The sequence below is a fragment of the Mus musculus genome, chromosome 17 (assembly GCF_000001635.26).
Source record: "Mus musculus strain C57BL/6J chromosome 17, GRCm38.p6 C57BL/6J".
Taxonomy (NCBI): domain Eukaryota; kingdom Metazoa; phylum Chordata; class Mammalia; order Rodentia; family Muridae; genus Mus; species Mus musculus.
In genome coordinates, this window is record NC_000083.6 from 86,910,724 (window position 1) to 87,199,081 (window position 288,358).

General features: G+C 45.7%; 7 protein-coding genes, 3 long non-coding RNA genes and 2 pseudogenes across 18 annotated transcripts; 6 read left to right on the forward strand and 6 right to left on the reverse strand.

Annotated features, from left to right (window-relative positions):
* Positions 1 to 6,624: 6,624 nt before the first annotated feature.
* Positions 6,625 to 11,644, forward strand: Tmem247 (transmembrane protein 247). Of its 2 annotated transcripts, none has more exons than NM_001277980.1 (3): positions 6,625 to 6,858; positions 7,528 to 7,866; positions 11,463 to 11,644. In NM_001277980.1, coding segments are annotated over exons 1-3 (638 nt in total). In that variant the 5' UTR covers positions 6,625 to 6,741. The 2 variants fall into 2 exon arrangements, with proteins under 2 accessions (NP_001264909.1, NP_084380.1); NM_030104.1 differs by having other exon boundaries at positions 7,528 to 7,863.
* Positions 11,645 to 33,385: 21,741 nt separating this feature from the next.
* Positions 33,386 to 37,164, reverse strand: Atp6v1e2 (ATPase, H+ transporting, lysosomal V1 subunit E2). The gene is made up of 2 exons (NM_029121.3): positions 37,121 to 37,164; positions 33,386 to 34,346 (listed from the first exon to the last, which is right to left on the reverse strand). Exon 2 carries the CDS (start codon positions 34,243 to 34,245, stop codon positions 33,565 to 33,567), a length of 681 nt encoding a protein of 226 aa, NP_083397.3. The 5' UTR covers positions 34,246 to 34,346; positions 37,121 to 37,164; the 3' UTR covers positions 33,386 to 33,564.
* Positions 37,165 to 39,687: 2,523 nt separating this feature from the next.
* LOC115488765 (hapless 2-like) lies at positions 39,688 to 52,823 on the forward strand. The gene is made up of 3 exons (XM_030250169.1): positions 39,688 to 39,713; positions 47,255 to 47,337; positions 52,150 to 52,823. The coding sequence occupies exons 1-3, from the start codon at positions 39,688 to 39,690 to the stop codon at positions 52,821 to 52,823; spliced, it is 783 nt and encodes a 260-aa protein (XP_030106029.1).
* On the forward strand, positions 52,388 to 89,346 carry Rhoq (ras homolog family member Q). Its single transcript, NM_145491.2, has 5 exons — positions 52,388 to 53,024; positions 53,577 to 53,635; positions 83,836 to 84,000; positions 84,281 to 84,376; positions 86,182 to 89,346. Exons 1-5 carry the CDS (start codon positions 52,883 to 52,885, stop codon positions 86,335 to 86,337), a joined length of 618 nt encoding a protein of 205 aa, NP_663466.2. The 5' UTR covers positions 52,388 to 52,882; the 3' UTR covers positions 86,338 to 89,346.
* On the reverse strand, positions 86,536 to 114,678 carry Pigf (phosphatidylinositol glycan anchor biosynthesis, class F). The gene is made up of 6 exons (NM_008838.1): positions 114,575 to 114,678; positions 112,942 to 113,190; positions 111,136 to 111,227; positions 109,678 to 109,794; positions 98,080 to 98,188; positions 86,536 to 86,844 (listed from the first exon to the last, which is right to left on the reverse strand). The coding sequence occupies exons 2-6, from the start codon at positions 113,167 to 113,169 to the stop codon at positions 86,731 to 86,733; spliced, it is 660 nt and encodes a 219-aa protein (NP_032864.1). The 5' UTR covers positions 113,170 to 113,190; positions 114,575 to 114,678; the 3' UTR covers positions 86,536 to 86,730.
* A 159-nt stretch (positions 114,679 to 114,837) lies between these two features.
* On the forward strand, positions 114,838 to 125,085 carry Cript (cysteine-rich PDZ-binding protein). The gene is made up of 5 exons (NM_019936.3): positions 114,838 to 114,952; positions 116,976 to 117,041; positions 120,285 to 120,339; positions 123,533 to 123,636; positions 124,255 to 125,085. The coding sequence occupies exons 1-5, from the start codon at positions 114,937 to 114,939 to the stop codon at positions 124,317 to 124,319; spliced, it is 306 nt and encodes a 101-aa protein (NP_064320.1). The 5' UTR covers positions 114,838 to 114,936; the 3' UTR covers positions 124,320 to 125,085.
* Positions 125,086 to 129,084: 3,999 nt separating this feature from the next.
* Positions 129,085 to 140,164, reverse strand: Gm30421. 3 transcript variants are annotated; one of them, XR_385878.2, is made up of 4 exons: positions 139,881 to 140,164; positions 138,435 to 138,490; positions 135,369 to 135,465; positions 130,249 to 132,009 (listed from the first exon to the last, which is right to left on the reverse strand). It is a non-coding gene; the product is annotated as a predicted gene, 30421 (long non-coding RNA). The 3 variants fall into 3 exon arrangements; XR_877090.1 differs by having other exon boundaries at positions 130,249 to 131,212; positions 131,843 to 135,465; XR_877089.2 differs by having other exon boundaries at positions 129,085 to 135,465.
* A 2,806-nt stretch (positions 140,165 to 142,970) lies between these two features.
* Positions 142,971 to 143,102, reverse strand: Gm24648 (annotated as a pseudogene).
* Positions 167,537 to 169,507, forward strand: Gm5499 (predicted pseudogene 5499; annotated as a pseudogene).
* Gm30510 lies at positions 181,032 to 196,624 on the reverse strand. The gene is made up of 2 exons (XR_877091.1): positions 196,535 to 196,624; positions 181,032 to 182,541 (listed from the first exon to the last, which is right to left on the reverse strand). It is a non-coding gene; the product is annotated as a predicted gene, 30510 (long non-coding RNA).
* On the forward strand, positions 196,555 to 226,924 carry Socs5 (suppressor of cytokine signaling 5). Of its 6 annotated transcripts, XM_006524672.4 has the most exons (5): positions 196,916 to 197,324; positions 210,025 to 210,085; positions 210,339 to 210,495; positions 210,657 to 210,848; positions 222,899 to 226,914. In XM_006524672.4, exon 5 carries the CDS (start codon positions 222,911 to 222,913, stop codon positions 224,519 to 224,521), a length of 1,611 nt encoding a protein of 536 aa, XP_006524735.1. In that variant the 5' UTR covers positions 196,916 to 197,324; positions 210,025 to 210,085; positions 210,339 to 210,495; positions 210,657 to 210,848; positions 222,899 to 222,910; the 3' UTR covers positions 224,522 to 226,914. The 6 variants fall into 6 exon arrangements, with proteins under 6 accessions (XP_006524737.1, XP_030105779.1, XP_006524734.1 ...); NM_019654.2 differs by lacking the exons at positions 210,339 to 210,495; positions 210,657 to 210,848 and having other exon boundaries at positions 196,956 to 197,324; positions 222,899 to 226,862; XM_006524674.4 differs by lacking the exons at positions 196,916 to 197,324; positions 210,025 to 210,085; positions 210,339 to 210,495; positions 210,657 to 210,848 and adding an exon at positions 196,555 to 196,757 and having other exon boundaries at positions 222,899 to 226,924.
* Positions 226,925 to 281,492: 54,568 nt separating this feature from the next.
* C330024C12Rik (RIKEN cDNA C330024C12 gene) lies at positions 281,493 to 284,219 on the reverse strand. The gene is made up of 4 exons (NR_046016.1): positions 283,542 to 284,219; positions 282,225 to 282,399; positions 281,898 to 282,128; positions 281,493 to 281,804 (listed from the first exon to the last, which is right to left on the reverse strand). It is a non-coding gene; the product is annotated as an RIKEN cDNA C330024C12 gene (long non-coding RNA).
* Between the last annotated feature and the right edge of the window lie 4,139 nt (positions 284,220 to 288,358).

Sequence of the window (288,358 nt, forward strand, 5' to 3'; positions counted from 1 at the left end):
TCATATAGTGATACATACACGCACACACAGATAGATAGATAAATAGATAGATAGATAGATAGATAGATAGATAGATAGATAGATAGAGAACTGAGAAGACAATACTATCAATAAAATTGTTGTTAGGCAAGCATAAGGCCCTGAGTTCATATCTCCACCCTCACACCAGCCCCACACACATGTAAAAAGTCACCTAGGTATCCTGTGCCCATAATCACAGTGGTGGGGGAAATAAGGACAGAAGGGTTTCTGTGTCTGCTAACCAGCTAGACTTACTGAATTGGTAAACTCTAGGTTCAGTGAAAGTCCCTGTCTCAAAAGGAAAGAAAGAAAGAGGGGGAGAGGGAGGGAGGGAGAGAGAGAGAGAGAAAGAGAGAGAGAGAAAGGACACTCTACATTGACCTTTGATCTCTACACACACATGTGTACACACAAACAAACAAAAGCAAGTTTCTTTAAACAGCAAAGTTCACACACCAGTCCCTGTCGCCTGGGGTTTTTAAAACAGAAGTGAATTGCTAAGATGGGTTTCTGCCATCTTCTGCTCGCTCACCCACAGTAAGCCCACAGTGAGGTGAGAAGCTAAAGGCAGAACACGGTTAAGAAGTGGCACCTCTGGTTCTCTCTGGGGTGTCCAGGCTTTGGGGTGACCCTTTCTTTGGTCGGCTGACCATGTCACATTCACTGGTCAGAAGGGAGCCAGTATTCTAGCAGGGTGCCTGGCTAAACAGTCCCTTTAGTGGCCTTTGCAAGAGCATGACTGTCTAATGCAGCTAGTGAAAAGAAACAACCGTTTTATCAGGAACAGCCAGAGATACTCCAGGAGGGCTTTGAGAGGGCAGGGGTGTGCTCAGGGAGCAGGAAGAAGTCATGACATGCTCCCCCGCCCCCAGTGCTGTGATCCTTGCAATTTCTCTGACAGGATCATAGGTGTGGAAGGGTTTTGGTGTCTTCTTAAAGGCAGGCAGGGAGGCAGGCCGTGTTGAAAGGGAACTTACCTTTCACTGTTCCTCCTGTAACCTGAAGCTAACAACTGAACCTGTAACCTGTAACCTGTAACCTGTAACCTGTAACCCTGCGCAGCTTCTCTTGCCCGATGGCGTGGCTGTCCTCAGAGGGTGCAGCCGAGCCATTGCTGGATGGGAGCTTTCTAGCTCTAGCATACCTTCCTTTCTGAGCAAATGCCAAACACCTCGCCCACTCCAGAGCTTCAGCAGCAACCTTGTGGCCAGTCCCCAGCTGAGGTTTTCAGCGGTGCCTTCATGCCGGGTTCATCATCTCCTAGGCAACTTCCCAGTGTTGACATTCCCAAAAAAACAGCTAGGCTTGACCCACTTGACCTTGACCTTAGTGAGCTTTAGACCATCCAGTGACTCTAGTGCTCCTGGGTGTGCATGTGTGTATGTGTGCGTGCATACATGGGTGCGTGCATGTGTAGTGAGCATATGTGTGTGCATTCATGTGTGTGTGTGTACATATGTGTATGTGAATATATGGGGAGTGTGTGTGTATGTATGGGGAGTGTGTGTGTGTATATATATATGCATGTGTGTGTGTAGGTATGGTGAGCGTGTGTGTGTGTGTGTGTGTGTGTGTGTGTGTGTGTGATTTGCATTGAAACCAGAGGTTAATGTCCAGTGTCTTTCTCAGTCACTCTCCACCACACTTTTTGAGTTGGGAAATCTTACTAAACCTGGAATTTATGGCCTTCAGCTAGACTGGCTGACCAGTGATATACAGAGATCCACCACTCCCACCTCCCCAGTACTAGAATTACAGACATGCACCCCTAGCTTTTACAGGGGTGCTAGGGACCCAAAGCCCGGCCTTTATGCACATTGCCACCACAGTGCCCAGCCGTCTCCCTATCCTCACTTTTCTAAATGGTTGTAAAGGTTTTTTTAATGTGTATGCTAGAGGTCTTCATGTATGTATGTGTACTGAGTGTCTGCATGTATGTATGTGTACTAGACTATCTGCATGCATGTATGTGTATTAGATTATCTGCATGTATGTATGTGTACTGAGTGTCTGCATGTATGTATGTGTACTAGACTATCTGCATGCATGTATGTGTATTAGATTATCTGCATGTGTGTATGTGTACTGAGTGTCTGCATGTATGTGTACTAGACTATCTGCATGCATGTATGTGTATTAGATTATCTGCATGTGTGTATGTGTACTGAGTGTCTGCATGTATGTATGTGTACTGAGTGTCTGCATGCATGTATGTATGTATACTAGACTATCTGCATGTATGTATGTATACTAAACTATCTGCATGTATGTATGTGTACTGAGTGTCTGCATATATGTATGTGTACTGAATGTCTGCATGTATGCATGTATACTAGACTATCTGCATGTATGTATGTATACTAGCCTATCTGCATGTATGTATGTGTACTAGACTATCTGCATGTATGTATGCGTACCTCTGGAGCTGGAGTTGCAGTGGTTTTGAGCCTTGTGAGTGATAAGAACCAAACCCAGGTCCTCTGCAAGAACAGGAAGTGCTCTTAATCCCTGAGTCATCTCTCCAGCCCTGGCCCTATTCATTTCTCCTATTCCTCAAGCCTGTTACTAATGCTTCTTTGTATTAGAATTCCTCCCTTTGCTGTTGGAATCACTGCGTGGGTTCTGTCTCCTGATTCTTGTGCTCACAGCCCTCACACACAGGCTTCCAGGGTGCCTCAGACAGCTCCTCGCCTCCACCTCCATGTGTGTCTTCCTCCACAAATCCTTAGAGCATCTTTAGTCACTTCCTCTCTTGAATATCCTTGTATTAGCAGGGTTGGCTTAAGAAAACAGAAACCGTTCCAAGGGTTTCAAGTCGGAAGAGATTTGACACAGGGACATTCGTGCTGAAGTCTCGGCTTCTTCATAGCTGTGTAGCTGTGGCCAAGTCACTGGGTCCCTTCCTAACACAGTTTCTACCTCTAGAGATAATGGTAGTGCCCAACTCATAGGCTGCTGAGAGACCTAAGTGCAAATCACCATGAGAAATCTCCAGCATATAGTTTACTGCCCACTAACTGCAAGCTATCGGTATGGTTACCATTCTAACCCTCTAAACTGCTCCAGCATGGCAGAGCAAGGTACCTCAAAGTCACTGAGTCCATAGCTGAGGTAACCGTGTGTGTGTGTGTGTGTCTGCTTCAACAAGGAGATGTCATCTCTGACGGAAGAACAGACTAGATGACCTTGAATGGTGTGCAGGTCCCAAAGGACAATGTGCTTCTAAGATGACCTGTCCTTCAGGTCTCGCATCGTCACCTCCTCACCTGCACCGAGCAGATCTCTCTCCTCTGAGCACACCTTGAAATTTTAATTAAAATATAATACATGCACATTTTTCAAAAGTCAGAACACAAATGGCACAGCTAGCAAGAAAATAAGACCTCCTACCATCCCCAAGTCTGGTCCTTCAGCTCTTTCACCCCACAGCCATCATGAAACAGTTGCTCTGGGGGTTTTTCCAGACATGTTCTAGACATGTGTGATAAACTCAATGGATTTTCATATTTCAGTACACATAGGTAGCTGCTTTGGCTTTTCTGATTTATCCTCCTTTGAGTACAAGCAATTTGTTTAAACACAGCTTCCTTCTTTTCTCACATGCCACTCTTTAGAGCACTGCTTTGCTTTGTTATGCCTGAGACAGTATCTTATTACATAGGCCAAGATGGTCCTTAGCTCTCAGTGGTTCTGTTACAACCTCCAAACTGCTGCAATGGCGGGCAGTCTGCTGCTCCGGCCTCTGCTTAGCAGCATTGGTACGGATGCAACAAGGGCTATTTAATCAGCTCTGTCTGATTCTTGCTATTACAAATAAGGTTATAAAAATCCTTTATGATGCACCAAGCTTTTCCTTTTTATGACGCAGAAAACATCTCATGTCTTGGAGTTATTGCCTCCAAAGACCACCTTTATGGTCTTATATTGAAAACCAGGGCTGCAAAATGAACCCCCCCCCCCATGAATTCCAACCCAGGGCCAAATAGCCGCGCTGTGCTATCCGCCCAGCTTCCCCGCACGGTAGGCAGTAGTGATCGTACCTGCTTTGCATTGCCTCAAGGGCATCCTGGGAATTGGATGTTCTTGAAAGCTCAAGAGTTCTGTCCTAAAACATCAAATTCTGGGCCAATCCTGCAATTGACACACGCTTTCTGCTGTGTCCTATGCCTTCAGCATGCTGCTTGCCCGACCCCTTCGAAGAGCCACTGGCCTGCCTGTAGCTCCCACTGCTTGGCAGCTAAGGCTGCCATGCTCCTCATGCCCACCCTTCGGGTCTCACACCACAGATGAAACAGGAACAGGGCTGGGCACCTCTCTAAGGCCACCCAGCCACCACCCTTGAAATGAGGCAAATCACAAGTGACCAAGGGTCCCTGCGTGATGTTGATTCTTTTCACGTGTGGCTTTACTAAGAGGGCCCCCCTCCTTCTTCTGAGCTCAATGGAAGAGGAAGAGGTGATTCCCATAGTGCTATGACTCTCAAAAAAAAAAAAAATTCCCCAGCGTATGGGACTCACTTCTCCAACTTTGGGGCAATTCATAAAACACGGGCGGTGACAGATGCATCCAGAGAGAAGAAATGACGCTCTCAGCGTCATTAATGAATTAGTGGTTAACTAATGCAACTCCACGGATGGCCACCTTCTTGAGCAAGAACAGACATGCAGGGATGGAAATGGATGGTTATCCAGCGGGCATTCCCCACCACCCCCCGCCACCTCCCCGAGAGTCATAGCCTGGGTGCAGAAACAGGGGGTCCCTGTGGCAATCTGGGTAGCCGACTATCCAAACCAACCAACTCCTGGCTCAGTAAGGGACCTTGCCTCCATAGATCAGGTGCAGAGTGATGTAGAAAGACACCCACACACATGCATGTAAACACACACATCATACTTTACACGTACACATACACAGAAAGGAAGTTGTTTACAGATTTTAACTTATGCACCATGTGTCTGCAGGTTTGTTGGTGTCCACGCAGGCCAGAAGAGGGCAGCAGATCCTCTGGAACTGGAGTTTCAGGAAGGTATGGGCTGCCCGGCAAGAGTGCTGGGAACTAAGTTCAGGTCCTCTGCATAAGCAGCAAACTGTGAGAGCAGTCTTAACAGGGCAACCTCTCCAGCTCCAAAAGGGTAGATTTGAATTCTATTTCACGCCATAGCAAAGTCCCAGCACCATCATCTTCATCATCATCATCACCACCACCACCATCATCACCATCACCACCACCACCATTATTACACTAATTGTGGTGGCAATCATTCCTTAGTCCTGTATGGAATACATCATTTCCTTTGTTAGTACTGCACTGTAGTGAGTTGTCTTTCTCACTTTTCCCATCCATAAGTGAAGGCACGAAACATCAGATTCATAGAACAATTCTCTTGGTCACACAGCTGATAATAACAACCGAGTCCGGACTCAAATGTAGCATGCTCTCCTTCCACACTGTGACCCTGACTCCATCTATTGAAAGGGTTTTGTTAAGTGTGTTTTTATAAACCCAAAGAAGACAAAGTCTACTTCCGGTCTCCCGGCATCCTCTCCTCCACTACACACTCTTCCTGGGATTTGCAGGTCAGGTCATACTCCTTCCCCAGGGAGAGGATTTCTTGGATCGGGTGGCTCAACCAGCTGATGCTGACAGTCGGTGTTCGGAAGGCTAGGCATTAGGATGAAAGCAGCAGCAGTCTTTTACAACGCGGAGACAGAGGCTCTGATCCAGCCTGTAGTCATTCGCTGTGCGCTCAACATGACTTGGGCCAACCCTAGGGTGCTTCGTCGGCTGAATGGCCGTAATTTATAGGTCTATTTCTGAAGGTGTTTTTAGAAGACATTAACCTTGCAGGAAACGGAGTAAGAAAAGCAGACTCCCACCCAGTGTGAGTGGGCCTCGTCCACCGAGATCTTCAGTAAACCAAGATAGAACGGAGAATGAGACTGTGGGCTTTTTCACCTCTATAACCTCTCGAGCTGATTCCCACGTTTCTTTCCTGTCACCTGTCACTCTGTTTCCCCAGGGGAACCAGCCCAAGGTTTGTCGCGCTGTGTCGGCACCGTCTTCCCTCTGGCTCATTGCTGCCCTCTGCTAAAGACACTCGTCACATTGGATTCAGACTGTTGTCGTGACATCATTTCAAGGCGGTCATTTCCATCAAGATCCCACCTTCAAATACAGCTACATTCTGAGGCATTGGGGTAAGACTTTAAGGTCGGGAGAGGAAACAAACTCACCCCAACATAAACTCACTCTATTTAAAGGAGAGCCCAGGAGAATGGGTTTCCACAGTTGGATTCCGGCACCATTAGGAGGCGCTCTGGTATTCACGAAGCCCTGTGGGTAAGAGCCCAGCCTTCACTGGGGGTAATTTTTTTATTACATATATTTATTTGGAGGTGTGTGCTGTACACACACACACCACAGCGTGCGTGTGGGCAATCAGTTCTCTTTTTCTACCGTGTAAGCCTCGGGGATTAAATTCGGGTTCTCAGACTTGCCGCAGGTGTCCACACCGCTGAACTATGTTGCTGCCCCTCCACCTTCTGTCCTCACCAAGACTCCTCAAAGGTGTCACAGCCTCTCCCAAAAGTGCCCTGGCAACTGGAATGTGGCCATTATGAGGATAGGGATTGTGATGGTGGTCAGAACCTGGTGAAGCCAAATGGTATTGTCTTAAAAGATGTCCTGTGGCCCTGGTCCGCAGCACGGTGGTTATCTGGATGGCGATGGAGGACAGGGAGGTGATGGAAGCCCGAGGGGCAGGAGAAAGCTGCCCCACACTCTCCAAGGTGGCCCCTGTTGACAGCATGCCTGAAGGCAAGCCAAAGGCCTCTTTGGTAAGAGGACCCCTCTCTTGATTTGCCCCATCCATCCCACTGGGGGTCAGGGGTAAGGGGCTCTAAGCCTTAGAGTCTGCTCACATGTGCTAGAAGATTCAGTTGACAAGAAGAACAGTGTCCCCTATATCCCTATAACTGGTTCCCAGCTGACACCGGGAACCAGAAAAACTTTACAGGATTGTAAGGTTGAGTGAAACTTTGTCTCTGTCTCTCATTTGAGGCCCTTACTTCCCTCTGTGGACAGGACACACACACACACACACACACACACACACACACACACACACACACACACACAAACAAACATATACATATATATGTGTTGCTTGGTTCTTTCAACACCTGGGCTTCTTCCTCACTCTGGAGCTCCTGAAAGATCTGTTGTCTGACAGTTAGGTGAAGGGTGGGGGATGGGAAAATGACCTCCAGGGTGATAAAGAGTAGACCTGAGCAGACACCTTCCTGATCCACCAATGCCTCACAACTTTTGGGCACTCGCCCTTCATGGGAGTTCACCTTCCCCTGTTATATACACTTCTAGCAAACACCCCGTCTAGGTAGTCTTTGCAACACACCCCAGGCTCCTGAAGCTCGGAGCAGAGGGTGTGGTTGTAGGGAGCCCCACACTGACTCCCCCATTATCACCCCACTTCTTCTCCATCCCAGGATGCAGAAGTCCCCAAACTAGAACTGCCTACCCTGGAAGAGAACGGGATCTGTGAGGACAGAGATTGTCCGGGGCCCCCTAGGTCATTGCCTCCAAAGTCCGGCCCAAACGCCAAGGGTCAGGCTGGCGATGGACCTGGACTGGAGTCCGTAGAGCTGCCCCTGCCCCTGGAGACAGAACACCGCAACGCGATGGAGCTGGAGAAGGTGCGCATGGAGTTTGAACTGACGCTCCTCAAGTACCTGCACCAGGAGAACGAGCGGCAGAGGCAGCATGAGGAAGTGATGGAGCAGCTGCAACAGCAGCAGCAGCAGCAGCAGGCTTTGCCTCACCAGGTAGCAGAGTGGGCTCTGGGCTGTGGCTGTACTGGCTTGGCTATGCATCTTGTCTGCTGGTCCCAGGTCTGGCTGAGAGGTGGTGAGCATCATGTAGCTGCCTCTACCCACTGGTGCCTGGATCGGTTTGCAGGATGGCCTGAGACCACTGCCCCTGTGATTAGCTTCCCTGCTATGTTAGATTCAAGCCTCTAAAGAGAGTTGAGAGTAGAAGATATCCTGAAACCACATCCTCTACCCAGAATCCCTTTTGATGGTCTCTTCGTGTCCAATACTCATACTATGACAGGCTTTCCGCCACTGTTTTTAAAAAGTTATTTTAAGATTTATTATATATAAATCTGTGTTCTGCCTGCATGTACACTTGCATGCCAGGAGAGGGCACCAGATTGTAGGTGGTTGTGAGCCATCATGTGGTTGCTGGGAACTGAACTGACCTCTGGAAGATCAGCCAACCCTCGTAACCTTGGAGCCATCTCTCCCTCCCCTTTCCAGTACTTTTATTTCTAAGATGTGCCAGTCGTTCCTGTCGCCTGACTATTGAATGATAACAGAAACCTATCCTTTTTTTATCCGTTTTCTCTGTTGGACACATGACCTTACTTATTAGAACCAACCAAAGCAACATTCTCTTTACAAGAAATAGATGCTCAGCCCCTACCATGCTACATGGAGACAAGAGTGCTCATCTGAGGGATGGGGTCTAGCTCAGTCTGCAGAGTACTTGAGTAGTATGCATGAAGCCCTGGGTTTGGTCTCCAGCATCAACTAAACATAAGTAGAGGCAGAATAATCAGTTCAAGGTGACATGGTAAGTTTGAGGCAAGACTGGGCTATGTGAGACCTTGTTTTAAAAGAAAAATTGGATGGAATGCCACCTGGGGTACTTAACACTGTGGCCAGACTATTCTAAACACCCTGTGATGAAAGATGTCACCACTTAAAAGAAGTGCCTCCTGGTCTCTGAAGTCATAGGTTCTGGGTAAAAAAACTCAGGCGCTAAGATTTTGTTTTTAAACCACTTAACCTTGAACACATTGCTACTCCCCCTCGAGCTTTGGTCTGCTCATCACTAAAGTAGAACCTGTCTCATGGGTCACTGTAAAGGATGAGAGAGGGAGTGCGTGGACGCTGCTCTTCAGTGGACCAGCACATGAGATAAGCGCTCAGTAATCGCTAGCTATTACCATTTTTATGAACTCACGCAGTTCACTGCTTGACCCGAGTGCAACGACTTCCATTCATCACTTCTCGGTCTCCTTGGGATATGATGCATCAGCCCCACTTCCCAGCTCTGAGTCAGCCTGGATTCTGAGAAGGTTGTCATGATCTCAGCTACGGCTGTAACTGTTGAGAAGGGTGTGACCTAAAGTTAAATCCCATTGCAGATCTCACTGCAGGTTATCAGCGGCTCCACCCATCAGTGCCGCACCGATACATTCTCTCCTGCTCACAGTTCTGCAGCATGCCCAAGAAACCTGTCCTGAGCCCTGTGTCGGGAGGCTTCCAAGAATAAGGAACTGCACTACCTGAATCATTTGTCTTATTGATTGGTCAATTCTTCAAAGAGAAGATAGGTTGGTCTGACAGGACTTGTCCTCCGTGAACACATGATGGCTTACTAATTATTCTTTCATAAGAAAAAAATTTTTTGTAAAAAAAAGCACAGATACCTGCTTACTATACATAAAAAAAAATCACTGAGCCAAGCCAAGCTTACTGAATTAGAACATCTGAAATATATTCTCCTTCTTCTAATATCTAGAAAACATTTGCCTTTCTCTAGAATACTCATACATTCCTGATACTTTCCAATTCTCCAAGTTCTTAGATTTTTGTCAGTGTCCAAGAAAAAAATTGAGCCATAAACTATTTAAATCAGGCATGGTATTTTTATTAGTTTGCCTGGTTGCTGCGACAGAGTCCCTGAAGAACGCAGCTTAAGGAAGAGTCAGTTTTGGCTCACAGTTCCAGGGGACAGTCGTCACAGCGGCAGGAGCAGCAGGCAGCTGCTGGTCACACTGCTTTAGTCACAGGCGCTCAGATAACTCAGTCCAGAACCCCAACCCACCTGATGATGCTGTCCACAGTTGGGGGGAGGGGGTCTGTCCATCTCAGTTAACCTAACCTAATCTAGATAACCTCATAGGCACACTAGAGGATTGTCACCTAAGTGACTCTAGGTCCTGTCAGATTAGCAGGGAAAATAAGTGGTCCCAGTATTGTAAGGACCACATCTCCCAATATTTCTCCTTGCTGGATGAAAGGAAAATCCTTAGCATTGACTCTTCTGCCTTTTTAAAAGATAGACCATGAGAAGTGTTTTGAAAAAGTCTACAAATATGTATTTGTGTGTGCACGCTCATATAACACACACGCACACACCACACACACACACGCACACACCATACACACACCACACACACACCACCATGATGGCTTCCCTTCCTCATTCAGGCTAACAACATATAGGCTGGAGAGTGTGGTGGAAGTCAACATGGAGCCCTGACCACAGAGCGCCCCGTGTAGAGGACACTGGACACTCCGGCCTTCCATTGGGTGTCCTCCGTGGCAGCCACATAGCTGAAATCACTCTCCCCTCCTTAGCTTTGTTTCTTGATATAGTTGCCTTCTCATTTTTTCTGCATCTGTTTTCAGCAATAATGTATTCAAAGTCTGTACCCTTGGGAATGGTTTACCAAAGTGTTTTATTTGTGATTCATTTACTAAAAGGGGGTGAAACTGGGGCCTTGGCTTGGTTGTGGAACCTTCCATAATCTCTTTTTCTTAGTGATTGGAGGGAAAGAGAAGAGAAAGTGAGATGAATGAGTGGATGAATAATTTAACTATAATGAATTTATCTGGACTAGTATTTGTCACTAGTTTGGGGCATCTCAGTCCTTGCCACTTAGCATTAAAAATATGACATCCTAAAAACTACTGTAGAGCAGAAACCATGCCAAGTTCTTTAGTTCAGATTAAAATGTTTATATCAGTTTTTGCCTCATACACGGATAACAGTTAAAATAGGGTCGGTCTGAGCCCAGTTATTGACTTCAGAAAAGAACAACTCACAATCAGATCTGTCTAAAACCCCAACACCCCGTGGAGTCAAGAGGGCCCATCACTCTAACCATCTGCCCCAGGAAAGAGCCTCTACCCAAGGGTGGAGGGCTACGGACTAACCATGTGACATACGTGAGGACTTGTGCTAAGGCATGCCCCTTCAGAGTGCCACTGTCCAGAAAGCTAGCCTATGAGGAAACAATATCCAAAAAATATTTCTAAGATCCAGAGCCCAGATCTGGGAAAAACCTGCAAGTCCTTGAGAGCTTTCTCACATGGGTAACCCCAGGGCAAAATGGAGCCGAGAAAGGGCCTCGGTGGCCTAGTGCCTGGGCTCACAAGGGAGAACACAAGCCCAAGAGAGAAAATGCACCAGTGATCTCACTAGAAATATCTTCCTTTATTTTCTCCTTCCTCGTGCTCTTGGGAAGGAGGTCTCACTACACAGGGACTTCCATGAGGTCACCCCAGAGTTCAGGACAGGACTGAGTCCAGCTGTGGTATTGCTAGCTCTGCTCTCTTCTTTCCCACAGTTCTCAGGAAGCCTCCAGGACCTCTTGCTCCCCCAGAACCAATTCGCCATGTTCTTCTACTGCTTCATCTTCATCCACATCATCTACGTTGCCAAGGAGACGGTCTTCTTTCTCTTCTCCAAGCACTACCTGTTCTGTCTGGCAGCCATCTTGCTGTGCTTGATTAAAACCTTGTGGTCCTACTTCCAAGTGTCGCTGCTTCGTCCATCGCCTACAGTGCCATCTGTGTGTTCACAAACCCCTCCCCTCCCATCGAAACCCGGCTCGATGGCACAGCTGCCAGCTGTGGACACCTGAGCATGGAGATGCACAGCCAGGACCCCTGTCTCCTCCCCATGGGAGAACTTCAGAAGTTAGCAGGTTTGAGGGAGGGTAGATAATCAAGGAGGGCCCAGAAAACCTTTCCAGAGTCAGAGTCACATCCGTGACCAAGGTTGGATCCCAACACATCCCATGTTCACACCGGTTTTTCTTCTCCTCTAAATTGCGAGGTTGACATGAGCCCCTCCCCCAACAAAAATGTCCTTGTCCCAACCCCCAGAATCCTGAAGTTGTTGCTTCACGTGACAAAAGAAACTGTTGTTAAAGCTGCTATTTAAGAGCCTGCATCCTGGAAGCATTAACAGACTGAGTTCTGCCACATGCCCTCCTCCAGCCACTTAGGCAATAGTGAAAAACAGAGAGGGGGGCTGTGTTCAGTGTGGCTACACCAGAAAGAGGGGCAACTCTGGGGTCCTAACACAAAGGGTAGATTTCCATAGAGAGCCAAGGCTGTACACAACAAAGCAGCCCTGCCTGCCCATCATCCCTGGCTTAGCTAGTCTCTCCTACAAGGTCTGAAAATTGTATGAATTCTCTCTCCAGGAGACAAGTTCTCCTGAGCTGGGCCTAGGTTTCAGCTTTCGTCTCCTGATAGGAGACTCCTAGGGAAATCTCAGTTTCTTGTGGTCTGTTGTTTCAGGAGTCTGACAGCCAAAGGGGTGGAGCACAGATGTCTCTGGGTTTAGAATATATTCATTCCTGCCACTACAGTTACAGTGCTGAGCCATGCTCAAAGAACCTTGCTGTGGAAAGGGAGGCTGGGTTATCTAGGTAGTCCCAATGTCATGACAGACATGAGGAGCAATCCCACAGGCTGAGAGCACTGCAGGACCACAGTCAGGGCAGCCAGAGCTTCCCTGGGCAAGACAAGCAGGAAATACAGTCACACCCCCAAACACAGAGAGGAGGGGGGTCTTTAATGTGGCTGAGACTGCAAGTAACTGAGCCCAGAGGGAGTCACCACTGATGGTTTACTGGGAAAAAAGATGGGTGGAAGAAAAAAAAATACCAGATACACAGAGCTCAACACAACATACACACACATGCACACATGCACGCACACACAGGCACACAAGCACATCAAACACACAAGACTATTAAAAATGTAGAAACAAGCCGGGCAGTGGTGACAACAGTCTTTAATCCCGTCACTGGGAAGGCAGAGGGCAGTTGGATCTCTGAGTTGGAGGCCAGCCGATCTAAAGAGCCAAGGCTATGCAGAGAAACCTAGTCTTGGAGGACGGTGGGCCGAGGGGAGGGGGAGTAGGGAATGGGATAAAGGGTGAGGAGGGCGGTAGATACCAACACAGAGACTTACACAGATCATAGAACACAGTTTCCTGTAGAGGGATAGTCTCAAGCCTGCAAGGAAACAGGAGGCTCGACCTGAGCCCAGCAGCAAAATTGCAAGATACACACAAAAAAGAAAAGGATTTCAGCTTCTCCTACAACTCCCCCTGGCCGGCCCACCGTTCCTCCGTTCCTCCACCATACCTCTCTGTACAGACTGTCAACTGCTCTGTTTCCACCTGCCCAGGCATTGAGATGCCAGCCAGTGCTAGCACTGAGATTCACACAAGGGAGAAAGCTCTTGGTGAGTCCACCCTGACCTTCCTCCCCTGTCACAGAGCTTGGCTGGGTTCTGTGACACTTGGTGAAACAGAGAAGACTATCTGGGGACCACACTGTCAGGACATATTAGCCTGCCATTTACGTCCACAGTGACCTCCCATCTTCCACCGAGTCCGGTGCACCCATCCCCACTTAAGGCTGTGTGTGATAGGCACTTATAACTTGCAAATGGTAACACTGGCATTTCTCATTAAACTTTCAGTGATGGAAAGGCTTGCTATGGGGTCAAGTCTCAAGATCGTTTATTTGATTCAGGTTTCTGGCTTGAGACTGAGGCAAAGATTAGGAGAGCAAATTGTCACAGGCCCATCTATTCATTTGTCACAGACAGAAGTGGGCACCAGGTTAAAAAAAACAGAAAGTCAAGGCCACCCTGTCACTCTTGTTGTCTGGCAGTGCTGGACCTAAATATTTTGGTTTATCTAAGAGGAAGACGGACTCTGTGAAGTCACCGGATTAGCATGGCACACCCTGGGTAATAGATACAAACTCTCTTTCCCACTGCCCAGATCTAGTGCCTAAAGACTAAGAGCAGGAGTTAGGACCTGACTCTAAGTTGAGGATCTTAGGAAGATCCAGCTCTGCACACAATCACCTTCCAAATTAGGACAAGTCTCCTTGTTGAAATTCGAAGCAGACAATCCGGAAAGACACAGTCACAAAGGGCAGGAAAGAGGCACAGCTAAATGGTAACCAACCTAGCAACAAGTCAACACATTAGCAGCTCTTAAGTGCCTCCGATGCCAAGTATCCAGTGCAATGCTTAAGGAGGCCAGCTTGCCAAGGGAGGCAGGGCATGCATTAAAACCTTCTTGCAGAGAATTCCAGGCTCAGAGAAGTCTTACCCTGAAGCACAGACTCTTCCCAGGTCCCTACAGTCCTGCCTGCTGAGGCAGCTTTAACACACAAGAACACTAGAGATCACTTACAGCCTAGAGACCCCAGGAATGAAGGGGACTGGGTTGGAGACTGAAGCCTTCCTGTAAGAGCAGCCCCTGGAGGGTTAGGAAACCTGGGCAGGTGAGTGAGAAGGAGAAGGGAGGATGCACACAGGGATCATCGTAGAAGGAGAAGGCATGGCGTGCTCCGGCTCAGATGAGTGCTGCAAATGCTGACAGGCTGGACAAGGCCTCAGCCTTGTTTCGTGGTCTTGAATGCTGGTCTCAGGAATATGAACTTGATCCTTTGGGAAACTGGGAGCCCCGAGGCTTCTAAAGAAGTGGCAAGAGAGAGGCTTCCCCTCCCCCAACCCCTCCCAGAAGTCTGGAAACCATACTCGCCTTGACCCCCTCCTCCCATTTCTAGTCCAGACACGTTGTTCTAGAGGTTCAGAGTGTGAGTATTATAGGCAGCTGTTAAAAAACAAAAACAAACAAACAAACAAAAACCAGGGATTGCAGCTTAACTTAACCGAGGTCTGTGTTTGTACAGACCAAGAAGTTCATGTGGTCAGCCCAAGGGCTCAAACTTGCTATGAAATGACAGAGGACTCTGGCTCCAGACTGCCCCCACTGTCCTCGTGCTAACAGCTTTCGTTTATATGCTGTGGCTGCAGCCCATTCTCTCATGGCTACCACAGCTCCAGGCACCAATCCACAGGCAGAGAGCAGGTGGGGAGAAAAGCACAGCCTTTTGGTTTGGTTTGGTTTGGTTTGGTTTGGTTTGGTTTGGTTTGGTTTGGTTTGGTTTGGTTTGGTTTGGTTTTTTGAGACAGGGTTTCTCTGTGTAGCCCTGGCTGTCCTGGAACTCACTCTGTAGACCAGGCTGGCCTCGAACTCAGAAATCCGCCTGCCTCTGCCTCCCGAGTGCTGGGATTAAAGGCATGGGCCACCACTGCCTGGCTAGCACTGCCTTTTGAAGGCTGTCCAAACTGATCGAGGGCGCGAGGAGAGGGCGAGAGCCTTCAATCCCAGCACCCAGGAGGCAGAGGCAGGCAAAGCTCTGTGAGTTCAAAGCCAGCCTGAACTACATAGAACTTGTCTCAAAATCTTTTGTAAAAGCCAACAACAGCAAAACAAAACAAAACAAAACACACACACACACACACACACACACACAAAAACAAAAATACTTCCGAAGAAGTCCCAACCAGAGATTTCTGATTGCATCTCATTGGTCAGATACAATCACAAGGCTGCTTCTAGCTACAGGGCTTCTGAGAAGGTAAGGTTTTACTATAGGGAGCCCACCAGAGATTACCACTCAGACACACTGTTGTAGACATTATTTAAACCCTGCCCCACCTTAATCATTTAGTTCCTGGATGGAAGAGTACATAAAACCGTTATATTTACAATAAACCTTAAACAGCATAATAGCTGGACAAGTATCTGGCTCTATGCTACTAGAATCTACTTTCCTATTGATCTATAGATCTATTGATCTACTTTCCAATTGATGAACTGAATTATTATTACTACTTACTATGTTTCATCTGGGCTGTTCTTAATTCCAATTGGCCAGCCCACAGAGCCACATCTTCTTGAGTCCTAAGCCATGGCAACATCTCCCTCATCTATTTACCTTCCTCTCCTCATGGCTCTTCTCTAACCCCAAGCCTGGAAAACCTAAATCCCACCTATGTCTCTTCTGCCCAACTATTGGCTGTTGGCATCTTTATTTACCAGGCACAATAAACTGGGGGCAGGGTCACTTAGCTAGCATTTTTGTGTGGACTCTCTCATCTCTTGTCTCTGGGACAACCAGTTTTGGGGGGGGGAGGGCCCAAATTAGCGTTACAATACAAGCAGCATCTGGTCGATCTACTATGCACATTTTATAAACAATTGAAAGTTTTTGTTCCAGCTGGAACTATACTTGGGTATTCAGAAACCCAAGTATAGCCCAGGGCCTTTAGACCAAGGCTTTTTTTTTAAAAAAGCAAAACCCATATCCTAGTATCTCAGTCAGCAGCTACAGAGGAAAGGTTTTTCACAAGCAAGCAGTTTAACAGAAGCTAAGATAAGCAGTTAGCTGGAGGTGGAGTTTTGCACAAGCAGGAAGTTTAACAGAAGTTAAGATAAATTAGCGGGAGCATCTTTAACCTTGGGTTCCTAAAATAGGGTTGGGTAATTTTCCATGGGATTCTTCATCAAGGAAATCAAATTCTGGTTAAAACTGAAATGGCCTTAGCAAGAATACAAGACAGAGGACCTTCTGCCCTGTCACAGTTTTTACCTGAGCACTTTTGCAGCCTTAAACAAAACTGGGATTCTGATAGGACAAGGGCAAGGGTTAGTAGCTGCATAAGAACTTGTTGCCCACCATTCCTGCTTTAGCAGGCCAGAGTTCCTGAGTCAGAGCCTTGGTTGGTTGAGACAGGCAGGTGGAGCATGGTGGCAGCCGATCTTGGCCTAGCCCCATGCTGTGTCCACCCGAGGAAAGGCACACCAGGCCCCAACCACAGTCAGTAGTGGACAGCTCATGGCTTCACCCAGACGCATGCATGCCTAGATCTGACCCAACATCTATCACCAGGGCAGCAGCCCTGCTTGGGGACTTAGACAGGTACGTTCAAGGCTAGAGTCTCTCTTCTTCCTGATCTCAGATCCCACAGAACAGAGCCAACTGTTGGTCGGGGGATCTGAGCTATGGTCCTACACCCAGCTGCTAAAGGTTGCCTCACAAAAAAGAACTCACTACCAAGGTCCACTCCGCTTTAGCCCAAATAAACAAAGCCCTAACAACATTTCAAATAGGCATAAGAGGAGAAAGACACCAGTTTGTCTCCCTCTAAATAGAATGTCATCGATTGCCAACCCAAGTCCAAGGATAAGCTAGAGCTAAGAGACTACTGTCGTTTACTGGAGGGGAAGGACAGCAGACACAGTTCTAATGGCCACTTCCCTCACTTTTTTCTGTTATCACCCCTGCTGAACAGGTGACTACAAGTCCTTTAATTTTCTTGGGTATCATTGAAGTGACGTGGAAATATCTAGAAACTCAGTGAGAAAAATAAAGGCTTATTAACTAATATAACTAATTAATTAATACAGCATCTGGTTCAGTTGACCCAGATATGATTGTATCTAGAGGTGACTTTCAGCATCAGTGGAGCTGGGGGACTCCATGTAGATATGGCTTCCTGGGTCCCATTCCAAGTCCTGAGTCAGAAACATTGTGATAGGTTCCACCCCAGCCAGGAGCCTGCTGCCTAGGCTGAGGCTCCATTCTTTTCTCTGACTGTAAGGCCCTGTTGTGGACCTGGAGGACTTTCCAAAGGGATAAAAGGACAAAGATAGAAAATGAGGTGAGAAGAGGAACTGAGTGTGGGTCCTAAAAGTGCTGTGGGGGCCTCCACCTCCACCTGGCATGGTCAAACGCTAGCCAGAGTGGTAGCATGGCCGCAGGACACCACCGTCAGTCCCTCCTCCCTCTGCTCCTTGACCAGGCCTTGCTGTGGATTTCCGAGGACCCAATCAATTTTAACCATCACCCCAGGAGCCACCAGAAAGTTCTGGAATCCTCCCAGGCCTGTGTCTGCCTCGCCTGTCTTCTATGCCTCCTGTGTGTGGCGTTGGGGGACTCTTGCTCAGATCTCTGCATTCATTATTTAAAGCTTGCGGCTCTTCCTTCAGGAAGGTTAAGCATGATTAAAAAATGGGGTTGTTCCACGGGGCCCAGGAAAACAGCTAGGACTCCCACAGTTTGAAGCTGTTTTGGCCAAGCCCTGTTATATAATTTAAAATCTGTGGCTTATTTAGACTTAATTAGCCAGAGGGCCACAGCTGCAAGTTCATTATCAATATTTCCTAAGCTTTGTGGAATCTAAGACTGAAGCAGGGGATTAGCTCTGGCTTGCAAGTTTCTCACACTGTGTATGGCAGCATCAGGAGGAAAGCATTTTTGTTCCTCAGAAAGCAAAATGATGACATCAAAGGCCTTGTTGTCCCCACGGTGGCCCGGTGAGAGATGGCAGCCCCTCAGCTGGGCTGTGAGTCACGGGATCATCAGGTTAGAGCCTGGGGTACGAAGCAGCACCGAACAGGTAAAAGGTGTCAGCCTGAATTTAAGATCCGAGGGTGGTGGGAAGGACAGGACTCCAGAACGTGTGAAAGGAGAGGACGCAGGGTCATTACTCAAAACCAATCCACTGGCTGTGGAGACAGTTCAGTTGGTAAAGTGAGTCCACTCCTTAGAACCTACCCAAAGAAGCAAGGTTCACCTGGGGCGGGAGTAGGGGCAGGTGGGGGGCAGTGGGGTAGCCTCTGGCCAGCCAGCTAGTGAGAGACCCTGTCTCAAAAAAAAAAAAAAAAAAAAAAAAAAAAAAAAAAAGGAAGGAAGGAAGGGAGGGAGGGAGGGAGGGAGGGAGGGAGGGAGGGAGGGAGAGGAAAAGAAAAACCACAAAGTGGCCAGCACCTGAAAGATGATGCCCACACCCACACCACACCACACCCATGCCTGCTATAACGGTTGGGACTTCCTGGTGCTGACAGAACCGCACAGGCTCTTCCAACCATCCTGTGACCTATGGCAGGCCCACAAAGCCAACCCTGGCAGTGAATGAAGATGTCTCTGGGGTCTCGGTTTCATACTGTCTCTCAGATCCCATCTGAGAGAGGTAGTCCTCGGCTTCCACCCACAGCAGGGAGAAAGCCGGGTTCTGTGCATTGGCGTGTACCCAGCGTGAAGGTGCTGAGTCTGGTGTCCAAGGCAAGCCGTTATGTGTAGATCCCAGCTCTGGGAGCAGACTCTGAGCACGCAGGAGGCATCTTTTATTGAGCATGTCACATTGCAGGCCCACGGCTACTCATCATCATAGGGCTTACTGAGAACTTAAGGTCTTCAACTTGGGCGCTCCTCTCCTCTCTTCTCCTCTCTCCTCTCCTCTCCTCTCCTCTCCTCTCCTCTCCTCTCCTCTCCTCTCCTCTCCTCCCTTCTGCCTTCTGTCTCCTGTCCACCTTACTCCTTCTCAAGGTTAGAAAGCCCCAGTAGAAGAAAGCTACACTTTTTATCCCCCTGAGCCTCAGATGACAGACTCACTTCAAATCACACTTTTCATCAAAGGGGCCTTTGTTCAGTCCTGGGACAGAAGGAAGGTCTTGGACAGCAGCCACCAGGAAGCCCTGCTGAAAGTACTGAGCCAGGGGACCCTGGCAGAAGAAATAGGGAGGGGTGTGGGGCATTTCCCCACCCCCAAGAAGCTCTCCCTGACCCCAGGTGGCTCCTCTCTGAGCAAGTCTACTGGAGCTTTGGATCCTGGAGTTGCCAGAACCATGAATGTTGAGGCTGTACATCCCACCCAATTTCTGGGTCCAGCAGTAATTCCACAGGGGGGTGGGGAAGAACAAAAAAGGGCAAGGGGAGTCTGGTCAAGAGCCTGGGAGCTCATAGTGTGACAGCTTGCAAGGGGGCATCTTGTCCAAGTTCTTCCAGTATGTTTGCTCTGTGCAGTGCACTCCTTGGGCGGGTCACTCCGTGGCTACCTAGTCTTAAGCTGTTCAGATCGCCACAACAAATCGCACAGGTAGCTTAAACAGCATGCGTTTCACCCAGTTCTAGAGGTTGGAAGCCTCAGAGCGAGGTGCTCTTCCCGGTCTGAGCTTCTCCTCAGACCTGGGCTTACAGATGGCTTTCCTCTGCGTAGACACAACCCAGGTGTCCAACATGTCTTTGTTGCATGGCTCTTTCTGGGAAAACATAGAGATGTCTGACCATCCCAAGTACTAGAGAGGAGAAAAAGAAGAACTCCATTGAAGTTCGGCCCGGTGGATTAATGAATTTATTAGGATGGTTTGCAGAAGCAGCTATGAAACCCTCAGAAGATGTCCCGGGTTATTTATAGGAAGGTAAACCCTTGAGACATCCCACCTCAGTCAACCTTCGATTCTTAGATAATCTTAGGGAGGAGCAGAGCCTCTGAAGGTCTCCCCAAGGTTGCCTGAGCCTCCAGACTTCCTGCAGTGTGCTCACAGCCTGACACCATGGAGGGCTTGAGTGCGTCTTCGTAACTGCAGTGCCTTAATGGTGACGAAGGCCATGGCCATGGAGGAAATCACAGTAAGGGTGTCACTCACACGTCACAGAGGCCTCATCTTAGTTACATCTTTAAAAGCCCTGACTCCAGGGGCCAGAGATACAGGTCATTCATTCAGTATAAAACATTTGCCTTGCAAGTGCAAGGACCAAAGTTCAGTCCCTAGAAAACAGTAACAAAAAAGCCAGACGTGGTGACACACACTTATAATCGTGCTTATCACAGCAGTGGAAAGACAAAAACATATCACATACATACAATCCTCAGCACACATACCCAGCACATACTACATACACCATATGTATAGACATACCACACACATCAAACATACAGGCTTATGCTATACACACACATGCCCCAAACATACAGACATTTGTCACACATACATTCTACTCAATACACATACCACACACATGCATACATAGCATACACATTTATACACACTATTGCCTGCTACCACACACACATAAACATATCATACATATACCACACAAACATTTTACATACACACACACAGTACACATATACTCCTTATACCACACAGACATACTATACACACATATACCATACATGTAAACATCATATACACACCTCACACATTATGCATTTTACATACTACACACATGCCACACACTACCTTATGTATACAGTATACATAACATACATATACCACACACTACTACATACTAATATACACATACAAACAGAGCACACACATCACCACACATATTACACACTGCTCAAGCATACACTATACACACATACTCCCCAAGTACACATACCACATAAACACCACACATACCACACAAGGACCCACACATGTGTTATATATACCACATTTACACACAAAACACCATAGCATACATATAACATGTACATTCCTCCCATATATCACATATTCTACACACTACCACACATAGACCACGTATATACTACACAGACCACACACACATATCACCTATAACATCATATGTATGATACACATGCATACCTCACAGACACACCAGATACACATCATACACACAAACACCACATGAACACCTCAAATAGACCATATGTATCAAACACTCACCATACATACACCACACAGTGCTACACACTATCCACACTACACATACACACATCACACATGTCACACAAACACACCACATACATATACTACAGAAACACATGACACGAAACACATACACACACACACCAGAACAGTTAGGGTAAGCACTCAGACTCGTGGATGCCAGCGAACCCAGGTGTGCCAGGTAAAGGAGGGGAGCTGGTGTCGCTAGCAGGAAACAAAGCACCAGAAAGGCAGGCAGGCAGCCTCATCTCCTTCCCACCCCCTTCACTGTGTAGAGATGCACACACCACGCCCAGCCCAGGGCAGCCAGAACTAACTCTCTCGTCCGAGAACCTGCTAGCTTTCAAATGCCGGTTCATTTTCTTTGGCTGATCTTCACCCCTGAAAAAAGTCAGTGCGGCCGGCAGCTCAGAATCCCTGAACTTGAGACATTGTTTCTTTTAGGGTAGTCTCTGTCAGAGACAAGCCAGGGGATTTCTTTAAACAGAAGAACTCCTGGCACAGAAATACAATGTGATTCACCCCCTAACAGAGTTTAAGCTCAGAGAAGCAGTTGTCTCACCTTGAGGTGTTTCAAGAGACAGATCTCCTAATGCATTTCAAATCAGGTTAGAGTGGCAAAAATCTAATTTTCATACAACTTCTTATAGATGGGAATTTAACTAAGCCTAGATCAAGATTAAGGAAGGCTCAATTTGGAGGCCTGGGAGAAGGGAAATGAGGGGGGAGAAGGTGTTAGAGTGTGTGGGTAAAGGGGAGAAGCTGGGGGCCCTGGTGAGACTGGGAGAGGCTGGCAACTGCTCTGTGAAGTTTGTAAGACAAAGACAGGTGGGGTCTGGGGACCAGAGAGAGCCAGAGAGGAGGAGCATCATTAGTTGCCATGGTAATGAAGGAACCAAGGCGAGGGGAAGGAGAAGGGGGTGTCTGGAGGAGGATCTGCTTTTGCCTCTGCCTAGAGCACTCCTCCCTTTGTCTAAGACTCCATGGCCCTCTGAATCTGCCCATCTTCAGCATAAATCTGTCACTGTGAAATTAAGTCACGGACAGGCTAAACATGGATGAGTGAGCGTGCACTCAGTGAGTCGCAGCAAATCTCCGGGTCTCCAAAGGACCCCTCAGATTCAAGGTGTTCCCTCCCGGCACTGTCCTGCCAGGAAGCTCGAGAGTCCGCTGTGAGAGCAGCATCTCGTGGATTCCTGAGACTTCGCTCTGTTCAATTATAAATCTTCATTAGAAGGCTTAACGTCTTGCTAATCCATTTCTAGGCTCTCCGAAGGAGATGGTCACTAAGGACCCCAGTGTCATCTTGGGAATGCCCACACCAGGATTCTGAATGTGTAAAACACACTAGTGAGCAGACTCCAGACAGGGCATTGGCCAAGGTGACAACAGTGACAGCCACTGTCTTAATTTGGGTTTCCATTGCTTTGAAGAGACATCATGACCAAGGCAACTTTTATAAAGGGCAACATTTAATTGGGACTGGCTTACAGGTTCTGAGGTTCAGTCCATCATCATCAAGGCAGGAACATGGCAGCATCCAGGCAGATGTGGGGTGAGAGGAGTCATATGTTCTACATCTTGATCCAAAAGTAGACAGGAGAAGACTGGCTCCCATCTGGCTAGGAGGAGTGCCCCAAAAGTCCACCCCCATAGTGACACACTTCCTCCAACAAGGCCACGCCTCCTAATAGTGCCACTCCCTGGGCCATATACAAATCATCACAGTCCCTATATGTGTTTATTCAAATTTATTCCCTCTGACTCTCTTTGGGAGGGACTCCCTCTTCCTCCATGTAGTTCAGGTGAGCTGACTTATTAATTACTTTTCTTGTGTTGTGTCTGTAACCAAGGCGCAGGAGCCACCTAAGGGAAGGTGCCTTTCAGCTTACGTTCAAAAATACGGTCCATCAAGGCAGAGAAAGTATGGTAGCTGGAATGGTTTGAAAATAGTTACTAATTTCCACTGTCAACAGGATTGGATGGGGACTACCTAGGAGACACCTCTGAGTTTGCCTTTGAGGGTGTTTCCAGATAGGTTTAAAGGAGGAGGGACCCCACACACACAAATGTGGGTGAACTGGGGTCACAGACTGAATAAAAAAAGAGGAAACCCAGGAGGGCTGCTGGGCAGCGGCAGCAGTCCCCTCTCACTTTGTGACTGGGGCACTAAGCTGTGGGAAGAAATGCACAGAATTCCTAGTAGCTGTCTTGTTTTGCCTTAGGAAAGCTACCTGAGGATGAAGCCAATATAAAGAAAGTCGTACAAGGACAGGTGCTCTCTTTACGTGGACCCACCTGTGCTCTGCACCAACACTGAGTGAGTGTCTCTTTCCAGCCTCGTCTATGGAGAAAGATGTGGAGATGAACCCACACAAGGGAGTTTCCAAGCTACAGGGAGAGCTCCTGGGGTACCCAGGAGAGCATGTGCCCTTCTGCAAGGAGAGCCTTGTCTGCTCCATCCTTGGGTTTAAACAGCTCCTGCACTGGCAAGGTAAGGCAGAGAGGGCATTGATCATGGTGCCAAGAGAATCACAGTGGGGCCTGGCTGGGAAGGTAAGTCCACTGTGCAATTCAGGGGCAGCTGATAATGCCAGCGCACAGTGCTCTGTGCAACCTAAAAGCCCATTGTGTGTAGTAGGTGGGTAGTAAAATGTAGGTCATCCACGTATTATTCCACAATGATGAGAAATAAAGTGCTTGATTAAGATTATAGGAACAGGGAAATTGTGGGGTGACAGCCAAAGTGTACAGAGTTTCCCTTGGGGTCTTGAATGGTTCTGAAACTGATCGTGGTGGTAATTGGCTATACAGCTCTACAAATATACTAAAAGCATTTGAATTGTACGCTTTTAAATGGGTAAAATGCATGTGAGGTGAACAGTCTCTTAATAAAGCAGCTCCCAAATGAAGAAAAGCAAGTCGAGTCTCCCTGTCTCTGTGTGGCAGGGTGAGCTGCAGAAAGCCCTAGATCATGTAGCTGCCACCATTATAGACTGACATTATTCTAGACTGGCACACTAACAAAGCTCTCCAGCCTCAGTCTTTCTTAGGGGATGTACCTCACCCAGGCAACACACCCAACTATGACTTTGCTTTCTGGAACATTCCCTGGGATACATAAAACCATGGAGTTCCCCACCTCAGAGGTTTAGAATCTGTTTCTAAGATCTGCAGGTGCCTCCCCAGATGGGTCCTCCATGATGGTAGAATGTAGCAAGCTCTCAAAATTTGAGGCAGAGTTGGTGTTGAAAGATGAGCCACCTATGGGCTGTGGGTGCAGCTGAGGAAGACTGTGCCTGGGCTGGAGTCAGCTCTCCACACAGCTACCATCCTCTCGTGAAGCCATCAGAGTAGTACGTAGGTTCTAAATTTATTCTTGACCTGTGGGGTGATTCTGAAGTATAATTCACCAGCATAAGAGGCTAGAACACTGAGCCATGTGTCCGGCTACTTTGTATCCACATTTAAAAGCCTGTTTTTGCCACGCTCTATTTGCAAGCTTCTGCTGGGTGTCTATAAAAGTAAGGAGCTGAGATCCTTAAAAAGTGCTACTTGTGAGAGGGCTCTCCCAGCTCATTCCTAGTGAATCGGGGTGTGAGTTTTCCCAGGCTGTGATTACAGATTTCAAAAATAATGGTTCATAGATTCCTTGCTCCAGGCTAAACAGAAAGCTGCCACACAGCCGCCTGAAACCTTGAGCTTTAACGATTTTTCTCAACTAAGTCTCAGCTGAGACCAAAGGTTTGGGACATGAGGCACCGACAGAGAGGAGGTCTATGAACTGAGCTGAGAAGTCCATGCCAGTTTGGCTTTCTTGACTTTGCCCTTTAAGATAAAGGAACAGCGTCAAACTGACAGAAGCTCACTGGGAACCTCTAAGTACAAGGCTCCACACACTACCCAGTGCCTCCTGGAGGCCACCTTTACCCCACCCACGCCAACCCACCCTCTCCCCTCATCCCTACCCATGTCAACCCATCTCACTCCTCGTCTCTACTCATGCCAACCTACCCTCACTCCTTACTCTACCCATGCCAACCCACCCTCTCCCCTACACATTCAAGCAAGCTGAATTAGGGCACACACACACACACACACATGCACACAAAAGTGCACACATACACACATACATTTGCACATACATACACACTGTGTGCATGTGTGCACACAGTCACTCACAAATACACACATGCACATACATGAGCCTACACACACAGGCACTCACACATGAACACATGCACATACACAGAGAGGGGGGAAGGAAGTTGTTCAGGAGAAGGGTTCAGGGGTTTAGAAAGGGTAATGGTATAATCGATCAAATATAAAGTTATCAAAATGATTTTTTTTAATGATAAAGATAAAGAGAGAGTGAACAGTCACAAGAAATGTGTTAAACGAACTCATTTTGTATGAATACAGGTATACAAAAATAGTCACGCTGGAGTGAGCGAGGCTATGATATGGATCCAGGAGACTTCCATTCATAAAAGTGTGGGCTAAACCGAGAAATGGAGTAGAAATGTGTGACGCCGGGGAGAGAGAGAGAGAGATGAAATGGTTCCAACGTCTTCATGTATTTTTAAAAGGGATGGCAGTGGGTAGCCAACCACTGCGGTGTTGCATTTGGAAACATGTTTCAGAGTACTGTAACCATTTTACTTTAAAATGTCAATATTTGCAATATACCAGAAAGTGTATCCCATGTAAGGATTTAAACTGAGGGAAAATATTTGAATGCTTAAGCCTAAAAATGTACAAGAAGCTGCATGGATTTGTTCCTTAAGAAGTCTAAGAAAAATGTGTGTGTGTGCACATGCGTTTGTGTGTGTATGTGTGTATGCACGTGTGTTATGTGTGTATATGTGTGTGCTTGTGGTTTGTGTGTGCATGTGTGTGTGTGCACATTTGTGTGTGTGTGTGTATGTGTATTTATTTATGTGTGTGTGTACACAGGCATCCAGGGGTTGGAACATTCACAGGCATGATTGCCTGTGATGGAATTGGCATTTTCATGTACTAGGAAGCTGTCTAGAGTGCATGCAAAACCTAGGGTTGTAAATGTTTCCTGGGTCTTTGCCAGTCTTTCGCAGGCATTCTACAGGGAAGTGGAACTGTCATAGCTGGTTAGGTGGGAAGAGAGCGCTCCTTCACTCTATGAATTCTGTCCTTTTGATCTACTTATCTTGATGGTTCTCTCAAAAATGCCCTTCTCTGCCTTACAGATCTAGGTAAGTTCTGTCTGCTGTGCTTTCCTGTCCCATCTTGCCTCTCCCCTTTCTTTCAGGAAGTTTCCCGCATCCCAAGGGTCCCAACCTCAAAAGCAGGGGGGGGGTGGGAGGGGGAAGGAGGGGGGCGCCTGAAGCTGCCAGTCCTGTCCTCACTTCTTGGCTTGAACCTAAAGTTTTCTCATTCTGTTTCCAATCCTATTTCCTGGGCAATAAGATGTGGCTAATCAGAGCGCAGGGAAAGGAAATGGGCAGATCGCCTGGCACAGAGCTTGGCATGCAGTCGGAGCTGGGCATCCAGCTGCACGCAGCAAATAGTTACTAATGAAGCAGCGAAATATCGTTTCCGGACCATCAGGAAAAAGTCGGAGCATCTCCTTCCTCTGCACTCCGGGGACCAAGAAGAGTTCCCAGGCCCTCAAGCCTCCTTTAAGTAACTTGCCAACTTGGGGTGATGCAGCCGACCTTGCCTCCCCTCCTCCCACAGCTGCTGGGCCTTGGCACAGGCCCGGAGCTATGAGGTCATGCTCGTGCCACGTGACCGCTGCTGCATCTGTCAGCCGTGATACAATTACTAAGACAGTCAGACAGGGCGTTTATGACATTCAAACCTGCTCTTCCCTCCTCCTTCTCCTCCTCTTCCTCCTCCCCTTTCTATACTCTGGTCCCTTTCACAAGCAAGGGACCGTCTCAAAAGTTCAGGAATCTGAAGTGTATGCCTTCCAGCGCGACAACTTTAAAAGGGAGGTAGGAAAGGGTTGTTCCTGCTGCTGCAGTTTGAAAACCAAGCTTGAGCCCTGATCTTAAAATCTCTTCTGTTGAAGCAACTTAGCATATGCTTTAGCGGCCTCTTAAAAATTATGATACCCTTTAACTCCGATAACACAAGTCTGGGGTGGAAATACTTAAAACTGGGGCAGAACTTCAGGTACCCAAAAATCACTGCTCTACTAAGATAAACAAAATATGCAGTGACATTGAATAAGTTGAAGTATATAAAACAGCACAGCACTAGGAAGTCACTATAAATGATGACCGCAGGACTGGAATAACGGCTCTGGAGTTAAGAGCATTGGTGCTCTTCCAGGGAACTCTGATTTTTGTCCTCAGCACCTATGTGGTGACTGACCACTGTCTGTCCAGCTCCTGAGGATCTGTCTGGGGAGTACCAGACACCACCCACATATATGGACTACCCTTTTCATACATTCACTCAAAACACTCAAACACATATGACAATAATTAAGAAAATAAAAAAAAATCTTATCTGAGAATGCTTCCTGACATGGAGTATACATTAAAAAAAAAAAAAAAAAAAAAAAAAAAAAGGATCGGCTGGTACTTATGGCGTGCTTACCGTGTGCCAGTGCTGACGGAGGCTCTCTCTGGGATCCCTGGAAAGGCAAGCCCTCTCCTTCCAAAGGGATCTCAGGGTTAACCAGCTGACCAAGGCATGAGTGCTGACCAAGGCATGAGTGCTGACCAAGGCATGAGTGCTGACCAAGGCATGAGTGCTGACCAAGGCATGAGTGCTGAGACGGAAGAATTTAGTCGAGCCTTGCTTTGAGTTTGGTTCCTATTCATCTAGACTCTGACCCCCTGACCCTCAGGCACTTACTGCTTACCACAGTAGCAGCGGGTAAAATAAGTAAGTGAATAAAACCATTCTAAGTCACATGATAACTCTGCGTGTGCACCATTAGGCCAGCGATGTGCATGCATGTAAAAAGGAGACCCCCCCCCCATACACAAAACACCTAGGAAATGGTGTGGGGTGTGGTGGTCCATGCTTGTATTCCCAGCACTTGGGAGGTAGAGGTGGGAACGTTAGGATTTGAAGGTCAGCTATGATTATTACACGGTGAGTTTGAGACCAACCAACATTACAAGAATCTCTCTCTCTCTTTCTCAAAAAGCAGATCTCTGTATTTTTACTATGGTATCTCTCGGTAGCACAACTAGACAAAATACTACGTACAGATCTATTTTACTTTTTAAAAATGTGTTACAGAATTATTTACAGAAATGAAACTTTGAAAGTAATTCAGCTGTCAGTTTCTGCTGGGTTCGTTAAATTATGAAACATGTTGCTTGCAATAGTTTATGGACATTGAAAATGAAACTTACAGCCAGGCAGTAGTGGCGCACACCTTTAATCCCAGCACTCAGAGGCAGAGGCAGGCAGATCTCTGTGAGTTCAAGGCCAGTCTGGTCTACAGAGGAAGTTTCAGGACACTAGGGCTACACAGAGAAAACTTGTCTTGCAACAAACAAGCAAACAAAGAAAATGATAATTACAAAGATCCATGATTTCATGTGAAAAACCTAGGCATAAAATGATAAGTATAATAAATATATTGTGCATAATTATTTAAAGATGCATATTTTTTATTCACAGGAAAAGTGAGCATATGGTAACTTTAAAAGGAGCCAAATTATAAACTTCAGATACTAAATGCTCCAAGTTTTAAGGCTTGCTAATCGTGCTGGACTTCCATACTGTTTTCTTATGTCTTGTATCATGCAGTAATAAAAACAATTCCACTGAGTTAAGGTTTGGAACACATAGATCTCTCTTTGGCTTTTCCCCAGAGCTTTCTATTTTGTTTTCTTTTACCGTCAAATCACCCCAGAGAGAAACTGCATGTCTCTCCTGCCTCACCAAGGGAAAGTCAGGACAGAACATGAGCTCCTAGCTTACTCCAGCAAGTGGCTTGCAACTCTGCAACGAGAACCTCTATCCCCGATCTCCTACCCAGTGCCCATATCTATATATCCATATTTCTTTTCCTCCCCTCCCTTTCTCCCTTTCTTCTTTCCTTCTTTCTCAGAGATTCATCAGTACCCACTGGGAAGATAGCCCTGGGTCAGGTGCCGTGGGCGGAGCAAACCTTCCTGCCCACTCCCACTCTGTTCCTTTGGGCGCACAGTCCTTCCCTGGCGCCCTCCTGTCACCCCCTCTCTTGCACAGGTACCGCCGGTCTGTGAGTCCTCATTGTGACTGACCTGAGCTCAGGACCTCCTGAGAGTGAAACAATGAAGCCTTCTCTGCGGTGCCAGCTATGGCCATGTAGTTACTGTCATATCTGACCCGCTGACCACCAAGGCTCTCAATTCCTACACAGTGTGTTTTATAAAAATGAATGACGGTGACTTGAGCCTCTTCAGACTTGTTCTGGATCCCAGGTTATCAGCAGGTATGGATCGGTAGGTTATGACCCTGGCCGGACTGCTTCCTTACTTCCTCAGAACTTCAAGCAGACGATAAGCTTGCTGGGTGTCCTGGACCTCAGAGCCTTCTGTAACCTCCAGGACAAGTCTTCATGGGTTTGGGAGCCTCCAGGATGAACCCAGGATCACCCTCCATAGGCTCATTGCCCAGTAAAGAAAGAGTTCACATTCATCTCTCTCAGGAGATGGCAAAGGATGTGGGGCAGGAGTCAGAAGGCCTGTATCTTAGAGCCGGGGGTGGGGTTTTAGCTGTGTCTTCAGGCAGAAGTACCCCACCTTCCCCATAAAAGAGGGCCACCCTGCAGGACAAGCCCCATGAGCTATGATTTTGCCCAAGAAGCTGGGGGGGGGGGGCACGGTGTTCTTTTGCTTTATTACAATGGAAGCTGGGGGCAGGGAGGGGGGAGGGAAAGCTGGGCTACCTTCCTCAGCTGTCAGGAGGGAGGACAGCTTTAGAGGAGGGCTCTGAGGACGAAGGAGTAAAGTGTGTGGTGGGGAAAGCATGGGGAGGGTAAAGAGCAACGTCCCCAAGCAGTCAGCAAGATGCCACAGCTGCTCTTCAGAGGTACCAGTAGGGCTGTGGTTTGGGTCTGAAATAATCTGGTGGCCCATTTCTAAGGTCCCTATGACTTTAGGGTCAGCACCAGAGCCCTACTGTATCTTTGCAGGTCTGGTCTCCCAGGTTTCTCTGGGACTAGCCTCACATGCATCCATCTCTGCCGCTCTCCAGGAAGCAGAGCTGAATGTATTTTCCCCCTCAGCCTGCTGACAAAACTAACTCTGGCTGAAGCACACATCTGTGGTGGTGGTGGTGGTGGTGGTGGTGGTGGTGGTGGTAAGAGCTGCTGGTGCCACTAACATTCCCCAGCTCCCATCCGTGGGAGGAGTCTCCACAGGCCCTCCATGTCACTTTAGGCACAGCCTCTCTGCAGTCAACAGCTTACCTCACACCTCAGGCAGAGGCGCTAATGAGGGGGAGAGTTGTGCTGACTGTTGGTTCTCACAGTTTGCTCCAAGAACACACCTTCTTTGGGGCAGGATGCGGTTGCTAATGAAGAGTGCCCACCCCCTAATGAAATGCATGCGCGCTTCTAAAGCAAAGACCCTGGGGTGGGGCACATAGAACTGTGAGCTCCACAGGGAGGTAGTCTACCAAGAGTCAAGTTAGTACTGATGCCATGCAGATCCAAAGGCTGGAATGTGCAGTTCCCACCGTGCTTGTGGAGGACACTGGTCAGGCACAGGCCCTCCAGACAGCCTCAGTCTGTGCACACAGGGCAAAGCAAGGCCATGCCCATCAAAGGAAGGTGTGCAGAAGTCCCCAAATGCATCAGGGTGAGAGGCAAAGCAGGAGACACAGTCTTCCTTGAGTTTAGATGCTCTGTTACAGCCCCTCCTTCCAGGAACAGCAGAGTAGTAGTAGTAGTAGTAGTTGTTGTTGTTGTTTTGTTAAGCTCTGATTCTGAAATACCCCAGAGATACCTTCCCCAGGCCCTTGAGTCGTAGCCCTTTTCCTTCTCACAAGCCAGAACAGAACAGGAGAGACCCTGGAGTCCCTCATTCAGAATGTCCATGAATACTCACTCAGAGCCGCCTCTGTTGCCCAATGCCAGGTGCAAAAGCCACAAGCAGGAGGACAACAGAGAACGAAGAGGATCACTGTCTGGAAGGCAGTGTGTGGGAGAAGGGACAGGTGGGAAAGAGGAGCCAGCACATAAAGGCACCTTGTGCTGACCCCTCGAGGGGACTCGGTCCTTGTGGCTGGGAACTGGGGAGATGTCAGGGCATTGCTGAAGGGACATGGAGGAGGAGGAAGAAGGAGAGTGAGAGGAGGAGGAAGGAGAGGAGGAGGAGCAGTCACGTGTAGCATGGCAACCCATGAGAAAGAGAATGTGGCAGAACATGGAGACATGGAGATGGGACTTAGGAGATAAAAGATTCAAGGGACTTTCTGAGCCTTAATTCTAGCCTTTTCCTGAGGCACCATGAGATTTCTGTCTGTGTCCTGTGAAGCACCCCAACTTACTAATAACCTGACCCCAGAGTTGTATTTGAGTCCCACGGGCCTTCTATTCAGTACACAGTTCTAACCAGACCTCTTGTACATAAGCATTTACTCTGGAAAGTTGTTCGGAGTTTCTTCTGTTCCAAACCTTTTAATCAATGGCATATATACAGATTCAACCTGAAAGCACACATACCCACACAGAACTGAATACAGAATTTGTGGGGTCCAGTGTAAAATGGCAGGGGAGGGAAGTGTGATGCTGTGGGAAGTGCTTTCTTCCTTGGTTTCTCTGCTCTTCGTGTTTATTAGTTGATGTCTTCCTGAATCAGCAGAGATTTTACTATTCATTTATGAGAAGTAAATTCATTTATGAGTAGTAGCCTCATGTACGTGTGTATCAAATGTGTGCCTGGTGCCTGCAAAGGCCATAAGGAATTGGATCCCCCTGGAACTGGAGTTAGAGATGAGCAGTTATAAGCCACCATTGGGTCCTGGGAACTGAGTTCGGGGCTTTCCTCTGAAAGAGCAACAAGTGCTCCTAACTACTGAGCTATATCTCTATCTCCAGCCCCGCTACTCATTCTACGCTACATAATACCCACAAGTAAACAAAAATGACCATGATCTGTGTTTCTTCGCTTCTCCCAGAAAGTACTTCAAGCTGTTGGGAGAGATCGCCCAAATCCCACAGGCAGTCAGTTATCCAAGGGAGTGTTCAAGCAGGTGTAGGGAGTGTCTGCAGGCCACAGGCACACCCTTCAACATTCCTGAGGATTCTGCCTCCATTCTTAATACTTGATACTTTGACAACTTCTTGGTTCTCTTTCCCATCACACTGAGCCTGAACTGAGATCCGTCTACCACTGTAGCCTCTGAATGCCAGAGAGCATGCACACCTCCCTCTGACCCACCATGCATACGGGGTCAGAGAGGTGGAATGTTAGCTGGTGATGTAGAAGGCTGGGCTTCAGGGCACCAGGGAGATGGGACAGACAGGCCAAGGACAGACTTCAGGAATACAGGCGGGCCTCTGGAATCAGTAGTGTGCATAAGCCAAGGCTCTAAACCTGTAGTATATACCCCAGTTTCCCACTGCAGCCTCTCCTCTACAACATAGCTCCAGCGATACCATCAGGAAGCTCAAGGCAGTGGCTATGGAGACGTTAAACTGCGGGTGCAGTTTCTGATTGCCTGGTGGTTTTCTGAGCGTGAACCTGGGGACGGTATACCAGACACGTCCACAATGCTGACCTTCATTACATCCCATAGTCCCAAGTTACTGCACCTGAAGCAAGAGGACACGCACACTTCATATCTGAATAAGCTTAGAGCTTCAGATGCCTAGGTCAAAGGTACAATTCACATCTCACCTCCGGCAAAGCTGACAGACACCTTCATCCCACACTTCAAAATGCCCCAGAAACTGTCAAGACAGATGGACTACAACTTGACTTCTGAGCATAATTTGGGATTTATTCCAAAGTTAACAGTGTATAACACTCTTAGCTATTCAAAGCTAGGAAAGGGCTGCAGAGGAAGATGACACCCCACCCCCACCCCAGTTCCCTTTGTCCAAATGACTTAGACTTTGAAGGCTCTGCAGTTTAGCCCAGGCTCCCTGTCCCAGAGCCTCATGTAAAGAACTTTCTGCTGGTGTTGTCTCCAAACAGAATCCCTCGTATTTCTGGCATCTTCTGCATGGCCGCGAGATTCAGCCGACTTTCCAGGGTGTTGGAAACCTTTATTTTCTGATCGCTGCTGTAGACCTCCACCCCTCCAGCAGCATTGGAAGGCAAGTGTTCAGTTTGGTCAACCTGTACCTCCAAATGCTTCTGGCAGAGCCTCATGTACTGAGGGATGGCTCTTAGCACCGCAGACTCCACCAGGTGGAGGTCCTGTGGCCGGCAGCGGACAATCATCACAGGCTCCAGCAGCCGGAGCAAGGCTTGGAGCACGAGCTTATCCAGCAGGTCCTGGTAGATTTCTTCATCCGACACAATTCTGCTGAGCCTCATCTTGGCATCCTTGAGCAATTCTAAGATGAGATTGTCTCGGGCTCTCAGGACCGTGATGCGAGCCTGGTTTCTCATGGTGGACAGCTGGATCTTTTTCTGCTGCTCAATCTGTTTCTCCTTCTTCTCAAAATAATCCATGATCTTCAGCCGCTGGGTCTGCACCAGGCGGCCCTTCTCAATGTTGAACTCTTCCTCCGCCTTGGCGTCTATCTCCTCCGCCTTCTCGTTGGCTTCCTGCTCGATGAACGCCATCATGTGCTTGATCTGCTTCTGCACGTCTATGTCAGTCAGGGCCATGGCTGCTCTCAGAAACGGGGGCAGAGGCAGGGCCTGTGGACCTTCTGGTGTCTTCAATGTAGAACAGAGTTTCCAGGGTGTTGCTAATGTCTGCTCCCTCCCTGTGCGGAACACAGAGGAGAAAAGGAGAAATCAGAGTCTGAAGGGAAGGAGACCGGAAACTGTCTCGATAGCCCTCCGTGAGTAGATACGTTAACCAATGTCCAGAGATGGGTCGTGATTTGTAGGAAGTCAATCCCGAGAAACGCAAGCTTCACCCTCTGCCATTCTGTTTCTGTTCACTCACTGTCACCCAATAGCCGCAGGTCAGGGCCGTTCTAGTCCAGAGTTCTCTCTAGGCAGCAATGACCTAAGACTCAGGTAGGAAGGCAATGGAGTGGAAATACCAAATCAATACCTAAGCATAAAGAATGGCTCAGCATGGGGCTGGAGAGAAGGCTCGGCCATTAAGACCTGAGTTCGATTCCTGGTATTCACATGGAAGCTCACAACGACCTGTAACTCTGGTCCTAGGGGATCTGACACCTCCTTACAGCCTCTGCAGGCACTGCCACACAGACGTATATACAAACAAGTCCCCCATACATACAAAATAAAAATACCCAACGATTAAAAAAAAAAATCAATGAACACATTATAGGATGAGAAGGACGGAGGGGAATCATGAGAACCTGGTAATGCAGGACTCAATCCAGGAAGACTGCTTGGAGGCAGGAGGCTTCACAAAACCTGTTATGACATGAGAGTATGGCTAAGTGAGAAAAAAAGCACTCTGGGGAGAGGCGTGGGGTTGAAGAGGCTGAAGGCAGTCTTTTCACCAGGAATGGTGTCCAAGTTTCTGTATATATTTCAATCAGCCGGTAGACCTTTAAGAAGTCTGTGTTTGAAGGTCTCACTCAGTACCTGCTGCTCCTCATACACTGTTGTCATCAAAGTCTCTGCCAGTGTCACCTGGGATTCTGCATGTTAAAAAGACTGCAAGGCTAGGGTAAGAGTGCTTGCAAACAATCCCGAGAACCTGCGTTTGATCCCTAGGACCCTAATAAAGGTGGAAGGACAGAACCGAGTTGACCTCTGACCTCTGTGAATGTGTGACAATGATAATCAGTGCACATCCTCATTCACAGACTTTTGTCATATACACGTCCTCCTCCAATGGTAATGGAGCAGGAGGAAAGAGAGAACGAGGAGGAGGAGGAAAAGGAGGCGGGGCAGGAGGAGGAGGAGGAAAAGGAGGCGGGGCAGGAGGAGGAGGAGGAAAAGGAGGAGGGGCAGAAGGAAGAGCAGGAGGAGGGGCAGGAGGAGGGGCAGGAGGAGGAGGAGCAGGAGGAGGGACAGGAGGAGGGGCAGGAGGAAAGAGAGAAAGAGGAGGAGGAGGAAAAGGAGGAAGGAAAGGAAGAGGAGGAGGAAAATCCTGGTAGAGCATTTACTTAATAAGCCCTTGACCCTGGCTTTTATCCTTGCACACCAAAATCAAACAAAACACACCAAAAAAAAAAAAAAAAAAAAAAACCCACAAAAACAAATAACCAAAAATGAAAACAGAAGACGTTAAAAGATCTTCCCTACTCGGGCCATAAAATGCTGTCCCAATGGCATGATACGGCCAAGGCACTAGTGAGCTTACAACCGCTGTAGTTGCCTGTATGGGGCCCACCTAAGACTGAACTCACGAGCATTCGGTCTTAGACAGAGGAGGGGTCAGTGGGGTCCCACACACCCAGGGAAGCTAGCGGAAGCCTGACCTGCTGCAGGACAGAAAGTCATTTCTTTAGTGATGCCGCCACCCACGAGTGACATCACTCCATCCACACCCACGTGAGTGATCTGGTTAAACTCAGTGGGTCACAAAACAAAAAACAAAGTAAAATCAACAAAACTAAAAGTCAAGAAAATATGGTGACGCTTTGGTGAGAGGACAGGAGGCACAGTGGGAGGTGTGGGCACAGAGCGTAAGGAGGGTGAAGGGATACCTGTGAGCAGAATGTATTATATACATATATGAAATTATCAAAGAAATTGATTTAAAAACTCAAATCTCATCAGGCTCAGGAAAATATATGAACAAAATAAGAATATCCAAAATATAAAAAGGACTAAATAATTTTTTAGAGCTAAAGAACAATTGAATTAGAAAGATATTCAAAGCATAAGCAGGACTACTAAGATGGCTCCGTGGGTAACAGCACTTGCCACCAAGCCTGAGGATCTGAGTTCAATCCACGGCACGCACATGGTGGAAGACCCCAGCTCTGGTCAGTTTTCCTTTAGCTTCACACCTGTGCCCTGATACACATTCACGTAATTTTAAATTCTCAAAACAGCCAGGTGTGGCAGCTCAAGCCTCTGATCCCAGCTCCTGGTGGGCAGAGGCAGGCAGATCTCTGTGAATCTAATGCCAGCCTTTCCACAGAGTAAGTCCCAGGCTGACTAGACCCACGTAGCAAGTTCCTAAATCAGATAATCTTTCTGAAAAGCATATTATTTATCTTATGTTATTTGGAGGTATACTTTTGAAAACTAAGGTTTTTTATGACTAGAGCAAAAACACTCCCTGCTCCTACACAAGACATATCGATGAAATAAGTTTTAAAAGGCTCCCCGAAAGCCGGACGTGGTGGCGCACCCAGCACTCAGGAGGCAGAGGCAGGCAGATTTCTGAGTTCGAAGCCAGCCTGGTCTACAAAGTGAGTTCCAGGGCAGCCAGGGCTATACAGAGAAACCCTGTCTTTAAAAAAAAAAAAAAAAAAAAGGCTCCCTGAGTAACTCCAAAGGTCACCAACTTTGGGAGCCACCCTAGATGAAGGGTAAGGGGTGTGAAATGTCGGACACCCGGACATGTGTGGAGGAATAGACACTCTAGCTGAGCCCTTACCACTTCCATGCCAGGAGCTGCCTTTGGTCTGGCGCCGGGAGTCTGACACAGAATGTGGAATTTGGAACGCTCACTGGAACCTGGCACTGCGGACCCTTCTGAACAGATGATTACGGCCGTCTGACCAGGCAGCTCGAATTCACAGAGCCAGTCTACCCCTTCGGAGGGCTGGCCAGCTCTGCCACAAAGAGTCCGAGAGAGGGTTCCTTGGCACCTGGACTGTGGCTGGGCTTGTCTTTCACGCTCAGAATCTCAATTAAGTAGGCACAGAGTTGGCCCCACTCTGGGGTGGGCTTCCCTTAACTGACATGTGTACAGACCCAGTCAGCCAGTTTATTAATTTACTAATGAAAAATACAGCTGCCGTGCTGGTGGGTCATGGCCTCTCTTATTTGGCCTGTGGAGCCAAATCGGAAGGCTGTTTAATGAGAAAGCCGTCTAACGACAATTCACCAGATGGTCTTTAAGAGAGCACTCCTATCACAGGCTGCTGGGCTTCTTTTCATGGTGGAGGCACTTCTCCATGCCCAGACAGGGCCAGCTTCCACCGTGCAGGCTCCACAGTGAGGCTGCCTGAAGCTCCCACCCCGCTCTTCACTGACCACGCATGTGATTTTGCTGAAGCAGCCGGATCCCCTCCCCCAGCCCCCCCAGCTTCCTCAGGAGTATAATGGAACGTGACAGCATCTACATAGCGTGGCCTTAAATGAAAGGGAGGGTTTATCATAGTGGTACGCAGAGTCGGTCTTCGTGGACGCTAATTGCCTCGGACAACCCTATTTGCCGCTTCACATTGCAGCCCCTGTTTGAACATAAAGGATCTAGAGCAGACCTGACTCTCACTAGCTTGGCCTCCTTGTTAAACTTAGTAACCCTGTCTGGAGTTCACGGACTCTTCTAACATGTCTCGGTGTCCTTGTCCCCAGTCCAGACACAGCCAGACTCTCAGAAATAGTGGGTAAAGTTCTGAATTCCGAGGCCCTGGTCTGGGGGTGAGGGTGGATCATCTCATAGCTAGTTGCAATTCCCCCTTCCTGATGCTGCAGTCCACAAGCCTTGTGGCTCCCTCCCTGGGCACCAGCATTCGTTGGTACTGGACTTGGAAGCAGCTGTGGGGTGGACTGGGCTGAAATTCAGGCCTGGATGGGCCGGGCTGAAATTCGGGGCTGGAGCAAATGTGTCTACAGGAACTCGGTATCCAGGTCACGTGTCTGGCAGATGTAACTTTCTGCCTGTCTGGGACAGAGATTATGAGCTCACACTGGCCTGTGATTTAAGCAAAACAGCAAACCAAACTGAGAAACCTCATGATTGCTTTTGCACAAGGCCTTGGAAGTGGCATTTGCCCAGCAGATCAGATCTCTAAGGCACACATAACTCCCAGCATCTACCCCACACACAATAGCAGGGTCTCTTTGCTGCTTCAGACCCCAAATGCACAAGTCCAGTTCCACTTAGCAATGTTTGTTCACACTGCTCCCTCAAGTAAAATGTTCACTTGTCTAAATCTCACCTTCACTTTCGGATCTAGTTTGAGTCACACTGCTTCTTGGGCCTCTGGGCTCCTCTTTAAAATGACACCCACAAATATAAAATCACGAATTCTGAAATGTGCCCTCCACAGTCAGTGACAGTAAGGACGACCGCAGTGCGGCCAACATTCCTTGTTTAAAAACTAACTTACTTTGTGTGGAAGTGTTTGTGTCTCAGTGGGGACAGTGACAACTCAGAGCTGAGCCCAGGTCCGGGGACCCCATCGAGGCAGGTGCAGATGGATGCTGCTTCACTGATCGGACTTGGAGTCAGGAAAAATGCTCTCTCCAATCTCTCTCTCTCTCTCTCTCTCTCTCTCTCTCTCTCTCTCTCTCATCTTCCTACATTGCAAATTACAACATACATTCAGAAAAAGTACACAGAATGCAAATGTGCAGTTTAATGAGTTATTACCAGGCAAATACTTGGAAACTATCGCTCAAGTCAAGAAATGAAGGATAAAGGGTCTCCAAGACCCCTCAGTAGGTAAAGGTGGCTGCCACCAAACCTGATGACCTGAGTTCAGTCCCTAAGGGCCACACGATGGAAGCAGAGAGCAGACCCCCACAAGTTGTCCCCTGCCTTCAGATAATGTGCATGGCATGTTCATACCAACACGCAAAAGAAAGAAATGAATCTTTTAACAAGGAATGCTGACAGCCCCACAGAAGGCCCTATCGTGACCACGGAGGGGACGTTTCAGAACTCATGATTTTGTATTTGTGGCTATGGGAAAGGTCCTAGGAGGAAGTCTAAGCTTGGAAGTCTCTTTTTCTTTAGGCCCTCACCCACGGGAAGCCGTGTCCATCCTAGGAGAGTGAGGAAATCTGCACCGAAGAGGAAGCCAGGAACCTCACCCAGGTCCTGAAGCAACCGTCCTTCATCCCGGCTGTGCCTGTAAGCATGCCTGAGGTCAGATGCCCATGGCATGGTCTTTCTACCCCTTCAAAAGGGAAGCAGGACCAGCCTCCAGTGTCCAGACACTTAGGGATTGCCAAGTAACAAAAGGAAGGGGGTTTCCCAGGGCTTGAAGCATGGGGCAACATGTAGGGCCCAAGAAGTAGGTGAAGAAATTTAGGAAATTCTTTGGGGGTGGTTTCAGAATTAAATACATGGTGGGGGGCATCCCCTTCTCTGTCTTTCAGCAAATACTGGCTGAGCAGTGTGTGAGCCACTGTGCGAGCCACTGTGCAGGGATAGGTAACAGAACAGGCAATAGAGCAGATGCCAGCTCTGGTTCCCAAAGCCTTGGTGTGATGGGAGACTCAATTTGTAAGCTGGAAATCCCAGACCAGAGGGCTGTGCCCCCGCAATGTCATAGAGCTGCATGGATGAAGGGCCCTAGGCTCAGTCCCCACCCAAGCCCATCCCAGGTTCTGTTAGTGTGCGGCCCTGCAGACAGCTCAGCCTTCAAGCGCGTGGTTTCAAAAGTTTGGGTGTTGGCAGTAAAATACAACTGGGGGAGGCAAGAGGAGGAGTGTAAATGGAAGGATGCGCAGACCTTTAGAGACAGACACTCAGACCCCTATCCCCCAAAATGAGGTTTCAGGGGATCCAGCACAGTGCCTTAATTTGGAGTAAGTCATCTGGAAAAGATAGGACATGGGTAGAAGTCACAATTGAGAATGTATCCAAATTGATAGGAATGGTCAAGACTTCATAGAGACCCAATTCTCTCTCTCTCTCTCTCTCTCTCTCTCTCTCTCTCTCTCTCTCTCAACTTTCCATTGGTTCTTCGTGACTTTCACATCATGCACCCCAATTCTATTCATCTCTCTGTCCCCCCATATCTGCTCTCTGCACTTGCAACCTCCCCTCCCTCAAAAGAAAACACAAAGAAATATAAATAATAATAATAACAAAAACCATCTCGAATGGAAGTTGTGGTGCGCCCACAGTACACTCTTTTGCTTCACTGCAAACGTTCGTTGTAATGAGTCATTAGTCAAGTCATTGTGCTGTGCTTCCAAACTCACACTGGATCCTCCCCAGGACTCCTCTTGGATGATATTCTGTTGTTGCCCCGTGTCATGGAGATCCTGCAGCTTTGGATCTGTGGAACCAGCAGCGTCTGCATTCGCTCCAGCAGATCATAGATGGGGTAGATGTTGGGGTGGGCCATCTCAAAGCCCTGGATCTAGACCCGGGTGGTGGCTGAGTTGGTCAAATCTCCTGCACCCATGCCATCAGGGCCGGGCTCTTCTGCACTGCCCAGACGAGGGGCAGGGGCAGGGGCAGGTCTATGCAGTCTTGGGACATCAACATGGTCTAGGCAAGCAGTCCAGACCAGGGGTATCCACATGGCCTTTGGTGGGTGGGTCAGGAGCCACAAACATTAACACAGACTCTTGATGCTGCTGCAGGGCCACTGATCCAGACATAACAGCAGCATGGATTGGGACGTCACAGCTTCAGGTGACAGCATAGGCTACTCACATTAGGCTATTCCTCACTACCCTCTTGGAAGACCCAGTTTTTAGGAGTGACTTGAGCCGCCCAGAAAGGCCTCTGGCTACAATGTGTGGAAAGGTATCTGCCACTCAAGGTGAGAAAGGAGACAGGGAAAGGTGAAACACAGACAACACAGCTAGAGGTTTCAGTTGAGTGACAGACCCTGTGGCTTCCAAACAGGATTATAATTTGCCCAAACACTGGTCTAGGAAGATTCCCCCCAGGTAGTGGCAGAGGCAGAAGGTGATAAAGCAGTTAGGTGGTGTATACAGATGAGGCCAGGAATGAGAAACAAGCTATCAGGAATGAGAGGGGAAGAGAGCTACAAACTATCAGATTTGACACTTGGATGCAGGCCTCACAGGGGAGAGCAGCTAGGCTGCAGGTGTGGCTGGGGAACAGCAGGAACCACATGCCATGGTGTTCTCTCTCAGGAGCAAGCTGGGAGGAGGGAAAGTAGGAGAGCACACTCATTAGATCCGGAAGTAAAAGTCCACTCCTGGAGAGAAAGAGTCTGAAAAGTCTTGGAGACTTCAGCCCAGCGGCTAAGCAAGCTCTGATCCAGGCTGCAGGAAGTGAAATGCCTGTAGGGGCCATGCAGAAAAGGGAAGAGTGAGCCAGCCAAGGACAGGAAACATTTCTGCTAAAATAATTTACATTAAGAATCCACAACTTAGCTTCTTCTAAAAACCATCTGAGGATTGGTAATTGAGTTGCCTCTTTCTAGGTGACTGTAGATTGTGTCGTGACAGCGCAGGGTCAGATGTCCCATCTGTAAAAGAGAGATGCTGATGAGTAGTCTGCCACCCTCACAAGGAACTGAAAAAAAAAATTTAAAAAAAGCAAACTTTGAACAAGCTTTGGAGAGTGCTGTGTGAGTTTGATATTGCAAAGCATAGCTTCCCTGGCCTCGGCCCCAAGGTCCCTCCCTCTGACCCTCACAGAACCAGACTCCTCTAACCACCTGTGGGGAAGTGGACCTGGGTCATGAGGAAGTCTCTAGGGCACTCCTGAGAGTCTAGTCTGCAAGCTGAGAATGGCGTCGGGAAGGAACACAAGTATTTAGCCTCAGAGACACATGGCAGCCACACCTGTTATTAGCCCACAGCCTTAGGTGGCACTGCTCTGTCACCAAATTCACTCTCCTCATGTGTCTTTTCAGAGACACAGCTCAACCTTCTTCACAGGGAGAGTTCTGGTTTGCAAGGAAGAGAATATAAATGTCTTTTCCACATTGTCCCAAGCACGTCCAGGATCTCTTCAGGTAGTGTGAGCGGAGCTATTTCACTATTTCCCCTTTTCTTCCTTCCTTCCTTCCTTCCTTCCTTCCTTCCTTCCTTCCTTCCTTCCTTCCTTCCTCCCTTCCTCCCTTCCCCTTCCTTCCCCTTCCCCCCCCCCTCTCCTGTGAGTACATGGTCAAGTCACTCTCTTCAGACACACCAGAAGAGGGCATTAGATCCCATTATTGATGGTTGTGAGCCACCATGTGGTTGCTGGGAATTGAACTCAGAACCTCTGGAAGAGCAGCCAGTGCTCTTAACCGCTAAGTCATCTCTCCAGCCCCCTCCCCTTTTCTTTCCTCATTTCTTTGCTTCCCATGGAGGTCAGCATGTCACGGAGTACACACATGAATAGCTGGCTGGTGAAGACATAGTGCCCCCTATAAATTGCCAACAGCCTTGGGGGGTTTCAGCCCTTTGTCAGAATGAGAGAGGATCTAACGTAATGGGGCACAGGGAGAGGGACACAGTGGCCTACCCATGCAGGGCTCCTCTTACACAGCCTAGATTGCTGGAGCACAGAGCTCCAAGAGAATTTGTAGAGTATGAGGGAGTTATATGGATCTGTCTGGGCAGCCTCTGAGACTGTTCTACTCAAAGTGGTAACTGTAAGGTTGTCACCATTCTAACCTATACTCAAGTAAAGGATAAGGCCAACCAGAGTGGTCTTTCTGCAACTGTGTCCCAAAGTCCCCTACATAAGACCTCCAGAAACTAAATCAGGAGGTCAGAGGGAGCCAAACACAGGCTTGTGATAACTTCCCTAAGGGAGCGGTTTAACCAAGCAAGGCAAAATCATCTTAGTACTTGTACACCCTGTTTAGCCATGAAATGTGGGATGTTATAAGCTGTAAGTTAGCTTTGGATCTATGCAACCTTCTAGAAGTCCCCACACTTAGTTAAAAATCTTCCCATACTGTGCAGCCTGATACCAGCAATATCCAGCCACCTCTGACCTGTGGGGCCAGGACACCTGGACGTGGGAGAGACCAAGATGGTGTCAGGGAAGTAGACAGGACTGAGGAGAAGCTGATGGTGTGCTGAGGATGCTCTGCAGGAGGGGGTTGCACTGGGCGTGCTCCTAGTCGGGCATTTGTTTGCTTCCTATATCTTAGGAAACCAGAATCCACTTTACCAAGCCTCACTCAGGTCCTGAAACACAAAGGTTCACATGTCTATGTCCCTATTTATGGACAATACGCCAGTCGCCTTGAATTGTCCCTTGTTGTTCTTAGACATGTGCTATTATACATGACGTGATTTTGAAGGGCAAAGAACATGTGGCCGCAGCAGGTGCTCTTATAAGGTCTGTGGGTTCATATACACCCCACCTTTTCCCATTCTCTTTTTGCCCTTCTGTTCCCCCAGAGCGGATGCAGTGACATTGTCTTGGTGGCAGAGACTGTCCCTTTCCAAACAGTGAAGTCTGCCATGTCTTGATCCTGAGCTTCCCAAGATATTCATATGAGCAGTGCACGCTGCTCTTTATAAATCGGCCAATGTAGCACCTTTTCTTTTAAAATCAAGAATAGACTGATGGAGGCAACACTCAAATCACACTGTGCTGTCTCCATTACTTGTCTACCAATGTGATAAAACACGACACCAAGGCAGCTTGTAGACAGGCGTGTATTGGGGGCTTATGGTTCCAGAGGGCTAGGATTCATGATGGCAGAGTGGAGGAGCAGAAGCCAGAGATGAGTGGGAACGGTGTGTACTGCGGATGAAGTGCATTGTGGGTGAAGTGCATTGTGAATGAAGTCACTCAAGGTGAAGTGTATTGTGGGTGAAGTCACTGTGGGTGAAGCAGAGGTTCTTAAAGCCTCAAAGCCCACCTAGGTTACACACCACCTCCAACAAGGCCATGAAAGACCCACAACGTGAGGACTCTCCCACGTTCTGACTCAGGAGAGGCGACACCCCAAAATCACCCACAAGAAACGGTCTTGTTGCAAACTGCAAGAGGATTTTTATTCAAGAGCGCTCTTGGGCCCACGGTCATACACCACGCAGGGGTAGAGGACTGTGGCGCCCCGAGTAGCTGGGTAAGGGGGTATTTAAAGGAAGAAACCACAACTCAAGGAAGTGGGGAGGGCGTTGTTGGAAGATACTAAAGATACCAGTTAAGAGTCACAAGGAAGTGCAAAATTACAAGAGTCACAAGGAATACCTGGTAATTGTTAACTCTCAAGACAGCTTCTAAGAGCCCCTAACAATAGCACATTTGCATTGCAGGTTCTGGTAATGGTCAGGGTGACTTTCTTTGAATGAGCACTCTTTGAACCCAGGAAGCAGGTGGGTGGAGGAATGTTGCTATGATTTTTATGTTTTATGATTAGCATACCTTTACAAAGGCCACATTCCCAAGCCTGGGCCTAAAGGCCTAGAATTTTGTTTTTACTTTGTTATACTTTCAGCCACACCTACTAATCCTTCTCAAACACTTCTACCTTCTGGGGACAAAGTATTCAAACATATGACCAGTGGGGACCATTCTCATTCAAACTGCCAAATGTTACTTAATGCACAATATAGGATACTTTATGAAAATGTGCTTCTGTTTCTGTTTTTCTTTTGGTGTGTTATTTTTATCATAATTTTATTTCTGTAGATGTTATACACCACACAAAATCTTTTATTTTGGTTTAGATAGTCATTTACCTCGTAAAATTGTTTTAATGACAAAGAAAAGTGTCATATATTTGCTTACATATTTTACCACCTTTGGGCTCTTAATTTCATTGTATAGATCTGACTTTTCATCTGGTTACAAACTCAGATAGATGGCTCCGTTTAGACATTGTCTGCTCTTCCAGAGGACCCAGCTTCAATTCTCAGTCCCAGGGAATCTGATGCCTGCTTCTGGCTTCCTTGGGTAGCAGACCTGAAAGTGGTACACAGACATAGATATAGGCAGAACACCCATACACATGAAAAGCAATAACACAATTTTAATTAGAAATATTTAAGCCTTTTGTTATCTGAAAAAACAAGTTACTTTTGCCTTGCACTTTGGAGGGTGGCTTTTGCTGACTGTGGAATTTAAATCATGGTGCTTTCCTTTCCTTCTTTTCAACGTTATAAAGATTCTCTTACACGGACTCAGGTTTGCAGACGAGAAGTTGGTTCTTGTTCTTTTTTTTTTTTTTTTCCTTTTTGCTCTCCCATTTTTTCTTTGTATTATCGATTTTTAGTGATTCCACTATGAAGTGCTTGTATGATGTGCTTGTATGAAACTTTGTGGTTTCTCTTGCTTTGCATATGTGGAAATTCTTGATTAATAATTTTCATAAAACTGGAATGACTTGAAATCATTACCCCCTTTTTAGATTCCAAACTTATGTACACATAAAATCATTTAATGTTGCCATGTGTGAGGTATGTGTGCATGTGTGTGCATGCACACACGTGTGTGTTTCTCTGTGTGCATGTTCTTTAGTTTGGGGGGTTTCTATTGCTAAGTCTCCAGTGTCAACTGTTGTTTTCTTTTCAATGTCCAGTGAATTACTCCCTTCAAGTAGTGAACACTTCAGGTCTAAAACCTCTATGTGGTTCTAAAAATAACTTTTCTATTTTCCTCCTCATTACGTTCATGCTTTCCTTTAGATCTTTGTGCACATTGCAAGCTTGTCTGCTAATTGCCTGTGTTGCCATTCCTGGTTTGTTTCTGTTAACTGTGCGTTTCCTGTGGTGGCTGCAGCGTCCCACCCACATGTAAGTGCCGTCCCTTATAACATTCGGAAACAGTTTTTTTTTTTGTTTTTGTTTTTTGGTGTTTTGTTTGTTTGTTTTGAAAGGAAATAAAACTGTAATTCATGTAATGTATGTTAAATAGCCCAAAGAGTTGTTTCTGAGCTTTGAAACCTGGGGCTGAGAACATAGCAGAACAGACCAGGACATGCCCGGGCAAGCCCATCGCCTCCCTAGCTCCCACCCCTCTGACCTAAGTTAAACATTACAGACTGCTGATGTTTAAATGGACCAATCATGTGAAACCGTGCCAATTCCTCCCCCAGCCCCACTCCTTTTCTATAAAAACCCCTAGCTTCCAAGCCTCGTGGTCGAATCCACTGTCTCCTGTTATGTGAGATACGTTTCGACCCGGAGCTCCGCCATTAAAAAACCTCTTCTTGTTACATCAAGGTGTTGTGTTCTATTCGTGATTCTTGGGTGCACGCTGAATCGGGAGCTGAGTGGGGGTTTCCCCACTGAGTTCTTTCAGTTTGTCTTGCTGGACACCTGAATTTTGTTATTTAAAAATACAGATTTCTTTTACCCAGCAGTGTTTATAGTGAACTTGCTCCTTCCGAGGCTTGTTTCTAAACCTTGTTGGGGAAATCTCTAAAGTCACATTGACACTAGAGCTATATATAACCGATCTACTGAAGCTGCCATTGAATTCCTTGGACTCTTGAAGTCACTACACTGGCTTGGTTGAAACCCAAACATCTCCTGGATTATTGTGAACCTTTGTCCTTTGCTGACAGTCCACATAGGCAACTTGGTAGTCAGTAACAGACCAGGGGACAAGGGGCCCCTCCTATAGAAAGTTAGGGAGGCAGCAGGGCTTACACTACTCTGTCCCTTTCTCCAGGAACTTGACCCTGGACTACATACAGTTTAGTATTTGAGAAACAACAGTTTTATGCAATTGGTGCCATTTTCAAGTTACTTACATTAAGAACAGTCCGGTTCTGTTGCTTGCTATGGTAGAAGTGGATAAGGCTACATTGCTTACATGAGGGACATTCAGTGGGGTTATCTGCTTGCCCGATGCCCCTTCTCAGGAGGCTGGTTCCAAGCCACAGAAACCATGGCTGATTAAACAAACAAACAAAAAAAAAGGTGTGGAGACTCCCAAGTGAGCCAGAGAGAGCATACGGGGTAGCAGAGAGACTAGAGGAACTGTTGAAGATCGACGTGATGTCCAGCACACACCTCAGAGCTTTTCCGGTAGGAAAACCACTCCCAGCACCGTCGCTGTCCCCCGGCTGTCCACAGTCTGTGTGTACACCTGTCACTTTGAACCAGGAACGTAAGCATGCCAACCACATCCACAACCACCGCCCGCTCTGAGGTGCCACTTCCCATGTCAGGAACTGCCTTACGTAGCCACCACTGAAGCTGGGCCTCCAGGGGGTGGGGCCTATAGTTAACCCAAGTTTCACTAACTTCCTAACGCTGCGGACCCTGTAATACAGTGGCTCATGTTGTGGTGAGCCCGAACCATAAAATTATTTTCATTGCTACTTCATGCCTGAAATTTTGCTACTGTTATGAATCGTAATATAAATATTTGATAGGCAGGATATCTGAAATTTGACCCCCAAAGGTGTTGCAACCCACAGGTTGAGATCCACTGAACTAGAAGCTGCTTAACATTCAAAATGTGTTTCTGAAGTTCACTGACCAAAACATCCACTGTGACAGAATAGGGACAGATGAGTTGGGCTGGTATATGTCATTGCCACCACCTATATCTACATACCTCAAGTATCTGTCACTTCTGAGCCAGAAACTCAATTACTGCACTCTCAGTACTGAAGCATGGGATAAAATACTGATTTCATTTCTCAGGCAAATTTGTGACCCATCTTTCTTTGAAGTTTATGGAAGGGAACAATTTCCAAATTATATTTCCAGCAATCTCCAAGGAATTATAATATTATATAATAATATGTCCAGCCCTCTCCTCCAGCTGAGCAGTGGATGGTTGATAACACAGGTCACAATGACTGCTTTCCTATGCTTAGGCAGAGTGGAAGGCAGAAGACTGAAAACAAAAAAAGTCCCTAAGGACACATGAGCTTGGTACGGGGTATAGCCTGAATTTCTGGGAGGTGCTAAACTGGAAAGGGGAATCTAGTTACATTCATTTGGAAATGAAAGCCAAGTGAGGTGATTTTATTAGATTTGCTCATTAAGGTCCAACGACTTTTAAGAACTCGACACCATGTTTAAGCCATTAGTACCTCAGCTCAAAATTCGGTACAATGTATGTTACCAGAAAAAGGGATGCAGACGGGAAGGCAAGAGTGTGTAGGAAGGGGAAGCACAGGTCTGATACGTGGCCAGAGGCTGTGACTTGTCAGTAGAGTGCGGGTGGCAGGAGACACCTCCGTGCTTATGTGGCTCCATCTGAAGACAGGGACAGTGTGGAAGGAGACAATCGTTTTACTTCCTTATTGATCACTTCTCAGAATGAGCTTCAGGGAGGGAAGGGAGACACCACAGAGGTTTGGAGTGAGCCTGGGCTCCATCTTGTCTACCTCCACACTGGACCTGACACACACATCTCCCATTGAAGCTGTCATTTCCACTGCACCTTCGGAAGACCTAGGGACTCGGCTGAGCAGCAACCAAGATGTGATGGATGCCTCTCCGGCAGAGATTCTCCTTCTTAACTGCTGTCTATCACGTCAGAATTACAGAATCTAGTCAGAATGAAGGCTGGGCCTCGGAAGTAAAGGCTGAAGACATCCAAAGGGTCCCAACCCCTTCTCACGATGATGGTTTTATGAATGGAGTATAGCCCCAGTGTTAGGTAAAAGCCACCCAGCATTTCACTGGCTACCCTGACTGGCTTAAGGATGAAGTGAATTTAAATTATCAGATGAAGTCTAAGGCTTTAGTTTAATTAGTCAAGGAAAACCTGCTGGTCAGAGTGGCAAACAGAAGATGTAAACCCTCCTCAGGCTGTTACCAAACTCCATGGATACTGTCATGTGACCATTCTTGAGCCTCACTCTCTTCTTCATGCTCATGGCAATCCATTGCTTGCTCTTACACACTCTCTCCCCAACTCTGCCTGACCTTAGCTCTAGTCTCCAAACCCATACCCTAGGCCCTGAGTGGCCTCAAGTGACAGGCCGAGATCTGTCATTTTCCTTATCTGCTATCTTTGCTGTTTTGTCATGGAACACACAGCAAGTAGCATGAGCTTGGAAGCGCACCTTTCAAACCCTAGCCCTGCTACTCAGCTGGGAGACTGAGCAAGGTTCTGACTGTCTTTGTGTGTTTCTTACCTTGGCTATCATGCGAACACGATAAGAGTCAGAATTCCTTTGGTTATCAGAGGCTAAAAACTAACTTCAACTCATTCGGCAAAAAGGAGAGCTGAAATAGTTCAATCTGCCCATCTGAAGGAGCCAGTAAGGACTCAGGGACAGGAGGGTCACAAACTTAAAAGGGGGGTGGGGACTCAGGCAGGATGTGTAAGAGGAAAGCCTCCAGTCAAAGCGCCTGATGGCAGACGTGAGGCAAATGGTGCTGACCTAGGCAGATGGACTAATAGCTGTCTACGAGTCCACGAGTCTTATCTTGCAGAGTCATTTCAGAAATAAAGTAAGATTATCTCCATCGCTGACCACCAAGTACTGAGTGACACACAGGTACCGCACACAGCAGCACGCGGCCAATCACTCCCTTGTTCACCATGCCCTTGCTTTTAGGACCTCTGCTCACCTACATGATGCCTTTGTCTCTTGCTATCGAGATGGAGATACGTTCTCTGAATGTACGCAGCCCAGCGGGATAAGGTTTGACAAATAACCTGTCCACTTCAGATGATCCGAATGCCCGAGAAGTTCTGCGCTGCCCTTCCTCGGCCAGCATGCACTGTCTGCTTTCCCCAGGCCTCTTCCTATGACCTCAGAGCCCCAGGCCAATCATACCGTAACTTTGCAAATCCTTCCACAGCACACCCACAGCTATGCGCTGCTGCCTCCCCGGCTCCTCCAGAAGTCTGTTCTTTATTCCCTCCCACAGTACTGATTACATTATGTAGCAACTATCTGTTTTCCCATCAGCTCCTTCCCGCTCCCCCTCTAGTGACTGTGACTTGCCAGCTCGATGTCCCCTGCCCAGGAAGAAAGCCTGGCTTCTAGTCGACCTCAATTCATGCTTGTTAAGTGGAATATTGAATGAGGAGGAGGAAGGAAGGAGTAGAGGAAAAAGAGAAGGCGGCCTAGACGGGCTCACTGTTCTCACACAGACCTGTGTCTGTTTCAGTGTTCACAGTTCAAACAAAAGGAAAAGAGCAGAGGCCTCTGGGATGCCCAGAAACAAAGTTGTTTCCTGTGCCCGAGTCCTTGACATTTGAGAACTGTTTTTGGTTTTGTTCTGTTTTACCACTTGGGCATTCTCTTTTTTGCCCATGGGAAACTGAGGGTCTTGCAGAGGTCTAACTATTCCAGTTGAAGAGTGCATGGACTGTCAAGGCAGTGTTCTAGAGTGGGCCCGCCCCGCCCCCACATCCACCAGGTGTGACTGTCCCCAGAGCTCTAATATTCTTGGCAGTCTGTCTGGCATCACTGTGGGCCAAGGGAATGAGGTCACTGTCGCCAATGAAGTCACCACCACATGATTCATCCCACATCAGTCCCCAACTCGGAGTGTACTCTGAGAGTCTCAGAGCTTCTCACAAGCCATCCAGGACCCGGGGTCCCTGTAAGATGAGCTCACATTTTTTTTTTTTTTTAAAGCAGAAAACAGGCCTAGAGAAAGGCAGCCAGCCATGCTACTAACTTGTGGTGCTTGGACCAAGTTCAGCTTTCCGGCAGAGCTGGCTCCTACAGCTCTTTAACCTTTCCACATTTCCTCCTTTCAGAATACTAGTCTTCGCAAACACAGCCAGAGCTAATGGTGATGCAAGCAGCAAACCTTGCTCTCTTCTCCTTCACGGGAAAGTGTCAAGACCTGACTTCAAGATAGTGTGGTGCCTTTCCTAACCTTTCAGAATGTATGAAGTAACTTTCAGATTTATTAGTGTAGTCAATGCAAGTACCTCCACTCGAATGCAATGGACAGGGTATGGAGAGATGTTCCCCTACGTTCACAAGGAACGTTAAATACTATTTGAAATCTTCCTGGTCGAATTGAAATCAGGATTATGACTTGAAAACTGGCGTCCAGGGTTCGTGGAAGTGAAATGAGGGCATCACAGTAGGCATCTCCCCAGGTGGCCCTTGAACACCGGGAGTGACAGGGAACCTTTTGGTAACCACTTCACTGGTCCCAGTTTCCCCCACCTAAATCCCGGGGGCAAGGGTATGAGTGACCCACGCACCTCTCAACACAGCATTTTCTACCACTATGAATTGGTGAGAGGAAAGGACTTCCCTGTCAGCAAGCTTGGGGGTAGGCTGCGGTGTGGGGTCAGTCAGCGCAGAGTGAGCCTTCGAACCAAGACCGTACATTTAAAGCAGCACTCGGCCACACAACTAACTGGCCCTGGCCAGACAAGTGTTTCCGGACTTGCCAGACAGAGGCGCAGGGTTGGTCCTGAATCACTGGCCAAGTCTCAGAGCGCGAGGCTACATCATACCTCAGGGATCACAATTGAATACTTTTGGAGAGACGCTTGGAAGCGAAAGGAAGCCTCGGACGATGTCGCCTCCAGGGGGAGCACAAATAACATCTGTGGTCTCCTGACAAGGGCTCGCCCCTTTGTGGCTGGTTGGGGGTGCAATATGCTGCATCTCTTAGTCACCGATTTCATAGAAAATGACTCAAGCTCGTGCTGCGAAAAGCGTGGGGTAGTGATGCTGAGGAGCAAGCAATAAGCCAGAAGTCTCAGTTTTCCAGTTCCGAGACCCACCACCCTCCCAGCCTCCGCACACCTTTCTAATTATTGTTATTAATTATATTTATAACCCTCTTGGCCGCTGTTCCTGATTTCTAGTTGCGTGGAGCACTTGCAGGCCGACGAGATGGCTCCTGCCTTCCAGGCAGAATTTAAATATACACATCTGTATAATGTTGCAGAATTGCGTCACCGTGGAAGTCGTCGTGATTCCCCGAAAGGCCTTCACGTCTCCTCCGGGCACCGGGGCCTGCGGACGCTTCCGGGCTTTGGCCGCACTTTCGCGAGGAGCCCTGGGCTCCTTCCTAGCGGCTGCCCAAGAGCCCCTCCCCCAGCCCCCATCCTCCCGGATACAGGGCGCCTCCTCCTCGGCCTCCGCGCCCGACTCCCAGGGAGTCAAGCTTGGGTGAGCGGCAGGAGCGCACGGCGGGCGCGGGCGCGGGGCGCGCCGCACTCCGGAGCCGCCCGGACCGCCCTCCCCCACCCCCCTTCACCGGCCCAGGAGGGCGGGGGCCGGAGCGGCGCGGGGCGGGCAGAGCCGCCTGGCCCCTCCCCTCCGCCGCCCTCCCCAAAGTTGCCGACTCCCCTGGGGCCGGACGGTCTTATGATCCGGCGGATCCTCCTGGGGAGGCCGGGCCGGGGAGCGGGTTCGGGCGCCGAGCGGCGGGGCCAGCAGGCGGGCGCGGCGAGCCGGGCCAGGGCGGGGAGCGGGGCAGAGATCGAAGCGGCGGCGGCTGCGCCCCGGGCCCGCCGCACCTTCTCCTCCGGTCAGGGGAACCGCTGCATGGGGCCGGGAGGGCGGCCCTGCTGCGCCGAGCGGCGGCGACGGCGGACCCCCCAAGCGGGCTGGGGCTGAGCCCGGGGCCAGGGCGGGGGCTCCGGGGGGACCATGCCCCGAGGCCGGCCGGCCGCAGCATGGCTCACGGGCCCGGCGCGCTGATGCTGAAGTGCGTGGTGGTCGGCGACGGGGCGGTGGGCAAGACGTGCCTGCTCATGAGCTATGCCAACGACGCCTTCCCCGAGGAGTACGTGCCCACTGTCTTCGACCACTACGCAGGTACGCCTCTGCCCTGCTGACTAAGGGGCTGATCCCCGGCTGGGAACTTTGGAGCAACTTTGGCTGAGCCCCCTGGCTTGCCTCCCCTGAGCGTGCTCCCCTCCCCCGCCGTGCCCTCTGCCTGGCGGCTTCACCCCCCCCCCCAAGCTGTGCCTCTGGTCACCCCACCCCTCGCAGCAACTCCCACCCCATTCCTATCTCCCCCTTCGCCCCGTCTCCCACACTTTTCAGTCCCCTGAGCGCCCTTCTTGACCTTCCAGCTGCCTCTTCCCTTACTGCCCGAAACCCCTGTAGGGGAAACATCTGGGAACACTAGTAGACGTGGCTACAGGGTTTGGGGGGGGGGGGGAGTGGATGGCAGGGGCCACATTACACCTATATCTCATGCAACTTGGCAGTGAAGTGGACTCGGATAAAAGGGGAATGTTGTCTCCTGGGGAGCACCCACATGCTTCCCAGTATTTGGGAAAGGAGGTTACTGTGGGGAGCCAAAGTGCTAGATCTCAGATCACTGTGAGCTTCTCTCCCCACCCCCCACTTCTGTCCTTGCAGTCAGCGTCACCGTGGGGGGCAAGCAGTACCTCTTGGGACTCTATGACACAGCTGGACAGGTGAGTGTTTTGGCTTCTGGCCGGTTCCCTTACCCCCATCTCTCGCCAATTCTGTGTGGCTGTGGAGGGCCTTTGGAAACTGAGGTGTCTAGGTGGGAGGGTGTGTTTTGGGGGGGGGGGCTGCCTCAAGATCAGGTTGGTTTTTTTTTTCTTAAGTCAGCAAATTAAGGAAACAAACCCAAAAGAAAACGCAGACCAGCGTGAACCCCGCGATGTGAAAAGTTTTTGACTGTATGGGTCTTTACGTGTGTTGCCTGGTGAGTGGGTCCCAACTCCTGTTGCAAAGTGGCAGCAGCCAATGGTAAAGCGTTCTTATTTTTAGTTGCTGATGACCAGGTCTCCCCCTCGCAGCCTCTGTCTGGGCCCTCATTGGTGAGTGGTCTGCCTGCCCGAGGAGCCTGATTGGTGGGAAATGGCATCATCTAAGAGGCTGGGAAGGCGTTTGGTCCTGGTTGTGTTTATTACAACATCATTGCACTCTGGGACTCCAGTCCCTGAAAACGTAATTTGTGGTGTTACCAGAGGAGCACAGGGAAAAAGAAAAGAAACAACAACCGTCAGCCACTCCCTGGGGTTGGGGCGGCAGGGTTAAGAGTTCAGCTGGAGTCTTGGAGGAAGCTTTCTTCCCCCTGGAGGGCCAGGTGACTTTGTGTTTTCTTTGGAGAGATTATGTGCAGAAAGGAAAGGAACGCGTCTTTCTGCAGTCTCTGGCTAGTGCTGGCAAACTGAAGGGTCAGACTGTTCTCCTGTAGGGTTAAGGGGTTTTCTTGGGGGTTCTGTCTCCCTAACCTAGCTCCACTGTCTTGCCAGACCCACTTTCTTTCTTCTGGGGCTGACTAAGGTGATGGTTTCGCAGAATTCAGCTCTGCAGTGTGCTCTGAAGTCTTTGGAAGTTGCTGTGTCTTATGCAGGCTTGAGAGCCCTGAGGATGCGCGAGCCATTGAACGGTGAACAGTGACTCCAGTCTTTGCGCTTTAGTTGTGAACAGGGGGCTGAAGATGGAGGTGGGGTGGGGTGGGGCCCAGGGGGAGAGAAATACCACCAGATACGATATGCTAAATATGTGTTTGATTAGATCTGCCTTTTAGCATCGTACGCTCTCAGATTCTATACTCATGTCTAGAAATATTTTGTGGGTTTTTGGGGAGGTGGGAGAGGCTTGATTTGGCCCCGATTTCTCAACTGTTAGAGCAGTGGTTCTCAGCCTGTCGGGAAGGGATCACTATCAGCTATCCTAAGCATCAAATGTTTACATTAAGAGTCATAACAGTAGCAAAATCACAGTTATGAAATAGCAACAAAATAACTTTATGGTTGGGGGTCACAGCAACAGGAGGAGCTGTGTTAACGGGGAACAGAATAGGAAGGTTGAGGAGCACTGAGTTAGAGGGACATCTGAGAATGGAGACCTGCCAGCAGTGCAAAGGGGAGGACACCCCTTTCACTGAAGTGGCTCAGGCCAGTGCTGTGTGTGTGTGTGTGTGTGTGTGTGTGTGTGTGTGTGATTCTCAACTTCTAGGGCCTGTTTTGGTTATTCTTTAACCCCACCAACACCCCTTTCATCCATTTTGGAGGGCAAGGAGTGGACAGCAGTCAAGTACCTCCGACTTCCGAGCGGTGCTGTTGATAGACAGGGAGTTGACAATAGTTGAAACAGTTTTTGGAGAAGAAAGTTCCCAATTTTTAATTTCTTAATCTACCTCATCTTGTTGTTGCAATGGTCGTGTTTTAAACATGTACTTTACTCAGCAAGCCCACTTAATATTTGCCTTCTGCATAGCAGAGACCGGGGCAACCACATGCACGTGTATGTACATCTAAGCTCACACAGCTTACAAAAGCTTGCTGCCGAGATAAAGGACCCCGTGCCACTCCAGTGGGGTCCTGGGAAGTACCGAGGTGCCCCGGGGTCGGTCAGATTGTTTGTATGCCTGAAGTTTTACAGCCATCCTCTTGGTGGCAGTTGTCTGGGTGTGGATGGGGAGGGTGTGATCAGGGGGTCACACATCACACGATGTTAAGTACCACAGATGAACACTTAGGATTTTGGGCTAACGTTATTGATACTTTCATCTGTAGTACGAAAAGGTAGCCATTATCAGACAAAATGGTAGGGCTGTCATATCATGCTAAGTAGCCATCTGGGGGCGTGCAAAAGAAAACATTGAAGTTATGGGATCACTGCTGCTGGTAGGAGTGTATGTAAGCGTCTGGATCACATGATTGCTCATGTGTCTTATGTATGTTTCTGTGCTGATTGCTAAGACTCTATCTCTCTATAAATATTTTCCAGATTCCTTTTATGATGATAGTAATAATGGTAAACAAATATACATACATACATACATACATACATACATACATACATACATACACTCAGATGTCAGGGATTTTAGGCCAGATAGAAAAAGAGGGACATCTGCGGACTTTGGGACTAAAACACCTTGGGGTCATATCTCTACCTATACTAGGCATGCAATTCTAACTGAATTTATTTACTTTCTCTGTAATAGTAAAATGTGGATAATTAGGATCTCCACTGCAGGGATGTAGGCTGTCTTAAATTCATTAACCTTTGCAAAAACAGTTGGCACGAACAGTTCTTTGTGTATAGTAGGCGTGCAAATGATATTACAAGAAATTACTGTGTTCTGCTATGGACGAGTTAATTTTGGGGGCTGGGGGTGGTCGAAAGCGGAGCACAATGTATCATGCCTGAAGTCGATCAACTCCGCTACCATGCCAGGTCCTAGAATTGTTAGCAGAGGTGTGGAGCCAGAGAAATAGTTTCAGGTTCTGTGTAGACGTTGAGAAGCAAGGGGCATATGTAGGTTTCAGCTGGTTCTTTTTCCAGAGACAGTGGGATGTGGAGGAGGAAGATTACACGCTGGAAAGCACTGGCCTTCTCTCCAAACTGCCCACGTGTGTGGGTGCTTGGCATACCTACTTAAATAAATGCAGCAATGCCTCGCTCGGGTTGGCACCTCCAGTCCACGTCTTTACACTTGGCCTTCTCGACGATTCCAGTCAAGTCCAGAACCACAAGCATCACTTGCCCAATTGACCTATTAGGAATCTACCAGTCAAGGGAAGATGGTTAGATGACCTTTGGCCTTCTTGAGCAGGCTCATGTCTATCTGACCTTTGCTGCTATCAGCAGAGAGACAGAGAGAATGGGGTACAAGGGTGTGTTGGACAGCAGGCCCCTCCAGGTGCCTTGTCTAGAGACATCTCTTCGATGTTCCACTCACTCATAAGCTCTGCTGCTTAAGGGAATCCCCCTCCCCTTCTTGGCTGAACCTTAGATTGGTCCAAGGGCAGCCTGCCATTTTGGCTGCCAAGAGTTTTAGAGTGGAAGTCAACACAGGCACCTTTCTCTACTCTGGGGGCCTTGCAGGGAGGGCTGGCTTTCTGCCTGGGTCTCTGGGGGAACTTCTCCTTTCGTGCCTGACTTTGGGCCTTCAGTGTAAGCTCTGCATTAGCCCTCTGCCTGCCCTGGAAGGGAATTAGAAAGGTGGGATTGCCCCACGGCCTCTACTCTTTTGAGAATGGAAGGAAATGGGATGAGCTTTCCCTGTGCCCAAACAAGCCAGTGGGGATCTGCTTGGCAGACTGCTCTCTGCCTGCGCTCTAGGCCTGATCTCTTAATCCTTGGCAGGAAGGCAGAACCTGATACTCTGAAGAGGGAAGCACCAAAGTCCAATTTATCCCAGGTCTCAGAATCCTGACACTCAGGAGGGTGTGTGGTGGGGTGAGTTTGGGATCCCTGAACTTCTAGATTTAGCCACTGTCGCTGCGTCCAAGTTCACATGTATGCTCTGGGCATGTTGTTGCTATATCTGGCAACTTAAGTTCAGGGTTGCACACATGAGAGCTATAAATATCCTTGCTCCAGTATCCCCTGGGGTAACTTCTCAGCGACAAATGAGATTTATTTCACACTTGCCATACCCAGCAGCTGTAGCTGCCCCCTCCCACCACAGCTTTCTTCCTCCAACAAACGGAACCTCAACTGGAGGCAGCAGACAGGAGGTCCCTCCCCACTTCTACATTTCATGGGACAGCACCCAAGAACCTAGCATAGTATGTGGGGGTGGGGGTGGGGGTGGGGAGGGGCAACAGTACCGCCACCTCCTCAAATGCTTTTTAACGTTAGGTAGGGTTTGTTCATAACACCTTTCCAGGTAGACTCTTCCCAGAGAGGAAACAGCAAGTGAGGGAGCTGGTGGGAAAGAGCCGGGTGAGTCAGGGTAGGGAGGTGTGCAGCACGCAGAAGTAGGCTGTAGGGCATGACCACCCACATCCCACAGGCTTCAGGTTCTCTCAGCCTCACACTCTATCCTAGAGGGCACAGAGCATGAGAGGAACCCTGAGCCTCTTTCAGATGTGAGCTGCAACAGGTGAGATGTGTGTGGCGCTGGGCCTCCGGTCTCCCTTGGTAACACACCGTAGATGTCTTGTCTACATTTTGCTAACCTCTGTAGAAGCTATTTATACCCTGGGCTGCACTGTATCACACAGGCATGCTTGGCTTTCTCCTCTGGATTGAGAAGGTGGTGGCCTGGCCATTCATAAGCTGTTGCTCTTTAAAGTACAGGGTGTTTTCCTGGGTGGGACTCTGGTGGTCCCTTAGGGGGTGGGGAGTGTCCTCCTGAGCCTTGTGTTGGGTCTCAACCTTTCTGAGTGCTTTGATCAGCTCCCAGCATGATTCTCCTGAGGTCTCATGACCTTTCTAGTCTTTAAACTAATATTTCATGACTGGTATGTCAAGGATGAATGCTGCAGACAGAACAAGATGCTGTGTCAGTCTTGGGGGGCTGGTGAAGTTGGGGGCCTAGAGGGCTGAGCATGTCTTGCTGTGTGTGCCACGGTATGGCCACAGAGCTAACTTTTTTTCCTTAGATTTATATGTGAGTACACTGTCACTGTCTTCAGACACCATACAGATGGTTGTGAGCCACCATGTGGTTGCTGGGACTTGAACTCAGGACTTCTGGATGAGCAGTCAGTGCTCTTAACCACTGAACCATCTCTCCAGCTCCCCCTCCCCTTTTTAAATACTGGGCTTTGAACTTGTAGTGTCATGCCCTGGTCAGGATCTTTTTGGAGAACTGGACTTTTGTGGTTTTGTGTTGAAGTTTGGGGTTTCAGCCTAGCATCTCTCAAGGAGAGTATCTGTCTCTAGCGAGGACATGTGTTAGCAGCAGCAGGTACCCCAGAGGCCTCAAACACTGCAGTGGTGCTTCAGAGAGGAAAAAGGCAGCAGGCAGAGAAACCAGGCAAAAAAAACCCAAACAAACAAAAAAACCTACAAATGCAGCTTAAAAAAAAAAAAAAAAAAACCTGAACTATTTAAGACAGTGCTGGGCTGGATTTCCTTTCACACCCCAGGGGGTTGATTTTGCCCTAATTTGGCCCCTTTGGGTCGGGGAGTGGCTCTCTTTGCCCTCAGCACAGTGTTCTTCCTCTTTCAGTGCCTGTCACAGCTGCGGAAGCCTGCAGGTGGCAGGTGGCCAGCTGCCCCAGCTCTTCATGTGCCCCAGAGAGCGGTATGGGACCACTGACCGCCATTGTCTCTGGGATGCTTCTTGCCTTCGATGAGCTCCAGGAGGGCAGGGCACTGAGTGTCCTCCACCACATCCCAGAGCCTAGCCCAGTGCCTCAGGATGCTAGGCACAGATGCCTTAAAATGAATTCTTTCTCATTGGCTCTCCACTCGCTCAGCTAAAGGCTCTCCGGTGGCTAAGAGCACCAGGTACAGCTCCTTCCCTGGTGTTTCAGCTGTCATCCGTCAGAGGATAGTGACGCAGGCATGTGGATGGCGCATCCAACTACCAATCTTGTCTCTGACTTGGCTCACTAGGCTTAACCGTTACCACGCTCCGGCCTTTGCATCCTCAAGGTCCCCTGGTCACGAGGTAGTTTGGATGATGGGTTTTGGCTTCTGCTGCTGAACAGCACACCTTGTCTGTATTTCCCTGTGGCTACGATCAGTCCACTGGCCAGCTCTTCCCACAGCCTCTTTCCTTCCCTATGTGATGGGAGACAGTGTCTACCTTGCAGGTTGGCTGCACGGGTTGGGAATTACGTAGAGTTGGTTACCTCACTCTAGGGAGTGCCATACCTGCTGGGTTCTGGTGATGTGGTCTGGTGCCTGCTCTGTGACCCAGCCTTCTGTGGGGGAGAGGAAGGTGATGAGACCCTGGGAAGTGCATTGCACAGCTGGGAGGATGAAGGAGAGGAGAGCAGCTGCAGGGTCCCCGAGGGTGAGGGCTGCTGCTTTGGCTGATACAGAGAAAGGCAGGAGGCAGAAGAGCAGTGCCGGCCACCCTGGCCATCTTGCTGGCTGTGGCCATCTCCCTGCCTGTGGCCATCTCGCTGGCCATCTCCCTGCCTGTGGCCACCTCCCTGGCTGTGGCCATCTCCCTGGCCACCTCCCTGGCTGTGGCCATCTCGCTGGCTGTGGCCATCTCCCTGGTTGTGGCCATCTCGCTGGCTGTGGCCATCTCCCTGGCTGTGGCCATCTCCCTGGCTGTGGCCATCTCCCTGGCTGTGGCCATCTCGCTGGCTGTGGCCATCTCGTTGGCTGTGGCCATCTCCCTGGCTGTGGCCATCTCCCTGGCTGTGGCCATCTCACTGGCTGTGGCCATCTCCCTGGCTGTGGAGTCCTGGCTCTGCTGCTTCCCGCCAGAAAGCTCCCCTCTCCCAAACTGATGTCCACATCCACATGATAGGGTTATGACTGTACCTTCTGGTAGGGTTTGGGGGCCAAGTCAGAACTTCCTGTCTGCCAGCAGAGGAATCTCCTCCCCTGGGCACAGCGGCTCCTTTCTCTCTGTGCTGCCAAGTGCAAGTCTGAGAAGCACAGCACTAAAAGAGGCTATGCAGAGGCAGAGAGCGTGTGAGAAAGCTCACACTTTGGCAGAGGTGCTGGGAAGTAGTGTGGCGAGGGCAGGCACAAGAGGCATCCTATGTGTGTCTTTGTGGTCCAGGCGTCCCCCCTCTCTCTGCCAGCTTGAGGTGTAGGCTTGATAACTAAATTAGAGACCTCCCCCCTTTGATTGACAACTTAGTAATTAGAGAGATACTAATCTGCTGTCTTGTTGCGTCTTGGTTTTAGCAGAAAAATAAGCGGAGGAGGAGGCCTTTATTGTTGCTGTTTCTTTTGTGGTGTGGCCAGAGATATCTGGAACCTCAGGGTAGAAGTGGGGGCTCAGCCCTGAATGGTGATTTCCCACCGTGCTAAGCTTGTCTTGCCACCTTTGCTTTTTCATCTTTGCGTCATAGAGGAGGCTAAGTGGCGTTTGCCCCATTTTTTTTTTTGCAGAATCAGGAAGGTAAAGTGGTCTGCTCCAGGCCAGATAGTGGTGAAAGTTAAAAGACATGTTTCTAGGATAGGACTTGAAATGACAAGTCCTGGATCCTTGCGTTAGCCGACACTAATCAGCTTGTCCTTAAGCAAATGTCTTGTTCCCTGACGCGGGCTCCAGAGTTGACTGTTTTCTGCAAAAAATGCATTCACTTTTCTAGAGTCTGTGGGGTGGTTTCTGGGTAGGACGTCAGGGCCTGGGACTGTAATTCTTCCAGCAAATGTTGTTCCTGTGAACTTGAGACTGTTTTGTCTTGCTGTTCATATGCCCCTGAACTTCCTTAAAAAGGGCACGCCTTGGGGGTGCTTGGGCCACACTGCTGATGCGTAAGTGAACATAGCTGTCTGCCATTTGCCTTATGCCTCTCCGTGCTCACCTGACCTGCTGTCTGTCGGTCTGCTGCTTGGGAACAGCCCCGCCGTGACCACTTAGGTACCTCCTTTCTCCCCTTTAGGGGTTTTCTTATTTAGGGGAAGTTGCCTCTTCACAAATGGCATGTCTGGGATGTGGAGTATACACAGTGGTAAGAGCTCGCTAGTTACCTACACGGAAACGTGTCTCGTTCATCAAGACACATCTTCCCATGTCTTCATCGGCCACTTGCTGACCATACAGCTTACCTGCTTGAGCAGTCTGCATGGGCACCTCCATCCGTGGGCTCCCAGATCCTCTAGCTTCTAGCTCTCTGTGGTAGCTCTCTAGATGAGAGCATCTCTCCAGCTTCTCCCTCTAGCCAGCCAGTAAGCAGTCCCTGAGAACCAAGTCTGGGCTGGGGCCTGCGATAGAAGCATAGAAGGCCAGGGTCTGCTCTTCTGTAATGAATTCCTATTGAGAGCTAAGTCAGAGCAGGACTTCCCAGGCAGACAGAGCCAGACTGCATCCCTGCATGCGCTGGCCTCTCCAAGTGTGCGCCTTTATGCCATAGCCTGTCTGGGAACTTGTTAGGCATCTCAGATCTTAGGATTCACCCTACCGCCTAAATCACAAACTTGAGGAGATTATGTTGGTCCAGACTGGATGAGGAATTCTGATACAGGCCAAAAAGTCAGAGCTGCACAGACGCTGTTTGTGAGACCTGGTGTCTTCTCTCAGCAAGCTGCCTTTGTCACCCACTGTACACACTGTCCCAGTGCCCGGGGAACATGATTGAACTTTATGCTTAATCTTCTCTCCTAAACATTCTTGTGGCCTCCTTCCTCATTTTGAACATGTGTTGGGACTCTCCACACTTGCTTAATGAATGGCCTCCTCCCAGCCTGCCTGTGGACACAGGAGGAAAATGGAGGTGAGATGGCATGTGCAAACCTTGGTTCCATGAGTGTGATGTCTGCCGGAAGGGTGTGCAAATAGTAGACTTCACAGGTATTCCTTGATTCATGCCAAGCTATGTTCTCTCCTGCCTGTTTTGTAGCTTGACAGATATGGTCTCTTTAGCTGAGGCTTGTTCATGGGGTCCAACCCTGTGTCCAGCCCAGATGTCAGCTTGCCTCTGTGTTGTCTTAGTTCCATAGATGGGAGGTGGCACCTTTCTGGTATTAAAGTCCAGGCAGATCCCAGTGGCGGAGGCAGGGGAAGTGCTGTGTTGCTCAACACCCACCTTGGCAGTCTTCGCTCTTTCCATGGCTGAGCTCAGTGCTCTGTGGAGTGGCCTCTCTTTCCACTCCTCTTCTCCCTTACTTTCAAATGTTATCTTTTTGTTTCCCTTAATTTTTTTTTTTTTTTTTGGTTCCAGTCTAGAAGCACCATCCTTTGACTAGCATAATGGTCAGTAGTGTGAGCTGCTGGATCTGCAGGCCCCTTGTAGGAGCTGCCACTGAGGGTGCTTGCTTCTGACTCGCCAGTTCAATGAAAGCCCCTGGTGTCTCCAGCTTAACTGCAAACAGCTGTCCTCCCCGGCCAGCTGGCTCAGAGCTCACTCACTCTTATTACCTGAAGGTGTCTCTAGAAGCTTCCTCAGCCCTGAAAACCTGGGGACAGAGCTACATGTGGGGAGAGGACAAAGGGGGCGCAGAGGAGGGATGGAGACTTCTGTTCCCATACCATCGACTCTGTCCAACAAAGGCGTCACCCAGGCATCATCCAGAAAATCAAGAGAGTCATTCTGAGATGGCTCAGCTCAGAGGCTGCCTCCCATCTGAGGTTAACACAGACTCCATTTTTGACTTTTAACCAAATAACTGAGTGCCCTACAACCTGGCACTTGGCTTTGTCCCTGGGTAGATCTTTATTACCCATGAAGATTGTTGAAGCCCCTAAGGGGCACTGTGTGTGATATCGCCTTTTACACAAGGTTTGGAAATCGCCGTAGGAACCCGGTGAGTGTTGGGTTTCAGAGAGTCTGTTAGTCAGATAATTATGGAAAAAACTGACTTTCATAAATGGCTCTGCCGTTTGGAAGAGGATTCTGACCTGTCTAGACATTATCGAAGGCTTGTAAGTGGTGGTTTTAATGCATTGCCCATGAAGGCACAATGACACTCACTGCAGAGCCCAGAGCAGACAGACAGACTGCCAGATCTACTTACTGGCTGTGGGTTTGAACTGTTGTCTAGTGAGAATAGAACTGTGTGTTATGTCAGGTGTGCCTCCAGAGCGGCCTGTGCAGACCAGAGGGAGAGAGCTGTGTTGTTCAGGTGGGCCTCGACAGGCACAGACACCTGTGTGTGTCATGTGGCCACTTAGGTGACAGAGGGGTCAGTAACCAGGAAAGTGGGCAAATCTTCCTGTGGATCAAACTTTTTCACTGCAGATCAAACTGCTGATATACATATTTACTCTCACTTTAATATTTAAAGCTAAGATATTATAAATTGCAGACCATTTCTATCATCTCCCACCCCCAAAAAACTCCACACCCATTATTGGTCACTCTCCGTACCCCCTTCCTCCCTAGCCACCACTGGTCCACTTCTGTTCTGTAGATTTGCTGGACGTTGTGTATTCAGATTTGCTCTTTTTTCTTTGGCTCTTTCATTTGGCATGTTTTCAAGGTTTATCTGTATTGTAGAATGTCAATATTTCATTTCTTTTCAGCTGGATTGTCTCTCTTTCGGTCTTTTTCCACAGACATTCTTCTCCAGGCTTTGGAGATCATACTTAGTATAGATGCAGAATGCAAAGTTCTCCTGGCCTTTGACTCCTAAAGGAATGGGGGTGCTCTCCCCCGTCCTGTTCAGGCAGAGTGTCTGGAGAGCACCCCCGACTCAGAAAATGGCTTTATTGGGAACAGTCGTGGCTGGTTAGATCCATGGGTTTGATTATATCGTTCTGGAAGAGGTAAGAGTCTCGGTGGGGTTGCCAACAGGCACGAAGTAAGAAGAATACAAAGCCACAAACCAATAGGTCACAGAAGAAGAACAGCAAGCAGCCAATCAAAACTCACTGTGCAAAGATATACAAATAAAAAGATTTTTAATCTATTGGACTGGATCAAATAGGAAAAAGTGATATCCAAGAGACAGGAGAGTCTAACAGACATGGGCAACCTGTGGGCTACATGTACCTCAAGATAGCTATAAATGTGGACCAGAAAAAAATATATATAAAACGTATTTAAAACATCCTGAGATCTTTGTCTTCATGAGAGATTTTTGTTAACTCACAAAGTTCTTGAGTGTGAACTTTGTAGATGACAGTGCTGATGCATCACAAGGCTAGACACAAGGGATGTAAAGTGAGTGAATGAATGAATGAGTGAATGCATGCATGAATGAAAAGGTTGGACGCACCAGGCTGTTGGGAGTAAAAACTGTCCCGCTACCTTGAGATATCTGACAAAGCCCCTGAATTAGCAGCGATCCTTTCCTCCGAATTTATAACCAGAAAAAGATCAGAGTACACAGAGGTTTACATACAAATGGTCTTCACAGTGTTACTTGTGACAGTGATCAACTATGAACACATTGAGGACTGGTTAAAAAAAAAAAAAGACAATTATTAAGCACAGAATGACGTGTGTTAGGATAACAACAGCTATTAGAAACCGCTTTCACACCGGGCGTGGTGGCGCACGCCTTTAATCCCAGCACTTGGGAGGCAGAGGCAGGCAGATTTCTGAGTTCGAGGCCAGCCTGGTCTACAGAGTGAGTTCCAGGACAGCCAGGGCTATACAGAGAAACCCTGTCTCGAAAAACCAAAAAGAAAAAAGAAAGAAAAGAAACCGCTTTCACAAATATTTAAAGAAATGTAGGATGCTAATGATGCATGCAGTGTGAAAGCATGAATGAATACTGCCAACAGCGGAGGCTACAGCGGAGGCTACAGCGGAGGCTACAGTGGAGGCTACAGCGGAGGCTACAGCGGTGAATGTGTGTGCACACTAAGCAGGGAGGTAGGAACAACAGAGTCTGAGCAGGGGTACTGAATGATTTTAGACATTTCCCCCCCAGGATTTTTAAAGGTCATTTTATTTGTATCAAAGTTTTTATGTGGATGCTCTAAGAGTCGGCCGTCCTTGGTAAAGGCGATCCGACCGCTCCCTTCATGCTTCTCCTGTAGCAAGGCTGTGTCCCCTTTTCTGTGATCTCCACTGTCTGCTCCCAGGTGCTTAGTTCAGGAACAAACGTTTAGCCTTCACACTCTGAAGGCCCCAGCACTCCCTCAAGGCACTACCCACGTCCCAGGTACTGGCTTTGCAGCGGCTGTTTCATGATTTCAGGCTGACCAGTGGTGTGTTTCTGCTTGTGACTAGGTAGGTGGTCACAGGTGGGCCCCGTGCACGGTGCCACACCCGCTCCTGGCCTCCTCCTGTGTGGATGCAGAGGTGGGGATTGTCTTCTCTTGCTCAGCTCTCACTGCACCCCCCCCCACACACACACTGTTTCCCCTCCAGCCCGACCTTCACGACCTTCACGCAGTCACCTAGCCCAACATCCTGTCAGTCTCTCCTTGAGAGCGTCCCTCCTCATCCTTCCAGCTGCTCCTAGCGGCCTGGTGCCTCTCATGCTGTACACTGTGAGTTTCCTGGTCACAGACCCTTAGTTAAATCCCCACGTTCAGGGTTTCATGGCTTCTTCTGTTCCTCACTCTGCCAGAGGACATATTTTAAACAGTTTCCGGAGTGAAGAAGGTTAGTCACGGGCAAGTTTTTTGATACCAAATAGGTTTGGTTTTTTGGTTTTTTTTTTTTTTTTTATTTCTTTTGTCTCCTCTCAACCCTCCCTCCTCAAGACTGGGTTTCTCTGTGTAGCCCTGGCTGCCCTGGAACTCACCGTGTAGACCAGGCTGGCCTCACCAGCTTTCTTGTTTGTTTCTTTCAGACTTGATTGGCTTTTCTTTCTTCTTCAGAATTTCAAAGGCATACCTTTTTCTTTTCTAGCTTCTGTTATGTTCTTTGAATCTCAAGCCAACTGGGTCTTGATCTGTCTTCAGGAACCTGGCTCTGGAAACGGTTAGAAAGGCAGAAAGCGTCTGCTGTCGGGTAGGGTCCGGCTGGTAGCTGGACACCCCCTGCAGTCTGAAAATTCATATTCTGCTTCTGGGAAACACTTTGATTCATTTCTTTTATTTCTCCACTTCCTCTTCCTTTACTTCTCTTACCTAGGTTTAAAGGCCAGGCTTCCTGGAACATCTTCTTAATTTCCTTATATTTTACTTTCTCTGTTCATTTTGCTCTATCTTAGGGTTATTTCCTCAATCTTATTATTTGCTGGTATATCCCTATTTTGTTTTTTAAATGTGATTCTATTTTTAACGTTGAACAGACTTGCTTGTTTTCTGGGTGTTCCTTTTTCCTGCCGCTGTTGCTCAACGAGGGGTTTTTGTTCTTTTGAGACAGTCTCACTATGTGGCCCTGTTGGTCTGAACTCACTATGTAGATCAGGCTGGCCTCAGACTCAGAGATCTACATGTCTCTACCTCCTAAATGCTGGGATTAAAGGCATGCACCACCACACTTGGTTTTCATAACACACCTAGTAGTTTTTTGATGGAATATTCTCTTAATTTCTCTAAGGATGTTAATGATAATTCCTTTGAAGTTTGATTAACTACAGTATATTGATCTAGCTTATTATTTGTTCTTGATTTTTTTTTATTATGTCTAATCTACAAACTGAATTTTATCATAGGTATGTGTATATAGGAAAAATACAGTATATTAGGCCCCACACTTCCCTGTGTTTGAAAGTCCAGGAGTATTATGCTACAGAGCGACTGAGTTTAGTGACTGTGGTATGTGTGCCTTTGGGAGTGACTGAGTCTAGTTAAGGAAGCTTTTCTTCCATCAAGCCAATCGATGTCTGTGTCTCTGTGGGGTGCTGGCTGTAGATACAGCTTAGTCCTTTGAATGGACCTTGCTTTCTTGTATCTTTGTTTTTTAGAAGTTTTTAGCCTTTCATCTCAACCCCTACCACTAAAGAAGTCTAACTTGGAATTTCTGAAGGTTCTACTCCTTAGCACATAGGAGATGGGTACGTGAGGGGGTTGTTTATGTGTGGGCTGGGCTATTGCTCTTTATTGGGAGGAGGCTGTCTTGTGCACTCTGGGATGTGAGGAAGAGCCACCCATGTCTGTTGTCCTCCCCACATGTGCTAACAGTACCCTCCTCCAGCTGTGGCAATCAAAATGTCTCCAGACAGTGACATGTGTTCTCTCGGGGCACCACCACCTGTACTCACTTCATGACCTGTCTAAATCTTTTCATTTTGGAATTCTATAAAGTCTATAGGTTTTTGTCTTTGCTCTAGAGCTAAGACATTGTCTTAGATTTCCATCGCTATGAACAGACATCGTGACCAAGGCAACCCTCATAAAGAGAAACATTTCATTGGGGCTGGCTTACAGGTTCAGAGGTTCAGTCCATTATCATCATAACAGGAAGCCTGGAAGCCTGCAGGCAGACATGATGCTGGAGAAGGAGCTGAGAGTTCTGCATCTTGATTCAAAGGAAACCGGGAGAGACTGACATCCTCAGACAGCTAAGAGGAAGCTCTCTTCCACAGCGGGTAGAGCCTGAGCGTAGGAGATGACTGCCCAAGCTCACCCACAGTGACACACTTCCTCTAACAAGACCACACTTCCTAACAGTACCACTCTCTGTGGGCCAAGCATATTCAACCCACCACATTTATGTTTCCTAGAAAAGAATTTATCCAACGGCTGTATGAGTTGGGACAGAATTACCAGTGTCCCGGAAATAGGTGAACAAAGCAGCTACGAGGGCTTGATTTTAAGCACATATTCCCCACCCTTTGCAAGGTTAAAGAGTTTATTGTGGTAGAGAAGGGGATCAGAAATTAAACCATCCTCACCTTTGTCCTATATTCAGAAGAGCACACTGCCCCAGCCTCACCCCGCCAGGCCCTGGGTCCTGTGATGATGCAAACAGCCGCCTGCAAGAGCCCCGCTCTGCGGGCTGCCTTAGGAGATGCAGCCCTGGATTTGCTAAGCTGCTCCAGTTTGTACTTCTTGCATCTAGATTCTAAAATTTTGTGCTGTTATCTCTTTCCAATTGGGCTTTTCCATGTAGTTTTATGCCTTAAGGAAACAACAACAACAACAAAACAAAACACCCCCCCCAAAAAAAAAAACCTTGGAGGTACTTAGAGGACTCTGGAGAGATAAGCGATAAATGTGTGTTCAGTCAGCTGGGATCTAGCTGAAGTTGTCCCCTTTATAATTAGAAGCATAAATATGTTCCGGCAGCGGCTCCCTTCAGAGCTGCCTCAAGACACTGCGAAATGAATCTGTAAGAAGCTCGCTTGGCATTCAGGCTTTGGAGCAAAAGTTATTGAGTGTCTCAGAGATTTTTGTCCTTTGAATCCTGCAACTGCAGCAAGGCCTTTCCCTTCCACACGAGAACCTGGCTCTCTGGTGACCAGAGTCTGTGTCCACCAAGTCCAGCCAGCTCTTGGCAATCGGAAGACTAATGTATTGCAGCTACGGTGACTCTTTAGGGTCTGTATAGACCATGACTTTCTAGCAGACACGTTTCCCATGCAATCCCAAATACTGTCTTTAGGTTGCAGCTGTCTTTGCTTGCCGTAGAGTCACCTTAATAAGATTTGGTTGCTTTCACGTTCCCCTGTCACCTTAGTCACCAGCACTACCGATGACTGGTAAACACGGATTTCCATTCATCCAGGTATCAAAATGCAGCCTGATTGCCGGTGGTTAAGTGACCTGCTGTGACCCCTTTACGTGGACTGTCTGCAGTGTGGTTGATATTGGAAGGCTGGAAGGAGCACTTCTTGCTTTGGGGCAAGGGCAGACTGTCCTAGTTAGGGTTTCTGTTGCTATGGTAAAACACCAGGACCAAAAGGAAGTTGGGGAGGAAAGGACTTACTTGGCTCACACTTCCACATCACTGTCCATCACTGAAGGAAGTCAGGACAGAAACCTCAAATAGGGCAGGAACCTGGAGGCAGGAGTTAACGCAGAGGCCACAGAGGAGTGTTGCTTATTGGCCTGCTCCCCGTGGCTTGCTTAGTCTGCTTTTTATATAGAACCCAGGACCACCGGCCCAGGGGTGGTACCATTTACAGTGGGCCCCACATGAGTCACAAATTAAAAAATGCCCTCCAGGCTGGCCTGACCCCTTTCTCAATTGAGGTGTCCTCCTCAAAGATAATTCTAATTGTGTCACGTTGACATGAAACTGTCCAGCACACAGACCTTTACACTTTTCTAGATGAGGAGACGGCATGAGCATGTGGGTTGGGGTGGAGAGGGGACACCCTGGGTGGAAGAAGTGTCCTAGGCTAAGAGGGAGGCAGAGGATTTGTGCAAGAGCATCCTGAATGGGTGAGGGCAACAGGAGCATCCCGGGTCCATTGTGGTGAGACTGGGCTCTTGAAGTGAAGCCTTGCAGAGAGCTGTGGCAGGCCTGGAACACTCTGCTCAAGACTGTGGGCTTTCTAAAGGTCCAGTCAGGAGCTAGTGATGTGTGCAGCTCAGGGCTGTTAGCAGAGATAACGGGACTCATCTGGTTAGTGATGTGTGCTGCTCAGGGCTGTTAGCAGAGAACGGGACTCATCTGCTTATTTCCTCCATGTCTTCTTCTAAGTCCTCCTGAGGGGACAGAGCTTCTACCTTCTGATTTCCTGTGGTACCTAGCATGCCATGCCTCTGGTCACCAACCTGTCCCTGCACTCAGGGATTCAAGGATTAAAGGTCTTTTTTTTTTAGACATGTGTACTATTTAATCTCAATGGAGAACTTATCAGGTCTAACAAATATCTGTCCGTTGGCTTTTTTTTTTTTTTTTTAATGGTGGATGATGAGGTCTGGTGAAATGGCTCAGTCAGTAAGATGCTCGCTGTGTTAGCACGAGGACCTGAGCTTGGATTCCTAGCACCAGTCCATAAAGCACCGAGTGGGACAGGTGCTGGGGAGGCAGTGGGACAGGTGCTGGGGAGGCTGGGGCTTGGTAACTTTAGCCAACTTGGTGAGCTCTAGGTTCAGAGATCCATCATGTCTCAAACACTAAGGTAAAGAGTGATGGGAAAATATCTGATGTTGACCTCTGGCTTCTGCACACATGTACACATGCACATATGTGCACATGCACACACAGCACACACAGCACACATGTACACACATGCACACACAGCACACATGCACACACAGAGCACATGTACACACAGCACACGTAGCACACATACACACCCAGCACACATGCACACATAGCAGACACAGCACACATGCACACACAGTACACATGCACACACAGTACACATGCACACATAGCACACACAGCACACACACACACAGCACACATACACACCCAGCACACATGCACACATAGCACACACAGCACACATGCATACACAGCACACATGCACACACAGCACACATGCACACATGCACACACAGCACACATAGCACACACAGCACACATAGCACACACAGCATACATGCACACACAGCACACATGCACACACAGCACACATGCACACATAGCACACATACACACACAGCACACATACACACCCAGCACACATGCACACATAGCACACATGCACACATACACACATAGCACACATACACACCCAGCACACATAGCACAAATACACACCCAGCACACATGCACACACAGCACACATGCACACACAGCACACATGCATACACAGCACACATGCACACACAGCACACATGCACACATAGCACACCCAGCACACATGCACACACAGCACACATGCACACATAGCACACACAGCACACATGGACACACAGCGCATATGCATACACAGCACACATGCACATACAGCACACATGCACACATAGCACACATAGCACACATGCACACACAGCACACATGCACATACAGAGCACATGCACACATAGCACACACAGTGCACATGTACACACAGCGCACATGCACACACAATGCACATGCATACACAGCACACATGCACACACAGAGAACATGCATACACAGCACACATGCACACACAGCACACATGCACACCCAGCACATCATGCACACCCAGCACACATGTGTACATGCACACATTCATACACTCTCACGAAAATGATGAGGAAAGGGGCTAAAGAACACTGACTAAACACAGTTACACATGCGGTTTCTGAGAGGCAGCACTTGTTCTCAGTCCAGACCCTGCACTCCAGACCTTCAACCTTCGGCTTAGAGACTTCTTGCCACCAGATTGCAACAGCTTCATTAAATAATCCAGTGGCTTGTTAACAAGAGAACTCCATTTTCATTTTCTAGGCAGCACATGATACAACTTCCATGATGGACTGTGAGTTCTAAAGGGACTCACTGGGGGAGTTTCACAAAGCTGGGTACGGAGCCGGAACCCAAAGGCTCCTATATAATTCAGCCAGCTTATAGGGTGTGGTCTGGACTTTGGAATCTCCCCTGGGAACCCTTTGCTTCTGGGACAGTTTAATCCCTGAGCCACCTAGAGTTGGGCTGCTGTGTTCACTGCCCTGGAGGGAGGGATGAGGATGTCCCAGATTGACCCTGCCTCTGAGGTTGTATAAGGATTGGTAGAACACTCGCCTGGCAGCCATGAAGCTCTGGGCGTTGCAACGCTGTGAGCTTAAGCTTAATGCTGTGGGCGGCGTCAAGGTCAGAAGTTCAACCTCATCCTCAGCTACACAGCAGCTACACAGTGAGGAGTGAGGACAGCGGCCTCGTGAGACTGGCTCCGAAAACTACAGGAAGAATAGACGTGAAGCCACTGCACAGACAGACACTGTCTGTCCATCTGGTGCCTTTCTAATGGTGGCTGGTCACTCATCCACGGTAGTGCTGTCACAGTATTATCTGGCTCTGTGTTCAGTCGGTGGGAAATCCGGTCTGGACTGGATGAAGAGAGGCTGTGTAGCGGAGTGCTCACGTTTGTGTACATGTATATGGTCGGCCTCGGTAGCCTTCCTGAGGTAACATGTCTTACTTTCTGAGATAGTGTCTCTCGCTGGCCTGGAGTTTACCAAGTAGGCTAGTTTGACTGGCCAGAAGAGAACTGCCCGTCTCTACCTCTCCGGTGTTGACATTACCAGCAATGCCACCATACCCAGCTTTAGATTCCTATGCTTGTAAGTGAAGTCTTCCCTGACTGAGCTGTCTCCTTAGCCCCGTTCACACACACACGCACACGCACACACACTCACTCACACACACACACGCGCGCACACACACACACACTCACACATACACACTCACACACACACATACACACACACACATACACGCACACACGCACACACGCACACACGCACACACACACACACACACTCACACACACACACACCTACTTATAGCTCTGCCTCAAATCTGAAACTGCATAGAGAAGAAACTCCGCTGCAGGGATGTTACAGTCCAGCAGCCACTGTGTGCTAAGTGCCCTTCACACCCCAGCTCTTTTAATCTTACACACACACATGCCCTGCACACCGCACTTGCTGTGGGGATCTTTAGTAATCTAGAGAAAGGAAACAGGAAAGAGAATCTACTGGAGGCTGCGCAGCTAGCAAGCCCAGCCCAGGTTCAGGTCAGTCTCAAACCTGGCAAGACTTCTGATGGCAAAACTCGCTGCTTATAGGACTTTATGTGGCCTAGAGTTGTGCCCAGCTGTACTTTGATAAGCTTGTAGCTTACAAGTGACAAAGTTTCCTCGAGCCTCTGTTTCCTCATCAGTAAGGTGGAAGCAGCCCTATCACTGGGGTGATGGTGAAGCCCAGTGAAAGCAAGACTCAGGTAGCCTCCCCAAGACCAGGGCTGCAGGACCGCACACAGGACCGCACGGAAATCATCACAGTACAGCAAGGTCAGAGCTGGAGGAAGTAATTCAGCATGGGGTAGGAGGGAGTGCCTTAGACATGCCAGGAGGTAAGCCGTGCTCCAGAGCGTGGAAGAAGTGCATAGAGCAATTCTGATGCCCTTGACTCTGTCTCCCGAGGGCCGAGCACACAGGCATGTGCACTACAAATGGCTTATATGACACTGGTGAGGTACCCCAGGGCTTCTGGGATGCTAAGCGAGCACTCTACTCACTGAGCTGCATTCTCAGTGTGCTTTCTGTCATCTCTGGGTTTCTTACAGTGCCTGACACAGTGGATAGTTATGCTACTGTGTTATTAAGGGATAATAACAAGGAAAAGTCCTGCGGGTAGGCACAGCTTCTGTGACTAAGTTGTCACATATACCGAATTGGACTTCCTCTAAAGACTCCCCATGCTCCTTTAGAACTGGAGGTGAATAGGGACACAGGCAGGACACTGACCCATGGCTGAGCACATTCTGGCCTCACTCCACACACTGCAGAGATGGGGAGAGGGACAGAGGCGTGTCAAGGGAGCAGCAGCAGAGGCAAGAACATTTTGGAGTGCACAAGTATTGCTTCTTTCTGATTGGATAGCTTAGGTCATGCGCCCATACAAGACCCAGAAGCAGTGGTAGAAGTCGCCACTTAGCTCATCCCACGTATGTATGGCCCTTCTCTAGCCCAGCATGGGCTCACGCTCCCCAGGGCCAAGGGTCTAACTGAGTCAGAGGTCTGGAAAGAAGGAGAGAACAAGGATGCTGGGCAGACAATATCCTCTTCATCTCAGCCACATGAATGTCAAATTGATGTCAAGGCTGTGGTAGGTACCAAGATGCTGGGAGTATGTCCTGTGCAGCTCCTGGGCTGAGTGAACTTAGACTGAACTTCGTTCAGCAGAGAAATAGCCCTGTTCTCAGGAGCCACTTTGGTCCCTCCTGAAAAGTGACAATAGCAATCGAACAAATTAGCATGCCACTTGAGAGTTCAAGGAGCTAAAACACTTTCTCTAGCTCCGGCTAGCACAGTGGAGGCTACCTGAGACCTGGCTGCAGGTAACTTCCTGGATGCACCTCCCACCAGCAGATACCTGATACCAGGCCCTGTGGGCCTGCTCTCGGGGAGCCCTGAGGGGGAGACAAATAGAAAAGAGACCAAAAAAAAAAAAAGTGTCCAAAGCGGAGTACAGAGAGTGGGATGAGAGATCTGAAGTGGCATCTAGCTGAGATCTGTCAGATGAAATGATTTATAGACCAAAGCTCACGGAGTGAGTAGGTGCTGCCGCGGAGGGGTGGTGGGGGGGGGTGGGGAGCAGTGCGGAGAGGGAAGGGGTGTGAGCCTCCTGAGTGGTCCGCCAACTGGAGCCCTGTGCTTGGACTCCTGTGTGCATTGGAGCTGCTACTGAGGATTTCTGGATTTCTCACTTGGGTAGATGGAGTGCGCAGCAGTTTCTTTTATTGAGGCAGCACACTCCCGAGCTGCAGATTTGAGAAGTGAATTTAGTTCAGTGTTGTCAACTTCGTGAGGTTCTGATTAGGCCAAGAAGGGGCTTTCGAATACAGAATTCTGTCCGGAGCTACCCAGGAGATGTCTCTGCTCAGCACGGCCAACACTGGCCCCCAACCCTGGCCCCCAGTGTCCTCCCTAACGGTTTGCTCCCTCCAGTGTCCCTCTGCTCTGTAAAACCAACCAGCCACCCTTCTACAAGTGCTACCGAGAACCCCATGTCTAACCTGCCCCCCAGCCTGAGGTGCCTCTTGACTTGAGAAGCCACGAGTTTTCTGGGGTGCCTCCACTTAATCCACGCCACCATCTTTGTTCTCCAGCATCCAGTGAGAGCCTGTCTTGGGTCGCTGCTGACCTTCAATTTTTTGGAATGTCCAGTTCTGTGTGTGATCCTCCCACCTCCAGCGATCCAAGCTGACTCCCTGCTCAGCTCTCTGTGCCCATGGTCTTCCCAGGGGCATCCGTGACCATCAGGCCTTGTGGCTGGCCTGTAACCTGCTCTCAGACCTCAGGTTCTCTCTGACAGAATCCATCTTTCCATTTAACCCTTTTCCTAGTTCCTGGGCCATTCCCTTCCTGGCACTGACCCCCGTCTGTGCTGGGTACCATTCCTGCAGGGGACAACTTCTCTCAACACCAAGCTTCAACAGACTCGGCTCCCTGCTCCCATTTATAGCAAAAGCTTCTCTTCTGTTTATGCTCATGTGAACTCTATCGGTGATACAAGGGCTCTAGGGTCATGATTTTAAGTCAACATTTAACACTCTACGAGTATGAGGGACGGCTCCGGGAAAGCAAGCCATCTCAAAGTTATTTATTTCAGTACTAAATTCCTAGGCTCCTGGGGTGGGAATATTCCTGGAATCATAACTTCATAATCAGGTACCTGTAATTACCATAAATGCAACAACAGTCACTGAAGTGACTGGCATAATCATGTTTTTATTGGCCATTTGGATGCTAAGAGGAATATTGCAAGAAGCCCGTGACCTTGGGCAATGGCGGACCGGCCTGTGATGTTTCAATGCTTTGAACAAAATTCAGTTTACATTGAGATTACCTTCCTAGACATTTTCTTTAAATGGTGCTTTTAAAGTGAATCATTTATGCTAATATATTCAGTCGTGGCAGGCCCTAGAGTTGTGTAACTGCTAAGTTGTTTCCGTATTTCAAAATGCCGATAGGCAAGCAGTTGCCTGGGATCCAGAAGAGAGATTTCAGAACGCCTGGAGAGATCCCATTTTCACTTGGGCAATCAAAAGCAACTCCCAGGTTCCAGAGCATTCGCCAGACAGAGTCGCCTTGCCTAGACAAAAGCCCCTCATTTTCTGCAGAAGAGCAGGAAGGCGGACTCGCACCTGCTCTCACTAGTGTGTACGCCACATTGTTGCCAGGCATATGTCAGAGTGAATGATCCCAACAACATGAATTTCCTGCCGGCAGGTCAGGCAAGGCATCCACCCAGGAGAGTAAGCTGGCATTTAACTCCGTTCCTGGTGCTGGAGGCCAGCTGACCTCTGTTTTAGTAAAAGTGGCTTGTAATTATAGCTCCTAACAGTGTAGAATTTCAGCTCCAAGACCTCCCCAGTCAGGGGCGTCACCTCACCCTGCACAAAAGAGAGCACTGGCCGCAAGGCTGTGGCTTATCTTTTTTTGGAAAGTCAGGCCGATCTGCAAGAAGAGCGGAAAGCACTTGTCCGGCTCTCTCCTCTCAACATATGTACGCTGTGTTTACTGCCTCTCCGCCAATGGGGAAAGGAAGCCTGCTGGACGGAGGGCCTGATTTGACTGGGTCTCGAGCCTCTGCCTTATGGGGTCAGTTTAGATGAAACAGAACCCCGCCCAAGACGAGTTTTATCTAAGAATATAAGTCTTCTCCTAAGGCTACTCCCAGAGTGAAAGGCAGAGATGTGGGGACCTGATGGCTTGTTCAGTCCCCTCCTTTTAGAGAGAGGAAGTACAGTTCTATGAGGGTCCTTGCTGGTTGTCCTTCTGACCCACGTCATGTACTTTTCCTGTCCTTTTGGGGCTATGATCAGTCAGGTGGCCACAAAGAAGGTATTGATGGGAAAGCCAACAACTTTTGTCTAAAGTAATTGTTAAATTAATGGGAGAGACTGACTTGTTAACTAATTCTCTCTCTCTCTCTCCTCTCTCTCTCTCTCTCTCTCTCTCTCTCTCTCTCTCTCTCTCTCTCTCTCACACACACACACACACACACACACACACGATGAAACACTTTAGAAGTCAGAATGCAAGCCTTCAAGTTCAGTAATTCTTTGCCTAGAGCTAATCAGGCCCATGACTTATAAATACGATTTCATAACTAAAATGAAGGTGGAAAAAAGGTAGGAAGAGAAAAGACCAAATATGCAACATGGTTTTGAAATAATAATTGCTTAAGAATTTATCGCACTCTCAATATTATTTCTCCTCCCCAAATTTCCTTTAGTCTCCAGGTGAGGGAGGTGGTAGGAGGTAAGTGGGTGGGCTTGGGAGACTCATCAGTGGGGGGCTTTGAACCAGATTGATCCAAGGGGCAAGGGGACTCGACCCAGGTTCTCTGAGAAAACAAGGTGTTGTTATTGTTCACAGTGCTGGGGATTGCACCTGAGCTAGGCACATTCAGAGGGAGCGTTCCACCACTGAGCTACCCAGCCCCAACGCCACCCATTTATTTATTTATTTATTTATTTATTTATTTATTTATTTATTTTAAGATGAAGGTTTATTGTTAGTGATGTGAGTGTAGTCGGGAGTGGGGTGACATGCACATATGAGTACAGGTGTCTGCGGAGAGGATAGAGGCATCACCCCCTCCTGGAGCCATTGTAAGCTGCCTGGCACCTGTTCTGGGAACCAAACCCTGCGCCTCCGAAAGAGTAGTGTGTATGTGTAGTGCTGAGCCATCTCCCCAGCACCCCCTAGAGTTACTCTTGAGTTCATTTGTTTATGGTAATGAAGAATCTAACCCAGTATCACTTTGTTCATGCCAAGCAAGTGCTCTACCACTCATTAAGGTAAAAAAAAAAATTGTTATTTTTGTTTGACACAGTTCAATAGGAAAGAAACTCAAAAGTGACAGTGACACGACACAAAGGAAACAAAGTTTCAGATGCTATTGTTAACACAGAGCCTGAGCCTGCTTGGCCTTGCATAGCACCCTTTGAGGGCTGGGCTGTTTCCACGGGGCAGGGTGCCTATTTTGGGGTTCTCAATTGAAACATGTTTCAGAGAGGGACAGCGACTGGAAGGGACAGTTGCTTCCTGTGTATAGCCGAGCCACAGCTGTCAGGGCTCTTTGTATAGCAGAGCCACAGTTGTCAGGGCTTGTTAGTTTTTCTAGCTCCAAGAATAATCAGCAGCTGTCTTGGACTTAGAAGGCTGGGGTTTGGCTGAAAGAATTAGTCCTCTGGCCCCACTTTCTCTCCTTCACAGCGGGAAGCTTGTGGACTTTGGTAATGGGCTATATCCCAGGTGACTGGGGAGTGTAGTTTCTGGCAACAGCAGTTTCTGGCCTTTGAAGCACTTGTCACTGACCACCTCCCACTTCACTGAGGGTCCCAGAAGTAAGAGGCTTGGCCAAGGCCACACTCCCTGTATGTGTGCAGTCTGCTCCAGATTAGGGTCTGACTCACATGCACGCTCTGAGAAGCCTCTTATTGGCATCTCCTCCTCAGCACGTTGGCACATACAGCACTCTGACTTGTAATCATGAGTTCGCCAACTTGTCTGCCTTGCCATGCACTAAGAGCCAGGGCCTTTTGACATTTGAGTGTCACCTCCCACCCATGCAGTCTACCTTGGGACTCACTTTTTGTGTGTTTGTGGGGCAGTCTATAGTTTCATCCCTTCAGGGATGTGGCTTTCTGGTTTTCAAAGCCCTAGTGAGATACTTGTTCATCAAACATCATTGCCTGAGTTTTAAACATATATCTGTTGTAAGAGACCTTTGTGAACGTTTTGAACATATTTGGTAAATTGGGTTTTGAGTCGTGTCCTTTCTTCATGTCCCTGTTTATAGAGCGATCCCAAGCACCTTGGGGCTGTTGAATCTGGCTTGGAGTTTATCTATTTACCCGTTCCAGCCTCTACTCTGTCCTGTTGTTGTTTATGATCATCCTTTTCTATGTATGTCTTGACTTCTCCAACTAAATTATAAACTCCAGAAGGCACAGTTAAGTCCTTTATTTGTGAGTGTGTATCCTTAGGACATCTTCATGAAGTGTAATCTGAACAAGTATTTGCTGAGGGCTTTGGAGTAGCAGAGGCAGGTTGTCCAGTATCAGTGACAGGTATTTGTACTTTGGATGTAGATTTTAAACAGATTCAAAGACCAGCCATATGGGAGGGAATGCCCAGGGCTGCATGCAGGGAATAAGAATCCCACCGAGGGGTGAAGGCCCATGGCCCTGCCGGCTGGGCCTGTGTGCCTGAGTCTCAGACAGGGCACCCGCTTTAGCTCACGGTCATTCCTGATGGTCTCTCTTTCTCTCGGAACACGCATCTTCTCTTGTCTGTGATTCTTGTCATGTGCTAAGTGGATAATAATTTTTATCAGTTCTGGTTTTCAGTAATGCAAAACCCACTCAATAAGCTAGCAGAATGTGGGTTTCTAAAAATGGAAACCTCTGTGGTATATAGGCGGCTGGTAGGAAGCTAGAGGATCCCCTTGGCAGCCCGAAAGTCCTGTGAACGAAATTCAGTATTTTGATGGTGGCTAGTTACCCTTTACGACACTTAGCTGTGCTCCCGAGAATGAATGTTCTAGTTAAATGTTTAAGCACCTACGTTACAAATTAAAACTAATATATACAATTGGTTTGCTAATTAGGAGGACACAGGAGACTTGGTTGAGAGCTCTGACTTGGACACTCGGTCGTTTAAAAGTAAGGGCTGGTACGTGAAACTCTCACGTGTTCTGTTTGTGGTTTCTAGCCTGAGATGAGGCTCCGCAGTTCTCCTTACTGGAAGACCCACCGGCTTACCTGGCGTTCTTGTAAACACGGTGCAATGGGAAGAAGCAGTTTTATGTGATGCTGGCTACAGTATGCACGAGGGATAATTTGCTCTCTATTATTAGCCTTCTAATTACTCAGTTGGATGAAAGCAGGAGAGACCTCATTCTCAAATAGCCCAGGATGGCAGGAAGCAGCAGTTCATTTTAGGTGGTCCAGGCTGAAGAGGCGTCATTTACTCCAACAAGTTCTGTGCAAACTTTCAACTTCCATCTGTTTTTAAGGCCCTAGCTCCCTGCATGTAATTGTTCTAACAACAACAAAAAAATGCAATTGCATAGATCCCTAGAAAGGTTTGATCCGATTGTCCTCCCTCATGTCCACATGTCTGTCACTGGGGAAAATGAGGCCTGATTAACCCTGGTTATGAAAGAAATCAAGCTGGATTAATGTGACTAAACATTTCTAGGGAATTTGAGTTCGACTACTCTTTCTTTTCGCAGCCCTCCAAAGAAGGAGCACACAGCTCTCTTTCCCTGATGAAGTATACTTGGCTACAAGTGAATATGCAACTTGGCACACTTAAAAACTACATGTACTTCTTTCCTGTTTCCAATTGTCTTAAGCGGGTTGCGTTCCAAAGTGCCCAGTTAATTCCGTGATGACAAACTGTTCTCCTGTCCATCAGGAAAGCATTTGCCCTTGAGACTCTGCTGTCGTGTCGGTGTTCTGATGAGAGTGTAGGAAATTTTATTTCTCAGTAAAGAAACTTCTCCATAGCTGCTGGGAGATAAAGCCAGGGGCACGGGGCTTTGGGGCGCATCGGAGGATTGCTGGGGAGTTGGGGAGGTCTGTTAGAGCTGGTAGGAGTCCTGCCATGCTCTAGGTGGGTGCTGGGCACTTCAGTGCACCCCCTTATTCACACCTTGTCATCTTGGGGGGTAATCCCCGTAGTTTTGTGTCTGTGAGAATTGGAAATCTAAACGCTGGTTTGCGCAGAAGCCTGGAGTGGCGGATGGGGTGGTGAAGTGTGGGCTGCCTTCCTACCCTCCTCTGTGCTGCCTGCCCTCACGAGGCTGCTGAGTGTGCACTCAGTGCACACTACTTAGCCCTCCAGCTGCTCTTCCAGAACAGGTTTGTGCAGTTTGTTTTAGATTTATTTTACGTGTAGGGATTTCTGCCTGCATGTATGTTTGTGTACCGCATGCGTACCTAGTACCCTCAGAGGTCAGAAGAGAGTGGCCCATCCCTTGGGACTGGAGTTGCAGGTGGCTTGGAGCTGCTGTGTGGGGACTGAGAATGGAACCTGGGTCCCCTGCAGGAGCAACAAGCGCTTTTAACCCCTGAGCCAGCTCGCCAGCCCCCACACATTATACTTGAAAATCATGTTTTGTTGTGACATTTCCATACATACAGTTATTTATATTTTGGTTGTATCCACCCTCCCAACGGTCATCTCTTGTCCTCCTTTCTCCCTGGGTCTCTTACCCTTCCCTAGCAGTCCCTCACTACTTCCCGAAAATAACCAGAGTAGGAGAAGGAGTTAAAGGAGGACAGCACAAGAGCAACAAACTGGGCACTTAACCACACTACTGCCTATGGCCTGACTTCTAAACCCAGGGCACAGAGGTAGTTAAATGCAAGTAGCGACTTCCACACTGAACGTAAAGGCTTGGCCTGGAAAGATGGCTTGGCGGTTAAGAGCAATAGTGGTTCTTGTAGAGCATCTACATGCTGGCTCAAAGCTATGTGTAACTACAGACCCAGGGCATCTGACACCTTCCCTGGCTTGGTGGGCATTAGGTATATACAGGCAAAACACCCATGCACATGAAAAAAAAAAAAAAGAAGAAAGAAGGAAGGAAGGAGAAACATAAAGATCATGGAGGTGGGGGATGGCATTTTCCTATTGTCCTGACTATAGAGTTACTGTCAGCAACATGAATAAAGCTGCCTAGAGTACATTGTCATTGGAAAGACTAAATCGACGAGACACAGAGAGAGATATACACACTGCGTAACAAGTTCCACTTTACACACTCTGCCCTTCGTTCGTGTCTACAGATTTCATAGCCAACTATGAAATTTCAACCAACTGTGGATTGAAAACATTTAGTGAAAATATACATAGCATGTGCAGATCTTTATCCTGCTCTTATTTCCCAAGTGTCTTACTTAGAGTTTCTAGTGCTGCAGTGAAACACTGTGACCAAAATGCATGTTGGGGAGCAAAGAGTTTATTTGGCTCACATTTTACTATTGCTGCTCATCACGGAAGCAAGCCAGGACAGGATTTTAAGCAGGGCAGGGATCTGGAGGCAGGAGGTGATGTAGAGGCTATGGAGGAGGGCTGCTTGCTGGCTTGCTCCTCATGGCTTGCTCAGCCTTTCTTATAGAACCCAGGACCACCAGCCAAGGGATGGTCCCATCAGTCACTAATTAAGAAAATGTCCAACAGCACCATTTTAGGCATTTTCTTAATTGAGGCTCCCTCCCATCCAGTGACCCTAGCTTGGTGAAGCTGGCTTAAAACTAGCCAGGAGGGCTGGTGAGATGGCTCAGTGGGTAAGAGCACCCAACTGCTCTTCTGAAGGTCCAAAGTTCAAATCCCAGCAACCACATGGTGGCTCACAACCATCCGTAATGAGATCTGACTCCCTCTTCTGGAGGGTCTGAAAACAACTACAGTGTACTTACATATAATAAAAATAAATAAATGTTTGAAAAAAAAAAAACTAGCCAGGACACTAAGAAATATAATAAGACAACTCTTTGTGTTTTACTGGGTACTATAAACAATGTATCAGCAATTTAAGATGTATACAAGGGTGTCTAGGTTACATATAAGTAACAGCACCATATTAAAGAAGGGGCTTGGAGCGGCTGCTGATTTTGATATCACAGGGAGTTTGGAACTGATCCCTCGCAAGGAAAATGAGAGTTGCTGGAATTGAAAATTATGGTGAGAAAAGTGTCAGGTGACATGAAAGGAATGTACTTCAGTAGGAAAATAATGAGGCAGAAACTAAATGCATCTTTGAAATTACTCTCATAGCTCCATGTTTATATTGTTCTAGTAGTGAAGTGGGTCATTTAAGAAGGTGGTCTATACCAAAACCAGTTTCCATGAAACCAGACGCCTCCAGCCATGGCAGAAATGGACCCCTGACTCCATTCTCTTGCTAGAATGTATTGTGTCACGTAAAACAGTCCATGCACAATGAGTTAGTCGCTGCATTTTGTGGCAGCGACTGAAGCACCTATCAGGAAGAGAGTCATGAAGCAGCTGTTTAACCCATACAACAGTCTAGCATATTTTGGTGGGTGTGGAAAGTTTGCCAAGACAGACCACACAAGGTAGTCACAGAGCAGAAGGCATCGTTTGATCACATGTGTAGCTATAAGAATGTCTGCAGTTCTGGGAGTATACATGAAAAAAAAACCAACCAAACAAACCCAAAAACAAAAAACAAAGAACCAAACCAAAACCACCACCAACAAACCCTGGCACTGCCCCGCACTCCAGCCCCCAGTTTAAAGCCTAGCATCTTTACTATGGCTGTCCGTCCTTACAGGTTCTTTTCCTTCCATGTCTGTATGTGAGTCATCCAGTTTTAAGGATGAAGTCCATGAGACCATGTTGGTCAAGGCCTGTACTACTGTAATACTTGCGGTACATTTCAGTGTATGTTATTATAGTAGAATACTTAAGTGTAGAGCCCGCCTCGGTTCTCTGTGCAGACTTGTCAGTGAGAGCTACAGGAGTCACAGTGTATTGCCTCCTGCCCCCGTGTGTGTGTTTCTTTGTATGTTTTGCTATGGGATCTCACTGTGTAGCCCAGGCTGACTGAATTCCTCATCTCTCTTCGCCCCCAGAATGCTGGAGTTATAGCAGTGTGCACCACAGCCCTCTGTTTTCTTCATTTTTATTTGATTTGTTAATTGTATTATTTTTTTAAATTATTATTGAAAAAAAGGAAGAAAACCAAAGCCAAGTGGAATCACCTCACTTCACAGAGAGACAGATACATTCCTGGTTGTTCTTTTGACCCTGTAATCTAACATAGTTATCGCTATTAATCTGTGGACCGGTAAGTATAAATAATGACTTTCCCTCCCCCCCCCCCCCCCCACAGGAAGACTATGATCGTCTGAGGCCTTTATCTTACCCCATGACTGACGTCTTCCTCATATGCTTCTCCGTGGTAAATCCAGCCTCGTTTCAAAATGTAAAGGAAGAGTGGGTACCAGAGCTAAAGGAATATGCGCCAAACGTCCCCTTCTTGTTAATAGGAACTCAGGTGTGTCTGCTTTGATTTTACTCATTTAAGAAGGTCTATAGTTAGCTAGGAGGGATTGCTCTCAAGCAAGACCCTGTGACTAGCAAGTGATGTGTTAAGTAAGTTTCAAATGGGCAATTCCTCTCCTACTTCTACATTAAAATAATTCCCCCAAATTGTATTTGTATCTTTAAAATCTTATTTTGTGTATTTTTTTAATATGTGAAGACTAAATGGGACTATATGCATTGGTTTCTTTTAAAATACATATTATAGGACATTATTGATCTTTCTTAATTAGATTGATCTCCGAGATGACCCCAAAACTTTAGCAAGACTGAATGACATGAAAGAAAAACCTGTCTGTGTGGAACAAGGACAGAAACTAGCAAAAGAGGTAATGAATCCCTGCTGGGCTTAACGCAGATGTGAAGATGAGGGCTAGGCTAGAGCACTGCTGTGCCTCAGGTCCCAGCCCTATTGAGTGTTTCTCTCTCAGACCCCCATCAGCTCTGCACTGACACGAGGAAGGTCTGCTTCCCTGGCTGTAGACAAGAAAGAATGGGACCCTTTAAGTAACAGGAGCCAGAGACTTTTCAGTAAAAAATGGCAGAGCTGAGCTTCCAGCTTGAATGTTTGTCCACCTGTGCTAAGCTGACAACTATGACTTTAAAGGCACCTGTAGGAGGTAGCCGAGGCAGAGGCGGAGACTTCACATCCTTCTTAATTATTTAAACATTTGTACTGTGCCAAATTAGGCTCTGCTTTCAGCTTACACGCCTGCAGGTGCAGTTGAAGTGACATTAGGTAACAATGTAAATCTATGGTTACAGAGAAAATTATGGGTAGTTTTCTACAAAATATTTAGATACATATAATGCCTTTTAATTAAATTTACATTATTCCTTACCCCAAAGGTAGATTCTTTTCCACTTCATATGACTGACTATAAGATTACTGAATTCCTCTAATTCTTTTTTTATTTTTCCTGTTTTGGCTTTAGTAGGATTTTTGTGTAAGTGCAATCTAATAAGGTCTTTTAAACTGTGTTATGAGGAGATAGGAAGAAGCGAGAGAACTTTCTGGAGGACAGCATTTCCCCAAGGAAAGAGAAATGATTTCACCAACTCCAGGAATTCCTCGCGTTGATTTTATAATCTTGGAGAAAGGAGTAATTTCTAAATGCATAAAAGCAAAAGTTATAAATGCAGGTTATCTCAGTACATAAATACGTGCTATTACACTGGATATTAGTAATCAGATTGCTGTGTAGGGCATTAACCATAAAATGATTTAATCAGAAGATGGCATAGACCCTAGTGGAAAAGTGCTAAGAACATTCATCCGAAGTCACCAAGTCTGAGGAAACTCCAAGGAGAAAGAATAGAAACTGTGTGTTCTAGCTAGGCATAGGGGCATAGGCCTTTAATTTCAGCACTCAGGGGGCAGAGGAAGGTGGAGCTCTGTGAGTTCAAGGCTAGCTGGTCTATAGAGTAAGTTTGAGGACAGCCAGGGCTACATAGGGAAACTGTCTCAAAAAGCAAGCCAGCAAACAAAAGAAATTGTGTTTTCTTACTCGGCAGGTCTAACAACCCAGTAGAACACGTTAAGACCCTACCGTGCTCTTAGGAGACCGTAAAGGAGTGAGCACAGAGTTTAGAGTGCCAGAAGGGAATGTGTAGACTGAAGAAGCCAGGGAGATAAATTAAGGGATGGAGCAGCCCAGCAACCCTGACAGTCAACCAGTCAAGGAAACGACTAAGGTCTACACAGGGAAAGCAGTGTTCTTGCCTACCCTTGGCTTTTTAACTGCATCTTAGATATGGCAAGCATCTCCCGCATCAGTCTCGGGTTTGAACTCCTCAGGACCCCTCACTGTTCGGCCTTCACCCTCCTCCTGTTTCCCGCTGCTCTTTGTCCCAGCAATCACCAGTGTCTACTCTGTATACCTTTTCTGGCCACACAGTAGGACACCTTGACATGTCCCCAGGACCTTAACATATATCGATTATCTAATATTTGATGAATGAGTTTTCCATAAAGAAATCCAGAAGGCCATACACTAGTATTTTAACAACCGTCTCCCTCTGGGAATTGTGAAGATGCATAATAAGGTTCTTTCTATATAGCTATATTTTTAACGTGTTGTTACTGAGTTGTATAAAACCTTGATGTAACTGTGGCTTTTTCCCTCCTTCCCAGATAGGTGCATGCTGCTATGTGGAGTGTTCAGCTTTAACCCAGAAGGGTTTGAAGACTGTGTTTGATGAGGCTATCATAGCCATTTTAACTCCAAAGAAACACACAGTAAAAAAAAGAATAGGATCAAGATGTATAAACTGTTGTTTGATTACGTGAGAAACATCTTTAGTGGCCAAGGAAACTGTCCATTTCTCCCAGAAAGCATTTGAAATGCTACAGCGCTATCCTGACCTCTTACAGTGAAGCAGTTTAACTTGAGGAGGGAGGGAACCTGTCCTCAGCATTCTACAGAGTTCATTGAGAATGTTTCAGAAAGGTCTAAGCGGCAGCGAACAGCATCTGAAGCCACAATCTACTATAAATACTTTATTTCAACTAGAAGGTACAATCTCTCAGGGGTTTCATAGTTAAAAAGCTACAATCACATCATGTTGAAATGACATTTAGAAAACAACAGTGCTGTAAATGGACTGCCCGGCTTGGACCATGTAACTTCTGCACAGCCCTTATGGAATCTGCACAGAGAAATAACTTCTCTCCTTTCTCCTCTTAATTGTTCTTGTATGTAAGCTGCTTTCTATTCCAGTAGATCCAGAGTGGCGAGATAACCAGGCCAGCCACGTAGCCAAAGGTCGCTCCGAGTGTACAGGAGATGGGCCACACCTGAGGAAAGAATTGAGATCTAAACCAACCGATGCTTTATTATACTTGAGCACAAATGAAGTGTAACACAAACCTTTCTATAGTGAAGCTTAGTGTGCTTTCTTAAAGAATGCCAAGTTGAATAGATCATAACTGCTTTGATCATGAACACTAAAAATGTACACATTTTAGTTAATGTGCATTAAACAGTAACAAGGCTTCTGGCAACTGTAGATTTTAGTTTGATGTTATCCAAATTGCATGAAATACATGCTAAAGTAACGTTTAAAAATTGGGTCATAGTTTGCCATAATCCTGAACTCAGTTTAGCTCTCTGAATTAGTTGGCCATTTTCTAATTCCCACATTGGCTGTATACATCAAATGAAGTAAGTGTATAGGCTGACCGATTCTCAGAAACTCTCAGTCGTGTCAGAGGGAAGACCTGGAATCTAAGCGCGTCCTGTGGGATTTGTGGATATCTGCTTCCATAGTAAAACTGATGTCCGCTTGGAGCTGCAGCTAGCACATCCACAGCAGAAGGCACAACCCACAGCTTACGCACACACCTAGTGAGAGGCGAGCAGAGCACTGCTGCCTTCCCAAGACCCTTCCTCCAGCCACGCTACATTTCACTAAGCCAGAGATAATAATGGTGACTTTTCTTTGTAATGCCACAGACAGGGTATGTGTGGAACGTCTTGGAAACAAACTTTCATGCTCCTTTGTAAAGCTTATTTGGTGTACCGCAGCCATTTCTAACCCTTCTCCGGGGAATAGGCCATCAAAGTGTACTGCAGGCAAACCATCTTACTAACTGGCTGGAACCTCATTTGGCTTTCTTCTTCGGTCTGCTATGGATCTGCCTTATTCTAAATGCCATGCAACAGACAGTAGTGTAGACAAAGCTCCCATGGGAACCACCTCCTGCAGTGGAGGGAAGCAGATTCTAACCCAGGCATTCTTACCAGCCTTCTTTAGGTTCAAATTTGCAGTTGCTTAAACTACGACTTGTCTTTAGCAAGCTTCTGTTATCTTCCATGGTTTGTGCTTAAGCTTTGTGTATTGCACAGATTGGGTAATGGAACACTAAACATTTATACTTGAAAATGACAGCCTTAAATGTTCATACCAGTCACAAATCTAGATGTACTGTCTTGCATGTGAGCTTTGTAGGAGTTTTTAAAATATAAGCACCACACTCCCCACTTGGTAGTGGACAGTCTACTGGACAAGAGTGTTCTCCTGGAAGTGGGCACAGTATGTCTTCAGGCAGTGGTGGTTCACATTAAGTATATCATGGCCTTATGTATGCTCAAATGGGACTTCTGTAATTTTCCCATTTAGTTTTGGTCTGTTTTTAGATAGAATTGGAAGAAACTGTATAGTTAACATGAGCTAAGTTGTCAAACCTATGATCTGAAGGAACCAAGACAGTAAAGTATTATTCGTTTCCAAGTTGCCTGTGGAGATTTGATGGCTTGTTCTTTTCTTCAAATCCACATCTGTGAAACCCTTGACACTTGGTGTTGGCAATGAGTTTAAGTCAAGGACTTTCCTGCTCCAAGAGAAACGGATTCAGAATCTGAACGTGCACTGGTGTCACCTCAGTCTCCTCATGTTTGATCACGGGGACAACCTCTTGTCCCAGTCATTCATGAGCTCTGAGCACTCTCCTCCGACTGACAGCAGTCATGGCTGGCCTCCACCTTCTCCAGATGGTAAGACCTTGTACATAGACCACGTGAACTCTCGCAGACGGCTGCATCACCCGAACCTGAGGTGCCTTAGGTGCTCTATTTACCTGGATGGGGCTCGGAGTTTCCCATTGCTTGTTAAGAGCTCTTTGTGTTTGTTATTTAGTATTTCTTTTTGCAAAACCTTCTCTGCCACTTTAACCAGAAAACCAAAGATTTGTTTTCTATTCATGAGCAGATTATAGAGACACTGCCTTATTTTCAGACGCATATAGCTTCATTAATGGCTTAGGTTGCAGAAGAAATTCAGACTAGTCTCTGAAATAACTCTTTCAAACTAGTGAAATATCTGGGAAAGAAAATACTTTTCAAAAATATTTTATTAACATGAACTGTGTTAGTGAGCACACTGCTTCAAATAAGGTCATGTGTGAAAGAACATTCAGAAAGTTATAATTGGTTAGTGTTTGCATAGAAAATTTGTTCTAAAGCCCTTTAAAATTTTTAGGGAAATCTTGAAATCTTACAGCACTTACTTTGCTAATGTATGCCCTTATCTGTCCTTACAGGTACACGTAGCTTCCTCGTGGTGATTTATCATATTACATACGTAGAGCTTGAGTTCATGCTATTTGTTATAAATTATCTTAGTTACTTTAGACACTGCTTCCGTTTGATTTTTAATTATTGGTTTTAAATACCAAATTAAATGCTGGTTTGTTGGTTGTTGTTTTTAAATGATTGTTCCTTCAACAGCATCCCCTCCTGACGGATGGGGTCATAATAAAATGAGATGCGTAGTTTACTGTTTTATGTAAAGCACTGGACTTCTTACCTCAGGAGTTTTTATTTATTCCCCTTTCCTCTGCTGTGCGACTGCTCACCCCTGGCAATGTGTGAGCTCTTGCACCCCCTAAAAAGCTCTGTCAGTCAGGGTGTGGGAGAAATAACAATCCTTATGGGTCCCAGCCACATTCTGACTTGGGGTACCAAGTTCTGTTTGAATCACTCTGACTTCGGTATGGTTCACTATTCTCAAACACACACACATACATTTGCACACATTCTTTAGACACTTGCCATACTTCACTTCCAAAGAACATGAAATGAAGCAAATTCTTTTTCCAGTGTTTTCCTCCTATTAGGAGGTAAGGCTTGGACCACTCAGCCTTAATAATTCACTGTTATATAAAACTCAGAAATCCCTGTTATCAGCAAAATAAAATGTTTTAACTTTTCAAATGATTCCCTAGTGATGCCCCAGGCTTTGTGTGTAAAGCCTGCTAGGTGCTGCTGTGTCTCCTGCCATGCAATGCACAAGTCCTTTACTGTTGCCAATTCTCTTTTCTGACTGTTGTAAGATGTTTAAACCACACCACAGCACAGAAGTCTGCCTGACTTAGCCAGTCAGCCTCGTTTAATTATATTTTAATGAGACCTTAAGTTTTCCACTCAAAAATTTCCTTGTTTCACAGATAGTATTTTTATTTTCTTTATGCCACATTAAAAATCTGTAGTATCTATTAGCTAGTTCAGTTGCAGATATAAATATTTCTCCAAATTATGATAAGCTGAAATAGCTACATATAATTATTGTTTTATGTAAGGAAAACAGGAAATTGAAAACAAAAACATTCATATTAAGAAAGCCATTCACAAGGATTTGCCACCAAAGTGACATCATTTTATCTAGTTTCTTTAGTTTCAAATGTTTCTTAAAAATAACTCAATAGAAGAAACATCTCATGTTACATAACAATATAATAATGCAATGCAAGTAGATAAAATTAGTAAGGGTATCAAAGGAAAACCCTATTTTAAAAGATGAGTGGCTCCATCAGGTGAAAAGCCAGCATCCTAGTTATGCATAATGCATTCGCCTCCCATGCCAGCAGTCAGGAGAAGGATGGGTAAATCGAAGCCAACCATGATGTGGTTTTAGGGTTACTATGCTGCAATGACACACAGAATTCAAAAGCAACTTGGGGACCAAAGAAAGGGTTTTTTTTGGCTCATGCTTCCACATCACTGATGGTCATCTAAGGCAGTCTAGACAAGAACTCAAATGGGAGGAACCTGGAGGCAGGAGCTAATGCAAAGGCATGGAGGAGTGCTTGCTTCTCCTGGTGTGCTCAGCCTGCTTTCTTATAGAATTAGGGACCACCAGCCCAGGGTGGCACCACCCACAATGGGCTGGACTCTCCCACATTGATTACTAATTAAGAAAATGCCCTCCAAGTCTGTCTTTAGGGTGATCTAATAGAAGCATTTCCTCAACTGAGGTGCCCTCCTCACAGATGAAATCAGTTGGCACAGCAGCAAAACAAGGCTTTCTCTCACAGAACCCACTCTGCTGCACTCCTGTGACCTTGTACTTCAGAGGCTGGCAGGGTAACCAACGAAGGAGGCTCACCATGAGTCTGAGGCCAGCCTGGGCTACAGGGCAAGATACTATTTCAAAAACAAGACACCAAAAAGGAAAATAAAAATCCAACTCAATCAATCCCAAACTCTCCCCTCCCCATCCTGAAAAAGAAAAAAAAAAAAAAAAAAAAAAAGAAAAGCCTTGCTTTTAGGGCACCATTTATGGTCCTTCCTATAAATCAAGTGACTGTGGATTTATCACTTGAACCAAGAAAGGCCAGTTTTCTCAAAGTAATAAAAATTAATAAAGACTTTATATTACCTAGCATAGAATTTGGGCAAATGAAATGTGTAGTAGTTTTTTAAAGAAATAAAATAGCTTTATAAGGCAAAAAGCACTTTTAGACATATAAGCTGTGGACTGTTTGAAAGAACAGCATGGCCAGGGCAGATGGGTCACAGTGAAGAGCACTGCTGCTCTTCCAGAGGACCTGAGTGACTCCCAGCACCCACATGGCGGCTCACGACCATCTGGAACTTCAGTCCTGATCCAGCACCCCTTTCTGTCCTCTGTGGACATGCTGCATGCATGCTATACATAGACATACATGCAGACAAAACACGTAAAATAAGTACGTTAGCAAAAGAGAATTTTTAAAATGCAACAAAAGAATATGTCCCCTTTGGCTTTGGGAAGAAACTCTCCTGTTGTCTTGGGAAAGGAAATGTTCAGCAGAGTCACACAGGTACTAGCTCTCCAGTGTGCTTTCCTAAGGTGCAACAGTGATGGAGATCACTGGTTTTGGGTTTTGGCAGACTGGATTTGAATCTTGGCTTTGTGGTTACCAAGCATGTTGTCTCTGGCAAGCCATGTAGCCATTCTGTGCTTTGTTACAAACCCTGTTACCTGCAGGCACTCACACACACACACACACACACACACACACACACACACACATGGCAATAATAAATATAAGTATAAAAAAAATCTATGATTCCTGTCTCCAGTTTTACCAGAATAGAAAAATCAATATTTATGAAACATTCGTTTTTAAAAATCACAGATGCAACAAATTCTTGCATAATTTGAAACTAGAAGTCATAGGATTATAACTGAATTGGTTACTTACTGCAAAATGCCAGAGTAGAGGGTAAAACAGGTCACAGGTCTGACTGACTGAAGACTTGTGTGGTTTTAGGGAAATTGGTATTTCCCTTACCAAAGGGATTATACAATATTAAGCTAAATGATAATGTACACTTTACATGGCTCAAGATTGGGAAAAACTAGTATTTAACAGAAGATGGTCTGGATTAAAGATGTGCTCATGTCAGCTAATTCTGCAGACAGGACTGTGGCAGGACTTTCCTGAGAGACTTTCCTGGCCAGGCTAACTTGTGTGTGCATGCGTATGCTCAGACGAATTTACTGACTTTGACAGGAGTCCTGACCACAGATTCACTGCTCCACGACTAACAGGTTTCTAACTATGAGTTCTTTGCTGGAGAGAGGTCAGGGTAAATGCAGGTCAGTGTCCATTCACAATCAGCAAACCAGATCCAGAGAGCAGATGGTCATCGCTCATGTGTGTGTTCCTGTACTGGACTGCAGCATCTACACTAGGAGTACCCAGACCGCAGCATCTACACTAGGAGTACCTAGCAAAGCATTCAAGACCAAACTGAAAGGAAATGTGAGTGACCACCTGAAGGCACCAGCTTTGTCAGATAGGTTCTAACAGTCATGCAGATGAAAATCAACACAATGAACAAACCACTGAGAAGTAGCCTATGAGAGACATAGGACTGGCTAGCCTGGGCTAACCTTCCTTTGTATCAGAAAAGAGAATAATTCCTCCTCTGCAGGTTCATTCATTTCTCCTATTTCCTCTGATGGCACCCACATCTGGAGGCGCACACACACTGCAATTCCAGCTAAGGTACCCAATACCACTTTTGGTCTCCATGGGCACACACAGAGATATGTGCACAGATATCCACAAACAAACAAACAAACAAACAAACAAACAAGTAGAATAAGTCAGAAAGTGATAGTGCATACCTGTTATCTTCCTATGGCCACATGCTACATACATGTGTGCACACACAGGGAAGAAAAAGCATGCATTTTTCAGACAAAAACACTATAAATTAGCTTTAAATATGTTCCTGCAAATTTATTAAGATTTTGGTCTAAAAATACAGACATCACCAGAGTGATCATGACATTTAGAAGAAACAATGTGGGAAAGGAACGCAATTTAATACTTAAGCTATTCTGAAGAGAACAAAAGCTCTGGCTTTAAATAAAGAAACAAACACAGAGGTTTCTTGCAGTCTCCTCCGTGCAGGTGGAGCTCTGGTTTGAACCCCAGATCTTCCTCTTGCTATCAAGTGACTGCACACAGTGTGTTTCCTCCCTCCGTCCCACACTGCCTTTGTGGTGGGTAATAACAGGAATAAGATCTAGCTTGCTCTATAGTCCTGATTACATTACCTCTGGCATAGTACCAGACCCATACCTGGTACACAGAGACCTACAAATGATACTATGTTCTATTATTATCTGAAACGTGAGACAGAATTGAACATGGTATGAAATTCAAGTAACTCAATAAGCTTGTTTAACAAAATACAAAAAGAACAAAAGGAAAGGAAGTCAGGTAAGGGGTGCCAGCAGACGGACCAAGACAGAGAGCAACAAGAACTCAGTAAAAACAGTGAAGCTTGCACTTGTGTGTGCTCAATGTACTGTCAGCGGAGCATGTCACAGAACACAGCGGGGTGGGAGGTGGCCTCCTACCTTCTGTGGCCACCTTTCCTGCCTTCTACACAGAGAGGTCTTTCGTCATGCACACAGACCTTTCAGCATCTACCACTAACTACTAAAATCACTCAACACTCAGGTAAGTTGAAAATAAGTTTTCATTGACATTAACTTTCAGTGGTCCATCTCTGTCACTTGATGAAGAATCCATCTGAAAACTAAATGTATACTTGAGATCTGTCATTATGGAACACAGTTGATGCCTGGACACAGGAACACCACACAGAATCAAATTGGAGTTCAGAGTAGAGAAAACAGCATTAAAACATGAGACAGGTTTTGGTCCTATGAGTCCATGCATGTGTATTTTTAAAGAAAGCAGATGTTCCTGTGTCTCTAAAATATGAGAACCATAGCTCGGAGATGCTTGCTTACACACATCAAGTGTGCATCAGGCTGCAGGGGACAAAGGACCAAAAGCTCTCTTTTCAGCACATGCTGTCTGTAACAGGAGCGTTTGCACAGGGCCATCTCCTTACGAAGTTCTGCTCTAGCAAAGCCTCCACTTTATGAAATGCTTATCCCTATCTGATTCACCGCCTTTCTGGCAGCCTCTGTCAGTGTTACTAACCACAGTGAGGTCTTGTTCTGTACAGTTTTGAGTATTGGCAAATAACAGTAGCCCAACAAAACCTTGTTTGCTGAAAATGAAAAGTGAAAACAACCAAAAAGCGGCTGGTAAGAAACTGAATAAATCTGAGGAATGTCAACTTTATTCTTTCCCCGAGCAGTACACAATAGACTTTAAAAGGATCTTAGTGAATAAGCCAACCATTAACTTAAAATATCCCCTCCCCAAAATAATAAAATTAAACAGCCAGTGTATTCTAGCTAAATGAAATCTTTTAAATATTTTAACCACCGGTAATAATTTCCAATTAGCTTATTAGAAAGTCTCTGTAAAGTCCCTAATTGAGGAGCTCAGTGGGTAAGAGGCTTGTCACAGAAGTGTGCTAAAATGACATCTGATCCCCAGAACTCACAGAAAGCTGCACACAGTTGCCCAGCCTAGGCCATGGGAGCGCAGACAGGAGATCCCTGGAAGCTAGAAGAGCAGGCTCGCCTGGTGTATGCAGTGGTACTGAGGCCTGTCAGCGGACTTCTACATGTGCAGTACCAGGCATGCTTACACACACTTTCAAAGATAAAGTCAGTTCTGCCAGGCATGATGGCCCATGCCTGCAATCCCAGGACATGGGATTTGCTGAAAACAGGATCAAGTGTTTGAGACCAGCCTTGGCTACCTACAGAATTCTAGGCAAGCCTGGGCTACAAAGTGAGCTTTCGTCAAAGACACACCTTCTCCCAATGCCATAAGTCAAGGGAAAGCTACAGTGTTTTAAAAATCAGATGTTAATTTAAATCTAGTTCACTCTTTATTGTAAGTAAATACTGGAGGAGAAAAATTAGTAGTAAAAGCCTAAATAATCTAAAAATGGAAAACTGAACTGTAATTAATGTCTTCTAAGCAAACTTAAAACACATGCTTTAGTCAGCACATCTGCTTTCCACAATTCAGTTTCTACTTTTGTAATCTTGTAAGAACGTTCTAAACGTGTAAGATCAAACTTTTATGCAATAAAATAGGCAATGTATATACAAACTGACATTTTATCAACTCACTAAAGCTCATTCTCTATTTAGATTTAATTATACTAACTGAAAGCCATGAGTCTAGTAGTCCGAAACAATTCCTGTGCCCTTTTCAATAACTTAAGTGCTGGCACTCTTCAGTCGAATGAAGCGAGATGCCAGCTAGATCACCAAGTGGGGGTCGGACTTGCTTCATGCACTAAAGCCTCCACAAGGACAAGAGAACCACCACAGTCCCCCCACCTTCCCAGACCTGCACATGACAGTCAGAAAGGGCAGACTGCAGACTGACTGAGAGCAAAAGGAAAGCGCAGCCCTGTGGGAGAGACAGCGTCTAAGTGAGGCACAGAAATGCACCTAAAACCAGGCACTCTGCTCACCTGAAAACTCAGGTCCTGTCAGTGAGCATCAAAGATTCAGTCCCACCCATCTGTTACCTAGGAATTTACGATTTCAGCAAACGTGGATATATGATTAAGTAGGATGCTTAAAATTGATGCTACTACCAGTGAGAACTGAAAACAACCTAAATGCCCATTCATTAAAAATGGTTTAAGAAAATTAATGTTCCAGTTATGTAATTCTTCACTAATACACAATAACACCATAATATAAAGTTCAGAGGAAAACGCATTAAAAACACGCACATGATGAACAGCACGGATGGAGAATGGGCTGCAAAAATTACCATCAGAACAGAAATGATGGTGTTCACCCAGTAGGTGAAAAAAAAAAGCTAATTGTAACTTTCTATAATTATTAACAAACACAGCTTAAATGTAAAAGGCAAATATATCTTCTCTTTGAGACAAGAAAAACATTCTCTTCATATTGGGAAAAAAGCACATTCATTTTTAATAGCACTGTTCTTTTTAGGAGAAAGTGTCAGGGAAAACTCACGCTGCTGTAGACTCAAGTGTGCTTATCAGTGCGTTACAGTAAAGCACTGGCAGTAAGGGAGATGATCACAGTGAGGTTTATTACATTATAAATAACTATAGAGTAAAGAAGCACAGTCTAAAACAGTTAGAAATGAATGAAACAGGATTTTGGGGACAAAAAAAAAGGAAAGGTTATGGTATTACAGTGATGTGCTTATGTTGACAAAGTATGGAGTGCCCTGGCTAGTCTTAATTGTCAACCTGACACAGCATAGAGTCATCTGAGAAGAAAAGCAAAACTAAACGGAGGGATTTCTCAGTTTAGACTGGCCTATGGACATGTCAGTGGGGGCTACCTTGATTGTTAATCAATGCAGGAGGGCCCATCCACTGTGGGTAGCACCATCCCATAAGCTAGCTAAGCTTAAGCCTAGAAACAAGCAAGACATCAAAGAGTATTCCATCAAGGTCCTGCCTCAAGTTCCTCCCTGACCTTCCTCCCTGATGGACCACAGCCTGGAGTGTGAGCCACATAAAGCTGCTTATCCTCCCCTACGCTGCTTTTGGTCAGTGGCTTATCACAACAACAGAAAATACTAGAGCATGCTAACATATATCTATAATTTCCAAAACTAGGGAACAAAAAGTATGAGGATCAGGAGTTCAAGGCCTTCCTCAAATACAAAATGAATTCAAGGCTAGCCTGGGCTACCTAAGATACTGTCTCAAAACAACCATATTTTAAAAACTGAGATAACGATGCTGGGTGGTGACACATGAGCTTTGTACCAATGGCAAAGGAGGAGTAAGGGGCCTAAGTTTCAGGCCGGTCTGGATGACAGAACAAGCTCAAGGTTGTGAGCTAAGCCATGAGCTCTTGCGTCAAAGCACCAAAGGTGGGGGTATGGCTCAGTGTACTGTCAGTGTACTGTCAGGCTTCCTCTCAAATCACTTGCCTTTATTTTTAAAATTATGCTGGGAGCTGACAGGACAGCCCAGTGGGTAAAGGCACCTGCTGCTAAACCCAATAACCTGCTTGCTGGTTATAAAACACACTTGGTGGAAGGCAAGAACCTATTCTGATGTCCACTCTCGCACTCTAGCATGCATGCACCCACAGACATGCACACATAAAATAAATAAAGACGTGGCAAAGCTTTTTTAAAAAATTACTTCGCAATATGCTTTTTAATATATTTCAAGGTAAGTATTCAATGTGGCCATCAACCTAGATAAGAATATACAATCTAAGATTAGAAGTGTAATAACTTAAGAAAAGAAGAAGGAGAAGGAGGAGGAGGAGGAGGAGAAGCATTTCTGCATGTATTGGAAAATAAGCTAAGTTTAAGAACAGGGGCCAGGGTGTGACTGCTCTGCAAGATCCTGAGTTTGGATCACCAGCAGCCATGTGAAAAGCCACGGTGATACACATTTGTGATCTCAGTGCGAGAAGGTGAAGACAGGAGGATCCCAGAGATATGACGGTTAAACAGCCTAGCTACGTAATCTCCAGCAGAGTGAGAGATTGTCTCAAAATGAAAATGTGAGCCACAGAAGACACTGGATGCCAACCTCTAACCTTCACACGATAAATGCATAAGCACACACATAAGTACACACATGCATACGAGAGACACACACACACACACACACGCACGCACACAGAGTTTTAAAAAGAAGCATTCACGTTTGCATACAGAAGAAGCAGCTGGATAGTAGATGGCAGCCAACATGGGCGCCTATGGCACTGGGTCAGGTCCCGTGAGCTGTCACCTAGACTGCTCTGCCTTCCCTCATCTTGTCAGCAATGAATACCTTGCATCACATCCAGCTTTCTTCACCGGCTTTCCTACTGCTGGGCCAACACGCATTTTGTTAAAGTCTTTGAAACCAACCTGCCACGGTCTTTCCCAATCCAGTGGAATAGGAAATGCTCCAAGCCACGCTCCTGTGAAACTAGAAATTGTAGTGATCTGAAGACTATTCTCCCAAATAGATGTAACTCTGCAAGACACAACACATACGTCATTGGCAGATTATGTCGTTAAGAGCTAGAAACCACACAAGCACTTGAACAAATTGATGCTACACATATAATTTTCATTCATTTAACATAATCAGCTCAAAATGACAGAACCAGGTTGGTGAGATGGCTCAGCGGGTAAGAGCACTGACTGCTCTTCTTAAGGTCCTGTGTTCAGCATGAGCAACCACATGGTGGCTCACAACCACCCATAATGAGACCTGATGCCCTCTTCTGGTGCATCTGAAGACAGCTACAGTCTACTTATACATAATAATAAATAAATCTTTTTAAAAAAATGACAGAACCTTGAAGATGCAAATGTCATTCCTCTGGGAAGGTACTGCATGTGCACTGTGAAAGGCAAACAATACAAAACAGCACGGTAACAACAAACATATCCTCTTATCACAGCTCCTGAGTCCTTTCCCCACAGCTAACTGCCATTTCAAGTTATACGCCTTTCCAGAATGCACATAATTTTATCTTATGCATAACTGCATATATGAAATGTGTGTACGTATGTATTTTCCCTATTAAATGCATCATGTTTAGAATACTATAATCATTATAAAAAGAAAGTATTCACCTATTGGCAATAAGTCTCCATTTCTCTTTCCCATCGCCCTAAGCAACCGAGTTATTTTATGTCTCTGGATTTGCCTGCTCTGAGTATTTCATGTAAGTGGGCACCTGTGACACGAATGCTCTTACTGATTTCTTTCCCTTAGAATACTCTTTCCAAGATTCCTCTATGGTGTGGCATGTGTGTGCTGACACTCCAGTCGTACCAGTGGGTCACACATCCTTGTATAGATACTGCCGATTTTACTCCTCCAGCCAACAGTGGATGTGCATCTGAGCTGTACTGCCCTTTGGGGTTAGATATAATGCTGCTAGGAAAATTTATGTACAAATCACTGTAGGGACATGTGTTCTCATCTCTCTTGGCATTATACCTAGAAAGAAATAGCCAGGTCACCTGCTGTTTAATCATTTGAGGAATAGTTTCCTAAAGTAGCCAAAACATTTGATTTTCTCAAGTCATGTGTGAAGCGTCCATTTTTCCTACATCTTCCTAATTATCTGTGGATTATAGTCATTCTAGCCAGTGTGAAATGGTATCTCAATGCAGTAGACTTAAGACTGCATTAAAGTCATGCTACAGAAACCACTGAAGGATTTTAATTAAGCTAACAATGTGATCAGAGCCATTGGTGGCAAGAAACAATTCCCTTCACAGTCCTTTCATTATTCTAGCACATTCGTAACCGACCTCTGCTTATTAAAGTAAAAAGTACAAATATTCACGAGGTTGACTTCAATTTTGATTGTTTGGCATATCCATGAGTGTTTGTGGTCCTACATACAATAAACGTTAGAAAGAAAGAAAGAAAGAAAGACAGAAAGAAAGAAAGAAAGATCTATAAAACTATAAAAATTCTGTAGCCTGTATTTTTAAGAAAACATATTTATTAAAAATAACTTACATAGCTTTAAAATCAGAATGAAGTCTCCTCCTCTAATTTCTATACCCTATAGAAAAAAATGTTTCATGTATTATATTTCAAGATTTCATTTCTCTCTGCACTTATAACTGTTGGATAAGACCGTGCCTTTGGGAAGTTTGTGGGAAAGGGAGCCCCTGAGAAGACAGACAGCTCCAACATAGGGCAGCTGAAACAGTGAGGCTGTTAGGGGAATTACATCTTCTCCACTCCGCTTCTTCCACGCTTCCCCTCGTGTTACTCTTACAGTGTCCTCACCTCTGTATCCCTCATTCATTCTACTATCTTCTTGGCATAATGAGCCACTTAGAAGATAAATAACTTTCAGTCAGAACTCTCTTTAAACTTCCCTTGCACCACAGGAGCACATTAACGACTGTCCTCTGTCTCTTCTCTGTATCTCATGTTCTCTAAGGACTTTATCCTCCTCTGTCTCTTCTCTGTATCTCATGTTCTCTAAGGACTTTATCCTCCTCTGTCTCTTCTCTGGATCTCATGTTCTCTAAGGACTTTATCCTCCCTGACTCCTTTTGTATCCCTTATTCATTCTGATTAGATCAAACCTTTCCTTCATGCTAAAATTTGATTTTCTAACTTGCTTTATACTTCTTGATATTTCTTTTGTTGTTTTGTTTTGTTTTTGAGGCAGGGTCTTTCTGCCTAGCCCTGTCTGTTCTAGAACTCACTATGTAGACAAGGCTGGCCTTGAACTCAAGAGATCTGCCTGCTTCTGCCTCCTAAGTACTGGGATTAAATGTGTGCACTACTCAGCTGCTTCTGGATATTTCTAATGTATGTTTTATACATGTGGTTTAGGTTCTGAATTTATGGCATTGATTCTGCAATCTGGTCTTCATTTTGGCTGATGTTTTCATCTTTGCTCTTTTTATTAAATTAATCTGCATAATAGCATGTTTTCTGGTAGACCGTGTGAGATTTGCCTGGTTTGAGCAGGGCCGTTTTCTCCCACATCACATTACTCATCTTCCTGTGCCTCTTGCTCTGCTGCAGCCCCACCTTCCCTTCCTGGCTGCTGTACCACTTCTGTTTCTCTCGCTCACTCTTCCCATGGGCAAGCTGTCTTGGCTACTGTTTGCTCAGATACGACAAGTAAACTCGCTTTGGTGCCGCTTCCCATCTTAACTGGCTCTATTTTTTCCTATTATGAATCTGTATTTTCAACCTTGGATGTTATTTTATGCCTTTTTTAAAAAAATTCTAAGTCAGAGGGAAAGAATGGAGAAGAACAAGGTAGATGCTCTCTCTGTGACTCAATAGTAATACTCAGCTAAATGTAGTAAATGGTGGATCCAGGATTCAAACTTTAAAAAAAATCCTGGCCGGGGTTTATGCATCCTTCAGAAACCAGATGAAGCTATTATGGTACCGTCTGCGCCCTTGGCAGAGGCCCAGTAGGAAGCAGCCCTGTAGATTCATAAAAAGCAAGGAGACCTGACAATGAGTCGGAGAACGGCTGTTGTGTTGGTGAGAAAAATCTATGGAGCGGTATTAGAATCTTAGTATTAGATCTCAGTTGGACAGTGTCAACCAGCTGCCTTTGATCCCGGGTTCTATTTCAAGAATTTAGTTTACAGCAACTCTTGCTTAAATTTTGCTGAAACGAAGATGTACCTCACATTACTTTCAATTGTTAAAAACAAACAAACAAACAAACAAAAAGCCCCTTGCTCAAGTTTGCTAAAACAAATATCACCTTACTTACAACTGTGAAAATGTGATAACAGCATGCAATAGTAAATTAACCACAGAATGTTAATGATATGATGATTAGACTAATTTGACCACAGTGACCTAGTCTCCTTCTCAGTAATCAGGGTAGGAAGGCACAAGGGAAGGAAGCTCTCGTTTTCTGCCACCTCCAACAAGGACAGCACCAGAAGAGTCCCTAAGAGGCACAGCCTCACCTGTCTGTACCCAGAAGCACCCGCTGTCTATACGACAGCATAACCAGAAGCACTTGCTGTCTATACTACAGCATAACCAGAAGCACCCGCTGTCTATACTACAGCATAACCAGAAGCACCCGCTGTCTATACTACAGCATAACCAGAAGCACCCGCTGTCTATACGACAGCATAACCAGAAGCACCCGCTGTCTATACAACAGCATAACCAGAAGCACCCGCTGTCTATACTACAGCATAACCAGAAGCACTTGCTGTCTATACTACAGCATAACCAGAAGCACCCGCTGTCTATACTACAGCATAACCAGAAGCACCCGCTGTCTATACGACAGCATAACCAGAAGCACCCGCTGTCTATACGACAGCATAACCAGAAGCACCCGCTGTCTATACGACAGCATAACCAGAAGCACCCGCTGTCTATACTACAGCATAACCAGAAGCACCCGCTGTCTATACGACAGCATAACCAGAAGCACCCGCTGTCTATACGACAGCATAACCAGAAGCACCCGCTGTCTATACGACAGCATAACCAGAAGCACCCGCTGTCTATACGACAGCATAACCAGAAGCACCCGCTGTCTATACGACAGCATAACCAGAAGCACCCGCTGTCTATACGACAGCATAACCAGAAGCACCCGCTGTCTATACGACAGCATAACCAGAAGCACCCGCTGTCTATACTACAGCATAACCAGAAGCACCCGCTGTCTATACTACAGCATAACCAGAAGCACCCGCTGTCTATACTACAGCATAACCAGAAGCACCCGCTGTCTATACGACAGCATAACCAGAAGCACCCGCTGTCTATACGACAGCATAACCAGAAGCACCCGCTGTCTATACGACAGCATAACCAGAAGCACCCGCTGTCTATACGACAGCATAACCAGAAGCACCCGCTGTCTATACGACAGCATAACCAGAAGCACCCGCTGTCTATACGACAGCATAACCAGAAGCACCCGCTGTCTATACGACAGCATAACCAGAAGCACCCGCTGTCTATACTACAGCATAACCAGAAGCACCCGCTGTCTATACTACAGCATAACCAGAAGCACCCGCTGTCTATACTACAGCATAACCAGAAGCACCCGCTGTCTATACTACAGCATAACCAGAAGCACCCGCTGTCTATACTACAGCATAACCAGAAGCACCCGCTGTCTATACGACAGCATAACCAGAAGCACCCGCTGTCTATACGACAGCATAACCAGAAGCACCCGCTGTCTATACGACAGCATAACCAGAAGCACCCGCTGTCTATACGACAGCATAACCAGAAGCACCCGCTGTCTATACGACAGCATAACCAGAAGCACCCGCTGTCTATACGACAGCATAACCAGAAGCACCCGCTGTCTATACGACAGCATAACCAGAAGCACCCGCTGTCTATACTACAGCATAACCAGAAGCACCCGCTGTCTATACTACAGCATAACCAGAAGCACCCGCTGTCTATACTACAGCATAACCAGAAGCACCCGCTGTCTATACTACAGCATAACCAGAAGCACCCGCTGTCTATACTACAGCATAACCAGAAGCACCCGCTGTCTATACGACAGCATAACCAGAAGCACCCGCTGTCTATACAACAGCATAACCAGAAGCACCCGCTGTCTATACAACAGCATAACCAGAAGCACCCGCTGTCTATACTACAGCATAACCAGAAGCACCCGCTGTCTATACGACAGCATAACCAGAAGCACCCGCTGTCTATACGACAGCATAACCAGAAGCACCCGCTGTCTATACTACAGCATAACCAGAAGCACCCGCTGTCTATACGACAGCATAACCAGAAGCACCCGCTGTCTATACGACAGCATAACCAGAAGCACCCGCTGTCTATACGACAGCATAACCAGAAGCACCCGCTGTCTATACGACAGCATAACCAGAAGCACCCGCTGTCTATACTACAGCATAACCACGCACCTTCATGGTCGAAACAACACAGCTGAGGTCTCATTTCATTTAAAGCTAGATAACTGTGCTGTGCAGATGTGCTAGGCAAAAAGTGGTACATCATACACATGTGCACAGACAGCAGTGTCCATAGCATCAGGGGAATAAAGTAAATGACAGTACAAAATTCTAATTTTGCTTCAAAGTTGCATATTATACGAAGAAACAAAATTAGAGTACATAAACTGTAATTATTGCCCCTTCAATAGCGTTACTAGGCTCTCTAATCTTCTGTTTAATCATTTGAGTTTTTAACATGAACTATATTTAGTATTACATACTTTTACTACAAAATCTACACATTTTACTACTTAGAGTAAAAAGTACATACATAACATACATTCTTTTGTAAGAAAGAATTGAGAAAGAAACTGAAACAGGCAAATTCCTATTAACTAATTCTTGCAGGACCAACACTGGCTTGTTCTCATTTCACAGGTTTCCACAACAAAAGTGTGTGATTGCTGCTAACAATGTCCTAATTATAGAATATTTGTACATAAATCATAGGGCTGAGAACAGACTAAATAGCCTATTATTCTCTGAATAAACTTTTAAGGTAACTAAAGAAAATGATATAGAACACTCTTTATGACAAAGGCCTAAGTACCTGTCCATATTATTTGACTTCACTGAAATTCCTATGTCAAACATCAACTGTAATAAGGCCCTTTGAGTGCCTTCTATAGATCAATGTGCCAACCACCTGAATGAAATTAACAGTAAGCACATGTGCTTTAGATATGTTCTCATCAAAACATGTTTAAAGATTTCGAAGAATGGAGGGGTGCAACTCCTCCTGGTAACTAAGAACATTTTACACAATTAAATATAGGCTTTCCCCAATGAATGAATATTAAATTCATTGCCTCTTAGCAACTACGTTTTTTGACGACATTTAGATCAACTGTGTAGTAGAATTTATTTTATGTGCCTGACCCTTTAAAAGACCCTATGTCCCCCCAGTGTCAGTTGCATCTTGGAATTCTGGGAACAGGAGAGGCTATAAAAAGCCAGCAGAGGGTGAGCTGGGGGGAAATAGGGTCCAGGGGGGAGTAGGGCTCTGGGGTAGCAGAGAGGCTGTTCCAGGAGACAGAAGAGTAGGGTCAGAGAGCAGAGTGGAAAGAGAAGACAACTGATGAGAGTTGAGACAGGAGAGGGTGCGCTGAGCCGAGCAAGAAGACACTGCTAGAAGATAGAGAAGAATACACAAAACGTATTGAATATAAAGAAAAAAGTAAAAGCTACATAAGGTACCTATTTTTGTATGTGTACATCTTTAGCCATTTACTCCCCTTTCACTTTTAATGTTTGTGGTGGTTTCCTCAGTATAAAATCTGTTATCAATATAGAGATGACAAAACCAGACGTGGCTATTTCATCTACAGAGCAGGCATTACTGAGAGCTCCCACCTTGACAGGACCTCTGACAAGGAACATTTTTTAGCTCAAATGACCAATATCAGACACTTAACAAACAGCATAAAGGAACTGACAAACCAAAGAGCAAACTTCAATACAAAACATAGGTCTATGATAGGTAACTACTATGCTCCTTTATAAGAAAGTCCACAGGAGGGAGAGATGGCTCAGCAGTTAAGAGGGGCTGCTCTTCCAGAGGTCCTGAGTTCAATTCCCAGCGCCCACATGGTGGTTCATGACCATCTGTAAAGGGATCTGATGCCCTCTTCTGGCAAGCAGGTGTATGTGTAGACAGAGCACTCAGCACATTAGCACACAGTAAGAGAAGCACACTTGGTGCTAAGGAACAAGGCAACCAACAGTAGGAAACTTACAAACCAAGTACATCCAATATTACGCATACAAATAAGAAATCAAATTACTTGTTGTCTTCAGTTTCTTCACAAAACATTCCCTTAGAGTTGGTTTCATTTATTTTTCTGGAATAACTCTAAGGATAACTGTTAAGATAATGAAATTAAGTGTCTAAACTGCAAAAGCATCAGAGTCGATCTTTTACTTTCAGGATGCAATTCTCAATCTTCAAAGTCAAAAGTTTAGCTTTCAGTCTACACATGACTGACTGTCATCTGCTCAGCCCCGAATGTACACCAGTGCGCAAAGACAAGCACTGAACCCATGGGTGGGAGAGGACTCAGTGGCTGAGAGCACCTGATGCTTTCAGAGGACCCAGGTTGCTTTGACTACCAGCTCTGACATGCCAGCTCACAAGTGTCTACAACTCCAGTCCCAGAGGACCCAACACCCTCTTCTGGCCTCCTGGCACCAGGGATGCATGTGGCACACACATATATGAAAGCACAAAACTCATATACATAAAAATGAATAAACGAATAAAAGTAAATCAAACTTAGTCATCTCAGTTAAAAGAGTACAAAGTGTTAATACTGATTTGAAGCTGGGTGGGATGTCATGTCAGTTCAAAGTAGGCCTGCTCACCCTCAGCATCCCAGGCTCATTTTATCGCAGGTAACCACACTAACGAATGTGGAGCCATAATGCCTTCTGCTCCACCCAGGACCAGGTCCATGTGCCCATCACACTGAATTAGCTGGCAGAGCCTTACTCCTCTCTGAGTATCTAAGTACTGCACTTGCTGGTCTGTTTCAAACCAACCGTAACTACTGAGACAAACTGTCCGGGCTGGAAAAGTGGTACACAGATGCTGCTGGTATTTGTTAGCCCACTTAACAAACACTTGCTATTGGATTTGATTGTCTTCCTCACTCTGCAATAACCCTGAAGAGCACATATTCGCTTTAGTTAGATCATACTACATATGAGAATTCATGGAGTGAAGCAGGTTGTCTGAGATGACCACTGTGTAACGAAGGGCACAATCCACTTTCTGACCTTGGACTACAAGCTGCTTCTTTCTGAATCCAAGTTCCAGCTCCGTGGCTTACTGACTATGGAGCTAGAGCAAAGGACTCAGCCTGCAAGATGGCCAGCATCTTCATAAAGAATGTGGTGAAATGTCTCTGAAGAACAACACAAAGTTCATGAAAAAAGTTACTAGAATCTGTTTCTTATTTGATTTTATTTCATTATGATTTTGTGTCATATATCCCATAGGCTGGTAAACGGCATGGTTTTTATACAAACTGACTTTTTAACCACAGTCCTCTATCAGCTTACTGATTACCTTCAACTAGTTGCATGTTGGAAATTTTGCAAGGGTAGCTCTTATAGTCTAGTGATTTTTGGTGGCATCTAATCAACCAGCAACCTCTATTACAGCCCTAATTTTCAGAAACCAAGAACAAATTCAATATCTATAACTCAGTATCAATAACTCATACTTCTCATTGTGGGTAAAGCTCAAATTTTACAAGCTAGCTAAGAAGTTTCAGTGAGAAGTGTCTAGCTTCTCTATTAGCTCTTCAGAGATAACCATTATTTCATAAACTTTGCCTTCTTCAGAGATCAATGTGACCATTTCTTCCACCTTCCAACTTTGAACATAAATGTTGTATCCTGTACACAAGCTTTAACCTTGGTGGGTTTTCTGTTTAACCTAAGTAGTGCTAAGAATATAGCTCAGTTGGTTAGACTACTTGCCTGCTGCCATACATGAGGCCCAGGGTTTAATCTCTAACACTCTAGAGAAAGAAATTAAATATCAATACATGCTACAACTCAAATGAACCGTGAAAACATGCTAAGTAAAAGAAATCAGTCACAAAAGATCACAACCTGCAGGACTCATTTGTCTGGCATGCCCAGTAGAGGCAGCTCTACTGAGATAGGAACAAGACTCACTGTCACTTAGGGACAGAAACAGGGCAGCAATAAGGACATAAGAATGTACTTCTATTTGAGGTACTGAAAATATCCTAAAAATGACTCTGGTGACAGGTATGTATATCTGTGACTGCACTAAAAGCCATTATGTCATACTTTTTCAGTAGGTGACATTTATGTGTGAATCATATCTTAATATTGATTTTTAAAAATGGTGTCTCCCATGAACTGTGAACATAGCTCAGTGGGTGTGCTGGTTAGTTATTTGTCAACTTGACCCAACCTTACATCACGTGACAAAGGGACCTCAGGTGAGGAGTGCCTCCACAGCCTGGCCTGCAAGCAAGCCTCTGGGGCATTCTTGGATTGATTTGGGAAGGCCCAGCCACTGTGGGCAGTGCCATGCCTGGGCAAGGGGGTGCATAAGGCAGCAAACTGAGCACGCCAGGGGGACGGAGCCCATAAGCAACATTCTTCCACGGCCCTGCTTGAGTTCCCGCCCTGACGTTCCTCAATGATAAAGTGTGAGTGGAAGAGGTCAGCTAAATACTCTTTCCTCCCCAAGCTGCTTTCAGTCAGGGTTTTACTGCAGCAGAAGCCCTGACTTAGAGCAGGGAAAGACCTGCCAACCCGAGTTTCATCTCTCAGACCAGCTGCCAAAACTGTGTGTTCTCTGACCTCCACACATGCCCTATGGAACAACAGAACCCATATATATATACACAAATAAACTAATAATCAGTCCATCTGTGTCCCCACTGTATCAGTTCAGTTCATGTATCATGAGTCCTGTTCACCCACATCTGGTGCTAGTTCTTAGTCAGATTCCAGCAACCATCTCTCACTGCTTCACAATCATTGACAAGGAACACACTTCAAGTCTTTTCCTGGAAAAATACTGTTTAATGTAATGTTTATATGTTTTTGAACCATTTCAGTGTAAAACTATGCTACCATTTTATTAAGTTTCTAGCTTTTCTTTTCGTGTCATTAGAGAAGTCTCTGAGCAGATGTCTCTCACTCCATCCTTTCCTATACAAAATCTCGGTGGTCTTCGCTGACGGATTTTTTTGCAAAGTACAGCAGGTTTTAGAACATATAGGTCAAGGGACAGAACAAGGATCTATAAAACCAGATGGCAATGTGTCCAGCAAATATATAACTTAGACACAAAATTCAAAGCTGACTAAATCACCAATCTAAATAAACCATTAAAGTTTCAGCCAGTTTCCACTTTTAAATTTTTCAAATTAAATAAATAAATTCCATTGGCGATTCCGTGGTAATAATGTAGGGGAGGGAAACTCAGTTGTTATGCTTCTGTTCCTAGAAACATGATTAGTCAGCAGTTCCAGAAAATAAATAAAACACAGCAAGACCAAAGCTACACACACATACATAAAATGACTAATATTCACTCCCAAAGACGAATGTAATTTATAGAGACAGGCTATGCAGAAGCCATCCCGAGTGCTTCCTGTACAGCTGAATTCCAAATGACACAAACAATACCAAGCTTACTTCAGTTTTTATACCCCCTCAACACCCTGCAGAAAGCATCTGCCTTTTTAGGTTTTGTCAAATCCCATCAGAGATCAGTCAGTTCTCTCAGCCCCGTTCTCTGCTACTTCCTCCCCTAGTCCTCCAGCACTGGCTGTGGGGTTTATATACTTTTAGTCTCGTACTGTTGGCTTGTGTCACTCTTAGCCCTTGAACAGACAAGGTCCTCGGGGTACTCCGAGCATTCTGGAACCCACACAGGGCTAGATAATGGGGAACACAGAGTAAATGCTCACCGGGTTTGGCTGTTGTCACAAATAGGGCAAACCCATGAGAACTAACTCAGCTGGCTTTCTTAGTTAAAAATTAACCATTTTTAGTATGTATCATTCCAAGGGCTTTAAGGAAGCTAAATGTTTATCCTAGCCATGCTGAAAATATATATGGTAGTTATAGACCTGAAATCTGGGAACACCTGCTCTTTCATATCTTACCATGAAAAATACCAAAGAAGATATTGTTAGTCTAAGCACTTGTAGATTATGAACTTCATTTTCGCACTATGAAATGCTAGGAACAATTATATTTGTAGTACTTCATCTTGCTAATGTAGAGGGAGAAGCCGTGGCTATCACTGTCTAGAGCTCTTGCTATTTTCCACCTCTATTCTCCAACCACACTGGCACTTTCTGACATCCCTGAGAGCCAGGCACTGCCTAGAAACGCTCATAGGATGAGTATATTGACACAAATAGAAAATACTTCTCTAATTCCTTTAAACGACTAACATCACTAAAGTGTAAACTGTAAACTTACCCATTTCTACTGAAAACTCTCAGCCATGCTTTGAGGTTTGGTCCTAACAAACAGAGACAAGGTACTGTAGTAAAAGTAGACAAAACAACTGCAAATAAAAACGTTTCCAGCACCAACCTAGGAGAAAAAAACAAAACACTGTTACCTTTCAAAAGTCTTAGCGGTGCACATACACACAGCACATAGACTCACTGTTGTAAAAGTGCACTCCCTACTCCAGGATCTCCTTTATACTTCACTTCAAAAAACTACCTGAGCCCCACTAAATAAGGATTCAATTAAATTACTCTACAAGCCAAATTACCTGGTTCCAATCATAGACTTCAAAATGTTAAAAATCTGAAGATTCATACTAAGGCCTTTTTGCAAAAAAAAAAAAAAAAAGATAATTAGCTTTCTTTCTTATCAGTTTCCAGAACTCTCAAAGCTGAACTGCCTTTTTCCCCTCCATGAAGAGACTAAAGATCAGCAAGTTTCACCTCAAGAGTTTATGGCTGAGGTCTAACAATTTGCATTTTGATAAAATCTTGAACTATGGAACACACTGTCCTTGCATTGATGGATAGACTGAAACCATCTTCCAAGACAAGACTTTCCTGCTCTGCCTAACATAGAACAATCCATTAGTTTAATGTGTATATACAATGTGTCTGTATATATAATGTGTCTGTCTGCGTGTGTGTGCATCTGAAGCTACGTGTGTGTGTAAAATCACTCCTTTCACCATCATCATTAATCACTGCTAAATTGAAATGTCTCATATAAGAAATATTTATGAATTTAGCTTCCACTAGTTTGAAATTGGTTCAGTTTTAAACACTATTAAATTTTAATATAAACATTAGTATTTGATAATACTAATACTATTTTCTATGTCCCTTATGAAAATAGCCTCAGCTACTTTAGAATGACATTTCTGAATCACTGAAATGTTATCTATGACCAGGTTACACATATCACAATAGTGAGCTGCCTGCAGACATCCAGGTGTGTCCGGCCTGTAGCCTTGGCCAGAGGCAGCTATTAATGCCTCCCAAATCATAACCTACTTACAGCATTGGCACATTTTTTTTTTAATTTTTGGTAATGTGATCCTAAGGTTGTTAAATACAATTTTGTAGATGACCACTTTGTGTTTTAATGCCCAAAGGCTGGACATCTAGAGGTTTTTAACAACCATACACTTATTACTACAGCAGTAATGATGTTAACCTGCCCTGCTTACAATGTACAGTTGGGTACCAGAAAGCTAACAGCTAAAACCTATGAAGATTTAGTTGTTGACGTTTTAAACGACAGCACTGAAAACAGGACGATGACAGGTATTCCCTAGCTTGCTCCCTACCTTCATCCATTAACCAACCCCACCGTGGCTCTCCTCCAGCTGCTAAGAGTCAGCATATCACTTGGAAATGCATACAGGAAGACATAAACTTAAAGTAAATATCCAAAACTCACTCGATTAGTGGTGCTCCATATAGAACAAAAATGATGTGAAGGAGAAAACAAGACATAAGGAAGCAGACACAGCATTTCAAAGCTCGCGTTACCTAAGAGAGAAATGAGAAGATAACTAAAAAGCCATAACTTTTGCCACTTTACATACAAATAAAACTTGTTTCCATGATGTCTGAAATAGCTGAACATTCTTTGTTGGATAACCTCAAATTGGATCACATGTCTTATCACATACACAGCCCTCAAAACAGACTATAGAAAAACTTAAAAGATGGGGCCAGCAAGTAGGCTCAGCAGGGAAAGGCCTCCACGGCTGATCACCTGACTTCAACCACTGGGACCCACATGATGAAGTAAAGACCTACCCTCTGACTTCAACATGAGAGCTGTGTCGTATGTACACAATTTAAAATGTTAATATGTGATTTGGAATTACATCGTCTGAACGTTCAGATCACGTTCTAGGCATAGGCCTATTAGTAGATGTTCAAGTCTTTTGTGTTTTTTTAATATTGTCTATTCTGTAATATGAATGTGATTTGAGAAATTAGTGTTTTGCTTTTTTGATGCAATTTACCCAGTTTTGTTTTAAAATGAAAAAAAAAAAAAGTGTAGCATTCATTATTTTTTTGTAGGTGATTCGTGGGTCTTTCTATAATAAGGTCGCTGTGGCTTCTGTACCTCAACACTGTTATCAATATTTCTTAAGTATTAGTAATGTCACAGTCACACTACAGAAACAGAAATCACTTTTGGCTCTTATGCTGGTATGGTGGGTAGCGTGTATTTGTGTGATATTTGTCTTTTAAATGAAAAAGAATTATATATTTTGTGTCTATGTGCGTGTACATGTGTGTTTAAAATGTTCTAACAGGGAATTAAACACGGTACTGAGTATTCAGTGAGATTTTAATTTAACATAATTGTCAAATGTCATAGCATAGTGACTATTCTAGAAAAAATTAAATTATATCTGAAAACATTTAACTGTTTAGTCAAGGAAGGTCACATGTGAAATAACAGTTGCTATGACTTAATTTCCAATGAAGTCTAGAAAACTCCAAGCTCCAGTGGATGGCCCCACATCCATTCAGATATAGGGTTCTAGAAGTTATAACTACAAAGACAAAAGGTTATCAAGTTGCCCAGGGAGTAGGAATAGAGTAGGGAGTGAATGCATGTGATCAAAAACACAGCGTGCATGTATGAAATTACCAAACAATAAAAATATGTATTTTAAAAATATAAATGGCTTAGGCGACGGTTTAGTCAGTAAGCAACAAGGACCTGAATCGATTCCCGGAACCCACCGTAAAATGTCAGGTATGGGGCTTGCTTGTCCCCACACTGGGGAGACAGAGGCTCTCTGGAGAGCCACTCTGGCCTAAGTGATAAGCTCCACACCATTAAATGTCCTGGACAGGGCAGGCGGACAGGGTTTCTAAAGATAACACTTCAAGTTGTCCTCCAGCCCCCAAATGCATTTGCCCACCCACATACCTAAAAAAATGTACAAAAGTAAATGAAAATAAACTGCAGTGTCTTGTAAGTTATCTTCCGTGATAAAACCATGCTTATATAGGTCATTCACATTGTGATGCATTGAAGGAGTCATAATTCCACAATGAATGCACAGCAAGAATCTATCAAACACTGTAGGAAGGTAACAGGCTACTGCTCTGGTGGGGGCGGGGGAGACTTGGTTCCCTTTACACTGTAAATCACTCAATAAGGACGAAGCGAAACTTCCTTCTTACACTGTAACCTCCACCCTAAAGCCAGTGAAGCAACAGAAGTGACCCTTACCTTATGTGACAATGAACTTCTTTTAGAGGACACATTCGGTTTCACTACTAAGTACGACAAGAGATTGACAGTGGTCACAGAAGCAGAGCAGATACACAGCCAGGTCAAATGAGCTTCCAATACTGAGAAGTTGTCCACGAAGAAGGACGGAATGAAAATGCTTAGGAAAATTGAAAATACGCACAAAAGATTGGTATACAGAAGTCTCTTGATGTCAGTATCTTTCATGATGTTTTCTTGGGTAGCTATCTAGTAGAAAACAAATTAAGAAAAACATGTAATGATTTTTTTTCCATTGTCCCAAGCACTTCAATACTCTAAATATAAACCATGTATTAATAATTTTCTATGGGCAACATATTTGTTTCAAAACACAGAACAAGCATATGCAGATTTTAATTGTTACTTTAGATTTCTCTAATATGGTATACATTATCTTTCAGAGCCTCAAAAAGAAAATTCCTGTAAAAATTTAAATATTTGTGACTGGTTTCTACAAAGGGGACATGTGCCAGACACCAGCAACTAATTTTACTTTTTTGGCGAAAATCACTGCAGTTCCCAAATGACAGCCAAGTATACACTTAGATATGCAAATGGTGGAGGACCATCTTAAGATGGTCATTATGCTACACTAAGGGCTCACACTGTCTGTACAGATGTTAAATAATGGTAATAGCAGAACGCGAGTGGGAGGAGAAACAATAGTTTCCAGTCTCTAAATACATATATTTGACCTAGAGAACAGTTTCTATGTTATACTGACTAAAGTTAATTAAGAACTTAAAAGTAACACATGTTACAATGTAGTAAAAATCGGGCCCAAAAAGTAACATCCACACCGCAGGGTGAGGAACTAGCAGGAAAGGTAAAAGCGCAAGTCTGGGCATGGTGCTATTAGCCCTCATTTCATTCACACTTATCGTTTTCAAAAGCAAATGATACTGATTAAGAAAACTGGATGAACAAGTTAGCAGATACGGCCAAGGTTACACACGCACAAGCCATTTCAAGCATCGCCTCTTTAAACAAGAAGAAATCCTCCAGGGTCGGGACAAGAACGCATAGCCGTGAAAAGACTTGGGGAAAGTTTCTCAGATTCTCCCTTCCACTGCGGGGTCAGGCAGGAAGCGCGATCAGAAATCCATCCTAGGCCACCGGCAAACACCCATCTAACACGGCGAGCGCGAGCGGTACCCAAACGCAAAGGTGACACCGGCGAGCGAGTCCCCGACCCAGGACACCACACCTGGGAAGCCGCCCTCGGGACTCGCGATCCCGTGAGAACGGGGTCGGAAGGCTTGGCTGCTCCCGAGCCCTCCTCCTGAGCAGCCTTTGCTCAGGTGCGGACCGCAGCTCCACCCCACCCAGGTGGCTCCGTCCCAGCCTCGGACGGCGCAGTGTGGGCAACTGGAGGTCGCCATCATAGAGAGAGCCCGTGCGGCCGACCCGGTGACCTGAGGTCGGAGTCCCCTGAGAGACTGTGATAGACGCCGGCATCTCAGAGGGTCGGTAGCGCAGGGCATCCTCTGGTCCGCCGGAAGCGTGGCGCCCTGGAAGTCACCGCAGCGGTCGGCGGTGCGACCTGCACCCGCCCCGGGCGAGTGTGAGAAGCAACCCGCCACCGGCTTACCTAACTCTCCCGCCCGCCGAAGGGAAGGGGGACACCACCGCCTCCCACCCTCAGGTGCTACAGGCTGGCATGGCCCCTGGCGCAGGCGCAGACCAGAAAGCGAGGGGGCGGGGGGAACTCACAAGCGCACAGCCAATCGTTGACGAGAAGGGGCGGGATAATGAGAGCAGCCCCGCCCATCAGCTCGCGTTTATCCCTCCCGCGACTTTCTAGGTACGGGATAGGCCGGAGCGGGAGGGCTGAGAGTCCGGAAGCGGGCTGACGTAGCCGGAAGAGGAAGTCGTCTCCGCTGGGGCGTTGTTGTGTTTGGGTTGCTGCTCCTGCTTTGCCGGCTGAGGGCACAGGGACACCCCCATGTAAGGATGGTGTGTGAAAAGTGTAAGTTCAGGGGCTGCTTCTGGGGGAGGTGGAGGGCTGAGAAGTTCTCTCGGGATTTCTCTGGTTTTCCCCTGCTGGTCTGTGGCGTAACCGGTGTCTTCCTACCCTGCCCCTCGGCCCTTCTTGCCTGTCCCGTAAGCATAGCCTTCCGCTCTGTGTTGAGAATGGCTTCAGTTCTGCGCCTCTTGTGTTTGTTTCTGTTGTCGTCCTCGCGCCCCTTCTGGGTCTCCTCCGTTACAACTTCTTGATTGGCTCTCGGAGGCTTAAATCGGATCTTCACGATCTTTCTGGTAGCATCAAGAGTTGACAGATGTCACAAGTATAAGTTCCAGGCTCTCGGTTACATCTTAAGATTATAAGCAATGGTTAATTTCCAGTATTATTAATATGTCCCGAATAATGTTTAAATCTTGACTTTCTGCTTTTCCTTACTACAAAACATGCCGCATTTAATACAGATTTTATTTATTTATTTATTTATTTTTGGTTTTTCGAGACAGGGTTTCTCTGTGTAGCCCTGGCTGTCCTGGAACTCACTCTGTAAACCAGGCTGGCCTCGAACTCAGAAATCCGCCTGCCTCTGCCTCCCCAGTGCTGGGATTAAAGGCGTGCACCACCACCGCCCGGCTAGATTTTATTTTAAAAATTACTTCAGTGGCTATCTGAAATTAAGTTAAATTGGATATTTTGAGCCATCCCGTCAATTCATTAATACTCACAGCTTTGGGTCAGGTGAAGGAGAGAGTCTCATCACCACCAAAGAAATCTTTAAGTAGTCACCCCTGGCTTTTAGAAAGGTCTTTTTAACCCTTTTAGTTACCATTCAGTAATTCCAATGAAACCCTTAAGATTTGTTGTAAATATTTAATTTTTTTTTTTTTGGTAGCTGCAAAAGCTGATGATTCGTTTAAAAACAACTTTCTTCTCTTGATCTCTTTCATGGGCTAGACAGCCTTCTCTGACAAGATTCAACCCACATCTCAGTTACTGGCGGATATACAGGACCCATTTTGTTCATAGCCCCTCAGTATGTAGAACTCTGGACACAGACACCCCTCCAGAGCTGTGCCATTCTTAAACGGTTTTTTATTCTTTTCGAAAGTGGGATAAATGGTTAATTAAATGTGGCTTAAATGTATTTAGATTGTGAAGCCGTCCTTTGTGCTGTGCCCTGAAAGGTCATTTCCTCTGCTCTTCTGAGAAATCTAAGGTCTTATTATCTGTAGCCTCTCAGTCTGTCTGCTCATTGCATGCACCCCGTAAGTAAACTGAGGTACTTGCATACAGAAGCTGTAATGTCAGCAGCCGCCTCAGTTCAGTCTTCCCTTGTATCACACATTATTCGAGAAAGTTACTTTTCTCCAATTTTTTAGAGTTACCTCTTAGAACTTGGCACGTACGTGTTCTCCAGTTGTGCATTTACTGAGTTCCAGGGAGTTTGGTTTCAGTGTGCTTTCTTTTCCTTGTTCTGTTAGGTGTTTGAGGACTGTTTGGCCTCAGCTGGCACATCCATACCACTGAGCATCCAGTGCTCTTCTCCACCCTGAACAGTGCCCTACTTAAACAGTACTAAGTAACTGTCCATTTGGAGCATATAAATACAATATATTTATCATTTTAAATTGCTTTGTTTTCATCAGAACCTTGCATGGTGCTTTGTACAGACTAGGTGATTAGAGAATGTGAGAGAGAGGAATGAATAAGTTTGTCAGAACTGCTTAAAGTATAATCAGTTAAAGCCTGTTACTAGAGCATCGTTTTGTCCTGTAAGTTTTATTTAGAACCAGTATCTGTTGCCCACTGTTACTATCTTAAGTTTTCATTCATTGGTTTCTACCCTGGCATTAGTAGGTTCCTCCTATAATCTGACTTCATATCGTTATGTACTTTAGGCGATACAATATATTTATCATTTTAAATTATTATTGTAAAGTTAGCAAAGAAATGGGTTTTGTTATTTTATTTCCACACAGTTTGCTTATTAGATGACAGCTGTTCTCTTTTGCTGTCTTGGCGACCACAGGTGAAAAGAAACTCGGCAGAGTTATCACTCCAGACACATGGAAAGATGGTGCCCGGAACACCACAGGTACTGTTTGCTGTTAGGAGACAGGAGCTGGGTCAAGCGCTGTGGCCCTGCTCTGGTGCGTCACATTTTGCACAGTGCAGTGTTAGATGCTGATTACCTTGCCCAGTAAACACCGAGGGCTCGGTTCTCCTGGGAGTGCACATCTTTCTTCATCATCTGAGTTACATGTACGGATTCCTCATATAGTCAAGAAGTAGTAAAATTATTATTTCAATGTATGTCTATTTGATTCAGATTGGTAAAGTCTGTGTTTACATTTCCTTCCCACATCTAAGTTTTACATTCTCAAACAAATTTAGACTGCCTTACTTTTTTTTTTTATTAAACGCATACAGCAAAGCCCAGTGCAGTGATGCATGCCTTTAATCCCAGTACTTGAGAGGCAGAGGCAAGCGGATTTCTGAGTTCGAGGCCAGCCTGGTCTATCTACAAAGTGAGTTCCAGGACAGCCAGGGCTATACAGAGAAGCCCTGTCTCGAAAAACAAAAACAAAACAAAACAAACAAACAAACAAAAAAAAACCAAAGTAGACAGATGTTACACATACAAAAAGAGTGTAGGCATTGTCAAAGCACTACTTTAAGACTGAACAATAAAGCAATTATACAGTGTTCATTAAAAACTGGGCTATTATATGAAGATTTTTAAAAATTACAATAAGGGTCTGTGATGGTTTGTATATTCTTGTACCAGGGAGGTGTGGCCTGGTTGGAGTAGGTGTGTCACTGTGGATGTGGCCTTAAGATCCTCACCCTAGTTGCCTGGAAGTCAGTCTTCCACTAGCAGCCTTTGGATGAAGAGGTAGGACTCTAAGCTCTGCCTGCACCAATACCTCCCTGGAAACTGCCATGCTCCCACCTTGATGATAATGGACTGAACCTCTGAACCTGTAAGCCAGCGCCAATTAAATGTTTGTTTTTTTTTTGTTTTGTTTTTTTGGTTTTTTTTTTGTAAGACTTGCCTTGGTCATGGTGTCTGTTCACAGCAGTAAAACCCTAACTAAGACAGAAGTTGGTACCAGGAGTGGGGTATTGCTGTGATAGGCCTGACCATGCTTTTATTTGAAAGAATGTGGATTTTTGGACTTTGGATTTGGAACTCAGTGGAATGCTTTAAATGGGGCTTAGTGGGTCATCCTAGTAGGAATCTGGAAGACTTTGTTGCTGGGAGTAACTGTGTTGACCTGGCCCAAGAGATTTCAAAGGAGAAGAATTTCAGTATGTGGCATAAAGACTGTTTTTGTGGTATTTTGGTGAAGAATGTGGCTACTTTTTGCCCTTGTCTGAAAAGTCTGCCTGAGGCTAAGGTGAAGAGACTCAGATTAATTGCATTGACAAAGGAAGTTCCAAAAAAGCCCAGCAGAGACTTTGTTCTCTGGTTAAGTCTCATAAAGAGAAGTTTGAACAAGCATAGCAAGCTTAGAAAGGAAAAATATAAAATATATGGTTCGAGTATTAAAGGCATACTAGGAAGTGAAATAGAGCAAAAACCTGTGTTCTAGGAAATAACAGATTAAGGGAGTGGGACCTTGGGGCAAGATCCTACCAGCTAAATTTAGATCCAGGCCTGGTGGTACATACCTTTAATCCCATGAGACAGGCATGCTGATCTCTGCGTTCAAGGTCAATCTACAGAGCAAGATCCAGGATAGCCAAGCTTAGGCAGTGAAGGATTTGGAAAACATAAAGCCAGTGATAATGTAATAGTACAAGCGGGTCATGTTCTAGTTCCTGCAAGCAACAGAACTTGGCAGCTTCAGCCATGTGGCTCTGGCTCTAGAGTTAAGAATGGAAGGAACTACTGGGACAATTGATGCTGGTTAGCTGGAGCTAAGAAATTAGCAGTGATTAAGAAGAGATCAGCATCACTGAGGTGAAATCTTGTGGGAAGTATTTTCTGGGAGCACAAAGAAGCTGTGTTCCAGAGATAGCCAAGGTTGTACCTCTTGCTGCAGCTGGACTTGGTATTGTGTAAGAATCACCCAGGTGGTACTGGTTTTGAAGGCATGAAAGTGTCATGAAGAACAGCTGAAGCTTGACACTGTGAGAGGCCATGGAAGGCCATTGGTGAAGGTGCAGCCTCAGTTGCAATTGATGGCCCAGGACTGAAGGGGTCATGCAAAGGATTTGAGACTTGGCACCATGAAGAGAGCTATGAGAGACTATTGGTGAAGCCCAGTTGGAGTGGAACACCCCAGTGTATTGGAGATGTCAATACCAAGGGATGATCACCAAGAACAGCAGCTGTAGTGGAGTGGATCAACCTGAGCATAGAGTGCTACAGAGGGCAGAGCTGGAGAAGTGATGCCAGCCCTTAGGAAGAGTCCAAAAGATCAAGTGGAATCCCAGACACTGAAACAAGAAGCTGTAACATTGAAATTACCTTAGAGACTCAAAGATGTTAAAGATGTCAAAGCCATGGGATACATGCTGAGGAAAGCTGCTAACAGGGAGTGGAACCAGCCCAGGAGAAAGCAGTTCGTTGCATATAACAAAGATGAAAAAGGAGTGGAGATCTGAAGACCGCTTTGACATCAGCCATGGAGATGCAGAGTTTGGAGTTTGCCCAGCTGGTTTCCTGCCTTGCTTTGGGGATTACAGTTAATTAAGTTGAATGAATCTCAGAAGAGACCTTGAACTTTGGACTTTTAACATTGTTGCAACTGCTATAGACTATGAGGACTTTGAAAGTTGGGCTAAATGCATTTTGCATTATGCTATGCTTAAGTATGGCCCCCACATAGACTCATGTGTTTGAACAAGTCTGTGGGGGCCAGGGAGTAGAATGTGATGGTTTGTATATTCTTGGACCAGGGAGTGGCACCATTTGGAGGTGTGGCCTTGTTGGAATAGGCGTGACCTGGTTGGAGTAGGTGTGTCACTGTGGTTGTGGGCTTAAGATCTTCACCCTAGTTGCCTAGAAGTCAGTCTTCCACTAGCAGCCTTTGGATGAAGACATAGAACTCTCAGCTCCTCCTGAGCCATGCCTGCCTGTATACTGCCATTCTCCCACCTTGATGATAATGGACTGGACCTCTGAACCTGTAAGCCAGCCCCAATTAAATGTTGTTTTCTATAAGACTTGCCTTGGTCATGGTGTCTGTTCACAGCAGTAAAACCCTAACTAAGACAGGGTCGTTTATTGATAGAAAGTCAAAGAGTGAACTTGGGTGTTACATGTTATGTTAAATGCACAAAAGTAAATTGGCTGATATGTATGTACTTTTTCCTTTTTAATATATAGAGAGTGGTGGGAGGAAGCTGAACGAAAATAAAGCTTTGACTTCGAAAAAAGCAAGGTGAGTGAGAGTATCTTATCTACTTGTTAATTTACCTACAAATCAAAGGCACCAAGGAAATGTGGAGAAGTCATAAGCTCCGGAGTTGGAGCTGAGTTTGAATCTGGACTCTGTCATTGTAGTCACATGACCTGAAGCATGGGGCAGCTTCTTACCCTTTCTGAAGTGCACCTTTTCCTCTGAGAATGAGGACAAAATCTCCCCGATTTTGATACGTTTCTTCATTATATTAAATTTATACTTTTGCATGAACCTTCCCACAGCTCTCCCATTTCCTTGCTTCCTTTTACCACAGTGAAGGATTATTAGCCAGAATGGTCATGTAGAAAGGTCACGTGATTCCTTTCCTTAAAGCCTTCCATTGGTTTTCCTTTTCCAGTAGAATAGAATCCGGGCTCTACCATGTTCTCACAAGGTCTTCTATGATATGATAGCTTCCTCTTCTTCCCTAAGACTGAATGTTTGCTGCTTCAGCTCCTCCTGACTTGTTACTTGAGACTTGGCTGAGATATGATCTGAGAGAGGGTCCTTTACCAGCATTTATCTCTTCCCCAGCACAGATTGAGATATGATCTGAGAGAGGGGTCCTTTACCAGCATTTATCTCTTCCCCAGAACAGATTGCAGCTGGGATTTTCTCTGTAATACTTGGCTTGGTAAGGGCAGGGAATTTGTACTGCTCATGTTTGGTAGTGAGAACAGTATTTGGATATAGTAAGTACTCAGTCGGTATTTGCTAGATGAATAAGTGGTCATTGTGTGGCATTATCCTAGGAATTTAACGAAATAAAAAAAATGAAGCTTTTACTTTATAAAGTGCCATTCATACTATATATCATTGCTTGATGATGCTTTCTAAGGCCAGTTTTTACTAGTTCTTTATATGAATTGTTTAACTTCATATATATTTAATTCCTTTATGTTCTTAAATTTTTCTGATATTTCTAAATTGTAGCTATTATTTTTGAGTATTCTAGCTAGCTTGTTTTAGAGAGTATACTACTATATTACATTAAATTTTCAGTACCGTTATTTATAATGAGCAAGAAACTCTGGGAGGCTGGAGAAATGGCTCAGTGGTTAAGAGTATACACTGCTTTTCCGGAGGATCTGAGTTCAGTTTGGACATCAAGAAGCTCACAAACTGCCTTTAACTCCACTTTCAGGGGATCCAGCACTGTCTTCTAGCCTTAGCAGCAGAAACCCTGACACAAACACACACATAAACATAATTTCAAAAAACAATAGAATCTCTAGAAAAAGAACAAAATTCCTGCCAATTAATGAAAAAAGCTCATTTCGAGGTTAAAATGTCGTTTTAGAACAATAAAAATGTGGTTTCAGAAAAGGACTCTAAACATCTAAGTTGAAACAAAAATTTTACTTACTCTTGTGGGAGTAAAGTGATTCAGTTTAGAAAAGCTAACCTCCAAAACGTACCTATTACGTAGCCGTTATGGTACATGTGGGGAGCTGAGTGGGAAGATAGTAAATGCCGTGACAGCCTGCGCTATGGAGCCAAATTCTGTCTTAAAAATCAAATGAACCAGCAAGTAACAGGTGTCTGTTTAATATAGAAAACAATGGGGCTGAGAGATGGCACAGCGCTCTTCCAGAGGACTTGGATTCAATTCCCAGCACCCATACGGTGGCTCACAACTGTCTCTAACTTTGGTCCCAGGAGATCCAGTGCCCTTTTTGTCTCCCACAGGCACAACCCACATAACACACAGACATTTATTCAGGCAAGACACCTGTACACATAAAATTAAAATATATAAAGGTAAAAAAAAATTTTTTTTAAAGAAAAGAATATCCCATGCTGTAGCCCAAACACGATACTAGGACTCTGATGTTTCATGGAGCAAATATAAATAGCTGTTTGGGGGGAAGGCAAACAGTCAGTTTTGGGAGAATTGTTTCTTATAAAGCTATTTGCCCTGTGTTTCCTATAGGTTACCATGTTCATGTTGAAAACCCTGTATCCAAAGGGATTAGTCTAGTCACTTGAAAATGCTTGTTAAAGTGAGGAGTCATTAGGAGATGGACCTGCTTCATTTTACAACCAACTGTAGATGTATTCATCTATTGTTGGCTATTGAGATTAAGCTTTTTCAGTCTGGATCTACTGACAAGAGTTTTATATAACATCTCACATAAACATGGTTTCATCACCAGAATATATATTTTGTACCCTCAGAGTGGAGCAAACACTAAGCCAGGTGTGATGGCTCGTGCCTGTAACCCCAGTGCTTCGGTGCTGGTGACAAAAGCATTGGGAGGACAAGGTCATCCAGCCTGGGTTCACCAAAAGAGGGGCCTGAGCTGGGAGGGGAATGGGCCCGGGAAGATGGCCTGAGTTTGCTTCTCAACGCCTACAGTATGCAGCTCAAAACCACCTGTAACCCCAAGTCTAAAGGACCCGAACCCTCTGGCTTCCATAGCTACCCCTGCACACATGAGAGAGAGAGAGAGAGAGAGAGAGAGAGGAAGAGGAAGAGGAAGAGGAGGAGGAGGAGGAGGAGGAGGAGGAGGAGGGGAGGGACAACATATGGAGTCCTTCCTCCTGTTTTTAGTAGTTGGCTTACCCTTATATAATCCCAGCACTTGGGAGGCAGAGGCAGGTGAATCTCAGTGAGTTTAAAGCCAGCTTGGTCTACAGAGTGAGTACCAGGACAGCCAGAGCCATACAAAGAACCCCTGCCACACACACGCACGCATGCTGTACTGGCTAGTTTTGTGTCAACTTGACACAGCTGGAGTTATCACAGAGAAAGGAGCTTCAGTTGAGGAAATGCCTCCATGAGATCCAGCTGTAAGGCATTTTCTCAATTAGTGATCAAGGGGGAAAGGCCCCTTGTGGGTGGGACCATCCCTGGGCTGGTAGTCTTGGGTTCTATAAGAGAGCAGGCTGAGCAAGCCAGGAGAAGCAAGCCAGTAAAGAACATCCCTCCATGGCCTCTGCATCAGCTCCTGCTTCCTGACCTGCTTGAGTTCCAGTCCTGACTTCCTTGGTGATGAACAGCAGTATGGAAGTGTAAGCCGAATAAACCCTTTCCTCCCCAACTTGCTTCTTGGTCATGATGTTTGTGCAGGAATAGAAATCCTGACTAAGACACATGCATACACACACACACACACACACACACACACATTTCTATTGTATGACTATCTTTTTTTTTTTAATTCTCTAGGTTTGATCCATATGGAAAAAATAAGTTCTCCACTTGCAGAATTTGTAAAAGTTCTGTACACCAGCCAGGTTCTCATTACTGTCAAGGCTGCGCCTACAAAAAAGGTATGCGTTTTTAACTTAATTTTTTTACTTATATCAAATCTGTCTCATTTGCTATTGCTTTAAATAACAAAGGAATAACCTTTCATAAATTGTTAGTCAAATGCTCCTTTTTACTAAGATAAAATAGAATTTAAAATAAATTTATAGTCAAAAGGATATTCCTTTTTCTTTCTTATGATGTTTTGACGTTCTTAAAGACTCTGACTGTCCTTTATCTGTGTGTCTGTCTGAGTGCATGTATATGTACATGTATGTGGAGCTCACCTAGGCATTAGGCATGTGTGCTCACAAGGCACAAGAGGGCACCATGTCTTTCTTTCTTACTATACCTTTTGAGGTAGGGTGTCTCCCTGAACCTGAGATGCCTTTTTCTCAGTTGGGCTAGAAGCCAGCAAACCAAGGTTCCTCCTGTCTGCACCCCACTTGGATCTGAAATTATGGGCATTTGTGAGAGTGTGGATGCTGGACTCCAAACTCTGGTTTATATGATTACAGAGCAAGTGCACTTATCCGGGGAGCCGCCTCCCTGTCCCACTGAGTGACCTTTTAGGCGTTAGATTGACCTAAATAAACCAGGCAGTTGCACTGCTTGCTCACACACGTTTTCTTGTGTTTCAGGCATCTGTGCGATGTGTGGCAAAAAGGTTTTGGATACCAAAAACTACAAGCAGACTTCCGTGTAGATATATTGATGAAGATCCTGACTCTCTAGGATTGTACTTTGTGCTTCAACTATTCAAGGCATAGCATGAATGGACGTCCATCTTACAAAATAACCTGTGTGAAGATGAATGATTCGGCCTGAAGCAGGGAAGTTGATCAGTATTGATTTGTCTGCTCTCACAAAGTTCTGAACAGCAATGATACGCCCAGTTTTCTGCCTTAAGTGGTTGTTTTCCTTGTGAGCATTGTACTGAACTAGATAAGAGACAAAATTAATGAATAAGGTGTTCCTGACTTCTGTACGCACTGTCTACTCAACATTATCCATATGATTCTTACCTGATCCATGCATTTATTTATAGTTACTGCAAATGTGAAATTACTGATCCTTTGCTCTGAACTTGACATCCAGACCTCAGATTTCTCATTTATTCACAAATGTCACAGTTCTTAGAATGAGCAGCACCTTAGTTAAGTGCATTTTCATGAGCTATAAATTATTGCAGAGTGGTTCCTTAGTGACCAGTCCTGCCGAAAGTCTAAGACAAGTTGCATATTTTACTTAAATTTGCTGTTAACACTAAAGTCCAACATGTGACTGAGAGCCATGGGGCCCAACTGTCCAGGCACTGAAGTTCAGAGATGTGCATTCCGTCAGCATTATCTTAAATTCAAATGAGGATAAGTTTCTTCTGTTTCGGAATGCTCTTTGAAGCAAGAAACAAGTCTTTCCTTAACATCCCTCCACCCCCGCTGCCACTCCCTCAGAAATAAAGCAAGCACCCTGGCCTGTTGTGTCTTCAATGATGTCACTGTAGACTGCTAGGAGATTATTTTTGAGGTTTCAAATGAAAGTTTTTCTTGTTGCCTTCTTAGGTTGGGCGTTCCACCTTTAAAACCCTCAGCCTACCTGGAGACACAAAGCATATTCTCTTTCCATCAGCAGGATCTTAAATACACATCACTAGCCAGGCAGTGGTGGCACACGCCTTTAATCCCAGCACTCAGGAGGCAGAGGCAGGCGGATTTCTGAGTTCGAGGCCAGCTTGGTCTACAAAGTGAGTTCCAGGACAGCCAGGGCTACACAGAGAAACCCTGTCTCGAAAAACCAAAAAAAAAAAACCAAACCCTTCTGTGTTTAATTAACTTATGATTTGGGGAAGTGTTGGGGTTTTTAAGTCATGAAGGAGCCAGCGGCACTGGTCTGTGGGTGCTGTACTCACACAGGTCCTTACCCTCCAGCACAGGACGGTCTGTTCTGATTGCCCCCCCCCCCCCCCCCCCGCCCTACAAAACAGTTAACATGTGATTATCACTTATCAGCCTGTTCATACAGAGCAAAGTCCGACAGTTTGTATGGTGTTGCTTCCCTCCCAGGTAACTTAGTGAATGAAGCTGAGTGCTTTTAAAGTTCAAGATTTATTGGATTTCTGCTTTATTATTCCTAAATGTTTGTACATAAGAGTAGAATCTGAGCCTATTTCAAAGCAGTGATTATAGCCCAATAATAACCATAAAGTTGGAAGCTGAGCTAAAATAGTGGGGAGTCAGTGGAAGTAAAGATACAGGTTTAAACACACCAGGGAGAGACTGGATGGATGGACTAAGCTGAGTGAGACCTGTCCCCGCGGGACTTTCCAGTGTGGTAATAGTAGGCCTTTCCACCAGGGGGCAACGATGCTCTTCCTGGGTTTAATTTGCAACCATGCTAAAATATTTGCAGTTAAAGCAACCGAAAGATCAAATATGTAGGCTTAAGTCCCAGATAATATTGAGATAAGATAGCCAGAGAAGTTTATCATAAAACGTGTAAAATGTGGAAACAAGGGCAGTGGCATTTGCCTGAGTGCACAAAGCCCTGGGTTTGCTTCCCAGTACCATATGCACTAGGTGTGCTGATCAACACATGGGAAGCAGAGGCAGGAGGATTACAGGCTAAAGGTGACCCTTGACAATATTACAAGTTTAAGGCCATGAACTCCATATAAGTAGCTTAGGGACTACGCTATACAATGTTTAGCATTCCTTAGCTATGTGAGACTTTAAAAGTGGAATGGGCAGGGATGGGGGGGGGGGGGTTACCTGCACACAGCTCTTACCCAGATGCTGGTTTGCTTCCCAGCATCTACATGGTGGCTCGCGGCCTCGCCTCTGGCCTCCATAGTCTCCTGCACACACACAAATAGAAATGAATCTTTAACTCTGGAAAATAAGTTTAAAATTTTGTTAAAAGGCAATCTTCAGAACAAAGATGGAAAATATTAGAAAACGAATCCAGCAACACAAAACAATGTTTTGTGACCAGTGTGGGCTTACTCTGGGAATTCAAGGATGGCTGACATTTTTTAAACCTATTAAAGGTGCCCACGTTAGAAAATAATAGGAAAGCTGGATGACGTCTCTGTGTGGTAAAGATTATCTGATAAAGTCCAATGGTCAGGGCTGGAGAGGTGTCCCAATGGTTAGTCACAGTGGCTACAGTTTTATACACACACACACACACACACACACATACACACACACACACATATACACATATATATATATTTCTAGCCCCTATGAAATAAACTAGGTCCCCTTGCAAATGCCCACAGCCCCAGGACTGAGAAGGGTAAGGACAGGAGGGTTGGTCACTGCTGCTTGAAGACTTGAGCCCCAGGTTCAGGAACAAGACACTGCCTCAGAGGAACTGGAAAAATGATGAAGGGCACCTGATGCCCTTCTTCTGACCTCTGCTTCTACAAACAGGTGAGCGCACCCACACATACATGCAAATAGAGATATAAATAATGAAATATTCTAAAACCAGTTACAGTAAAAATTGTTATAAAATTAGAATAGAAAGGAGTTCCTTAGCCTACTAAGGTAACAGAAGGCCCACAACAAATGTCACAGTTAAATGTTAAAAGTTAAATGTGTTTCTTGAAAGAGAGGTGCCCGGCTTTGACCTCATGGGGAGTCGTGTTTGCTTAAGCTTAGTTCTTGCCACTTTTGTTCAAAACGCTGCTTAGGAAGGATGCAGAGGAACCCTTACTGTAAGGATAGTTTAGCCCCAGGATGAAGGTGTGGTCTCTCCAGGGCTGCATCTGAGGCCTGGTTGTCAGTGAGGGCTTACTATCATCCTGCTTCAGCCACCACAGCCAGTTCACTCTTCAGCTCCCAGCCCCCAGCCGTGTGGGCTTGCACACTAGATATGGGCACCCTCATATGTGACAAAGACACATAAGGATGCCAATGGAGGATTTCTGGAACGTTTTCTGTGGCCCTGGTGCCTTTCTAGGACTCTGCTCTGTATCTTTGCACTGCCACACTGCCTTAACTCTAGCCTTGGTCCCCACTCAATAAGATGACTAGGATCTGCTTCTGTAGGAGTCTCAGCCCTGTGCTGCCTATTCTCCAATATCCAAAACCGGTTTTCACAATTTTTCCCAGTTTTAAAGAATTAATTGGAGCAGGAAGGTAAATATGGTCCTTAGTGTTTTGCCATAGTCACCCATGACCATTACAGACGGACTAAGATGTTTGTTTTGATAAAGTTCTCCATCCCAGTAAACCCATTGTAGGCTGAAAATGTTACAATCACAGCCAGCAACCGAACATCACAGCTTACAGCAAAGCTCCCTGGATCATCAGTTGTCATCCCCCACCCGAATCCTCCTTCCACATGCCGCTGCCAGCATCTCAAAAAAGCATCTTCCTACCTCTCACTAGCCTGGGGAAAGCTCAACATTCCAGAGCCAAGTACATTTCTTCTAAATGAAGAATGCTTCCTCACTATCCTAAATTCAGAAGATCTGATGTCAAGTTATCATAAGCGGAGAACTATCTGTGGGTTTATTGGGGCTGGGGAGCACCACCAGCCCAGACTGGCCTAGAACTCTAGATTCAGCCTCCCAAATGCTGGGATGAACAAGGAAAGCACTCCCCAGGTCTGGCTTGTCTTGTACAATTTCTTAGGTTCCCCCCCCCCACAGACTCCTCCCTCCTCTAGTTGCTTTTCTCGTTTCTGCCTCCCTGTTTCTAAGTAAGCTTTCCCTGACTTTTTTGGCCATTTGTCCCATGCGGACCCAACAGGGAAGAGACTTAGATTGTTCAGCAGCTCTGCTGACAGTGATGGCAAGCTTCCGCAACAGTGTCACTAAGTGATACCTTTGACTGGGAAGAAAGTAACTAGCACTCTTAATTTCTCTTGCCTAGAGGTTCACATGGAGGGAAAGAGCCTGAGTAGTGGGTGTTCAGTCACTGGCTCTTCCTGCTCTAAGGTCCAGTGCACACCATCAGCTGTGCATGGTGAAAATCTGTTTCCCCATCTCTGGCACCTCTAGATTTTGGCCATAGTATGGAATGGGCGATACTCCTCCGCCAGACGTGTGCACAGGCGTTGTGCTGCAGGGTCAGAAAATCACCTGGTTCTCATTTGTCCTTCATCCAGCCAGTGTTCTCTAAGTCAGCTTTCCAGCCCACTTCCAGAGGTGTCATAAGGTTGTGAGCCAGTTAGCACTCAAGTGTATGCCAAACCTGTCCCCATATTTAATGCCATCACAGTTTGTTTTTTTTTTTTTTCCCATCAGTGACAGGTCTAATGCCACTTGTTTCTCTCCACCCACTCAAAGCTGCGTCCTTCGGTACCTCACTTCATTGTATTTGGGGTTCACACCATTTTTCCCCAAAATATCCATGCTAGTTTGTGAGTTTCTTCTCATTACATCAATGACCAGTACATATACACATTAAGCACAAACCTTTTTTTTTTTTTTTTTTTTTTTTTTTTTTTTTTGAGCCTCAAAAGAATTGGTCCTGATCGGGAATTGACGCAGGGTGGTCAACCAAGGCTTGTCATGTACAAAGTAAAGTCTCAAGGAGATGGTGCAACTTGTCATAAGAGTCGTGCCTTAAATGTAGTTTAATAAGCCAGAGGTTGTGGCTTTATCGAGGCTGCTTGGCGGAGGCTCCTGCAAACCCTGGATCCGGCAATTCTGCTGATCTGCATATGTTGCACGGTGATGGGTTCCTTCTATCATCTTCCTCCCTGGTTGTCACTCTCCCAGGGTAGCCTAGTTTGTGCCCTGAGCCCAGAGAAAACATAACAGCAAGAAACAGAGAAACAAACAAGTCTTCCTCCATTTGGTTTTAGAAGCTCCCTGGAGATGGGAAAAAACAAAGTAAGGGCACAGACAATGTTTGGAAGAAAGGAGGAGCCTACAATTGAGAAAGCCCTCTGAGAAGACGGGATTTGTGGTCGGGAACTCTGTCCCATTACCCACGTTCACTTGGAAGATAAGCAGTCTCAGCTGGGTTTGTAAGACTTGGAAACAGAGAGAGTACATGTTCCCTGTGACCTTAAGTAGAGTCCCCCTGAAAGTGTCAGAACCTCAGGAAAGAGGTGTGTCCCCATGTGTGTATCTAAGATCACGATGGCACACACACACACATTTTCCTCTCCATTGCTGTGAATTAACACTGACCAAAATAGACTTGCAGGTTCTAGTTCATCACTGAGATACACCACGGAGGGAAATGCTACTTAGTGACTTATTCCCGTGACTTGCTCAGCTGCTTTCTAATAAAACTCACCTGCCTATGGGTGGCCCCACCTTTAATACTTGGACCCTCCCACATCAAATATTCATCAAGAAAATACCCACAGACATGTCCACAAGTCAATCTTAACAGAGGCAATTCCTAGAGCATCCCTCTTCCCAGGGAACTCTTAATTTGTGTCAAGTTTACAAAAATATAACCAGCACAATATTCAACAGAAATATCTTCAGAGATCACTGTTTTGAGATTCCAGACCATAGACTGTCCTGCCATGTGGCACACCATCTGTCTTCCTTAGGGCTTCATTACTGTGAAGAGACACCATGACCAAGGCAACTCTTATAAGGGGTGACATTTAATTGAGGCTGGCTTACAGGTTCAGGGGTTCAGTCCATTATCATCAAGGCAGGAAGCACGGCAGCTTTCAGGCAGGCATGGTGCTGGGGACGGAGCTGAGGAGCCACAGGAAGCCAGGAGCAGTTTGACTTCCAGGAGGAAGGTCTTTTCAAAGCCCACCCTCACAATGATACACACTTCCTCCAACAAGGCCATGCCTTCTAGTGGTGCCACTCCTTGGGTCAAGCATCTTCAAAGCACCACACCATCTTTATTTTTGTCATCTGAAGCTTTGTCAGCTGAAGTTAGATGTCATAAAATGTGTGAACTAAGAGTTATATCCATCGTTCACAGCTTATATTCAGATATAACATTTCCCATGGAGAAAAGGTGCACAATTGGCCAATCAAAGATGTTCTGGAAACCAGGGGTAAATGAACTCCGCATCTATGGCATGCCAAGGAAGCCAGTAACAGAGGAAAGGCCCCTCCTAACAGTAAGGTGCCCCTGTCATCAGCTCTCAGAATCAAGATGTGATCTGAAAAGTAAGGCTGCTTCAGCAGCTCTCTCCACCCAAAACAACCTCTTTCCTTAAGCTCAAGAATGACCCTGCTTTTATGATCAGTTGATTAAAAACACAGCTAAGACGTAGTAACATTGCAAATTAATTAATTTTAATTTATGCATATTGGACGTTGTAATATGCGTGCACATTTGAAAACCCATTCATACAAATGAGCACATGTTCACTCCCTCCACAGAGAGAACTCACAGCTAACTCAAGTGAGACCTACTTGACCAAACAATTTTACATAGGTCTTGGGTTTAAAATCCGGTACGCGCGATCCCAGCGTCTGACAGAAAGCACTTGTCAAGCACTCTGCTCAGTGCACTCAAAGAAGTCAGACGCAGCCTCACGACACGCCGCCCTTTCGTGTTTGCAAAGTCTTCATGCCGGCTGAATCACAGCTTGCATTTCACTCCTCCTAACACCTTGCAACATCACAAAATATTTGCTGGAGTCTGTGAAGGACGGCTGTGGAATTAGTAAACCAGAGTGAGGCCTTCTGACGCTCCCGCCCTCTCAGCACCTTCTGTTCCAGCGCCCGCCCGCCCGCAAGGCAGCTTGAGGACTCGGATTGCTTCGCCAGATTATGACGATCCTTGGCACCATAGCCCAGGGCAAGAAGGGAAGTAGAGGAAATATTATGGAGCCTTGCAGGTGCTGGTACATAATATTGTCACTTTACAGAATTGGATTTCTAAATGACTCCACGAAGGTGAGTTGCTATGGTAACCAACATTCTCAACTTTTATATCTGGGAGTGAGGATAGCGTGGGCCATTTCTATTTGGGAATATATATTCTGGGTTTAATGAATGACATTCCATGCTCCTACTCCTAGGTAACTAGGGTACATGTAATACTAGACCAGGGAAGGGTCCTTAGCAACCATCTAAAGACACCTAGATAGACACAGGAATCTGAATCGCGGGGAGTGATGCTGTACAGGGACCTGTCTACTCGGGGACCATGTTCCTCTGTTTAGAATTTTTTAGTGTCTTTAAATTTTACACCACACTGCCTTTCCAAAATGGGCTTACACAACGTTCATGAGTAGACAAGCAGGCAGGAGCCACAGGTAAGGACATAGGACAGTGTTCACCTCCACTAAGGTGTTAAGTCAGGTCCATCGAGTCAGGTCCATCGAGTGTGCTTGCTTCTTAGAAGATTCTCTCCAGCACAGCACACGTGGACTCCGTGTATCAACTCTCATGAATTCAGAATGGCGAATAAGGACAGCATAGGAGTTGGGGAGTGGCCGGAGGAGTCCTGATGTATGTGACATGTATAAATTACTGATCTCCAAAGAATTACAATAAGCCACTATTGAAATGAATACGTTATAGTCTCTTTAGTGATTAAAAAGTTAATCCTTTCGATTTTTTTTTCAAAGCCTACCTAGTTTCATGAAACTTTTTCAAATAGACATATACAAAAAAATGCTCCTGGGTAAGAACTTGCTTCTAGTTAATAATTTATCAGCCTATAGAAAATGGAGCCATTAGAAGCGTCTGTGAGGTTCCTTGTGAAGAAGAGCAGGAGCCCTGAGTATCTATCGAGTACAACTCCTTCATGAGCAAGACAAAAGTCCAAACTTAAAGTTAAAAATTAAATTACTACAATATTTTAGTATACTATGGTCCTCGGGAGTCTTTAAACATGTGAGGGTCACTCCGAGAGCTTGTTAAGATGCAGATTCTTGTTCAGGAGGTCTGGGTAGCACCCCACATTGCCCCCATGTTCTCAGCTGGGGTCAGTGCCTCTGATCTTTGGTTTGCACCTTGAGTAAAAACGGCATAATTTCCTTGCTGTCTTCCTGATGTGTTTTCTGGTCACCTCTGACTTTCACAGGACTCTTTCTGCCTTCTAGATTCATGGTGCTCTTGTGGTGTGTAGCATCTGCCTGGCACTGAGGTACCATTGTGTGTATATATATGTCTTTCCTGCACACATTTCATTATCACTGACCACATTGTAAACCCATCTGTTTGCTCAGCTCCGTGCGTGGACTCGTTATAGAATTTGGGCGTTATGCCTTGTGGCCCGAGTCAGGTCCTCAATGAGCAATTAAAACAGCTAAATTATTAAGTGGAAAGCAGAAAAAAGGGAGAGATTCCATGTGGCCACATTGGGAAGAGGAACAAAGAGATCCATCAAACCCTTCGAGTCTGTCTCTGGGGGCATGACATAAGGTCAAAATGTAAATAGAGGCCAAGGATGTGCACATCTAAGCAGTCTCAGTCAGGATGTGGTCCTGTCCACCACTGGTCCATCATTAGTTTCATCCCGCACTGTGTCTCTTTCCAGGAGAAAAGTTCCCCTTTTGGTAGCTGCCCTTCCTTCTCCCACCATGAGATTCCTAGGCAAGTTCCCATTTCTTTGGGATCCCTTGTTTCAGATGTCTGACAGATTGAGAGACACAGTATCTCTTTAGTGTATCTTCATGTCTGCCAGACCAGTTGTCACCTTAGTTGCTGAATGAATGAACTTAGTAGCTAGATGTTCATGAATGAAGTTAGTAGCTACTCATGATTGGTTAATACAGAGGGTTATATTCTCCTTTCACCAACTATGCTTAGGTCACTCACAAGCTCAAGAACGAAAGGTCTTGCCCAAGAAATACTGAGTCTATTCTGACTTGACTCCCCTCTTCTCTAAGTTGACTTTAGAAACCAAGGGCCGTGCAGAGACTTCTAACTGGGTCTCTGATAAAACACCAATCTCTTGTGAGAATATTTTTTAATAGAAGGAAGTATATTACTGGCTTATGAGACACTGTAATAGAAGCACTAGAATATGCTAGAAAGAACTCAGATATAGAAGACAACAGATTCAGGTCCGGAGTGTTATTTTCCTGCTGTGGGTTGTGTATTTTAAGAAAAGTTACTTCAAGTTGCTTGAAATGACTTTCCTCCCTTGTAAAGCGGGCAAACTTCTCCCGTGGCAGCTGTGAGAGCTACAGTACACATTGTAAATTGCCTAGCATGGCGCTCAGTGAAGACAGATGTTATAAACTCAGCAGAATCCCTTCCAAGCAGAATTGAAAATTGAACCTTTGCCTCCGGTCTGAAAAAGCCTGCGGGATAGCGCGCGTGAGAATCATCGCGCCATCTAGTGGCAGACTACATCTGAGCCTGCGGGATAGCTTGTGAAAGAAGCATTCGCGCCACCTAGTGGCTGACTACGTCTGAGGCGCACACCATCTTCTCCATGTACCCATGGGTGGTCATTTGATTAGTGTTGTTCAACAGACATTTGTAAATACCTGAGGGGTACCAGTCCCTGTTTTTGTTACTGAAGCTACAGCAGTGAACAAGATAGACATGGCCTTGCCTTTAGAAAGTTTGTCATCAAGTAGGGAAGACTGAACATAAACAATCGACAAATATAAATTCATTTTGTAAAAAGAAACATAAAGAGTGCGGGGTCCCATGAGTCTAAGGTAAAGCTTGCCTGGGGAAGTGACATTGAAAGAAGAGCAGATTGTGGCCACCTTAGGCATGGAGCAGTCACTCAGCAGCATCTCCCTGGACAGACAGACATAGCAACCCCACTGAGCTCAGGTGCCCAGTCTAGAACTGGGCCTCTCGTGTCCTCCATTGCATGCTGACTGCACCCTCTCCATGCAAGTCGAGTCCCACGAAGCACTGCTGATTTTTCATAGTATTATCATCTTGCCAACAAACTCACCCACGGTCCAAAAAATGACCCATGAGAGACGAGACTCAACGGCAGATCTTTCTCCCAGCAAAGTCCTCACTCTTTCCTCTATACAAGCTGTTCCCCCGTCACCCACCACGGCCAAACCCAGTTCTTTTTATTCTGTATGATACTGTAGAAAGAAGACCTTCAAAGGTGCCTGGGGAGAATGAAGATGTGAAGGGGCACTGATAGTGCAGTGGGCCACATGGGAGCGAGGAGAACTGGCTAGTCGCTCAACTCTGCATGACTAGAGAGTGAACCTCAGAGATCTGCCCCACTCCAGGACAGAGAGTATCTTTCGTTCTGCTCTCTATGCTCCTGTGATTGGAGATGTGTTGTAGATGATTCCAAAATTAAAATGATATGGGGGACCATTTGGAGGAAAGACATGCTTTCTCTGGAAACCCCTAGGAAAATGCAAAATGTGCTGCGCAGTGAGCACCAAAGCATCTCTGTGAAGAATGTAGGGTTGAGGCGTTTCCTGTTAACACAGGACTTTTGAATGATTGGCCCCAGATGGACTAGACAACTGGTCTCCCTAGCAGCAGGTCAGACTGGCTATTTGATGTACCTATTGAAATGGAGCCAAGACAGATACTGAGATCTGGGGTCCATCAGAAGGTTTAGTCATAGACCCCTGCAAAACAGATGGGGCAAACTTGGCACAGGTTCCTCTGTAAGAGTATGTTTGCGTTCAGAATCTGGGTTTCTTTTTTTAAAGTAGTTTTCTAAATTAGCATACCAGTTCCTACTCTGGGCATCATGGGCAGAGCCGGTTGGTCCCAGACCCAAGAGGGCTCAGCTGGAGCATAGACAGCACCATCAGGCCACCCTACACCAATCATCTTCACCTAAGTAACAGATGAGGAGTATTCCCTATCCCTAAGATGACATGCAACTATACTAGTTAATGCAGGTAGAGTGACCTGTCGGATTCAGGAAGTGTCACCCTGGCATTCTCAAGATGAGGAACGACTGTGCGGCTCTGGCTGGACCATGACTTCTGGAGGTCGGTCTCCCCATCTGTAAAGATATCAGAAGGGAGCGAGCAGAACAGCAAACAGGAGAGAACTGGAAAACAAGGCTTTAGTCTCAGAAATCAAAGTACCCGGCTATATTGAATGCAACCCTGAAGCTTTCCATTCGTGTATTTACCTACCTCATTTCAGTAAGTGCTCAGGAGCCAGGCCCCTTTCCCAGGGCTTCCCGCACTTAGCTCACTTTCTCCTAGTGGCACTCTTAAGAAGCAGCTGCTGTTAGCTGCTCCACCTTATGGAGGAAAAGCTACAAAGTTTCATCTTCTACTAGATCTTAAGAGAGTTAGTTTGTTGTTGTTTCTGTCCCCCTCAACAAAATAGGAAGGATACATTATGGCATCGGCCCCATAAGGTCACTATGAACATTAGATGTAACTAATCTACAGACTGTACTTAGCAGAGTGCTTAAAACAAAGTAAACTTTGTATTAAACCCAAAGTACCAGACTGCACAACTGGAATGAGAAAACATGTAGTCAAAAACATAACCCACAGTACAGAGCCAGGCTTGGTGGTGCTGGCCTGTAACCTCAGCATTTGGGAGACTGATGTGAGAGGGTCGTAAGTTCAAAGCCAGCCTGGGCTGTGGCAAAACCCTGTCTCAGAATAAGAGGGGTGTGTGTGGACTAGTGGGCAAGAGCTCTTACTGCACAATCGTGAAGACCTGCACTCAGATCCCTGTGACCACATAAAGAGCCAGGCTAATGAAGCTGTGAATGCAGTTTCCTGGTCCAGAAAGCTTGGGTCAGGTCCCTATGGCAGCTCTCCCTTCCCCTGTCGGCAGAAACACCATTATCCTCAGGCTTCATCTAGCCAGATATACCTTGCCTTGGCAACTGCAGCCTCTCCACATCTAATTGTAACCCCCACAAAAACATTCCATCAACCTTAAGCTAGGGTACCTCCCCAACGAAGATGACTGGCCAGAGATGGGGACTGTAAGGCTAGAATATTTCCCCTGAGAGAGACATGGTGAAGCTATTCTCTAATAGCACTGGGGTCCTGGCAAAGGCATCCCACATTCTCCATGGTGGGGGTAGGTGACGGTAATTTGGAAAGTACAAGTAGGTCTTGGAGCTACCAAGAGGAAACAAGAGCCCCTTCCTCCCTTTCCGAACAGAAACCCTTCTCCGTGGCTAATGACGAGCTATTCTATGGTTCTACACAACTGTGCAGCCAACCTACAGTCACTTCCTGCTCTGGAGATAGAGCTGTCCTCTCTGCTTCAGGGATTCACCTCACTGGCAGTGTTTGCTGTCAAATGGATTCTCCATCCTCGTTCTCTCCTTAATCAGCTCCTTGGGCAATCTTATTTTTATTTCATGGGTACTTCGCCCCTAGCTGCTCTCTTCCTTAAATCCCTAGCATCCAGTATTCGGCTATTCCTACTTCCGCCTAAGCCTGGCAACGGCTGGTCTGTGTAGAGGACAGGGAGGATGGCTGCATCAGACTGGGTATCTTGCACGTCAGCCCTGGGCACTTGGGTCTCGGGATTACAGATGGATGGCTGAGGCACAGCTAAACAACCAGAAGGCACAGCATAGAGGTGAGTTGTCCTCCAAATCAAAGTGGACCGCCTCTCCAGAACAGTTGGCCTTCGGGCCAGTGAGAGCCAGGGACCCTCACCATGTGACCTCTGCATTCTACTAGGGGAGCCTGAAGACACTGAGCTCTGCAACTGAGCCCAAGTGTGCTCCATTAGCATCGCCATTGAGAGCTGTGTTTCTATTCCAGTTTGCCTCAGCCCAGTCCCATGCACGCTCCTTTCAACTAAACTTTGATTCTGTTCTATAGTAACTATGAGCCAGCAATAGTCATGAGACCTTCCTACTGCCCATCACTGCTACAAAAGCACCAGACTGAATGTCTGTGTGTGCTGGGTGTGGATGTGTGCACATGTGTGCTGGGTGTGGATGTGTGCACATGTGTGCTGGGTGTGGATGTGTGCACATGTGTGCTGGGTGTGGATGTGTGCACATGTGTGCTGGGTGTGGATGTGTGCACATGTGTGCTGGGTGTGGATGTGTGCACATGTGTGCTGGGTGTGGATGTGTGCACATGTGTGCTGGGTGTGGATGTGTGCACATGTGTGCTGGGTGTGGATGTGTGCACATGTCTGTGGGAGTGCACATGCCCCTGTTCCCTATGTGAAGATTAAAGGAGGATATCTGGTGTCCCACTCTCACCCTTGGCCTTATCCTGTTGAGACAGGGGCCTCCCATTAAACCTGGAGCTTGCCATTTTTTGGCTAGACTGCATGGCCACCAAGCCCTAGTGAATCCCCTGTTTCTACCAGCCAGAGCTGGGGCTACAGGTATTCAGGGTCATGCCTGGCTCTACATGGGTGCTGAGGGTCTGAGCACAGGCTGCCAAGTTTGTGCAACAGACAGTCTTACCCTGAGAGCCATCTCCCCAGTTCCCATATGGAAATTTTTATGAAATTGACTGTCTCTTGATGTGCAATACAAGTCAGAAGGGCCTCTGTGCATTGCAAGCACCGTTGGCGTTGGCACAGCAGTTATAACCAGAAGGGCAGTGAACCCAGGACAGTTTTAGTCACTACTTTGGTGGCTGGTACTAAAGTCCCTCTTGCCATGGGGCTTCTGGAACTCCAGTGCACCCTCTTACTTCATGAGTGCAGAGCAGCAGATTGCGTCCTCTGACATGCTACCAGCATAGCTTTCTGCTACCACATGCTTGCCGTGCACACCTGAGCCACATGCCCCATTAGTCTTCCTGCCAGGGGCTTTGGGCTGCTGGGAAGCCACCAGTCTCTGCTGACACTCCCGGCTGCATTCCCGGGAGCTGTTCTCTGCAGGCCTCTCCTTCAGCACTGTTTTTAAAGCTGACAATCACCTCTTTAGCTTCCCTTTGGTGGCTTTTCTTTCCCATCAGCTCCCACCCCTCCCAGCCTCGCCAGCCCCTACATCGCCCTGGTGTGATGCCCTTGGCTTACCTCAGTTGCCCAAGATGTTCCCACAGCTTAGCAGTGTGGATCTGAACTTAGCTTGCCTGTGGAATGGGAATTTTCTTTAGTTTTTATGGTCTTTAAAAGGCAGGGAAGGAGGAAACAAGGACCAAGTGGGTGTTTGTTGCTTGGCTTTGTTTTATTCTTATTTTGGGGGAAAGGAGGTGGTGTGTGTGTCATACACATTAACTTACAATGTCCCAGAAAGTATTATTTACCATATTTTACAGATTAGAAAGCAGAGATCAACTAACTGGAGCAAAATCTCTAGATGACAGAGATGCAAGATGCTAATATCTACTTAGTGTGAAAATTAATGAGAAAAATTTAACATTTCAGTTCTTAAAAAGAAAGCAGCTACGCGTAGCAGCCCTGCAATGAGCAGAATGACTTGGGGAGAGTCAGGAACCTCTCTGTACTATAATTTGAACATCTTTGAGTCAGGAAAGTGTTCTAGAGAGTTCTACCAGTTCTGTTCTGTGCCAGGTTAGAGAAAAAAAAAAGACTTCAAACAAAACAAAAAGGCAAGCAAACCTGCCTCCTGCTCAGTCCAAACATCTTCAGAGCCCAAATTACACCTCCAGGCAATAAACAGTGGGTGCCGAAGAGGAGCCTCCAGAGTGACCTTCCTTCTTCTGCAGAGGCAGCAGCTCTCCTGACCAGGCTTGTGGGCGGGCAGAGGAGGGCCTGCTTGCACTCCCTTGTCGCTCCCATGCTCCCCTGGGTGCTCTAGTAAGAGCCTGTGCTCATTATGTGTTGTCCCAGGTCCTGCTATGCCAAGCAGGCTGGACTTGCATGGCCTCCCCTTCATGCTAGGAGATTAGTGTGCGGAAAATAAGATACTTACGGAAAATAAGATGGTCTGAGCAACAGTGAGAAATTATAGGAACCATAAGCTGGGAGAACACTGCCTTACTTCAATTCCTGTGTGATTTGTGCTTGTCTGGCTTAGAAAGTCAAAGATCTCTGAATGCATGCAAACATATGTGCATACTTATACACACCCCTCACATACACACTCACACTCACACACACACACACACAGAGTGCATGTATGTAATACTAGGGATTTGTAAAGTTTTTCACCAGTCCTAGAAAATTACATTCACAAGTTCTAATTCCGAGAGCACTACCATCATCGGAGGGACAGGCTAAGATTTGTAAATAGCTGTGAACTAGATTCTGACTCCACAACACAGATCAGACAAAGGAGAGTCCAGGGACGATGGGTAATGAGGACTGCTAAAAACCTTTTGTCTTCACCATCAGAGGTCCCCTCCTCTACTGAGGGATCCCGTCCTAGGCACACGGGTGAGGTTGAGAGCTTTTATGTCTGAAGCCATGCCTTGTTCCTGACCTTCGTACCAAGAACCACTACAGACTGGTTACAGCTCAGGTCAAGTTTTCTTTGGCTCCCTCCATCCCACCGCTTACCCTCTGTTCCCGTTCCAAGCCTCCTCCTCCAGCAGCCAGCCGTGCAGCTCTGTGCAATTCAACAAAACTTAGAGGGTAGTGTGCAGCTTGGCACTGTGCTCAGAAACACAGTCGTCCTGGCAACGGGTCTGCTGCAAGCTCTCTGACCTTGGGCTTCCAGAGGGACTGTGTTCTTGCTCCATCGTACAGAAATAATGCAAGAAAATGACCAGGAGCTAACTCATGGGCTGAAACAATGCCAAGACAGTTAAGGACACGCATGTCTGTCCAACTCAGATTGTTTGTTTGTTTATTTATTTATTTATTTATTTATTTAAGTTATTATTTAAGACAGGGGTGTACTGTGCAGCCTGGGCTAGTCTGTTGGTATGCCTGCCTCAGCCTTCTGAGTTCTGGGGCTAGCAGCATGCACTGCCACAGCCTGCAGGCTTGAAGGAGGCATGGTTCATTTCACTTTGTACTTTACTTTCTGAGATGGGGAGGGGACCCTCAGCAGTGACCATGGTTCTAGGTGGCTTTTCCAGTCCCACTAGCTCTCTCTGTCTGTGGCTTTTGTTCCTGCACTTTGAGTTACCAACTGTCAGCTGTAATCTGAAGATGCTGAAGGACGAATTTCAGAAGTAAATATTTCTAACTTATGTTAGAGTATAATTGTGTTATTTTCGTTCTATTTATTGCTATTAATAGGTTACTCTATCTAACTGATTAAGCTTTACCACAGAGATGTATATGTTGGGAAAAGCAGGATTTACAGGTCTTAGTTCTGTCTGTGGCCGTGGGCATCCTTCAAGGATCCTTGACAATGTGGAGCTAGTGTAGTCCAATTGTATTTGATGATAGTAACTTAATTTCTACTTTTATTAAGACTAGTTTATAAGGGACTATGGAGACATCAGGAGCTGAGCATTCTGGAAGCTCTTGGTCTGAGCCAGGCAGCTTGACTTGTGGAGGAACACAGGCCCAGGACTCAGTCAGTTGAAGTTAGAGTCAGCGACACAAAGGAGATCAAAATACAGGGACTTGGAAAGGCATAAACCATAAGGCACAGAATTAAATGGGTAAGATATGGAAGAGGATAAAATATTTGCTAGGCCGTGATTGGTGGAGCACCTCACTCCACAGCCTATGATACACTTTATTTAATCATAACAGCCTGGGCAACCAGACATTGTTGCCTCAATGTTCAGGTGAGCAGCAGGTGTGATAATGCAGCCTAGCAACAGAGCCTGGCCCAAGGTGAGGTAGGTAGTGGCATGGCTCTTCTCAGCCCATCCTCTCAGACCATCCTCTCAGACCATCCTCCCAGACCATCCTTACAGACCATTCTCCCAGCCCATCCTCCCTGCTCACCCTCCAGCCCATCCTCCCAGCCCATCCTCCCAGCCCATCCTCCTTTTCATCCTCCAGCCCATCCTCCCAGCCCATCCTCCTTCTCATCCTCCAGCCCATCCTCCCAGACCATCCTCCCAGACCATCCTCCCAGACCATCCTCCCAGCCCATCCTCCCAGACCATCCTCCCAGACCATCCTCCCAGCCCATCCTTTCAGCCCTTGGTCTCCAGGACAGGAAGTACTCTTTTCCTTTTACTTCAGCTTTTCAGTTACTACCTTGACAATTAAAAATAATACTCTATGAAATGAATTATAACTGCACACAGAATATACTTACCATGCATATTACTGAAGGAAATAAACACCTTTGGACCCATCTTCCACCCAGCTGAAGGGACAGAATGCTTTAATGGTAACGGGTGCATGGCTACCTTCCTTGTCTCAACCCTCACCCTTCCTACCCTCAGAGGTACCTATAGCATTGAAATGTGTATGATGTCTCCTTTGCCCTTTAATGTCTATGGTCTCTGAATTAGAATGGCCCCACAGACCCATATATTTGAATGCTTAGTCACCAGGGACTGGGCTTGTTTGAAAGGATCAAGAGGTGTGGCCTTGTTGGGGGAACTGAGAGTGGGCTTTGAGGTTTCAAAAGGCTCTGGCCCAGTCACTCTCTGCTTGCAGATCAGGGTGTATCTCTCAGCTGTAGTGCTGAGTGAGTCACCATACTCTCTGTCATGATGACAGTGGACTAAACCTCTGAAACTATAAGCAAGCCCAGCTACGTGCTCTGTTTTATAAGAGCTGCTGTGGTCATGGTATGTCTCTTCATGTCACTAGCACAGTGACTAAGACACCTGGCAATGAATGGCCTCAGGCATGCTACATTCTCAGCCCTTCAACCTTTTAATGTTTCTCAGACTTTCCCCCCCTAATTATTTCACTGACATTTTAATCCCATGAGTAAATATGTTTGTACCATACATATTTATATATGAGAATAATACCATTTTATCCCTTCAGAACTGTTGTGTGTGTGTGTGATTTATGGAGACTACTGCTGTCATCATGAGTGGATAGTATAGTCCAACTATTTTATAGGACCCACTTAGTAAACATTTCTCATGGGCAGTGAGGGGGTTCAGTAGGCAAAGGTGCTTGTCACCAGTCTGACAACATGAGAACCCAATGACTTTCTCAAATTGTCCTTTCAGCTCTATATACATGCCACACATCACATGCTTGGCAGCAAAGGAATAAATAAATAAATAAATAAATAAATAAATAAATAAAATATATGTAGGTTTTTAAAATGTTTAAAATTTGCCATATCACCTCTATCTCTGTGTGTGTGTGTATATACATATACATATATATATATATATATATATACACATATATATCTTTTATGCATTCTTACTCTTTTTCTTCTTTTTAAAGATCCCTTTTTTTATATGTTTAAGAAAACTAGTTTTCCAGGACCACTCATTGAAAGTCTACTATCCCCTATAAGCCACTGTCTCCTATAGTCACTGCCCCCTATAGCCACTACCCATATAGCCACCACCCCTATAGCCACTGCCTCCTATAGCCACCACTTCTATAGTCACTGCCCCCTATAGCCACCTCTAGTGTCTCTTCTGCCACATGTGTGCAAGGGTACTCTGTTCTGCCTCTCCCTTCTGTTCTAGTGTGTGCTTCTTTATTTCTGTACTAATAACAAAGTTATCATTTCTATTGTTGAATGCATTCTTTTCTTGTACTCCTTCTTGTCTCTACTAAAAGGCACACAGAACAATGGATCCTGGGTTACAAACAAGTATTTGTTTAGCACTTGCCTTTTAAGTCTTTGTCCACCAGCTCAACAAAAAGAAAATCCACCCAAACGCTTCTAATAATGAACGAGCCTTGATACTTAGTAAGCGAAGTTTCAGTCTTGATACTTAGTAAGCTAAGTGTCTCTAATGAATGAGTCTCGATACTTAGTAAGCGAAGTTTCCCTTCTTTAGAAGCATCATGTCTGTCCTCTGCTCTTGGCTGTTTCCTGTCAATTTTTGTGATGGTTAGTCAGATTCCAAAAGAGAACATCCTGTATGTGAAGCAAGGGCAGGGGTAGGCAGCGAGAGACTGAGGAGACTGAGCCGTGAGAGGGAGGCCATGTGGGGACAGAGCATGTGTCAGAACCCCCGCATGGCTGAAGTCCAGGGAGCAAGGACTCATGGGGGCAGAATATGGCAGCCCTTTACAGAGGCGCTCAGCCAGGGTCAGAGCATGTGGCTCTCTCCATGTCTCAGTAACTCTAGATGTCACTGAGCCTCCTGTGGAGAGATTTGTTAAAAACTAGAACCTCTCACTCTGAAATAGCTGAAGCCAAATAACTTAATTGTTGAACTCAGTTCTAGACTAAGAAGATAAGTAAAAAAAGGAAAGACAAGACAAGAATTTGGGGTTCAGACTCATAGTGATCAATTATTCCTGCAAAGGGACAATCCTAGTTGGATCAAAAGCTTCCTAAGAGGCTCTTGTATGAACCCATGCCACGGGTTTCTATTTTGTTTACTTGCGGTAATGGTTATTGGGAATTTACTACGAAGCTGCATCTCTTCTAAGCACATTGAGGACGTAGCTGACGTAAGGACCCCTCAAAATCCGAACTGACTCCAAGTATGACTCCAACCAATGATGGAGTAGTGGGCATTTTCCTCTGAGGAAGAGATGGCTGAGAAAAAGCAGAGAATTCTCTTTATGTACAGAGCTCTGACAATCAGTCCTCGAACTAGGCTTTGGGACTTTTTCCTAATGGATCTTACTTATTTAACCCAAATGGAAAAGATGCAAACCAGGAGTTATCAGGTTGTACCACGGAAAACAAGGGCAGACAAGATGCTGACTCTATCATCTGTGAAGACAGGAAGGCAGGAAGGAAGGGCAGGACGATGGATAGCTACCCTCCACACTTAGGGCACCCGTGATGTGCTTGCTCGAGGTTGCACGAACAAAGGCTTGGCCCTCTGCTCTGGACCAGGAAGTCCTTGGTGTCAGACACCAAGTTTTGGCATCAAGGATTTTTCAACAAGGAAGGCAGCTGCCTGAAATCCTTTGTGGAGCAAGACAAGTTATAAATAGACCTATAAATTTTTGTAAGCAGAAGGCAACAGGCTTAGCAGAGCTGCTCTTCCCCTTTGGTTCTTCCTCCACGCCTTGCCTATCAAATCCCTGCTGCCAGGCAGAGCCGTCTGCCTACTAGCCAATCCGCTGCTCCAGGAGCGCAGCCAGGGTGGAAACTGGCTTCTATGACAACCTCAGGTTGTGACCTTGCTTGTGAAGGAGAGTAAATCTTCCTAACTTACCTCTAGCTAATTGGGCAGGAGATAAAGGAGACAGAATGCAGTGTATCCTCTCTAACTGGCTGGTCGCAGCATTAATCCATCCCTTGCAGAGGCAGCCTTGGCTTAGCAACAGACTGGGGAGAAGAGCTGTGTGCTGAGACCTGCTCTGTGGGTGTCTGTGTGCTCAGGAGCAGGGGTAGGGGCATTTCATCTCTTCTAGCAAATGCAGAGGCATCTGGGCATGCAGATGTAGGATTATTTGGGACCTGGAATCTGAGACTTTACTGGGCTCAGAAACACTTGGAGACTCATTAAAGCACAGGTTTCCAGGGGTCCCTCCCAATGTTTCTGATCTGGTAGAATTAAGGTAGGGTCTAAGGACTTTCATTTCTCATAAACCACCGGATGGCACTGGTACTGCCAGTCTGAGGAGGATGCTTTGAAAACCTTTTGTTTGGCTCAACTTCCTGATTTTTGCAAACAAGGAAAACAAACCCCCTAACAGTTGGTTTAAAAAAAAAAAGATATGTCTAAGAGTCCCACACTAGTGACTGGCTTCAGCCAGAGTAGTCCAGAGATTTCTAGACTCTTGTTTTGGTATTCCCTCTACCCCTTCAGGCTGGCAGAGGACCAGAATTAAAATAGCAAGGTGCTATTTTAATCACAAATATATTGCCCTTTATGACTGAGAATGGCCAGTCTCATACACTGGCCCTCCCTAGCCCAACACAGGCTCTTCAGGCTCAGCACATAAGTAGCCCACTCTGGTTCATCATCCACTATCCAGTGGAGGGTCAGACAGTTGCCATAGCTGGTGCCCACTTCTAAGAGTCTGGCATCTATTTTACTGCCCTGCTCTCCTTGTTAGTCAGTGAACCTGAGATCTGAGGGCTCTTGCACTGTCCACTGACTACACTGACCGGCTCTGAGCTATAACTCTTTCTATAGCCTCCATGTGCTTTGTTTGGCATTGGTGCCTGACATTTTGCTTCATTGCCCCACTTTTCTTGAAGCTAGAATTCTACTCGGAACGATCATATATGTGGAGGTTGGGTCGGGGGTATTGGCAGTGGGGGTTGGATGGGGCATGGTGCTGATGCTGATGAACTCTTCTCCTGGTCTCATTCCTGCGTTGGAGCACTCACCTATACTCAAACCTGATATCTAGTGCTCAAGCTCCACCCAGTTCAAAAGAATCTCCTGCTGCCTGCAGATCAAGATGGAGAGCTCTCTCATCTCTTTCTCCAGCAGCATGTCTGCCTGGACGTTGCCCTGCTTCCTGCTCCCCGCCCTGATGATAATGGACTGAAGCTCTGAACCCGTAAGCCAGCCCCAATTAAATGTTGTCCTTATAAGAGTTGCCTTAGTCATGGTGTCTGTTCACAGCAATGGAAACCCTAACTAAGGCACACTCACACACACACACACGCACACACACACACACACACACACACACGAACAATAAGTAAAAATGTAAAGAACAAGCTGGTTGGTGACTGGAGGAGACGGAGAGCAAGTCCTGGGGATGTTTTGAGTGGTCCGAGTGGCGCAGAGGTGGGAAAGCAACACAGAGATTCCTTCCAGAGGACTTCCCCTGCTCAGTTTGTCTGTGATGAGACAACTTCACCACCCCTTACTCCAAATATCAGTGTTCTTGTGCAGCTGTTGTGGTGACACGGGGAGATGGGCAAGCGAGACAACCTACAGAAGTGTGACCTGCTCCGTTCACATCTGCTGTGTGTAGCTCAAGTCACATCTCAGTTCTGGGCTATCACCTGCTGCCAGGTGGTGAACATGGGAAGAGTGGGCAGTGCTTCACAGAGGTGCTAGGAGACAGCAGAGGCGAGCACTGTGAGGGACACAAGCCAGGAGTTTGCAAAACATTCTGGAAGCTTCTATACAACTCCGAGGTGATGGCGCTGGTGAGTCTGTGATTCACCATCGCTCTGGCCATTTGAGAACTGGCCTGACCTAGACACAGTAGATTCTCTTCCACTTCCACTCAGTTATCTTGGAATCTGCTCCCCTGATGAGAGAGTTCAGAGACACTATCCATTTTCCTTATCAGTGAAGGAATGAATAGAGAGTAGGAAGAAGGTGGTAGGGAGAAGGCAGGGTTTGTAGAGGAGAAGATCAATACTGTTCACACACCATCAAAGTGGCTATCGTCCTAGAAGAAAACTCAAAATCTATTGTTTTCAGGGTTTTATGATTTCGAAGAAGAGAAAATAAACCTCAGTCTTTTTGACAGTTTGATTTAGGGACAATTCCAAAAGCCTTCCCAGGCCCCTCCCCTCCTCCCAGCCCCCTCCCCCAATATCCCATCACTTCTCCCAATCAGACCTTGCATTGTGTAGAGAGGGTGTGGAAAGACAGGTTGGCACTTCTGAGAGACTCCCCAAAGTGTTGTGGTGGGGGATTATTTTCTCTATCCTTTCCAAAGAAGTGTCAGTTGTCAGGGCTGGCTGGATGGTTGGCATATCGCAGTGGGAATACAACCGAACCAGGGGGAGGCCTCCTGCCAAAACCATTCCCCTCTTTATTTGTCTCAGGGCCAAGAGCTGCTGGAAAGTGTCTCTCAGAGCACACCTTGGTCCTTTCTCTGAGAAAGTCAAACTTGGAAGTGACTAGCAGGTCTAATTGTACCTCTGTTGGAATCCAGATCCTGGAAGGAGTGGAGGAGCTGTCTGGAGGCCTGTCTGCAGAGTGCTTGATGGATTAAATCCATGCCTCGCGTGGGCCCAAGAAGCTGTCAGGGCGCCTGGGCAAGGCAGAGCTGATCTGGACAATTCATTCCAGATGCTTTGCCTGCCTTCTTTGGATTTGGGGCCAGTTGGAGCTCCCGGGCGGTCTCCCAAGGTAGCCTCCCAGAGGGCTCAGGGCAGCCATCCGGATGGGAGGGACCAGACTAGGGATCAGTGCAGCCAGCTTAGAACCAGAGGGAGGGCCTCCTCCTCCTCCTTTGTGGTGAGCATCTGGTTATCATTTTTCCAGCTTTTAAAAACACTAACTCTTCTCTGCTACATGCATCCCAATTCTTTTCTTTTTTCGTTTCCGGCACTTAGGGGACAATTTCAAGCGAAGCTGTTGCACCCAAATAGATTCAGATAATTTGGGACTATATGATATGGTGAAGCTCTGAGAAGGGGCTCTGCAACAATCCACTAGACAGCTAAGCATCCCCTCTCCCAACCTCTAGGCTTCATCCTCGAGCAACGAGGCTGCCAACTGCAGAGACTCCAGGGCAATGCCAGGACTTTGCAATATATTTTACTGTTTTGTTTTGTTTTATTTTATCTTGTGCAAAATATATAAGGCAGATGTGGAAGATTTTTCTTCCCTGTCAAAGTCTCCCTGATTAGGTAATAGCAAGTGAGCATGTGATAGAACACTGGTACAGGAAGAATGGATGGCAGCGTGAAGAGATGCAGATCAGAGAGCCACCCGGAAAAGCGGTGTCTCCTCTGGCTGTGGTAGAATTCTCTGCCGTGAAGTGCAAACCCATGTGCCTAAGGTCCGGTTACAACCACTTGGCTGCAAAGCGCTGAGCTCAGTCAGTCAGCAGCACCTTCTCTAAGCCTTCTTGTCTTGGGGAAGCAGAAAGATCATCGTCCTATGTGTGGCCATGGTGGAACAGGACACAAACCTTCCCTGCTCCTAGGAACTAAATCCCGCCTTATGGGCCCTGTCTTTCCAGAAAACAGATAGTCACAGAGCAGCGTGTACTAGGAAGTTTCAGAGAAAGGATCCATAAGTATTGGTGAACCAAGAAACCAAAACAGAAGAGAAAAGTTGTTTAAAAAAATATCCTTTCTGATCTCATAGCCAAATACAAGGTAAACCCAGGCAGAGATGCACTCAGACATCCTATTGTGTTCCCTCAGAACTGTGCTTTTGTGGAATGATATTGGACACATCTTGAAAGATGCATAGTGGAGATTTACAGTTTTATCCATTGAATTACTCTCCCAAGGTTGGCACATTGAAGGATGGAGAAGTCTTACACACTCGGTAGCTGCCCCTTTCTATGGAGAAGTCTTACACACATGGTAGCCGCCCCTTCCAACACTTCACTTTCTAAGGTCTCACTTACTCCTAACCAGCTGAGGCCTGAAAATATTAAATGGGAAATTCCAGAAATGCTGTTTTACATTCTGGATTGTTCTGAGCAGTGTGATTAAATATATTGCCAACCCCACCCATTCCAGAAAATACATTATTGCTGTACCTGACATACCCATGTTGTATATACTCCCTGCTCCCTAGTCACGTAATAGCTGTCTTGGTTGTATGACTTGTGGGGCAGTGGACCATGACAGGGGCCTGGTGCCCAGGAGCAGGTAAAGCTCCTACCGTCCCTTCAGGGGCTTCAGGGCTTCAAAGCCTTTAGCTCAACCAAGGACTAGGCTACTTCTCATTATCCACTGCCCCACAATAACTACCCAGTGAAGTGGAAACTTAAGGGTTCTTTGGAAAGTTCTTTTGAACAGTGTTTTTCTGAAGCAAACACATGAAGGAACGTTTCATCAAAGTGGACACGGGTGTGAAAGGCTAAGGAAGACTTGTGAAGGAACGATTCGATGAAGCAGACACCGGAGAGGGGATGTTCTGCTAAAGCAAGCGTGTGAAAGAACACGTGATGGAGGAGTCTGTTGACAACGCGCATGTATCGGTCTGCCTTACATTGCATAGTTGAGCTACATTTGTCAGGACACCATAGAGAGAAACGCACCAAAAAACTTCTGGTGGTGTGCTGCAGTTTCTGCCCACTGGATTGGATACATGTGCTGTGCTAATGCAAGACCCGTGGTGAGTCAGGCACCTGAAGGACACATGATGCTTGGAGGGTATTAATAAGATTTGATGGAGTGATGGAGACAGAACTTGGCTTGCTGGTATAGTTAGCTACGCAGTGCTCTAGTGAGTCTCGAGTCTTTGCTGAACTTTGCATCCCTGAGAGAGGCACAGCCGAGAACTTCTCCTGGCCTCCTGGTCCCTCCTGATGACTCGAGCCAAGGCTGTCTCTAGGCAGTGCCGCCACTGTTGATTTGTGTTTGCTATCCTGACTACTGATATAGAATACCAGTGCATCCGTGAAGTGTTTGCGAGTGGATTGAGCTGCCACTGCTAACCTGTGTACTGAACTGCCAATTTCCAAACAACACGGATGGGAGTTGCTCCAAAGATCCCTTCTAAGCAGACCCACTTCCTTCATATCCTTTCTTCTTACTACCTCTGATGGGTGATGGGCCAGAAGGGGGCGGGGCGCTAAAGCTTTTAACAACCATCATTAAAAATAGGTTTTCACACCATTGCACACACTAGCAAGCATTTGCTGAAAGGACCCTGATATAGCTGTCTCTTGTGAGACTAGGCCGGGGCCTAGCAAACACAAAAGTGGATGCTCACAGTCAGCTATTGGATGGATCACAGGGCCCCTAATGGAGGAGCTAGAGAAAGTATCCAAGGAGCTAAAGAAATCTGCAACCCTGCAGGTGCAACAACATTATGAACTAACCAGTACCCCGGAGCTCTTGACTCTAGCTGCATATGAATCAAAAGATGGCCTAGTCGGCCATCACTGGAAAGAGAGGCCCATTGGTCGTGCAAACTCTATATATCCCAGTACAGGGGAACACCAGGGCTAAAAAGTGGGAATGGGTGGGTAGGGGAGTGGGGGGGAGGGCATGGGGGACTTTTGGGCTAGCATTGGAAATGTAATTGAGGAAAATACATAATAAAAAAAGAAGAAAATAATAACAATAATAATAAAAATAGGTTTTCAAAAGATTAAAGTTGCAAACCACTGCCACATGGAGTGCCCATGCAGGCTTTGGTACTCCCCTCATGTTTAAATATCCACTGGGGATCTTGGAACACATGCCCCAAAGATAAAGACAGACAGCTCCATGTCTCAAAGTCTTACGAACTACAAATGATCCAGAGAATCTGTTTCCTAGCCGTGCGAGGTGGTGTATGCATGTACTCACAACAAACAAGAAGCTGAAAGAGGAGGAGAGTGAGTTGGAGGCTAGCCTGGGCTACATGGTGAGACCCTGTCTCAAGAACAAAACAACAGCATGCTTCCAGAAATCATTTCCTAGTCGACATTGAGGATGAATAATAATATTTAGTGTGTGCAGTACATACTTCATTATACAAAAATAGCTCACAAATAAACGCACGCATCTATCTACAGCAAACATGTTGTGACATGTTCCTAGGCAACATACACACATGGCTAACTCCTTAATCTATACGTACAGAAGTCACAAGAAAGCATGGGTACTCTTATTACTCAAGGGACTGAATTATTACCCCTGTCTTCCCTGGATGCCTCAACATGCAGATCTACAACCTTGAGGCTCAGACCCTCACCGGATTTTTGGAGACTTTCCTAGAATTTCCAACAACTCCTTCACTCACCGCTGTAGTCAACCCAGATCCCAGCACAGCAGCTGTGAGGTGAAATACCAGTCAAGTTCAAGTTCAGAGTTCAGAGTTCACCGCTGAACTCATCCTTGTCCACGTGCAGTCAGAAGCAAGGCCTCACCTAAGTTCCTTGACTGTGAGACACCATTGACAGACTCTCACATACCATGGATAGTACTTTTCGTGAAACCCATCCACTTGTAGCAGAAACACATCATTGGCACCTGCCAATCATTCTGAAATGATGTTGTGGCAAGCACACAAGGACATAATAGGTATGTTTCCCCCACTCCAGATTCAAAGGAAGGTGTCCTGGTAATGTCTGGCAGGCCAGGAGACCTTATATGGCAAATAATTTCCCTTGGGCTGGTGTCCCTTTTGTCCCCCAGATGTTTTCAAGGGACTCAGACAGATGCTCTCTTTTTCCCACTGTCCACCGGCTCTCTCTTCTGCAACTGGTCAGGGATGGCGGGAGGAGTTCAAGATCCCCACGTACCAGGGATCATCACCCGATCCCTTGCCTGCTGAGCAGAGGCTGTAGGAATCTACAGTCTAGAAAATACGTCTCTGCCTAGCTCCAGATTCCATCTTCCCCACATCTTCCCAGGAGCTCTACCTTGGATGAAGAAACAAGTGTTTGCTTAGACCCTGATTTTCTGGGACAACTCACTGTGCTAGCAGTAACAGGCTCATTTGTCACTGAGCTGATAGATAGCATGACTCTGATGAGGAGTGTCAAGAAAACCTCCCCCAGAAGGTTGGTACTGATCCTGTGGCTGTGGGAATAGTGCCATATTGATGAATCTGCCCACCGCCCACCTAGTAGCATGTTCTTACCCACAGACTATAAATACTATAAAAAAAAAAAAAAAGCCACAGCCTCTGGGACCCGGACATGAGATGTCTCAGCAGGCATCTATCCTGACTTGAGGAGGCAAGGGAGAGATGGCTAAGCTAACTCTCATCAGGGAAACACAGGGATGTTCTGGTGGAATCCTCTCTGGAATCTAAGAGCAAAGGAAATGGGTTGAAAAGAGCAAGGCTCGTTCACTCAGGAAGCTGTGGCGGAGGCACACCCTTCCTGCCTGGAGACTCAATGCCGAAGTCATTTGGCTCCAGGTAAGTTGCTGGCACAGAAAAGACCGTTTCCTCCTGTTCAGCGCCCTTCATGAAGCAGAGGGATCCGCTACCGGGCCCGCTGCCGCCATGCAGACACACCACAAGGCTTTGAGGATCTGAGGATGTCCCTGGGGTTCAGAGCCCATTCAGTCTCCTTCCCTTAGGATGCCACAATGAGCCTTCCACTTGATACCAAGCTGCTGTCCCCATACTCTCTGCTCTTTGCCTCCATTTCAGAGACTGGCAGCTGCATGCTCAACCCGGGTGATCCCAATTTGCACCTCCTTGAGCTTCTCTGCCCTGTTCTGGAGCCCTAGACCATTGCACAGTGAGCACGAGAGGAAGCCGATGCCCAGCTTTAGCAAGGCGGTTTGGCTTAACTGTCCTCCGTAGCTGCTCCCACTAAGGAACAGCAGAGCCAGTTTTCTATCGCCTTCCCTTCTCATTGCTCACTGTGTCCTTGTAACTCTTAGGACCACGTAGAGACAATCAAGTTTCCTTCATGAGACAGTTGAGGACAATGTAGCCTCCCAGTGATACCACCAAGAGAGTTCAGGAAAACTGACAAAGCTCCAATTTCCAAAGCGGTGACTGGGCTCCCAATTGCCATCCTGGAGTTCTTGTGAAGTATTTTCCATATTCTCTTTCCCCAATGTGGAAGCTAAAACTTGAAGTGCCCACTGCATGACAGGTATGAAGCAGGCCACTGGCCTTATTTATCTCTCACAGCCCACCCACACAAGCCATCTGTCTAAGCAAACCAAAATAGCACCCCAGCCTCCAGCTCCGCACCTTCGCTCCCGCCCGGTGCTTGTTTGAACCGCCCTCCCACAGTTCTCTGCTTAATGAAATTTAATCATCCTTTAATCCAGAGCTCAACTGGCTTCTATGGGGCCTTCCTGACTATTGCAGCAGGAAGTCATTTGTCTTGCTCAGGATACAGTTTATATATATATAAAGAAGCAACTGGGACTTCGCTGTGCTCTGCCTTGCAGCTTAGTGGTTTGCAGGTGAATTTTATCTCCCCAAGTAAACTGCGAGCCTGAAGGAGACAGAAGCGCTCCATACATCTTAATGTTCCCTACCGCCTTGCAATGATTAAAAAAAAAAAAACTTAATATTTTGAGTCAGTAAATAAAATGGGGGATAAATGGCCTCTTCAAAATTACATGATGTTGAAACCTGAATTTACAACTCTGGGACGGATCTCCACATTATTTCTTGCAAGCCACATTGACAGTGCAGTTGCCACGTCTACTAGCCTCCCTGGAGACCCCAGCACAGCTGAGCATAGGCTATCTTACATAGCAGAACTGAATGCAGTGTGGTCTGCGCTGCTGGAACAGGTGGGCGGGCTTGAACAACTGAACTTCCTGTGTTGTTGACTGCTCCTCCCAAGGTTGCTTCCTTCTTTTATAAGCTTGAGCAGGCTGTCAGCCTGAGGAACTGTGAGATTACACAGGACGGCGATAAAGTGCCTTCCAGGTGAACAAGACTACAATGAAAGAGTGGACCACCATTATCCTCTTTAAATCTTCTAGTTTTTATAAGCACCGCCTTCTCTCACTAGGCTCGATGATGTGGTTACAGATATACCATCTATATCCTCATGGAACACCAGCCTAGTGGCTGCCTATCCATGGTCACTGCAAATAATCTAAGTAAAAAGATCTCAATTGGGGGGGGGGTTCTTTTTTTTCCTTTAAGTTTTATTGCATTGTGTTGAGAAAAGATACATAATTTCAATCTATCTGAGTTTGTTAACATTGAAAAACATATTTTAAGTAAATAGACTTACATCACATTCTTCTTTCCCTTTTGTACCCCAACTCCTCCTGGAGAGCACCCCTCCGTTCAAATCCTGCAATACCTTTTGTCTTTTATCATATTCTTTAAAATGTATAAAATATTGTAACAATAAAAATGAGTATTATAAAAGTTGTTTGATATAAAACAACAATCAATTGAACAGTCTTATGTAGATGTTTGTTTACAGCAATACTGAAAATACATACGTTTTTCTCACTATAAATTTTAAATAACTTCAAATATATTAACTGATATTTCAAAATAATATATCACTATTAGTTTTTTTAATGAACATAAATGATAGTCTTTTTGTTTGTTTGTTTGTTTTGTTTTTAGTAGAGCTTAAAACCTTGGCTCTTACTGTGGTACAAACACAAAATAAGAACAGTTTTTGGACATTGGAGTTCATTGTAATAAGGCTATACTTCAATGTCCCTCACATCACTAAAGGATTTTACCTCCATAGTAGCTAAGCTAAGAGTTGACAGTTCTGCTGCGCCAAGGAGTGAATTGTAGGCATGATTTTTGGACACAGATTTCCTGCTATGGTCAGAGCTATTTGACTTGAGTGATTGTCGTCATTCTCAGCCCGCGGGGAACAGGTTACATTCATTTAAGAAATGGTGTGTGTATTAAGATGGTCTATTCATGAAGTCATTCATCAACTGTTTCAATGAACAATGGCTCTGCTTGGAGGGTGGCACAGACGTTAGGTGAGGGTAAGATTCTGGTTCATTGGCTATGATGATTTTGAAAAGCATTCATCTCAGAATAAGAGTAACTTATAAAGTCCCCTTCTCAAAATTGATACAATAATTATAAATATCAAGCAAAGCCTTCAGTCTTACTCTTTGCTGTTCTTTTATAAGCCACTGCCCAAATTAATTGTCTACATTTCTTTTGGCTGTATAAATAATTTTGAGATATGTAAGCTGTTCTGAAAACCATAGTATAGTGTGAAAACATCAAATAAACAATCCTACTAATAGAGAGGCTGAGATAGGAGAAGCATGATTTCAAGACCATTATATGTACAAACAAGCAGAAAGTGTATATGGATTGTACAATATTGGACCTATTTCTCCCATTACCAAATTAGAGAGACCACAGGATGACAGTCAGCAAATTTCTAATTCCTCACATTTTTGAATTTTAATTGATTAGGATATGTTTGTAATATTAATTTTCATATTAATGAAAAGTGATGGTTACTTCCTGTTAATTTTCTTGTTAGAGGTGGAATTAGTTTGTGTGGGTTTGTTGAAAGATGATTACTTTCTTGCTTCATCTATGTTGTAGTTTCGCTCCTTGTGTTGGTATTTTCCATCTATCATCATTTGTAGGGCTGGACTTATGGAAAGATACTGTGTGAATTTGGTTTTGTCATGGAATATCTTGTTTTCTCCATTTATGGTGATTGAGAGTTTTGCTGGGTATAGTAGCCTGGGCTGGCATTTGTATTCTCTTAGGGTCTGTATGACATCTGCCCAGGATCTTCTGGCTTTCATAGTCTCTGGAGAGAAGTCTGGTGTAATTCTGAAAGGTCTGCCTTTATATGTTACTTGACCTTTTTCCCTTACTGCTTTTAATATTCTTTCTTTGTCTTGTGCATTTGGTGTTTTGATTATTATGTGATGGAGGAGTTCCTTTTCTGGTCCAGTCTATTTGGAGTTCTGTAGGCTTCTTGTATGTTCACGGGCATCTCTTTCATTATGTTGTGGAAGTTTTCTTCTATAATTTTGTTAAAGATATTTACTGGCCCTTTAAGTTGGGAATCTTCTCTCTTCTATACCTATTATCCTTAGATTTGGTCTTCTGATTGTGTCCTGGATTTCCTGGATGCTTTGGGTTAGGAGCTTTTTGCTTTTTGGGTTTTCTTTTTTTTCTCTCTCTCTCTCTTTTTTAAAATTAGGTATTTATTTCATTTACATTTCCAATGCTATCCCAAAAGTCCCCCACATGCTCCCCCACCCGCTCTACTACCCACTCCCTCACCCATCCACTCCCACTTCTTGGCCCTGGCATTCCCCTGTACTGAGGCATATAAAGTTTGCACGACCAATGGGCCTCTCTTTCCACTAATGGCCAACTAGGGAAACAAAATCAGAAATGAAAAGGAAGACATAACAACAGATCCTGAAGAAATACAAAGCATCATCAGATCCTTCTACAAAAGGCTATACTCAACAAAACTGGAAAACCTGGATGAAATGGACAAGTTTCTAGACAGATACCAGGTACCAAAGTTGAATCAAGATCAGGTTAATGATCTAAACAGTCCTATATCCCCTAAAGAAATAGAAGCAGTCATTAACAGTCTCCCAACCAAAAAAAGCCCAGGACCAGATGGCTTTAGTGAAGAGTTTTATCAGACCTTCAAAGAAGATCTAATCCCAGTTCTTCACAAACTATTCCACAAAATAGAAGCAGAAGGTACTCTACCCAACTCATACTATGAAGCCACAATTACTCTGATACCTAAACCACAAAAAGACCCAATAAAGATAGAGAACTTCAGACCAATTTCCCTTATGAATATCGATGCAAAAATCCTCAATAAAGTTCTCACTAACCGAATCCAAGAACACATCAAAACAATCATCCATCCTGACCAAGTAGGTTTCATCCCATAGATGCAGAGATGGTTCAATATACGGAAATCCATCAACGTAATCCAGTATATAAACAAACTCAAAGACAAAAACCACTTCATCATCTCGTTAGATGCTGAGAAAGCATTTGACAAAATCCAACACCCATTCATGATAAAAGTCTTGGAAAGATCAGGAATTCAAGGCCCATACCTAAATATGGTAAAAGCAATCTACAGCAAACCAGTAGCCAACATCAAAGTAAATGGCGAGAAACTGGAAGCAATCCCACTAAAATCAGGGACTAGACAAGGCTGCCCACTTTCTCCCTACCTATTCAACATTGTACTTGAAGTCCTAGCCAGAGCAATTCAACAACAAAAGGAGATCAAGGGGATACAAATTGGAAAGGAAAAAGTCAAAATATCACTTTTTTGCAGATGATATGATAGTATATATAAGTGACCCTAAAAATTCCACCAGAGAACTCCTAAACCTGATAAACAGGTTCAATGAAGTAGCCGGATATAAAATTAACTCAAGCAAGTCAATGGCCTTTCTCTACACAAAGGATAAACAGGCTGAGAAGGAATTTAGGGAAACAACACCCTTCTCAATAGTCACAAATAACATAAAATACTTTGGCGTGACTCTAACTAAGGAAGTGAAAGATCTGTACGATAAGAACTTCAAGTCTCTGAAGAAAGAAATTAAAGAAGATCTCAGAAGATGGAAAGATCTCCCATGCTAATGGATTGGCAGGATCAATATTGTAAAAATGACTATCTTGCCAAAAGCAATCTACAGATTCAATGCAATCCCCATCAAAATTCCAACTCAATTCTTCAACGTATTGGAAAGGGCAATCGGCAGATTCATCTGGAATAACAAAAAACCTAGGATAGTAAAAACTCTTCTCAAGGATAAAAGAACCTCTGGTGGAATCACCATGCCTGACCTAAAGCTGTACTACAGAGCAATTGTGATAAAAACTGCATGGTACTGGTATAGCGGCAGACAAGTAGACCAATGGAATAGAATTGAAGACCCAGAAATGAACCCACACACCTATGGTCACTTGATCTTTGACAAGGGATCAAAAACCATCCAGTGGAAAAAAGACAACATTTTCAACAAATGGTGCTGGCACAACTGGCGGTTATCATGTAGAAGAATTCAAATTGATCCATTCCTATCTCCTTGTACTAAGGTCAAATCTAAGTGGATTAAGGAACTCCACATAAAACACTGAACCTTATAGAGGAGAAAGTAGGGAAAAGCTTTTTGCATTTTCTTTGACTGTTGTGTCAATGTTTTCTATGGTATCTTCTGCACCTGAGACTCTCTCCTCTATCTCTTGTATTCTGTTGCTGATGCTTGCATCTAAGACTCCTGATCTCTCTCCTAGGTTTTCTATCTCCAGGGTTTTCTTCCTTTGTGATTTCTTTATTGTTTCTAGTTCCATTTTTAGATCCTATATAGTTTTGTTCCTTTCCTTGACCTATTTGATTGTGTTTTCCTGTAACTCTTTAAGGGATTTTTGTGTTTCCTCTTTAAAGGCTTCTAGCTGTTTACCTGGGTTCTCCCGTATTTCTTTAAGGGCGTTATTTATGTCCTTCGTACTGTCCTCTATCACTGTCATGAGAAGTGATTTTAGATCTGAATCTTGCTTTTCCGGTGTGTTGGGGTATCCAGGACTTGCTATGGTGGGAAAATTCGGCTCTGATGATGTCAAGTAGCCTTGTTTTCTGTTGCTTCTGCTCTTGCGCTTGCCTCCTGCCATCTGATTATCTCTAGTGCTACCCTGGCTATAGAATACAAGACATAGAAGAGAGAATCTAGTGCTGCCCTGGCTATGTCTGACTGGAGCCTGTCCTTTCTGTGATCCTGGTTGTGTCAGAACTCCTCAGTCAAGCTGTCTCTGTGATCCGATGATCCTGGGATCCTGGGATCCTGAGATCCTGGGTGTTTCCGAACTCCTGGGAGTCAAGCTGCCTTTGGGACCTTGAGATGTGTGACCAAGTTCCTAGGATCCTGATTCTCGGGAGTGGAGCTGCCTCTGGGTGTTGTGGGGCTGGCTGTGGAGTTTGTGCCCAAGGTCTGTTCAGGGCGCTGGGCCAGAGAGACCTCAAGAAACCTGTGCCACTTCACATTTACAGACTAATTTTTCTCATTGTTTTTTGTTTTAGCTGAAGAGTTAAATGAAGGGGGGGGGGTGGTACTGTGCTATCCTTCTATAAAGGTACTATGCTATTCTGCACTGATTCAGTACACTACATAGTAAATCAACCTGTAGACTACAGGTAATAAAATGGAAATAGGTAAACATTCCAAGTACCTCTCAGGTGGTCGCTTGGGGAAGCCAAGGTAGTATGAGGTGCCTAGGCAGCAAGTAGGGACGACATTTCAAAGAAGGCTAAGTGTATGCTGAACTGCAGAAGGTTTGCTTGGCTGAGCAGAGACAGGACCCAACTTGTTCAAAACAACAGAATCAACTCTGATCCTACCCTCATTCCCTGTACTTACCAAGCAAACTTTAAATAAATAGTAAATGTATATTTCAAGAATTTGAATTTGGCCAAGCAGTGGAGGCACACGCCTTTAATCCCAGCATTTAGGAGGCAGAGTCAGGCAGATTTCTGAGTTAAAGGCCAGCCTGGTCTACCGAGTGAGTTCCAGGACAGCCAGGGCTACACAGAGAAACCCTGTCTCGGGAAAAAAAAAAGATTTTGAGTTTGAAGCAATACCTTATCAGCCTAGGAAAACGGATGTCTTGGTCCAGACTTGTTTATCTGTGTCTGTTTGCCCAAAAAAACCAAAAAGCTACCCCCTGGACAGCACAAACCGCAGTAGAACCCAGAAGTCTCAACCCAGTCTTATATCCCATACATTAACATTACGTTGCTAATAGCAATGCATCTTGTGTGTTTATTTATTAATGACAATTGTTTGCATTCCTCAAATGCCTTACTCATCCAAACTTAAGTATTAGGAGGTTAGAGTCAACTTCAGTGTTTGGAAGATGGTATTTCTCTAAGTATAAAAAGGATTCAACAAACCAAACAAAGCCCCAAGCCTTCTTCTCATCAGCTGCTGTGCTTGGGTGTCAACTTCTGATATCTTAAATCGTTCATTTAGAAGACCACTGTGATAGACTAAGAAGGAAACCTCTGCGGGAAGGATACATTGGCTTTACCCGTGTAGACAAGCTAACCAGCTCCAATTTCCCTAACAACTGACTGGCAACACTTTAGCCCTACAGCACTGATTTTGTTTGCCTCTGCTACTTGTTGGTATGATATATTTATGACTCCAAAGCATGTATTTATAACTTAAGAATAAAGTAGAAGGGGCTGGAGAGATGGCTCAGAGGGTAAGAGCACTGACTGCTCTTCTGAAGGTCCTGAGTTCAAATCCCAGCAACCACATGGTGGCTCACAACCATCCATAATGAGATCTGATGCCCTCTTCTGGGGTGTCTGAAAACAGCTACAGTGTACTTACATATAATAATAAATAAATTAATATTTTTTAAAGAATAAACTAGAAGGTCTTTATATGCTCTAAAATTACTTCTTTCAAAGTTCAAGGGCTCTTTCCTTCAGTTTTCACATTGGATAATTTAATAACCATTCCTGGCCACACAGCATGTAAGTGTTGTCTTCTCACAGACTATGTCTATGTTCTTGTTCAGTCTTCCTTCGATAACACTTTCCCCACGGTAAATCTTCCATTCCCACATCATTTCTGAGGCTTTTCTGGACCCTTTCTGAATTTTTATGAATTCAATGCTATTTTTGTTGCTAGGAAAGTGGGTAATAAGCATGCATGCTGTGCACTGTTGTGATTCTGGGCTTCGCATCCCTGCTGACACAAGTCTCTACCTTCTATCATCGATCTGAGTTTTTATCCAGATATTCCTTTACCACAGGATGCTTCTAATCTCAAAACCAAAACGTAACGCTGACCAAACATTTAGCTGGGTGGTTCCTTCCAAAAGCTTCATCTATTGCTTCCTTCTCTTCCCAAGTCTGGCCTTCGGGATGCTATACACTTGCTCATCTTGAAACAAAAACGAACAAACAAAACAAAACATATCATTCCTTTCTTGCTGCAAAGAGTAAACAACAAAGTCTCCTGATAGCCCCGACGTCTCTCTAACTAACCTGCTTCAGCTGCTTCGCCAGATCCCAGTTGTCCTATGGTTTGCTAAAGTTTCTCCCACCCTTCCACATCACTCACATGAATGATGTTTACATGCAGGAAAGAGAAAACACCAACCCCTCCCCAGCTACAGTGTAACTAAAGCAAGGGAGGAATAGATAGATTGCTAAGTGCTATAAATTTTAGCAATTAATAGTGTCTTCACATGAAGAACTTAAATGCACAATTTTGACATTTCATACTTCACAAATGCCGGTTGTAAGATTTGCATTTAGCAGGAATTAATCACTCTGGAAGCGGGCCCTGGTTTACCTTGTATAGAGGAAGCACACGACACACTCCTAGTGGTCTTTACTCTGATAACTACATGAAAAGTGCCCCACCATCTTGTACTTGTACTTTATGTAGACACCTGCTAGGTGGAAGCTTGGCTAGCGTTGTGGATTTTAGTGAATGAATGGGAATTGCATGTAGACTTGGAGGAAGCAAGATAGAGTGCATGTTCTTAGGAGGTCTTTGGAGACTATTAACGCTATGGATGGTCTGTGTATTCTGTAAAAGTCAGATAAGTTTACAGTGGAATACGTTTAATTACGTTATTGAATTCTAGAAATAACTACTTCTATTGTTCTTTAATGGATCTCTGTAAAATACAAAATTTTCACTAAGAAAAAATTTAAGACTGGGCGCTGGTGCCTCATGCCTTTAATCCCAGCACTCAGAAAGTAGAGACAGGCGGATCTCTATGAGTACTAAGCCAACCAGGACAGCTAACAGTACACAGCGAAACCCTGTCTTGTAAAACACCCCTACCCTCATCACAAAAAAAGAAAGAAAGAAAGAAAGAAAGAAAGAAAGAAAGAAAGAAAGAAAGAAAGAAAGAAAGAAAGAAAGAAAAAACTTAAACAAACAAAAAAGACAATTGGCAACAGCAGGTGTGCAGGAGCAGGTGTGCAGCAGCAGAGGTGTGCAGCAGCAGGTGTGCAGGAACAGGTGTGCGGGAGCAGGTGTGCAGCAGCAGGTGTGCAGAAGCAGGTGTGCAGGAGCAGGTGTGCAGCAGCAGGTGTGCAGGAACAGGTGTGCAGCAGCAGGTGTGCAGGAACAGGTGTGCAGCAGCAGGTGTGCAGGAACAGGTGTGCAGCAGGTTCTTGGAGCTTAGGAGAAACTGACCAGTTATACACAACTTTAGAATAGTTCACAGCATCATCATTGGTCCAAAACTCATAAAAACAAATTTCCCCTGAGTTTTCTCTTCAGGCTCCTAGCGATAGGTGCAATGTAGTAGTACTGTATGGAGATTCTCACCTAACAAGACCAGGCCTGACACTTAGCTAAGACTAGGCATGAAGTTCACAACAACAGATGCTGACACAAACATCGCGGCCTGATGATTCTAATATTCTAAAATATGTAATTAGTCACTGACTAGACTCACACCCCAGTTTGGAAGAATAAGTCAAATGTAGTGTTTTGTTTTTCTACCTTAAATGTTTGTGCTGGGTGACAAGACTCTGTGTCAACTGCTAATCTCAGAGGCCTTGGGGTTACTCATATGACATACACTTAAAGTAAACAGAAAGTCCGAAATGTCAAGGGCCCCCTGCTGTTAACGAGAAGCCCATTGGAACTGGGGGGGGGGGAGATAAATCAAAACAAATGTCCTTGCCACAGGATTTGATTTCTTAAGGAATTTGAAGAAACACAGGCTTGTGACCTGTGGTTTGAGAATTGTACAAATAAACTCCTCCAACATGTTTGGATTCAAGCTTGGCCTACAGCCGTCTGCAGCTTCTGCTTCAGATATGGCTTGTGAAGGATTCATATGCATCGGTCTCCTGCCTCTGCCTCCAAAGGTCAGCCTGCTCCCCTGTTCTGTTCAGCGCTGAGGCAGGGCCCTGTCAGGAACCCACTGCCCTCAGTCACCAAACCCCTTATGCCTCCTCCAACTTTGGGTCAGAGGACAATGCACACCTTATACAAAATTTTCCAGGAATGCTCAGAGAGTTTCCTTAGCTGCTTAGAAACAGGAAGTACTTATTAATTTAAATAAAATTTACACACATAGCATATTGTTTAGATTGACAAGATCCCCATAAGGTTCATGTATTTGAATATTTGGTTCCCAGTTGGTGATCTGTTTAAGAAGGATTAGGAAGTGTGACTTAGTTAGAAGAGGTGTGTCTCTAAGGGTGGGCTTTGCAGGTTCTCTCTCTCTCTCTCTCTCTCTCCTTCCTGCTTGTGGGTTAGATGTAAGCTCTCAGCTACTCCTCCACCACTATGGCTGCTGGCCTGCTGCCATGTTCTTGGCCATGATGATAATGGACTAACCTGCACTGTAAACCATCCCCAAGTTAAATGCTTTCATTAAGAAGTCACCTTGGTCATAATGTGTCTTCACATCAATGGCACAGTGACTAAGACACATAATACCCTCCAAGGAATTTAGAGACATCTATCAACTTTTCTAAAGTCAAAGAAGGTTCTGGAAAGACAGCAGAGGAAGAAGCAGAGTTGGACATTTACCTAGCACCCTTCAGAAAAAGAGTAATTAGATAGGAAAGCTAAACGTACTCGGTAATATTTATCATCAAAATATAGTTCATAGGGCTAGAGAGATGGTTTAGCAGTTAAAAATGCTTGCTTCTCTTGCAGAGGACCAGTGTTGAGTTCCCAGTACTCATATGGGGTTGGGGGGATCACAGCCACCTGAAAGTCCAGCTCTAGAAGATCTGATGCCTTCTGTCCTCCATGAGCACCCATGCATATGTACATACACACAGAGATACACATGAAAAAATAACAAAATAAGTCATGTCTTCATGAACATTAACATAAACTTCAAAATATTAGCAGAAGGGGAGAGTCACAGACCTGTGTGTTGTCAATGCCTATTCAGGAAGAAGCAAAGTGGAGCAGGATGCGTCTAATGGAGCCAGGAACAGAAAGGCCCCAAGTAGCCAACGAAGTCACTGGGAAACACAGGAACCCACATGATAACAGCTCCTAACCTGGTGAGAATATGAAGCTCACAGGGACGGTGGAGTGGCAAAGCAGTCTAGTCCCTAAGCACTCTTGAGACAGAAGGGCCAGTGCTCCACACTAGGGAAGCAGAACCAAGACCAAGCTGGGTTATGCCAGGAAAGATAAATGAAGTCAAGGCAGGCTGCAGAATAGAGCCAGGAAACCTCAGACACAGGCACTCCGTGAGGCCAGCTCTTCTGACTGCTGAGCTATGAAAGCATGTCTTCTGAGAAAAGTTCAAGAAAACAAGTTTTACATAGAAAGGAACAGCACACAAAAAAGGATCGAGGTCAAGTTGGATAAAAAAAAAAACTTATTCATAAAAAGATAATAACAGGATAAATAAGATCAAGTCCCTAAACATGATCAAAACTATAACCTACCACTTCAGAAAGGAAGTGAAAGCATTAGGAAGATTACACACACATGAAAGGAGAATATAAATCACAACTTTAAAACTTACAAAGGGAGCTGGGCATGGTGGTGCACGCCTTTAATCCCAGCACTTGTGAGGCAGAGGCAGGTGGATTTCTGAGTTCAAGGTCAGCCTGGTCTACAAAGTGAGTTCCAGGACAGCCAGAGATACACAGAGAAACCCTGTCTGGAAAAACAAAAAACAAACAAAACTTATAAAGGATGAGATAGACCTTGGGAAAGGAATCAAGAATTGAAGAAAAAATTTTAGTTCAGAAATAAAATTAAAAGGGAACACGAGAACAGATAGAAACAACTAACATTTTAAATACACATGAGGCTAAAGACAGAAAAAAATTAAAATAGAAAGTCAAAGGGGGCTGGAAAGATAACTAAGAGCTTAAAAGCACTTGCTGTTTTTCTAAAGGACCCAGGTCCCAGTGCCCATGTCAGACAGCTCACAACACCTGCAACTTCAGCTCTAAGGGGACTACACATTCTCTTTTGGCCTCTGCCCACATGTGGTATAACCCTATGTAGACACTCATGCATATATATAAATAATAATTAAGTTTTATAGTTGTGGTGGTTTGAATGTGTGTGGCCAAGGAAATGGCACTATTAGGAGGTGTGGCCTAATTAAAGTGTGTCACTGTGGGGGTGGACTTGGAGACCCTTCTCCTAACTGTCAAGAAGCTAATATTCTCCTGTCTGCCTTTGGATGAAGATGTAGAACTCTCAGCTCCTTCAGCCCCATGTCTGCCTGAACACTGCCATGTTCCGCCTTGATGATAATTGACTGAACCCATAAGTCAGCCCCAATTAACTGTTGTCCTCATAAGAGTTGTCTTGGTCATGGTGTTTGTTCACAGAGGTAAAACCCTAACTAAGACAGAAGTTGGTACCAGGAGTGGGGAGTGATCCTGCCAGGAGCTACAACAAACATTTCATTGACCTGGAAGCTCAGGAGGACCTGGTCATTTTGGGCTTCTAATGCCCTTAAACCAACAAGCTAAGAAAGGAATAGCAGTGTTAGAAGGGGTGATAGATCCAGATTACCATGGAGAAATTGGATTGCCTCTCCACAATGGAGGTAAGAAGGATGATGTGTGGAGTGCAGGAGATCCCTTAGGACATCTCTTAGTCCTGTGATTAAAGTCAATGGGAAACTACAACAGCCTAATCCAAGCAGGCTGACAAAGGACACAGACCCATCAGGAATGAAGCTATGCAACACTCCTCCAAGAGAAGAGCCAAGACCTGCTGAGGTGTTTCCAGAGGGTGGAGGAAATACAGAATGGGTAGTAGAGGAAGGTAGTTATAAATACCAGCTAAGGCCATGTGACCAGTTGTAGAAACAAGGATTATAAAGTGGTATGAATGCTTCTGTATTATTTTGTTAAGAACACATTTGTATAGATATTTGTGCTTTCTTCCAATTTCTTTTACATCAATTAAAAAAATACCAATCAGTATTTAAGTTGAGATACTAAAAGGATGTCCCCAAGGGACATTGATCCATTCTAAACTTACAATGTGTTTGTGATTGTAGGAGGGATAGTTATATCATGTTAGGCATATTTATTACCTGGTTAATGTTTCATTTGGAAACATGATATATGACTTGTGTCAAGTAGACAAGGTGTGGATTGTGATGCTATTCTTGGTTGTCAACTTGACTACATATGGCACGAACTACATCCAAAAATGGAGGATACACCTGTGATCCTGGTCTTGAGACTGGAAGACATCGGCTTTGGATCTGGATCTTGAAGAAGGTGTTCATAAAAGGCTATCCTAGTAAGAATTGGCCCAGGCACAGTGGTAAATACTCTCAATCCCAGGAGACAAAGACAAGTAGGTCTCTAAGTTCTAGGTGAAGAAACGCTTAAGTGGTGGTACATGCCTTTAATCCCAGCATTCAGAGACAAAGCCATACAGATCTCTGAGTTCAAGGTCAATCCAGAGTGCAAGTTTCAGGAAATCCAAGCTTAGGCAGTAAAGGAGTAGGAAAACAGAAAGCTGGTGGTGATGCAATTGAACAAGGAGGTCATGTTCCAGCCCCAGCAAGAAGTAGAACTCAGCAGCTTTAGCCACATGGCTCTGGCTCTAGAGTCAAGGACTAAAGGGACTACTGAAATAATTAATGCTGATTAGCTGGAGCTAAGAAATTAGCAGTGATTAAGAAGAGACCAGCATCCCTGAGATGGAATCTGGGAAGTGTTTTCTGAAAGCACAGAGAAACTATGTTCCAAAGATAGCCAAGGTTGTACCTCATGCTACAGCTACACTTGCTAATGTGTAAGAGTCGCCAAGGTGGTTTTGAAGGCATTAAGGGGTCACAAAGAGCAGCTGAGACTTGGCACTTCAAGAGGCCATGGAAGACCATTGATGAAAGTGCAGCCTCAGTTGCAGTTGAAGACCCAGGACTGAAGGGGTCATGCAAAGAAGTTGAAGTTTGGCACCATGACAAGAGTCTATAAGAGGCTACTGGAGAAGCCTAGTAGCAGCAGAAGACCCTAGTGTGTTGGAGATGTCAGTACCATGGGATGACCACCAAGAGATGACAGAGCTGTAGGATACCTGTCAAAGGAAGCTGCTAACAGGGAGTGGAACCAGCCCAGGAGAAAGAAGTTTGTTGCAGTCAACAAAGCTGAAAGGAGTTAGAGATCTGAAGAACGCTTTGACATCTGACGTGGAGATGCAGAGTTTGAGTTTGCCCAGCTGGTTTTTGGTCTTGTTTGTTCTTGTATTTCGTCACTATGACATTTTGGAATCATAATGTATATCCTGTGATGTTTTAAGGTATGTGATCTGTTTTTTGATTTTGATTTTATAAGCAGTTATAGTTAAGTAATCAAATGAATCTCAGAAAAGACTTTTAACATTGTTGAGACCGTTATAGGCTATGGAACTTTTGATGTTAGGCTGAATGTATTTTCCATTATGCTTTGGCTGTGGCCCCATAGCCTCATGTGTTTAAACAATCCTATGGGGGCCAGGGAGTGGAATGTGGTGGTTTGAATATGCTTGGCCCAGGGAGTGGCACTATTAGGAGGTGTGGCCTTGTTGGAGGAAGTGTGTCACTGTGGGGTGGGCTTGGAGACCCTCCTCCTAGCTGCCAAGAAGCCAGTCTTCTCCTGTCTGCCTTTAGATGAAGATGTGGAACTCTCAGCTCCTCCAGCCTCACATCTGCCTGGACGCTGCCACGTTCCCACCTTGATGATAATGGACTGAACTTATGAACCTGTAAGCCAGCCCCAATGAAATGTTGTCCCTTATAAGAGTTGCCTTGGTTATGGTGTTCACAGCAGTAACACCCTAAGACAGAAGTCTATTTTAAAAGATATAAAGAAAATAGCAACTATTGATGGAAGGAGAAAATCTGACATATAAATATGGGGGTCCCTAAAGACTAGAACCTCAGAAAGAGTACAGTACACCGAGGCAGGAAAGATGGCTGTCCTTGCGCCTCTGATTGCTTTGGTGTACTCGGTGCCGAGGCTTTCTCGATGGCTGGCCCGACCTTATTGCCTTCTGTCTGCTCTGCTTTCCATTGCTTTCCTCCTCGTGAGGAAACTGCCACCGATTTGCAATGGTCTCCCCACGCAACGCGAAGATGGCAACCCGTGTGACTTTGACTGGAGAGAAGTGGAGATCCTGATGTTCCTCAGTGCCATTGTGATGATGAAGAACCGCAGATCCATCACTGTGGAGCAACACGTAGGCAACATCTTTATGTTTAGTAAAGTGGCCAACGCCATCCTTTTCTTCCGACTGGATATTCGAATGGGTCTGCTATACCTCACACTCTGCATAGTGTTCCTGATGACCTGCAAGCCCCCGCTGTACATGGGTCCTGAGTATATCAAGTACTTCAATGATAAAACCATTGATGAGGAGCTGGAGCGAGACAAGAGGGTCACTTGGATTGTGGAGTTCTTTGCCAACTGGTCTAATGATTGCCAGTCCTTTGCTCCCATCTATGCGGACTTGTCCCTCAAGTACAACTGTTCAGGGCTAAATTTTGGGAAGGTAGATGTTGGACGCTACACTGACGTTAGCACACGGTACAAAGTAAGCACATCACCCCTCACCAGACAGCTCCCTACCCTGATTCTGTTCCAAGGCGGCAAGGAGGTCATTCGTCGGCCGCAGATTGACAAGAAAGGACGAGCTGTCTCTTGGACCTTTTCTGAAGAGAATGTGATTCGAGAATTCAACTTGAATGAGCTATACCAACGAGCCAAGAAGCACTCAAAGGGTGGAGACATGTCAGAAGAGAAGCCTGTGGACCCTGCTCCCACTACTGTGCCAGATGGGGAAAACAAGAAGGACAAATAGGATCCTGCATTGTTTTTGCTTCCTCTCCTGTCAATTTCAGGAACCTTTGAGGCCCAGTTCCAGTTATAACCACAATCCTTGCCTGAGGCCTTTTGATTTCTGTTTGGCTGTGCCTGGGTAGGGGCACTGTGCCTGCTTCTGATTTTGAAAGAAGCATCCTGGAAACCATGAAGTATTCTACTATGAAGGGCGCATCTGCCCTGGTCAGCTGTTTCTCGAAGGGAGTGATCTTATCGATAGAGGTAGAAATGGTTTCCCTCCAAGGTTGGATCAATGTGTAAATTGCTATTCAACACTTGGATATTACCAGTCTGTGGTTTAATTATTCCTCCTAGTGAGCTTGCAAAGCATAGACTAAATTAAACCCTAATGTTAGATGTCAGTATAAAGCCCTTAGAATTTTTCCTCAAGGACCCCTTCTTCCTTTAGGCCTTTCTGTCTTGATCTGTGCATTAAGAAATTTAAGTTTGGGGCTGGAGAAATGGCCCATCGATTAAGAAAGAGCACTGGTGGCTGCTTTTCCAGAGATCCTGAGTTCAATTCCCAGCAACCACATGATGGTTCATAATGGGATCTGATGCCCTCTTCTGGCATGCAGGCAGAATACTATATATAATAAGTAAATCGTAAAGAGAAAGGAATTTAAGGGGTTGGAGAAATGACTCAGTGGCTAAGAGAATTAGCTGTTCTTCCAGAGGACCCAGGTTTGATTCCTAGCAGCACATAGAGGCTAAACCACCTGTAACTCTAGTCTCAGGGGCTCCAACATCCGCCCTTGACCTTGGCTGGCACTGTATGCATGTAGTGCACAAACACATGACGGAGGAACACATAAAAGGCTTGTATGTGTTATCATTTAAGGTCACTGTTCCCAATTAAAAGCCTTCAACCATGATTTTCATCATTGGAAATAGAATTGAATGGCCACCCTGTGTTGTGGGAACTGAGAAGGGCAATATAAACCTGAGAGGTTCCTTTGTGTGGTGGGGCCTGAAGAAGAAAGCCCCATGGCTGGACAGCTGTTCTCTCCTCCTATCCCACAGCTTCCCCTAATAAAGGGACTGTTCTTTTGGGAAAAAAAAAAAGAGTGCAGTACACCCCTTCTCTCCCTCTCTTTTTTCCCTCTCTTCCTTTCTGATTCTCATGCTTGCTTGATTTCTTTGAGCCAGGATCTCACACTCTGTAGCCCAGCAACATTCCTGCTTCAGCCTCAAGCATGCTGAGGTTATAGATGTGGACCTTCATGTCTAGGTTCAAAGTATTACTTTAAAAATATCTAAGAACATTTACTGAACTAAAAAAATATTTGGGATAGGGCTAGAGAAATGGTTCAGTGGTTAAAAGCACTGGCTGTTCTTCCAGAAGATATAGGTTCAACTCCCGACACCTATGTGGTGGCAGCTGACAACTGTCTGTAGCTCCAGTCCTGTGGTGGGGCACTGTCTTCTGGCATCCCAGGGCACCAGACATGCACATGGTGCATAGAGCGTGCAAACAAAATACCCATACACATAAAACTGAAAAATGAAGACATATATATTTAGGGACTGGGGATGCAGCCCAGTGGTGGCGCTTGCTTAACATGTTCAAACCCGTGTCCAATCACTGGCATCAAATTAAATAGGGAACGGAATACCCATACTTAGGAAGAACACTGAATATGTATCTAGGACACATATTGACTTAGAATGATGAGCTAAGACATACTCACACAGCCGGGACTCTTACGGGAGAGTGAGGGCTGAACCTCAGGGCCTGGGAAGGAAGATTAGTTTAGCTTCAGGTGTTTCAGGATTTCCAAGATGAATGCAGCAACAAACTTCAGGGTCTTAAGAAAACACGAGCTGAGAATTTTACAGGAAGAAAACGTACCAGACACAAAGGACAGTGACTGTTATCAACATGTAATATTCAGGGAGTTGAGTCCTTGTGAATGTCCCTGTGGGCCTGCCAGAAATGAAGCCAGAATAGTGAGAAAGTAACTGGGAGGCTAGCAGGGAAGATTTAGTATAGAACCACGTGCAGAATTAAGATGCAGTACGAAATGATAGGGAGCAGGCTTTGTGTACATTGGCCATATACTCTGACAATGTAGACAGAGTAGGACTAACTTTTAAAAAATAAAGGAAAATATAGACGCAAATGAAAAAGTGTGACATCTACGGACCCAGTTGATTGCCGCCAATCCAAATGATGGCATTGCTATTCTGAGCCTTCTGTGAAAGTCTAGTAGTCCTTTATTTGAGCCAGAATATCAGAATGAACTAAGGAGTTATTTTATCTTTTTGTTGTTGTTGTTGTTGGTTTGTTTGCTTTTTTTTGAGACAGGGTTTCTATCTTTCTTTCCTTTTCAGTATAGAACAGAGTTTATTCAGGGCATGGGGAGGGACGTTAAGAGGGTAGTAGAGGCAGAGAAAGGCAGAGAGAGAGAGACAGAGAGAGTAGAGAAGAGGAGGCTGGCCATGAGCATGGGGGTGGGGGGAGGAGAGAAGAGCCCAAAAGGGTGAGAGGGAAGCAAGAGAGCAGGAGAGCAAGAGAGTGACAGGGTGTCTCTGTAGACCAGGCTGTCCTCGAACTCATAGAGATCCACCTGTCTCTGCCTCCTGAGTGCCAGACTAAAAGTGTGTGCTGAAACTTCCGGCTGAATTATTTGATCTTTAAAAATAGATATGTACACCCTTTGTGTTTTGAATTTAGCTTTTGAAGTACTATTTCCCATCTAAGAAACCAGGCAGTATGGAAGGGCTGAGTCCAGGTCTGTGGTGTGAGATGTGGAAGGCGATCCAGAACCCAGGTCACATCAGACAGTGAGGAAGCTGCCGAGCATGCTGGGCCATCTCAAAGAGATTCATGTCCCAACAGAAGAGGCTCTCAGAGGCCAAACGAACTGCAACCAACTAGAAACCCATACAATATATCAAATACAAACACATGCTGAACACACACACATATATAAGTCCAAGATAAGTAAGCCAAGTTACCTCTGAGTGTTGAAAGAAAACTGTTAGTTTGTAAATAGAGGAAAGAGCTAGGCACATGCTTCGTCTTTCCTGGCAGATCAGCATCACTGATTAAAAAAACAATACAGGAGCAGACGCAATTTTCAACAGAATTCTCTTAGTGAGTAGATTAAGAAGTAACAGATGATGTAATGGACCCACAGTGATGCGATGGACCTGGAAGGTCAGCGTCAACACCTGCTTAAGTCACAGACAGACAACCAGCCGGCAAGGCTTCTCGGTGTACCACCGTTATGGTAATGCCATGGGATCAAGCCTGAGCCTCACCAAACTTTCAACCTAGCTGCCAGTTTGCAGAAGCTACAGTGAGCAGAGAAGCATGTTAAATAAACCAGGAACAAGCGAGCAGGCTAATTCCCACTGAATTCGCCTGCAGAGACTGTAGCTCGGATGCTCTGGCTTCTGGGGCCTTTAGCAGATCAACGGTTTGGAAAAGTTTGTAGGGGAAACTGTGGGCACAGAAGGATTCGAAAGACATAAAAGCTTTTTAAAATTGGCCAAGCAAAACTTTCCTTTTTAGAAATGTTGATTGGATCAAACCCATAGAAGGAAGTGATTTCCAAAGCCCTAAGTGGTGACTTTGGGGTTGAGGGAGACAATTATGATCACCACAGACCACAAAAGAAGCTTGCGATGCAGTCAACAGAAGTTGTTTCTGGAGCTGGGACTGCTTCAGTGCAATCCATTAAACTCTGTGTTTATTTTGTTTTTAAACATTTGTATTTCATTTCATTTCATTCACAAGGAGGTTTTAGAACACACACATCCTAGCTGGGCGGTGGTGGTGCAGGTCTTTCATCCCAGCACTTGGAGGCAGAAGTAGGTGGATCTCTCTGAGTTTGAGGCCATCGCAGTCTACACAGTGAGCTCCAGGACAGTCAAGGCTGCTACACAGAGAACCCCTAGCTTAAAAAAAGGAAAACACACACACACACACACACACACACACACACACACACAGAGACACACTTTAGTTTAAACAATTCTGTGACTAAGGAGCAGAATAGGTGAAACAGCAGGTAAGTAGGCTGATCTTCCAGACGACCAGGGTTTGATTCCCAGCACCCACATGGAGGCTCACAACAATATGCAACTCCAGTTCTAGGATATCTTATGTCCTCTTCTGGACTCCGTAGGCATCAGGAACACACACTGTGCATACACATAAAATAATAAAGTATCAAAGAATAAGACAAACCTATTCAAATGCACAAAGGTGAGCATGCCCATTACAGCACTGTTCTTGGCAAGGAATTGAGAGGGAGAAGAAGCAAATGCCTATTAGACGAGGACTCCGAGGAACTCACAGTGCATCCATACAATGGAATATTATGGCACCGTGGAAATGGAGACAGGTCTAGATGGCTTCCCGAACACAGAGTTTGTGTGTGTGCCTTCCCAGCCCTCCAAGCGTGCTATTAAAGATAAGAGGAGCAAGTGAGTATCATATTTTTTACCAACTGTGAGAAGGAAAAGAACATTGTCACTGGAGTGTATTTGAAAGGCTAAGTAAGAAATGGCCAAACTCATTACCTCTGAAGGTGAAGAAGGACTGGGGAGGGGCTCAAAGGCTGTGGATTTTCTATGCTTTTATATTTCAACAGTATACCTTGCTTTATATGTATGTTTTTAAAGGCCAACCGTTCTTTTGTTTGGTTTTGCTTTCTGTTTTGTTTTCTTTCTTCAGATTTGTGTTCCTTTATCAGCATCTCAGTGAGTGGGTGATAGGTCACAGGAAGTGAAATTTCCTAAAAGGGAAAAGATCATTCTATGTGTATGAGAAAATGGAGTGTATTCGTCAGGGTTCTCTAAAGAAACAAAACTGGCCCGGCATGGTGGCGCACGCCTTTAATCCCAGCACTTGGGAGGCAGAGGCAGGCAGATCTCTGAGTTCAAGGCCAGCCTGGTTTATAGAGTGAGTTCCAGGACAGCCAGAGCTACACAGAGAAACCCTGTCTTAAAAGACCAAAAAAATAAAAAAGAAAGAGAGAGAGAGAAAGAGAGAGAGGAAGAGAGAGAGAGAGAAAGAGAGAGAGAGAAAGAGAAAGAGAGAGAGGGAGAAAGAGAGAGAGAAAGAGAGAGAGGGAGCAAGAGAGGGAGAGAAAGAGAGAGAGAAAGAGAGAGAGAGAGAGAATTCTGAGCAAGCAGGCTCTGATGCCAGTGAAGGAGTGGACCTGTCAGCAAAAGCACAGGCAAGCTTCCCTCTTCCATGTCACTTATATAAGCTGCCAGCAGGTATGTCCCAGAGTAAACGTGGATCCAGCTCAAATGATATAGATTATTAGAGGCAAACCTTCCCACTTCAAGTGCATTAAGAAAAATCCTCTCAGATGTACACAGCTGCCTGGGTTTCAGTTGATTCCTGATAGTCAAGTTGACAACCAAGGGCAGCCATCACATGGAGTTGGTCTCTATTGCGAGCAACTCTAGTTGTTATGGAGCTGGTAACCTCAAGTCTGGGGCTGCATTTGAAAACCCCAAGTTGTAATGATGTCTTCTTTTTGCTCTTGATACAAAAGCACATATTTCTGCTGCTCACTTTGTGAAGGAGTGTAGTCAAAAACACAACACTTGAGCTGGTGAGATGGCTCAGCGGTTAAGAGCACCGACTGCTCTTCCTAAGGTCCCGAGTTCAAATCCCAGCAACCACATGGTGGCTCACAACCATCTGTAATGAAATCTGATGCCCTCTTATGGAGTGTCTGAAGACAACTACAGTGTACTCACATATAATAAATAAATAAATCTTTAAAAATAAATAAATTAATTAATTTTTAAAAACCCATAACACTTGCTGTAGATCTATCATAAGTATTCTTGATCTACCTTAAGTATTCTTGAAGCCATTCACTTGCCAGCTTTCTGCTGAGTTCACATCAAATCCAAGGTAGACACTGGGGTACAACATCGAACATGACCCAGAAGTCCCTATCCTCAGACACCTGGCCATATAGTATAACTGAATTATATCCTTTACTGAGGTTAGCTTGCTTGCCAGCAAGATGAGTTGGACTTCTCAGTGGCATATGGATCATATAGAATAGGAAAGGAATTTGCTGGTGGATATAAGAAACCACATATGAACCACATACATCTTAAATCTTAAAATAGCAGCTCATTATGTCTGTTATAAAGTTAAGGTTGATGTGGTAGGAGGAGCCCTTCAGATGGCTCCCAGTGATTTCTACTTCCTGGTGTCTACACCCTTGGAAGACTCTGTCTTTTGGAGTGCGAGCTGGTCCTAATGGACTTGATTCTAATAGATAAAACATTGGAAAGGCAATGGAGCATCGTTCCCAGATTAAATTAAAACAAGTGTGACCTCCTGTCTTCTTTCCATGCTGTCTTGGCCTTCTCTCCCACACTTGCTTGGAGAAAGGCCTTCATGGCTACACGGCATGAGACTGAGGTAACCTCTGACCGACCTTTGATTAGCCAGGAGCTGGGGTCCTGGGTCCTGTACTCTGTGGGAGACCAAAGCCTAAGTACGCTGGACACAGACCCGGAGCCAGCTGAGACGTGCTGTAACTATAGCAGCCTAGCAAATACAGGAACTTCAATCTTGAGAGAGACTCGGTATGTGTGAAGCACAAATAAGCCAGGCAGCACCTGGGGAAAGGGATAGTGATGGATGCTGTTTTACGCTTTCAGTTTGGGGATGTTTGTTACCAAGCAACAGGCAACCAAGATGGTTGACTAGGCAATCATTCCCCTTTGGAAGTAGCTCACATAAGGCAAGGCAAGGCCCTTGGGAGCACTATTTCTCTCATGGGCAAACGTGGCACAGCCATGACAGAACGGATTGCGTCACTTGGCTTTGTTTCATCTTTCCAGTGACCTAACTTTGCTTCAGAAAGCCTAGTTGAAAAGAGACTTTAAAAAAAAAAAAAAAAAAAAAAAACTTAAAAAAAATTCTCGTAACTTTTTTTTTGGCAATGAATGTTTTTTCAAATTCATTTGTCTTGAAAAACTTTAATTTGAAAGTAATTTCATTTAGAATCCTTCTAGACATAGATATTGTTTTATACAAATACTTATTTTCTGTAGTCACCCTGCTCGTCTCTACTGTTTGCATCCTCTTACCTTTATGTAGAATTTTGCTCCATCGTTCAGCTTTTGGTTGCGGGATAAGCTGCTCCCCAGGTAAAATCTCATATTCTTCTATCTTCAACCCACCCCCTTCAGCCTCTCTCTCTCTCTCTCTCTCTCTCTGTGTGTGTGTGTGTGTGTGTGTGTGTGTGTGTGTGTGTGTGTCTGGCTAGAAACACATATCATTATATTCAAATTATTGCTCTGAAAGCTTTGCATGGCATCCTTGGATTTCTTACTGAATGAAGGAAAGAAAAGTAATAATTCTGTTTTAGGACATAAATCATGTAACTAGTTTTAGTAGCTTCTATTTGGAAAAGATTTTTTGTATTGATTTTTGTAGACATTTCAGATTAGTGGCTGTAGTGGCTATCCCTGGTGGTCAACTTGACTATATCTGGGATGAACTACAATCCAGATTTGGAAGGCTCACCAGTGATCCTAATCTGGAGGCTGGGAGATAGAAGTTTCTGACCTGGATCTTGGTATGGAGATCTTGAGGCACAGTGGCTATGAATTACAGAAGACTAAATCTCTGAGTTCAAGGTCATCCGGGATTAAGGGTGTGGTGGTACACAACCTTAATCTGGGCTACACTTTCTGCTGGAGACCATATAAGGACATTGGAAGAAGGAAGGCTCTCTCTCTCTCTCTCTCTCTCTCTCTCTCTCTCTCTCTCCTTCGCCTGCTTGCCATGTGTGACTGAGCAACTGCTAGATCCTTGGACTTCCATTCACAGCTGCTGCTGACCATTGTTGGGAGTTGGACTGCAGACTGTAAGTCATCAACAAATTCCTTTACTATATAGAGACTACCCATAAGTTCTATGACTTAGAGAACCCTGACTAATACAGAAGTTGGCACCAGGAGTGGGGTATTCATTCCTGTGACAACCTGACCATGTTTTGGGTAGGACTGTAGAAGGACTTTTGGAACTTTGGGTTAGAAGATCCATTCTGTGTTAAGAGCTCTGTGGGATGTTGTGTAGGAGCTTGGAAGATAATGTTGAGAACGGTGCAGAAGATGGAGGCCTGGCTTGTGAAATTTCAGAGAGAAAATTAAAGACTCTTCTCAGGGCCATTGCTAGTTTGATTGTTAAGATTCTGTGGTTCTGGTTAGCTGGGGCTGAAGCATCAGCTGTGATTAACAAGATACCAGAACCACTAAAGTGAAACCTTTGCATTACTGGGACTATTGATGCTGGTTAGCTGGAGCTGAGAAATTAGCGGTGATTAAGAAGAGACCAGCAGTACTGAGGTGACGTCTTCTGGGAAGTGTTTTCTGAGCGCACAGAGGCTGTGTTCCAGAGATAACCAAGGTTTTACTTCGTGCTGCAGTAGGATTTGCTAATGTTTAAGAGTCCCCCAGGTGGTACTGGCTTTGAAGGCATGAAGGGGTCATGAAGAGCAGCTGAGGCTTGGCACTGTGAGAGGCCATTGGTGAAGGTGCAGCCTCAGATGCAATTGATGTCCCAGGAAGACAGCAGTGTTTTAGAGATGCCAGTACCATGAAATGACCAACAAGAACAACAGCAGCGGTAGTGTACAGGCAGCTGGAGCCTAGAAGACAAGCTGTGTGCTACAAAGGGCAGAGCTGGAGAAGTGACCCAAGCCCTTGGAGGAGCCCAGAAGATCATGAGTGGATCCCAGACATTAGACAGTTGGAGTTTGATTTTACTTTTGATTGTTACTGTGCCCTAATTTTTCCCTCTTGAAGGAAGTATTTTAGTGGAGCCCACAGTTAAGAGACTTTTAATTGGGAAAAGACTTCAGATTTTAAAAGAGATTGGATATTTTAAAAGGGATTGAAGTTTTAAGAATTTGCAAATACTGTGGGACTTTTAAAGTTATTTAGATCTTGGGGATGAATAAGAAAGTAAGAGTTGAGGTTTAATAGTGATGTATTTGTGTGTCAAGTTGACAACGGGTCAATTGTACTGGCTGGTTTTGTGTCAACTTGACACAGCTGGATTTATCACAGAGAAAGGAACTTCAGTTGAGGAAATGCCTCCATGAGATCCAACTGTAAGGCATTTTCTCAATTAGTGATCAAGGGGGAAAGGCCCATTGTAGGTGGTGTCATCTCTGGGCTGGTAGTCTTGGTTCTATAAGAGAGCAAGCTGAGCAAGCCAGGGGAAGCAAGCCAGTAAGTAACATCCCTCCATGGCCACTGCATCAGCTCCTGCTTCCTGACCTGCTTGAGTTCCAGTTCTGACTTCCTTTGGTGATGATCGGCAGTATGGAAGTGTAAGCTGAATAAACCCTTTCCTCCCCAACTTGCTTCTTGGTCATGATGTCTGTGCAAGAGGAAAAACCCTGACTAAGTCAGTGGCTCATTGAAAACTGTAGACAATCCATATTTGGAGGTCTTGAATTAGAGGGGACACCCCAAAAGAAAGTGGGGAAATAACACCCTTGAAAAGGAAAGATTTTGTGTACCTGTTTAATTTGTTATCGAGGTTTGGCTTTTCCTTGTTTGGAATGAAATATGAAATGATCCACACATTACTCTGACTGAATCAGGAGGACAGGCTTTCTGAATCACAAAGGGGAAAGACAACACAACAGACAACACATTACATTTCCTCCTAAAATATTTAAGGAGATAAGCAAACTACAGCAGGAAAACGGCCTCAGAAGAACATGGTAATTATTTATGTCATCTACAATAGGATGAAGAAAGAGCTGATGTCAACTGAACACTCTGGGATGAAGAAGCCAATCAGGCCCGGGCTGGCCTTTGGATTTCATGAAGCATTTGCCCACTCCCAGCTGCAGCCTTCAATCTGCACAATACCTCTAAAACAGGAGCAATAACAACAATAAAATGATCACACAGAAGTTTTGTGTGTTTGGTTTGTTTTGTTTTATCAGCAACCTTAAAAATGTGCATACCTCCGGAATATAGAAGGACCTAAGACTTGGGCCTCTCATGTGGCGTGACCTTAAAATGCTTCTCTGACATCAGGTAGGGCTCTGGTAAGAACTAGGTGTTCAGTGGGTGTAATGTGAGGTGGGGGAGGTGTTCAACTTGTGGCTTTGTGCATGTGTTATGTCGATGAGCTACATCCCTAGCCCTGGGATTAGAAGACTGAAGAAGCCCAAGAACCATTTGGTGAGCCTTCCCATGGCATGGGCAAGTCCAATCTAGATAGTCCCTTTGGGTTCACCCCTCTGCTGTTTCTAGAGTAGAGGGCTTTCCGGTAAAGACCCCCCCTCCCGAGGCACATGCATGAGGAGTTACTGGCGAGAGGTCTGAGGAAGCCCATGATGCACTGCAGTGACAGATTGTTCTACTTTTGGTAACTAATCCCAACAGATCTTCCCCACAGACATTCAGAACGAAAGCCTGGAAGTCTAGCCACGGGCCTCTCCTGAGGCAAAGACGCACAGTCAGCCAGAGTGGGAAGGGAAGGAGGAGGCAGAGAACACAGATACCTGTCTCAAAAGGTTTCTGAAATGAGACTCCTTGCATTATCATTCTCCTGTTAGAGTCAAGGCAACTGACCCAGGGGCATAAAAATCAAAGACCCCAGCTAGTTTACTCAGAGCTAGCCATCCCCCAAATTAGTTACCTGAGAGCTGGCCGTCCCCTCAGCTAGTTACCTCAGAGCTGGCCATCCCCCACAGCTAGTTACCTCAGAGCTGGCTGTCCCTATTGTATCATAATACCCCTCCTTTGCAGTTCCCAATCTCTGTTCCAGTTTCAATCTGCCTTGCTAATTGAGTCCTGTGCTTCACAGAGACCCCACACAGAGTCCTGGAGACAATTGAAAGTTTTTTTTATTTTTATTTACTTATTTACTTTTTCAGTCAGATATGGTATTACACACCTTTAATCCCAGCACTTAGGAGGCAGAGGCAGGCAGATCTCTACTAGTTAAGTCTGACCTGGTCTATAAGGGAAATCCAGGCCAGTCAGTGCCACATACTGAGATCTGGACTCAAAAAGAAAAAAAAAAATCATTATTTTTTTTTTATTCAAAGTGTGTCATAGGTGTGTGTGTGTGTGTGTGTGCAGGCACAAGTGTGTATGTATACAGACATGTGTGTACCTGAGCACTTTCTTGAGCCTTGGCGTGCATGTGGAGATTAAAGAGCAACTTTCAGGAGTCAGTTTTCTCTATCCACCACACGGCTCCTGAGATCTCACTTGAGGCTTGGTAGCAAGTACCTCAACCTATTGCACCATCCTGCCAGCCGGGCCGTCTCAGTTCAATGCCGTGGATCTATACAAGGCTGGCTTATTTGTAGTTGTTACATTTACTTCATTCTGTGGAACTGTACAGCAGGCCTTACAGGGATTCGGAGATAAATTACACTGTTTTGTTCTTCCTGGCTCTCTGTATTCTCACACAGGGGAAGGCACATTTCTGACTATGCCCAGGACCTAAGAGGCCACCCTTGGTCTCCAGGTGAAAAATCTCACAGGTACAATTACCCCCTCCACAGACATCACCAAGAAGGGCTTTTGGGGGACTTAATTCTTCCTATGGTCTGGCTGTTTGAGGAAAGGCTAGTTAGTGAACTACTGGCATGTGGGTGAGTCTTCCGTCTTTCTAAGCATCTTCTAGCTGGCAAGGCTGTGTCTTTCTCCTCTGGTCTCCAAAAGTAATCGGTCAGTTGCGCCTAAGCAGAGAAAGGAGGAGAGAGAAGAGTCCTGTGAATTATTACTGCACCAGTGCGAGAACGGCAGGGCTCCTTGGCCAGCATGGGGGTGCCCTTGTTTCTAGTTACTTTCTATGTTCTAGGCGTAAAGCGATACGCAGTCATTCTCAGTTGCCTAATATTGACCTGCGAGAGAACAGGGTGTACCAGAGTGCTTCAATGTTCAGACAGACAAACAGCAATATAGATACGGGCTAGCTTGCTCTGACACAGTAACCTCCCCCCTGAGTCAGGCAGAAACGTTGTGGGAGCTAGGAGAGTCCTTCCAAGGCGTCCTCATCCATCCTACTAGCTGAGGCCTGAGGTAAGGTGTGGGAACACATTCCTATCGCTCCAGTTCGGATTGATTAGTGCTGAAGTCACTGCTAACTAGTGACTGCCAGTTCCCGCATCTACACAGCTCAGTGGGTGAACACGGCTTAAATTAAGCACACTTGAGCCTGTGGACACACACTGTTCTAGTTGCAGTGGTGGGGAAAGGGAACCAAACACAAACACAAACGCAAAACTGAGGTCAGGCTGAAGGAGTGGAGACTGCCAAAGGGTGGGGATTCTGGGTACCGCCCCTCGGGTCCTGGGTATCGCCCCTTCTTCTGTAGTTGCTTCCACCTTGTCTTCTTTGAGTCGGTCCATGGTCCACGCTGACTGTTGCTACACAACTGTCGTGGTGTTGCCTCCCGTGGTCCCCTTCCTCACAAATTGCACCGCCTTCTCCAGTGAGCGCAACCTCCTTTCTCAAGGCGTTCCTGCTCCGGCTCCGCAGCTCCCCAAATCTCCTACTTCCTACCGGTGATAGCCCACACCAGTCTCCATTCCTTTCTTCACACATCTCCCTCTTCATCGCTCCCGTGGCCAGGTACGGAGTGAACATTCTGTTTAGGCTAGACAACATTTTCAGAAATGTTTAGTTTCCTTCTGCAAATCTCGGACAGAGACTGGGTAGCCTATTAGAGTCTCGAGAATGTTTGGACGGCATCAGAATTAAATACTGCTTTTCTGTTTGTGGCTCCTTGAGTACATTCAAACAGCTAACAGGAACGGTTCTCTTTAGGCTTTATGTAAGCTCAAGTGAGCTCGAGTGGCTCTGCTGTCAATAAAATCGAATGGCGCTTCTTGCCAACTCTCCACTTGGTGGAAGATCTTTCCTAAAGATGTACATCGTGAAGCAGCCACAGAACCAGCAGTGGCTGGGCCAAATCCTGATTAAAATTCTCACTAGTGACTCCTTTGCCAATGCTGTCCTGTATTCCCACCTGTTGGAAATATAACTGCCGGTCAGTACTGAAGAATGTCAGCGCCTTTCAGAGGTCGCGCACACACGTGTTCCCCCTTCTGCAACGCCAGCAGTCAAACGTGTTAAAACCTCAAACGTCCAAAAATGGAAGCGACTGGATCTTGCTGCATTTTAAGGTAGAAGCAGTTACATGAGATGGGGAGAAAGTTCTATAAAGTAAGACTGGTAATAACATTATTCATGCTTTAAACACCAGGGCCCTTCCAACTCTGCCTATGTTCCAACCTCAAGCTGTATTTCTAACACGGCCTCTCACTTCACAGGCATCTGCAAAAACCTGCAGATGTTTGAATGGAAACAAAATGTTTCAACCCTCAAGTAGACACAGGTCATACTTAGCACGGGAAGGAAAGAGTCTCCATTGCCACAGTTCCTACAGAGAAGGTTTTAGATGTCCTCGATATGACCACCACAGATGTTAGAGGGACCATACTATGAGGAAAGCAGGGTTTTGGTGAAAACTTCTGTCTTGAAGTCAAGCAGAAACTGAGAGGAGTAGCTAGACAAACGTCCACAGAAATAATTGACTTACTAATTTTAATTGATCAGATGAGTCTAACGCTTGAAACTCAAACACACTTGCTTGCTCTTTGATTTCTGGTGTTGAATTTTCCTTTTCAATTTTTCTGGCAGTTATTTGTGGGGTCTGTTCTTGTGAAGACGCTCTGACTTAACATGGCTGTCCTTAACTTGACCCTGGTAAGGCAGTAGAGTTCTGAGGAATCAGGTGGCCTCCGCTCTATTCTGATACTGCCCCTTCTCAGGTTGGTGACACGGGCCGTGCCTCTTTGGCACTGCGGACTTCTGTTATTTCACTTAATGAGCCAGCATAAAAAACCTTGATCTCTCGCCTCCTAACATTGTTGTGAAGATTAACTAAGGCCCCATTTGTTAAGTTGTTTTCCAGCTCTGAAGTGCTACACAGTCCACGCTACTCAGTCCATCATCACCTCAGAATTCCTCTCCCGTTCCACAGCCTCGGATGCAGTATTTAGGAAAAGTGCAGACTTGAATGCCATATGGAGTCCTGTTGACACTGCAGATGTTGGTTAATTTTAGATTCCAAAAGAACAAAAGGACAGAAGTACTACCAGGCAAATCAGCCTCTCTTTAGCTTTTTCTTCGAAGACTCCTATTATCTGAACACTGAACTAAAAATGGCAGGCTAAATATGATAGGAAATTACATCATTTGAGGCATTGAAATTCTGTACAGCCAAGCCCTTTTGCAGAACACATGTTTGTTCCCTGCAAAGCACATGACCAGTGAGTTTAATGTTATAAAATTAATTACTGTTAGGGTGTTTTTGCAGACCTAAGTAGAAGAATTTCAGCCTTTAACTTTGAGTGCCAGTCAGGAGAAACAGGACTAACTCAGTAGAACCCAGAAAGCTATGCAAGGCATCTGGGAGGAACTCTCAGCTCATCTTAGGGAACTGAACTGAGTTCTGTGAATCTCTTCGCAGAAGGCCAGGTCTGACTGATGGCTATGTGCTCCTGGGAGCTACCTTTACGGCCCACTCATTTTGACAGTTCTGTCCGGCTCAGGGGTTCTGCCTGGAGAAGACATGCCTCTTCCAGCTCCATCCAACTCTGGCTGCACATGCCTAAGCAATCGGTGTTCTAGTAAAACACAGGTGGCATCCATCACTCTGTCTTTTGTTGCATGACAACCAGTCACTGAACATGTTATGCATTTTGTATGTTGATTTTTTTTTTTAAAGTGGAGACAATGAAACAAAGGATATTTTATACCAGAGCCTATCCAATCAATTAGTCAGTAGGTTTGAAATGATCCAATTAATGTTCTGAGCCTACATTTTAAAGATCATTTTCTAAGTATTATGTTTGTTCTAAGACTGGTCACTGATATCTTAATGCCTCAAGACACTGGCAAAATAGCACTCTAGTTAAAAATAAATTCATTTCTTCCTTCCTTCCTTTCTTTCTTTCTTTCTTTCTTTCTTTCTTTCTTTCTTTCTTTTTTCTTCCCTCCTCTCTTTCTTTTTTCTTTGTCTTTCTTTCCTTCTTTCTTTCTTTGAGACAGGGTCTTGATATGTAGCTCTGGCTGTCCTGAAACTCACAGATCTGTCTGCCTCTGCCTCCCAAGTGCTGGGATTAAAGGTATGCACCTCTAAACCCAGTAAAAAATTCAAACAGAGGCTGTAAGTGTTTTCCTTTGAAAAATTTGATCTAGCTGAGGCAAAAACCCAGGCCTGGTGGCTTATGCCTATAATCTTAACAGTAGGAAGGCTGTAACAGCTTGAGCTATATATTTCTTGAGATATTGCCTCAAAAAATTGCAGAAGAGAGGATATAGAGATGGCTCAGTGATTAAGAGAACTCCTTGCTCATTTGGAGAACCTCAGTTGGACTCCCAGCACCCACTCAATTGGGTGTTTTGCACCCACCTGTAACTCTAGTACCAGGAGATCTGGTACCTTCTGACTTCCATAGGCACCAGGCATGCACATGGTACACACATATATATGCATGCTCATAGACACAAAATGCAATAAATCTAAATAATTTTTCATTGTAGAAGATATTTCAACTTGTGTTTTAGAAACTATAATTTCCAACCACACTGCCTTTTGGATTGAGAATATTGAGAGTAAATTCAGAAGGTAAGCTTTTGACACTACCTAATTTAGACTAATTTTCAGAATTAAGATTATTATGGATCTGGAGAGATGGCTTAATGATTAAGAGTACTTGCTGCTCTTGCAGAGGACCTGAATTTGGTTTCCAGTACCCATGTCAGGTAGCTCACACTGCCTGTATCCCTAGTTCTGGGGATCCAACGCCCTCTCCTGTTATCCATGGATACCTACACTCATGCACACACATACATGCAGATACATGCACATTAACAAGAAGGAACGACATTAACCAGTCCTCACTCTGCCCAGTGCAGATGACAGCTTTCTGGTACAGATGGCCTAATAGGACAGGCTTGACTTGATTCTGGGTTACAGTTTCCCATAACTGAAACGAAACTGTAAACCTCTAAGTGATCTTCCATGTGAACTGTGAATCAGCCTAGATGATTGTAAGCCGGAGCCAAAAACAGAGTCAAACAATTTCATTCATTACTGAAAGTGACCTAGAACTGACCCTGCAGATAACCAGGTGTAAATTCGTTCAGATTACTACTTGTTTCCTTCAGTCATCGGCTTTACCAGTGTGCTGGATCTACGTATAGACTTCCAGGGAAGAGAAAGAGAACTCTGGTTTGGTGTCAGTCACTGGGTACCACCCAATGGTAGCATTACCCTTCCCAAGAATAGAGGACTCTGGGAATTAATGGGCAACACCAGGGGTCTAATTCACTGAATTCATCTGACAGAAGAGCGTGTTTGACAACGTAGCCTAGTCAAAAAGGTAGGTTTAGGGATGAAGAGATGGCTCAGTCAGCTAAGCACCTACCACATAAATGTGAGGCCGAATCTGGGCCCCCAGTGTCTACACAAAAGCTAAGCACATCTGTTACACTAGTCCTGGGGAGGCAGCGATGAGCAGGCTCCTGGAGTCTGCTGTCCGGAGGAGAGCTCTCAAGGAAGGACAGACATCTGCCCTCCACATACACATGCATACACTACATACATACCCACATGCACCCACACACATGCACACGCGCACAAACACACACACATGCGTGCACACGCACACACTGAAGTAAAATAAAAGGGTAGATTTGTTGGTCCACTGTGTGTGTCACTGCGGGGCGGGGCGGGGCGGGGCGGGGTGGGGCGGGGTGGGGCGGGGCGGGGGAGTTTTAAGATGAAAAGCTTCACTTGGTTTCCAGCTTGTTTACTCTGTTTCATGCTTGCAGTTAGCTCTCAGCGTCCTGTTCCTGCTGCCACACCTGTCTCTGGCTGCCATGCCATCCACCAAGGTGGGCTCTAATCCTCTGAAATTGTCGTCCCAAATAAACTCTTCCTTCTACTAACTGCCTTGGTCACGGTGTTTAATTACACCAACAGAAAAGTAGTTAATGGAGCCAGTGTGATTGCTTTAGAATATATAGTTGAAACGAAGCTTGATCCAGGGCTCATACACCGTACCCAGGACCTAGCTAATCCTCTTCATGTGCTTTGAAATGCAACATCTTTAGTATTGGTTTTATTTTTAAGCATTTTCAATTAGGCTTCTTTAATATTAGTTGCACTCTCGGTCTAGCTTCCCCTGTATGTGTCCAAATAACTCCAGTTTCAATGGGGACTCATCTTAGACTGTCTAGATTCACTCACTGTAGCCAAAGGGATAGTGTGTATTGTATGGTTTAAGCCATATGCTCACTCCTGCTGCAAGGAGGTGGGGGCTAGGGTTGGGATGTCACTGTTCTCAAGGCTGAGAATAAGGGTCCATGGTCCCACAAATAAAGAGTATTCAGTAGAGTGACACTCTCTACAGATACTCAGAGATCGGGAAGACGAATCCTTTCATCATTCGTCATTTTTCCCTGATTGGATTTTGAATACATCCTAGGGTTAGCATCCATGCCTTGCCCGGGGGAGGAAGCTATATGCTAGCCAAAGGTGAGTAGAATGTTTAAGTGAAAAACATTCACTTAAACATTCATCAGCAAAAGGATAGTATCCGCTATGAGGAAAAGAGAAGCCTTGGCAATTAAAAAAAAAAAATCATCATAAGCTATGTGCCCCAGGGCAAAGGCAGGACTGATGCTGGTGGGGTCAGGATTCATTTAAGTCTTCACTTACAAACATAGCATCCCTATCTGATACCTCATTTCAGAGAGGCATCACACAGGGAATTAAGGGTTTCAAATCCACTCACTGATGGTCAGAGTTCCACCCTGCTACAGGGCACTGCTGCTCAGGAGGCAAAACTTAGGGAGTTTGACTGGGTGGGTGCTGGGCTTCAGGGAAGCTCAAAGATACCTTATCTCTGGGAGTGGGAAAGCCACCAGCTGAGATGTGAGAAAGCCAAAGCTGGTATTCCCTGGCTTCTGGGTCCCCAGTCACTGCTGGAGAACTGCACAGAGAAGCTGGGGACTGGGGGGGGGTGTGGGGTGGGCGAGGTGGGGGCGCATAGGTCTGCAACAGGGCCAGGCCAGGGCCTCCCAAACTCCTGAACATCTAGGTGTTGCTGAGTAATGAGGAGGTGAGAGCAGAGTTGGGCCCCTGAAGGCTAAGGATGGTGTTTAGCCCAGGGCCAGGAGGGGTTGGGGGAGGGGAGCTCCTACTTAGCTCAGCAGTGACTGCCCTTAGCTTGATGGTGGTTGTGGCTGGAGGCACAGAGAGACCTTCTCCAGGAGAACACGCTCTTCATGGTGGATCTTGATGAAAGAGACACTCCATGGTTCTAAACTGTTTATTGGCTGTTCATTGTGGAAAATGGACGCATACCATACTGTACCAACTTCTCAGGTTGGGCCCAAGATTAAATACCTTTTGCAGAGAGAAATGTCTGGTAAGGGAATTTTATTGGCTAAACCCTCAGGGCCTTTTGGTACCTCATTAGCATGGAGAACTCTGTTCTGGGTCTATATGACCACAGGTCACATTTCCTTATATGGAGAGTGTGGCATGTGTTCCAGGCCAGGAATTTGGCAGGCAGTGGGGACTCGCCTAAGTCTTGGGTATATACCCACCAAGTCTCCCCGTCTCAGACCTGCTCTCCCTTACCGAATTTCCTGGCATGGTCTACTGACCCACATCACTCCAAGTATTCTTTATGCCTTCAAGAAAAGGCAGTTTGAATGGTTTTTAATTTCCTTGTCGGAGAAAATACAAAGATGTCAATTCCAGGACAAGAATGAGGAAGTACTCTTCACGGACCGTCAAAGTCAATCCTCGGAAAGCCAAGGTGCTGATTGGGTAATCTGGTCACACCATCTCAGAACATTCTTTCAGAAATCTTTATTGAAGTTTATTATAGCCGGGGAAACGTCTGGGAATTTGTCTGGAGCCTATTCTTGCTTACATACATACATACATACACACACACACACATACATACATACATACACACACACATACATACATATATCATACATACATACACACACACATATACATACATACACATACATACATACACATACATGCATTCATATACATACATACATCATACATACATACACACACAAACATACATACATACACATACATACATACACATACATGCATTCATATACATACATACATCATACATACATACACACACAAACATACATACATACACATACATACATGCATACATGCATGCATACATACATACATACATACATACATACATACCAGGTTATACATACATACATACATACATACATACATACATACCAGGTTATTCATTGCAGGATTGTTTGTAATAAACAGAAAAGACTGGAAACAATCCAAGTGGTCATCAATAGGGGATGGTTAAATAAACCAGAGCCTATCCTGCAGGGTAATACTATACAGCTGTCGAAAGGATGAGGAAGTTGTGTTCCAACAGACAGGAGAAATCTCACACTTACAATGCTAGAGGGAAAAGCAGGGTGCAGATACGGGAATACAACCTGCTACTTCTCATGTCGGAAGAGAAGAGAAAATATACACAAGAAGTGCTTGTATTTGAAGAAACATGGAAAATACACAAAGGAACAACCTAAACAGCTATTTCAACCCTTAGGGTGAAGGAGAACTGAGTAAGAGGGGATGGGAGGAGAGAGACTACAGTATACCTTTTTGTTTTGATTCCTGACATATGAGAATATTTGGTTGAATCCATACCAAAAAGAAAAAAAAAGCTTAAGAGAAATCATTCAGAGGTATAAGGTAATTTCATAAAAGGTATAGATGCTCTTAATTAAAAAAAAAATCAAATCAATGATCCAAGGTATATTGTTGATAGGAGCCAAGCAGCAGCTGCTGGAGATGTCTACCCAAACTGGCGCTGATTCTCCACAGCTGTACACTCCATTCTTTCCAATATCTTCAGTCTCTTGGATATTTTTTTATATCGCTCTTTTCCTCTTTTCAAGTCAACCAATCAGTCAGAGATGTTTTCAATGTGAGTTCAAGGCAGCTTGAGCCACACAGGGAAAGCTATTTTATAAAAGACCAAAACAAACACATAGGGGAAGACATCATTTCCTCTAAAATGTGGCTTTCTGCATATAATAATAAATGCTAAGAGTTTGATAGCTTGTCAGAAGTGAGGCTCTTGGCCACTTCAATATATATACCAGGGGTCCTGGTGCTACACACCAACTTGTGCACAACCTGTGCTTGAATATTCCACAGACGTGACAAGATTATATTTTCTTTCCCATAATGAATTTCTTTTAGGGCAAGGGCTGTGTCTTGTTCACGTTTTATCATCTCAGAGCCTGCCATGGAGCTGGTACTCAATAGACTGAATTTTTACCAAGTTACTTATATTTGGTAGCTTCCCCTTGTCATCACTGAATCCATCAGTGAAACTGCTCAGTTCTATCTGAAAAGATCTCTTGACATTGTCTTTTCCAATTCGTCTTCATCACTACCACCCTGGTCCAGATTCTTAGCATCTGTAGCCTGCACCAAAGCAACTGGACTTCTTCCTGATCCTTTGCCCCATGAATGCATTCCCTAAAATCACTTAAAAGCGATGTAGAAAGCAAGTAATTGCACCCTAATATCTAAGTCCTATCAGACTCCTGCTTAAAATGCTCCAAAGGATAATGGTTGCATTTAGAGTAAGATTTCAACTCTTCACTCAGACCCTCAAAGCTTCACAGTGACCTCATCCGTTCTTTGTAATTCTACCAAGACTCTGGCTTCTTCCTTGTGTTCTTGCCTTGGGGCTCGTCAGTGTCTTTGCCTTTGCCTGGGATACCCTTGGAGCTGTGTGTTGTGTGCTTCCTTCTGACCAAATGCGTCTCCTCAGGGAGCCTTACCCTGACCACTCCAGGTACACCAGTGTTCTGAGCTATTTGTAGCACCTTTTAACTGTGCGGATCAGAATCCTTACTGCTTTGGATTTGTTATCCTAGTCATACCTGTGATGTGTTAATCTTGCTCATCTTTGTATGGTCTGGTGCCTAGAACAGGCCCACAGATAATGGCTTTGAAAAATTGAATAAAAAAAGGTTTCTAAAATAAATTATGAATATTCATTTCATTTGTTCTGAGAACTTTATGTGACTAATTATAAAGCCAAGAACTAATTATAAAAAGGGCAGAGCCTATCAGAGTGGCTTCTGAAGAAACAGTATAGAGACCACATAAAGAGAGCTAACTGAGGTAACAATTGGGAAAATATGCCTCAAAAAAAAAAAAGTAAGTAAATTCTGCCACAAGCCAGTCTACAGAGCAGGCAATAAGTTAGCAGAAGGGGATAGAAAATGTTCAGATGTTGGGTTTTCACTAGAGCTGCTCAAAATCCATTAGGAGACAGATTTCTAGCTACAGTTGTTTTAATGCCCATTCTCCAAGTGAAAGAACCAAGTTTTGGAGGTGTTTCTGACTTGGACTGGAGAGCACAGCAGATAAGCACCGATTTTCCACCAAGGTCTTCTGCTGCAGCCTCCTGCTCTCTTTCCGCAGTGACATGATACACACAGGCTCAGCGTTCTGGGAAATGCTAGAGGGGACTGTCTCCAGGGCATAGGGCAGTGTTCTGGGAGAGAACCCGTCAGAGAGGACCATCTGTGGGGCACAGGGCAAAGGCTTCACCAAGGGAAGTCCTTTCATCGGGGCTGTAAGAAAACAGTTTTCAAGCAAAGGAGGCAAAATTAAGGTAAAAATGTAATGATAAACGAAAAAGGGGGGAACATATACATCTAAGAGAGAAGTAGGGATGTCCAGAAGGGGAGATTGCCCAGAAGGGGCAATGCTGAGGAAAAAAAAAAAAAAAAAAAAACCAGTGCTACTTTACAGACAGTTGGGCAGCCGTGAAAACAGGAGATTCAAACAGACAGATCTGGGTTTTCTAAAGAAAATGACAGTGGCAGATTGGTGGGCGAATTGGAGCATGAAGAAAGGAGTTGGTTAGCAGCTTCATGCAATTGTGCAAATGAGCTAGCTCAGAGAAGACAGGAGAAACCGGAAGACAGAAGTTTGCATGCATGACACTCACATATGGACTCTGGTGGTGGAAGACAGACAGGAGAAAAATTCTTGAAACACACATACTCACACACACATATACACTTACACAGGTACACATGCACATGTACTCCATACACATATTCACATATATACATGCACATATATACACATACATACTCTACACACATTCACACACATATACACACACACTCACATACATTATACACTCACATACCTACTCACTCACACTCACAAGTACACATGCACACATACTCCACACACACATTCACATACATACACACTCACATACATACACACACATTCACATACATACACACTCACATACATACACACACATTACACACTCACATACACACACACATGCATACTCACATACATACACACATATATACACACATTACACACTTACATACATACACACGCACACTCACATACATACACACATATATATACACATTACACACATACACGCACACACATGCACACTCACATGCATACATTCATATACACACATTACACACTCATATATACATACACACTCACACACATACACACACATGCACACTCACATACATACCCATGCACACACACTCACACACTTCACATACATAGAGTCACACACATACATACACATACACACACACACACACACACACAGAGGGATGGGGAGAATATGACCTGGTAGATGACAAACTACTCTGGGAGGGAAGCAGCAACAGGAAGGGGCGTTTAGCTGTACATAAGGGATAGCGTTTGCCATTGGATTGGTTTGGTTGAGCACCTGTTTGTAACTTCCAGGAAGACAGCTGAAACACATATGAAAATGGAATCTAGGATTTGAAGTAAGGTAGAGGCTGACTGGAGATCTAGATTTTGGAGACATTTAAATACAGTTTGAGGGAGGGGAGGCTGTAGCATCTAGAGCCCACGCCTAGCATAGACGGGACCCTGAATTTGATCCCAAGAACCTATATGTATATTCACATATTATATATGATGCTGAATTAAAATTCTTGCTGCCAATGGGCATAGAGCCTTTTCTGAGAGAGACGAAAATGCTTGATTTCTTTATAATCATGATGGTTACAAAGGGATGTATATATTTCAAAACAGAACAAACTAGTACATTTAAAATGGGTGTTCTATAGAATTTTAAATCCCCGAAAAGAAGCACTAAAAATAGCTGAAGTGGAATTCCTCATAAGATATAGCAAGTACTAGATAAATTATTTTATTAGTCATTAATCAATTGATTTAGAAAAAAACAGGAAACTGCTGTGTAGACACCAGTTACAAACATCTTTTGCAACAGTCTGCCCTAGTTCTGGTTGCCTCAGAAGCCAAGGCTGGATGCACCACTTGCCCAGCCATTCGGGAAATTCTGCAGTGGGGGGAACTCATTCCTACTCATCCTGCCTCCATCCTTGACCCACCCTTCCTCAGCCCACGCCTTCACCCAGCATCTTACTGTTGACTTTCCCTTTGGAGCAGCCGAGACAATGAAGGTACTTGAAGAACATAGCATGACTCATCTCTGAGTAACAACAGAAACCTCTTCTTATTGATTGATTTTAGGCTGATGGCCAGCACGGCGTCCTTATTTGGCACCGTTCCCCCAACAGCACTTCCGAACTGTCCTTCCAGTGCTCAGCTTAAAATCTACTTTGTACAGGAAACCATTTTTAAGTTGATAGAAAGAGGTGAAATCTGATACTTCCATTCAGCTGCCGGTATGGAGAAGTCACTTTGAGTAATCACCAACTTTTTGAGTTTCTTTTGGGATCTCAGCTCTGTCATTTACTAAGTCTTTGTGACCTTGAAAGAAGTAGGGATGTGAAAGCTATCCCAGAGGGTGTTGCAGATGGAGTCAGCTACCGTGAGTGCAAATACCAAGCACAGCACTGAGGAGGAGCTCACTGCACATATGGGGAAGGAGCTCGCTGCACACATGGGGGAGGAGCTCGATGCACACATGGGGGAGGAGCTCACAGAACACATTGGGGAGGAGCTCACTGCACACATGGAGGAGGAGGAGCTCAGCACATATAGGGGAGGAGCTCGCTGCATACATGGGGGAGGAGCTCACTGCACACATGGAGGAGGAGGAGCTCACAGCACACATGGGGGAGGAGCTCACTGCACACACGGAGGAGGAGGAGCTCACAGCACATATAGGGGAGGAGCTCACTGTACACATGGGGGAGGAGCTCACTGCACACATGGGGGAGGAGCTCACTGCACACATGGGGGAGGAGCTCACTGCACACATGGGGGAGGAGCTCACTGTACACATGGAGGAGGAGGAGGAGCTCACTGCACACATGGGGGAGGAGCTTGCTGCATACATGGGGGAGGAGCTCACTGCACACATGGAGGAGGAGGAGAAGCTCACTGCACAAATGGGGGAGGAGCTCGCTGCACACATGGGGGAGGAGCTCACAGCACACAAGGAGGAGGAGTTGCTCGCTGCACACATGGGGGAGGAGGAGCTCACAGCACACATGGGGGAGGAGCTCACTGCACACATGGGGGAGGAGCTCACTGCACACATGGAGGAGGAGGAGGAGGAGCTCACTGCACACACGGCTGTGCTTTCTGGGCATCCCTTCTTTGTACCCCTCGCAAGCCCTCACAAATCCCACACGCTCTCAGGAGATTTGGAGAATAATGTTCAGGAAGTGTACAGGTCAAGGATAAAGTTGGAAAAGATTTATGCAATAAATATGCAGATGAGAAGAAACTGTTCTCGGGAGATGTAGAAAAATGAATTTGATTCAGGGGTGATGGCAAAGGTCTGTGTTTGTATTTCCTTTCTCCATTCATTCAAAATTGGATCTCCCCAAGAGGAGGGGACAGAAGGTCTCATCTCGTTGAGTGTGGAGCTGCAAAGCTCTGTGCCAATACACCTGGTATTTATTCATGCCAGCTGGGAGAGGAGCTCGGTTCTCAGTGTTTTACTACTGTGGTTTCCTGGGCTGGGCAGCTGGGTGCCTAATAATGATAAAAACCATAATAATACTTCATAATTATGCACTGCCCTCTGCCAGACTTGGATTTAATTACAAAGACTATGATGGAACTGGCAACAGCTTGTTCCCTGTTGGGGTGCAATACCCAAGGGCTTGGAAACACAAAGTGAAGTGGCCACTGAGACCTCCTGCAGGGCCTGTCCTGGCAATGCACCCACAGTTCTTCGGGTTTGAGGCTTGCCATGTGAAACAAAGGGTACTTCTAAATTGACCACGTGTGCTTGGCACTGCCGAGTAAGGAGTACACATGAAGCAAATGCTGTCATGCGTGGAGTACAACATCATGGAATTCTAGGTCTAGAAGGCACCAAGCCAGGTGAATCCATTCATTCATCATCCTGTCTTCTACCTCTAAACATCCCCACTACCACACTCAGCGTGTGAGCCTTGCCTTCTGCGTTGGGCTAGGGCTGCTCTTGTGGTAGCCTGACTCGAGCATCAGGGCACTCACGATTCAATGAACACTCACGGTGAGCATCTATTCTGAGCCGAGGCACTGTACAGGCACAGAGATGGATAGCATTACCCCTGCTGGACATGGTGGCTCATAGCTGTAATCTCTGCACTCAAGAGGATGAGACAGGAAGACCAGCATGAGTTTTAGGGCTACAGAGTAGCTAACAAACAAACTCTTCAGTGTCCCCCGTGATCCTGATCCGAGGCAAGAACAGCTTACCATCTATGTGGAGGATTCTCACTTAGGCATCAGAGATAGAAACAGGACACACCCTGAGCAGATGAAGGAGAACAACCCAAGAGCAGGTGAGAACCTGGGCAGTCCCCTCTGAGGAGAAGCAAGAGGCAGGCAGGGCACCTGCAGTGAGAAGCCCAGGAACAACTCAGAGGTCCTGCTAGCTTCTCCTGTTTTGGTTTTTGGAACGCATGTCACTCCTGGCTTACCGAGTTATTAATTTACTCGCATATGGTTTGTGTTGCCCCATCAGCAACCTTGTCAGTTTTGTTGACCATTACATCTTGAGCTAATACTAAAATGCTGAATAAATATTGGCCTAATGATTAAATGGCACAAGGGAGGAAGCGAAGGTGGCAAAATGGAGAGACGGCGCTTAGCTCATACGATCAGTGGTCAGTGTGACACCATGAGAAGTGTGTCGGTCAGGTTTACAGCACTGCAATGATGAGCGTAGGAAGGCTAGCTGCCTTTCTCATAGAAAGACTGACAAGTTCACTGCCCAGGGGATGCAAGGCCAAGAAGGGCTGGGCCCTCCTACAACAATGAGCAACCAAGAAAATGCTGACAGACACATCCAAGAGCCAAGCTGATCAAGGTAGTCCTCCATGTGAGCTTCCTTTCAGATAATGCTGAGGTGTGTCAGGCTAACAGCTAAAGCTCACTAGAAGAGGGCAGAGCCTGTAGAACAAAACTGCTCGCATCCTGCACAGGAAGTGAAGCAAAAGGATGAGGGTCTCACAACTCACTATAACCCCCCTCCATGACCTAAAGCTTCCCACTAGCCTCTCTGTCTTTTAAAGGGTACACCACCTTCATGCCAAGGACCAAGAGTAATTCATAGGCCTGTGAAGAACATCCCAGGTCCAAATTATAGCAGATAGGGAGATGCTGGAGCAGTAAGAAAGTGGAGAGAGGCTTGTTCTCTGGTTCCAAGAGCTCTGGAGAGAAAGCTAATGTGGTACTGTAAAACAATACAAGGAACAGAGGAGGAGAAGGCTTGGGGAAGTTCGGAAAGTATGGGTTCCAATGTGGAACTTACTCCAATAGACAAGTAGAGCGGCTAAAAGCTGCTTAGGAATGCAGATCTGGCCCTCACTGACCGGACGCCGGACGTCCATCCGTGATTCTATCTGAATGGCTAGATCATCTCCTGTGCACTGTGTGCCTTCCAAATAAGAGGGCTGAGGGCCAGAACCTGCTACTCTCAAGGAGTCAAAGAGAACAGACAGTTGAAAAATAACTGAGAAAGCAATCTGAGGGTGTACAATGTTAAGAAAGGTAGGGTGGGGCTGAAAAGAGTCTAAGAAAAGCCTTCAAGAAAAAGGTAGTCTGCCGGTCCCACTGCAAAGCATTAAAGACTAAAGGTGGTCAAAAATCTCAATATTCAGCAGGTTGAAGTAGGAGCACCATTACCTAGAAGACAGCTTGGGCTACATATTGCGTTCCAAATCATGCTAGGCTATACAGTGAGACTGTTTCAAACAAACCGGACTAAGGTGTGTGTGACCCTATGTGTATGCCGCTGATAGAAGGACCACTTTGGGGAGATACGCAGGGGGAACAGACTACTGTATTTGAATCATGAAGTAAACAAGTCTTTTTGTCTGAGCACCGGAAAGTAGTATGTCTAAGAAGTGGCCAGTTAGCTTACGAGTGGTAACCACGGTTCTACACTTGATCTTAGCCAAAAGGCCAAGAAGCGGTGGTAACCACGGTTCTAAAGGGGCAGCTGAGGAGTCTCGCGGGTATCACAACCCCCCATTCACTTCTCTGTCCTTGCTGTCATTTCCACGGCCGGGGCGATCCACATAAAATGCAAGCAAAGAGAGGAAGCGACAACACCCCTCCCCTCGTGTATGACTCATCTTCGTGGCAGCTGAGAGCCTGGATAGGAAGAGTTGAATTCAATGAGGTGCCCGGTTTCCCGTTGAATATTGGAATTCAGTGACTCGGATGGCTCCATGCTGAAGGGAGCTAGGGAGACTCATTCACATTTTTTTCCTACCCGGCACTCGCAACCTCCATTCAGCATTTTCCCCTTGGTCTCCCTAACGGAGCCCAAAGGAACAAAGCTACTCCCCACCCGCACCTCGGGTTGACCTTCCACCCGAGCGCCCACCCCTAGCCCGTTCCACGGCCACGTGACCCTCTCCAGCCTCCTAGCCTCCCGGGCCTCTCCCCCTCCCCTCCAGTCCGAGCCCGCTTGGCCCCGCCCACCCCGCCCACGTGTCAGCCTCTCTCCCACCTGACTGGCTCCTCCCTCTTCGGCCGAACCCGGCCGCTTGTCTCAGCTGCCCGACTCCAAAATGGCAGCCGCGCACAGCACGCACCAGCGCGGCCGGACCTCCTTAACTCGCCGGCCTCCCCTCTTTAGCTCCCAGCCTCCCTCCTCCGGCCTTCACCTACCCGCCTCTGGATTGGCCGCCGGGAGTCCCGCCCACCTGGAGCCCCGCCTGCCATTGGTCACGGTAGGCTGCCCTTCAGAGAGGCGTGGCCCAGCCCGCCCCCCACCCCGGGAGGTATTTTCCATTCCGGTGGGGGGCTGGGGGGGCGGGGGGAGGGGAGAGGGTGACGAGGGGGAGGCGGCCGGGAAGGGGTGGGGGCTGGCGGGGGCATCCGGCCGAGCTGGGGTCCCCGGGCTCCGTCCGGAGGAAGCGAGGCTGCGCCGCCGGCCCGGCAGGAGCGGAGGACGGGACGCGCGGGCGGTCGCGCTCGCCCTGTCGCTGACTGCGCTGCCCCGGCCCATCCTTGCCTGGCCGCAGGTGCCCTGGATGAGGCCGCCGCGCGTGTCCCGGCCGCTGAGTGTCCCCCGCGGTCGCCCGGCGCCTGCCCTCAAGCGGCCGCCTCTCCTTGCCCGGGTCCCCGTTTTCCCCCGGCGCAGTCCTCCTCCGGTGGGCGCCTCCGCACCTCGGCGCAGGCGGCACGGCCCTCGGGCCGGGATGGATCCGCCGGGAAGAGGAAGACAAGCCGGGGCGTTGAGCCCCTGCGCACGGTGCCGCCGCGCGTAGTGGGAGCTTACTCGCAGTAGGCTCTCGGTACGTCTCGGAGGAATTGCTTTTCGGTGGGAGTCGGGACACCTAAGGGGAAGAAGGGGTCGTCTGGGGCCGATAGGAGGGCATTCGTCATCGGGGTCGTGGTGGGTCGAGACTGGGTGGGGGAGGTCGTCGGTGCCCACTGCCAAGGGTAGAGGGGGTCCAGGCAGGTCACCTAAGAGCTCCATAGCTCCGACCTGAGGGTCCTCAAGGGCGACGATAAAAGGTCTACCGGGACGTGAAGGAAGGACCGGGGAGCGTGGATGCGGGAAAAGACTGGAGCATCTCTGGGGGGTTTAACCTGGGGTGGTTATTACAGGATGCGGAGGCGGCCGCAAGGAAGACCCCGCTCCAAGTCCTTGAGCTTTTAATAAATGGTTCTTTGGTGCTGGGACTTGGGCATTCGAGTAGCTGAAGCGGAGTGAGTTTGTGGAGAGGGAGTTGCATTGACAGAAGGATGCTGAGGAACAACGTGAATACCCTTGGTTTGGTTCTCAACTTTGAAGGCTATGGGGGTCAGCCACGAGCTTTTGGCATTTTTTTATTTTGGTGTTCCAAGCAAAAGGTGGCTGGCTGCTGGACTTCGTCAGTGATTCCTTATTTTAAATTGTATGTATATATTTGATGGGGTTGGGCAGTTACCAGTTCTCCTGGACATTCTTCCAACTACACCTTGACATTCTTACAGCAGCTTCTCATCTACACCGGAGGCCTGCTCCTTTCAAAGTTAACACTAGGCTAGACTGTCCTATTACGATTTACTGACATTTATCCTAGAAGACGATTAAGTCATGCTTGCTTTTAACTGTTTCTTTACAGGGCCGTGTAAAATTGAACTGCATGTTCTATAGAAGTTTAAAAATGGTTTCTCTTTAAGGAATGAAATGAAAAAGATGCTGGTGTTAGAAGGCTCTGCTAAAATGAGCTCGAGTGTTCTAACAGTTGGGAATTTAGTCAAATGCGTACTTTAATCTTAATAGTCTCTCGGATTCATAGTCCCTTTTTGAAATCGGCCTAGCAACGGAAGGAAGACACAGCAGGAAGCGGTGACTGTTGTCTGGAGTTCACCTTTGTGATTGTCCTGCAGGGATGTTACCTTTTTCATGTCTGTGGACTAGAAAGAGTAAGCTGAGAATTGCACAGCTAGTCTGTAGTCTCCTGTTAAACTCACACCTGTATTACTAATTTCATACATTTGTTGAGTTTCCTATGGCTTACAAAATGAAAACTCACTTGATTAGGGAGTCCTTAACATTTAGGGGGAAAAAAAATCTGAAGGCTACTTTGCTGGCTAATTAAAACATTTCTGCAAAAAAGTGCTAATATTTTTAATGGTTCTTCCCAGTTCTTGAAAAAGTAGTGGTTAATTATATATTTTTCTTCTTATTGTCCTTGAATTTTACCGTTTGTCCTTAGGGAGAATGTACTGGCATACAAAACAGCAGCTTAAAATATTGAAACATAACACCTTTTGACATTATAATGGCTTCTGCATGATTCACCTTGAGAATCATCTCTGGCGAGCCAGCAGTGGTGGGCTTTCCCTTCCTCTTCAGTTGGGAGTGGGCTGGCTGTCTCCTATTGTGGGCCTACAGCAAAACAGTTTACTGGCTGTGAAGTAATGGTGATAACTTTCACAAAAAGAGAATGAGAGGCCGATGAGTCATTTCTTTCCGAGCTGGAAGAGTAGAAGGTAGAGATGGTTATCCTGTGGATCGGGAATCGAGGCCCAGAGCTTCTGAAGGGACTGAGTTGCTGGTTGCTTTGGAGCAGGATTGGAGGGCCTGACCCTAGCTAGAGTGGCGTCCACTTAGTCTTCTACTTTATCCCATCCATCGTGATTGTTTCTGAAGACACCTAGTGCCAGCGATAAATGATTTCCGGGTTATTGTGATACTGTTCCGTTGTAATGATGGGGAACTTTGAGTGCTTTCTACACGAAGTGATACAGAACTGCATAAGCTTTTATTTGAAGTTAAAGACAATTATTAGCATTATTAGTGAAAATGCTAAGTTTCTTCTCATTGCAAAGAGACAAAACTGTCACCCAGATTAAAATATTGCATGAGCATCTTAGATGAAGCAAGTGTTCTATTTTGGGCTAAAATTAATTGAGGCTTTTAGAATGCAAAAGGGTTTTTGTATTTTAAGTGAATTGTGTGAGAATTATTTTCTAATTGTGGGATTTTCTTATGTCGAAGTAGATTTCAGTTCCTCTAAAAGGAAGTAGACTTACATAATTATGAAAATATAATTTATGCCATAGTTGTAACAGAGACAGGAGTTGTATTTCAGCCACTTAACACGCAGCTGCCCTGGTTGGGTGTGGTGCCCAAGTAATCAATACTCACAGCACTTGGGAGGCAGAGGCAGGATAGGTGCTAGTTAAGGGGCAGCCAAGGGCTACATAGTAAAATCCTGTCTCAGACGAAAAGAAAAGACAAAGGAAGTAGCTACCTTAAGGCATGTTGGTGAGGATTAACTGTGCCTAGCACATAGAGAGGGCACAATAAATACTAGACATTATTTTCTGTGTTCCATTAGGTTTAATTATGATGTATGCCTTTCTTTTTTCCCTCCTTGGTGCTAATGCTTTCTTTCAGGCTATAATAAAACAAAACACAAAACAAAAAAACCCAAAGCCCTGGATGAGTACACAAATGGAACCATCACTACCTGACTGGACATTTAGTGGAGAGGACAGGCTTACCTTAGACTTTAATTAGATCTCCATGTCAAGTTAATGTGTCCATTTCTCTGAGTGGTGGGGGACGTTTAGGCAGTGCTACCCCAAAAGTGCTCCTTTGGCAGGTTTCTGGATGGTTCCTCCACGTGCACACAGAGAGCAGCTGTGAGAAGCTGTCCTTGTGTGCAGGGGAACATGTAAAGAAATCTGTTGATGAAATAAACAGTTACTACAGCTTCCTTAAGGCCCCGATCTCTCCTGTCTGGATCTGTGAGAGGATGGCTACCTCCCAATCACTGCAGAGTGTCACATACTCTGAAGATGCTACATAGCTTTGGGGGCTCTTCTTGGAGGTTCTTTCTATCTGTGTGAGACGACAGTCTTTGTTCTGAAGTGCATCCCCCTTCCACCCTCCCAGAACCTAGTACCCTCCGCCCCAGTTTCTCAAGCCCCCCCCCTTCTTCTCTCCTGTCCCCACTGCTGACTAGAATCTAGAGCCTCAGGCATGCTAGGCCAGCCCTCCACCAGTGAGTTAAGTTTTTCTTCTGGCCCTTTCTTGAGCCTCATCTTTTCTGTGGCACCCATGCATGCAGGTTCTAAGTGTGTGCCATTCCTCTGCTCATCTGTCTTTTGATTTATTTATTTATTTATTTATTAAATAGATTCCGGTACTAAACCTTGGGTCTGGGAGGAGAATACCCTTTCTCCAGTATCTCCGAGAAACCCTCATTCCAATTTCATTATTCCAGATTGAAAGAGTGTTGATGCTTCTTTGTAGGTATTCTGCAGAAAGCCCAGAGTTCTAGAGCTTTCTAAGTGAGCTCAGATAAGGGAAGAAGAGTTTATAAGGCCTGTTACTGACTGCAACTACTTTCTGCTAATTGAGCAATGTAGACGAATCATTGAACCCTGTTGTCTGTTAATTTCTCATCAACATTTTACATATTTACTGTATGTGTGTATGTATGTGTGTAAGCATGTGTGCTGCTTAGAGGACACCTGGTAGGACTCGGGACTTGTCACCTACTGTGTAGGTTCTGGGAGCGGAGCCCAAGTTGTCAGGCTTGGTACCACAAGTGCCATTAACTGCTGAGCCACCTATCCTTATTAATGGAGGTTTTTTGTTTGTTTGTTTGTTTGTTTGTTTGTTTTAAGCTTTCCTCATTAATTATTTGGGTAGCTCCAACTTTAAAAAATAAAGTTCTTTTACTTTGCCGTAACTCAGGTCCAGCTAGTATTATGACCTTGTGGTTTGGCAGATGTGACAGGTGGGGGAGTTAATAGCTATTGTTAGCAGGCCAGAGTTGCCTGGAGTCACCTGAGAGTCAGTCACCTGGAACCTAGGGTTATAGTTGTCTTTCACTTTTATAGAATTTTAATGTTTGAAGAGTGACCGGCTCCTAATCTTTTGTTTATTGTAAAGATGATAATTTTATCACAGTTTCGGTTATTTGTTGGATTCATGACTTAATGGGATTCTATAGAAACAAAACAGGTTTTCTTTGGGTTTATTACATATTCTTGTATTCAAATTACATGAATACATTGATTAGTTAAATATGATTTTAGAAGGCATCAAAAATACATTAAAGTAAAACAGGCACTCGGTCAGTTCTCTCTCACTAGGTTGGAGAGAGAGAGTATGTGTGTGTGTTGTTGTGTGTCATTGAGCATGGTCTGTCACTCAGGGTGCGTGGCTGAGTAGACCATCCGCGATGCTTCCTCAGCTTCAGTGAGGTTGTTGGAGAATGCATGGAGCAGCATAAAGCCCAGTGAGTTCTTCATCTGCACTGGCCAGGTGATTTCTTTGTTAGGAAAAAGGGGTCTTTGGATCTGGTTAGGGAAGGACAAGTCTTGGAAGGGTAATTAGGCTAGACTATTGGCCCGTGTTAATAGTGGGTAAATTTTACTTGGGTAGTTTAAGTGAAAATTAGTTGCCTGCCTTGAAGAACAATTCAAATAAATGATTGGAAAGAGACCATAATGACACGGTTCCATCTCCACACATTCGTATATGCGGTTTCAATACTGTGGGGAACCAAAATATGCCACCCCAAAATATACTTCCTTGGCATATTTAGAAAGACTGTCGACACTGGAAGAGTTTTAAAGAGCTGTCTTTTTGTAGAAGAAATTTCCATCTATAAAATAAATCTGCCCTGGTAAACAGTGCTGCACTCGAGGCTTCTTCGAGTCTCCCTTATCTCCTTAAGGTGGATCTAGGAAAGATCGTATCCGGAAGAGAGATTAGAGGACTACAGCTCCCTCAGACTGATTGCCCCAGGCTGTCACCTAGTCTTTTGAGGGCAGCACCTTAGAGTCTGTCTGCCTAACTACACACCTGTTATCAGTTGTACATTCTCCTTGCTCCACTGCAGCCCCACAGGGTTGGTTGCCACCTCCTCCCCAAGCCCTTTTGTCCCCGTGCTTTAGGATATTATGTAAACATCAATCCAGGGGCCTTCTCTGCTACACTTTGTCTTAGGCCTGTAGTCTGCTCTTTTCAGCCACAGGTCCCTCATCTGTAGATTCAACCTTGCATTGGAAAACACTGTGGGGAAAAGTCTGCCCTGTACTGAATAGGTATGGAGTGTTCTTCCTGTTGCTTGCTCTCTGACAGTCCAGAGTAAGAGCCATTGGCACTGCTGTCCCTTATTAGTGTACACAGCAGCTGGGAATGTAGCTCAGGTATTGTAGAGTGTTTGCTTAGCTTGCATGCAAAATGGTGGATCCCCAGCACTGCCTATAAATAGGGTGTGGGAATACATCTATAAACCTGGCAGGAGTAAGAAGACTATAGGTTCAAGGTCATCTTCAGCTATGTAAAGGTCAAAGCCAGCCTGAGGGACATATGAGACCCTGCCTTAAAAAAAAAAAAAAAAGAAAGAAAAAGAAAAACCAGAAGAATGCATACAGATTATATGCAAATGCTATGCCATTTCACTTAAGGAGCATCTACACACTCTGAGTGGGGTGGGGATGGGGTGGGGGTCCTGGGAGCTGCTCCTCCCCGGTTGTTTTAGATCTAAAGGATCTCTAAGCATCACATAGAACATCAGGCTGTTTACAGGAGACTGCAGTCTAGCTTACCCTTCATTAGATCAGTAGAAGGATCAGCTTCATTTTACATTTTTTAAGTAATTTAATAGACTGGCTGTGGAAGTTGCCAGTATAGAGCCAGTGCCATCCATGTGCCGTTCCCGGTGGTTAAGTCCGGCAGCAAGGAGGGGCTTAGGAACACCCCTTGGTGGGTTTTCATGTAGTCTGGGGAGCATACATTTGGATGAAGATACTCCAAATTCTGTTTCTAGGACCTGGCTTGTAACCCAGGAAGGGGATCCAGAAGTTACATAGATGGCTTCCTTGAAGGCATTTATTACAGTTGTTGTTGCACCAGAAAGTCCAATTATATATCAAGAGTTGTTGGGCATGCTTCTGGAAACAGAGGTGGTATTGTGCACAGCAATGATTATCAAGAGGTTTCCATTTCTTTAGCTATTATTCTACAGCTCCTCTTTCCCTTCATTTGCTAACAATTCTGAAAGGTGGGTGGCATTATCCAATTTACACAGAGGAATTGACTCAAGCACATTAAGTGACTTTCCCAAGACAGCTATTACGTGGTGGATTTGGGACCAAGTCTCAAGTCTTTTGATCATTAATCCTTAGGATATTAAAAACATCTCTTAATAGATTAATTTAAGGCTTATGGGGTACTTTTAACGTCTTGCCTAGAGAGTGTATATAGATATTGTGAGAGGACTATAGACAGGGTTTAAATTATTCCCTCCCCCCCACCCCATGTGAGTGAGTGTGTGTGTGTATGTGTGTGTGTGTATGTGTATGTATGTATGTGTGTGTGTATGTGTGTATGTGTGTGTATGTGTGTGTGTGTGTGTATAGCTTTAGGTTGCTCTGATGACTCTTTAACTTAGTCTGGCCTTGAACTCAAGAGATCTTCCTGCCTCAAGCTCCCTACTGTTTTATTTTTAAGAACGTGGCAGGATAGACCTGTAATCCTAACATTCAGAGGCTGAGGCAAGATCATTACAAATGTGACTCCAGCCTGAGGACTACATAGCCATAGAAAACCTTTGCTCAGAAAGAAGGGGGAGTTGGAAGGATGGCCCAATGGTTACGTTCACTGGCTATTCTTCTAGAGGACCCAGGTTCAGTTCTCAGCACCCACATGACAGCTCACAACCATGTATAACTCTAGTCCTAGAGAATCTGATGCCCTCTTCTGGCTTCTATGGGCACCAGGGACACACGTAGTATACAGACATATATGTAGGCAAAACAAAATTTTTAAAATTAAAAATTTTTAAAAAGGAAAAATTCTTTTCAAGAAAAACTAGAGATGGTTTGCTGTGTAGTTTTGCCCTTTAAAGTTGGTAGGTCGGTCTTGGCCACCCGTAAAATGCTGCTTTGGTTGACTGTGAAATTGTGAACCTTAATGATTGTTACCAAGGAAAATGATAGTTAGTAGGGAAGGCACCGAATAGGAGGACTGTCTCTGGGTCACCGGAGTAGTGAGTGTCTCAGGGCAAATATTAGGCTTGCACTGGGACAGGCAGAAGATGCCCCGACTGAAGAGGGGCTTGAGCAGAGCAGGTGGAGAGAGAGGGAGGCGAGGGGACTATTTCAGCATGTTAGAGGAGCCCTGAGCCTCCAAATAGTCTCAAAGCTGAGAGCAACCACAGGAAAGGACCAGAGCAGCTCTCACTGTACCTGGTCTCTTACATGTGCTTGTGCATGCTGTGTGTGTGGAAGTGAGTTCGTGGTGACCGAGTAAGTGTATCTGAAAACACCCTGTGAGTTTCAAATGGCACGCATGTGAGAGCGCTGGGTAAGAAACCCTGATGGTCTTGAACAGGAGCCGGGTGGGGGGTCAAAGGAGCAAACACCTGGGGATGGGGACACTTTGGAGACCACAGTCCAGGAGACAGATGGGAAAAGAATTGAATTACGCGTTCATAGAAGGTCACAAGAATGTCACAGGTCTGTAAGGTAGCAGTGGTAAGGAGGTGGGAGGAGGAGCCAGCGTGGAGTCTCCTCTTAGTGGATGCAGATGGTGCTAACACAGCTGTGAGAGGAGCTAATTGCGAGTTGGCTGCGTTGTCTGATTGTTTCTTCACTCATTATTTCTGCACAGGGCTAGCTAATGGCTTTAAATAGTAGAAGGGAGCTCGTAAAAATAAAATAAGCCAGCCTGAGTTACTATTTATTCTGTATTATTAAAAATGAAAGGGCACAGTGTGTTTAAGGAGATGGGTAAAATTTGAGCTTCCTAAATGAGTATGAGAAGAAAATGAAGACGTTAGACTTGATCCAAGGTGGAGCAGGAATATAGTGCAGTATTAAAGTTTGGGGTTTTATCTGGCTATGTGCGTTGAAAAGTAAGGCTGTTTGCCTTTTTTAAAAAAATTATGGCCATAGAGGTAATAAATATAATATTCTGGAGGGAAGGAGAGTGTAGACCTTACTTACCAGTAACCACATATGGCAAGATGCATGAGGGAATTCGGTGACCCTGTCTGACCTCTCACTAGGACATTGCAATTGAGGATGTCATTGAAGACTGCCTTTGTATAAGAAAGATTATCTGATAGCCTGAGTCAAGGAATTTGTGATGGAATGGAAATGACACCTGGGTTTTGAGAAGTATAGGAAATAGTCTCTAGACTTGGGTTAGCTGGGGTGGTAGAAATTGAGCATAAGCTAGCCAGCTTGGCAGAAGAGTTCCACATGTAAACTCCAGAGTGGGGAGTGTTGGGTTTACATGTCCACAGATGATTTTTAAGTAAATCATGGCACGACCAGGATACCAGTTAGCATTTAAGTCTAGATCAAGAATCTGGTCTTGTTTATAGATACAATTGGGAAAGCATTTAGTTTGTTGCTGAAAAATCGTTAGTATGGCAAATAATAAGTATAGCTTCTAAATGATAATGTATTCGGAACAAAAAAAAGTCCTAGCACTTGAATTCACAACGATAAAATTAAAAAAAAAAAGTTAGAAAAAAATTTTTTTCGAGATAGGGTTTCTCTGTATAGTCCTGGCTGTCTTGGAACTCACTCTGTAGACCAGGCTGGCCTTGAACTCAGAGATCCGCCTGCCTGTGCCTCCCAAGTGCTAGTATTAAAGGCATGCGCCACCACTGCCCAACCTGTTTTTTTTTTTTTTTTTTTTTTTTTTTTGGTAAAGAATTATTTGTTTATTTTATGTATATAAGTACTCTGTAGCCGTCTTCAGACACACCAGAAGAGGGCATCAAACCCTGTTACAGATGGTTGTGAGTCACCATGTGGTTGCTTTGAGTTGGGGTTCTGTGAGAAATAAGGATGGGTAGACAGCTAGGAACTAAAGCTTGGATTTGAGGCTCCCACGAGCAACTTAGTAGAAAGCTGAAGTGAACAGGATGAGAATGTAACAGCAGCTTACACTCAGCTGACAGCTGTGTTTCTTCTGTCTGATAACCTGTTTATAGCCTAGACAGCATTGATTAGCTATGTGCAGTCTAAAGCCCAGGTCTGTCCTTCATTTTGTTACTATATATCTCTATAACAGTGAATCTTAAATTTCATTGACTTGGAAGTTTTATGGGTCTCAAAATTCTGGTTTAGTAAGTTCGTAGAGGGCCAGGTGAGTCTAACACACACAGAACCATTCTTAAGGATGGACAGATAGTAAAGAGACAGAATTACAAGGGTTTTTTTGTTTGTTTGTTTGTTTGTTTTGGTTTTTGGTTTTTTGTTTTTGAGACAGGGTTTCTCTGTGTAGCCCTGGCTGTCCTGGAACTCACTCTGTAGACAAGGCTGGCCTCAAACTCAGAAATCCGCCTGCTTCTGCCTCCCAAGTGCTGGGACTAAAGGCATGTGCCACCACACCCGGCCAAAATTACAAGTTTTGGTCATTGTTTTCATTAAAAAAAAAAGAATCAGAATCAGAAGTATAGTATACATGCAGTAAAATACAAACATTCTAAGTATACTTTTTAATTTTTTTTTTTACTTGTTTCATGTATCTGAGGCTGGCTTTGAATTTTGACCCCTTTGCCTCCACTTCCCACAGCCAGGCATCACGGGTCTGAGCCACAGAGCCCAGCCTCAGTTCCACACTCAGTTAATTATCCATATGATTAACAATTTCCTTCAGTCCCAAAGATCCCTTGTGCCTGTTCCATTCTTGTTTTCTCTTTTTTACACACCTGCAGCCAATGTTCTGCTTTCCCCCCAGTATAAGGCGAGTCTCAAAGCTGCAGAGGGTGGCTCAGGATAAAGTCCTTGCTGTATAAGCATGCCGGCCGGAGTTTAGACCCCTAACATCTATGTAGAAAGCCAGGTATGACTGCATGATCAGCCAGTGTAGATGAGAGGGCAGGCATGGGGTCAACCAGAGACCCTGTCTCAGAAAAGAAGGTGAAGAGCAGTAGAAGAGGCCTGATCACACATGGTGTGCACGCACAGGTGCCTGTGATGCACACCCCGTACACACCACATGTGATATGTGTGCACGGGCGCCTGTGATGTACACCCCATACACACCACATGTGATATGTGTGCACGGGTGCCTGTGATGTACACCCCGTACACACCACATGTGATATGTGTGCACGGGCACCTGTGATGCACACCCCATACACACCACATGTGATATGTGTGCACAGGTGCCTGTGATGCACACCCCATACACACCACATGTGATATGTGTGCACGGGCGCCTGTTCCTGTCCACCACATACACACTACTAAGACTAGTGCTGTTGTAGAGTTTAGTGAAGGGAGTGGTAGGCTGCAATGAATACTTTTGATATCTTTTCTTAGGGCCCTCTTTGCTCCTTAGGGAATACTTAGAAGTGCAGCTGTACTTGAAGTAGAGTTTCTGAGGTGGATTTGCCACTTTACAGTCTATGCTTGTTAACTTCTCAGCTTGACTGGCTCAAGAAAGGCCCAAGAGAATAGAAAGCTCATCTCCAGAGAGAACTGTTTAAGGGCTGCTCACCCTGCATGTGGGCAGCAGTGTCCCCTAGGTTCTGGGTCTTAAAAGAGGACAGTGTGGGTTACCTCCTGGTGCGAAACTTTCTCTGATGGGTGACTTGTGATGGCATTGGCTGTATGTCCTATTCTCCATATTCTGGCCACGGTGGGGTGAAACCTAGAAAGCAATGATCTAAAGTAAATGTGTCCCCTTAACGCAGTGGCTCTCAACCGTCCTGATGCTCTGGCCCTTTAATAGAGTTTCTCATCTTGTGGTGATTCCCCAACCAGAAAATTATCTCTGTTGCTGTTTCATAACTGCTATGTTGCTACTGTTATGAATCACAATGTAAATATCTGTGTTTCCCATGGTCTTAGGTGACCCTGTGAAAGGGTTATTCTCCCCACAGAGGGACTGACGCATGGTCGAGAAACACTGCCTTAAGGTGTTTTCCCTGGGTATGTTGTTAAGGGCACAGGAAACTGACAGACATACCCTCTCCCTCAGAGAGTTGTTTACATCAGGCCTTCCCCACTGGTCTAGCTGCCATGTTGGGGTCGCTCATTGTGGTTTGAACTTCACTTTCCTGGCAGTTATTGATAATTGAGTACTCTGTCGTGTGCTCATGGGGCATCTGCATGTCATCTGCATGTTATCATTTGTGAAGCATGTGTTCAAAACGGCCAACTGTCTGTTTGCCGAGTTTTAGTGTTTCTTTCCGTCTGTGGTATCTATTCATGCTGGTGCCTTCTGTTGTCTGCCTGCCCACCACATACACACTACTAAGACTAGTTGTGCTGTTGTAGAGTTTAGTGAAGGGAGTGGTAGGCTGCTGCTAGTTTCCTGGGTCCTCCATAGCAATGGAGGGTATAGATCTCTGTTTATTTAGATCTAATTTCTTGAGCAGTACTGTATACTTTACTGTGGAAAGTGTTTTTTTTAAAGTTTGTAAGATTTTTACCTTCATATCTATATTTCTCAACTCTTCTCAGAGTCTCTTGTGCTCTGCCCTGCAGCTTGTGGCTGCACAATTCTTCCTGTGTCTGACCCTAGCATCTTAAGCATATGGACCTGGAAAGTCACTTTAGTGACTCAGATTCCTATACTTGCAATGTATAGAACATCTTAGAAATCTAGAGAATGTGAATATTGAGAGAGATAAAAGAATGTAGTTGATGGACAAATGGACTCTAGGGTGGCGGCATTCGTCCACCCATTCAAAAATGGCTGTGATGTGAATGTTCTAGAATACATTTTCTTTAGCTGTTGCAGACCTGGAAACTTACTGTGCCTGGAAAAATAGGTTTTTAGTTTAAACAAACGTAGTGAATACTTAATATAGAAGGCAGCCTATTTTTACATTTTATTAAAATTAGATGGTGTCAAAGAGTGACAGTTTAGTATCTGCCAGAGACCACAGCTCATTCCCGTCCTCAAGGTTGGAGACAGTGTTTTCGTTTTCTCAATCGGTAGACTTTGTGAAGGGCCGTGTAGTTGCAGGAACGTTGTTTAGTATCTTGAGCTTCTATTTTCATCAGAATACTGACAAGACCCAGCTACTTTGTAGACTCTTACTTATGTGTATGGCACTGGGGTTGAGCGTGTCTTGTGACATCCCAGGTATGAAGTGTGTTCCCACAGAGCTGTCCCTGTCCCTGTTTTACTCACTCAGAGACAGGATTTCATTTAATTGCCTGGGGTGGGCTTGAACCTCTGCTGTAGTCCAGGCATGTCTTGAGCTCATGATCCTCCTGCCTCAGCTTCCAAGTAGGACTCTAGGCCTGTATCATTAGGTCACTTATCTCATAAGACTGCTCTGAGGACTAACTAGAGTCATTCAAGTCATTCCAGTAAAGCAAATGTTTGCTTTGCCCTTGGCTGCTCTTCAGTAATTGTTAGGATTGTTTGTTTTCTGAAGGTGGGAAGGGATGTGTTAGGTGTCTAGGGGAAGTGGGAGCTGGGAGCTGGGGACGACCAAGATACGTTGTGTACATGTATGAAATCTGCGTTTAACAAGACTGTTTTCTTCCTCTTAGAAGGCTCAGGTCTGAAGCGGGAAGCTGATCTTTTATTACAGATATTGCTGGCGCCGTGGAGGTGAGAGAATGCTAGTGCTGCTTGATTCTTGTGAACTGTAACGCTGCTTCCATAGGCTGAGAGAGAGCTCTGTTAGTATGTATCAAGAATCTTTGTTTTAAAGTTTTGTTACCTCCAAATATAGACCATCTCCTTAGGATACTTTTTCAAAAGGAAATATTTAAAGTACAATGAAGAAAAGCACAGTGGAGGTAAAATCATCTGCATTAACAGCTTTCTAGAAGTTTCTGTTACCCGTGTTTCCCAATTACAGCCTCTGAAGATAAACAAAGATAAAGTCGAAATCATCATGATGGCTACCCCAGTGTCCCATCTGAAAGTCGAGGGATGGAATTGGGGCAGGAACACAGCAGTATGGTTCACAAGAGGACAGATCCTGTTTTAAGAGGTTGATCAGTTCTGTCATGAAGGTACATTCCTGTTCCTTCCAAATACAGTGTTTCCCACGACACTGAAGGGAAACGGCAGCTGCAGCTTTAATGGCTTTGCTGTTATAGAAACTTCTCTGACATTAACGAGAACAGTTTTTATACGGTAGGTGAGTAAACGAACTTCATTCCTTTTCTTTCAGATGGAAGATTATTGACAGTAATTAATTATTGGAAGCTTGATGATCACTAATTTGCCTTCTGCCTCGGGAGTTCTGGATTGGGGCGCTCTCTGGCAGGCACCTAGAGCAAAAGAGCATTCAGTTTCTCTTCCTAAAAAGTCCGATCAAGCTTTCAAACAACTGGCTATTCAGACCCAACACGTTCTCTGCAGTGTAAGTAGGGATCTCGAGGCAGTTTTCTCATTGGTCAGTCAGACAGAACTGTGAGTTGTAGCTCAGTAGCCACCCACATATCTATCATATTATATCAGCAGTGATATAATCAGAAATCAGAGCCAAGACCAGACCAGAAGACCCGGGCTCCAATGCCCTTTCTGTGTTTGCCATATACAACCTGGATGTAGTTTTCTATATCTCACCTGGTGTTGTAGGTTATTAAAAACAGTATAAGATTGTCCTTCCTTTTGGAACATATTTTTCTGTAGAGGTGAATTTGAGGTCTCCAAAATGATCTGAAAAGAAAAGAATGAGTTGCGATATTAATTGTAAGTTCTTTTAGAAAATCAGCACACAGACACCAGAGCATGATGTAGGTGTGAAAACAAAGTTGTATGTTGGATGGCCGGGTGGGAGAGAGAACGACTGGAGTGAACCGTAGGACGGCAGTCAGTGATACGGACACAAGTGCTGTGCTGTTACACATTCTCAGAGAAGATGGTGTGGGAGGACTGAGGGTGCTCGGTGCTCGGGTGCTGGAGAAATCTAAGAAAGTGGCAAAGACTCCACGAGGCAGCCAAAGTGGAGAGAGAGAGACGGGGCTGGGGGGAGGCTGCTGGATAAAAAATGGGGTGTAGGACCATGTGCCTGTGTCTGCAGTTCTGGGGAGGCAGAGTCAGGAGGCTTCCTAAGACTTGCCGACTGCCATTCTAACCTAATTTTAGGGAAGTGAAGGGTCAAAGACAATTCAAAACGTAAGGCAGGATAGTTAAGGGCAATAACTGGAGTGGAATTCTGATTTCTTGACATAGCTAGGAATATGCAGAACGGGGACAAAATTCATGTTGTTGATTATAGAATAACATCTTAGAGTACACAGATGTAGGATTAAGTGTCCTGAATTAGAGACTTTCTGCTTTTATTTAGAGCAGGGTCTTAGAGCTTGCACTCTCTGCCCCGGGCTGTACCCGCAGTTGTTGTTACCCAGTGTCACATCCGCTTATCTTCTCCTGGAAGTAGTTTATCTGTAAACATGTCTGTATACAAGGCGATGCACTTGCTGTCACTGGCCAGTTCCCTGTAACTTGCTGCTAGCCCCCAGGGCCTCCTGAGACTGAGGTTCACAGTGACGGAACCTGAACCTGTCATTACTCTTGCCACTGATTGTCCACCGCATCTGACCTGTCCGGTGCCGAGGACTCAAATGCCACCCGCTTTCTCCTTGGAAAGTTTGAATGCTTCTTTCATTTATTCTGCATTTTACACATAACTGTGGGTTTATAATATAAAATTAACTTGGTATTATCTAAGATCTACTTCTGTTTTAAATAGCACATTTTTCCAATTTGAAAATTAGTACTCATCAAATCAAATGTTTAGAAATTAAGAAAAATAAAATTACAATAATCAAAAACTATGCAGAGATCGTCTCAGTGGTAGTGTTCCTTATCTATAAGTTTTTTGATACTTTAAATCTATTTTTATGTCAGGTACATAAATGTTTTGCCTGCATGTTTGTGTACCACATGTGTCCCTGGTGTTTGGAGGCCAGAAGGCATCAGAGTCCCTAGCTGGGGTTATTGATATTTGTGAGCTGACAGATGGATGCTGGGAGATGAACTTGGGGAAGGGCAAGGCCTGCCAGAGCCATGGATGCTATGTGTACTATGTGTGTCAGAGCCACGTGTGCCATGCGTACCACATGTGCCAGAGCCATGGATGCTATGTGTGCCATGCCCGGCTGGCTAGAGTGTCTTCAGTCCTACTGACTACCCATGCTGGCCTCAGACTTTAAACTCCTCCTCTATTGGTCAGCCAGCACTCACAGAATCATGAAGTCTTCTAACCATCGTGCTCTTTCCTTCTAATGCATTTCTTTCCCCATCACATGGAGATGTCTTCTGTCTCTGATGTTTACAATCATAATTTAAACTATTTTTATTTTTTAAAGCAAGATCTTACCGTGTGGTTTGGTTGAACTGATGCTTGCCTGCTGACTGCTGACTGCACAGGGTGAGCGGCCGTGCTCGGCTTGTCACCACTTTTTTTAGTGGCAGATTTGTGTATGTTTGGTTGGTTGGTTGCTTTGTTTTGTTTTCTCTGTGCAGCCCTGGCTGTCCTGGAACTTGTTCTGCGGACCAGGCTGGCAGAGGCTTGGCAGCCTCTGACTTCAAGCCCATCCTCATCTGCATAGCAAGGTCTACCTACGTAGTCTTGGGGGGAAAATTGTTTTTTCCCATTGCTTCTCAGCATTTGATGGATCAGGTTTTGTTTCTGTTAACAAACTAAAGGTTTTTGATGATCCCGTTTCAAAATAAGATAGTTGCCCGGTGATGCATAAAACAAAGGAAGGGGTTTGACTCGGGGATTGTATCTGTAACCTTAGCTAGTCTGCTTCTGCACATGGTGTAAATGAATCTAAAACATCTCATTTTCCTTTGACCTTCCCAGTCCCTCCCTCCGTCAGCTCTCAGTTCTCTGCTCTTACGGTGGGAGAGCAGCTGGATCACTAGGAAGACATAAGACAGGAACCCCCAGTGCTTTCTTCCTGCGATTTATTGCAAGTGAAGTTATTAGCAGCTACTTATTTCTCTTTAGAACTAGAATTTGGGCTGGAAGTGTATTATCCCCACGTCTGTAGATGCGCGGTAAATGTGTCCTAAGCCATTTTAGATAAAGAGTAAAGGGGAAAGCGTCGTCATCAGAAGCGCTTGAGGGCTTAGCCATGTCTTTTGTGGTTAGATGGGACACTTTAGGTTGCTGGCATTATGGAGAGAGGAAACAGTCCTGCGAGTGGATAGTCACGGTATTCTGTATGGCTTAGCAGTCGGGTGCGATGAGCTCATGGTCCCCACGAGACGCTTTTCTGGACTCAAGATACTCACCAGGTTCTTTAAGCAAGTTACTTGCTTTGCTGTTCGGCTGGTTTGTTTCTTAACCGCCCTTTGGTGGTATGCGGGGCCCAGGGGGTTGGGGTGGGGTGGGGGGGCTGAGGTTGGCGTCTTATGCCCTAGGATGAGTGACCTGATTATACCACTGAGTGCATGTAGATCCGGTGCTCGGTGAAAGGACTTGACTTACCTCCCTGCATATGGAAGACCAAGGCAGGAGAAGCTCAGCAAAATCTCTGCAGATACCCAGCAGCCTTTGCTTTGGATACCCAGCAGCCTTTGCTTTGGATACCCAGCAGCCTTTGCTTCTGCTCCTAACACCCCATCTCCTCTTGTATGTCAGAAGCACTACACTGTAGAACCCCGACCTACACTTGCCTTGTATCATGTTATCCTGGTAACATGAGGTGGTAATTGTTCCTATTTTTAGATGGCAAGGTTGAGTGAGACATCTCACACAGCTAATGAATGCTTGAATATGACACTGGGACCAGCTAAATCCAAAGCATGTGTTCCTTGTGTTAGAGCCTAGCAGTGAGGCTGGCCAGATAAACATTTCAGTGACTGGCATGCTTATTAGTCTATTACACAAGATACTTTACCAGAAAGAACAAAACATACATAACCTGTTAGGATTTTATGTTTTCTAGATGTCCAGCATCATAGACTGCCATTTAAACTGTAGCAGTGTTTTATAGACTAAAAAGGAATTCTCAAGCGCCTGCACACACACGCAGAAAAGAGAGTACGGATTATGTTGTTGGACCTTGTCCAGGTCTGCACAGATTAGCCATCCGTAGTTTATGTTGTAGACGAGCTATACTTGAACTGCTAAGGAACGCGCTGAACTCGCAACAGTCTTTCCTGGGAAGCGCTATAGACGCTTGAATGGGTGATGGACATCTCAGTCTGGCAGGTATTATATATGGGAAGATATTGACGTTTATGGTGTGGCCTGGGAGAAGCAAAGGGGAAAAAACCAAAGCCCTGCCGATGTGAAGCAGCAGTGCGGTGGCCGGGGCCTCTGCTGTGCTGTGCCGCGTGGCCGGAGCCTCCGCTGTCCAGCAGTGGCCAGAGCCTCCGCCGTGCCGCGCGGGGCCGGAGCCTGGAGCCTCCGCCGTGCCGCGGAGCCAGAGCCTCCGCTGTGCCTTGCCGCGTGGTGGCCGGAACCTCCGCTGTGTGTCCTGGAGCCCTGGGCTCTGTGTGTGTGTGCTTTCTGAAGTTCCTATCACTCTGTGTTGCTGGTCTCATCCACCTCATGTAAGAGACACACTGAGAAGCTGAAATGTGACCTGGCGAGTGCAGCCTCCCCTCCAGCCCCTTCAGGCTTAACTATTTCTAGCCTGTGCCTTTTCCTTCGCTTGCCTGAATCAACAAGCAAAGTGCTGGCTTAGTGTAAGAATAGTATATGAGGTGGGCCTGGAGCTTCCTGCCTCGTGACACTACACTGTACATTAGAAGTAGGAGAGTAAATTTAAGAAATGAAAAATGTAAAATTACTTATTTTTTTTTAAGTTAGAAAAAAATAGACCTTAAATTGACCTTCTGTCATCAAAGGATGTTATTATGAAGTCCATGTGACACTGTGACTCTTAATTTCTTTCTTCTTTTCATTTATTTTTTTTAACTGTTATTTCTCTTGACCAGCATAGAAAAACACAAGAACTTCTTAAGTATCATTTCTTTGAGTTGGGCGTGTGCTAGCAAACACATTGTTAGCATCAGTGAACTTGGTATAGATGATTAGTTCTAGCAGTAGCAGAACATTATAGGTGTCTTGCAGTCTTATTCAAAGGATTTTATAGTAGATGGGGAATTGAAACCAGAATGTTCAGGGCTGGGAAATTATCTCACTGAACAATGCTTTTTCTACTGTGCACAAGACTTGGGTCCAACATCCCTCCTCAGCATTACTGGGAGAATTAAAATGAAGCCAGAACATCTATGGTAGGGCTGTGAATAAAAGAGCATAGTAGGGCTGTGAATGCCAGATCATAGTAGGGCTGTGAATAACCGTGTTCTTGGGATTCGTTTTATCAGATCGTCAGTTCATTACATCTACAGTCGAGTAGGCCAGGGGTTTTTGGAGTGCATTTGCAGCCTTTGTCACATTTTAGTGCTAAGGCTTATGCCGGGTAGGTAGGTAGAACAATCTTAGGACAGGCGAAGGCCAGAAGTCCATGTCGGGTGTTTCCTTATCACCCACATTCTCCTTTGAGGCAGAGTCTCTTGCTGGACCTGGAGCTCACCATTTTGCTAGACTCACTGGCCAGTTACATATATATGTTTAAATAATACATTGTGGAGGTTGTATGAAAGATAAATTTATAATGTGTGTATTAATGTGTTAGTCTTAATCTGGTTTTGAGATTTTTGTTGATAGAAACGCTCTTACATCTCATGAGTTCACTTCATGTGCTCCTGTGATCATCTCAATCATAGCATTTCAGAAGTTAGATCATCGTCTTCCTCCAAGCCCAACTGGCTCACGGTGTTCTGCCTTACCTGTCCTGTCTCTGAAAAAGCATCTTTATCACCATTTGCCCAAGTTATCCTGCCACTCCTACTTCTCCATTCTGCATTCTCAGTTATCAGCCTTCTAAACATCTCAGCTCCATCTCTGCTGTCAGAGCTCTTCCCCCACACCCCCAAGACAGGGTTTTTCCATGTAGCCCTGGTTTACCTGGAACCTGCTCTGTAGATCAGGCTGACCTCAAACTCACAAGAGATCCATCTGCCTCTGCCTCCCGAGTGCTGGGACTAAAGGCGTGCGCCACCACCGCCTGGCTATTACTTGCTCTCACTTGGGCTCTGCACTTGCCTTCAGTGTGGTCCAGCTTAGCCCTGCATCCTCTCAGTACAGACTACAAAGCCTGCTTCTCTGCAGCTTCCTCCTAGTGCTCTTGGCCTTACCTGCTAGGCTGTGCTGACTTTAGCGTTGTTCGTGCTCTGCACTTTGCTCTATCCGCCTCTCTGTCCCAATCCATTCCTTCCCATTCTGAACATCACCTCCCCAGGATTTCCTGTTCACCAGCCCCGAAGACAGGTTCTCTTCCTATGATCATGAGACGTTGTAGTACTTAATCGTGCTATCACTATGGACCTGGTGCTCAGTGAGCAAAGGCTCTTATCTGTCACAATCTGGACCAGTTGTCCATAGCTTAATAAAATGACTCACACATTAAAATCTAGCTCATTTTAGCAAATGTAATCACCCTGTTATCAGCCTTTGATTAGGGAACCAGTTCCAGTGCTGAGATGAGGTCACTGGTTCGCAAGTCCCGACTTTCTGTCTCACAGAACTCTGTCCACAGTGTACCAGCTTCGAAGCCAGTTGGGAATGCTCTTGATATATTCTAAATTTAGAATCTTTATAGATCTTTGGTACGATTCTTCAATTCACTGAACTATTTTCATTGAGGATTCTAAAGTCATTCACCTTAGGCTTGCAGTCCTCCCACACTCCATTATGGCAGTCAGCGTTAATTACATCCTATGATTTAGTCTAAGAGGCGCAAGCAGATTTAGGATGCTTAACTAACTCAGTATAGCTCAGCCAGGGCTCCACACTTTGAGTGCATATTCAGTCCATTTATTGATAGATCGTGTGCACTGCAGTGTTGTAACCTGGGGCGCGGGGGCTGAATCATATGATCATTTAAGCCTTTAAAGCATTGTTTATGTGGATCGCTTGCATGTGTTTCACTAATATTAGACAGCAGTGTCCACGATAATTAGATAACACAGACCAGATCACAGCATAGTGTTGAGACGATGAAAAATAAGTGTTTTGAAATAGTTCTCAGATCCTTCTGAAGTGTTTATAAATATGACAGGTCATACATCGCTAGAACTGTGGGTCATCTTTAATGGTAGTATTAATATTGTATTGTCATTTCCAAATGCTAAAATGCCTAAAGAATAGCAGATACGATTCCCATCCACACTGGCGTGGAAGGAACACTGGAGTCACTGTAATCAGTCCTAGGGCCCAGCTTTTCTTGTCATTGTAGTGCTGATTCGTGTATGAGAGACTCACTGAGCTGAGTCTGACCATTTTGAGCCGTGGAGGAGAGATTTGAGTTGGGCTCTAGTTTTTCTATCCACTGTGATGTGCAGTGTTTTAAAACATACTGAATCTATGTCTCATAAAACCTGAAATAGTCCCATTGCATCGAACTCCTGGAAATGATTTCAATTACTTTGTTTTTTATAGAAAATGTGTACTAGATACTACTTGATATAAAGGGAGTCTTTGTACTGTTTAGGTTTTTTAATGTAAAGTTTTGTAGTACTGGAATTTGATTTGATTCTACTTAAAGCTGATTTATTGCTTATTATATTAAATACAAGTTTTCAATAAATGCCATTTAACTTAACAAGTCATTATAAAACCAATTTCAAATTATAACTCTTTGAGGAAAATGGTAACTATTTAGAATATTGTCTTGATAGAGTTAAGCATGTGTGGAAATGTGAAAGGCTAGAATAGACCTTCACTTTCATTCCAGAAGCTGATCCATTTGACACTTAGCCCTTTCCTTCAGTCCTGTGTCGCTTTGTATAAAACCACAGAGTGGAAGGGTTGTGACGAGGCTCCAAAAGCTCCAAACCAAGCACATTTCCAAAGATTTAGCAGCAGAAACGCAAATGTGACATTAAGATATTTGGAATGCATTTTTTTTGCCTCAACTATTAATCACTATCAACACTTTTAAGTTTGCCGCTGTTATAGTCCCACCCCAGTAGCATTTCTACATTAAAAACAAAACAATGCAGCAGCAGTCTCCACTGTCTTCCCAAAGTCAGTATGTAAGCAAAAGAAAACAGTATTTTGTCAGGATGCAACCTGGGGTGCCTCTGCATTGCAGTGGCTTGCGTGTTCCATCTATGGAACCAGTCCAGGGGTTCCAGGCTAGAAGCTGCCTTGTTCTAAGTTTCCTCAAGACTGTAGAGTTCCATCTTGCAGGAAGTCCCTTAACCAGGAAGGGAAACAACTTGAAAGAGCACCCAGAAGTCCCTGAAACTGACCAGATTCACTGTTGACAGAGGAAGCAATAAGAGCCGAGTCCCCCTCGGACGAGTGGAGTCAAGCTGCAGACTGTGAAACCAGACTAGCTTCCTAGAACCAGAAACCAGCTGAGCGGCCTGGAGGAGGGTTAGCCAGCACAGGCACCTGGGAAGGGCACGCTCTTGCCTGTTGAGCGGCCTGCAGGCTGTGCAGGGCGCTCCAGGTTCCCAGCTTGGTGAGCTGTCACCCATGCTCGGGTGGGCCTTGGTGATGCAGCTGTCTCTGACTCATTTCTGCTTCTGTCAGTAACCCCTCACCTATAGGCAGAAAGTCCGAGCCTACTTGTGGGTTTTGAATACCCACCAGTCCCTGAGGTCAAAATCCCACCAATTATATAGCTCTCCCCAAGCTAAGGACTTGAAATTTCACCATCTCCACCCTGGCAAACTCCCCGAATGCCCTCCATAGGTCCCCCTCCCCTAAGAAACCCCTGTATAAGCCCACCTCCTGCTCACTTCTCCACAGCATCTTGCCTGAGCAGAGGCAGCCATCGTCTTCTTGCCTTTTTCCTAATAAATCACACGTGTGAGGTTTGCTCCCGACTGTCAGGATACTTCCCTTCGGAACTGCAACACTTGTATAGAGGAAGTCTCCCCCCTCAGAGCTGTAGCCCCTCTCATATTTCTGTGAGCAACCCCATAGTGCTCATGGCTCACCAGGTACCCATACTTTGTTCTTCATGGGCTTCCTAGCTGCTGTTAGTAGATGTGTATTGTGAGTCTCCTCAGGAAAAGGTTTGTCAAACAATCCTTGTGCGCTCTGGCAAGGGTGCATGTATTCTGCATGTCCTAATTGTTCCTGTAGCTTATGAACACTGTATCAGATGTACAGGTTTTGGTTTGGTCATCCTGTAAAACAGTTGCTTCTTCCTGTACGGTTTGCTCGCAAGGGAAGTTACCTTTTGAGAGCAAAAGGAAAACTGCTGCAGACACAGGAAGGTGTTCAGCACTGCGGTTTCTTGAGTACAACTCCTGTTGTGTTGAGGGTGGCACATCACTTGTTACGTGAGTCCTCGAGACCCCTGGAGTCCACTTAGGGGTCAGCCAACTTTCTGAAAAGGACATGGGTGGGGTGGATAATATGGTTTTGTAGATATAGGTTCTGTGACATGTTGTTTGTGGGGCTTTTGGTCCATGTCTTGACTGTCCACCCGAACCCCCACAAGGTCTCACAGTGTAGACACTGACTGGCTTTGAACTCTCAGAGATCCACCTGCCGGCCTCTGCCTCCTGAGAGCTGGGAGTAAAGAGACCCACTACTATATCCAGCCTGTTTGGGGGCTTTAAAAATCTCTTTAAAAATTTAAAACTGGGGGCTGGAGAGTTAGTTGGCTCAGTAACCCCTGGGTTTTCTTCCAGAGGAGCTAGGTTTGATTTCTAGCATCTACACAGTGGTTCACATTACAAACACCAGTTCCAGGCCATCAAACACCATCTCCTGGCCTTCATGGACACTGGGCACACACATGTATGCACATAAAGACATATATGTACATATACACACTACACATAGAAATACATTTTTAAAAATTTTAAGACTTTTTAGATCAAGTCTTTACAAAAACTGGTCACAGGCCAGATTTGTTCAGGTTGACCCCACCTCTCCTGCAGAAGTTGGAAACCAAAACCAAGTCTGTCAGAGAGTATAAAAGGAAATGTATTTCAGAATATTCTATTGAAAAGGAAAGAGGAGGGATGGGTGGTGGGCATTATAAGGCAGCACAGCGAATGCAAACCTTCCACACTAAGGGAAGATGCACAGTGATTTTATTTTCAGAAAATAAACACAGGTCACAGAGAACACGAGAAATTAGTATAGTGCTAGTTTTCAGAAGCTGTGCTTGAAGCTATAGAATAGTGGGGTGATACCTCAGACCTGCCAGGGTAAGGGATTTCCTACTTGGGATTTTCTTCTGAAAGGATCAAAAAACAAAACAAAAAACCCAAGAATGAAGTAGAATGGTTCCATTGCTGGAATAACGTAAAGGGACATCCAGGACAGCACTGACACCCACTGCTGCTCTTCACTGGGGGTTGGTGGTCTGTTGGAAGCTCAGTAGATACCAGGAAGCCCGAGCAAATAGGAGACGACAGTTATGTAGGGGAAGGAAACACTGGTATGAGAAGAGAGACATGACCTACCTCCACATGACATTTGTTTGCCCGTAGTGAAAACAGTAAGTAGTAATTTAACCGGAAAATGGACTTTAATTGTTTTGTGGAAGGAAATGTTGAGGGAAAGTCCATGCTGTGTCTAACAAATCAAAACCCATCATCTTCACATTGCGGAGCCATCAAGTAATCTCTAATCCTAGAAGTCCAGAGCACACCTACAAAGACAACAGAATCACCAGAGACACACGCACCAGGACTGTCTGTGAGTAACACTTAGGAGCAGAGAGCTGAGATCTCAGTTTAACAAGAAGACTGAGTGATACCAAGACATTGGAAGCCGAGTTAGTGTTGAGGGTTATGAAATTAGTAGACACTAACTTTGCTGTGAGCCTCCTCCACATACTTCCAGCGTTAAATCCTCTGAAACTACCTTTCAGATAGATGCAATATTTCTTTTGTTGGTGTTGCCATTCAATCAAGAACATTGTTGATCCAGTAGCTTTTTCTATTAAAAATGAGCATGGAGATACTTAATTAGTTTTAAGTAATGAATATTCTCTATTGTTCTTTTAACTCTGGAAAAGACAAGCTCGTGAGATGGCTAGGTGACCGGCAGTTGAGACTTAAGTAGGTTTTCCCAGTTCTTCTAACAGCTTGCTCATCATTGAAGTAGGATAGTGTGTTTGTAGTCTTAGGCGCTTTTTGTGAAGTACCATAGACTGCCTTAAGCAGGGCTGGGGTGTAGACACCAGGTGCATAGTTTGTACGTCTGTTTTGCTAATTGCTACAGTGTCACAGCCCTGTGCTAATTGCTACAGTGTCAGCCCTGTGCTAATTGTGACTGTCACAGCCCTATGCTAATTGCTACAGTGTCCTTGCCCTGTGCTAATCAAGTGCCTTAGCCCTTTGAATTACCTCTAATCTTACTCCTCCGACATGAACCCTTTAGGGACATCCTTGCCTTGAAGCCAAAAGTATTATAGTTTTTTTCTTTACCTTTTCCTGCCTTTTCAAACTGCTTCTTCAGAATCGGGATAAACTGATGCACTGTGGAGTGGGGAGGGCTGAAAAATGGGGCTTTAACAAGATAAGCCTGAGATAAACCTGTGACAGGCAGAGCATCAAGGAGTTGATAAGTAATATTAACTTTTAGACTACACTGTGCGTATGCGTGTGTCCATGTGCTTGTGTGTGCTCACACACTGTGTGCTGTGTGTGCTCACACAGAGATTAAAAGACAACTCTGAAGACTGGGTTCTTTCATTATGTGGGAAGGAAGGTTGAACTTGCATCATCAGAGTAGGCAGCAAAGCACCTTGATTCACAGAGCCATCTCACCAAACCTACAACTTTTGAAGTAAGGTATAGCTTTCCCCTTTAACTGTCTGAGACCATTCAGTTCCTGGAAATAAGGAGACACAATTCAGTATCATAACGAAGTTCAATTACTGCCTGGAAAACGGAAAGCAGAGTTTGAGATGGCTTATTTCCTTCCAATTAATTCAGTTCTCTGAAAGGAAATGGGAAGTGAGCGGGCCTGAGTGGTACCCAGGCCCACTGCTGCCCCTGCTTAGGTGTGGTTCTTCACCCTGCTGCCCATGTGGTTCTTCACCGAGTTGTGCCTTTCCTAGTAGGAAGGAAAACAACTGCACGGGCCTCTCCATGTCCATTTTTAATAGAAAAAGCTACTGGATCAACAATGTTCTTGATTGAATGGCAACACCAGCAAAAGAAATATTGCATCTATCTGAAAGGTAGTTTCAGAGGATTTAACGCTGGAAGTATGTGGGTAAGCCTGCAGGAGGCTCACAGCAAAGTTAGTGTCTACTAATTTCATAACCCTCAACACTTAAGTCGGCTTCCAATGTCTTGGTATCACTCAGTCTTCTTGTTAAACTGAGATCTCAATTTTCCAGCTGCACGGGCCTCTCAGATTAGTTAAATTTTTTTCTGTTTTTTTTTTTTCTTTAGCTCTTCTAATCAATGGATAAAGTGGGGAAAATGTGGAACAACTTAAAATACAGATGCCAGAATCTCTTCAGCCACGAGGGAGGAAGCCGTAATGAGAACGTGGAGATGAACCCCAACAGATGTCCGTCTGTCAAAGAGAAAAGCATCAGTCTGGGAGAGGCAGCTCCCCAGCAAGAGAGCAGTCCCTTAAGAGAAAATGTTGCCTTACAGCTGGGACTGAGCCCTTCCAAGACCTTTTCCAGGCGGAACCAAAACTGTGCCGCAGAGATCCCTCAAGTGGTTGAAATCAGCATCGAGAAAGACAGTGACTCGGGTGCCACCCCAGGAACGAGGCTTGCACGGAGAGACTCCTACTCGCGGCACGCCCCGTGGGGAGGAAAGAAGAAACATTCCTGTTCCACAAAGACCCAGAGTTCATTGGATACCGAGAAAAAGTTTGGTAGAACTCGAAGCGGCCTTCAGAGGCGAGAGCGGCGCTATGGAGTCAGCTCCATGCAGGACATGGACAGCGTTTCTAGCCGCGCGGTCGGGAGCCGCTCCCTGAGGCAGAGGCTCCAGGACACGGTGGGTTTGTGTTTTCCCATGAGAACTTACAGCAAGCAGTCAAAGCCACTCTTTTCCAATAAAAGAAAAATACATCTTTCTGAATTAATGCTGGAGAAATGCCCTTTTCCTGCTGGCTCGGATTTAGCACAAAAGTGGCATTTGATTAAACAGCATACCGCCCCTGTGAGCCCACACTCAACATTTTTTGATACATTTGATCCATCACTGGTGTCTACAGAAGATGAAGAAGATAGGCTTCGCGAGAGAAGACGGCTTAGTATCGAAGAAGGGGTGGATCCCCCTCCCAACGCACAAATACACACCTTTGAAGCTACTGCACAGGTCAACCCATTGTATAAGCTGGGACCAAAGTTAGCTCCTGGGATGACAGAGATAAGTGGAGATGGTTCTGCAATTCCACAAACGAATTGTGACTCAGAAGAGGATTCAACCACCCTATGTCTGCAGTCACGGAGGCAGAAGCAGCGCCAGGTGTCCGGGGACAGCCACGCGCACGTTAGCAGACAGGGAGCTTGGAAAGTTCATACGCAGATCGATTACATACACTGCCTCGTGCCAGATTTGCTTCAGATCACAGGGAATCCCTGTTACTGGGGCGTGATGGACCGATACGAGGCCGAAGCCCTTCTAGAAGGGAAACCGGAAGGCACGTTCTTGCTCAGGGACTCTGCACAGGAGGACTACCTCTTCTCTGTGAGCTTCCGCCGCTACAACAGGTCTCTGCACGCCCGGATCGAGCAGTGGAACCACAACTTCAGCTTCGATGCCCATGACCCCTGCGTGTTTCACTCCTCCACTGTCACGGGGCTTCTCGAACACTATAAAGACCCCAGCTCTTGCATGTTTTTTGAACCGTTGCTAACGATATCACTGAATAGAACTTTCCCTTTCAGCCTGCAGTATATCTGCCGCGCAGTGATCTGCAGATGCACTACGTATGATGGGATTGACGGGCTCCCGCTACCGTCGATGTTACAGGATTTTTTAAAAGAGTATCATTATAAACAAAAAGTTAGGGTTCGCTGGTTAGAACGAGAACCAGTCAAAGCAAAGTAACTCCTGTCCCCAAAGGGCACTAACTAAGTCTGCTCCTCCCGTGCATCAGACTGCACCCATAGGAGGCAGTCAGCTGCTAGGATTTCCCACCCAGAATGGGAGCTTAGTCATTAGCCTCTGCCCTATGGGGTCCGCTGTTCCTCAGACAAAGGTGCCTAGGGACAGCAAGATGGCTTGCAGGTGTTCGGTGGGCTGTGACAACTGAGGGAGGCAACTCTGGGGCATTTGCTATGAAGAATTCTATTTCTTACTGAAGAACAAATTATTAATATTGGATGGGTATTTCAATAGTGTGACTAATGTTTGAAATTATTTTTTCTAAGAATTTTTCTATAACCTTCAGAAAAAGTAGTGATGTTTGTAGTTACTATAAATCAAGCTTTGAAAGTTCAAAACAAACAAGTAAATAAAAGACTACCTTCCTTTTAGAGAAAACAAATGCAAGTTTTCCAGCCACAGGGCATTGTGCACTGTTAATGTGGCTTGTAGTCAGCCTCCTTTTCTCCTCAGAGAAGGAGGCTCTAAAGTAAACCAGGTTTTCCTAGATAGTTTTCTTAACCCTGAGACTCCCAGCTCAGTGGTGGAGTTGGGTAAAAGCCCCAGTGTGCATTTCGGATGAGCACGGTGACCTGAGAGCATGCAGTTGGAGTTTCCAGTGGGGTGTTTTTCTCCAAGTTGACATGTGCAGTCAGTCCTCACATTGTCTCATCAAAGTTGGAACCCTTTCCTGTGCCCTTGACTATGTGAGCCCAGAGGACAGCGAGACTAGGAGATGCCCAGACACATCAGATAGTAGTAACTCCACTGGTTGACGATGCCAAGTTGTGTTAAACTATAATTAATCGTTTGGATGACAGTATTTATCTCTTTGTTGTAAGCTCATAGCCGAATTGCTTAAGTACAATTTATATTATACAGTTTTAGTGCAGTTAATTCTTAACAGAAAACCTGAAGTCTAAATTGCAGATTTAAAAGGTACTGTACACCCATGCTGCCTGTAAATAACTTTACTTGGCACCTTTTGTCACTTAGGATAGGACGTAATACAACTTGAGTGAATGCTTGGGACGTGTTGTCGAGTTCTAGTGTTGCTTCTCGTGTTGGACTGTGTTCCCGGTTCTGTCCTAGCCATTTGCACTACAGTAGCCAAATCCATTCCTGTGTGTTGCCGTGCTCTGTAACTGCTGCCGGGTGCTCCTCGGCCCTCATGCCAGCTGCTGCAGGAGGTTGCTTTCTGTCCCATGGCTATTGCCAGGGCTTCCTGAAAGAAATGCTACATTTGTATGCAACAGTAACCCTTTAACTGCTAAACGTATGTTTCTGCTTGCTGTGCCTTGTTCTGGCTGCTTTTCCGTGCTAATAAAGTATGTTTGGTGTTCTTGTATATCTGCCGTTTTATACATTTGCCACAATTTCTCTTGTACGTGGAATGGTTTGGGGTTTTTAAATAAGCATTGACAACTTATTGTAGTCAATGCAGAGTCACCTACAACCTAATACTGACCTGTCAGAATAAGCTAAATCTAAGTTGAATGTTCTCTAGCTTTTTAACCCTAATCACATTTTGTGAACCAGTGTCTGTAGTCACTGCAAATTAGTGTATAGTTTACAGCAGGACCCAGAGAAGTGAGAAGCTGGTGATTTCTCTGCGCAGTAGGGAGAGGCTGAAACCAGCGGTAACGTTAGCAGATGAGTGTTAGAACATCCAGCCACGCCAGAAACCAGTGACACGGAGTCTGTGTACCAGGACGCCACAGCTCCACTTAGTGGTTTAGGGACCATTTTAATTGAAGATAAATGCCTGAGATGCAGACCTTTAACCAAAGACTTGTTCATGTCAATGCAGAACGGGGATGGAAGGAACTTCGATCTCTCTGTTACTTGTAGTAGATGTCCCTGAGGAACATATACCAAAGTGTCTGAGAACGTCATCCAAACCTACTTTCAAAGCATAATGTGCAATTAAGTTGTTATGACGTAGTTATATTGCATAATTGTTAGGTCTGTTTTCTTGAGCTTACAGTGTACCTGGAAGAGGAACCCCTTGAGGAAAGATAAGTCCATGCTGAGAGCTGGAGGAAGACTATGATCAGGCGATGCTGTGAAGAGAACTTGAAACTCGGAGAGAGCCTTGATGTTTTTATATGCTTGTAGTAAACTGATGTTCTCACTATAGTTTTATAGAAAATATTAATGCTTTTTTGTATTTCAGAACTTTTCCTGTGTAACATGCAAGTTGTTTTAAGTGTAACTATTGAGTTTATGTAAGCATGTGTCCACTGTGCTAAAGGCACTTATGTTTCAGTTTGTGTACAATATAAATATGCAACTTTGGGGTTAATTTTTTTGTTAAAATATTAGTAGCTTACATTTAAAAAAAAAATTCCCCAGCATGGACGTGCAGCGAAGTCTTTTTTTTTCCACTGTGTATTTGCCTGAAGCCCACTGTAGCCTTTTGACTAAATTAGTGTTTTTATGTTTTGGGAGTGGCACATTTTATTCCAAACCAAGGAGTTCTTTAGCGGTTGCCGTGTGCGAGTGTAAGCCACAGGGCTATAATCACATGGAGGGGTGCTGCTGAGTTTCCTCTCCTCATTCTGTCCCCCCTCCCCCCCTCGCCCACCCTGTCCCCCCTCCCCTCTGTCCCTCAGTTTGTTCACATATGCAGCATACATATTTATAGTCACTATTGCGTGCACTTATCTGCTTATACACATACGGTGATAATATTTTAAACAACGCTATTTCCACTTGGCTTAATTAATTAATTAAGGATAATTAATGTCATTTATCCTGTAGCCACTGAGGATCATTGTGCCATTCAGATCTCGTTATGTGTCCCTAACGTTTGGCCCTGGTACTGTTGTCTTTTTATAGAGGGAATTTATCGTATTTTATTTTCTGGCTTGAAAGTTAAAAAAAAAAAATAGTTGCTTCAAATGCCACTATAATACAGCCAAAATCAAATTTATATTATTAGATAAAATATTGAGCCCAAATCACCATTCTCTACAAAGCAATCTACATTCACCTATCCTTGGACATTTTTATAAGATTTATAATGGCTGGGACCGTGAAAGCTGATACTTAAATTCCAGGCTTCATTTTGACAAAACTCAAAGCTGATGAACTTTCCTGACGTTTTGATCTAGTGACTATTCATTCTCACCCCGAAGCTGATTCGCTCCCTGGCACTGTCACTAACCTGGTGGTGGTCTTCATCAAGGCTGGCCCTACATCCTATTTTTGTAGGAAAATAAATAAATAAATACATAAATGCATAAATACCTGAGAGTGGGAATCCTAACCTGTCAGTCACAGGCTCACTCCCTGCCCCAGTGCCTATCGTTTGGCTTAATAGACCATGTGCTCACTGGAGCAGGAGAGAATGTTTCCAAAGAGAAATGGTGATGGGGAGAGGGTCAGAGATGCTGCCCATGTGAGAGGCTTGGGTGGTCTGCTCCCATTTCTTGTCTCAGCTGCCATGGCACATAGAATCTAAGTGATTGTCCCAGGAGTCCCAAGTGAGATCTTTCGGAAGACAGTTGGTGATTGTGGGCAGGGCAGAAAGCTTGCCTTTACAAGGTCTGCATGAGTTGAGGTATTTGTTTTCATGCCTGGGAATACTTAAGTCATGTGTTCATCGTTGTTCACTGTAATGGATAGACATCAGAGTACAAGATGAAACCCTGTCTTCTGGAATTAGGCAGGTAAGACAGTAAAACAAACAAACAAACAAAACAAAACAAAACAAAAAACCCCACAATCTCAGAAACTGAGAGGAGGCAGGGTGTGCTGAGAGTGCTTCACGGGTTCTCTGGGGAGTGATAACCTTGAGCAATGGGGAAACAACCAAAATTTAAAAACGCCTTCAGGCTGGCTGCTGGTAGTGCACACTTTTACTCCCAGCACTTGGGAGGCAGAGACAGGCAGATCTCTAGAGTTCAAAGCCAGCCTGGGCTATGCAGAAAAACCCTGTTTTGAAAAGCCAAAAAGCAAAACATTCTGGGTGAAGTGAAAATAAAACCTAGACCCCCAAAGCTGAGAAAACACCCATAAAGTAGAGGAGGGTCTGTAAGACACTGGGCCAGGCAAGCTCTTGTCCATTAAAGGCCATAGTAAGGAGTTTAGGTTTCCTCCGGGTGTGACGGAAGCCATTTGGGGACTTGAATGGCATGATCTGTTTTCAGTTGCTTTGGTGTATTCTCAAATTCAGTTGAGAATTTGGTGGGGGGGAGGGGGACGGGATATGGGAAGGATTTGCTGTTAGGTAAGTCTGGGGGCCTGGGCAGGGTTGGTGCTCCTGGCTAGAGGTCAGGGTCAGGGTAAGGGTGTGGTTTGGTGGCAAGAGTGACAGATTTTGGTGATGACTTAAACGTGCAAAAGAAAAGGCAGGATATGACAGCACGTTCCTGTCATCCCAGTACATGGGAGGTGGAGGATTTTGATGAGTTCACAGCAAGCCTGTACTTTATAGCAATTAAGTCAGCAGACAAGCTGTCCAAAGGGGGAAATGACTCCGAGTTTTGGTAGGAACAAAAATGAGGACACCATTGGCTGAGATTTTAGAAAAATGGGAACAGATTGGGCAGTGAATCAAATCTTGCCTTGGATGCGTGCAATTTTGAGATTCCTAGGACCCCAGTGGAAACAGTGCACAGTTGGATACTTGGATATAGTTTAGGGAAGAATATTAAACATGGGGAGCTAGTATCTAGCACCATAGGGCAGGTGCAGCGGGATTTTCCATGGGATGAAGTGTTCGTCTGAGGGAAGTAATTACAGAGACATCTTAGTTTCTTGATACAAGGTATCAGGTTTGTTTCTTTTTCCTTTAAAGCCATACTTCAATAGAAGCCTTGCTTTACAAAAGAAATGAGGAAGCTGCAGTCAAACCTAGCATGGAATTCTAACTTTTCATGTCAGGGTTGCCTGTGCATCTATTTTAGCACAATTATTTACAGTGTACACAATACAAGCTTATGTAATTGTAGACAAGGCAGGTGTGGCACACAGTTTAGTCCCAACACTCGGAAGGCAGAGGCAGGAGATCTCTTTGAGTTTGAGGCCAACCTATTTTAAAGAAAACAAAAAACAAAACCTACCATGAAAGGTTCTAAAGACCTGTACCCTCCTACTGTACAATCTTTCAGAGGTGATAACCATTTCTTTCCAGTTTTCCAATGTTTTTAACAACAGGAAGACTGGATTTAATAAAGTATATACTACATGATAAATAGAAGATGAAGCAATTTTAAACCCTGGGTCAGTTTTAAAGGTACTTGTGTTGAGCTACACTCCAAGTCTGGGTCTTACCGGAGCCTCAGGCTGTTCCTGCTATTTGGTTTTGGTTTTGGTTGTTTTTATTGTAAGTGTATGTCTGTGCAGTGTGTGTGTGTGTGTGTGTGTGTGTGTGTGTGTGTGTGTGTACCTGGTACTTTTGAAAACCAGAGGAGAGCATGGGATTCCCTGGGACTGGAGTTATAGCTGGTCATGAGCCACCATGTGGGCGCTGGGAATTGAACTTAGGTCCTCTGGAAAAGCAGCCAGTGCACTTCACTACTAAGCCATCTCTCCAGCCCCAAATCTTAGGTTTTCTTATGTCATTGTTAGGTTGTGGGCAAGCCATTCAAGACTGTGATGTCTGGGCTACAGAGGGGAAGTAAGATGTGAGGAGATGAGGGATGTTACCTCACTGGGAGTCTACCCTGGGACATGGGCAAACAGAAGTATGAAGAGAGCTAAGGGAATGGCTGAGGTAAATAGTAATGGCAAACTGATATAGATTCAGTCCTGGGGTCTTCCTCCCAGCTCATGGTCTCAGAAATGAGACTTGGACTCAAAATTATTTACAAATACCTTGGCCATATACTAGGCTCTCCTCTAACTTAAAATCTCCCATCTCGCCTAGCCTATATTCTACCATGTAACTGGCTTCCTGTGCTCAGGTACCATGCGTCTGTCTTCTCACATCTTCCTGGGTCAATCTCCCACACCTGGCTCTATCCCAGAATTCTTTGTGCCTCCGGGATGTCCCACCTATTCTACCCTTTCCTATAGGTCATAGGTCTTCTTAATTGATGGGTGATGCATCCATACAGTACACAGATAATCTCTCTACAAACTGAACGTCTGCAAAAAGGGGAAACAAACCTGCCCTGGATGGAGTCCAGACGATGCCAGTATTGTGGGTCGGTCACTTCTGCAGGCACCAGGTCTTGGTTTGTTCATCTTGGTTTTGTTTCTGTGCTTGGACTTCCGAATCTAGAGTATTTTACTGGCTGAGCATCTCTCTTTTGCTCAAATTACCTTTCTTCTTTCATCAGGGGCATTTACAGTGTTCAGGGAAGGCCTAGGTCTTAGTGGGGTAGACATGTTCGTTTTCCTCTGTGAGGCTGGGTGCAGGAACTTCCCCAGTGGCCTAGGAACACCAGGGACCCCACTTGCCACAGGAGGTGGTGTAGGTTGGGCTCCTGGAGCAGAAATCCTGGGTGGGAGGGAGCTGTTCTCGGGCCTGATACAGCACAAGCTGTGCTTGGTGCCTGGTGCATTGTCACCACACAATCTCTTTTTGTCCTATAACGGTGAAAATCTGTCATACACTAAATGGTTTTGTGTTTTTCCATCTTCATAAAATGGGTGCAGTTATGCACTTAAACCTAACTTTTACCCTGATTCTCTTTCAATACATGATAAATTATTTTATTTGTGCTTGTCTTAAAACTACGACATTTTAAAAACAGTTGAATCGTAATACTTTTAGTTTCATTATCTTACAAATATTTTGTGCCCTTAAGTGTAATTGAGACAGTGTTGAATTTTAATACACCAAGAGACTAGTGAAATGTCTGGCTGAGTAGTTCCAACTTTGAGAATTCATAAATTGTGCCACTAAAATACTGTCTCTGCTTTTTAGCAATTTCTTTCTTGATAAAGAGCCAAAAGTCTCAAATTGTTTTCTAGAATTCGGTGTTTGCGTAACAGCTGTCACGGAACTCAGAAGTGAGTCCTGCAGGGAGCCTTTATGGGAAGGTGAAATAGACCACTGTCGGCAGTAAAACGGCAACTAGATTTTCTTTTTAAGTCAGAGTCAGAATTTCTTTGGAAATAAGATGATTCTTGGTTTCTTTCCCTGCTTCTGTTGATAAAATGACCTGACTTAGGACAGAAGGGTTTGTTTTAGCTCCCACTTCCAAGTCCGCGGTGACGTCACCCCTACAGCCAGAGGAGCAGGACAGATGCTGGTGCGCAGCTCACTGGCTCCATTTCCTGCAGTCCAGGGTTCCCACTGGGAGTGTTCCTGCCCACAGTCAAGATGGTCTCTCAAATATAAACCCAGAGCCCCCGCCCCTCCCCCTGTCCTCGCCCCGCCCCCTTCCAGATAACCCGTTCCTGTCTGACAGCTAATACCAACCAACCCCGATTCTATCCAGGGTTTGGGAAGTCGCTCAGGTGTTGGTTTTGTGTGAAGAATGCGGATGTGTTTTTCTGCCTGGCTCTTCCGAGTGTGGGTCTCATGGAGTATGCCAGCAAATGGACCAAGCTCTGTTGTTATCATTTTTGGCCGTGGCTTCTCCAGCCTTGCTTGCCAACATTGCATTCAAATAATACTTTTCTTTCATAAGGTCAGAGATTTTTTTTTTTAAGCATCCATGTTACTTTCCTAAAGTTCTGTGGGTAACTTCTCATGAATTCCAGTACAAAAAAAAACAGATGTCTACGTAGGCATGCATATGATTTGACAAATACAGAAAATGGAAATAATTTCTTCTATGCTAATGACTTGAAACCACATAGGAACTTCGGTGGAACATGAAAGAGTAGTATTTTGGAAATTGAAAACTACTTGAGGAGCAGTGGGGTTTTAAATGGTTTGCGATTACAGTCTCACAATTCATTGAATTTGCCCTCTGCAGGACAGGACAGGTGTAAATTGCCCTTCCATAAGAGTGAAGAGACTCAGTGAATGAGCCATAGAAATGGGCGTTTGTTCCCTGCCTTGTGGACAGGAAGTTGCCACTCTAGGTAGCTTTGAAAACCACACAAGAGATAAGGAACTTCGTGGCTGTATAGAGAATGAGGAAATTCAAGGAGAAGGTACACAGCAAACGAATACTGAAGAGAGGCCTCGTGTACGCAGAGCCGTCCAACTGAAATCCGGGTCTTAAGTCATACGATACTGGATGCTGTTTAACTTTTAACGAAGAGCAATGCCCTCGAGCCAGCAATCATCTGTGTATTGATGCGCTCCCTGGGAGGTGGGACATGAGAGTGATTAGGGACCGAGGCTGAGGGGGCGCCTGCCACACGAAGGGTCTTAGAGGCTGAGGGGAGCCTGCCACACGTGTATGGTCTTAGGCTTTTTTGACCTTTGTTTCTTCCTGTCACTAATCAAATAAAAACCTCACAGAGCCATATTTGGAAGTTTCATCAGAGGAGGGAATACAGCACCATTATTGATTTTTAGAATTCTGTGGCACATGGAGATAGAATAATTCAGTATCCGCTCGTACGTCAGAGCAGTTTATTCATAGCAATTTGTGGTGCTGGGAATCAAAGCCAGACCGTGTGCGTATGAAGCAAGGGTTCTACTGGGGAGCTACCTCCTACTCCTTACTGATTGTGGTGGGAAAGAACAATTTTCTTCCAAGCATGTTAACAGTGTTCCATACTTGTGGATTATTGTCAGCCTGAGTGGGCTGTGCCCCGGCTTGGCTGCTGTTCATCGGTGGGTTTCTCATTCCCGACAGGGCCTGATTTCTCACCTGCTTAACACGGAGGTGTGGAAATATGAAACCAAATAATCTTGGAGATGTGCATAGCACAGTGCCTGGCATGGGTGGCTGTTCTCAGTGTCCTTGTACCCATCTACACACAGGAATCCAGAGCGCCTAAGTGCAAGGCCAGTCTTCCTTTCTCTACGAAAGGCTCCACTAAAAGATAAATTGAACCCGTAGTTCTAATTGAAAGACTGTTTGTTCAATATGGGGTTTTATAAAAGGACATAGTCAGAATGTTGATACATTACCTCTGAGCTTTGTGGAAAAAAAATTTCATAAAAGTTCTTGCTTAGAAAATTACTAGGACACGGGTAGAATAAAGCACGCTGTAATTCTATTGATTTTAATGCTCATAAAATGTTTTAGTTTTCCATCAGGTAAAAGAATTTGTCTTGGGAATCAATAGAGGCAGGGTTGTAGATTCAAGCTTTGACATCCTGGTAGAGATGTGGCGATGCCTGTGGTCCCATAGTCTTCTCTGAGGTCAGCTGCTGTTGACCTGTGTTCAGGCCTTCACCATAAGAGGGTACAAGCACATCAGTGGGGGTCGACACCGCTTTCATCTCCAGCCACAGTCAACAAGAAAGAAACTCCAAGCCACCCCACTCAACATCCTTAGAGGCAAAACTTAATCCCACCATAAATCACTGGATGGCTCTTCCAACTCAAGACGGCTGATGCTGGGCTGGGGATAGGAGCGGATTGGTAGAGTGCTTACCCAGCATGCATTTGATTCCTACCCTTGCATAAGCTGGGCAAATGACACACAGTTTTAATCCCAGCACTAGGGAAATGGAGGCAGGAGGATGAGGAATGATAGGCCACTTCAGTTAAACAGTGAGTGAGAAGAAACTGGTGTGAGCTGTAAGAGGCAGTGCTGGGGAGATGACGAGAGAAGAGAGGGAAGAGAGAAGAGAATTAGCTAATGCTGCGCTCACATCCTGTCTTAGTGGGGGGGGGGGGGGCTCTGCTGCTGGGAAGAGTCACCATGACCATGGCAACTCTTACAAAAGAAAGCATTTAATTGGGGCTGGCTTACAGTTAAGAGGTTCAGTCCATTATCACCATGGCGGGAAGCATGGCAGCATGCAGGGTGACATGTTTGCTAGAGAAAGAGCTGACAGTTCTACATCTGGTTCCACAGACAGCGGGAAGAGAGAGTGACACTGGGCCTGGCTTGAGCATCTGAGACCTCAAAGCCAGTCCCCAGTGACACACCTCCTCCAACAAGGCCACACCTAATAGTGACACTTCCTATGGACCTATGGGGCCATTTTCATTCAAACCACCACACACATAAACCAGAGACCTTAAGGAGAGGGGTGGATGAAGGAACACTCGTTTCTTTAACGCTCATCTGGTCTGTGGGGGGCTTTACTTCTTTAAGATGTAAAAACTCAGTTGATTTTTTAAATCCCATGGGTTTTTTGTTTGTTTGTTTGTTTTTTTGTTTTTTCTGCTTTGACAAAAGAATATAATGATTCCAAACATACAGTTTGAAATTTTTGAATAGCTGTGCTAAAGTCTGGGGTTGTTTGTTTGTTTGTTTTTTGTTTTGTTTTTGTTTTTTTGTTTTTTGTTTTTTGTTGTTTTTTGACATATGCATTTGGGATCTCCTAACCCTGCATCTCAGAAAAGTACCTTACCATTCTCACCAGAGAGTTGCTGTGTCCAGTCCTGGTCAGTCCTCTGCTTGATCCCCTTCAATTTTTTTGTTGTTGTTGTTTTGTCTTTTTTTTAATTAGATATTTTCTTCATTTACATTTCAAATGCTATCCCGAAAGTCTCCTATATTCTCCCCCCGCCCTGCTCCCCAACCCACACACTCCCAATGCCTAGCCCTGGCATTTCCCTGTACTGGGGCATATGATCTTCGCAAGACCAAGGGGCCTCTCTTCCCTTTGATGGCCAACTAGGCCATCCTCTGCTACATATGCAACTAGATACGTAGTTCTTGGAGGTACTGGTTAGTTCATATTGTTGATCCTCCTATAGGGTTGCAGACCCCTTTAGCTCCTTGGATACTTTCTCTAGCTTCTTCATTAGGGACCCTGATAAACTATCTCTTGTGAGGCTATGACAGTGCCTGGCAAACACAGAAGTGGATGCTCACAGTCACCTATCGGATGGAACACAGATCCCCTCCAGTTGTACCAAGAGGAGTGAAGGACAACAGTCTGTTTCCCCTTGTCTCCTGCTGAAGTTAGAATTCCTGTCTTCTAGAGGATGCCCATATGTCAGGTCACTTGAGCCCATTTCCCAACATTTACAGGGTCTCAACCATTCAGGACAGCATTTCTTAAAATCTAAAGACCCATTGACAGTCTATACTATAGTTGATGATTCCCCAAACTTGAAGATTTATCTATCAATATTTCAATATGTACTATATTGGAAAAGAAAATGTAAAGCAGAAAACATATTTATTGTTTACGAAAAGATAAGCACAACATGGGTAACATTTGGGTGAGGGAGGGCTCTTTAAGGCTAAGGCAGCAAGAAGAGCAGCACTGTTCTCATTGCTGCCCGGCTCCCTAGCATCTGCCTTAATAGAAGACAGCTGGGAATTTCTCTGTCTTTCTGCTCAGTCTGCTCCAGTGTTTTCCCTTGCTTAAAAATATGAAGAAAACTTGGCTCCACGTAGAAGTATAGTTGGAAGAGGAGATATGTATTTTAATAGGTTTTTCAAATAGTTACGACGATATGCTCTGTTGATGCTAGAACAAAATTTGGCAAACAATTATTTCTTAAGGGTTGGTACAAAGTCAGATCTGAGGCCGTGTGAAGGGCCAATCAGAATGCAGGACAGTGGTGGGACCAATCAGAACACAGGACAGTAGAGAAGCCGGTGATCAGTCTTGCACTTTGAATGCATTTTTCTAGGCTCATACTTCTATCATTCGGAAGCTACTGGTTCACTGAGCTAGAAAGTACTTCTGATTTGTGCTCATTTTCAGTAGACAACATAAAAAGTCCCATTTGACAACACCAATAACTACTGGCCTTAAATATTGAGACACAATTTTAGAGGAAGGATTTTTAAACAAATATATTTTTGGCTTAAAAACACAAAAATTTTATCATCATCAACCAGTGCTATTTGTAGTTACCCTTAAGTTTCATTATTAAGAATAAATTCCAGACACTCAGTAAATACCTACCATAGTTCTATACCAATTCCTCCAGATAAAATGGTGCACCACTAAATGGTGGTTGGTTCAGCTTGTAACTTGCACAACCCCACAAGTGCTTCTTGGAGTCACCCATTGTAGTTCAGGATCAACAGATGTTTTATATGAATTCTGCACATGTTAAAATGAGGTCCAGCACTCAGGAGGCAGGTGCAGCTGTAGGAGTTCGAGACCAGCCTGTCTACACAGAGAGTTCCAGGCTAGCTGGGACAACACAGTAAGATGCCTTCTTAAATAAATAAATAAATAAATATCCTAAAAAACACTGTGTATTAGTCAGGGTTCTCTAGAGTCACAGAACTTATGGGTAGTCTCTATATAGTAAGGGAATTTGTTGATGACTTACAGTCTGCAGTCCAACTCCCCAACAATGGTCAGCAGCAGCTGTGAATGAAGTCCAAGGATCTAGCAGTTGCTCAGGCCCAAAGGCAAGCAGGTGTAGAAGAGGGAACCTTTCTTCTTCCAATGTCCTTATGTAGGTCTCCAGGAGAAGGTGTGGCCCAGATTAAAAGGGTGTACCACCATGCCTGGATCTGGGACTTGCTTTATCCCGGGCTGACCTTGAACTCAGAGATCTTCATGACTCAGTCTCCTGGGATTAAAGACGTGTACTACCTTGACTAGGCCTCAGCTTTTCATGGCCACTATGCCTCAAGATCTCCATGCCAAGATCCAGCAGAAACTTGTATTTCCCAGCCTCAAGATCTAGATCACAGGTGAGCCTTCTAATTCTGGATTTAGTTCATTCCAGATATAGTCAAGTCGACAACCAGGAATAGCTACTACACACTGAATAAGAAATTTTGATAAATATATCTGAATCTGCTTTGTTCTACAATACTAAATAAAGTGTATGCTTAATGAAATAAATGTTTATTGTATTGTTAAGGGCATTCTTTTTTTTTTTAAAGATTGTGTGTGTGTGTGTGTGTGTGTGTGTGTGTGCGTGTGTGTATAGATATTCACACGTGTGTGCAAGTGCCCTCAGAGAAGAGGCCGGCAGATCCTGGAAGCCGGAGTTACAGGTGTTTGTAAACCACCTAACTTGGGTGCTGGAAACCCAAACTGTGGGTTCCCTGCAGAGTAACACGCAGTCTGACATGCTGAAGCATCTCCCCATCCCTATAAGGGAGAGCCTGGACTTCCTTCCTTCTACAGAGGCGCAGCCGGATTCCACCCCGTACGTGTTTGTCCTGGGAGAAGCAATATGTGTGCCCGGTTAGCTTTTGCAGCTCAGTGTCTGTTGTGCTAGAATAAACCATGAAACTCGAGCTCCTCAGGCACTGCTCAGGGCAGCTCACAGAATAAAGGATGTTCAGCGATTGAGACCAATACTCTGAACTTGTTTCAGACACGTGTGAACAAAACAACAGATCTATAGGTTAAGCTTTTTATTGTTTGTTTGGTGTTTTGACAGGGTTTCTTCCTGTAGCTTTAGCTCTCCTGGAATGCACTCTGTAGACCAGGCTGGCCTCAGATTCAGAGGACCACCTGCCTCTCCCTTCCAAATGCTAGAATTAAAGGCTTGTGCTACCATGTCCTGCCAATTTGGGTATTTTAAAAAAATTATATTTCCTTTTTAAAAAAAATTGTGTGTATATCTGTATGTGTGTATGTGTATGTGTGTGCATCTGTGTGTGTGTTTGTGTGTCTGTATGGGTGTGTATCTGTTTGTGTGTGTCTGTGTGTATGTTTGTGTGTATATATCTGTGTGTGTGTTTCTGTGTGTGTCTGTATGTGTTTGTATCTGTGTGTGTGTCTGTGTACCAGGTTGGCCTCAAACTCAGAAATCTGCCTGCCTTTGCCTCTCAAGTACTGGGATTAAAGGCGTGTGCCACTACCATCCAGCTAATTTTTCTTATTATCCTATAAAAAATAGACTCTTAAAGTAGTAAGTTTAGATAATTTTGAAGGAAAATTTTGAAATGTTTCTTAAATAATAATGAAGTATGTGTTTGCTGTTAAGCTTCCAAATAAATGCCAAACTCTGGAACAATGGCAAAGTACAGAAATTATAGTAGGTAAAATAAGAGAGAGCATACTCAAAATACTAAAATACTAAATACTAAAGTAAAATACTAAAACCAAACAGTTACCTCTGAAAATGCACCACCCTCAAAGACTGTAGGGTTGGGTGGGACATTGGTTCCCTGTACTGCTCTCTGGAGTTCAGTCCTCAGCACCCATGTCTCACCGGTCTCTTACTCCAGCTCCAAGGGATCCAATGCCCTCTTCTGACCTCCACACGCACCAGAACACAAGCCTATATCCCCCGCCCACATCTCCTTCTCTGCCCCTGCAGTGATGTCATCCTAGTCCATCCTCCGGGAAACTCCACGGTGCTTATGAGAGAATGAAGGTGAGAAAGCATCTCAGTGCTATTATTAAATAGCTTCAACCTCCCAGACCTCCCGAGAAACTCTTGGTGCCCCCGAGTCCCCGGGCTCCACTCGATGCGTCACTCGTCTAAGGAGCGTATGATATACGAGGATTTGCAGATGAGTTTCAATTACATGAAGTATGCCAAGAGAGAAGGAGACCACATTTTCTTTATTGAAGCACTTTGTCAAACCTATGCGGGGCTCATTCATGCTTTGAATGACGTAAGCGACTTGGTGGCTCCGAGGGTTAAGAGTTCGAGAGTCCGGGTCCATTAAGTCCTTGAGCCGTTCCGTGTGGCTCTGGCCACCCATTCAGTCCTCACTGAGAAGCTAGAAATAAGCCTTTCTTCCTGTTTTATAGATGAGTGAGGTTGAGTTCCCATATGTGGCTCCCCCAGTCACTTCACGGTTGCTTGCCTTCCTTCAGAGAGGAAACCACATAGCGGGAAGTGTTTATATATGATCGTAATTTAATTGCATTTGGAACATTCCTTCTGAAAGAAGTTGCGTTTCATTCAATACCAAAATCCAGGAGTACATGTCACATGCCCAGCACTATCCAGACACCTCAAAGAACACAGAAAGAGCAGGTCTTTTGGCAGGTACCCTTCTGCCAAAGACTCGTTGTGTGAAACAGAGTTTTTAAAAGTTTAAGCATTGCCCCAGATGAAACCAAATGCTCATGCATGGGCTATGGGAGAACAAAAAGAATATACACGAGGATTTGGGGGTTGTTTTTCAGATTTCCACTTGACTGTGGTGAGATTTTAAAAACACTTCAAGGAGGAGTTGGGATGTGCAGACATACATATAACAGGGGCCGGTGGTTGGGAAAGGCCTGGAAGGATGGAGGTTGCTGAGGCCGCTTTGTGGAAGGCGTTAGCCCGCTGCAGAGGGCTTGGATCATTCTCCCTACACTGCCCTTCGTCACTTAGCAAGGAGAATGAAAAATGAGCCAAGAGAAACAGAGGTGGAAGGTAGGGGTGAGACATTCCAGAATTAATTATGCTTGGCCCAAAGAGAGACTGTCAAAATAAGGTGACCAAGAACATTGGGGCACAGTTGTCAGTAGTAAATATGGCTGCTCCATCCACTTCCTGGAACCCGCGAGCTTCCTGCCCGGCCTTCAGGAAACTCAGTCAGCAGTCAGCCTGCAGCTCTCAGCCCCTTCAAAGGCTGGCCTAGCTGTAAAGAGCTCCCTTGCTCTGCACGCCCACCCACCTGCCTCCCAGGCCCTGTTACACCGTCCCAGTCCCACGTGCTGTGGATTCTCTCCAAATTCTGTACAGGCCTCCATCATAGCTCTTTCCTTTTGCCTCCTAGGGCTCCTTTGCTCCAGGTCATGTTTGTGCCAGGGCAGCTTGTATCCTGTGATGGGCAGGAGACTGAGGCCCAAAGGGTTCCTGCAGGACCCAAGGAACCTGGAGTTTCTGTTGAAACCCAGCTCTTCTTTGAGTTATTCTCCTTCTCCCTCTTCCTTTCACTAGTGTCCAGCCCTAGTCATATTTTGCATCCCAAATTCTGCACAAGTAGCTGCCCTAGAGAATCCAACTGTGGTGGTTTGAGTAGGAATGGCCCCCATAAGCTCATAGACTTGAATGCTTGATCATCAATGAGTGGCACCACTTGTCAGGGATTAGGAGGTGTGGCCTTGTTGGAGGAGGTGTGGCCTTGTTGGAGGAGGTGTGGCCTTGTTGGAGGAAGTGTGTCACTGAGGGTGGGCTTTGAAGTTTCAAAAGCTTAAGACCGACTCTCTCTCTCTGTGTCTCTCTCTCTCTCTCTCTCTGTGTCTCTCTGTCTCTCTCTCTGTCTCTCTCTCTCTGTCTGTCTCTCTCTCTCTCTCCCTGCTACTGCTGGTCCTGATGTAAAACGCTCAGCTCCTTCTCCAGCACCATGTCTGCCTTTGCACCGCCATGCTTCCCACCATGACAAAAATGGACTAGACCTCTGAACTTAAAAGCCAGCACCAATTAAAGATTGTCCTTCGTAAGAGTTGCTGTGGTCATGGTGTCTATTCACAACAAAAGAAACCCCAACTAAGACACCAACTACAACATGATATTTCTTATCTGGAGTTCTCCCAAGCTGATTATGTAGTTCATGTATTTTTTATTTGTGTGTGTGTGTGTGTGCATGTGTGTTTGTGTGTGTGTGTGTATGTGTGTTTATGTGTGTGTGTGTGTGTATGTGTGTATGTGTGTGTGTGTGTATGTGTGTGTGTATGTGTGTGTGTGTATGTGTGTGTGTGTGTGTATGTGTGTGTGTGTGTGTGTGTGTGTGTGTGTGCGTATCTGAATTGCTTTCTTCCATTCGGTGGTATACTTTCTGTCAGTTATATGGAAACTGTGTTTTCAATCCATTGGCTTACTTATTCTAAATACAGCTCTTTTCTTCCAGTGAAAATCTTTGTTTCTAAGAGTCTTATGATGTCAAGATTATTTCCCAACTAATCTCAGTGTAACTTTGGCTCATTTTGAGATGTGCGGCATACGGGCAGAACAGCAAGTCCAGGCATATACAGGTGGACTCAACCAACTTACCAGTCACTGTCGGCCCTGGGTGCCGTGCACGGCAGTGACCTCCAGTAGTATGTTCTCAGAACCTGATTGGTGTGTCAGGACCGGACTCGGCTTCAGATACCTGCTCGCAGGAGTTGTGTTTTGCCCTCATTAGTGAAGGCTAGCCCATTTGTAACTCTGAAACGAGGGTTTCTAAATGGACTGCTTTCCTAATAACGCCTGGCTTGACTGTCTCTGGTCTGGCACCAGCCTTTGCCCCTACCCCCAGCCTCTCTGGTGCACGTGGGCTGAGCACCCTGCCCACCTCCTCTGGGTCTTTTTGGGGGATACTCAGCATCAGGCCTGTCCTGAAAGGTGACCCACCAGTAAGGAGCTGGATGGGAAGGCTGCTTTCTCAGCTGCTCAGTTCCCCACTGTGCCCAGCACACGGTGTCTCTAGAACTCTGAACAGCTGGTTAATGGTTATTTAAACTTTTTATTTTATCAAAGATTGTTTTTTAAATGTAAAACACTACCACCTCAACAAATAACTCCTCAGGAGAAATAACTTCCTTTCATGTGCCAGGTGGATAGATGGCCAGCCCCTGGCGGCTGCTGCCTTCAGTGGACTTCCCTTTCCTCTGCCCTCCCCAGGGCAAGAAATGTAGAACTGGATGCAGAAATCCGAGTAATGAGTTTCCCTGCCCCCTTCCCAGCCTCTTTCTCTTTCTTGCTGCTGCTGCTTCTTCTTCTTCTTCTTCTTCTTCTTCTCCTCCTCCTCCTCCTCCTCCTCCTCCTCCTCCTCCTCCTCCTCCTCCTCCTCCTCCTCCTCCTCCTCTGGTCACATCATTCCCAACAATGAGTGATCTCCAGACAGGCCATGTGCCAGCCACATTTCCCAGCTCCCAATGAGGAAACACTAAAGTGGCCGTGTTAGTGAACAGAGCCCTTGACTGCTCTCCATTCACTCCAGTCAACTTCGGGCAAGTCAGAAGACATGGAGAGGAAGGAGAAGCAGGTCCAGAAGCCTTGCTGTCATGGCGTGTGGGGGCCACCTGCTCAGAGGCCGCCTTGGTTAAGTCCCACTCCTGAAGATAAAGGGCTCACTTCCGCTCCTTTCTGGAGACAGCTGTGCTCTGAGCTCTGTGCTGGGAAGGGGGTTTCCTTTAGCCCTGTTGTTCCTTATGCAGAGTGTTTGGCTGTTATCAAGGAGAGTGCCTGTCAGAAGCCTTCCAGGAGGAGTAGAAATACCTAGGACACTGCCTTAGAAGGGGATGCCTCAAATCCTACGTCCCCTAAATCAAACATTGTAAAGTAGATTCAAAGTAGCCCAGCTAAAGACAGATGATCTGACATTGTAAGTGCTGGCCAAAAGTTTGTAGCTTGCATTCAACAAAACTATTTGCTTGCTCTAAAGAAAGAAAAGGGGAAAGGCGGAATATTTGTTGTTGTTGTTTTCTTTTCTTTTCTTTTCTGAAAGAGAAGAAGAGTTTGGGGTCTAGCTCAGTTGGTAGAGGATTCTGTAACAGGCACAAGGCCTTGGGTTCAACCCCTCACTGCTGGGAGGAAAAGAAAGAGAGGGAGGGGGAGAGAGCACACAGTACCTTTGAGAAGGAAATGACATGATCCTCAGAATGGGAGATGGCTGAAATTTAACATTCATGGTGTCTAGGGTGTGACCCATGTACTCCAAAAGAGAGGTGTGTCTGCCAAGAACAAAGCTGGGAGCTGCGTGTCAAATTAGCTGAAGACATTTTAAATAGCAATTATGAAAATATCCACATTGGAAGTTTTAATATGTGCTTGCGGTGAATTAAGACAGGAAGTTTCAGCCAATCAATAAAAACAAACAAACAAACAACAACAACAACAACAACAAGGGTCACTGTAAAGTGTTTCGAGTTTTAAAATTATACAGGATAAGTTTAACATCAGAATAAAAAGGACAGAAGAAAAAGTAAGGGCCTTGAAGCTAGCTAGATCCATAGGAAGCATGATGAAGAGAGGGGTTTTGTTTTGTTTTTTAGTTCTTGGGATTTTTTTTTGGTTTGTTTGTTTGTTTGTTTGTTTAATTGAAAAAAGAGAAAAGCCTCTGAGATGCAGTAAGCAATGTGTGATACTGAAATTCCAGAAGGAAATGAGAAAGGTGATGGCTGACAAGTGCGGAGGCAGCAATACCTGTGGATTTCTCAAATGTGATCTACCTCAAACCTTCTAATCTACCAATTTATGAAATCTAGAAATAATACATATAAACGTAAATAATAATACATAATAATACATATACTATAAACGTAAAGATTCAAAGTACGGACGGAGCACTGAGTGGGATGTCTTAGAGCTTATTGTGGGCAAATTACAAGATGCTAGCTATAAAGGACAAACCTTGCAAGGGTAACAGGGAAAAGAAATCTTTAACATGTAGGGAAATGTACGAAGTCTTCTCTCTGTCTGCCTGTCTCATGAGACACCACGTGACCTGGAGAGAGCCCAACAGTAATTTTTAACATGTTCCTAAAAATAAGTAAATAGATATGTCAGTGCAGAACTCTATTTCCATAATAAAAAGTCTTCTAAGGATTGGTGCAAAATAAAGGCATTTTTAAGTGAACTAAAACAGAGAGGAGTTGTCAGCAGCAGCCTGCAAAGGAAATGCTAACGTGCTAGGGGCGGACTCGGGCCTGCAATGTTCACCTAGCAAGTGCAAAGTCCTGGGCTCAACCCCTAATATCATAAGATCCAAAGATCTCTTCTTTAGGCAGAAGGGAAAGAACAGAATTAAATTCAAATCATCAGAAAAGAATAGAGTCCCAGAAATGGTATTAAACCAGGTTTTAAACATTCATCTTTCCCTCTTAATTACTTCATAATTTGACATAAAATAAAAATAAGATCGTCTAATTTGGACATCTTTAAGATTAATTTTTACTTTATAAGTGTTTGCCTGAGTATGTCTATGTGTACCACATGTGAGTCTGGTGCCCAGAGAAGACAGAAGAGGGTGTAGGGTATGGGAGCCGAACCCCTGTCCTCTGAAAGAGCAGCGAGTGCATTTAAACCACTAAGCCATCTCTCCAGCAGGACATAAGCTATAAGGCACATAGTGACTCTAGCATAAAGCAATCAGGAATATGAACCTACCTCACAGCTGCAAAGCTTTTGTGTATCATGATGGTATTAGGTCGCCTTGCCTGGGCCAGGAGATGCTCAGAGAGCTAAAATTAAATCATGGTTTCTAGATAGACGGAAGCACTGTATGGGGTGTTTCTGGGTGGATTACTATTTAAAACAGTGGGCTGGGTGAAGAGGATCTGCCCACTCTGTGCTCACAAGGAACAGAATGAGATGATGGGGGATGTGCAAGCTTGCTCTCTGGAACTGGGACATCTCCCATTGTCAGACATCAGATTCCCTGCTCTCAGACCTTACAATTTAGATGGAGACTCTATCATTTACCTCTTGGTCCTCAGGTCTTAAGACACACAGGTTTACACGTGGCCTTTAGGTTCATGTGGAACGGTACCACTGCCTTTCTCAGGCCCCCAGTTTGAAGATGACAAGTTGCCAGGGTTCATGGCCTCCATAATCATGAGCCAATCCCTCGTGATGAATCTGCTTCTGTCTGTTTCTTACTGGAGAACCTTCCTGGCAGGATTGGCTATAGATTGGAAGTGGTAACTCCGCCCAGCTCACAGCAAACTCCAAACTTTTTCATGCCCATTGCTATTGCTCAACCCCAGGGCAGAATGGAGCCTATCTTCCAGATGAGGAATCTCAGAATCCCACAGGGCGCCTGAGAGCTCTGACTGAAGAGAAATACTTTGGCCCCTATCTTACTTCCTTTTCCTGTTGCTGTGGTAAAAAATATCCTGATAAAAAGCTGTTAAAGGGGGAGAGGATTTATTCTGGCTTGCAGTTCAGGTCACAGTCCATCATGGTGAAGAAGAGCAGGGGCTTGAAGGAGCTGGTCACATTGCATCCACCATAACAGAACGGAACAATGAGTGTGAGCAAGCTAGTGTTTAGCTTGCACTCTCTGCTTATCCAGCCCAGGTCCTGCCCACAGTTCCGATGGCTCCTCTCACAGCAGTTAAGGTAATCAAGGTAGTTCTGCACAGGTATGCTATGCCCACAGGCCAGCTCCCAGGCCATTCCACACTCTGTAGTGGTGACACTTAATGCTAACCATTTCAGTGCCATTTCTACTGTCACATGGGACACTTCCAGGGAAGTGACATTTTTCTAGATTAGCACCCCCTACCCCCGAGTTCTCATGTTCCTCCTAGGAAACTGAGACTTCAGCAAAAGGAACTATGAAGCAATTCTCTTAGAGTGAATGCTGAACAGAGATGAAGAGTCATTTATGATTGGCAGCTGTCCCTAGACCTCCACGAGGACAGATGGCCCCAGGCCCTGTCTCTTAGCTCCTTGCCACACTCTCAGGTCTTAGGGGAGCTGGTAGCACATTTGTAAATTCCTTAAAGTTGCAGTCACCCCTGGATTTATCTGGCCTTTATCAACAACGGTGCTCTCCTTAGTTTGGACTGAGTGTTTTGAGGAGTGACTGTCTTTAACTCCTAGAAGGTATAGCTTCTGTCTCCTTTGGTCCCATTAGGAATAAAAATGTCTGTAGAAAGGCTCTTGTTTCAGATCCTGGAAGCCCATGCCCAGTGGATCTTACCCCTCTTCCCATCTAAGCCACAACCAACTCCATCCAAATCTAAAACCCAAGAGTCAAGGCACCCACACAGCTCACTCTACACCACCCAGGTAATTTATCTAACCTTCTTAGGTGCATGCTCTCTCTCTCTCTCTCTCTCTCTCTCCCTCCCCCTGCCCCCGAAACCCCTTCCTTCTCCTCCCACTCCTTCTCCTTCTCTCTCTCTCTCTCTCTCTCCTTTTTGACAGGTTCATGCATGTATGTAATGAGTTTTAGTCATTTTCACCCCATTCCTCTCTCTCTCCCACTGAAGCCTTCTTCCCTACAAGATCCCTTTTTGTCCGTGACCCACTGAGTTTAAAACTAGTTTCTAGCACTAGTGTTGAATGGAAGAGTATTTACTGAACGAGAAACAGCTTATCAATGGCTACACCATGGAAGAAGATGATAACCTCCACCTTCCAGTAACCATTAACCACCACTACCCCCTTAGGAGGAGTGGGCCTCATGGTCCCTTCCCCGTCCAGTGGAGCTGTTGGTTGTTCAGACTGCAGCCGCCAGGAGTTCGTGAGTGTGTGGTTGGGTCATGTCCACAATATACCTGTTGTTTGCACATCTCTCCGTTCTCTGGCTCCTGCGTTTTCTCTTCCCTGTCTTGCTCCGTGTTCTCTGAGCTCTGGAGGGGCTGACACTGATGTCCCTTGGATACAGATGTCCCTTGGATAAGCACGGATGTGAAGGGAGCACCGTATTGTCATTTCTTCTAGGCACTTGGGCCAGCTATGGGTTTCTGCATTAAGCATTACCTGCTGCAGAGAGAAGCTTCTCTGACGAAGGCTGAGTGAGTGCAGCGCTCATTTATGGCTACATAAATACGAGCATTTATTTACAAAGCTGTTTGACAACATGGCCACTTAGCAAAACAACAATTGTATATTCCCTACCAGCGCCTATGGCCTCAGCCCAGGGCTCTTGAACAGATTTGCGTAACAGGCATGCATTTACTCCTGTGTAGCAGACTTCAGATCCAATCAGAAAGCACCTTGTTATTCCCATACCAGGCAAGCCACTACTGCTTCAGAGGGATTCTGGATGTGTGGCGCCTCCTACCTCCGGTCTCCCGGCATCCCCTGCGCCCCGCAGCCAGCGGAAGTCTGACCTCCCCAAGGACTTCGAGCCCAGAGGGCGTGTCTTCTCTGGCAGTGTTAGTAGCTTACAGGAGTTACAGCTGAGTAAGACTTCATTGGGAGGACGCGTCCAGCTCAGCTGCATCTCGATTTCTTTATGCCCTGTGGCCAAAATGTGCAATGACTTTAGCAATAGGGTCTTACCATAAATTTCTGGTAGGCAAAGCCAGGGTTAGTGGCGCATGCCTTTTCCCTAGCACTCAGGAGGTAGAGGAAGACGGAGCTCCGAGCTCAAGGCCAGGCTGGTCTACAAAATGAATTCCAGGACAGCCAGGACTACACAGAGAAACTGTCTTAAAAACAAAACAAAATTCTGGGAGGTGACCAAGAGCAATGGCCGGTGAGGGCATCTCTGGGGCTTCCCTGACCAAGCCTACGATTGGCAATGAGATTTTCATTTAAAAATCCATGACTTCTGGAAAGAGCATTATCCACCCATGGAGGGCACTTCCATTCAGACTCTCTTTTGTAATATCTTTAATAAGTGTATAAAGCAGCAGGTTTCCAAACGGCTTGTTCCTACGTCCTGAGTCTTGGTTCTGCCTCAGCTCCTCTCTTTACAGCTCTTGCTTCTGCCCCCATGGAGATGCTGAGAGACATACGGAGAACCAGATACAGGTTTCATTACTGCTGAACACAGTCGTTGTCATTTGTTATCTATGGAAAAAAAAAATGGTTGCGGGACCCCACGCCTTGAATCCCAAATCCACGAATGCTCATCCCTTCCACAGAATGGCACGTTACACAAAGCCCACACGCATCCTCCCCGTACGTGTTACCTCATCTCTAGATTTCCTAAATACTTTCAAAATATCTCGACTATGTAAACCACGGCTGTATTGTTTAGAGAGATAGCGATAAGAGAAAAAGTCTGTTCAGAAAGATACGGTGGTGTCCACTCCCATATGTTCCGTCTGTGGCTGGTTGAGTCTGAGGATACAGAAGAACAGGCGTGGAGAACGGACCCTCATAATGAACTAACATATACAATGAGGATTTGAAAACAAAACAAAACAAAAAACCAGTCTATCTGGAGTGTGTCATAGGTCCCAAGGACGGGCGTTTGGATGGGTTTCTAGAGCAGGCAAGCCAGATTCTTAGCCACAGTGTGAAGCTCAGTCCATCTTTCGCCTTTGTGCCTCTTTGAGCAGCTTCCCTGGCTCTCCCCCCTGCGCACCAGTCAACTCTGCTTCACCAGGGAGGGAAACCGATGGACTGAAGCCACGGGGCTGGCAGCCTGCAGCTCTCATTTCCAAAGATTTGTCAATGATGCTCCAGGTTCACGCTAGAAGATTCTGCCTTGGGATTCACAACCCAACTGGAACAAACAGTGTTCTCGGTGCCGACCCAGGTGAGAACCTGATTACGAACCCTGGAAAGCATATCTTAGAGGAGAAGGCCATTTCCAGAGACTAAAGGTGGTTATGTAAAATGATGCATCCCCTTGATAAGTACACTTATCATTTTTCATAGTTCATTTTCTGTTATCTTGACAAAATACCTGAAACTGGATAATTTATGAAGAAAAGCAGGTCTGGAGGCAGAAATGTTCAAGGCCAGGCACCTCCTCTGGCAGGGCAGGTGGCATCAGACAGTGAGACTGTGCACGAGTGGAAGTGAGCATGCTCAGAAGAGAGAGCATGTGTAATGGTGAGAGCCAGCGCCGGGCTTGCTTGGGACAGCCCACTCTCAACTAACTCGTTTTTTGCGTATACTGGCTGGTGTCATGTCAACTTGGCAAGGCTAAAGTCATCAGAGAGAAAAGAGCCTCAGTTGAGAAAACGCCTCCATGAAATCTAGCTATAAGCCATTTTCTTAATTAGTGAATGATGGGGATTGTGGGTGGTACCAACCCTGAGCAGGCTGAGCAAGCCAGTAAGCAGCACCCCTCCATGGCCTCTGCATCAGCTCCTGCCTCCAGGTTCCTGCCCTGCTTGAGTTTCTGCCCTGACTTCCTTTGGTGATGAACAGCAATGTGGATGTGTAAGCTGCATAAACCCTTTTCTTCCAAACTTGTATTTCTGTTATTATATTTTGATACAACAATAGAAACGCTAACCAAGACACTATGAGAATCACTTCAGTCTCAAGAGAACTAACACAGCATTTCAAAGACATTACTTCATTCATGGGGGTAGAGCCTCGATCAACATAATTAATTCTTGATGGCCCCACTTTCCAGCATCCTCTATTGCAATAGCATCTCTACGTGTACCCGGGAAGGACAATCCACACCCAAACCACAGTACTATGTCTGCTCAGTCAGGGCTCTGGATGATGCATTCTGTACCCTGCTCAGAACTTGGCACACCTATATAAAATCTCTCTTCTTCTCTCCAGCTAGAGAGAGAAGGAAAAGGAGAGGGAAGTGGGAAGGACAATAAAATGGAAGGGACTGGGACAAAATACATTTTTCAAAAGCATGGCCCCTGTGATCTATTTGCTGCAAATAGGCCCCACCCCCTAGACTGTCCACCAATTCCTAGTAATACTGTTAGAGGAGACCCACATTTCAAACCACAAGGTCCCTCGAGGGTAATTAAAATCCAAACTGTAAGATAAGGTCTATAGTTGCCTCAAAGTGTTCTTCCTTGAGGCAGCTTCTGGAAGTCTGCTGCAGGGAGAGAGATTTATAAAGAGCAAACGCTCTCGCTGAGTTGGAGAGACAGCAATCTGAGGCAAAACAATTTTTAATTAAAATTAAAACTCTAAAATGTAATAATAACTGTAGACAGAAGTGACTGTGTGCTGTTGGGCTTCTCTGCATTCCATGTGAACTACTGTGATACTGTTAGTCTATTGTGATTCATGAACTATGCATAGGCAAGCTCTACAGCAATACTAAATAAAAGGAAACCAAGCGACACAGTGAGCAAGCCACCGGTGAAACCAAAGCAGAATGCTAAGAAATGTGCAATTCACATAAAATAGGAAGAAACCAAACAAACAAAGAATCAAATACCCAGGGAACAGTAAGAAAAAGCACGTTTAAATATGTGGAAACGGGTCGGGGAGATGGTTGGCTCAGGGCTTACCAGTGGGTACCACTTTTGCAGACAACCCATCAGGTGACTCACAACTGCCTGGAATTCAGCTCCATGGATGCTGGTGCCCTGGGCCGCCAAAACCCTGCACTTATGCCTGTCCAGACACACAGAGTGGCGTGCAATTATTTCTTACATGCACTTACCTTAGGCAGATGCTGAAAACATCTGGCTGGGGTTCAGCAGCATTCATTGTAAGGCTCTCAGCAAACTGAAGATAAGGAGCTTTCTCAAGGCAGTCAAGGCTTGAGAACAACGGTAAGAATAGGCTTTCTTCGGTATCAGCACAGGAGCAGCGCCGACCCGCTCTGTTCAGCTGGGTGCTAGAGGTCCTAGCCAAAGAAAGGAGATAGATGGCAGGAGTTTGGTAATAAATGTAAGATGTTGCTATTCATAGACAAATATGTAGACTATTAAAACCCCTATAAATTGCCTGGAACTGATGAGTGAATTTAACAGAGCCACAGATGCATTCTGGGTATTTGAGAGTAAGTTACAGTTCTATATCCTGGCAATAAACAGTCGGAAATGATACTTTTAAAATAACCCCATTTATAATTACATAAATAAATATGAAAGTCAAAGGAAGAAAATTACCACAGTATATATGAAAAATATACATAAAAAAATCTATGATTGCTGACGAAGAAAAATCTAAGTTAGCAATATAAAGCATGTTTGCACTTGGTCAGACATTCTGAGTGTGCCTGTGAAGATGGTGGGTTTTATTGTTTGTTTTGACTTCATTGATTGGTTTAGGGTGGAGATTAGCTCTTAAGGATCACCCTTCAGGATGGACCACATGCAATCCGGTAAAGGTCTTAAAGAGCGTGTTCCCCAAGCACGTAGAAATTCTGGAAGTGATTGCTTTGGCCTTAAACCGAAACATTGGCTTTCTCCTCTTGCTGTCTATCCTGCTGATTTTGCCAACTTCCATAACTGCATACACTTAACACCTATGCCTCTCTTTCTATTTTCACAAATCTCACACACATACACACACACACACACACACATACACACACACACACTCACACTCTCACACACACACACTCTCTCTCACACACACATACACACACACTCTCTATCTCTCACATACACACACTCATACACACACACATACATACACACTCTCACACACACACACTCACAAACACTCACACTCACACACACATACACACACACACACACACACTCACAAACACACACACTCACACACCCACATACACACACGCACACATTCACAAAGACTTTAGGCCCATGAGGTAGTGGCACATACCTTTAATCCTAGCATAGAGGCAGACTAAGTTTCAGGACAGTTAGGGATACACAGAGAAACCCTGTCTAAAACAAACTAAATAAATAAATAAATAAATAAATAAATAAGAAAGAAAGTAAAACTGGCATTGGGGCAAACTATGAATAGTTTTCAAAGTTGACAATGAAGAGAGAAGAAATAGATTTCCTGAATGACACAAATTACCAACATCCTCTCAGGAAAAAAAAATAAATTTATAAGCAAAACACTGAAAACTAAATTTAAATAGTTAAGGAAAGAGGAAAAATCAAATTGAGACATCTAGGATCCTGACTTGAGACTGAGGAGGACGTTCTCAAGACGCCGATCCTGCACAATGGTGGGCATTTAGACTGATGGAGCAGAAAGACTCAAGAGGTCAAACCACATTTTATTGATCAAAACGAGTTCAGTGGGGTAGAATAGTCCTATCGAGAAGCAGACACACAACGACAGCCATGTGGTGACGAGCGCCGACCCTGCCTCGCAGTGCACATATACAGTAACCTCAAATATTTATAGACCTGAATATAAATGCTAAAATGTTAAAACATCTCCACTAAAATATAGGAGAAAATCTTCACAACTTTAAATACAACATTGGCTTTCATAAAATCAACTTTTTCAGCTCTTAAAATGGCACAGTTAAGGAGTGTTAAGCAAGGCATCCCGGCATAGGAAAAAAAAGTACAAACTATGTGAAATTAATTTAATTCAGACCCTTCATGAAAGATATAGGAATGGCAAATAAATGAGAGATGATGTATAAGGTCAGTAACTACCAGGAAGACGCAAACTCAAGCCACAGTAAGTAGAATTGCTAACATTTAAAGGCTGACCTTATAGTGTCGACGTGTAGGTGGGACAATCTTAACCAATGCTGTTAGAAATGCAACCCAGTGAATCTATATTGGAAAACAATCTGTTTATTACAAGAGCCTACACTCATCTGTCCAGAAACTCCACTTGTATGTACTTATCCAGGAGGAGTAAAAACACGCCTACACAGTAACATATAATAACATGTACACAAACATGCATGAACATGGGTCCAATTCAGCTCAAGCTAGGAGCAGTTCCCCAGTAGTTGAGAGGATATGCAAACTGCCGTCTAACCTGACCATCAAATGCTACTCCGTGGCTGCTGGTGCCAGCAGTGGCACAAGCCCAACCAGGGTTGTCAGTTCTGCTTATGCGAAACCTAGAAAAAGCTAACCTAACTTTTAGTGATAGACATCAGTTTAGTGATTGGTTGGATGGGCGAAGCGGCCGACCACAACAGACTATTGAGGGGTACTCCTTGGAATGGCATAAATATGGACACTGACTATGGTCATAGAGGTATATACATTTGTCAAAGCTCATTGACTTATGCACTAAATTGTGTGTGTGTTTGTGTGTGTGGCATATTGCATGTTCAAGTCCCCCCAGCACCATTCACGAACACACAAAAATTGCCAATCAAATATTCTTTCCCATCTCCCCGCAAGCCTTTGCTTTCCCCCTGCATTCCTGCAGTCTTTACACTCCTAGCCTAGTTACGTTTCTCACCTGCCTCTGCCTCTCCAAATCCTCCATCTTTCGGGTGCCTCTTAAAATTCTTCCAGCCTGAACACTTCCAGGTCACAATCTGGAGCTCTGAAAGTATTCACCTCTTTTTTGTTTGTTTGTTTTTTCTTTTTTGTTTTTTTGTTTTTGTTTTTGTTTTGTTTTGTTTTTTGAGACAGAGTTTCTCTGTATAGCTTGGCTGTCCTGGAACTCACTCTGTAGACCAGGCTGGCCTCGAACTCAGAAATCCACCTGCCTCTGCCTCCCGAGTGCTGGGATTAAAGGCATGCGCCACCACCGCCCGGCAAGTATTCACCTCTTATTTAGTTGGAGTCCATCAGGACTATTGACGCATGTGTCTCTCCGAGCTTGCTGGATGCATCTGGATCTTGCGCCTCCTTTGGTTTGAAACTCAGGGATGAGCACTATTTTGAACCCTTATCATTAGCTGCTATAGAAATGCCAGGAAGGATTTCTTGCTGTCGCCATATTGGACCCCTGAGGGCCTACTGGCCCCAGACATAAGCACCTGGAACATGGAGCCTGATCTAGAGAGATGTGGAAGGAAAATAGAAGGGAAATAAGCTGTCAGCCCAACCATTCTGCTTCTTCTCAGCCATGCCCACTATGTGGGCTCTGGCCAAACCAAGGCTCCGTTTTACCCTCACGGGGGCGGGGAGGGGGGATTCCATGGTTCAGTTGGAGGGAGATGAGAGGATTGTGCCGAACACCTGGTTCCTGCTGTTCCTGAGGGCTTGGTGGGTGCAAGACCAGACCCCGATGTCTGTCAGGGGCTCACGGAGCTTATCCAGGGCAGACCTTAGTCTGGAGTGTTTCACCAGTTGTAAACTCATTTCCCCAGAGAGGAGAGAACTAGGCTGGGTCTCCCAGCTCTGTAGCTCTCACAAAAGCTTGCTGTGTTTCTTCAGTCCCATCCCCACATCTGGTTGTAGTTACTGTGCTAAAAATGTATCCATCCTGCTTGCTGTGTTCACAGTTCAGAACATGGGGCAGTCCCAGTGGGGAAAGCCCTCATAAATACCATGCATTAAAAATAAATAAATAAATAAATAAATAAATAAATAAATAAATAAATCAGTGCTGGGCACTTACAGACTTCCCTAAAATGGAAGCCCAGGGCCCTCTCCTCAAGCTCTGCATGTCAAAGCTCACCTGTGAAGGTCCCACCAGGTGGGGACCCAGAACATGACAGGATCTTTTGGCTACCTAGGAAAGGCTCATTTCCAAAGCTGGAAGAACAGCAAGGCTAGGAGTCAGGACACCTGGTTCTGCCTGTTGATTTTCTGAGTGACCAATAGCCTGCCACTCAGGGTCTTTGGGGCCTTGCTTCTCCATCCCGGGCATAATCAGTTCAGTCTCCATGGCGGCTACGATTCCAGGAAGGAGGAAGAGTTATGTGTCCATGTGTTTATAGCTGTACGTGTTCTCAATGCCTACAACAGTGCCTGGCACGTAGGAGACACTTCACAAATGGGTTCACATAGATGACTGTTGTAGGGTTGTTCGGCTGTGTGCTTCATGCTTGACCACTGGGACAGGGGGCAGCCAGCATCATCTCTGAGGACCAGCATCCGTGGGCCTTTCTGCACTAACCCTGCCCTATGCAGAGCGAACGGTGCCCTTACTGCTGTGTACTGTCCCATCCTCAGCCCTAGTCTCTACTCGTTGTCACTCTGGGTCCTTTCTCCTAAATAATTATGGGTACAATGAAGGAAGGACTTTTAATCTTCAGTGTTTCCCAGAGTGTGAAGTTCAGTATACAGTAGGTGTTCAGTAAATGCCTCTCAAATAAGTGGCCAGAAGACTAGAGGACGTCCTCCTTCCCCATCTCTCCTCTCCACTTCCTTCCCCCTCCCCCAACCTCTCCTCTACCTTCTTTTTCATCCCCCAAATTCTCCTCTACCTCCTACCACACAGAGTAGCCTGGAACTCATTATTGTAGCCACTATTTTTGACCTCAAATTCGCAGCAATCCTCCTGCCTCAGTTTCCCAAGTGCTGTGATAGCAAGTGCTAGGCACAGACACTCATGCCTAGACACATACATTATCTTATATCTTAAGATGAACATTTAGAGGGTTATGCAAGACACAGGAATGAACACTCAGCCGACATCATAAAACCTAACCCTGGAGAAATGTGGTGTTTCTTACTAGAGGTTGACAAAGAACACTGGGCTCTGGGAAACATCTACACACACACACACACACACACACACACACACACATTAACAAACTGTAAGAGGATATTGGTTTCTTTTCTGCTTGCTGTGAACAAATATCTGACACAAAGCAACTCTGGGGAGAAGAGTTGCTTTATTTTGCCTCATGGGTAGAGAGGATACGGTCCCTTGTGGAGGGGAAAACATGGCAGCTGGCTCTGTAGTGACAAGCATGTGTAGAACTGAGACTTCTCCCATCTCTGTGGGGGATGCAGAGAGCTGACAGAGACTGGGGCTGGATCATAAAACCCCAAGACACATAAAACCCCGGTGACCCCCTTCCTCCAGCGGAGGCTTCATATCCTAAACAACCTCTCCAGACAGCGCCACCACCTGGTAACAACATGTTCTAATATAGGAGCCTATGAGGCCATTTCACATTCAAACCACAGAATGATCATACAGTGAACGATCAAGAACAGAGTGGGAGAGGAAGAGGGCGAGAGAAAGTCCTGAGAACCATCGTGTCACGTTTCACCAGGAAGCAAAGAGAAAGGGTGCTTAGCATTGCCTACTGCGGACTGTAGGCTGAGCTGTGGCCAGGCAATGAGCAGCTCTTGTGTCTGGGGCAGAACCAGTTCAAATGACCAGGCTACAGCAAGATGGCCAGAGATGGAAGCAAGTCATGAGCTCTCATACCGGGATGGGGTTTGTGGAGTAAGGTAGAAGTGCATGTGTCCAGGGAGATCTGGAACCCCTATGAGACTCTGGTCAGAAAGATGGCTGGGTGTGCAAGCAGGCCAAGCACTCAGGGTGATGCTGGTGGTAGGTGGTGCGCAGAACATGACCTTTCCCACTCCCGGGGAGCCACAGAGGCAGAGAAAGAAGTGGGGGAAGTCCTTCAGGAGAGAGGGCAATGAGGCCCAGGGCCAGACCTCTCTCAATTCTCAGCAGATACGTAGGACTCCTCAACTCTCCCTCCACCTTTTCTCTGCCAGGCCCCAGTTTTGTGTCACCCCACAGGGCTTTCATCCTTTGTCTACTCTCTGTTGTATTGTGTGCTTTTAAAGCGTCTAACACAGCTGGTCCTTGGTCTTTTTCTGGTCTGTCTTTCCCTAATGAAATCTTTAAGCTGAGGTATCACAGGCGCCTGGCATGTAGTAGGTGCTAAGTAAATGAACTAGTGGCCTGCTGCACAACATAAATCAAGAGTATCAAATGTTAACAGCATGTATATTGTTGCTGGGTAACAACAGAAGTCCCATCCCCCACAATATAGGTCCTGAAACTTCGGTCATATTGTTACTCTTAACCAATATATATATTTAGAATATATGTATATATTTATGTATATATATTCTAAACTTCAAATAGTCCAAGTAGAATACAATCCTAAATCTAGCCTGGTTAAGGGACACTCAGGCATGAGAGTCTCTCATGGGATCATAGCCAGCCACAGAGTGTGGGTAGAACAGGTTTCAATGGACGAAAGCTTTACTTAGCAATCTACGTGTCTTCCCAAATAACAGATTTAAATAAGTAAGGCAAACTGTGAAAATCTGTGGTTAAAAATGAATAGAGGGGTGGGAGTAAGGAGTCTAACAGATGGTCACCGTGCCTTTTCTGTGACAGGTAGGACAAACCAGGCACGCAGACACATCTCTAAAGGGCTTTTGGCAGCGGCAAGGCATGCTTAGCAGCATCCCACAGAATGAGTCCTGCACAAACAAGCTTCAGTTATCTCAACCAAGAGCAGCTCTGGACAGGTAGACATCAGGGTCTACCTGGACCTCACATGTGGCCACAAGTCATGCTCTACTAAAAATGAGAAAGGGGGCAAGATGGTTTATGCTCAGCTAAGAGCTGAAGGCCCCACCAAAAGTGAAGAGAGACCCCGAGTTGGCTGAGTTACATCCCTTCGGAATGGTATCCTCAAAACTCCTTGTCCACCTCACCTGCCACTCAGCTGTTTGGTAACTAAGACTGCACATTGCAGTGGCCTCTGCAAAGTCCTCTCTTGGCGGAGGAATTTTCTTCCCCCAGTCAGATGTATCCCCTTGGAAGCAGAGGCTAGCCCACATTCTCCAGCATGTGGTACAGAGTCTTCCCACACAAGAAGTACAGCTATACTCGATCTAATTTTCTAATATGCTCTTTTGTTTTGTTTGGTTTCATGGCAGCATCTTATTCTTATAGCCCTGGCTGGTCTGAAATTTAGTATGTAGACCAGGCTGGCCTCAAACTCACAGAGATCTGCCTGCCTCTGCCTCCTGAGTGCTGGAACTAAATGTGTATGCTCCAATATGCTCTTAGGTTTGGAGACAAGGTCACATGTCCTTAGAAATTTCCCCTCTTCATGGTCCCTGGTACTTGCATAGGCAAACATGGAAACTACAGAGGGTGGAAACCCCAGGAAGAGCTAAGCTACAGGGTTTCTACCAAACCTAGGTAGTGGGGGCAAAGGAAGCCAGTTGTGACCTCAAGGAAGAGGGTGTTATCAGTGGGTCTGCCCAGACATTTTTCTAACCCACTGGTCACAGGATTACAGAAATCCTTCCAGCCACATCATCATTAGCATCATCGACCCTCAAATCTAAGAACACAGAGACACAGGAAAGTCAGAGAGGTTTTTCCAAGGTCACAAAGTTAGGATTGGTGAGCCAGTGCTCAAACTCCACCAACTGCACTCCATACCTTTTACCTTACCCCCCCCCACCCACACCCACACACACTCAAATGGCAGTGATCACATGCAGTCCCCCTTGCCCTCTCCTGTCACACAGGGTCCCAGGTCCCTGTCCAGAGGCCACGGGATGAGCAGAGGCTCCAAGTCTTGACCGCAGTACCTTGGTGAAATCACTTCTGAACCCAGAGAGGTTCTCATCAATAATCTATAAAACAAAAGTCATCTCAGTGGGCATCTGGGCGATTGAATATGCTAATCTATGTAAAAGACTTAGAGCAAGGTCTGGCCCCAGAAGCTTTCAATAAACTCGCTCCGTTATTAATAGGATTGCTCCAACTGGAGCGTTCCAGGTCTCTCTGGCTGACCTCCTCTCCTCTACAGGAGGTTTGTGAATTGACTTCCAACACCTCCCTGTGTTTTTTCTCTCTCCATCTTCTTTGCCCGCCTTCTCTTCTCCTCCTCCTCCTCCTCCCAAGCCTGACGTGCCATTGAATCTGTTTAATTCACCCAAGGCTCAGAGCCCCAGATCCCTGAATGTGACAGATTGAGGGGGTGGGCTAAGAGTGGAGAATGGCAGAGTTGGTGTAAGAGGACTTAAATAGACTTGCACATGCTCCCCTTTCAAAGCAGCAGATTCTGCCCCACTGTGGGGCAGCTTTTGTTTTGCCTTTCCTTGAGTAAGTGGGTAGATGTTTTTCTCTGTTTCTTCTCAGCAGGGTGCCGTGTGTGTGTGTGTGTGTGTGTGTGTGTGTGTGTGTGTGCATGCATGCATGCTCCATGCATGCATGTGGCTTTGCATACATGTTCTGGTGTGATCTTAGAACCCCAGTGCCTGATAGGTGGCAAGCACTCGAAGGGCTAGCTAATGAAGGAAGCCTTTTAAAACCCCCGGTTCCTTCTCTGTGGCTCTGTTACCCATCCTTGCTTGCTTCTGGCATCCCTCTTCCACTGTGTAGGAACGAGGTTTCAGCACAAGGTTCCAACACAGTGAATGCTGGGGCCTGAGCATTGAGACGAAGCTGAGCACACCTCCAGAGATGGAAACGGTGTCCTGGAGATCAGCGGTTCTCAACCGGTGGGTTGAAAGACTTTCCCAAGGGTGGCATATCAGATATTTACATTACAGTTCATCACAGTAGCAAAATTACAGTTACGAAGTAGCAACAAAAATCATTTCATGATTGCGGGTCACCACAACATGAAGAACTGTATTAAGGGGTTGTGGCATTGGGAATGTTGAGAACTGCTACTGTAGGGTTTGAGTTAAGGGCTGATAAGAAACCCATTCCACTTTCTGAAGGCTGAAATCATAGAGGCTGAGCTCTCTTCACTTGGCCATGGTGCATCAGAGGACCCAGGCTCAGTTCTTATCCCACTGTTTACTGAGTAGATCTCACTCTGACCAAACCCTAGCTCCCTCTCGGATGGAGCAGAGCCACAGGTTACACCCCCAGTCAGTCTGACAGTGAGTGGGTGCCTCTTCAAGCTGAAAGCCAGGAGAATATGGGGCACAGGAACTGAGACTCTCCAGATATCAGAGAGAGAGAGAGACAGACAGACAGACAGACAGACAGACAGACAGACAGAGACACAGAGAGAGACAGAGAGAGAAGGAGGGACAGGAGGAAGAACGGAAGACTCTCTCAGACTCTGTCAGACCTGGTGGGACATGGTGGTGGGTGGAGGCTGGAAGGGGAGGCAGCCATTTACCGGCACAATCAACAAACAAGGGCTGAGAACACAAAGCCAGGCATTGTGCAAACTCTGAGGAAGTAAAAAGGAATTCTTATTTATAATTTACACCCCACCTACTTCCAAAGAGAATTTTAAAGGTGACTCACAGTGAAAACCACATATGAAGCAAGATCACTGAGTTAAAAATTGAAAAGCCAATCCGTGAGGAGAAAGAGAGGAAGTCTGTATTACTTAGTCACCACATGCCAAGGTCCTTCTGCCCAATGGCTCCGGTTTACAGAAGGGGGCGACAGGAGCCAGGAGGCGTGGCCAAAGCCAAGAGAAAGACAGGCCACTCAGGTCCCTAGGGGCTATCATATTTTAGAGAGCATGAAAACATTTCAAATTTTCCTTTAAAACTAGAATTTAACAGAACAATTAAGTTAAAGAAAATGGATTAATATCTAATATCAGTGGACTGGTCTTTACGCTAACAAAATCATATTTAATTTGGGGGTGGAAAAGAGGCTCACAAGAGTCAAATCTGAGATCCCCAAAGCATGTAGTGAAGCCTGGGGTACACACTCAGGCCCATAACCTGCGCTGGGACACTTGTCACTAGATCTTCAGCTGGAACATCACCACAATGAGTGGGGATTCACAGAGATATGCAGGGGACACAATCACTTTCTGTACGGTGTGACTGGAGCAGAAATGTGCTTTGGATTTCAGATTTACTCCTGTAGCTAATCTATCCTTAGCAGCTCTACTAGGTAGAGCAGGGGAAAGGAACCCTTGTTATCCAAGTTGGCAAACTTCTGACTTGCTTTAGTAATAGAAAATGGTCATTCGTAGGTGACTCGTGGGTACAGGTAAATCCCAGTCTTTTGAATTCCCCTTGTGCCCCACATTGGCAAATGATTCTGTTTTCCCAGAAGCATGGGGAGGCTGTCTGGGTTCTCCATGTATCCTGAATCCTTACTGTCTTCAACAAGTGAAGCCTGCTCCAGCACACCTATGGATTCACCTCAGATGTCACTGTCACCATCATACGTCTTTATTCTTCAACACGCCCTCACTTGCCTGGCTGTGCCCTGGCATACTAGAGAGCAGTGTGGTAGAGTTGACAATGGAAGTGGCAGGGAAGAGCGTAGGCCTGACTCCACCTAGTCTCTCCCCCTTCCCTATTCCCACAGACCACAATGATGGAAATGTCAAGTGTCCCCATCTCAAAATCTATTCAGTCAGGCTCACACTTTACATGTTAGATGGGATTCCTTTCTTCCCTTGACAATAGCTTGCTTTCCATCAGAGAAGCAAGCATTGCTTTCATGAACAAAACCCAGAAGAACAATATTTATAGGCTGTGGGAGCCTATCTAATAACCATCGTAGGATATCCTAGGAAATGTGACCCCACACAGACAGGTTCAGCAGGAGCATCCACTTATGCTGATTTCAAATTACAGAATAAATATAGTCCATGTCCTTATATGAGGAACACTATACAATACAAACACTGTCTTCAACACTCAACATACATTCTTCCAATAGCTGTTTGTCACATCAGCAACCAAGAAAAGCATTGGGCATTCTCTGCTGAAGGAAGGCAAGTGCTGGCGAGCCTAGTGGTGCCATAGCTGGTGTTCTGAAACCTAAACATAACTTGGACAGCCTTGCAAAAACAGAATAGCCCAGTGGGCACGACGTCTTTCAGGCAGGTTTAGATATAGAAGCAAAGCTACTGTTGGTCTCTCCGACCCTTAGGGAGTTCAAAGAGCATTGTATTAAAAAGGAGAGGGCAGAGCCAATCTCCCTGTTATTTCAGTTCTTAGGAAGATTAGTCATGGTCCAAAATGTGAACCAGAAATGATTTGAGAGTTTGGGAAGGAAATGACTCAACCAGTATAAAATGTTACAAAATAATCAATCAGTCAGACCTCACATTCTCCTACATTTAGGCACAGAAATGCAACTATCAAAAGACTAGATATAAACTACCATTCTTATCCTAGACTAGGAAAATCTATGTAGCTAAGAGCAGCTGCCTTAAACAGAAAGGTGATCATGAAGAAAATACAAGAGCTTTGCCTTGGGAAGGACTCCTGGGGTCATCTTGTCAGTTCCCTGCCTTTGTGATGGGGAACAAGACAAAGGTAATTACTCTCACCCAGCCCACCTCAATAAAGAAAGAAAATACATTTTAAGGGTTGGGAAAGTAAACTTTAAATATATATTTAGATACATTCTGTGGATAGAAAAATCTAAGTATGTACAAATATGATTAGCCCGAGTTTAACAAGATTGCTGGGTATAAAAGTGACATGCAAAAAAAGTTTCCATTGATATATGATCAATATACATATTATCAATGAGTACTGAGAAAAAGAAAAAATTTTAAGTAATCATTTATATTTGCAGCAAAAGTATGTATAGTGGTTTGAATATGCTTGACCCAGGAAGTGGCACTATTAGGAGGTATGGCCTTGTTGGAGGAAATGTGTCATCGTGGGGGTGGACTTTAAGACCCTCTTCCTAGCCACATGGGAGACATTCTTCTCCTGGTTGCCTTCCAATTATGATACAGAACTCTCAGCTCCTTGTCCGTGTGGACATTCCTGGATGCTGCCATGCTCAGTACTATGATGATAATGGACTAAAGCTCTGAAACTATAAGTCAGCCCCAATTAAATGTTTGTCTTTATCAGAGTAGCCTTGGTCACAGTGTCTCCTCATAGCAATGGAAACCCTAAGACAGTATGTACCCAAACTTATCCTGCATGTGTATAAAATGATTAGATTTTAAGAGCAGACACTAGACAATGTTTTTTTGTGTGAATATTCCATGTAGTATGCATCCATGAATATAGTACACCTCCCTGCGTTCTACTGTTATTGTAAAGAGGTTAGCTTCTCCACGTTTTATATAGGTTCAGTGCATCCCAGAGATTATGTATAGCATTTTGAATGATTTCATGGGAAATGTAATGCATTCAGCATTTTTAAGTTCTATCATGTCCATATCTAATCATGTTACAGGGGTCTACCAGCCACATGGAAACTGCCACATCTTTGAAAGGTCCAGGATTCGGATTTTCCATTTGTTTTCTGAGCAGTGTGATGAACCTAATTTTCTTGGGAACCCATACATCAGCAATGGCCCAGAAGCGTGGATGCTGAGAGATCACTGCAGCCCTAGGCTGGTGCATGACATGCATGCCCCGCACACCGCCAGGGAGGATGACCCTAAGATGGCAACTAGATCATCTGCTTCCACCCTCTGTCCTTTCTGCTCCTTCCCCATCTCCTTCATTGCTACCCATCTTCCTCCTTTCCTCTTTCTTTTACGTTCTTTCCTTGTCCCTCTGTCCCTCCATCCTTGTCCCTCTCTCCCCATCCCTGTCCCTCTGTCCCCATCTTTGTCCCACTTTCTCTTCTTCACCTCTCTGCTTTTCAGTCCTGTTCTCAGCAGCCTTCCTGATCTATTCTATCTCTCGCTCTTAGTCAGATGACCTGGTAGTAAAGAATCAAGACATTTTAGCTTCCCAGTCCCTCCCTCCCCCTAGAAACTAGCTTGAACTAGTTTTGGTTACCTCCCAGAAGTTTCCCCAGAGATCCTCCTCTCTGCTCTGCAGCCACTGCCAATTCTCCCACTGCCCACAGAGCCCTGTGTTCCACTGCTGGCCCAGATGCTCCTGGGCTGCCCTGGGAACTCTTTCTAAAGCCATAGCCCAGGAAGAGACCATCTTCTGACTTCTAAATTTATCTCTCCTCAGCTCCACAAACAAAGCTTCCCTTGCTCCTTCCTGAACCCCAAGACAGAAACACAGATTTTTGGCTGCCCTTCTTTCCACCCCAGAGAAGGGATGGTTTTGCAATAAGGGGCATTGGAAGATTGTCGTCCGCCAGGAATGCAGAGATTTTTTTTTTTCTTTCTTCACAGTCTGGGCTGATTTGACCTGATTGACAGGAGAGAGAGTGCCTGTGGGAGGACAGGAGGGAAGAGGACTATGATGGGGAGGCTGGGATGGGGAAGAGGGAGGTTCAGGTGAAGGAAAGACCAAGTTCCAGAGTCTTAGAACTGGAAAAGGAAAGGAATCCTGCAGACCCCAACACATGAACGCCACACAGTTTTAGCAGTGGACCCATGAGCTTGGAGACTCGAGGAAGTCTGCTCCTGTCCAGGGTTAGCTAACAGAACCCAGACTAGCCAGCAGGTCTGACCCCACCCTGGCCCAGCAACACCTCCTCCTTTATTCAAGGCAAAGAAAGTTGACAGTCTTGGCAGCAAAATGAAATTGTGTGATTTATGAGGAATTCTGAGTTATCTTCCAGTTGACAGTCTCTGGAGCTCGCACAAGCCCACACTTTTGTGGGGGCAGCATTTAATGAAACAAACACATGAGTTATTCGTCTTTCATTAGGGATGACATGCAGAAAATTCATATCAGAATGAAAGCCGGGATCCTGGCCAGGATGCGTGGTCCTGTGGTCAAGACCACGTGGGCAAGCAGGGAGGGAGCACCTATCTGGAGATGAGAAGACGGAGAGGGGCTGATGCCTTCAAGCACATGCCGCGGTGAGTTGTCTTAAATAAGTCCCTTGGATGCTAGGGCTCAGTGTCACACACAAGAAAGCTGAGGCTCAGAAGAGCAGCCTCAGTCACCCATCAAGTTAGTGCCTGAGCCAGGAGTCAAGGCCTGGCCCTCTCTGACTCAGCTTCACTAAGTCATCTGTGTGGAAAAGCGAGGCCAGCTGTGCAGGGCTTGGGGTCCAACTGTGTAGATGAAGCTCTCTCAGAGTGGGGCCCAAGCTGCAGGCATTTAGTCTAGATGAATGATCTGAAGCTAAGGAGCCTGGAGCTGCCAATAGGAGGCTAAGACTTCAGTGGTCAGCCAGGTCCAGCTAGATCACAGATGAGCCTGTAAACTCTAGGGAGATATGCATGCCTGTGGCTTTAATCCTCAGCCTATAGAGTCTAGGGAAATATCTGTGGCCTGTGGCTCTGCATGGCCTGTGGCTTTGGCCCGCTCCCATTTCCAGGTCTTCCGGCCTTTTGGCATCTGAACTGGGAAGCCCTGTGAGAACCCCCGCCCCCATCTCAAATGAGCTACTGTAGGGATGGGGCTCAGAACCTGCGCCTTAAAATGGTACCTCTACCTCTCTTGCCCCCCACTCTTCAAAGCTTGGCTGTAGTATTTTTTTATTTAACAATAACTATCACTCAATATTGTTCAGAAGCTTAAAACAATATTATAGTTACTACCAGCTACATAATAAATAACGCATGTTGACTCCACTACTCTAAGCCCTTCAGTGCATCAACTGACTTGGCCCTCAGGACAGCCGTTCTACATACTGCAGTCATGATCCCATTTTACCTATAGGAAACAAGTACTCTGAGAGGTGAGCTGTCTGGCCAGGCCACACAGCAAATGATTGGCAGATTCACCTTCTGAACCCAAGTTACTGAATATATACTCCTAAGCCCACTCATGCCTGTGGAACTAAGGACTGAGAAGGTAGCTGTCACTCAGCAGAAGGGAGTGATGGGTCCTTCCTTGTCTCCTTCAGGCCTGGGTGTTCCTGGTGTGCCTCAGGATTCGCTTTAGGGTTTGCTTATATGGAGGATTCTGAAAGCCAGGAGAAATCTGGGGTTGGAAGGGCAGCAAGGGGGTGCTCCCTCGATCCCGGCACCCCCTCCCCTCCCTCAGCCCTCCTTCCTTTTAGGGTTTGGCAAACACCAATTCATTTGAGACCTCTTGTGCAGCTGGAAACAATGCAAGTTTATTTTGGCACTGGAGAGAGGGCCGACTCCTCTGCTCTGGACGCCTCTGTGGGAAGAGGGGTAGGGAATGTGGCCTGGCCACTGTCGGTTCCCGTTTCTCTCCCAGACGCATACATGGCGCTGTCAGGGCCGTGTGTGGAGCCCTGAGAAGGAACTGAAAGAAGAGCTTGCCGTCAGACAGATCCTAAGGTTTGTCCTTCCTACCCCAGGGCTCACCTCCAAAAAGAATTCCAACAGAGGCCATGATCTGCAGGCAACCCGACAGAAAGCTCTCAGCCCGTTTCCTCCCCAGCCCTGGCACATGCCCACCTGTGTATTTGGTTTCCGACACTAAATGTCTGTAGTCAATGTGGGGAATAAAGTCACACTGAGCTACAAGGAGTGACCAGTGTCCCCTGGTCCATGCCCCAGTGGCTGGGATCCAGGGTCTGCCCACATCGGGGGCCACAGCAGAAGTACGTTTGCACCCTACTACATAGCTCAAAGTCCCCCACAGCTCCCTCACCCACAGCCTGGTTTTGCCATTTTTACAAACATGGAAACGATGACCCAGAGAGAGTAAACAGTCAGTGCCTCTCACAGAGTGGGTAGGTCAGTGGTGGAACCAGGATGTGCTTTGAGTTGAGCCTCTGTCTGTCCCCAGTTCTAGGACTTCCTTCCTCAGTACTTGGGCTACAAGTTCATCCTTTGTCTGAGTGCCTCTCCGTTCTCTGAGGAAAGCTCGTGTGCAAAGCTTCTGAGGGTGGGGTGAGCTAATCTTTGTCCCCTTGTCATTTCTACCCATGAATCACATGAGACCTAAACCTAACTTCAGGCAGAGAGGAAAAATTCCCTATCTCTGCACTTGGCCGTGACTACTTTTCCAAGACTAAGACCAGTGGAGTGTGGGAGCCCAGCCTTGCCTCTCACTTCCTAGCTGCGGGATGTGTGGGCACATTTCTCAGTGCTTTGGGACCACCATCAAAGGGGAAGGATTACGTCGTCCTCCGTGCTGGGTGGTTAAGGATCTGGAAAGAGCATGTCTGGAACCCTTCACCCACGGCCTACATGCAATCGGCCAGCCAGTGGTGTCTGCCATAGCCTCACGAGCCTCACCAAGCCCTGGTTTCTCCTTTCCTGGGTGGGCATTACAGACTACAGTTCCTTCCATTTCTTCCTTCATCAGAAGTGGGTGTTCCTGAGTTTGGGGGAGCAGGTGATGACAGGCTGAGAGGGCTCTGTACGCCACGGCACAGCACAGCTACCCTGGTTAGCTAAGCAGCATCCTGGCTCCTCATCTTCCCACCCTTCCACTACGGTTGGCAAGACTGTCTGCTTTTCTCTTCAGAAGCCTACTCTCTTGTACCTGGGCTCCTGTGAGCCTTTTAATGGGGGTGGGGGGGGGACAAACAAACAAATAAATAAACAAAAAACCTTAACTAAAGATAATGTTGGGGCTCAGAAAATACTCCAGAGCATGAAGCTTTGGTGCACCAAGGACTTTGAACTAAAGGACTGGGGCCTCTTCAGCCTCTGCTTCTGTGTCTCCTTTCTCCCCCCCCCCCACTCCCCCCTGCCCCCCCCTTCCCCCCCCCCCATCCTGGAGGGAAAGAAGCTCTCTGGGGCATTGTCTGTGAGGGAGATTTTCTTCAGGGGAGTTGCAGTTTTCATGGTTTCCTCTCTAGTCCCTCACTGAACTCAAAAGAAAAGGGGACCAGAGATCAGACAGCTTGCCCACAGAGACCTGCTTCAAGTAACCTTCTATTCTAGAATCTTTGCTCGCCCTGAAGCACTTCTCTTCTCCCCGTTCCCTAGAATCCCAAGCCCCTAGTTGAGACTTCTCTGTAATCCAGCATGACGTTTAAACTTTAGCCACCTGCCCCCCACTTTTTTTAAAATAAAAAAAATTTTAAAAATGATTTATTTGTATTTTATGTGTGTGGGTATTTTGCCCATTTGCATGCTGTGTATGGCATTCCAGAAAAGAGCATTGGATCCTCTGGACCTGAAGTTACAGATGGTGTGAGTGACCTTCTGAGTGCTGGGATCTAAATTCAGTTCTCTGTAAGAACAGCAAGTCCTCTTAACTGAAGAGCCCCCTCTGCAGCCTCCACCTGGCCTGTTTGATGTATTACAAAGTTTTGACACCTGTGCCTTTTCTCCTGTCAATTTACTGTCTGTTTTTATCTTAGCAGATTCAACCAGAACAATCTCTGAAGGCACCCAACATTAGAAAAAAAAAAGGAAAAGAAAAACCTTTGTCATTATACAGTCACATACAGTCACATGCACCCAGGGTCAGCTTCAAACCCTCAACCTGAGAAGAGAGATTCGAACCCCTAACATGAGCATCAGTGGTGAAACTCAAGAGATACCGAGGGCAGAGAGGCAGCACACATTCACACATTCTCAAAGAGAGCCAAGGCGTGAGTGTACAGACCACTAGTACCTGCAGGGACCGCAGCTAGGAGTGAAGCGAGGAATCTGTGGGAAGGTGGCCCTCGACTCAGCCTCAAGTGCAGGGGACTTTTAGCAAGCAATATGCAGAACCTGCCATCTGCTTGGGGGGTCTCTGCCTGTTCTTGGAAACTGTCTTTCCTTCTAGATCCTCTCCCCCTGATCCCCAACAACCCCAGCAGGCTGTGAGGTGGGGGAGGGGCTTGAGAACCCTTTGCAGCCCGAGCTCCTTTTGACAGCAACAGCGCAGATGCTCAGCTGACCATCTCCACGCCTCTCCTGGGCTTCACTGGGCCATTCCTCAGGTTATCCAACAAAGACATTGAGAGCCTAGGGAAGCTAGCTTGGGAACAGAGCCAAGACATTTGAGTTTGGACTCCAGTTGTAAACCTGCTTTCTCTGCAGACACCTCCTCAGATGAACAGGGTACAGAGTGAAGCCGGGAGGCAGCAGGTGCGCCACCGTGGGGACTGTGACGGGGCAGGCTCAGTGAGAAAAATGACAGATGGCTAGATGGGTTGATCTAGGGATTACTAAATCAGCAAGCTCTCCTTCTCCAGCCCCCAGCAGGCCCTTCTTGGATCTCTGTCCAGGAACTCCTAGCCCACCCCTAGGAAGCAGGAGGAACTGGGCCCGGTGCCGCCCACAGCCTCTGCCTCCAGGGGACTCTTTGAATAGGAGACACACGCACTTGGAGTGAGTTCCCACCCAGGGAGAGGCTGAAACACTTAGGGTTCCTATTTAAAGCCTCCTCCCATTCATCATTTCAGCACCAACCAACAATTAAACCTGATTCAGTCAACGCTGACAACACCGTCGGCCTGTTGCTGACTATTTAAAACTCTGTCCTGGCCTCTGGGGCCTTTAGAACCAGGACTGTTTGTCCTGCCAGGAACACAGCCCCACCCACCTGATCTTGAGATTCCCAAGGACATATGCAGGGTATAGGGTCTACCCCAGCAGCCCTGGCTGCAACTCTCTCTACCTAGCTCACTGTGGGGGTGGGGGCTTTGAGAGGCTGGGGGTGGGAAGACAGCGCTGGGAGGACCAAGAGCTGCCAGAAGAGGGGACTTGAAAAAAGAGAGAGAGAATGTAAAGGCCATAGGACTGATGTACACGGCATACTTGTGAGATTTCAAAATTAATTAATTAATTAATTAATTAATTAACTAGTGAAAGAATAAATCAGAAGTAACGTGAGAGTGATGCATATGCTTGGATGGGCAGGGCAGGCTGGGCAGGACTCCGGGAAAACCCACCAACTAGCTCTGTAGGCTTGACCTGGTCTTTTGGTCTTTCAGTGTCTGTCTTTCCCAAACTAGTGTGTAATAAGAATGACAAGAACTTTCTCCTCAAACCTTCTCCTGGGTAGTCAAGACCCCACCCCACCCCCAAGTCTGCTGGTCCCAAGTGCTAAAGAGAAGTCGGAAATAGCTCGATCTAGGGCTGGGACTAGGATGAGGCAGCTCGGCGGTAGTGTTACGGTAGGGTTGTGGCAGGGTTTCCTGGTGTGGCCACAGCTCTCCGAGACGGTATCACTATGCGGTGGGTCTACACTGGTGCAAAGCTGTATGTTGTCTGACTCAACTCAGCTTTGAAGGCCAAGCAAGACTTGAAAAGGCCTGGAGTTAATAAGAAGCCAGGCTAGATAGATCTCCTTAGACCCTGCAAAGATGTGCCCCCTCCCCCAAGCATTTCCCATTGGACCGCTACAGTCTTCCAAAAGGAAATGCCCAGGCAAAGGAGACAGCTTGCAGTTGAGAGGCTGCAGGCTTCAGAAACCTGGATGAATGGCTGACTGGGGTGCCTATTTAACATATCCAAGTGGATAACAGGCAGATCTCCCAGCATCCCTCAGTCCATACCTGTTCCAGGGTGTGGTTGGCATACCCTGCCCCTTATCCTAAACTTCTCCAGCCCAGGGGCTGGGCTGCCCTTCCCAGTATAGTCTCAGTTACTCTGCCCCTTTGCCTACCCTTCATTGTCTTGTCTCCTGGCCTGGGTTGCCCCTCTTGGCCAGTGGCTCCTCTCTTGTTCACTCCCCCTGTGTCCTCCCATGGTCTGGTTTAGTCTGCCAGCCATGTTCAGCCTGGAGTCTTCCCTCTGCTTTCTTTCTGTCTTATATTTACAATAAAATCCTTCTCTGTACTTTAGGAGTAGTCATGATGCTCCCCCTTCCCACCCCACCCCACCCCACCCCTGCCATATTTCATTTTCTCATTCAGTGGATGATTAGGGGGTCCAGAGGCTGGGCTCAAGGGCACTGACAGCCACTCACCCCATCATAGGATATTTTATATTGCACAAGGTGACAGGGGCTTTATATGTACCCTAAAACTGTCTGTGAGGATGAAGCCACTGACACCCTCAGGGTGCCAGGGAGGAAGGAACAGAGTAAGGACCAGGGAGGGGAGCCAGGGAGGTGAAAGCAGACCCACGATTGGCTGCCTTCCTAAGGTCCCTAAGGCTTCTTCCCTGCTCTGAGTTCCTGGTTTATAGTCAGGACTCCCAAACTCCAAGGACTCAGCCTCTCAACAACTCAACCAGACTTTAAGCCCCTGGAAGGCAGGGCCGTGATGCCAAAGGCTGACTTAGATCCTAGCCTGGAGTAGATGCTCTAGAAGCCATCTTACGCATCTGTCACCTACAGACTGTTTTTTAAAAGCCATCTTGTCTTAAAATTGAAGATTAAAAACAGAGCGTAGCTCACAAGGCCACTGGGGAAAGCAAGCCCATCTGTATAAGCGTTTAACAACAACAACAAAAAAAAAGTCTTCGTCTGATGTGATGCGCCTCAGAGCGGCTCGCACCAGATTCAGTACAGCTGGGGCTCAGCCACAGCAAGGAGGCTGAGGCAGGAATGACAAGGTGGGGTGCAGAGGCCACCTTCAGGAAAACACCCACAGCCTTCCGTCCTGGGGACGTCTGGATTCCTCCAGATTCTTCAGAAACTCTTCCTGGGGAGTCACTGTCCCAAGGAGACAGAGAAAGAGGGGGTTGAGGTCTCTCAAACTCCACAGTAGTGCAACAGGATACCACTGAGCGGTTACTGGGGTGTCCATCTCCAGTTCTTGACCGTGAAGGATCACTTTAAAAATAGCTCCTCAGTTATGGATCAATGCTTTGTGAAATGTTATCAAAATGAATCTCAAGAAAAATGATCGCGTGTTGGGCACAGCGGAAAATTGTGGTAACAATTTCTAAGTGTTTGCTCAGAATTTCTGTGCTTATCTCATGAGCACAGTTTTTAACCAGACCATGACCGCACGTTACTTAGAACAGACTAAAATACAGGCTAACTTCCCTCTTTTCCTTCCTGAGTCTAACCCCGTCCTGGATGGGCTGGGGAGAAGGTTCTTACAGGCCCTACAACCTGGGCCTTCTTTGGGCTCCCCCAAGTGATTCTGGGGAGTCTGTTGGCTTGGGAAGCAGGGCTGTCAAGACCTGGGATCTCACAAGCAGTGGGGAAAACCCAGAAAAAAAAACCACTATATGAAAGTGGCCCAGAAAGGTGCTTAGGTGAATTGTGATGTAGTCATATGATGGAGTTGTCCCCCATTCATAGGACAGGAAATAAGCCTTTCTCCCCCGGGGTTTCCTGCACAAACCAGATACCTGAAACAATTCTAGCTGCAGATTCAAGACATGTATGAATACACAAGGCTTGCAAGAAGTGCTCTGTAGGAGGGGCTCCTGACTATCCCCAGCTTCCAAAACCTGCTCTGGGAGTCGTTTCTGGAAAACCTTATCTGTACTTGCTTTAGCTGTTCTGTTTTCTGGGAAGGCACTCCCAAATTCTCTCCCCAATACACACACAGACACACAGACACACAGACACAGACACACACAGACACACACACACACAGACACACACACACACACACACACACACACACACACATACACATACACACACGTATACAGACAGGCACAGACAGACACAGACATACTGAGAGACAGACACACCCAACGCCCCTCAGATGTCATCATCATTGGCCACCACATTCTAAGAGTGTCTCACACTAACCCGCCTATGAAATCCTGGTCTATGCCGCTCCTGTGGAGTTTGTGTCACATTTGACTGTAACCATTGGTCATTTCTATGTCTTCCTGGACAACCACTTAAGTGCACCAGGCTTAGGACTCTTGTAGCCAGCATTAAAAGAGCAAGGCACACAGAAGACAATAATCACTTTGTGAGTAAATGAAGGTCCTGAAGGTCAGAGTCCCTGGAAAGAAAATTACCCCCAAACGGTCCTTTCTGCCCAAGTTCTTATGGCTCGAGCCTCACCAACAGCACCTCTCACGAGACACGGGGCTCAGCACAGAGCTGGCAGGGTTGGGAATGGCCTCCTCTCTGATGGCCTTCTCAGAGACCGTGCATGCATAAGAGCCTATACAGTGAGGTGGCTAACTAGACACTTTAGTAGCTCCTTGGAGAGAAGTGGATGGGGGTGCCTTGCCCTAAAGGCCACTGAGCCACATTGAGACTCTGGGAAGCTGAGTCCCTTACCTTTGATACCTTGGAACTGAAGGCCCACTTGTATTATCCAAGGGGCATCAGTTTCATAGGAGACAGCAGATGTGGTGGTGTGAATACGCTTGGCCCAGGAGTGGCACTACTAGGAGGTGTGGCCTTGTTGGAGGAGGTGTGGCCTTGTTGGAGGAGGTGTGGCCTTGTTGGAGGAGGTGTGGCCTTGTTGGAGGAAGTGTGTTACCTTGGAGATGGGTTTTGAGACCCTCTTTCTAGCCACATGGGAGAGAGACATTCTTCTTCTGTTTGCCTTCAGAACAAGATGTAGAACACTCAGCTCCTCCTGCACCACGCCTGCCTGCAAACTGACAAGTTTCCTGAGTTGATGATAATGGACTAAACCTCTGAACTGTAAGCCAGCCCCAGTGAAATCGTAACCCTTCAAAGAGTTGCCTTGGTCATGGTGTCTCTTGGAAGCAATGGCACCCTAAGACAGCAGCCCTCTGTGTACCTGTGCTCTGGACACTCAGCAGCCACCTTCGGCCAGCCCTTCAGGTGTCACTCCCAGGGCTGAGGCATAGCCTGGTTGGTCACATGCCCTCTCAGGGCACCACACCAGCCTGACATGTTTGCAGCTGGTTGTTGAATTCACCCTGCTGTCTTGGAGTCCTCTTGCCTAAGTTATGCTGACTACTCATGACTGCCTCTCTCCTACAGTGACGTCCCCTGCCAGAGAGGGAAGCCTTAGACCATTAGGGTGCTTTAAGGGTAGAGCATCTCATTGGGGATAACTAGGGGGACATGCAGAGTCCAGTTACTGTTTGATTTCAGGACCCCAGGACAAAGGCCTGAGGTGCATATTTTACATATCAATGCAGACCTGGCCTCCAGGTTCTCCCAGCATCCTTTAGTCCCTACCTGGCTGTATTAGTCAGGGTTCTCTAGAGTCACAGAACTTATGGATAGTCTCTAGATAGTAAAGGAATTTATTGATGACTTACAGTCGGCAGCCCAATTCCCAACAATTGTTCAGTCACAGCTGTGAATGGAAGTCCAAGGATCTAGCAGTTACTCAGTCTCACGCAGCAAGCAGGCGAAGGAGCAAGAGCTAGACTCCCTTCTTCCAATGTCCTTATATTGTCTCCAGCAGAAGGTGTAGCCCAGATTAAAGGTGTGTTCCACCACACCTTTAATCCCAGATGAAAGGTGTGTTCCTTAAACTCGGAGATTCAATCTTCTGGAATCCATAGCCACTATGGCTCAAGATCTTCAAACCAAGATCCAGATAAGGATCTCCAAGCCTCCAGATAAGGGTCACTGGTGAGCCTTCCAATTCCGGATTGTAGTTCATTCCAAATATTGTCAAGTTGACAACCAGGAATAGCCACTACACTGCCATATCCTGTCCCCAATCCCCACTTTCCAGGGTTGCCCTTCTCCTAGAGACTCTTTCCTGTATACTCCAGACCTCCCCCTCCCTCCCTCCCTCCCTCCTCTTCTCTGTTCTCTTTCTCTCCATCCTTCTGCCATAGTAACTCCCCTGATCTCAATACTTGGGGCCAATGAACTCATCCAAGAGCAGCTTCCCAATAAACCTGCCTTTAATATAATCTAATCCGGCTTGAATTGGCTCATTTCACCAGCGGAGAAATAACCTATCAGTTATTTCTGCTGCTACCTACAATGATGTGTGCTGGGATCAGGGGCCTAGGGGAGGTGTTTATGAATCTAACGTCTTAGACTGACCTATGTTTGAGAGCCAGCAGCAATCTCCCAATACCTGCCATGAAGCCCCTGGGAATTTGTTAGTGTCTTTGTCCCCATCTTTCCCACTCTTCAACACACCTTTCTTACCTCCCTGCCGCAAGGGGACCAGAGTCCTCATGCCTCTGGCAACCACATGCTCCCACCTCTGAAGGACAGCTCAGGTCTGAAATGTTCATGTCCCACATCAGGGCTACCCATGGCACTGGGTAGCAGCTGCCTGGAGCCTCTTCTATGCAAGGGGGGACAGAGCAGCTGACACACTCATCCAGACTAAGGAATCAGGAACTGGCGGTGGCTTGGGACAGAGGGTGCAAATAGGACATAAATTTAAAAGAGTGACCCATGGAAAACCAAAGTCCTGCCAGGAAAAAAAAGAATGTCTTAGTCAGGGATGGACCGGCCAGGTCAGGAGGACACACAAGGGCTCCTGAGGTGAGCCCTTATCCAGCAATAGCTTTTGGGGGCTGGAAGGAGGGAAGGGCCAGCAGCCTTCTTGGCCTGACATAGTTAATACCACTCCTGCCGTGGAAGGCAGGCTGCCAGGTTGCATAGCAGGGAAGAAAAAAGTCTAGATCCTTCTCTGTTCTGGTTCCAGTTCTACCTCATGTAGTCCTGTGACATTGCCTCAGCTTCCCTGTGACTAGCAAGTATCCCGCCTACCCCCCAGGGCTGTGGATGCCTGTGAGAGAACTCGGGAGAAACTCAGGCAAGTCCGACTCAAGACACTGACAGACAAGCAGGTCCTCTCGAGTCAAGTCTGCCTGCATGCCTGCCTTTGTGTTGGGGGCTTGCTTGCTCCTCCCAGTCCTCTAGAGGGTTGGACCAGCAGCCCTCATGGGACATTTCTGCTCTAGCCTGTCTTCCTCATCTTCATTTACAAAGAACAATGCTATTATCCCATTCTGCTTAAGGGGCCAATTCCGAGTTGATGCTGAGCAACCCCAGCCATGTTCCCCGTGACAGCTCAGAGCCTAAGTCCAGGGCTTCTCTCTGAACAGTGACTTGCCTGAGACTACATGACGCAGCCAGGCAAAGGAACGGAGGGAGGAGAAGGAGGGAGGGGAGGCAAGGCATGCCCTCTCCTCCCCCAGAGCTCTGCATGGGAACTGTGTGTGTCACTTCTCCCTGCACACCCCACTCTAACCCAGACATCTAGCAACCTCGCAGATTGACGCCTGCCAGCGCAGGGTACTTGGTCTCTGGCTAGCACAGGCTACTATCCTCTTTGCTTCCTGGAGAAGTGAGAGAATAGTGGGACACAGGACAATACAGAACTGTCCTTTCCCCCATTTCTACCTGTCCCTAGGAACAGGCTGTGTCTTGGCTGTGTCCCACCAAAAGCTCTGTCCCTTTGTCTGAATTTGCCTTGCCTGTCCACTCCAAAGACCCCCTCCCACCCAAGGGGACAGGTAGAGAGGCCACTCACCCGGAGAAGGACTAAAGGAGCATGCCCTTCTTGCCTTCCCATTCCTACTCTTGGCCTCTGCCTGGCGGCAGATGGTTATCTTTCAGACATACCAAGTGCGGGGTTGCTGTTGGTTTACAATGGCCTCCTCCTGTGTCCCTCCTCAGAATTCTCGCCACAGGCTCATCACAGTCACAGCGTGCAGAGACACGGGAAGTACAAACTCAGAGGGCTGGGTGAACCCAGGCTGACCACAGAGTCAGCACCACAGGGAGCCCCCAGGGGTCAGAGAGAGGGGTCAGCGGGGATGGGGGTGGGGTGGTTAGTGGGGGAAGCAGCAGGGGACAGTCAGAGAGGGGGCTCAGTGGGGGGATAATTGGGGGGTGAGCAGGCTCCAGAGGGGGGTCGAGTGGGGAGGTCAGCAGGGGGATCGATCAGTAGGGAAGTCAGTGAGGGATTCCGCTGGGAGGGTATGGGGGGGGTCAACAAGGGGGAACAACAGATTTTTAGGGCAGTAGAACTTTTCTGTGTGCTATTATAATAACTGACCTCTGCCACTACATTTTATCCAAAGCAGTGAGACACCCAACATGAAGAGTGAGCCAGAAGATGGGCTGTGGACCCTGAGCAGCTGTGACATGCCAATAATGTCTAATGTCTATGGGTGCAGAAGTCCCAGTGATCTGGGGTCTCTCACTCTAGTTCACCTCCCCAGCCCCGTGACAGACAACTCAGTTCTGCTGCAACTCATGCTTTGCAAATGAGTCTGCTCCCACCCATACACACGTCAGGGAATAATCTGAGTATAGAGTAAATCTATCTTTGCTCTCGTGAGACTTTCCACATGAGAAACAATCTGGTGGTGATCAGCGAGCTGCGGCCTGCTGACGGGTGGGCACTGGGACACACAGCCCTGTGTCTATCACCTCTGAGTTACGCTGCTTCTTTATAACACCACGAAACAGCAAGCGCTGGCTCTGCAAAGCGGAAAGTCCAGCAGGGTTCTCAAGAGTTATCTGTGGGGACCTCGGCTGTACGTCGTGACGGCTGATCTTGATTGTCGACTCTGTTGATCTAGGTGATTCTTACGCTCCACGTAAGGCATCCCTCTGGGTAAGACTTCAAGGGCATTTCCAGAAACAGATCGTTACCCAACCACACTCATAACCCACTAATGGCTACAAGACCTGCCAGTCACATCTGTGTCCACTCTCTGACTGTAAATGCCCTTCCCCCACTATGCACAACCCTCCCACACCACGGGCCAACTCCAGAGTTTTTTCAAGGAAAATGTATTTATTATAATATTTACGTATTTTCATTATTTAATATGCTTTTTTTTAAAACTACACTTTATTATGTCCTGATATCTTCTATGTGGCACTGATGAATTTTTAAATATTATGCTTTAATCTCATTTTTGCCATAACCCCTGATAGTCTCTATAAGTATTATTATGATGAGGGCTGGAGAGATGGCTCAGCTGTTAAGAGCACTGACTGCTCTTTTCCAGAGGTCCTGAGTTCAATTCTCAGCAACCACATAGTGGCTCACAACCATCTGTAAAGGGATATGATGACTTCTTCAGCCCTGTCTGAAGACAGTGACAGTGTACTCATATACATAAAATAAATAAATAAATAAAAATTATTATCGTGGTTTAAAAAAAGTCACATAGCATAGAGTAACCATTTCTTTTTTTTCCTTTCTTTCTTTCTTTCTTTCTTTCTTTCTTTCTTTCTTCCTCCCTCCCTCCCTCCCTCCCTCCCTCCCTCCCTCTCTCTCTCTCTCTCTCTCTCTCTCTTTCTTTCTTTCTTTCTTTCCTTCCTTCTTTTTTTTTTTTGTTTTTTTTTTTTGTTTTGCAAGACAGTGTTTCTCTGTGTAGACCAGGCCTGCCTCTGCCTTCCAAGTGCTGGGATTAAAGGTGTGCGCCACCACACCCGGCTTAAAGTAACCTAGCATTCAAAGGATTTACATTGTAAAACCACTCTGTACATTTTTTATTAACATTTTTCATGAAACTGTATTCTCTCAAAAATAAAATCAAATAATAAAACCTTTTTTCCCCCTCAAGTCCTACTAGCCACATCCTGTTTTCCGTTCCTGTGCATGACTTTACGAGCCTTCTATAAGCAGAATTTACAGTGTTGGACTTTGGAGACAGGTTTATTTACCTTGGTCTAATGTCCTCAAGGCTCATCTATACTGCATATATCAGACTCTCCCCCTTCTCTTCTTCCTCCTCCTCTTCCTCTTCCTCCTCCTTTTTCTTTTTCTTTGGTTTTTCAAGACAGGGTTTCTCTGTGTAGCCTTGTCTGTCCAGAAACTTGCTCTGTAGACCTGGCTGGCCATGAACTCAGACCTCCTTTAATGGGGTTAAAGGCGTGCATGATCACTTCCTGGCAGATTTTCTTCTTCTGTTTTTCTCCTAAGGCTAATATACTATTCTCTGCGCTGCTATGGCTTGTACCCTAAGATTCTTATGTTGGAAATAGCCTGCGGTAATGGTACTAAGTGGTGGTGTGTTGGGAACTGATTAAACCATGCGGATTGTGTCTTTATGGGTGAGATTAGTGCTCCTAGGAAGGTATGCAGGGAGGACTTCCTCCCTTTGGCTTTTCACTGTGTGAAGATGGTGTCATCCCTTCGGCCCTATCATTATGGCTACGAGCGCCATTTACAAAGCCGAAAGCAGTCCTCAGCAGACGCTGAGTCTGTCAGGACCTTTATTTGAGACTTCCAGCTTCTAAGAACAGAGGAAAATTGATTCCTGACATGTTTTCTTTTGGGGTGGAGTTTTTGTTGTTTGATTTGATTTGATTAGGGTATGTCGATGGTTGAAGGTCTTACTATATAGCCCAGGCTGGCCTCAGATCCATAATCTCCTTATCTCCACCTCCCAGGTGCTGGGCTTATAGGCATTTGTCACCATACTCAGCCTAAGTTTCTGTTCTTTGTAAATACCAAGACTTGGGTATTTCATGGTAGCAGTGCAAACAAAATTGTGTATATACCACATTCCATTTACCCATTCTTCCACTGATGGACACGTGGGTGGCTTCCACCTTTTGGCTGCTGGGAAGCCTGCTGCTCTGATGATGAACATGTCAATATGTCTTCCAGACCTTGCTTGAATTCTTTGGCATATATACCCAAAAGTAGAATTACTGGTTTATATGGTAATTGTATGTTGAATATTTTAAAGAACCGCCAAACTGTCTTCCACAGTGATTGCACCAGTTTCAATCCTACCACCGGTGCACACAGGCTCCAGGGGCAAAAGATGATGTCCCCCTATAGTCTGGTTTCTCTACATTTCTCTGAAGATTAAGGATGGTAATTATCTTTTCACATGTGTGCTAGCTATTTGTACATCATCTTTGGAGAAATGTTTATTTACATGCTTAAATGATTTGCACATTTTTAAAATCAGCTCACTCAATGTTTTATAATTGAATTGTCCAGAAGTGAGAGCAAGCACCCTTGTCTTGCTCCTGATCTGAGAAGAAAGGCTTTCATCCTTCACCACTGGCCATGTTGGCTGTGGGCTTTCTATAAATAGCTCTGATTCTGTTGATGTCATTTCTCTGTGTCCTTGGTTTGTTGAATACAGGAATTGTAAGCCCTGTGGATTTTACTGTGCAGTTTTGCATGGCACAGTGATTTTGATGTACGCACACTTCACATGACCCCAGAATCGGCTGCAGATGGTAGGAACAAGTCCAAGTTAACGGAGAAGAAATGGAATCCTGGAGAAGCAAGCAGCTTGCCCAAGATCCCAGGGTGGGGGTGGGGCAGGCTTTGAGATGAAGGCTACATTTTTATCCACGTACCTCCATTTTATTTTAAATAATAAAGCTCAACTTTAAAAGGAATAAAGACAGTTGTGCAGGCCATGAGCCCCCTTTATGGGGACAGTGACAAACACACCAATCAGCAAATCAAATGTGGAGATGTCTCTTTTTCTCTTTCTCATCTTCTCTTTTCTCTATCGAAACATCTCCCCCTAGATAACATCCCAGCCCCGGCCGACTTTTCACTGGACAGGGTGAGTGCCCTTCTGTGAAGGCAGGGCTCCTCTTTGCTTTTCTCTCTGTGAGGTTAGGTGGCAGACACACTTACCACTGACTCTTATAACCCAGGACATCTATGACAGGGTAAGACTGCACATATGTGTGAGTCTGTGATCCCTGCTCCCTGGAAGCCTAAGACAGTAGGATTGCTTTGGCTGACGAGTGCCAGGATAGCCTGGTCATCACTGGAAGATCTTACCTCCTAAAATAAATAAATAAAAATGTTTAAACATTAAAGATTTAAATGAATTTTCTATTTTATGTGTATGTGTGTGGGCCTGAGCGGTAAGTGCTTCCTCAGATACCCTGGAACTATACTTAAATACAAGCTGTTGTGAGTTGCCTGATGTGGGTGCTGGTGACCATGCCTTGCCCTTCTGCAATAGCTTGGGATGCTCTCCTGAGCCATCTCTCCAGCCACAGTCCCATCTCACTTAACACCCAGCCCACCCTTCAGCAGGAGCCAACGTTGCCATAGACTCTCCATCCATCTGACTCATTCTGATGAGGAAGAAATGCTATTTGCTGGATGCCCTATTCCTGTTTGACTCACACAATGAAATCTTCTAGCCCAGTTTAAGAGACCATCCTATGTCAGGCTGTAACCCCATAGCTGGGGATAGCAAGAGAGAGATTTGGCCGCACTGGACTTACAGTACAGAGGGAGAGCTAGACACCAAGCAGAGTTCAGAGCAGGGTGGCGAGTTCCATGCTGAGGACATCATAGCCCTGTGATTACTCTCAGGACCAAGAGGAGCCAGAGAGCTTTCCCGAGGCAAGAAACCAGGTTAGCACAAGTCGGTGGGAGCACAGCCTCCTTCAGAGGCTCTTTTATCCTCTCTGCCTCACAGCAGTTGCCTGTAACTCTGCTCCATGATTCAGGGGTGCCACTGCCACCTCTGGGTCCTTGTTGACCCAAAGCTCCTCCCCCGCCTGAGCCTCTCGTGGAGTCCACTAAGGGTCTTTCCCTATGGAGAGTAAGCAAACCCTGTAGAATTATGGGATATTTGAAGTTTGCAGAGAACATCCCAATGCCTCTTATGTGCCCAGAATCTCCAACCAAGGTCTGGGTTCCACAGAATGAGTGGCCCATATTCTCTTTCTCTGCCATTTTCTTGCTGTGCCTTGGCAGAGACCAGGAACTGAGCCTGGGGTACGCTACTGGAGAATGGGGTGTGGGTAAGGGCTATGCTCGATTCTGGCTTGAGCCTTCTATGACCCAGGTCACACAAGGCACTATTGGGTGGTCAGCTGAGGGGTCAGCGCTTTGGAACACTTGGGGACATCCCTGCAGCATCAGTGAGGAGAGAGTGGCCACTAGGGTGGGGCAAGCCTGTGCTCCCTCACTCTCTTTGTTTTATGACCTTAGACAACTTAATTGATCTTTTTGCCCCTCCATCACACATGTAAGTGGAGGGTGCTACCCAAGATTCTGGTATCTATGGAGATCCAGTGAGGTAAGCTAGACCACCTGTGCCCTTGGCAGACATTACTCTGCTGGCCCCACACCCCTTCTCCTTGATGCCCCAGAAGGAAGTGAGCTCCAAGCAAATGTAAAACTCTTGGTAAATTACCAGCAACCTTACATTCACCTTCGCGGTCTTCCTGTTTGCTTCTAGCTAGTGCAGCCTTTGATACAGAATTTCTGGATCCAGTGTGAAATACGGGCCCTTCGCACTCCTGTGAGAGGACTGTGGTGTTCGTGTACACACTTCCCAGACTCAGCAAATTAATATTCCATCATAGCCTTGCCCCCAAGAACTCAAAACCAAGTAGGCCTTTATACAGGGTCCATCCTCTGATCAAGCAAGGCTTTGGGCCAAGTCCTGCCTGCTCTGGGGACAGCCCCACTGTTAGCATAGACTATGTTTTGGAGAAGAGAGTCCAGACCACCTTCACATACTGTGATATAGGCTTATATTTTTCAAACCTACTTCAATAATGTTTCTTAAATACTTCCCCCTCCCTTATAGCTCACCGACCAAAGGTAGGGGAGAAGGCGGTTGACAGGACAAGGAAGGTGGACCTGTTTAGAAGTAGCTCTTTGGGGGTGAGTCCAATCTTCATTGTCAGCAGTCCAGTCCACTTGCAGCAGCAGCAGCAGCAGCAGCTTGATCCAGAAGTAAACCAGGAACTTCTGCCAATCAGCACAAGTCCTCTGAAGCAGCAAGAAGAGTCCAGGACACCTCCAGAAGTTCTTTGGTGCGTTTCTCTCTACAAAGTCATGACAAATGAACATCAACAACAAAAGGCAAGGTGAACCAATGCCACACAGCATCTGCCCACTGCCTGTTGAGTTATACTTACAGTCTTCCCAAACACCATGTGCCTTCCCAAGCATCTGCTAGCAAAACTTCACATGCCCGAAAAACACGTCTGTTCTCAGCAAAACATCCTTTCATAAGACGCAACTGAGTCTCCAAAGAAACCAAAAATCTCCACTGTGCTGTGAGTTCATAGACAACATCGATTTCATGGCGCTTCACTAATCCTCGCCATAAAAATGGATATTTAAGAATCCAGCCCCATCTTCTGTAGCTGTGTCAGAATAAAATGTGTGTGTGACTGGATGGGGCAGTGAAGTCTCCGAGCAGGCCAGGGGGACTGGGAAGGGGAAGCGTGGGAGGGGCTTACTGTCTGTGCTCCGCCCCTTCACCCTTGTCAGGTGGTGCACACGTGGCTCTGCAAACATCAGTCACAAGCGAATCACAGCTGGGTTGTTGGTCCCTGCAGGGCCTCTAACTGGTAAGCTTTGAAGAAAGCAGACACTCATATTCAGAATGGCTCCTTAGAGGACCCAGGGCAGCACCTGGAAGACAGCAAATAAAATTAATGAAGAGAGATGGAGGAGCTGAGGGCAAGCCCTCCCGGCAGCCTTCCTGGGAGGGAGGCCTGGAGAGCATGAGTGGAGCTGCATACTGCCTCCACCCTGGAGGTTCTCCGGGCTACTCAGCAAGATGGAGAAGTGTTCAGAAACGCTCATGGCCACTCCCCCAACACACACACACACACACACACACACACACACACACACACACACACACACAGGTCCTCAATTCACCAGGTCCTCAAGTCTTTCTTTGAGGGTTTGCAGAAACAGCCTAAAGCATTTTGCGGTGCAACCAGGATTGAAGACCAGCTTCTCAGACCTTGGCAGGAAGGAGCAGGGTGGCTTCTAGTTTTGTTTTTGTTTTTGTTGTTGTTGTTGTTAGAAGAGAAGTTAGGAGAGAAAGTAACTTTATTTTCAAAGGCCAAGTTGTCAGGGCAGCTTGGTGATGTCCTGTGGCTCCCCCAACACCCCAGCACACCTGGACCAGCTGGAGGCCACCGCCCACATAGTCTTCCAGCTGCTCCCAAACAACCAAGCCCCTTCTTTCACACATTCCTTTCTCTCCCGCAGAGTCTTAGCCTCAGGAAACGCCCTCCTAACTGCGGAGGCACCTCTACTATGCCCTGCTTGCCAAATGTTCTAATCCACCGACATTGAGCAGTAGCAAAGAATTTTGCAGGAGGATCAGAGAGTTTTTCCCGGGGGGGGGCGGGGGGTGTGCTGCTGTGGTGACTCTAGAATGGAAGCCAGAGCCCCCAACTGAAATGCTGCCCCTCTGCTAACTGGCTTTCTGCCTTGACTTTCACATCTGTGCCATGGGGGCACCTGAGTGATCTGAGACTCTCTCTGATCACAGACATCAGAAGCTGCTTCAAACTGGGCCAGCTGCACTTGAGGCGTGGGCCACCTCCAGCCCTCGGCTTCCCGGGGCCCCAGCCAAGCCCCAGGCTTCCTGATGGGCGAGCCACGGGCACAAGGGGCCTTTACAGAGTTTCCGTGTGGTTTTCCTGGGGAGCAGACGATGGGAAGTGGGAACCTCTCTGAACTCACACAGAGGCTTCGTCTGTATCTCCAGTGGAGGGAGAAACAGGGCAACCAAGTCCAAGGACAGTCTTCCTTACCTCTGGATTTTTCCATGACCTTTGCAGAGTCTTTCATTGAATCTTCAAAGAACCCTTAAGCGGAAGAACGAGCTGCATTTTACACACAGGAGGCTGAAGAGATGAGGTGGAAGACAAATACAGGGACAGTGGAGTGGTTCTCAACCTGTGGGTCAAAGGACCCTTTTATGGGGGTTACATAGTAGATATTTGCATTATTATTCATAACCGTGGCAAAATTACAGTTATGAATAGTAACAGAAATAATTTTATGATTGGCGATCACCACAACATTAAAGGGCAGGGCTGGAGCATTAGGAAGGTTGAGACCCATTGGTTTAGAGCATCATCATCTGTTCTCTGCTGTTCAGCCTTGCTGATCCTTGGCCTTCTCACCCAAAACAGCAGACCCGCCCTGTTGTCTGTCTGGCAGCCTGTCCACCCTGTAGGGAAGGGGCTTCAGAGCCACCTTCCCTCACAAGGCTTGCCTGAGGGCCCTCAAGTGATCCATAGCAGAGCAGGTATTATTGCAGGAACGTTCTTCACAAGCTTCCTATTGTACTCACGGTGCACGGTCAGGCATGGTTTGACGCATTAGCAGAGCGTCCGCTGGAGGTCGAGCGCTCACACATAGCCAGTTCAGACTTAACTCTGACTCCTACCTTTACCACAGCTGTTGCCTGCCATCATCCTAAAGAATGGTGAGGCCCACGTGGTTTAGGATGCCTCTTCCAATTCTGTACCACCCCTTTCTTAGACATGCAGTCGTGGAACATGATCAGCTTTGGGGCAAGTCCTCAAACAAGGAATCCAGGCCAGCGAAACAGGAGAGTTTGAGGAGCTCACACCCTGATCATTCCCTCCTGGGCCGTGTGCAGTGGTGCATGCCTATGTAGCAGCGTCTGGGATGCGGAGACAGGACTGCAAGGTCGAAGCCAATCTGGGCTACACAGCAAGTCTGCCGCAGAGAGAAGGGTTTGAGGATGGTCTCTTCCTCAAGCCAAGGCAGTTTTTTTTTTTTTACAGAGACATCCTTCATGAACTAGAGTGGCATGCCTTTTAAAAGCCAAGGCGAAGCGAGAAGGAGACTTGTGCATTCGGCAGAAGGAACATTTCTTTTATTATGCTTAGGAAGGGATGATTAAGTCACACGGGAAGAGCAGCGGGATTGACTGCAGCGTAATGCAAAGTTTCTGTATCTAAAAAAAAAAAAAAACAAACGAAGACTGAAGCTGGGGTTGTGGCTCAGTCGGTGGACTGTTTGCCTAGTGTGCAGAAAGCTTTGGATTTGAGACCCTGACTGTGCAAACCGGGCATGATGGCGCACACACAATCTACGCACCCAAGACAGGGATGCAGCAGGGTCAGAAGAACCCAGGACTTCTTCAGCTACCTACATGGTTCAAGGCCAGCCTCAGGTACAAGAGAGCCCGTCTCAAGACAAAGCAAGCACACCCAGGAAGTGGTGGCGCACCTTTAATCCCAGCACTGGAGAGGCAGAGGCAAGAGGATCTCTGAATTCAAGGTCAGCCTGGTCTATGGTGCAAATTTCAGGACAGCCAGTGCTACAAAGAGAAACCCCGTCTCAAATAAATGAATTAATAAAAATAAATTAATTAATTAATAAAGGGAAAATATTAAGAACATTTAAGACAGAACATGTTTATGTGTGTGCACATACACCTATATGTACTTGTATGTGTCTATACATGTTGTATATGTATATTTGTACATACATGTGTTTGTATATTATCTCCTTTCTAAAATGTTTTCAGAGAGGAGAGCGTGCGAGCTGACAATTACAAGCCCAAAGCCTTTTTTTATAAACAGAGCCAGGAATGATGAAGCAATTTACATAAAATAAATTACAATCTGTAGACTGATTCACAGAAAAATGTCCCAGGTTGCTAGTCACGGACAAAATGCAAAGCTAAACAGAAAGACGTGTTTGAACTGACACTCACACACTCAGGGAATCCTGGTAAACTAGCCGACCAGGTGCACTGTCAGGGCCCGCATCCGTCCTTGCAGTGCTCAAGGAGAATAATATGGTGACAGATAGTGAAGACTACGAAAATGTTTGCTCTCATCCACAGTAATCTCACCCCCAGGAAAGAATGGCAAGAATTCAAGAATGTGGGAAGGCTTCTATGCATGCACACGGACGCTCTGCAGCACTGCTTTAAAAAAAATTAAAGTAGGGAAATGGTTAACTGAATTGTGTCCTCTCCATTGAATGGAATTCAAGCAACTTTTAAAGCAGGAGTTTACAAAGCAGAAAAGAAAAAAAGAAGGAAAGAACATTAACTTTAAGAAACAGGGTGTGGGGCTGCAGAGCTGATGCAGAGGTTAAAGGCACTGGCCTTGCAGAAGAGCAGAGTTTGGTTTCCAGCACACATGTAGGATGGCTCATAACCACCTGTAACTCAAGTCCCAGAGAATCTGGTGCCTCTCTGGTCTCTGTGGGTACCTGTGCTCAAATGTACATTCAAACTCATACATACATGTGCACATGTATTTGTGTGTATATATGTATATGTGCATGCATGTGTGTGTACATGTATATGTGTGTATGTGTGTATGCATGTGTGTGTATGCATGTGTGTATATGCATGTGGGTATATGTGTGTAAATGTTTATGTATATGAGTATCCGCATATACATGTATATGTTTGTATGTGAGTGTGTGTATATGCATATGTGTATATGTGTGTTTCAGTATGTATATGTGTGTATGCATTATGCATATATGTTTGTATGTGAATATGTGTGTATATGTGTGTATACGTGTATGTATATTTGTGTTTGAGTGTGTATATGTATGTGTATATGTTTGTATGTATGTGTGTGGTATATGTTGTGTGTTTTAGTGTGTGTATATGTGTGAGTGTGTCTATGCGTGTGTGTATTGTGAGTGTGTGTGTGTGTGTGCTGAAATGTGATGGTTTGTATATGTGGTTTGTATGATTTGTATAGTGGCACTATTAGGAGGTGTGGCCTTGTTGGTGTAGGCGTGTCACTGTGAGCATGGGCTTTAATATCCTTGTCCTAGCTGCCTGGAAACCAGTCTTCTGTTTGCCTTTAGAACAAGATGTAGAACTCTCAGCTCCTCCTTCACCAAGCCTGCCTGGATGCTGCCCTGCTCCCACCTTCGTGATAACGAACTGAACCTCTGAACCTGTAGGCCAGCCTCAATTAAATGTTGTATTTTATAAGAGTTGCCTTGGTCATGGGGTCTTTTCACAGAAGTGGAAACCCTAACCAGGACAGAAGGTAAGCACGTGTTACAATGGGGAAGTCAGAAGATAACTGTCAGGAGTTGTCCCATCAGATCCTCATGCCTACACAGAAGCACCTCTACCCACTGAGCCATCTTGATAATACCCCCCCTCAACACACACACACACACACACACACACACACACACACACACACACACGGTTTCACTCTACAGCCCAGGCTGGACCCTCCTGCTTCTGTCTCCTGACTATAAAAATTACAGGTGTGTACCGCCATACCTATTTTCCAGTCAGGTAGCTTAGGGATTGTGGTCTACTAACTTCCGCTGTTGTAAGCCACCAAGTCTGTGGTCGTTATTGTGGCTCGACAACCCTGCTGAGCTTATGAATTGCTCACTCCCCCCCCCCCGACCCCCAGGAGACAGGGAGACATATATGCATATGTGTGTATGTGTGTTCAATGTGTTCTCTGTGCATCTCTGGTTATCCCGGAACTCGTTCTGTAGCTCTGCCTGGCCTGGAACTCAAGAGATCCGCCTGCCTCTGCCTCCCTAGTGCTGGGATTAAAGGTGTGCGCCACCACTGCCCGGCATGTGTTGCTCACAACCTGGGGCCGGGCAGTAGGATTCTTTGGCAAGGCAATTTCATCAAGAAACCTGAGAAGTTCTGTGTGGCACGTATCCCCTGCACCCCTGCTCCTGACTGAAGCCTCAGATCTCTCCTCCTCTCAAGCTGTAAATACAACGTATGTGTTCAGAGAAGTGCTTCCCCTCGCCCCCTGCCAGCCAAGATATCCAGAGTCAGGGTCTTCGCCTCAGCTGTCACACTCGTGGCTCCTTTGAGAACCAAGTGGTTTTCCCAGTCTGCCCGATAGCTCCCAGAGCTGCTGGCTAATATTTAACATGTCCTCTTCTCTCTGTCCAGGACTTCACAGTGTGAGCCTGTAAACTGCTTTTATTTGGGTCTCAACAAGTAGCAAAATGCCTCTCTTTGTCCATATCCCCACACCCACTCCCTTCTTCCTCGGGCACAGTGGTGTCTGAAACCCTTGTTCCTGCTAAGTTCAGCTGAGGGGACAAGAGAGGCCGCACATGGAGTTGGAAAAACTTGTGGGTAGAAACCCAGAGCCCTAAAAGACGTCCGAGGAGGAATCCCAGCATCCCTCTGTACAGTGGGATGTGCAGACGCAGTGTCTGGAAGGCAGGGCTGAGAGGAGGTGCTCCTCTGAATACATATGTTGTATTTATAGCCCCCAAGCAGCTCCTGCAAACTGCATTATTGTTACTGTGAGGATGAAAACGGTCCCTCTCCATGTCTTCTTTGCAGTGTCTGACCTCCTGATAGCGGCCCAGTGGTAGCTCCCAGACCAAACTGGTCCAAGCCTGTGTGTTTCAAATCCGAGTGTCAGAGCATTCTGACCCGGTGGGACTCCTCACAGCAGGATCAGAGTCTCTGATGCCCGTTGTCTGCCTCTGGAACCCTCCTTCTGGCGGGCTTCCTTGTCTAGCCTCAATAGCAAAGGATGAGCCTAATTTTATCGCAACTAATTTATGGCAAGGCTAGGTGATCTCCACGGGAGGCCTCCTCTTTTCTGAGGAA

Bases quoted from the DNA above. Each gene is read 5' to 3' on its own strand.
- Rhoq (NM_145491.2), top strand. From the start codon at position 52,883: ATGGCTCACGGGCCCGGCGCGCTGATGCTGAAGTGCGTGGTGGTCGGC. The intron at 84,001-84,280 runs GTGTGTCTGCTT...TTTCTTAATTAG, and splicing joins TCTTGTTAATAGGAACTCAG to ATTGATCTCCGAGATGACCC. The intron at 84,377-86,181 runs GTAATGAATCCC...CCTCCTTCCCAG, and splicing joins GACAGAAACTAGCAAAAGAG to ATAGGTGCATGCTGCTATGT.
- Atp6v1e2 (NM_029121.3), bottom strand. From the start codon at position 34,245: ATGGCCCTGACTGACATAGACGTGCAGAAGCAGATCAAGCACATGATG.
- Socs5 (XM_006524674.4), top strand. From the start codon at position 222,911: ATGGATAAAGTGGGGAAAATGTGGAACAACTTAAAATACAGATGCCAG.
- Cript (NM_019936.3), top strand. The intron at 117,042-120,284 runs GTACTGTTTGCT...TTTAATATATAG, and splicing joins TGGTGCCCGGAACACCACAG to AGAGTGGTGGGAGGAAGCTG. The intron at 123,637-124,254 runs GTATGCGTTTTT...CTTGTGTTTCAG, and splicing joins AGGCTGCGCCTACAAAAAAG to GCATCTGTGCGATGTGTGGC.
- LOC115488765 (XM_030250169.1), top strand. From the start codon at position 39,688: ATGGGGCAACATGTAGGGCCCAAGAA. The intron at 39,714-47,254 runs GTAGGTGAAGAA...CAAGTGAGCCAG, and splicing joins CAACATGTAGGGCCCAAGAA to AGAGAGCATACGGGGTAGCA. The intron at 47,338-52,149 runs GTAGGAAAACCA...ATAATGTTGCAG, and splicing joins CACACCTCAGAGCTTTTCCG to AATTGCGTCACCGTGGAAGT.
- Pigf (NM_008838.1), bottom strand. From the start codon at position 113,169: ATGAAAGATACTGACATCAAGAGACTTCTGTATACCAATCTTTTGTGC. The intron at 111,228-112,941 runs GTAAGGGTCACT...TTTCTCTCTTAG, and splicing joins GAAGTTCATTGTCACATAAG to GTAACGCGAGCTTTGAAATG. The intron at 98,189-109,677 runs GTAAGTTTACAG...TGTGTCTTGCAG, and splicing joins AGAGTTTTCAGTAGAAATGG to AGTTACATCTATTTGGGAGA.